The following is a 229,152-nucleotide window of genomic DNA, read 5'->3' on the forward strand; positions in this document are numbered from 1 at the left end:
TTTAAGGTATATGCCCTGAGAATTTCCCATTAAACACTAGATCCATCAAAATATGGGAAGTAGGGGCACCTGGGTGGCTCAGTGTGTTAAGCTGCTGCCTTCGGCTCAGGTCATGATCTCAGGGTCCCGGGATAGAGCCCTGCATCGGGCTCTCTGCTCAGCAGGGAGCTTGCTTCCTCCTCTCTCTCTCTCTCTGCTTGCCTCTCTGCCTACTTGTGATCTCTCTCTGTCAAATAAATAAATAAAATCTTAAAAAAAAAATATGGGAAGTAGTTTTCCTCATCCATTTTCACACTTTTATTCCTTCAGCAATTTACTGAAGAAGGCCCACACAAGCCACTGTTCTTGAATTAAATCCGACAGTGCACAAAGCAGACATAGTCCCTGCCTTCATAAAGCATAGGGTCCAGTAGTTCTTTGTTATCATTCTCCGGGTATCTGTTCCTTCCCAGTGACTGCCCTCTCCAGGCGGATATTCCTATGGAGATGGTGGGGTCATAGGAAGCAAGAGGGATAGGAAGCCATCACATAACCTTAACATCCCTATTTTTCTAAGTGTTTTCTAATAAGTAGAATATATTCATGTGCCCCAGGGAACCACAAAATCCAACCTGAAGGACAGTATCTTGCTAAAACCATTTCATTCAACAGTCTCTTCTGCTGTTATAGCTGTTGATGGGTTTTTATCACTACTTGTGGCGGCTGCTTACAAATTATGCTCTACAGGCAAGATTCCTTACAGTGAGCCCAGAGTATTGGGCCATATCCAGTGTGGCAGCTATCTTGGTAAACATTTCACCACAGGAGCCATGTTTTTCTAATCTTGTTTTAGAGTCTGCCCTCAAGCAACCTGACTTTGCCTGTCCAGCAAAGTCCAATGATGTTGCTTCAAGGTCATTTTGCCTCCCTAATCCCCATATCTAAGTAAGTGGGTACTGGAAGTACAGTATTCCTCTTTCACTTGACCAAGCAAACCCTCCCTCTAGTCTTTGTCTTGGGAGACAGTGCAGATCTGTTGACCATGGGACTGAGGGATGAATCACATGCCAGTCCATTTTAATTGAACTTTGATGTCTGTCTCAGACATTTCCCATAGTAGGACATCTGCCTGCTTCCCGCAAAATGGGGATCCATGCTCATAAGGTTCATTCCACTGATTTCTCCTTTCCTTATGCTCTAGGTTTATGTCTGTAAACAGGTCTGTAACTTTTATTTCTGGCCTCTCAGCCCCTTCCCACTGAAGATCAGGCATACATGGAAGGCTCTATAACCCTTCTTTACTTGTTACTGAGAACCAAAGTAAAATAAAAACTTTTATAAACTTGCTTTGTGTCATTGCCTAAATTGAATTGGTATAAAATGGAACTCAATGATGCATTGATATAAAAAAAAAAAAAACACCGTTTCGGGGCAGCGGGGTGGCTCAGTAGGGTAGTCTGCTTCTCCCTCCCCTCTTCCTCTGCCTGCAGTTCCCCCTGCTTGTGCTCGCTCTTTCTGTCAAATAAATAACATCTCATACACACACACACACACACACACACACATATCCATTGTTTTATCCTTATATTTCATTTATATTCTGAATAAAACGACAGTTATCTAACAGAGAAATGTTCGTTTTAGATAGTGAGAACAATTAAAGGCACAGATAGAAACCAGAATTTCTGATTCCTTTTACCGGCTTTATTAACTATCCGACTGAACTTCACTATAGCAGAGATATTGTATTACTCATTTTTGTATGTCCAGAGCATGGCATGAGGCCTGGTACATAACGACACTCAAATTGTTGAGCTGAAATAATACATCTTTGTTATACTCTTTCCAAATATAGCTTTTTGGGGGATTTTTTTATTGGGTCCTATTCTGTTTCTGCTTTCAGTTCTAGGGAGAAATTGACCATGAAATCCCATGGAGATCAACTGTGGAGATCCTCCTCCAGCTTAAGGGAATCAGCATGCCCAGGTCTCTTTCTCTGTCATTGAGACAAATGAAGCAGGGGTATGTATGTGGCACAACTCCAAATACAACTGAGTGAATACCTCAGTTTGGCAGGTTTGAGAAACTTATATACTTGTTGTTGGCAATAGTTGGGAGTGGTCTTTCAAAAGGAGATCACCACTACTCACTGTGAGGTAGATAAAAAAAGGGGATTTGTGTGACTTCTGAGGAAAATCCTGTGGAAAATTTTACTGCTGATGGAAAGGAGAAGGGTTGCTTGAGGGCAGACTCTAATACAAGATTAGAAAAACATGGCTCCTGTGGTGAAATGTTTACCAAGATGGCTGCCATTAAGTCTTCTCATTCCTGTACACTCCTATCAAGTGGTGAAGTCTATGATACCTCTCTTTGAATTCAGGCTGGCTCTCTGACTTGCTTTGACCAAAAGAATGCAGCATAGATGTTGCTTCTGGGCCTAGGTCTTAAAAACCTTGTAAGCTTTTGTTTTTATCCTCTCAGAAGCCAGGTGCCATGTAATGAAGCCTGGCCTTTCCTGCTAAGAGGTCACATGGAGAGAGAGCTGTAAAAGGACAGCTTCTGTAGAGGAGAAATTAGGCTCCTCAGTTGACAGGCAGCACCAACTGCCAGACATGTGAGTGAAGCCACACTGGATCCTTCATCCACAGTTAATCCTCCCAACTGACACTACACAGAGCAGAGATGAACCATCTCCTTGAGCCCTGCTTCAATGTCCAAAGAATCATAGCAATAAAATGATTGTCATTAATTTGGGGAGTCATGCAGCCACAGATATTTGAAATAGCTCCAAGGATTGGCCAGGTGATACAGTGACTCCTACTGACATCTACAAAGTGTCTTTACTGCTTATGGCAGTGGAACTGGGGATGCATGCCTTTCTGAGATTGCCTCCATCAGACAGACAGAACATGAGAGTGCATTGTCAGGTCTCGCTGCCTGTGGACCCTGTCAGGGAAGGGCAGGTTCTCAATTCAGAGCCATTCCAGTACTTCTACCTGGTTGGGCTTGGCACCCAGAGGCACAAAGATAAAAGAATGAATCACCACTATAGTGGGATCAAGATTCTTAGGAGCATGCTTGTGTGAATGAGTTGGTAAGGAAGGGCTTAAAGAGATCCTGGGTAAACTTCTAGTTATATTGCCAGACTGGCTTTGCTTGCAGATGGTGTCTAAGATTGAGACTGTGATGCTAAATTTGGATGTGGTGACTCTCAGGTCTGGTATCCGGATTCCTGTGCTGTTCTTTGTGTCAGTCGCTTCCCTGTTACTCTAGTCTGTGTAACGGGAAGATGCAGCCTTGCTTTGATCAATTTGTTTTCCTGGAGATTAATATTCTGGCTTGAACTACAGCCTCATGGTCCTGCCCTGTGTTGCTTGCCTGTATCTCCAAATATCACCTGTTTAGGACTTTGTCCTGCCTGTCTGTCCAAACTTCGTTTCTCTCCCTGTTAAGACCTCCCTTCTTGCCTGGAATACCACCTGTTGTTTGCTGACATCTGTATTGTACCATGTTCCATCTGTTTTCTTCCCTTCCTTATAGCTTCCGGAATTTGATTTTTCTACCTTTAGTTCCTTCCAGGTCATCACAGAATCTGCTTCATTCCACTGAAATGTTTTAAGGCTGTATCCAAAACACAAAGTCTAATTCTTCCACACAGTGGCCTTTAGATATTTGATAACAACCTTCCCATGACCTTTGATCATCTCTTTAGCCTAAATCTTTGCTGGCTCCCACGTTATCAAGACTATGCATCAATGGATATAATTTCATTTCTCAATATCCCTCTTAAAAGGTAGTTTACTGAAGTGATTCCCATGCTTCAGCAGAGGACATAGGAGGGGTATCATTTCCTATTCTAAGGGCATTATATTTTATCAATTATAACTATATTTATGTTATTATTTTGCACGATCAGTTTTAAAGGGTTCCATCAGGTCTAGACCAGGGGTTTATGGGCTCTAGAGCTTATATAACTTCAAGGACTCTCTTAAAAAAAAAATTACAATTATACAGTTATTTTCAGGCCTGTGAAAATGAGGGATTCTGAAGCTTCAGTTTTGCTAGTTTCATTGTAAATCTGCCTCAATGTTTCTAATGGGATCATCTCATAAAATTCCTGGCTTCTTTTCATCAGAGCTGCTTGCTATCTTCTCAGGTTTCCTCTCCCTCCATATTAGTGCCCATATTAGATTAAATCTAACGTGGGTACTTAGCACATGCAGGATTAAGTAGGTTCACCTACATCAGGAACTTAGAAAAACTTCTAGTGCATAAAGCATGCAATAGCTATTACCTCTTATTATTTTTATTGCTTACTTGAAAGCCCTTAGAGAATAGTTTCTCTTCCCGTCTTCATTTTCTCTTCGACGTTTCAGAGATGATACTTGCTCTGCCTTTTCCACAAAGTTATTGAAGAGGATCAAATGATAACAAATGTGAGGGGGCTCTGTCAACTGAAAAGCACCATGCACACGGAAGGTATTGTAACTGAGGTTCCATTCGATGTTGTTCACTTTAGAAAAGACGTTGTTCTTCTTTAGCCAAGGAAAGAAGGCTTTGGCTGAAGTAGAGTCACTAACGTCCGGGTTAAAGGAGGGAGGAAGCAAAGAACAAGAGGTGCATGGGTAACACACGCCCAAGACAAGGAACTGCACACCCCTCTTGAGATGCCAACGTTCAGAAAAGATGCAATAAGTAGAATCTGAGAAAAAGTGGTATAATTATATACAAGCAAAGCACCGGGAGGTATCAGGGGCGCGCGCGTGCGTGTGCGTGTATGTGTGGTGTGCGCACCCGCACGCACGTGTGCGCCTGTGCCTCAACCTAGGTCCGCAGCCTCTTCAGCCTTGTCCGGCTCTGCAATCCAAGCTCCCAGGCCGCGGCCTGGAAAAATCCTGCTCCGACTTCGGGTTCAGCTAACAAGTCCCTCCACTGTGGGGTTTCCCCAATCCCTCCAGCCCCTCCCACAGGAAGAATAAATGGTTCCTTTTCAGTGTCCTCGCTGTGAAAGCACTTCACTTCTTCCAGTCTCGACTGAGCAGGACCCACTTTTCCTATTTCCCTGTTTCCAGGGTCTAGCCTTGTATCCGCTACGGAATAGGTTTGTTCAGTCAAGAAGTAGTCAGTAAAGCACTTCGAAGAAATTACTTTTAAAAGTTGGCAAAAAGGACTTAAGGGTGGATGAGCGGGTAAAAAAAAAGCCTGGCGCCCTGACACAAGCGGTCATTAACCAGGGCTGCTCTGACCGCCAGACGCATCTTTCCAGCTCTGGGTACCCGGCGACCGCGGCGGCCAATCCCGCGGGAAGGCCCGCCCCGGGGGCGTGGCCTGGGAGGGGGGGCGTGGTGCGGCCCGCGGGGGTTTCCGCGCTGGGGGCGCGTCCGGCGGGGGCGCAGGAGGGGCTTCCGCCGCGAGGGGGCGGGGCTGGAGCGCCGAGTCCTCTGACGGCCCCAGCCAGGGAATTTCAATTTGAAACCCAGCGGAGGGAGGAGGCGGGTGCGGCGGCCCGGCGGCTGGGGCTGGAGCGGGACCAGTCCCCGCGGCGAGCGAGCCCCTGGAGGTGCAGTGCAGGGTAAGGAGGTTCGCGGGGCTGCGGAATGGCGGGCCCGGGCCGGGGGAGCCCGGACTGGTCGGCCAGTCCCTGCTGAGTTGCAGGAGCGGCTGGGATTTTTCCTCTGGCTGCAGCAGGGAAGCTGATCCCTGGCAGGAAGCGGTGGCGGGACGGTCCCACCGTGGGGGAGGGCGACCGGCTTCGGGATTTTCTGCGGCTTCCTCTCTCCTCTTCTCCCCATCTCTACCGGACCCCATTCCCGCCCCGAGGTCCGGGTCCTGTTCCTCCAGGCAGGATTCCTGCTTCCCCGCTCCACTGCGGTACCCCCCATCTCCCTTCCCGGGAGTCGGGGCCACGTCTGGTCCGAGCCAAGAGAGGTCGGGGCTTGGTGAGGACGGCGCCGGCCCCGCCGAGGTGCCGTGGACTCAGGGTCGCGCGTCCGGGGCCCCGCGGAGAGGCTGGAGGAGGAATCCGGCTCCATCCCGGGCGCGGGCCGCGGCGCGCGAGCCGATCCCAGCGTGGAGCCCAACGCCGGCGCTCCGGGGAGGCGGCGGCGGGGTTCTTCGGGGGATGGTTTGGGGAGAGGAAACGCGGGCGAGGACGCCGCTCCTCCCAGGGCCGGCCGCGCGCGTGGGCTCTGCAGAGAGCTGGGCGAGGGGGGCGCGCCGATCCCACGCGCCGCGCCAAGCCGTCCCGGCCGGCGTCCGTCCGCGCGCGCCCCCGTCGACGTCCCAGAGGCGGTCTCTGCACTGATGGCTCATTTACCTCCGCTGGGGCTGGGGGCAGAGGGTCGGGAACAGTTTTAGGTGAACAGTTTTAGGTGGGGGTGGGGGAGAGACAAGGAGGAGAACGGACCCAACTAGACGCTGCCACCCCCACCGCCCGCAGCAGTCGGGTTGTCTGCGGGGGCGACGTCGGTCCTCGCACTTCCCAAAATCGCTCACCTCTTCCGAGGTCAGGGTTTTTTGGTGAGATTAGAAGAGCTCTCGCCTACTGTCTGTTTTTTTTTTCGGGGAGGGTCTCTTGAGGGGCCCTTCCTACTAATTTAGGGTGCTTTAAATTGAATTCTCCATACGATAACCGCTGCAGCCGTTTTTAAGAGGGAGTTGTGGGGAGATTATATATATAAATTTGTTGTTTCGAATCACATCTTTTCCTCGGTTTCCTGAACTTCTTGCCTCTAAAATGTTGTCTTTGGGGTCTCGTGCCAGGAGTCTTGTTCTTCTTGCTGTTATGTAAGCTTTATTTATTTATTTTTTAAATGATTTTTACAGTTTTTTCTTTATTCGTCCATATTTTCCACTCCCTCCCCCCCTTTTTTTTTCTCACCGGAATGCATTATTTCTATATTCTCTATCTATAGTACGGTAGGAGAATTAGCAGTTTAGTTTAGTTTTCTATCACATTTCAGTTTGGGTTTAATACTTGAGGGAAACTGAATCGATTTCTTGGCCACAGGATCTGGGATGTAGGATTCTGAGGGTTTGGATAGGTTTTACTGGGACACCAATAGCACTTAATGCTGTTGAGTTTCCGTTTGCAGCCTCATTGCTGTGAGAAATCACTGGATTGCTGTTGCAGTCACCAATGGGGTTGCGTTGCAACGCAATCTTGGATTATGATAGGGGCCAACCGACTACCATCCATCAGGCTGACGCAATTTTTAAAGAGCTAGGCTGTGTCACCTGTTAGAACGGGAGTAATCAGTTTGGGAACCACCATCAAACCGCGGATATCTACTCTTTGGAGGTTATTGGAGAACTGTACAAGTGGTAATGACTTGGAACAATGGCGTGGATTTAGGGCTCATTTAATCCTATCCTGTCTTCCTCACTTCTTGGGCAGAATTCCCACTGAAGTCAGTAGTGGTCTTGTGTGCAGAAGGACTGCTGAGAACAAGAGACTGCTCATTTAGAGTATCGGGAGGGACAGTTTCTTTCCTTTTAAAACACCCTTCTTTAAGAAAGACCTAGTCATAACAGTTCTTTAATCTTTTACCTCCAGTCCAAGTAGTTAGAGTACTGTGTGCAAAGACCTTTCAGAGAAAATGGGTGGGTGACTTGAGCCCCCAGCTTCAGATTCTTGGTATCTGAATTGGATGGGCATTGCTTAAAAAGATTAAAAGTGATAATTTAACAAAGTTAAAATTTTAATGAAGTTATTACTAACTTCTGTAAAAAATTTAAGGTGTTATGGAATATTTTCAACTGGGTATGTATTATTAAATTGGGCATGTATGCAACTGGAGATCTGTTAAAATCAGAAACTTAATTCCAAATAGAAGCAAATTTGCAGATTTAGGGGATGAATCGGAAGGTAGGCCTACCAAAAAAATAACTGCAAATGTATAACAAGGACAATCAGAGAGCTCTTACTGTATTTGGAGAGGTAGCTTTTTGTACAGTTAACATACATACAGGCGTTAGTGACTCTCTGGACCCATCATTATTAGATTTGTGAGCGCTCGATGCTTTCCAGTTTCACTTGGCGCTTTCCAGTTTAGCTTTGTGCTGGTCTGAATTGGTGAGCTTGCTAGGTACTTTGCCTCTTAACGTAACGTTCCTGTGGTTTACCCTTTCCAAATTACCAGTTCTAAAGAATCAAGTTTAAAAGACCTATCCAGTCACCAGATTGTAAAAATAGATTTTTACAAATCATAACCATGTCCATGTGTACTACCCAACCATTTGCTTTCAACTAAAAATACTTGCAAAGATGACAAAGCAGTCCTCAACCAAAATATTTATTGGTAAAATTACTCTGTAATTAGTAATATTGTATAGTTATGTTTAACCTCAGGTTTTGCTCTGAATCACCACTCTCATATTACTGTGGCTAGAGAACTACAAGAGTTTTTATCTTTGCCATTTTATTTGGGAATGTGGGGTTTATATTTTTATATAGGAGAATGCTAAATATTTTTAAAGATTTCACTTTCTTTCTGTTTCCTCAGGAAAGTATGGGCCTTTGTCCTTGTTTTTTAACTGAAGTAGTCTTTTTGAAAACCATGTGTCGCCTTTTTGGAAGAGTATGCCTTGCTAATATTTTTAATAAGACACTATAGTAGTTTATAGAGATCGATACTGCTGAGAGTCAAATTTTGTATTTCTAAAATCTGTTTTACTCGGAGAAAACAAAGGAAATGTGCCTACCTCCCCCACCCCACCTTTATTTAGAAACATTTCCAGTGGCCTTGTTTGCTTTTTCAGATTCAGAATTACTGTACCTAACCACTGGGTACCCTTACAGATTTAAAAGCTGTAAGTAAATGTTTATGCTGGCTTCAGTAGTCTAGCAAATACTAGCCAAACCCTAATTTACTGCCCTTTTATAGCATCTTGGAATCTCAGGGCTGGACCTTTAGGAGTCAGCAAATCCAGTCTCAGCCCTTGTCCTCTTCCCCCCAACACACAGACATTTCCAGACTCTTTGGAAGGCTTGAGTTAATAGAAGATTTGTATATGAATCACCCACAGATTCCAGACAGAGCATCCTTTGGGAATGCCATGTTTTGGCACAAACCAGCAACTCAATATTCATAAGATATCTATCATTCATCTGGGCAGTGCCCCAAACTAAAATCTAAAATGGAGTTGTGACTGGTATCATTAGCTATAGGGGAATGGCCTCCAAGTATAAATACTATAGTTTTGTGTAAGTTACAGCTAAGCCAAAAAGGAAAGAGAGAATTCCTCTCTAATAGCTAGAAGTAACTGATAGTGATAACGAATGCTTTTTAAAGCTTTTCTGTAAAGTGTGTATAGGTGTGCATTTTGTATGAGAGAGGGAATATATTTATGTACATATATGTGTATTTGTTATGTGAAGTATCTGTAGCATTGTACTCAATATATTTGACAGATCTATTCATTAAACCTTTGTAGAATATTTTAGAAGTGCTTTTAATGAAGATTCTTTGAAAGTTGGAGTTGATGTAGAACCTGGTACTATTTCATGTAGAAATGTCATATAGGCAATATTTCATACAGGGGGTTTACTTTTCTGGCTAGTGGATATTGTTTCCCCTCGCTTTGTGGTTGAATTGAGATCTATGTGGGTTTCTTCGATGTGTGATTTTCATGTCTTGGATAGATTATATATAACTTCCCTCAATACCCAGTCTTTGAGATAGTATTTATTTTAAGGAGGGTTTCAGTGGTTTTCTCATTTTTAAAAAAAGATTTTATTTATTTATTTATTTGGCAAAGAGAGGGAGGGAGAGAGAGAGAGAGAGAATGAAAGGATGAGTGGGGTAGAAGGGCTGAGGGAGAGGAAGAAGCGCACAGGACTCGATCCCAGGACCCCGAGATTATGACCTGAGCCTAAGGCAGCCGTTTGACTGAGCCGCCCAGGTGCCTCTCAGTTTTCTCCTTTTTTTTTTTTTTTAAGATTTAAAAAATTTATTTTTTATTTATTTGACAGACAGAGATCACAAGTAGGCAGAGAGGCAGGCAGAGAGAGAGGAGGAAGCAGGCTCCCCGCGGATCCGAGAGCCCGATGTGGGGCTCGATCCCAGGACCCCAAGATCATGACCCGAGCCGAAGGCAGCGGCCCAACCCACTGAGTCACCCAGGTGCTCCTCAGTTTTCTCATTTTTAAAGCGACATCACTTACCTATTAATATAGGAACAATACTACATTTTATACTGGTTCTGGATTTTTTTCCTGTAGATAGAAATTGGGCTAATTTCATAATCTCAGTTACTTATAAAATGGAAATATGTTTTCATTTCACAAATATTGCTTTGCATATTAGTATTTTTTCACTTAAGCATATTAGAGCCGCAAAGGTCTAGAAGCACGTAGATTGCCTCCTAAATACTCTTTAGAGTAGTATGGAATATATGTGAGGAGTAAGAAATATCTTTTTATTGCTCCAAGTTGTATCTTCAGTAGGGTTTTGTTTTAGGTAGCCAAGTTAACATTTTACATATGTAACTAACTTGAGTATCGTGGAGATGGTTTTCCATCTTCCTAGTTCTTAACCAGAACTAAAGGGCATATGGAAAGGGCTCCAAAGTGATTTGTCTGTTCATCTGTAGACACCTTATTGTCTAGATCATGTAGTTTCCTATGTATTCTACCCATATAAATACACATCCCATATCTTAAAAAACATTGTATCTTAACTAAAGCTTTTAATTTCTAACTGAAAAGCCAGTTTCCCCTTGCTTTGCTCCTTTTATGGCCTCACTATCAATCTCTTCGAAAAAAAGTTTCAAATACACAAAGACATGTTACCTTCTGATTGCCTTATTTCAAGATAACTGTGATTTTTAAAAAAAGATTTTGTTTATTTATTTTGAGAGGAAGAGAGAGCATGAGCAGGGGGGAGGGGCAGAGGGAGGAGAGAATCTCCAGCAGACTCCACACTAAGCTTGGGAGTCTGACAGGGGAGCTCAGTTTCATGACTCTGTGATCATGACCTGAGCTGAAACCAAGAGTCGGACGCTTAACCAATTGAGCCACCCAGGTGCCCCCAGATTTTTGGAAACTATTCATATAGTTCTGATTATCTTCTCTCTAATCATCTTTTCTAAGCCCTGAATTCAGGTTTCTAGATCTGTTGAGGTGGAACCAACATCATGATAGCAACAGTGTGGAGTTTAATCATAATTTTGAATTTTCTTTGTGATTTTACCCATATAAATACACATCCCACTATCTTGAAGACATTAAATTAAAATGTAATTTACATTTTGCCATAATTCTTATGTTCTTTTTCTTTTTCTTTTCTTTTTTTTAAAGATTTTATTTATTTATTTGACAGACAGAGATCACAAGTAGGCAGAGAGGCAGGCAGAGAGAGAGGAGGAAGCAGGCTTCCCACAGAGCAGAGCCCGACGTGGGGCTCGATCCCAGGACCCTGGGATCATGACCTGAGCCGAAGGCAGAGGCTTTAACCCACTGAGCCACTCAGGCGCCCTTCTTATGTTCTTTTTCTTTTTGACCAGATAACTACAATTTAGATTCATTCACCCAGAGGACCGGAAAGGAGCATTGAGATTATTTAGTTTCATTGTGTTTGATGTGGAGTGTGTTAGTGGGGAGGGTATTGCCCAGTGTGGTTTATGAACTGTCTGAGACCTTACTAAAGTGTGTGTGTATACGTGTATGTGTGTGTATGTGTGTGTGTATGTGTGTCTGAGTATCAGAGAGATTTTTGGGAGCAGGTTTTGAAAGCATTTTGGGAAACAAGATAAAAAACTGCTGTTTTAGTTCAGTTCTTATTTTTGAGATTAGGAAACTTCCATCTCACTGGACTGATTTATTTCTAGAGCTACTGTGCAGCTGTATTCTGGGAATTCCTTTTGCCTTTCTTCCTGGGCTCCCACACTACTGGGTTCTAACTCTGTTTATTTGACTATATCCTCCATTAGGTTCCAAGAAAGAGCAAGTGGAAGGTGAATTTTTTGAAACCTTGCATTTCTTTAAGCAGCTTTTTTCCCACTCTTAAGATGCCTTCTTCTTCTTTTTTTTTTTTTTTTAAAGCAGGCTCCATGACCACTGTGGAGCTTGAACTCACAACCCTGAAATCAAGAGTCGCTTGCTCTACCAACTGAGACAGCCAGGTGCCCCTAAAATTCCTGTTTGTACTCTTAACCCACTGAGCCACCCAGGCACCCCTCCTGTTTATACTCTTATGGTGAATGCTTTTATAGTTTGGCTGGGTATAGAATTCTAGGTTAGTGATTACTTAACCTTTGAATTTTTCAGGCATTATTCCTGTGAATTCTGGCACACTAGTGCTGTTGAGAGGGAGTGATGCAATTCTAATTTCTGCTTCTGTGTGTGTGGCTGGTTTGTTCTCTTTAGACGTTTTTAGGATTTTCTCTTTGAACTTGGTGTTCTGAAATCTCATGATGGTGTGCTTTGGGTGTGGGAGGTTTTTTACTCATTGTGCTGGGCACTCAGTGGGCTCTTTCGGGTTGGAAACTCTTGTCTTTTAGAAATGTTCCTCTATGATAATTTCTCCCTCTGTTTGATCTTTCTAAAGCTTCTCTTATTTGGATGTTGGATTTTCTAGATTGACTTTCCAATTTTATTAGTGTGTTTTTTGTTTTTTGTTTCTATCTTATACCATCTCTTTGTCTTTTTGATTGGCTGTTGGCTTTCTTCAGTGTTTTCTTCTAAACTCCCTACTGAATTTTTTTTTTCCTATTTTCCAAGCTGCTCCTTGGTCACTAAATTTTTTTTCTGGTAATGTTCTTTTTTTTTTTTTTTTTTTTTCTTTTTTTTCCTGTGTGTAGTATCTTCAGTCTAACCCACGTGATGGTCCTTTGGGTCCTTTGTACTTGTTTTCCCTCTGGAATGCTCTTCCCTCAGATACCTGCATTACTTACTCCCTTAACTCCCTCAGATCTTTACATTCTGTGATCATTTATTTGAAACTACAACTCCATTCCCACACATACCCTAGTATGCCTTAAATCTCTTTTTCTTTCTTTTTTCTATAGCATGTATTATTATCATCTGAGAGTAAACTGCAAGAAGACGAATATTTTGTCTGTTTGCACTTTGTGAATATGTGTTGACTGAGTCATCGGGCCTCCTTGTTTTCTGTGTACCCCTCACATCTGCTCTCCTGGTCTAGAGTTTCTAAGTCTGGAGACTTCCTTCAGTTGCTCTAGAGAGTGTACTTCTTGTCTTTTGGCTGCAAAGGCTGGAAGAGAGAAGGAGAAAGGAGGAGGGGTTTCAGCATTCCACCTGCTGTTTTCAGCTCCATCTTTCACCTTAGCCCTCAGTGGCTGCTGGAAACTCTACTTCCTAGGTTCCCAGGGCCTTTCCCAGTACTCAGATTGCTTCTTGTAGGCGTCCACCAGAATAATGGATTCAGCTTTGGCTTCCTCTGCTTTGCTAAGTCAGTTACTTTGTACATCTGTTTTCCATCTTCTCAAATTCTGTTGATATATTTCATCTGCTGGCCTATCCCTTCCCTTTTTTTTGGTCCCTCCCCTTCTTTAAAAAAATTTCCTTGCTGTCATTTTAGTGTGGTTTTGGGAGGGACTAGATTACTCATGTTCAATCCACTGATTTAGGGTTTTAAATTGATAAAAATAAAATTCCCAAGATGACTGTGGTACTCACAGTTTGGTAAGGACTGCAGCCATTATAAAATTGTCCTTTTTTTCCATGCCCGATACTCAGTTGAACTTCAGATTTTATATATATATATATATATTCATACATATATGAAGAGAAAGAGAAAGTCAGATGATTGAGTCAACATCTAGGGTGGATGGGAGTGGATGACTGATATGTTTTTGAACAAGAAGGTGCTTCCTGGAAGACTTAAGCAAATGTATTTTTTTTTCCCTTGTGATAAATTCAAGGATTAGTTCAGTACAAATGCTTACAAGTCTTATAGTTTGTACTTGAATTAGATTTAAAAGTACACAGTAGGGGTGCCTGAGTGGCTCAGTCGGTTAATCATCTGCCTTCAGCTCTGGTCATGATCTCAGGGTCCTGGGATTGAACCCCACTTTGGGATACTTGCTCAGTGGGGAGGCTCCTTCTCCATCTCCCTCTGCTTCTCCCCACTGCTTATGCTCTTTCTCTCTCCCTCACTGTCTCAAATAAATAAAATAAAATCTTAAAAAAAAAACAAACAGTAAAAAGTGTGGTGGAGGGGCGCCTGGGTGGCTCAGTGGGTTAAAGCCTCTGCCTTCAGCTCGGGTCATAATCCCAGGGTCCTGGGATCAAGCCTCATGTCGTGTTCTCTGCTCGGCATGGAGCCTGCTTCCTCCTCTCTCTGCCTGCCTCTCTGCCTACTTGTGATCTCTGTCATATAAATAAATGAAATCTTAAAAAAAAAAAGTGTGGTGGATATGTTTCAGAAATGGCAACCTTGGGATACCTGGGTGACTCAGTCAGTTAAGCATCTGCCTTGGGCTCAGCAAGCCCCACATTCTCCCTCTCCCTCTGCAGCTCCCCCCTGCTTGTGCTCTCTCTCTCTCTCTCAAATAAATAAAATCTTTGAGGGGAAAAAAAAAGGAATGGCAACCTGATTTTAGAGTGTTCTGAATACCTTTATCTTTAGACTGATATGTGGTTTGCATACATGTATTTAAATATTCTTTGAATATGGATTCAGTGAGTAGAGGAAACTTGCACTCCTACGGATTCTGGTAAATACTTTCAGGGGAAAAACTTCACTACTAGGGCATGAGTAGGGGGTGGGAATTGCACTCATGTGAAGATACACATATGAGGGGTTTTTGTTGCATGGACTTTGGGGTAACAGAAACGGAGTTCTGAATAAGGTAGTGGCTGTACAGTGTGAGGAAGCCCAGAAGACTTGAACACTCATATGTGTGTGTGGTTTGGTGGGTTACACAGATTTATAAATTGTTGTTGTTGTTTGGTGGGTTACACAGATTTATAAATTCAGGTACTCTCTTCCTTAATGTAGAAGGTGCTACAGACAATAGATCAGGATAGTATTTCCCCAAATTGTATTCATATGTTAAAATGAGTTAAGTATACAGATGAATCTTTTTCTTTTAATGGCTAAATATATGTATCAGCATACATCAGAAAAACAGACAAGTGCTTCAAACCTATGATTTCATTGGTATTAACTTAGCATAAGGGTAAAATAAAGTAGGTATTTTTTAAGGAACTTGATTTAAAGATAAGTATCTTTGTCTTTAAGTGTTTGGATTTGGCAAAAACTATAAAGTTGGTATGTGAGTGAAGTTTGAGAAACATTGGTGTGTTCAAAATATCATTTTCTTCATCAAGGTCATCGATAGATTTTTTTCTTTCTCCTAATAAGTAACAGCATAAAACTGTATGTGGTGATTGAGGCATAGACTTCTAATGGTTTTCTTTTCTTTCTTTCTTTTTTAAATTGTTTTAATTTGTAAATTTTTTTTTCTTTTTTAAAGTAAATCATTGGAACATTTTCTCAATTGATTCTTTTTTTTTTTTAAGATTTTATTTATTTATTTGACAGAGAGAGAGAGAGATCACAAGTAGGCGGAGAGGCAGGCAGAGGGGGAGGGGGAGGCAGGCTCCCTGCTGAGCAGAGAGCCCAATGTGGAACTCTATCCCAGGACCTTGAGACCATGACCTGAGCCGAAGGCAGAGGCTTAACTCACTGAGCCACCCGGGCACCCCATTCTCACTTGATTCTTAAAACAATTTCATACCCTATGTCCCACAGAGTAGAAAAGTGACTCAGGAAGAGGTTAAACTTACCCAGAATCACTCAGTTTCTTAATGGAGTTTCACGCACACCCAAAGCCTCCTTGTGTCCTGAGTTGTTCCCTCTGCTCTGTGCTCCTCTGCTGCTAATGGAGTTGCCAACTGAATTTTTCTTGGAGAACTCAGGAAACCTGCCAAGTTTTGTAGCTAGAGGTCTGTCCTGTAGCTCTCATCTATTTGTATCTTGAACCCTGAAGGTAGACAGAGCTAGGTCTTCCAAAAATAGTTCAATAAATGTGTCAACATTTTGAGATACTGTTGAAAAAAACAAGGAAGTAGAAGTCCTAGGAGATTATTAGAAAATGGTGCCACATGCCTTCACTAGGATTTGAAAAGCAAATGTGGCAGGGTTGTATGCTAGACAGTGGTGCATATTCACCCTTCATTTGGGGAGCCCACTTAAACTATGATAATTTTTCACTTTTCCCCAGTATGCTCTCTTTAATTGCTTTTGGACTCTGGTAGAAAAGCTGCTAAATGAGCACCTTACTTGAAAAATTTTCTTTAATCCGCTTCTCCTAAGGAGAAAAAGAAAAACTCATTTTTCTTAATAAAATGAATACAAATTTTGTATGGAAAAGGTTAAAGTGTCAAGAAATGAGTTTGGTCTGTCTACTGACAAAGGAATCAAAGAGTTTATCCATGAGCTTGTAACCAGAACTGTTTTTGGATCTTAGCCATTAAAATCAACATAAGTAAGGCCTGCGTTTTAATTTCCTTAATGCCAAGATTGTCTGTTTTAAATTACACACATATGGGGATATGAATATATTTGTTCCTCCCCCTTCCCCCACCTGCAACAGAAAAATAAAGGTATGTGGAAGATATTCTTAACTTTTGCAGCTCTGCAATGAAGAGCCGTAGATGTGGGCAGCATGTGTGGTACAGATGTGGCTCAAGCTTGTCTCCTCATCGAGGCCAGTTCACTTTTGTCCCCACTGCTGCAAGCTTGAATGGAAAGACCTGGGGGTAGGTTTTCGAACATTTGATAGACCTGTGATATGTGTGTTACTTGCTCTGTGCACCACACATGATAGCAGTGAAAGATAATGTGGCACTATTTTCAGGACCTTTTTTGGGTTGGTGGATTTTTTTTAAAGTTCGTGTTTTTTACAGTATCTGGTTATTCATTGAAATGGCTTTTTGCAGAAGGAATGTCCCATTGTTTAGTTACAGAAGAGTGTCTTTATGTTTAAACTTTTTTATTATGGAGAGTTTTAGATATATTCAGTAGAGAGAACACTAGCACAGTGACCCCCAAGGACCCTCACCCAGCTTTGATAATTGCCAGGCCATAGCCAGTTGCGTCTCATCTATATTTTCCTTTCCACTCCTGATACTCCCCTTTTCCTGGGATTATTTCGAAGCAAATTCTAGACATCTTCTAATTTCGTTGGTAGAAAGGTTAGATATTTCCTCCTGCCCCATCTTCTTGGCACATGCTTTTTAGTCTCCCAAAATGAAGTTCAAGTTCATTACTGCTTTTGTAGAATTAGAGAAATTAGTTTCTTTGTTACATGGTCGGTTGTCATGTTTTTGGAATAAATAACTGACTCTTGTTTCGATCAGTGAAATCAGTTTCATCTAAATGTAGGATTGTAGACATAGGAAATGCTTTGGCTACTGCTAAAAATCCCTAATACTTTCTAACCCAAATCAGAGCTGATCTTCAAATTCTAGTATCTTCTCAAGGTAGTATAGCTGTTCTATATACATTTTTCTCCCAATGGTTCCTATATTTACACCAGACTTGAATGATTTTAGATTTTCCTTTTTTCTCCTTTCCTCCCTCCCACGCTCCCTCTCTCTCTCTTTCTCTCTCTCATTCTTCTTTGGCTTAGCATGGTTTAGTTGGCAATATGTTGGAAAAAGACCAAGTATAACATATTTTTTTCAGCAGACTGAATTTTATTGGGACTACACAGTTATTGTGAAATCAGATCAACCTGCCATGTATGGTCTGGCAGTGTAGAGGGTAAAGTGCATGTTTCAAATGTGGATCATATATTAGTTCATAAATCCTATCTGTAAATCAAAAGGTTGGCACTATAGCTGAAGCTGACAATCACTTAGTAGCTGAAATGTGGTTCCTAATTAATAAAGGCAGGATTTTTATGTGAGAGGTAGCTTATTGTATATTTTAATTTTGACATTTATTTATTCATTTATTTAAATTTATTTTTTAGACAGAGAGTGTGTGTGAGTGGGGAGGAGCAGAGGGAGAGAGAGAATCTTAAGTAGGCTTCATGCCCAGCTCGGAGCCCACTGTGTAGCTAGATTTCACTACCCTGAGGTCATGACCTGAGCTGAAATCAAGAGTCAGACACTTAACCGACTGAGCCAGGTAGGCGGCCCTAATTTTTTACTTTTAAGTAAAATACAGTTTAGTATGTTTCCTTTGTAAAGTCATTACGTGCTGAATTATTTTAAAATGTACTTGGTTGAAATATATTTTAATGTATTGTTTATTTTCTCTGTAAAGACATTACATGTTAAATGAGAAGATATTGATAACATTTCTTAAATACTTAATATGTGTCAGATATTGTTTTAGGAGTGCTTTGCTTAGTGTTTTTGTTGAATCCTTGCTGTAACCCAGTGGGGTAGGTCTTCTTGATCTAGGTTTACCTGTAAGAAAATGGAGGCACCATAAGGTTACATAACTTGCTCAGGGTCACTCAGCTAACTAATGGCAGAGCAAGGATTTGAACCTGGGAGGTCTGGTTCCAGAGCCTACAGTCGTTAACTGCTGTCCTATATTATCCCTGAAATACATGTAAATTCCTTCTTCATACCCTATTCCTACTTGCATTCTCCTCCCTGGCGGTAACTATTTTGAACCATGGCCAATACCACACTATTGCATTAGTGTGTAATTTTAATTTGATCACTTTGGGTAGTTTTCCTTCAGAAACTGGAAAGCAGTCAATGAGATTCTACTCTTTACTGGCTATAGTTATGAAGGAGAAAGGGGGACAGGTGGAAGCATACAGAGCCTAGCAAGATGGTAACTGCTGATGTTTGTCTTACTTTCCCCCCAACTGTTTTTTTAAATGGAATGTTGAATCCATCTGGAATGTTGACAGGTCACAGAGGAGTTACTGAAGTCAGTAGTTCAAAGTACTATTGAACGATCAAAATTTTTGCCTTTGCTTGACTACCTTGAAGTGTCAGGTGTATTGGAGCTTCAGGTGTCATTGATCTGTCCAGAAAGAAAAGACTTTGTGGGAGTTTGTCCTCGGTCTTTAGTAACTGGAATTTTAACAAACCAGGTACCTGATACTTCTTTTTCTTCCCCCTTTTCCTGGAAGGAGCAAAGGGTAAAAAGAAAATTGTTCTAGCCCCAAGTCCCAGTTCAATCAGTTCCTAAGTGTGACACTGGGGAGGTGATGTTGCTTCTTGTGTCTTTCTCTTAAGTGGTTCAGGTGCCCTGAATTATGTCCTAAAAATGTCTGTGGTTCATTCATTCATCTCTGTGGAGAAGGTCCACAGAGTGCTCTTCCTTAAAGGAAAAACATAGACATAGGATTTTGGCAAAATATTTGATAAAGCTTTGATGGTATCTTTTTAAAAAATATTTAATTGAGAGAAGAGAGAGGAGAACATGGATGGAGGAGGAGGGGCAGAGGGAGAGAGAGAAACAGATCACCTCATTGAGCAGGGAGCCCCATATGGGGCTCAATCCCAGGACCCTGAGATCATGACCTGAGCCGAAGGCAGGCACCTAACAGACTGATCCACCCAGAGGCCCCTCATGGTATCTTCACAGCAGTTTTGGGAAAATGCCGTTCAGTTGTGGGAAATCTGTGGCCGTGATTATTACTGAAATTTTAATCTTGGTTATCTCCTATCTAAATTTTTTTCTTTTTTTTGCCAGTGATTTTTATGATGACAGTCAAGGACTGCTGATCAGATTTACAGATGTCATGGATGTTTGTAGGGAAATCTAATAAGCTGTGTACAGATCGTCTCGTTAGCTACAGAACTGGTTGAACTAAATAAGATGAATTTTTTGGGAAATGAATGTTAAGTCGGCTTGATTATCAGCCCCTTGAAAGAGTTTTAAGATAGTGCTGTGTTGGCCTTCTTTTCAATGTGAAGATACATTAAAACATAGTAGATGCCTTTGTATTTCTCAGTACAAAACGTATTGACTTGTGGTCTCAGCAGTGTGCTGCTATTACTCTAACCCAGGTAATAGAAGGCCCTGTGGTCAAATCTGTTGAGTGCTTTCTTCCCCTGTATTATTTGTAACATTCTTGACATAGCATTGTCTTTGAAGTTCTCTTTTGACATTTGCAGTGCTTTGTTCTACTTCTGGTCTTTGAAGACTTCTTTTCCTCTCGCGGTCTCTTCAGCTTTTCCCTGATTCCTGGGATTCTGTCCTCAGCCTTTGACTCTTGACTCATTTTGTGTCACCCAAGACTTCACCTGCTATCATAATCTGTTAACAGTTTTTCTAGGCTAAGTCTTCTTCACTTTGAGGAGTCTCTACGGGTATCTTAAAGGAAGTTTTTAAACGAATATGTGAAATATTTAGGGTGGAATATGGGCTGTAACCGATGATTCTGTTTTGGCTTGGAATATTTTGTTGGTTTTTAGGTACTGCATTTTAAGAACTATGTCGTATGTACTACGTAGTGCATGATACTATGTTTGATAAAAACGAGTGAAAGATTAGACAAACTGAAGCATTGTCTCTGAAGGGTGCCTGGGATGTTGAGGTTAGGAGAAACCATAGCAACAGGAGGAACTAGCTGTTGAGATGACTGAAGGGACAAGCAACTTGTTGTGGTCTTTTGAGAGCTGTCTTTTGAGCACTGGCTTACTGGCTTGCTTGCTTGCTTGCTTTTTAAAATTAATTTATTGGAGAGAGAGAGAGAGAGGACAAGCAGGGGGAGGGGCAGAGGAAAAGGGAAAAGAGACAGAATCTCAAGCAGACTGCCTGCTGAGCACAGAGCCCTACTTGGGGCTTGCATCCCAGGACCCTGAGATCAAGCTGAAACCAAGAATCGGACACTCAATGGACTGAGCCACCCAGGTGCCTGTTGAGTATGGGTTTCTAACTTTTTTTTTTTGGACAAAACCCCAGCATAAGGCATATTTATATCTTGGCCCTTTATCAGTATGGAAGTCTGTGTGTGTGTCTGTGTATGGGAAGAACAGAAACAAGCTTCATAAAGTAAGTCTTAGCTTGACTATGTGCAGTTCACTCTGAAATTTTCTTTTCTATGTAATAGTAAATAATAATAATAATAATAATAATAATAATAATTGCAGTCAACTGTTTACTAACTTGATTTTACAACTCATGAATGGACTGTGATCTGTGGTTGAATAACCCTTTTTTTCATGGGTAAAACAGTTCTGGAGAAGGAAAGTTTCCTTTTTGGTATAAATAGAGGAGCTTTTTGACAATTGGAGCAGGCAGACTGGAGTGGGCTGTCTTGGGAGGAAGTGACTTTCCCAGGATTTGAGGGACCTCCGCCGGATACTGCTAATTGCCTGTTGGGAGGTGGGAGGACCATTCATTGGGTGGGAGGTGGGACTTTGAGCCTACCAAGTCTTAAGATTTTATGATTCTCATTTTGTGACTTGCTAAAATTTTAATAATGTGATTAATTTTTTTTATTGTGTTATGTTAGTCACCATACAGTACATCACTTTTTGATGTAGTGTTCCAAGATTCATTGATTACATATAACACCCAATGTTAATACATGCCCTGTGAAATACATGCCCTCCTTAATACCCACCACCAGGCTAACCCATCCCCCACGCCCCCCAAAACCCTCCATTTCTCAGAGTCCACAGTCTCTCATGGTTTGTCTCCCTCTCCGATTTCCTTCAACTCATTTCTCTTCTTCATGTCCCAATGTCTTCCGTGTAATTCCTTATGCTTCACAAGTAATTGAAACCATATGATAATTGACTCTCTCTGCTTAATTTATTGCACTCAGCATTATCTCTTCCAGTCCCGTCCATGTTGATACGAAAGTTGGGTATTCATCCTTTCTGATGGCTGAGTAATAGTCCGTTGTATATATGGACCACATCTTCTTTATTCATTCATCTTTTGAAGGGCATCTTGGCTCTTTCCACGGTTTGGCAACTATGGACATTGCTGCTATGAACACTGGGGTACAGATGGCCCTTCTTTTCACTACATATGTACCTTTGGGGTAAATACCCAGTAGTGCAATTGCCAGGTTATAGGGTAGCTCTATTTTTAATTTTTTGAGGAACCTCCACACTATTTTCCAAAGTGGCTGCACCAACTTACATTCCCACCTGTAGTATAGGAGGGTTCCCCTTTCTCCACATCCTCTTCAACGTTTGTTGTTTCTTGCCTTGTTAATTTTTGTAAGGCAGTCAGTGTTATTTCCGGATGAGAAATACTAATTCTAAATTTATTTGTTAATATTCTACTTTAGATAAAAAATCTCACTGTTCTTTTTTAGATATTAACATTTTTTAAAAAGTTAAAAATTGCATAGGCTACCTTTGTTATTTCCTTTTTTTAAATGAAACAGCTTTATTTGGAGACTTTTAAATATATACCAAGGAAATTGAATAGTATGATGGGTCTCCCCACCCAGTGCATCCTCATCACCCAGCTTTAACAGCAATCAACCAGCAGCTAACCTTGCTTTATCTATATCCCTATTGATTTCACCCACAACAGGATTATTTTGAAGCAAATCCTAGGCATCTTTTTGTTCCATCTACATATATTTCAAAATATCTTTCTTTAAAAAAAAAAATTTAGGGGCACCTGGGTGGCTCAGTGGGTTAAAGCCTCTGCCTTAGGCTCAGGTCATGGTCCCAGGGTCCTGGGATCAAGCCCTGCATCAGGCTCTCTGCTCAGCAGGGAGCCTGCTTCCCTTCCTCTCTCTCTGCCTGCCTCTCTGCCTACCTGTGATCTCTGTCTGTCAAATAAATAAATAAAAATCTTAAAAAAAAATTTTATTTTAAGTAATCTCTATACCCAATGTGGGGCTCGAACTCAACCCTGAGGTCAAGAGTCACATGCTGCTATAACTGAGCCAGCCAGGTGACCCTTGATATATGTTTTTTTTTTCTTTTTAAAAAAGATTTATTTGACAGAGAGAGACCACAAGTATGGGGAGTGGCAAGCAGAGGGAAAGGGTGAAGCAGGCTCCCCTCAGAGCAGAGCCTGATGCAGGGCTTGATCCCAGCACCCTGGGATCATGACCTGAGCCGAAGGCAGACACTTAACTGACTAAGCCATACAATATCATTATTACACCTAAACAAATTAATGGTTAATTTTTAATATCATCAAATATTCACTTTGTTCAGATTTCCAATTTGTTTTTGTTTTCTTTCAGTTTTTTGTTTGAAATAAGATCCAAATTAGGTGCATACATTGTGGAATAGTGATTCTCTTACAGGTTGGGTCTCTTTCTTTTTTTTATTTCCTTGTAGTTTTTTTTTTTTTTGAAGAATTTGGAATGTTTGTCCTATATCATTCCTATAAATTTTATTTTGCTGATTTTATCCTGTGGCATAGTTTTTTTTTTTTTTTAAAGATTTTATTTATTTATTTATTTGACAGACAGAGATCACAGTAGGCAGAGAGGCAGAGAGAGAGGAAGGAAGCAGGCTCCAGAGAGCCTGAAGTGGGGCTCGATCCCAGGACCCTGGAATCATGACCTGAGCCAAAGGCAGAGGCTTTAACCCACTGAGCCACCCAGGCACCCCACCTGTGGCATAGTTTTAACCTGTTCCTCTGTTTTGTAAATTGATAGTTACATAAATGGTTTTTATTAGCTTCAGCTCCACTTAAAAATTTTTGTTTTTCTTTTTTGTTTTTGTTTTGCTATGAATACATTTTTGGTTCTGTTATTTCTTAAAACCACTCAAAGAGTATACCAAGACTAATTGTAAAGGCGATTGGATTTCTTACTTAGTTCTTCATTTTCTCATATCATCTTGAGCCAAATTTCCCATAAAAACAGATGGAACCACTTAGAAATTTGGGAAGATAATAATCCTCTGCAAACACCACATCCAAATACAAATTACACAAGAGTTTTTAGTCCAGCTTCCTTTCCAAAAAAGAAAGGGAGAAAGCAGATGCCTTAGTAATTTCTACAGACCACAAATCAGGTTTTCAGTTAAAAGTGAGACATTTTACAGTAAAATCAGTCTTGATTTTTCTAGCACAATATGGAAACATTTCAGTTTTGCTAGTTAAATTTCCCACCCAGTAAGCAAGTATTGTTGGTGACTAGCCACCCCCCCCCACCACTTTGGGGTTGCAAGTAAAAGGATAAAAGTGAGAAGACACAAAGTCAGAAAGCACAACCAATATATGTGGCAAATCAAGTAAAATCAAGTAAATGTGTTCTGTGGTGATCACTTTTTATCATGAAAAACTTCAGATGTACAAATAGAGAAGATAGTGCAATGTACATCCATATACCTCCACCTAGTTCCACTACCCCCCACCCCCGCACCGTTTAGAACACTTTGTAAAAGTTGGGTATCGGTCCACACTGTATTCACCAAGCTCTTCCCTTTTTCATTTGTGGTGAGCCTTGTGGCATAGGTCTTTTTTTTTTTTTTTTTTTTAAAGATTTTATTTATTTATTTGACAGAGAGAGATCACAGTAGACAGAGAGGCAGGCAGAGAGAGAGAGAGGGAAGCAGGCTCCCTGCTGAGCAGAGAGCCTGATGCGGGACTCGATCCCAGGACCCTGAGATCATGACCTGAGCCGAAGGCAGCGGCTTAACCACTGAGCCACCCAGGCACCCTGTGGCATAGGTCTTAAAACCGTTTTCTTTCTCTTGTCTGTGTTGGTAAATTTTTGTTAGAATTTATTTTACTTTAGTTGGTATTTATTATGTTAGGTCATAGATGAAAAAGATTCCGTGATTAGGTAAAGGTGCTTTGACAGGGCTTCATTGCCAGCTTTCTTCTTCTTCTTTTTTTTTTTTTTTTTAACTTTTTGTAATGGAGCCTATAAAACACGGAATAATGAATCTTCATGAACCCATTTTCTAGCTAGTTATTAACATATGGTCAATTTTATGTCATCTACATGCTGCCAGACGCTTGTCTCCCTACCTTGTACCTTGCTGGGTGGTTTTATTTATTTACTTACTTTATTTTATTTTATTTTTTAAAGATTTTATTTATTTATTTGACAGAGTGAGAGGGATCTCAAGTAGGCAGAGAGGCAGGCAGAGAGAGAGAGGGGGAAGCAGGCACCCTGCTGAGCAGAGAGCCTGATGTGGGGCTGGATCCCAGGACCCAGAGACCATGACCCAAGCCGAAGGCAGAGGCTTAACCCACTGAGCCACCCAGACACCTTTATTTATTCTCTTTAAAAGACTTTTTAAAAAATTTATTTGAGAGTGGATGGGAGTGCACGAGCAACAGCGGGGTGGAGAGGGGAGTGCGGGGGCGGGGGGGAAGCGGGGGAGTGGGCAGAGAGGAAGAGCAGACTCCCTGCTCAGCAAGGAGACAGAGGCAGGGCTCAATCACAGAACCCTGAGATCGTGACCTGAGCTGAAGGCAAATGCTTGACTGACTGAGCCACCCAGGTGCCCCTTGCTGGATGGTTTTAAAGCAAGTCCTAGATATTATATCACTTCACTTGTAAGTACATTTTTATATGTTTGCAGTAGATGAGCAGTTATTAAAAAAACCAAAATCAGAAATCCATTGTCACATCTAAAAACTTAATATTTCCTTAATAGCAAATATTTATGGGTGTTCATATGTTCCCATTTGTTTCATAAATGTTTTTATGGTTGGTTTTTCATGTCAGAATGCAAATGAAGTCTGCATTTCATTTTGTTGTTTCTTTTAAATATCTTAATATGTAGTTTCTTTCTCCTCTTTTTCTTTCCGTTTCTTTGTTGAAGAAACTGTGTTGTTTCTTTAGAATTTCCCACATTTTAGATTTTGTTGATTGCATCTCTGTGGTGGTGGTTAATATGTTTCTCTTTTGTGAATATCCTCTTATATTGGTAGGTAGATTTGGGGCTTAATCAGATTCAAGGTTAATTCTGATGATGGTGGTGGTTTGGAGAATTCTTCACACAAATTTGTGTTTGTTTCTTACTGCATTTCTTCAAGAGAGTGTGTGGTTGGCTGTCTTCTTGGGATGAAGTTTGATCAGTGGATTCAGGTATTATCAGTCAGCTTGATCTATCCATTGTAAATTTCCCATCAAGTTTTTGCCTAGTGTGTTTTTAGCAGCCATTGATGATTGTTGTCTAGATACTTTTCTTTTTCATTGCATTGACTTTTTACCATATATTTTTTCTCTAAAGTAATTTAAATAACTTATGGAACATTTTACCCTAATTTCCTTATTATATATTTGTAAAAAGAATATGGACATTTTCCCATTTAACCAGAACACTATTCGTATATATAACAATTGGTTGACAATAGTTCTCTAATAGTATCTAATATCCAGTCTGTATTAGAATGTCTTCAGTCATCCCTGTGACATCCTATAGAGCTTATTTATCAAATAGGGATCCTATCAAGGAGCACATATTACATTTGGTTGTTGGTTTTGTCACTTAAGTCTCTTGTAATCTAAAATAGTCCTTTTCCCATCCCTTTTCACTGTCTTTTCATGACAGTGATCTGTTAGAGAGGTACAAGCAGAGGCCCAGTGTCTAGTAGACTATTTCTTATTGACTCTTTCTTCAGACTCTTTGTCTGATTATCTCCATGTGGTGGTATTCAAAGTAGTCTTCCATATTCTTATTGAACACGATTTAGAGCTATCAGCTCAGTTAATGGAGAATAACACTTTTGGTAAGAGTATTTCATAGCCAAGTTGTATGTTTCATATTACATCTTATTGGGGGCCGTATCATGTTTTTCATTATTATGTAGCTAAGATTGATTCAGATAAAGATAGAGCTCCTCATTATAAAATTATATTTCCCCTTTGATAGTAGCATATAAACTGGGAGAAATGAGACTTTGGCATCATACAAACATCAACTTCCTTACCATCTTTCATCTAAATATTATTATCCATTAGTCACTCTTACCTGAATCAGTTATCTCATTGCGGGTGGCAACGTGATCATAAAATGGGATTTAAAGAAGAGTGGTGATCAAATACACATAACATTAAAATTTAACATCTTAACCATTTTTAAGGGTACAGTGACATTGTTGTGCATCTAATCTCTAGAACTTTTCATTTTGTAAGACTGAAACTCTGTACCCTAAATTGGAATTTTTCAAGTTTTATCATTCCTTCAACTTTATAAGCTTGCAATTTTCTATGCAAAAGAGCTTTCCTTTTTCAATGCAGGCTATTTGATTACTGTGAAATACTATTTTTATTTGAAGTGCAGGATAAAATTTTTTCCTTTTACCACATTTCAGACTAAGCCTTTAGTGTAAGAGTTAGTTCCTGTTTTTTTTTGTCTTTCTCTTTTTTGAGTGTCATTATTGGCTTGTGGATTTTTATATATTTATTGTATTTCAATCAAGTACAGTCAATTCAGTCATTCTTTTAATGTTCAAATTGTCCCAGCTTTGGCCAATGGGAGCCCCTTCGAGTTGCCGCCTAAGTCCATTTGACTTGATCCTATCAGACTCTGAAAGGAAGGAATATGTTTCTTTAAAGGTGGTAAAATTTCCTTTGGGGAGCAGGTCAAATCTTTATTAGCCGTAATACACATTACAGAAAAGTGCCATAGAGCAGTGTAACACCTTGCTACCAAAGTCTTAATTCATCAACAGATAGGAAAGCAAGGTGAAGTTAGTGATCTTGAAGTCTTTTGTCATTTTATGTTCTATTTTTTTTTTCTTACCATCTATACAATTGTCTTACTATTTGGTTTTCACTGGAGCATATATTTCTTAAGTTTATTTAAGTTATCTCTACACCTAGGATGGGACTCAAAGTCATGACTGTGAGATCAAGAATCGCATTCTCTTCTGACTGAGCCAGCCAGGTGTCCCAGAACAAAATATTTTGAGTGAATGTTGTCAGATTTTGTCTTGTTGAAACATCTTCATTACTTTCTTCCTAATCTGATGGTCAGCTTCCTGGGCCATGGCTAAAAGATTGTGAGTTTGGAAAAGCAAGAGTTTCAACATAATTCACATTTCTAAAGTCCATCCTCAGGAAGCTGAGAAGGGGTTTGTATCCTAACCTTTGCCATTTATCCCAACGTAATGCCCCTCAACATTCCACATGGAGAAGGTCAGCCTCATAATGCTGGAACAGTGAGCTGCTTTCTGTTTCCTGCAGACACCTTTACTTCCTCTGATTTGGGTAAACAGATGAAGTTTCATCGGGAGTTTAAATGTGTAACTGAATTTGTGAAGATCTGTTTTGAACATCGTAAGACTTACGTCATGTTTCTAAGCCTCTGGGAAGTTACTGTCTGACATTTTAAAAAACATGTTGCTTATCTAAATTGGCTTTTTCCCTTACACAGTTTTATGTGGAGAATGGTTATCCCATAAGCAATCATTCTTTTCAGTTTAGTAGGTTTTTCTTTTCCAGAATAAATGTGGCTCAGTTTTATTGTTATGCTCTCAGTAGTCACTATCTTGCCTCTTTTGTTAAGTATTAAATGCGGATTGCCAGTTTTTAAATAACTTTGAACATTTACTGAATGTTGGGCAAAAGTACAAATAATACAGCTGCATACTATACTAATAAAAACAAAATACTGTGTCTTCAAAAACCATTTCTTCTCTGAGAATAGAAAGAAGTACTATGGAATTCTGTATGTATTCATCATTGAGCTAAGTTTTGGAGTAAATAAGAGATTATACTGTGTTTTAGTTAGAAGTATTCCTTTTCAGTGTTAGACATGGTTGGTTTGTAAGATAACCTCATAAGATCATTTTTATATCTACAAGAAGACCGTCAATTTTTGTTTTTGTTTTAACAAAAGCCAATACTTTAAACAATATGTGAACTTGCTTTAACTGCAGAAACTATGAATATCGCCATATGTAGTAAATAAAGTTCATTCTGTCAATTTTCCAGATGGTGACACCAACTGGAAGAATTTGATTTATTTCTTTCCCATTCATGATATTAATGAATTGTGAATTAGTGCAATTGAAATCTGTCCTGGATTGTCTATATAACACCACACAGGCTTGGTGCCTCTTGTGGGAGAAATACCAGACTGTGTATTTAGAGAGGTACTTATTTTCTCCATCACTGTAGCAAAGGATTTGAGGTGTCATATAGGGAATATATACAGTAAAATTGCTTATGTAAAGACAAATGGAGGTCAGGTAAATTTGAAATAAAAAGAAAATACCAAAATGAAAATCTACCCTCAATATACCTTTGATTCCTGAACATAGGTAACTATAGCCTGTCATATATTTTTATTGATATTTGTTTTTGTGTGTCTTTGTGTATATATTTGTGTATGTTTTATTTTTACACAAATATTTTTAAGGAAATAGAATTCTTGATAAAGTCATTGCTCTTCTCTGAAATGTCCATTGGAAATGATTAAAGAGTTGTCTGTGTGGCTCAGTCAGTTAAGCATCCAACTCTTGATTTCAGCTCAGGTCATGATCTCAGGGTTGTGAGATCAAGCCCCTTGTTGGCTCTATGTCTAGCGTGGAAGTCGGCTTGTCCCTCTCCCTCCACTTGCACGCGCTCTTTCTCTCAAATAAATAAATAAATAAATAAATCTTTTAAAATAATTATTGAAGATTTTTTTCTGTGATTAAGATCCTCAGATGTTTTGGCCTTTTCAAGATAAGTGACATTTTTGAAGAAAAGAAATTATGGTAATTAATAGTTGAGCCTGATATTTTAAAAAAATGATAAGCCTTTATATGCTTAAGAGCCACTTCTTTTAAACCTTGGTCCCTGTAAAAAGCACAGCTCACATGTCAGCTTTTCTGTGAAGTCGTCTCTGATTTCTATAAGTAGAGTTAATGTATCTCTTTCCTGTGTCTACCAAGAAGTGTTGTGGCACTTAACCAGGTTGGATTTTAAAATCCTGAAAAGACTGATTTTTCTTACTGTTTAAATTTATATATTCTTACTATGTATTGCTTGTCTTTTCCCAGTGACTGATGTAGATAAAGCAAGCCACATACAGATACTTGTGGGGTAAATGAAAACCAGTCAACGAAATGGAAGTTTTAATAGAGTCAGACCATTAAAATATTTTGCTTGTTTTGAAGTAAGTGAATAAATTGACTGACTTTGATCATCTTTTTTTGTTTGTTTGTTTGTTTTTTGCTTTTTTATCATCTTTTTATTGTATAAAAATCTCTAAAGTACCGAGAGTTCTGTGAATTGACTTAATAATTGGTATTTGAAACCGATTCTTGACATGGAGAAGAATGAGATGACCAGCTGACAACAACTGGTTTTCTACCGAACACTGACAGCCTTACCTCCTTCCTGGCCCTCAGTGGGAAAACTGACCTCCTTATAGTCTGAGGATAAGTCAAATCCTGCCAGTTGAACCCGAGAATCCTATTCCCATTGCTTTTGGCCTACCTAGACATGTTCTGTTAAGTAGTTGTTGACTGTTCCTGTCTTCTTTCTCTGCCTTGAGACAATGATTCTCAACCCTTGGTTGTACATTAAAATCATCCAGGGACCTTTGCGGGAGAAAAAGCTCGGACCCCAATCCAGATTAGTTGTATCAGAATCTAGCATCCTAGAATTTTAGAATTGGAAGAAATGAAAGTTTGATTCTGTAAGGAAACCTAGAGGATTTAAGGGGCTTTTCTAAAACCAAATTAATAAATCTAAAGACTTGGGGCAAGAATTTGGGGATTTGTAAATCTTCTCTATGGCTAGCTCCCATTTGTTTCCCTCTGTCACCCCAGAATTCCATCCATTCAGTCTCCTGTTTGTCACCCCCTTAATCTTCATATCTCAGTTTATTCTGCTCCCTGTGCTGTTTTATCACATTCTTTTCCTGTTGGTTAGATGCTCTTTTAGTAAGCCACTCTCCTGCTGGGGCACCTCTAGTAGCTCCCTTGTACTGGAAGGGGAGTCAAAATTAGCAGTCTCATCCCCTGGTACCCCCCATTTGGATCCTATGCTCTATCAAGAAGATTCTTCCCTGTCTTTCGTACAGTTATATATCTTTATGAATTCTCATAAGCCATGCCATAAATTGTATCTAGGATTCCTTCCTTCTACTCTGCCTACCAGGCTCTTACACCAAATCTTAGAATATTGGCTCTAGAAGATTTTAGCAGTCACTTAATTCAGCCTTTTCAAGTTATAGATGAAGAAACCGATACCCTAAAATGTTGGATATTTCCCCCAGTGCCCAGGCCACAAAACAAATTAGCTAGCTTTGGACTGAGGTTATAAAACTCAGATTTCTTTGTTCACTTCGCAAGACCTTTTCTCTCAAGATGCAACTTGGACTCCAGCAACTCTCCCGGACTTGCTCGATCCCCTCAGCAAGAGATTCTGTCCTGGGCTCCTCACTTTGGTGCCATTTATTGCACTGGGGCAGCGTTGGTGTCTCTGTTGTAATAATAACGAACAAGGGTATTGCTGACTTTTGAGAGCTTGCTTTGCAGTAGTCACTGTGTTAGTAAGCACGTTGCTTGTTTCATTTTTACCCCATAGTCACACTATGGGGAGGTATTGTCTTCATTATCCATGGTAACTGAGGTGTAGAGAGCTAAAGTCTTAAAAGGTCAAGGCTTAGGTTTTTAACTCAGTTTGGTCTGATGCCAAGCTCATCTACATTGTTGGAAGTTTTTGTTTTGTTTTGTTTTTAAATGTGGAAACATCTTTTATTTTCCACTGGATTATAAGGCTCTTGATAATAGTGAACAGGTTACTAATGTCTTTGTATCCCTGATAGCATCTATCACAGAAGAGCTCAGTAAATATTTGGTGACTGCGTTTGGGAGAACCATCATATGATGACCACATTTCGAAGATCAAGGCATTGATTGGTGTTGAGTGGGGAAGCAGAAGGTGATATGTGAAGTTTTTCTCAAATTTTTAGGCACTAGATCTTAGAAAGGGGAAAAAAGTATGTGATTGAACTTTCTGTGGAATGTTGTGGGCAGGAGAGTTCCATAACTTTCCTTGTTTAGTGGCCATAATGAGATCTTACGCATTTATTTACCTGTAAGAGTTTGCAATAGCATTTTAGTTGCTCGTTGTCTTTTCTGGCTTTGCTCATTGCTGTATTGTGGTTGCTGTCTTTAAATAGTCCTGAATCTCTCTCTAAACTAGAAGATTAGCAAGTAACTTCCCATATAAGATTGGTCTTTTTACCCAAGTGAGCTCTTGGATGCTTATCTCAGATAGAGTCTTGGATTTTGTCATCTTAACTGAGAGCTTCTGAGCTGGTGGGATGCTTAAGCTGTGTGGGTACATTTGATTACGGATGTGGGTGATGCCAGCGATTGTACCTTTGTAGTCAGGCACTGAGGTGTGAACACTCTTTTGTCCCTTCTACCTGTTAGCAAAGTGAAACCCTTAAGCTGTTTAGGTATATTGATTTTCCATTTTTCTAGGATTTGAGTTTAGTCTTTGTTCTTTTGAAATCCCCTCAATAGGCTATAGTGCCAACTTGTTCTTTAGTGACGAGGAGAATGAGAATGAGCCCTCCCCAACTCTCCCCCAAGGAGGTAGATTTAAGAATTATAGGGTGCCTTTGAAATCCAACTTTCAGGACATTTGAATCAGCTTTTTAAAAATGGATACTATCTATATCTTGAGAGGGAGGATGAGTAATGTCAAACTAATATAGAAAAGCTTTGGTTTAGGAGAAAGAGACCTGAATTGTTCATTATTTTTGACTGATGAAGTACAAATCTGAAAATACTCTGTAGAGTGGAAGGTGCTATTATTTTATCATTAACTGGTTTTAGGGTCATGGAAAGGTAACTTGGAGCTTCATTTTCTACATTTCTCACTTCTCATGAGTTCGATTCTATGATCTCTCTCTACCCCCCAGTTATGTTGGTCTTAGATATCAGATTCATAGTTTGTTTCTGGCTGATCTGAAACCGTAAGTAATATTCTCATTTGCTTGGGGAAAACAGGTCTCTGGTGTCAGTTGGCAACAGTATTAAACCTGATTTATGTTAGAAGCTGCCATGCTGACTTTATGGTTCCCTGTATTCATTAGGGGATGTTTTAATACTTAGTACTTTGTTTATGTCTTCAGTTTTTGGCAACTATAGGTTTAGCCCTTGAGTTTTATTTTTATTGTGGTAAAATATCCTTAGAATGAATTAAAAATATATAGGACTTAAGCTTTTCACCATTTTGTGGTGTACGGTTTAGTGAAATTAAGTGCATTCACAGTGTTGTGCAGCTGTCACTACTGAGTATTTCCAGTCTTTCTCATCATCCCAAACATTGGCTGCGTACCCCTTAAACAGTAACAACTCCTTTGTTCCTCCTCTCCAGCCCCAGGTAACCTTTATTTTGCTCTGTCTCTGAACTTGCCTATTCTAAGTACTTCATGTGAGAGGAATCATGTAATATTTCTTTTTATGTGTGGCTTATTTCATTCACTAAGCATAGTGTTTTCAAGGTTCATCCGTGTTATAACAAGTGACAATTTCATTCCTTTTTAAGACTGAGTAAAATTCCATGGTAAAACCACATTTTGTTTACCCGTTCACCTGTTGATGGACATTTGTGTATCTGCCTCTTGGTTATTGAGAGTAATATATACTGCTATGAATATTGATGTATAAGTGTTTGTTTTGTTCCTCCTTTGAGTTTTTTTTAGGTGTACACCTAGGAGAGGAATTTCTGGCTATACAGTAATTCTTAAAGTTTTGAGGAATTTCTGGGTCATATAGTAATTCTTAAATTTTTGAGGATCCCTCAAACTGTCTTCCATAGTGACTGTACCGTATTAAAACCCAACAGCATTTCGCAAGTGTTCTAATGGTGCCACATCTTTGCCTACACTTAATTTCCTTTAAAAAAAATTATAATAGCCACCCTAATGGGTGTGAAGATGGTTTTGATTTGCATTTCCCTAATGTTAAGCATCTTTTCATGTGCTTATTGGCTATTTGTATATCCCCCTTGGGAGAAATGTCTATTTAAGACCTTTGCTTTTTTTTTTTTAACACTTTGGCTGTTTTTTTGTTGTTGAGTTCTTAGCCCCTGATTTTTAAAGGTAAGAAGGAAGTACCATTATAAGGTAAGTAAACTTACCTCAACATTGGTGTGTATATATAAAGTTGTTTGTAACCTTACAGTTGTTATTTTGCAGGGCTGATGGATAAGAAAACATCTTTTTTCCTATTGTTTCTTATTAAATATAAGTTCTCTGTGATTTGGGACATTAAATGGTGTAGTAAATAGAACAGAGGTTTTAAAGTTCAAGACCTGAATCCTTGCCTTGGCCTGGTAAACCTGGCCACTGGGCTTAACCTGTAATATTCTGAGGTGAGGTCATTGGTTCTTGAGATTAAAGTACGAATCTGAAAATACTCTGTAGAGTGGAAAGTGCTATTTATTATTTTTTACTTTGGTCCATTGAGATACTGTGACCTGTGCAAACCAGTCTTGCAAGCCAGTCTTCGATTTGTGAAGAAAAGATAAGGTTTATATAAGCAACTTTGTTCAAAGGGACCAAAACTGTTACTTCATTTATTCCCCTTCCGTTCTCAGGAGCTGCAAAGTGATAGGAGATAAATGCCACTGTATTTTACAGATGAAAGAAAATGAAGGAAGGATGAAGCCATTGTTCTGTTCCACAGCTTTCTGAAGTACTTTGCTAAACTTTTTTTTTTTTAAGATTTTGTTTATTTTAGAGCATGCATGAATCGGGGGAGGGGCAGAGAAGTAGGGGCACAAGAGGAGGGAGACACTGAGCAGGGAGCTAGAGGGACACAAGTACATGGGTTTCCATCTCATGACCCTGAGATCATGACCTGAGCTGAAATCAATAGGTGGATGCTTAAGGGACTTCCCCATGCAGGCGCTCCTCTGCTAAATGCTTTTCAACCCTGACATCACTGTGCTGCCCTAAGACTATTATCTTTTCTGTGATTTTTGATATGATAATGTACAGGAAACTGTACATTAAATTGGTCAAGGGTTTTTCTGGTAAGCCTTTCTTTGAGCGGTTTTCCCTTCAAAGGTGTTTTTAGGGACATCTTTCGCAGAATTGAAGCCCTTTCAAGATTTGCAATGGAGTTGAAATAGGCCTGTTTCCTCTTCTCCCTTACACATCCCTTTGGAGTAAGTGTCCTTTGTGGTATGTGCTGATGCTCTCTTCCTCAAGAAATCACATCATGGCATTTAAATGTATCTTCTACCAATGTGAATATTTGAATAGAATTATCTCTGATTTTCATTCGTATACTTATATTAAATACCGCCTTCTGCTGGAGGAATGCTGAAATGGAAGACATCGTAGAGCGTCATAGTCAAAATCCTGGAGAAGACACTCATAACTTTCATGGTTCATTTTAGAGAATTTAGTCACTCAAAGGTTAGGTTATTTATTTACTGTTTTGGTTATAAATGTTTATAATTCTACTGTATTTTCAGTTAGCATGTTCATAAATTATTTTCCTTTTTGGTGTCAATTCATGTAATGGAAGAATTGAATGAGGAAATCAGGAAGTTTTGAAGTGTTAACACTGGCTAAGAATTGGATTTAATTTGTAATTAGTAAAATTTCCAGTTAGTTAAGTCAGCTGATACGAATACTTAGAATTTGGCATGTGTCCTTTCAATCTGATTATTGGCACAAACTTGTTCAACTTACTCTATGTATATCTGATTATTTCAGGAGCGATTTTGGGTACCTAGTCAGTCTTTTCTATGGCATTTTTGGTTCTTGTCCATTGCTGTTACTTACGTAGCTCGCTTTCTTGTGCCTGTTTGCTTAATATTGGTATGTTTTCTCATTCTTAACTGTTTCTTACTTTTCTACCCATTAGTCTAAATGGACATTTGGGTAAATCTTTTTTTTTTTTAATACTTCATTTTGAAGTAATCTCTATACCCAACATGGGGCTTGAACTCCCACCCTGAGATCAAGAGCCACATACTCCACTGACTGAGCCAACCAGGCACCCTCGGTAAATCTGTTCTTTAAGTTAAGTACTTCATTAGAGATGCCTACTAGGTATTTAGCCTTGTGCTACCTTTTAATACTCCCTTCCTTCCTTCGTCAGAGGGAGAGAGAGCACAAGCAAGGGGAGTGGCAAGCAGAAGGAGAAGCAGGCTTCTTGCTGAGCAAGGAGCTTGATGTGGAACTTGATCCCAGGACTCTGGGTTCATGACCTGAGTTGAAGGCAGATGCTTAACTGACTGAGCCACCCAGGTGTCCCTCTCTACCATTCTTTATAAACTTCTGAATTAGAGCCTTGGGCACCTCTAGGTGAAGGTTGTCATTTAATTTATTACCAGCTGTTGCTGTCTACATATAATTATATTTGACTGCAAGTGCATTTTTACAAGATGAGTCTGGTGGAGTCATTATATAAATGATTCAGATTAAGGAAATTATTTAATACTGAGGTAAGTGCTTGAGAAATTGCTGATTTAGAAATACAGTGCATTTTAAAAGAGGTACTATTTGAGGATCTAAAATATAAAGGGGAGGCTGCATATTTTACTTTGACCTTATTACCATAGAAAGGAAAAGCTTACATAAAAATGACTTGTCAGTAACTTTCTGCTTTCTGAAGATAGATGGTTATCCAAGTAAGTTCTGGCTACTAGGCAATGGAGAAATTCTTGCTGTATAAGTCTGCTGGTGTAGTTTTGGTGATTTTAGGGAGCACCTGCTGTGATAGTGGCTTATAAATGCTTTAAAACCAAGGGTTGGAAAGGTGACGGTGAGAACGGGGGTTCACAGGACAGGGTCAGCGGGCGCCGCCAGGCTGTGGGAGGCTGCACTGCCCAGTGGAAGGCCGCAGGTCCGCTCTCGCCCGGCGCCTGCAGTCCACCTTTGCCCCTTGTTGGCTTAGATCTTCAGGATATCCCTTCTCTCAGCCCTTGGACTGGAGTTGCTGGTCCTTACTCTTCTTAGTAGGCCCCTGAGTCTTTTGTTAAATAGTTGAAGAACTTCAGACAATGGTTCTGAATAGGGGTGAGTGTGTGTGTGTGAGAGAGAGAGAGACCGTGAGTGTACATGTGACTGTGGATGGCTGCAGTCCACCTGTTATCCTCATTTGCGTTGGGGTTGCTGCATGGAAAAACAAAACAGAACAAATCCGCCCCTGAGGATTTCATTGTCGGGTAAAGGGCTCAGAACAATCAAATCTTGGTTCAGATTTTGAGGTGGTGTGACACTGACAGCTGTGTCCTATTAAGGATCCACGTTTAGCAGTTTGGTAGCAGTTAAATGTCACTGCAATGTTTGTGCCGTTGGTTTGTAACTTGACAGGCGTCTCCAAGTTTCCAGAGTGAATGTATAAAACTTAAGTCATTCTTTGACATGTGAATCAGGATTCCATGGAGGGAAATGTACTTTTAATTTCTGGAATTAACTTGGCAATTTAAAAGTTGAGCTGTGATAGCTTTAGTATATGTGCTGCCGAAGCGAGCACAGCTGTGATAGCTTTAATCCTTTCTGTGTGTTTTGAAAGATTTATTCCCATAGGAAGAAATTGTAGAATGTCAGTTTAGCTTTTGGAAGCACAGTGATTAATGTACTGTCTGCCCAGGTCATTCTTCAGAATTTGACCAGTGGAATTTACTGTCTTTTCATCAATGCTCAAGTGGGAAGAGGGGTGGAGCAATGCATTCCGATTTTTGCAAAATAACACTAAACTGTCAGCTTTTCAGTCATTTCTGTAAGCAAATAGAGAACGCCATAGCATTCACTTGTTAGTTTTTCCTAAGTATAGCCCCCCAAAGGGGAAATAAGTCCTAGGGAGATAAAGTCTTGTATTTCCTTACACGAATTTTGGAAAGGAGAGAGAGACACCAGGGAGGAAAATACCCATGTCATATGGAATGTTTAAGATTTTCTTTTTCCCTCTGATATTCTCTCTCCAGTGTTATCACTAATGAGTTATAGTGATGGGAAGGAAGGTTGACTTGTTTGCCCTTTGATAAAAGCGACTGATCGGAACTTGAGAGAGTATCCTGTGGCCTTAAGAGCAGACACTTTTTTCTCGGTAGCACTCCAGCTGAGTTGAGCAGTCATTATGGGGGATACCCTCAGTAATTTGGCTTTTCACAAATGCAGCAAGACTTTCATAGGACATGTGGAGAATTGGAGACACAAGAAATAAAGATATGACAGGTTCAGATTATTTCAGAGTGAGAGATGTTGCTTTAAGTAATTATTATTGACAACATTTGTGTTCCCTGATTACTTAATGTTTGGAGAGTAATGAAGAGGAAAATATGTGTGTAAATATGTATTTACCTATAGCAGGTATTATACTCTGGAGAATGTTCTGTGAAGCTGGTATAACTTAGTATATGATCTAGATCATCTGGTGTATGATTTAGATAATACAGATCCCTTTCTTCTGATTATGGAGACATAAAACGTTCTGTTGTCTGAGGTCTCCATCAGTGAGAGACACATACTTACTGTAGTGTTTCAGTGTGAAGGTACTGGATCAAATTTAACAGTTTCATCATACATTTTTAGTTAACATTTTCCCTTTTAAAAATAATAAACCAATTAGAGTCAACTTTTTGTGTAGTCTAGTATGTCCCAAGCATCAGACAATGGAATATTTTTATTTCATTGCTTTATTCTCTGGAGAGCAAAGTCGTCACACAGAGGGATGACCCAGTCTGTTAGTGACAAATAGCACAGGACTAGGCAGTCTCAGAAGGGGAAATGCGTTCTGTACACAGAACAGAAAACAGCTTTGTCTGTGTCATGAAGGACTTGTTTAGCTTACACTCTTCGAAGGGATGTAGTAATTGCTTTTCCCTCTGTGGAAATAGTCTTTCAAAATAGGTAATAATTCTCAGAAGGTGTCCGTAATTCTGATGTTTAAGAGTTCTTGGTAATGTGAATTGGTGATTTGCTCTCATCACTTTGTTTAATAGTGATGGAGGACAAATCTACTTCATGAATTACAATTGCTAACTTTAAAACTCTAATATCTAAATTATTTATTTATTTATTTAAAAGATTTTATTGATTTATTTATTTGACAGACAGAGATCACAAGTAGGCAGAGAAGCAGGCAGAGGAAGAGAGGGGGAAGCAGGCTCTCTGCTGAGCAGAGAGCCCGATGCAGGGCTTGATCCCAGGACTCTGGGATCATGACCTGAACCGAAGGCAAGGGCTTTAACCCACTGAGCCACCCAGGTACCCCTCTAATATCTAGTTTATAAAATACTGGTTTTCTGTTACCTGTTACCATTTTTTGGTCAGGTATTTTGAAATTCATCTTTGCAGTCACCAAATAAATAGTGGGGATTTATGGGGAATGTTTTGAATTTTGCTTAGGCACTTATGATGGAAGTTATGGCGCAGGATTTGCACTTTGCATTCCTTGAAAATATTTCAAGTCTGGTAGTTTGAATAAACTAAATTGGGTATCAGAGGAAACTTGAATTGACCTTGGAATATTGCAAGACTCTTGGAAACATGCATAAATACTTTCTAGAGAATTCTTTTAAAAATTTTTTGGGAGGAAATCAAACTCATAGTCATTGTTAAATCTCTAATTCCTAGACTAGGAACTCAGTATGTTTTGTCGCATGAATGGTCATTTTAGAGTGGGGGGTGCCTAATAAGTTGAATTTCCCAATTAGGGAACTATCTTCAGGCAGTGTTGCCTCCCCCCCCCAAAATAAAGATTTATTTATTAAAGAGAGAGAAAATGAGTAGGAGGGGCAGAGGGAGAGAGAATCTCAAGCAGACTCCACGCTGGGTGTGGAGCTCAGCTTGGGGTTTGATGTCAGGACCCTGAGATCACTACCTGAGCTGAAACAGAGTCAGATGCTTAACCCATTGTGCCACTCAGGCGCTCCTAGGCAGTGTGGGTTTTAAATGGATATTTACCTGGGAAGTTACATGCACACACAACTTTATAAGCTATTATAGTGAAAAAATCATCACAGTTTCTTTACATGCTTTGCTAATGTGATGCAGAAAGTGTTGATCATTATAGGGCATGAAAACTGAAGAATGATTAAAGGTCCCTAGAGATTATCCATTATTTAAAAAATATGAATAAGCTGCTATCCTTTAGCAAAGTGTTGTCTTGTGATAAACATTGGGATAAGAGCTTAAACCGTGCAAGTATTTTCATATTTGCTGATGTAATGTCCTTGTAAGCTCTTAGGAGTGATGCCAGTCTGTTGCTGTGACGTTTGGCTTGTGGAGGCACTATTAAATAATCATTGGCTGATTCACCATTGGCCCTGTATCTTTTTGGCCAACATTAGCATCTCTGCAGGTTTGTGAGGTAATGGGTAATAACTGTTTGACTTGCTAGCTGCAGCGTGCCGAGAGCCCAATCTGCTGTGTCCCCGGGGGAGCTATAGCAGTTATGTTGGGGCCTGGCCCTGGGGAAAGGAGGCTTATTTGCTTTACTGTCAGTTTCTGCTGTATTAAAATACATACTTGGATCGGAGTCTCGATGATGGGTCTTCCTATTTTGTTTAAGTGCATTTCAGATTTAAAGGAATCCATTACACCTAATTGTGCCGGCTTTCAGGAAGAAGAGAAAAAAATTTCACACCCAATGCTGATATAGACAGGAAGTTTAGCTTTATAGTATTTGGTTTTTAATCAGCTACTTTCCTTTGTTAGGAAAACATGTATTTTTCCCATGAATTTTGTGTAGCCCCATACCCGGCATGTACTTGGAACGAGGGATATAAAAGTTGTAAGAATTCTGGTATTTGAGCTCATATAATGTCAGACAATGAGCTAAATAGGTATAACAATGACAAAGTAATTTGAAGACCGGTGATTTGTATTATAGAGGACTTGATAGTAAAGGGAGAACTTTGGGAAGAACTGATGGATTGGATCGGAAGGGCGGGGGCGCGTGGCAGAAAAATGGGGCTGGAACAGCCATCATTGCTAAGACTGGGGTGACTGCAGAGGGGCCAGCCTGGCCTGAGGGACAGGCAGAGGGCCCCTTCTACCAGCTAGAGGAACTGAAATCTGACCTGAAAGACAGACAGCAGGGGGCCCTTGTAGCTGCTTAGTGGTGGCAAGATGAAAATAACATTTAAAAGGATGAATAGGCTTTGACAGAGGTGTGCAGGGTGGTGTGTGGGAGAGGCCTGAACTGGTGTTGTACACCAGGAGAGACAAGGTCTCATGCACACTGGCTTCCCTCACCGTGCGACATTTAAGTTTGTTCGATTCACTTGAGCCCACAGTGTGAACCTCTCTGCCTTACAGACACAGATTTGATTTGTCAGTCAGTATCCTGCTAATTATGGGGCTTGGGGAGGCCGTATCGTGCCCTTCCTCCTCCCCCACCGAGCAAGAAGACCAAGAGTCAAAAACTCAGCTCTCCTAGGCAAATAAAGAATCTTTAAAAGACACGGCACATCTAAGGGATTAGGATGCAGTTTATTAACTCAGTGGGAAATGCAGTGAATGGGCAAGAGGAATACATGCATCACCCTGTCTGGTTCTGCTTCATGGCCACATGACCCACTGGCAGGAGGTGAGGGCTCTAAACTGGCAGGTCGGTTGTATGCTTAGGAGAAAGCTTGTGAGTGATTCATTGCTACTTTTTTGAATCTGTTGTCTGCCTCTTGTTGGGCTCAGTGCTTTGTCCTGTTGATAGAGCATCAACAAAATGGACACGGTCCCTGCCCTCCTGTATCCTCACAGTAAGGCTGTTTTCGTGACAGACAACCAATCAGTCTGATCACATGCTCTCTCCCTCTGAATCTCCCTCTCTTTCCTCACTGCTGGCCACTCTTAAAGTTGAAAAACTTTCATTAAGTCCTTTTATTAACTTCAGTCATTGTGCCTCAAGTCTTTGTGGCGTAGGGGCCATCGGGCACTTTTAGGTGATTGTGCACGGCTTTGCTTTGATCCACGTTGTGATGGTAATCTTATATTTAGGCTTCCTTTTGCCTCCATGAACCGTGTGCAGGTTGAAATAGAGCCAGACTGCTAGCAGGGAGGTAAACCAGGAGACCAGCCCATGGGTTCAGCTTCTACTTGCATGATATTCCGGCTCGGAACTCACCTTGCTTGCTTGTATAGTATTTCCATACCTTAAGGAGCTCGCATTAGAGAGTTTGCTGTGGAAATAAAGACAAAGGGATGTATCTACCCCCTTTTGCAAAGAACAGGTGACAGATTCTAGTTAAGACAAACGTGTGAAGGAGCAGATGGAATTCGAGGTAACTCAGATGTGAAAGCCCAAAGGGAAGGTGGTTTTGTAGGGAGATGATTGATTTTTTTTCAAAGATTTTATTTATCTGAGAGAGTGCGCTCATGCACGTGAGCAGCAGGGAGGGTCTGAGGGAGGGAGAGAAGGAAAATCTGGGGAGCCTGATGAGGGGCTTGACCTGAGCCGAAGGCAGAGACTAAACTGACTGAGCCAAACAGGTGCCCCAAGATGACTGATTTTTTTTTTTTTTAAGGATTATATTTATTTATTTTACAGAGATCATAAGTAGTCAAGAGAGGCAGGCAGAGAGAGAGAGGGGGAAGCAGGCTCGCTGCTGAGCAGAGAGCCCAATGTGGGGCTCGATCCCAGGACCCTGAGATAATGACCTGAGCTGAAGGCAGAGGCTTAACCACTGAGCCACCCAGGTGCCCCAGATGACTGATTTTTGATAGATTGTCTAAGCGGAGATGATTAGGGGTCAGTGATTTGATGCTGTGACTTTGGTGATTGATTAAGGCCAGAAATGTACATTGGGATAGTCTATATTAGGATTAATGACTGTCTGATCTTGAACAAATGTGTTTAAAAGGTAATAAGTCATTCCTTAAGTTATTGAGGATGTTGATATAGTGATTAATAATAAAATAGTTAACACTATGGTCTTAAGTACTTTTGTATGCATTATCTCATTCAATCTTCAAAACAAGTTAGGAATTAGATCCCCATATTCCTGGCATAGGGGAGGGGGTGAAGCAGGTTGTAAGAGGCACCTGAGATCACATACTTACCAAGGGTGCAGTTGGGACTTAGAGCATTTGAGTGTTGAGTTTGCACTGTTTACCACTGCATCACATTGCCTCTCCATTAGATAACTTACATGCAAGCATTAAGAAAACATATGGCTTAAAAAAACCAAAATGAACTTGAAATAAACAGGGTAGATGAGGCCTCCAGTGGGGAAGGAAATGGGATGGACTGAGTTTTGGGATGATACCATAGAGAATGGGGACTATAGGGGAAGCACATTAGGAAACAGAGGGAGGGAGACAGATGGCTTTGACTCCAAACAGAGGTGTGTTAAGTAAAAGATTCGTTATTGTTAATTATGAGCTGAGAATGTAAGTAGAAGATAGGAACTGAGAATCCTACAGGCCGGCTTTTCCCTCTTCCTCAGGTATCACCTTAAATATCACTTCCTCAGAGGAGCCCTGAAATTAGTTGGGATGGGACAGTATAGATCCGTGACTGTCCAGCACTAAGTATGATTTCTAGTGCATAGTAGGCCCTCGACGTATACTAAATAAAAGTATGGCAGGAGTCCTTCGGGATATAAGTAAGACGTGGTCCTCGCCCTCGGAGACCACTTGTTCTCGTTGGGACTTGATTGTTCAGACATCAATGAATTGTTCTGTGCTAATGAGTAGCTCTCATCATTGTCATGAGTGCTTGGCTCGTGGTCCTCCTTATTCACTGTCTGCCACGTGTCATGCTAGGACAGAAATGGGAACCTCTGGAGCAGGGGAGTTTTAGTAGTGCCTTGGCCTGGATGTGAGACCCTTTTGAGCACACACCCCTCCTTCCTGGCCATTCTGCCCTCATTTCCCACCAATCTCAACCATAAACCCTTCACTTCAGTGATCCCAAATTACCAATTATGCCTTTTCCTCATGAATATGCCCCATTGTTCTATGGCTGGGGCTTGTGTTATCTGTTAGTCCCTCTGCCTGTTTTTCCTTTTCCTCATCTGTCAAACTTCTACTGACCTTCCAAGTTGGATTGGAAAGATGGTCATCCTAGTGAGCTTTGCTGGCACTGCCCTCCTGCTGGAAGCAGTTCCTTCCTTTGTGATTCTGCTCATGCCCTAGAACTTTTGTATTACTTCACAGTTCTGTGTTTGCACCAAGTGGCAACAGTGACGGGGAGTGCTTCGAGAACGTGGGCCTGTTCTGTCATCGTCCTCCTTTCTCAGGTTAGCCCCGTGCCTGAGTCATAGGGAGGCTTCCACAAATAGATCCTGAAGAAGTTAAATAATAATGGCTGGCTGCCACTTATAAACTGGCAGGTCTCTCCAATATTTGTTTTTAAAAAGGTTTATTTATTTGATATGAAAAGGAAGTTAAATACTCATGTAGATATCGTGTTCTTTTCAGGAAAGGGAAATTTGTATTTGTAACCAGTGAAAACTTTGGCTTACTAAAGATTAGATGGAACTAATTTTAGAGGGAGAGCAGGAAAAGAAATACATAGTAAAGTTGTTTACATCCTTCAGATGATTTTTGGGTTATTGTGATTATGTAATAAGCTTTTAGGGTAGCAGGTAAAATAATGAACTCTTTCAAGTGTTTGATTTACTGCTTACTTAATTACATGTGCATATTAAAATGATAGTATATCGTGTATGAATAGGGAAGGATTGCTTTTGTCATTCTTTCATTTTATGAAACTTTCTGTATAAAACTTTTTAAAGATTTTATTTATTTGGCAGAGAGAGAGAGTGCGAGCAGGGAGAGCGGCAGAGGGAGAGGGAGAAGCAGACTCCCCGCATAGCAGAGAGCCCAATGCGGGGCTCCATCCCAGGATCCTGGGATCATGACCTGAGTGGGAGGCAGGTGTTTAACCTACTGAGCCACCCAGGCGCCCCTGTATGAAACTTTTTATCTAACATAGTTTTCTAGGACATAACCTTTTTCATTTCCCTTTAACTTGTTTGAGATTAAGCACTTTTTTACTCATTTATTCAACAAATATGTGTCAGTGCCAAACAACACAGTAAGTAATGGGAATAGAATGATTTACAAAACAGATAAAAAAAAATCCTCTTTTCATGCAAATCATGTTCTAGAGTTGAATAAGATATGATGATGTCACAAGAATTTTATCCGAATGCATATTTGATTACTTAATTATCTGTGATAGCCACAAGAACTTAGCCTTATAGAATCCAATTTTTAACAGATTTTTAAAAGGCTTTTATATGATATTTATTTATTTATTACTTTTAGAAAATATTTATTTATTTTAAAGATTTTATTTATTTATTTGACGGACAGAGATCACAAGTAGGCAGAGAGGCAGGCAGAGAGAGGGGGGGAAGCAGGCTTCCCGCTGTGCAGAGAGCCCGATGCGGGGCTCTATCCCAGGACCCTGGGATCATCACCTGAGCCGAAGATAAAGGCTTTAACCCACTGAGCCACCCAGGCACCCCTAGAAAATACTTATTTATTTATTTTAGAGAGAGAGGGCATAAGCAGGATGGACAGGGGGAGAGGGAGAGAGAATCTCAAGCAGACACCCCCACTGAGTATGGAGCCAGGCATAGGCCTTGATCTCATGACCCGAGAGTATGACTTGAGCCAAAACCAAGAGTCAGTCGCTTAATTGCCTGTGCCCCCTGGGCGCCCGTATATGATATTATTTATAACTGGAAGAAAATACCCCCTAGGAACAATAACTGATAATGGTGATTACACTATTCTTACAATGGCAGCTAACACAGATTGCTCACCACATACAGGTTTTGTAATACAATGAGAACATTTCAATTTATTTAAAGCACATATTCAATTTATGAGATCAGTGCTATCAGTGATTTTCATTTTGAAGCTGAGGAAACAGGAAGGGAGATTAAGTCACTTGCGTGGCAGCTGATTTGTTGAATCAGGCTTTGAACACAAGCATGTCAGTAATTTATGAAAACAACAACAACAACAACAACAAAGTAATTAAGAGACTAGTCCCTTTGATGAGAGACCACAAAGATTGGAATATAAAGCAGATGGAGAATTATCTATAGGAGATGGTAAAAAGCATGGAGTATTTAAGTGGTATATAGTGCAGTAATTGGGATTGTTGCTGGAACCACAGTGCCTGGGTTTAGCCCTTGTGTGCCTTGCTTTCATCATCCCTGAAATGGGAACCAGAGTAATGCCTATTTCATAGGGTTTTTTAAGGATTAAATTAATATATGCAAGAACTCTTAGCTGAACGCATAGGAAGTATTCAGCAAATGTTAGCTGATGCTCATGCTATTTTTGTTACTATTGCCATTTTTCTTTAAAGATTTTATTTAGAGAGAGAGAGCACAAGCAGGGAGAATGGCAGGCAGAGGGAGAGGGAGAAGCAGGTTTCCCACTGAGCGGAGAGCCAGATGTGAGGCTTAATCCCAGGACCCCAGGATCATGACCTAAGCCGAAGGCAGATGCTTAAGCAGTTGAGCAACCCAGGTGCCCCACCTTTTTTTTTTAAAGAGGATTCCCTCTTTCCTGAGGTTTTGTTTGTTTTTTCTTTTTTAGAAAAATTGTTGCTATATATTTGTGTGTATACGTTCCCTAGTTTCCTAATTGATTTTTCTGTTTGGTATCAGTTTGGTGTTTTTGGCCCGGGTTTTGCTCAGGAGGGTTTTGGAATGTGGTTCTCTGAGTCTCTACAGGGTTTTTTAGGTTTTTTTTTTTTTTTTTTTTTAAAGATTTTATTTATTTATTTGACAGACAGAGATCACGAGTAGGCAGAAAGGCAGGCCGAGAGAGAGGAGGAAGCAGGCTCCCCGCTGAGCAGATAGCCTGATGCGGGGCTCAATCCCAGGACCCTGGAATCATGACCTGAGCCGAAGGCAGAGGCTTTAACCCACTGAGCCACCCAGGCACCCCCTTTTTAGGTATTTTTAAGTAATTCTTATTTGCTGTGGTTTTTACCAGATAACCAGAACCACCAGCACATTACATAGGAAGTCCTCCAATCTTGGGATGTTGCTTGCTGAAATGATATTATTCTGGGTGAGTCATCGTGGCAGGATTCCAGCACTCACTAAACCCTGTGAAGAAGCAATGAGAAAGGGGGAGTAAGAGCTTAAGAATTGTTCCAAGCGCATGAGCAGCACAGTGAGTGAAGTGCTGGGCATCATGGGAAATCCCATCAGTAAACTGCACAACTTTGATTGTAATCAGCAGTGATGGACTTTCTGGTTTGGAGCCTAAGTTGTTGATTGGCATCTCTTACCCAATATACTGTCGATATTTAGCATGGAAAACCAATTCATTGATCTTGTTACTGTCATTTCATTCAGTTGTGGATAACTCCAGTGTTGGTAGCATCTTGGAATGTGTGTAATAGAAAGGGATAAGAAACCATTTTGGGTCAAGGAGAATATGCAAGCTAGAATTACAGATTATTTAGAACACAGTAACAAGGAGAACACTACATAGCAAAAGTTGAGAGAGGCTGTAGGAACGGTAACCGGACATTCCTACCTCTATTTTATTTATTTTACTTAAAGTAAACTCTGCCTTCACTGTGGGGCTCAAACTCACAACCCTGAGATCAAGAGTACCAGGCTCTACCCGTTGAGCCATGTAGGTGCCCTGACATTCATAGCTTTAGATGTCAAATGGAAGAAAAAAAGGAAATGAACATTATATTTAAGACAATAGAAAGAGAACCAAGAATGAGCCCCAGTAAATAAGGAAGAGGGAGTCAATGTAAAATGTAAATGGTATCTAAGAGCTAATTTTGTATTGGGGGGAGGAGGAGGGATGAGAAGTCACTCCATAAAGGATAAGCCTGCAGCTATTTTAGCCAGGGAAAAAAGGATGTGAAAAAAAATTGTATAGTTTTAGACCAGGAGACATTACAAGGATATAACTGTGGTAATAATTTAGAAATTAATCAGCAAAGTAGAAACATTCCCAGGAAAATGTCAGTGCTTTCCTTCAAAAGACATAGAAAATCTTAGAAGTTAATAATCATAGAAAAGATGAAAAAATATGAGTTACCGGGCCTCAATTATAGGAAAGTGTTTTTATACTCCCATGGAACAGAATAGTCCTTTACTGTTCCAGAATATAGAACTGTACTAAAGCATTTTTTAAAATTTGAAGGCCAACGTTACCCTGATAACAGTTAATGGTCAGAATAGTGGGGGGAAAAAAAAGAAAAGAAAATTATAGGCTAATGTCACTCATAAATATATATAAGGACCCAGTAAACCATACTCCCCAAGTCTATAATAACCAAATGGAATTCACTTTAAGAATGTAGGAATAAGGGGCACCTGGGTGTCTCAGTTAGTTAAGGGTCTGCCTTTGGCTCAGGTCATGATCCTGTGGTCCTGGGATCGAGTTCCAATTCTAGCTCACTGATAAGCAGGGAACCTGCTTCTCCCTCTGCTCCTACCCACAGCTTGTGTTCTTTCTCTTTCTTGCTCTGCTCTCTCTTTCAAATAAATAAAGAAAATTTTGAAAAAAGAGTGTAAGAATAATATACAATTTAAAAAATTTTAAAGAATGTAAGAATAATATACAATTTCAGGTTCCTTTATTAGATTTTATCATTCCTAGATGTGCCATTTAATGAAATTTCAATATTCATGAAAATGCTAACTAAATTAGGAATGCATATAATTATTTAATATGCTAAATAATGTTTTTTCAAAATAATATCTAATGTACTTAACAGCATGATAATATATTCTTTTTTTTTTTTTTTAAGATTTTATTTATTCATTTGACAGGCAGAGATTACAAGTAGGCAGAGAGGCAGGCAGAGAGAGAGAGGAGGAAACAGGCTCCCCACTGAGCAGAGAGCCCGATGTGGGGCTCGATCCCAGGACCCTGGGATCATGACCTGAGCCGAAGGCAGAGGCTTTAACCCACTGAGCCACCCAGGTGCCCCCTATTCTCAAGGTCAAAATAAAAAAATACTACTTTTCATCATTTTTATTTGGTTCTTGAAATTTGTCAATACAGTGTGACAAGAAATGAGCATTAAGTATTGGACAGAAGGAATGAAAATTATTTTTTCATAGTTATAGAATATTCTGAGTGCAAAACCCAAGGGTATCTTGGGATAGCCAATTCAAAGTGCTATATAAAGATCTTATTTCTAGTTCCTAATAGTGTAGAAATTCTGTTTCCTAGGAACAAATCTAATATGATGTCTAATCTTTGTGGATAAATTATGGAACATCCAAGGATGTAAAAGAAGGACCTTTTAAATGGGAGGCTCTTCATTGTTGGGAATGCTTGATATTGTAAAGATACCAGTTTCCCTCAGAAAAATCTATAATTTCAGTGAAAATCCACTCAAAATCCAAAGCAGTTTCATCCTAAAATTCATATGTAAATGAACATGTGTTCAGGAAGAGCCAAAATAATTTTGAAGAACAAATTGGAAAGACTTGCTCTACCACACATATTAAAGTTACTAAAACATTGTGGTAAGGATAGGTAATTAGACCAGTGAAACTGATATAAACCAATAAAGCCCAGAAACTTAATATAAGCCAAAATAAGGAAACTGGTTATAAAGTTGGTGATCTAAATCAGTAGGGAAAGGTGAACTATTAAAGAAGCGAGGTCAATACATCCATTGATTGTCCATATGGGTAAAAAAATGAAATTTCATTTCCCACTTCATACCATGTGCAAAAATTCATTATAGATGATGTATAACAGAGTTAAATGCAGAAAGCCAATCTTTAAAATTTTTAGATGAGAATATGAGCATCGTTGGAAAGTAGGAACACAGATAATACAAATGATGAAGAAAAAGATTGAGAAATTTGACCCTTAAACTTCCATACAAGAAAATGTACTACATTGGAAAGAAAAGGGTTAGACTGATGGAAGATGTAAGACATTGTTAGTTGCCTTCCTTTCTTTACAGACACAGCCCTATTTTGTACCCATTCAAAAATGACCACCTGCCTCCTTTGATGTCCTTAAGGGGTTGTGTGTAATGAGAGGTAAGCAAAGAATTCCTGGAAGAGTTTGCTTTCTGAATATGGGATCTGGTCTTTGTCTTTCCTATTTCCCCTCTTGCCTGGAATGGGTATCAAGTTTAGAGCTGCAGCAGCTTTGTTGCAATGGAGAAGTTGAAGCTACGTGTTCAAGATGGCGGGGCAGGGGCGCCTGGGTGGCTCAGTGGGTTAAGCCGCTGCCTTCGGCTCAGGTCATGATCTCAGAGTCCTGGGATCGAGTCCCGCATCGGGCTCTCTGCTGAGCAGAGAGCCTGCTTCCCTCTCTTTCTCTCTCTGGCTGCCTCTCCGTCTACTTGTGATTTCTCTCTGTCAAATTAATAAATTAAAAAAAAAAAATCTTAAAAAAAAAAAAAAAAAGATGGCGGGGCAGGAGGATAAAAGACTAGCTCCGTGATGATATTCTTGACTAGAGGCATCAGCTGTGAATCACCTACTCCCATACTTGTAGTCAAACGAGAACAATGACCTTGGTCTAGTCTATCCATTGTAGGTGGCTTTTCTTTCTTTCTTTCTTTCTTTCTTTCTTTCTTTTTTTTTTTCAAAGATTTTGTTTATTGGGCGCCTGGGTGGCTCAGTGGGTTAAGCCGCTGCCTTCGGCTCAGGTCATGATCTCGGGGTCCTGGGATCGAGTCCCGCATCGGGCTCTCTGCTCAGCAGGGAGCCTGCTTCCCTCTCTCTCTGCCTGCCTCTCCATCTACTTGTGATTTCTCTCTGTCAATAAAAAAAAAAAAAAAAAAAAAGATTTTGTTTATTTATTTGACAGATATCACAAGTAGGCAGAGAGGCAGGCAGAGAGAGAGAGGAGGAAGCAGGCTCCCCACTGAGCAGAGAGCCCCATGCGGGGCTTGATGCAGGGCTCGATCCCAGGACTCTGGGATCCTGACCTGAGCTGAAGGTAGAGGCTTTAACCCACTGAGCCACCCAGGCGCCCCTGTAGGTGGCTTTTCAAGGGAGTATTACTAACAACAGCCCATATCCTATAAGGATTCAAATCCAGGTTATATGAACAGCTCCTATAAATCAATGAGAAAGACAACCTAATAGAAAAATTGAGGATAATTGTAGGCAGTTCATAGAACTGGAAATCCAAATGGATCGTAAGCTTATGAATCTCATTAATACTTAGGAAATTCCAGTTAAAAGAGACTTTTCCATAACCCTCATAATATGAATCTAAAAATATCAAGTGTTGAAGAAAATATAGAGAAGTTATTTGTATTCACTTTTGGTGAGAATAGAAATTGGTACAAGCATTGTGGAGCATTGTGGAGAACATTTTGGCAGTATCGGGTAAAACCAGACGGTGCCTCACTAGTCAGCATTCCACTAGATAACATATTCTAGAGACTTTTGTCCCTCTACACGGAAATGTGGAAGCAATGGTAATTGAGGTATCTTTTTTTTTTTTTTTTTTAAGATTTTTCTTTCTTTATTCAACAGACGGGGATCACAAGTAGGCAGAGAGGCAGGCAGAGAGAGGGGGAAGCAGGCTCCCTACTGTGCAGAGAGCCCGATGTGGGGCTTGATCCCAGGATCCTGGGATCATGACCTGAGCCGAAGGCAGAGGCTTTAACCCACTGAGCCACCCAGACGCCCCATGTCATTGAGGTATCTTAATAGCAAAGTAGTGGAAACACACTCTGTCTTTCATTGGGGACAAAGAAAGTTTATTTTATATTTAGGAGTTAAAAAGAATACCCTACATGTATGAACTACATAGAGCTACATTTATGAGCATAGATAAATCTGAAAAAACTTCAAATGCAGAAGACTATGAATGTGGGGATACAAAATTTGAAAGCAACATTGAAACTCTGTAAAACAATGTCATTAGCTACAGCCACTGAGGGAGATAAGCACCTAAATAAGCAAATATTTCTACTCATCACTGAATTTTCTGGGAGCCTAAAAGTTAATTTTTAAAATCCGGCCAATGTTAGTTTATTGCCTGTTTTATTCCCAATAGTGTCTTATTTACTGGGGATGTTAAAACCAGAGTTGCTCTTCGAGCAAGTGGTATAATATTGAATTTTTTCTTTTAAAGATTTTATTTGTCAGAGACAGAGAGAGAACGAGCAGGCAGAGAGAAGCGGGCTTCATGCTGAATAAGGAGCCAGATACAGGACTCGATCCCAAGACCCTGAAAATATGACCTGAGCCAAGGGCAGATGCTTAATGGACTCAGCCACCCAGGCATCCCTATAATGTTAAATTTTTAAAACATTTAGTAAAAATAGTCATGTATAGCTTCATTTAATTATTCTAATTACTTTCTGAGATAATATACATGTAGGATTTTTATTCTTTTTCAAATTAAGTACCAGTAATTGGACTTAACATTCTGATTTCTAGTTCTTTTTATAGTAGTTTTATGACTTTTTCCAGCGAACAATTTAATGTGTAGGTATACTTCACTTACGCACGAATAAGAAAAGTGATATTTTAAATAAAATTGTAGCAGCTGTCTAATTTGAGTGATCCAACGGTGAGTCTTCTTTGTATTTCAAGTAGATGACTTACTGATTTACTGCCTTTTTGGTTTTCGGGGACGAGGGGTGGGAGATGGGGGTGTGTGGAATGAACACAGTTCTTCAACCTTGTTATGCACAAGAATCATCCAATGAATTTACAACAAACACACATTCTCTAATTATCCCCACCCCCTGTTATTCTGACCTTTCTCTTTCTCTTTGTTACTAGACTGGTTTATTAAGGGCTGTGAGCTTGTTCATTTTGGTGTTCTCCAGAGGGAACAATCTGATGGTGGTATGTGTTTATGAAGAACTTTCTGGAAGTGACTACCTGGGCACAGTTAGTACTGTATTGTGGCTAGAAAAGCCTAGGAAGAATTTAATTCATTTATTTATATTTTCGGAAAGATTTTAATACTGTGTCCTGAGATTGATTTTCTGTTAAACTCTCAAGCATCATTTTCAAACATTCTTTTCGCTAGCCAGATCATTTAAAGACACAATTCTAAAATTCCAGGGAAGGATTTCACTGAAAAGATGCAGCAGAAAATAAGAGTAAATAGAGAAGAATGCTATCATTTCGTACAAGTATGCAGAGACAGCTGGGAAGTGAACAGTTTTCCTTGTAGAGGAGTTCTTCTCTAGCACAAACTACTGCGAATCGTTCAGGCAGCAACACAGAAAACTGCCCTTCTCACTCTTTTTGGCACACGGATGGAGACGACTCGAGCTGGACCCTATCCTCCTGCAACTGCTGGCTTGATTGAAGCCACATGGGTGGAGGTTTTCATTTAGACCCACGAAGGGGCCTTTGGTGCCATTGCCATCTATAAATAAAGTAAACCACACGGAGAACAAAAACAAAAACACAAAAACAAGCAAACAAAACACCCTGAACACATTCATTGTTTGTAAACACAGATGCAAACATAACCCATTTGGTAACAACAACAACAAAAATACATCCGGGTCTTGTGTGCTCTCTGTTCCTTTACCGTCAGCCCTGTGCTTTTTTTTTTTTTTTTTTTTAAATATAGTAACTGCACATTAAATTCCAATTGAATGTGGGGTGGAAGTGGGATGAGAACTGACAGAAATCAATGCCCGTGTCTACATTTTCCATCCCTTCTGCTGTTTTGAGAGGTCCAGTCAGAGTTTAGGATGGGTTTTCTAATGTGTGAATAATTGAAACGTGGAACAATAGGGAAAAAGACTCCTTAGTTGCCTGTTTAGCTCAAATCTGATGTAGATTTTGCCAAGCTAATTTTTTTCTAACATGGGCCAGAAAACCCATGTGTTTGAACTTGGGTGCTTTGACTTTTCATGGCAGACCTCTGGATAACCTTGGTTGGGGCAGCTGTTTGCTGCTGCTGTTTCCTTACTCGAAAGTAAGTTGTGCGAAGATGGTGACAGTGAACTCGGGAAGGGCTTTTTCTCTTTTTTTGGTGACTGTCTTATGGGCTGTTTCACGCTAGCACACACACTACTCCCTACCTACACAGTAAACCTCCAGCAAGGAGGCCACGTCTTCCTGCTCCTTCCATAGACACTTTCTCATAAATGTTAACAATTATATGTCCTTTGAAGATGCTGATAAGCTGATAAACCACACTGTGAAATCTCTTTGATACTCTGTTTTGCTTGTGGAGATGAAAGATGGTTTGCTTTATTATCAGTTAAGGCAAGCAGTGAATGAAAACATTTTTGCAATTAGCACTTGCCTCATGTGCTGTCAATCTATTTAAATTGGGACGATTACCGAAAATAAAAAAGGTGTGCCTCTTGTACTTAGATACAGGCAAGGCTGGTCTCTAACTACTAGACAGGTAAGAATTTTCCTTTGAATTTTAAATTGGGATTCCTCGGTTTACCTTCTAGGTCCCCCCACCCCCGCCCTCCCAGTATAATCTGTGGGATCTATTTTACAACAGTAATTGAGTATATCTTCGAAAAGGAGTTCTGAACTTGAACATATTTTAAGGTGCTGTTAATGTTGGACTCTGAAAAATATTCTTTAGATTATCTTTTATTAAATCAAAGTAATGGGTGTGCATAATTGAGTCCAGGTTCCTTTGCTTCTCATTTTGGTCTCTGTGGTTTCTGGACAGTTTTGGATATTGTACCCTTCTGGAGAAGTTGCCTCTGTGTCATATTGGAACTTGTTGGAGGTTACAAGTCACTTTTGGAGACAGTAACCGTTCCCTGGAAAATACTGGGCTGATTTTTCTTTTTCAGTCCGTGAATTGTGAGCTTGCTTCCCCAGATTGCTTTTTGGCATCTGCTTTGCCCAGGGCGGGGTAGTGTCCAGCTTTATTTGGTGAGTAACTGCAGATGCTTCTTGCCGTTCAGGCTTCTTTATTTGTTACTGTTGTTGTTGTTTTAAAATAAATGCCCTGTCTGTGAAATTTTAGGCCAAATGGGATAAAAGGAATCCTGGTTTTCAAAGGTTCTTTAATTTTGCATTCAAAAGGCAATTTCAGGTTTACTGTTAGAAATTTAAGTGTCCCAGTTGTTGACGAATTTACCGCCTCCTACCCTCCCCTCTGCTCACGTATTTGAGGGAGAAACATACAGATTGATTTCTATGCCCGAATAAAAAGTTGAAAGAAACTTTCACTTCCTCTGTGTGGTATGCCCAAATACCTGAAGGTGGTGGAAAAACCTCAGATTCAAAAGGAACGTTGAAGGTAATTATTTTATTTTAAATCGAAACCGATGTACCTTTTTTAACCTACTTATCTGAAACATGGCGAGTTGAGTGAGAATAGTGGGAAGCCAAGGACAATTAAGCACAGGAAATGGCTTCACGTGTTGCCGATTGCATCCTGGACGAGCTGGATAAAACAGAAACAGCTGGAATGCCAAATGCCCTATAAATTTAGGGGCCGATGTGATGTGCGGAGTGCACTTCGTGAGCTGATTTCAGGCAGAGCTTCTCCCACAGGTCTTCGGTGACTTGCGTCCAGTTTTCTTCACAAAAATGCAAAATGTCTGGGGCCCTTTCGTATTGCTAAGTGAAAAATGGTCTGCATTTGGCTCCATAAAGCCAGTAGCCTGGAGAGACGGGCCTGCCTAGAAATTGACTACATTTTTGTGGGAGAACGGGTGAAAAGGGCAGTTTCCTGTGTTGCTGCCAAAAGGTCTGAACAATTTGTAGTAGCTTGTGGCTAGAAAACAACTTCTGTGAGGCAAAAACAGCAACTCCAGACTGGCTCCGGGTATGTGTGAGAAAATGCTCTTCTTTCCCACTTGATTGTTAGGCTTTGTAGAAAATTCAGAGCGTGAACTTTGAAACTTAGCTGCTTAAAGCAGTGTTATTTTGGTTGATTTGGATAAAAACCTGGAGAAATATACTTGGAGTTAGCACAAGTGGTACAGAATGTGGTACCTACAAACAAACAAACCCCAGCATTTATATTTTCTTGTAATCATGGGCTTGCATGGTAATTAACATTTCTCCCGCCCTAGAGAAGTATTGGTAAATTTTGGCGTGTATTTTTACAGGATTTTTTTTTTTCTCCTTCTTCTTCCCAGTTGACTTATTAGAAGTGTTTTCTTCATTCTGGCGTTGTGAGAAGTATGTATATGAAACTATTGGTAATCGCCCGAGAGGTAGTACTTAACAGCACACCAGGCACTATGCTAATATCCTCCTACTGGTTAAGTGGGTTTACTTCGCCCGATGAGAAATCACTTAGGCAGGGCTATCACGTAACCAGAAAGCGGTTGGAGCCTGTTGGATCTGGAGTCTGGTCTGTGTGTTCCTAATTATTTTAAAATAAGTATGGTTTCAGATATTCATTTTGTAGATTTAAAGTCTGTTAAAAGTTGTGGCGAGTCCCCCCCCCCCCCAATAGAAGGGGCTTGGGTATGTGGAATGAAGATAGACTTGATTCGTTTTTAAGGTTTTCACTAATTTTTCCCGATTTCGGCTTCCTTCGTTCCTGCACTAACCGTGGCTCAAATGTTCCAGACATCACTTGACTTTTTTCGCCCTAGTTTTGATCTTTCTTGTCCGTTGGGGATATCTTTTAGCTTTTTCCTTGAGAGGCAAACAATTAACTGGTTAGGACCTAATGTTTTTCATAACATTTTGGCCTGTTTGTTAATCTTAACTCTCTCCTTTATTGCATATTTTAATAAACAGCCTGATGCTCAAAATCTAGTGGTGTTGTTTTCAATGGGGGAGGGGATAGGTGGGTTGATTTTCTTTTTTTCTTTTTTTTTCTGTCCCCTCAGGGCCTTTTGGTTCTGTTTGGAGACCTTTGTGATTGCCATGACTTGAGGGTGTGCTTCAGGCATCTACCGTACAGAGACTAGGGTTGCTGCTCAACATTTTACAATACACAGCACCATGCCCCACAACAAAGAATTACCTGGCTAGGGAAGACTGAGTGGCTCAGTGGGTTAAGCATCTGCTTTTGGCTCAGGTCATGATTCAGAATCCTGGGATCAAGCCCCCATCAGGCTCCCTGCAGCAGGGAGCCTGCTTTTCCCTCTCCCACTCCCCCTGCTTTTGTTCCCCCTCTTGCTGTGTCACTCTGTCAAATAAAATCTTAAAAAAAAAAAAAATTACCTGGCCAAAATGTCCATCGTGCAGAAGTTGAAAATCTTCATGTAGCTACTACCATAGGGCGCAGACCAAATTTAATTTGTTAGAAATGGTTTCTGTCTTCATGAGATTTTTTTCATAGCAAATAACTCCATGGTAACTAGGTAAGTTTTTATTTTCAATTCAAGAGGTGGAGGAAGAGGCTGTCCATCTGTCTGCTCACCCAGCCCTAAGCCAAATAACACAAGTTGACCTTACATTGGAGTATCTTTCCGCTGCTTCCTACTCTACTGTCAGCCCCCATCCTGCCTTGGAAGAGATCACACCTTTGCAGTATCATCTGCCATTATCTTAGTCATGATAAATGGACTGCCTGTTACCAGTGGTACATGAACTACCTTGGGTTGGGGTGGGAGAGAAGCGAAAGAATAAAAGGGATGCACACCAAAGTTTTGACTGGGCTGAAGGTCCTAGAGTGCCTCTCCTAATGATAATCAAGTACCTGAATATGTAGTTGTGAGTGCCCCATGCAGGTCCACACAACTATAGGCTCGACTGTTGATTAGCTTCGTAAACTGAAAACTAAAATACAACGGATAAATGGAATTTTTAGATGAGCTTAAAAAGAAGCGATCTCTAGCTCCAGTATTTATCAAATAACCACCACATTAGGGAAATTGACTGGCTTTTGTTTTTTATTATCTTATGAGTTGTTGGGCCTCCACTTTGTGTATTTGATTAAATGTTAAAAGTTGTAAGGAGCGAATCCTAGCGGTAGCTTGGCGCTGCTGCAGGTGCGTGGGATTCTCTGCCTTTCTTGGCTCCTTGATCCTTCAGAGATGGCTCCACTACACCTCACTCCATGGCCTGTTCTTAGGCTCTTTTGTGGTGACTGTCCTTCCCAGCTTGCTTTATGTAGGTATTTCTTACTGTGAATTTGTAATCCGTTTTCTCCGTGTGTCACTTAACTAGGTTATGATGTCCTAGCACAGTGCTGGGTGCATAGAGGCCCTTTAGTCCCTAGGTGTTGAGGGACTGAATGGTGGAGGAGGAGGGGAAGCAAACAGTTCAGCAATCTTCAAACCAAAGGAGAAAAACGGTAGGTGTTTGAAAGTCAAAGTGTGCTGGGGAAGGAGTATAAGTAAGCGAAGGTAGGAGTTGTTGTGTTAGCTGGACTGTTGTGCACTTTTTTCCCCCATTCTGCATGACTGAGGCTGGTAGGCTAGCCCATGGCCTTGGCCATCTGTGGATGGCAGGTCCAAGTGGTGTCTGTGTCCTCTTCCTGAGTTTCCTTCAAGCTTATTTATCTTCTTGCTATGGAGGGCTTGTGTTCTCTACCTGCGCAGGAATATAATCTGCCTGTTTGCCAGCAGTGTGATTTCTCAGTCTAGATTTCTCAGCTGAGAGAGTTGTGTGTGTTCCCTCCCTCCAGGAAGAAACTGTGTTTTAATGTGGTGAAAATGATCCTCGGAGTCACGCGGTGATTTCCCTATAGCTGTGTACCTATATAGTATGTTAAATTCTGGGTTTGACATTTAGGGCCTCTTTAGGCACATTGTTTCCTTATCTTTCCTTCTCCTGGCCCTTGAATTCAAGAGATGCAGCCTCCTTTTATTCTGGGGTTTTTCTTATGTGCATTAGTGTCACCATTAGTGGCTTGGGTTAGAGTCGATAACAACTCTATAATGTGTGTGTCTTGTTTTTCTGTTGAATTATGTGAATGCATTTATTAGATATGTTGCTTCAAAATAGAGATAATTATGGGAAAAACTTTCTTTCAGCAGAAGGCCCACAAACAGGGCATCTGCGCTTATCACTGTGGCCATGCCATTGGACTTGTCCCTTGCAAATTGAACATGGTTGATCGCACAGGTGTTTGCATGGTTGAACAAATTATATTTGGACAATACAGTGTTATGCCTGTCAGTGATTCGAGAGACAGGCTGGAGTTGTATAAGGACTACATTGTTAAGAGAACTTAAGAGAATATTGGCAAACATTTTCCAAAAGAGAAAAACACTTCTGAGTGTAAGTACACTTTTTCTTTTATTCTTTAGTGGTGAAATGCTCTTAAACTTACTGGAAGTCAGCCTTGTACTAAAAAGTCTTTTTTTAAATCTAGTAATTTTTATTTATAACCTTGAGATTGTTAAGCAATATCTGGTTTTCCTTATTGGAGAACAGCTGTATTTGGATTGTGGCTAAACCGATAAGAAGAGCCAATTTCCAGTGTCCTATATTTTTAGTCTATAGTTGGTTTTTTTTGTTTGTTTGTTTGTTTGTTATTTTGTTATTTTGATTTAGCTTTTTTCCCAGATGTGAAATCTGTGTCCAGGAGAGTGGAAGTGTAGGGTGGGTTGATGAGGGAACTGTCCTAGAATTTCTAGAGATAACTGAGTCCAGTTGAAGCCTGTGGCTGTGATTTTGAGAAAAGTTATCATAGCTATTTTTGTTTTGCTGCATGGGTGCAAATAAGTAAGGCCTGGGTTAGGTGGAACATGCAAACACACTAGAGGAGAGAGGAGCTGGGGGTTAGGTCTATCATGGTGGCCTATGGGCTCCAAGGTGCCAAAGGAGGGTAATGAAGACCCAGCAGTGAGAAATGGGAGGGGCACAGGCTGCTCAGATCAAAGAATTGTTGGAGTTGGGGTTTGAGAAGGATTGAGCTAGAAAGATGGAAGATAATCAGAGGTCAAAAGTCAAAGGGTGAGATGCGGGAAATGAAGATAACGGTAAGATTATGTCAAGGGCAGGGTTTTTCAAGAAATTTTATTTATTTTTTATTTTTAAAATATAATATAAAATTATTTCTTATTTCTTATTTTATTATTTTTTAAAGGCTTTATTTGTTCATTTGACAGAGAGATCACAAGTAGACAGGGAGGCAGGCAGAGAGAGAGAGGGAGAAACAGGCTCCCTGTCGAGCAGAGAGCCCCATGCGGGGCTCAATCCCAGGACTCCGAGATCATGACCCGAGCCCAAGGCAGAGGCCTAACCCACTGAGCCACCCAGGTACCCCTCAAGAAATCATTTTAAAAAGCTTCTGCACAGAAAAGGAAACTGTCCACAATACCAAGAGGCAACCCACGGAATAGAAGATATTTGCAAATGACACTACAGATAAAGGGCTGGTATCCAAGATCTATAAAGAATTTCTCAAACTCAACACCCAAAAAACAAATAAGTCAAAAAATGGGTAGGAGACATGAACAGACACTCAAAACTTCTCAAAAGAAGACAAATGGCTGAGAGACACATGAACAAATGTTTATCATTAGCTATCAGGGAAATTCAAATCAAAACCACATTGAGATACCACCTTACACCAGTTAGAATGGCAAAAATTAACAAGGTAGGAAACAAGTGTTGGAGAGGCTGTGGAAAAGGGGGAACCCTCTTACACTGTTGGTGGGAATGTAGACTGGTGCAACTACTTTGGAAAATAGTATGGAGGTTCCTCAAAAAGTTAAAAATAGAGCTACCTTGTGACCCAGCAATTGCACTATTGGGTGTTTACCCTGAAGATACAGATGTAGTGAAAAGAAGGGGCACATACACCCCAATGTTCATAGCAACAATGTCGACAATAGCCAAACTATGGAAGGAGCTGAGATGCCCTTCAACAGGTGAATGGATGAAAGATGTGGTATGTATGTACAATGGAATATTACTCAGCCATCAGAAAGGATGAATACCTACCATTCACATTGACATGACTGGAACTGGAGGAGATTATGCTGAGTGAAATAAGTCAAGCAGAGAAAGACAATTATATGGTTTCATATGTGGAACATGAGGAAGAACATGGAGGACATTAGAAGAAAGAAGGAAAAAAAGGGAGAAATCAGTGGGAGTTGGGGGAGATGAACCATGAGAGACTGTGGACTCTGGGAAAGAGACTGAAGTTTTCAGAGAGTAGGGGCATGGCAGGTGGGTTGGTTTGGTGGTGGATATTAAGTATTGCAATGAGTACTGGGTGTTACACACAAACAATAAAACATGGAACACTAAATAAAAAACTAATGTACTGTATGGTGACTAACATAACACAAATAAATGCAAAGGGCAAAAAAAAGGGCTAGGACTGGCATTTAGAATATGAAAAAGAATTAACAACATAGGAGTTGGGGTTTTATCTAACTTATGTGAGTTTTAATATGAATTGGAAGAAGCTTCCTCTTTGGGAAAAGTTTTCAATTAGCAATAATCATGCTTCCGTGGGCCGTGATACTGCCCCTGAACAAAGCTTACCCTTTGGGAGAGCAGAGAAGAGGGGCAGTGGGAGGAAAGAAGTGCCCTTTTTTCTGGCTGAGGAAATTGGCTGGCAGAAGGCTCACTGAACCCACTCGTGGGGGCTGGGTTTAGCCCAATCTGCCCGAGTTTAGGCGTCAGTCTGGATCAGAGTGGATCACACACAGTCATTTGAAAACTTTGTTTCCATTAAAACTGGGTGTGTTTACATTGTATTTGCAAACTGGGTTGGAGGGAAGGAAATATTTTACTCTGGGTCACATGTGGAAAAGTTTGAAAGCCAGTGTTTGGGGTAAGACCGTGGGAATGGGAATGGGTGACTGAAAGGGTGAGGAGGGCGGGATCTTTGGGAGTTGCGCATGTTCACACACTGTGCCTTATAGAAAGGACTAGGAGGATGGCAATAAAAATGATTTCGATTTTGAATGCATTATACATGTGAAGGCTGGGGACTAAGCTCCCCTCTTTCCTAGTAACTTGAAATCCTGTAAGGTAAGGAAGAAAAATGTGGCTCAGGTATTGAGTGATCTCTGGCTCAGCACTAGGTCTCTGAAGCTTCACTGTCATATTAGGGAAGTACCAGAGTCTGGGTCATTGCTAAGATCTTTTAAAAGCTAGGTAGTGAGGAGAGGAGACTTTTGGTGTGCTGTGGGTCAGAGGGACAGAGGTTTCTGCGATTTTTCACAGTGGTGGATTAACTGTAGAACACGTAGTCAGCAATAGCTGAAAATTAATTTTTAGAGGATTAGGAGGGTATCAGCTCTGTAAAAAATAAAGTAGATGCAGTCTTGGGATTTGCAAGATACAAGCTCTAGCATCTTCTGCTGTGCTCATGATTTTTTAAAAATGAAGAAATACTAGCATTAGCATCCAAGTCAGATTTTGGCTTTGGCCTCAGAATGTAAGTGAAAACAGACACATTTAGACTTTCCTTGGCCACCTCCCCATTGTTAGGGGTAGTAAAATTGTAGTAGTAAGTTGCAAGGCCTGTGTTGCTTTCTAGACTGAACCTGGGAGGTGGGGAGTCTAGTTTCCCTTTATATTGGATCATCTTGGTCAGGAGTTGGCAGTGGGAAGGATGCAGGAGGCTACATTCTGTGACTCTTAAAAAGGGAGGGAAAGATGACCAAGCTGTGGTGGGTTGGGGAGTAAGGAGACTGGGCAAAGGTCCAGGTTCCTATAACACTTCACCCCCTGTTGTCCTGAGCTCTTACCCCAATTCGTGTCAGGTACCCCGTCTCTGGGTGGGCTCTTCACTGGAGGAGTGGCAGGGTAGGGCTTCTTGGTGTTTTCTATGAATGGAGAGTGGCAGAAAGGGTCACCTCCCACCCATTTTTCCGGGGGAGCAAATGTGTTGTAGTTAAAACTTGTGTATTTTCCTTGAAAGTGTTAAAACTTGCCATTTAATTTTCAAGTACTTTCTTGATTAATCAGATTACAAAAAAAAAGGTTTTATTTATTTATTTGGCAGAGAAAGACACAGCGAGAGAAGGAACACCAGCAGGGGGAGTAGGAGAGGGAGATTCAGGCTTCCCTCTGAGGGGAGCCAGATGATGGGGCTCCATCCCAGGACCCCGGAATCATAAGCTGAGCTGAAGGCAGACTTAAGACTTCAGTTAACTTAAGACTTAACAACTGAGCCACCCAGGCACCCCAGTTAATTAGATCTTAAGTAAACTTGAGTTAGTATTCCCTTCAATGACCGTTATTGTGGGGTAAGACAATAATAGGTAATGTTAGTGTTTATGTTAAAAACCATCATCATTCTACCGACAATATTTTATTTTTATCTGTACGAATAGCCATGCATTATATTTTCTTAGTCCCATTTTACAGAATGTGGATTGAGGCTCACCTCTCAATTTTACTTTTTTTTTTTTAAAGATTTTACTTTTAAGTCCTCTTTATACCCAAGGTGGGGCTTAAACTCCCAACCCTGAGATCAAGTCATGTGCTCCACTGACTGAGCCAGCGAGGTGCCCCGGGATTTCACTTCTGACACCTGGCCTCATTACCCAGTGTGCCCACCCCTTTCGCAGCCAAGTCATCCTTCATTGTATGTGTGGTTCTTTTTTTTCATTCGGGCCTGTCATGAGTCAGGAGTCCCTGTATCCTGCCTATGGATAGGAGTGCAGAGTTAGTCCTTTTCAGGCCTGCCAGATACTAAATGCAATTTAGAGCAGCTAAGTTTAGCTTTCCAAAGATGGGTCCTGACAGTATTTGATGCCGTGCTCCACAAAATCTTTAAAGCTGTGAAGTTGCAAGTATAACGCTTCCTAAACAGAGCAGTCAACGGTGGGTGAGGGTTTTCTCGGGCCGGCAAGGTCTGTGTTTTTGTTAAATAGTGTGAGGTGGGCTTGTTTGCTAGAGACCATTCAGAGCCATGGCTGGTGCTGACGTCACCCCACAGGTGCCACATCCTTCTTTTTTCCTTCGTAGACTGCCCTGCCCCGCGCCTCCCTGTTTACAAAGAAAACTTAAGGATACTGTGAGGTTTTGTTGGGAAAATAAGTATGAAATTCAATTCAGTGTGTCTAAAGGTAGCGAGATGAAAATACAGTGCTTTTTGAGAAGAAGAGAGTCTCAGAAATTCCAGTTTTAGGTTACTTGCGTTCAGTCACTCTCAAGAGATTTTTAAGGGGAAGGGTGGGGCAGAGGAGGGGATTCAGACTAGATGAGAAAAATAGCTGTGGAAGAACACAGTTGAGCGTTTACACCCGTCTGTTGCCCCCCTAGTTGGAGACTGGACATTGTGTTTCTAAGAGAACTCTGATTTCACTGGCGTATTTCATAGAGGCCAAAGAGCTCTGATGCCAAATGTTAAGCTTGGATTCAAGGGGTTGGATGTTTTTAATGATAAACTTACATGCTTGTTGAATAAAATGTAGAATACAAAACCATAAATAATGAAAGCTTGATTCTCACTTTCAGACATAATCACTATTAGTATTCTGTGTTTGTCCTTGTGCTCTACTCCTAGCTTGTAGAATAAAGACTTCAGAGCTCATACTGTATGCTTGGATTTGTCCATTTTCGACAACTTCATTTTGTGTGCAGTTTACCATGCCAAGTATTTTTTGAAAATGTAGAATTTTGGAATGTAAGGCACTTCAAGAGAGAATTCATCTTTCCTCTATTTTCTAGATGAGGAAATTCAGAAAAAGGAGGTTAAAGGACTTGTTCAAAGTTGTTTCTCTTGGAGCTGGAATGGGAACCGGTTACCCCTATTCCCATTTACTTCGCACTGGACCGTGCTGCCTATTTCACTTTATTTACTGGGAAGAATTTGTGAGGTGTTATCCTCTAGCATTCTGAGAGATTGTTGCCCTAGGGTATTAAATCCATCTAACTTTAACTTTGAATTGAAAAAAGTAAAACCTTGAAACTACCCCGACACACCTGTGTAGCTAATTTGTCCCAGCTACTTTGGAGAAGTTCAAAAACCATTATGATATGCCTGAATTGCTGCTATTTTAGGGTTATTTGAGGTGAACCTGAGAGGAGTGGAGGTAAAAATGCAGGCTTTACATTTAGAATAAACATCCATAGATTTAAACTTTTCTTTTCCTCCGTGTTTAAACCAATGAGTCTTTTAAAGCTTTTTAGTGGTTTTGCCAAAGTGCTCATTATTTCCTGTGCCAAATTTCTTTGACTCTGGAATAGATTTGTTTTCTTCTGCTGAATTCCCATAGGAATTCTTAGCGGCATCATTCTTTTGGCAATTGCTCACTCCATCTTACGGCTTTTCTTCTGTTGGCTTGACATTTTGAGTATTTAATGAATGGTAACTTTCCCTGGGGTTGTGTGTGTTAGTGTCCAGTCTCTCAGCTCCTCAGGAATGGGGAGGTGGTCCTGTAGTTTCCCTTCCTTCCTGCTTCTCTCTTTCCCCTCCTTTCGCTGTGTCTTCACAGCTCTAGTGGAGCACCTCCCAGGTTTGCACGGTTATTACTCTGACTTGTTAAAAAGGTGCTGAGCACTTTCAGGGCAACTTAGGGGACATGGCCTCCTCTTCCACCTCTGTGAGCTGTTAGTCATGCTGGCACTGTCGATCGCAGGACTGTCTCTGCAGAAGAAACAAGCCTGACATGATTTGCACACCTGTTTGGGTCACCAGGTGATCAGATGTCCTTTTTGAGGCAGTTACGGATTTGGACAGTGTACTGGTGTACATGGTCTCTGACTCACCCGCACCTCTGTTTGACCCTGGTCAGTTGAGAACAAACCAGAACAGCTGAAGCGGCTTCAGTGAGCTGGGAGGGATATCTTAAAAAATAGGTGATGGAGAATCCTCCGTTTTTGTTTTTCTTGGACAAACTCCCTCACAGGAAGTCTCCAGCGTATTAAATTCTGCATCTCGAAGACTTAATAATTTCGTATATCTTGGCTTTCTGCATCTTGAGGGAAGAAGAGTTGAAGATGGAATGAAGGGAATGAAGAAATTGAGTGTAGAAAATCTGAGGAATAGGGAGTGGGGAAGAAAGGAAGTAATTACCAGGATGTATTTGTAGGTGGCGGCACAAGGACAGGAGAAAGAATAGAAAGAAATCGAGAAATAAGGATAAATAGCCAAATATTTGGGTGGGGACAGAATCTGAATGTCATTTGGCAAAGTTTATTATACTTTTGGTGCTTTTCCAGAAGTTTTTCAAGTGATTGGGGTGGGTGGGGAACTTGACTAGAGATGACAGCTTAAGTGCTGGAGAAATAGGATGGACAGAGCCTGAGCCACTAAGGGAAGAGGACACAGAATTAAAAAAACAAAACAAAACAAAACAAAACTTTTTTTTCCTGACGGTGCTCTGCATTTCTTATACTGAGTTTATTTTCTAGTGTTGGACGAAAGAGTTTAATTTAGTATAACATAAAGAATCAGTGGCTTTCTTGTCTCCTGACTTGTTCACTGTAGAAAAGTGTCAGGACACAAAAGGTGTGATGCAAAAGGAGACCAACCTCAGGAGCTACACGGGAAAGCAGCCGTACCACTTTGCGGGCCAAGGAGCCCACGTATGACGCCTGTGCACATGCGCCCATGTCTGTTCTTTTTCCTTAAATGCGTAGCTGCAGTGTACTTGCGCGGTTTCACGTGTGCCTAGGATGTGAGCATATTTCTCTTGGAGTCCTTTTTTTTATTTGTTATATGTAAGTAATGTAAGTAATGATGGTTCTCCATACCCTCTAGGCCTTTTGGAATTATTTTCCACCTGTTTGGTTCTGCAAAAGGAGTAAAATAACTTCGGAATTTTATGATTGGGAAAGGAGTTCTACTTCCTAAAGATACTTATGCTCACTGTTGGGTTCTAGTATCCCTTGTGTTATTGCCTGCCCCGGGCAGGGCCCCCTCTGACATAAGCGTTAGGAACTGAATTGTGTCAGCACTGTGACTTAAGGCGTTTATCCTAATCCAGGTGTCCTTGGATTGTGTGGTGCCAGTGAGCAAGGTGCTAGCATTGATTGCAGACCTGGGCTGCAGGTGTAAGTTCTGAGAGCTCTGTGATTACCCAGTGAAAGCATTACCGGTAAACGTGAGTTGGTGTTTTTCTTTGGATGCTCTGTTTTGACCGCATGTGGGTAGTGGTATTTGTATTAGATACAGTGCTCTTCTCCTAGAATGGAATGAGTTAACAGTGAATTCTGTCTGTCAAGGGTGCTGTCATGCAGCAGAAGTAAGTAGAGAGTGATGACCAGGGAGGAGCCCGCACAGATCTGGTCCAGATTTGGGTGTGCGGTAGGTATTTGGGTTGGCCAGGTTTCCTGGAAGACAAGCTTCCGTTGTAGTTACATAGCTATATTCTCAAGGTTCTGTGTAACCGTTACCCAGTTGTGTGTGTATGTTCTAGATGCATTCAGAAGTGAATTTCCTGTCTGAGGTCTCAGTTCTGATAGACATCGCTGCTGCTTTTCTGGGCAGGTGCCCCTTCTCTTTTCCAGCCGATCCTCCTCCAGCTTTCTGCTGTGATTTCCATACCCACCAGAGCGGTGAAAGGAAGGCCCTCAGTGCTTTCATCAGATAAACACTATGCACGAAGGAGCGATTATAGTAATGCCCGAGGTTGTGTTGTTTTCACAGCTATTCAACAGTTTCCTACTGTTTTTACACCTGTAGGGAATTGGAAGCTCAGCAGGGTGGGGTGCATTGAGAGAAGATACAAGAGGAAAGAGTGTTTGGGAAAAGTAAGCGTTTTAGAAAGTGCTGAGGGGCAAATTCATTCAGAAATGTGAGCTCATCACCTGGTTGATTTAACAGATTAATGCAAATGAGAAATACCCAGCAGATATCCTTTGCTGAGAGGTTAGGTTTCTGTCCCTGCTCAGGACATTCTAGAAAGATCTCTTGGTCACTTCGCTTGCTTAAAGTTTCTTAGATTCTCTAGTATCTGTGATGTGAAGGGTTGGCTAAATTCTTTTAGGTCCCTCCTTTATCTGAAATTATGTGGTTCAGGAGGAGTGTGTGTCCCAAAACATATTGTCTAGGACTTACTTTGGAACTACTTTTCTTTTTTCTTGTTTTTCTTAGAATTTAATACCTTTTGAAGATAATGGCCCTTTAGGTTAGTCTTAATCCATGAGAACCAGTCATGCAGACTGCAGGGTAGTAAAACCCACACTCCTTACACGTTACTAATATGAATCTTAAAAGATGGTCTGAGATTTCTCATTATAAATGTGTCAAAATAATATTCCATTAGAGTGCTGATTAATATTAGGCCTTCTTTATTGAAACGTTAAGGTGATTATGTTGGATAATAGAAAAACAAGCTTACGATGCCTGGAATTGTTTGAAAAAATAGGTACTTAAGTTTCTTAAAGGTGTTTTCTTACAACTTCATTTCTTTCTACACAAACATACGAAGCATAACTTTGTGCATAGGGGTGTGTTTTTTTGCTCTGAAGGGTACAGAGAGGAGTAACAGACGTATTTAGTAGGTGAGATGTGGGCATAGGGCCTGGCTTGTGGAAAAGTGTTGAGAGAAGAGGGGGGAGGGGAGGGTGGCATTGAACTGGAGTGGTGGGAGGTCTTTGGGAAGGTCCTAGCGTGGGAGCTGCACCGGCCCCCTGGCAGGGGAGATAATGGACGTGCTTCCACGGCTGCCTTTTGAGAAAGGGCAGGTGGAGTGATTGGAGTAGATTTTCATAACATTAGAATTCTTCCTGGACAGATCTGAGCAGAGAAGTTGTAAAGGAGGGTCCAGCCAGAGCCTGGAGAACTCTGTATTTCACGTGGAAGAATTCACGTTTTCTTTCTGCAGGTACTAAGCTTGTCAAAACAGATGAATGGTGTGATCAGAACCGGAGTTGAGGAAGATTAGTTGGGAAGAGATTCAAAGTAGGGGCTAACAATTGATGGGAAAGAAATCATTATGAGAAAAATGTCCCTGTTGGTGACATATTTACTGGTTCTACTTAATTTAATCAGAGCCTTCTGTTTATCATTAAAACTGTTTTTTCCAAAATATGAAAGTCCTCAAATTGTTGTCTAGGATACTATCTACTGCAGATAAAGTACATACACTTCAAGTAAAAGAGAAACAATCAGTGTAAGGTCCTGATTATGATCTTTCTTGATCTAGTATGTTCAGATATTAACTTTTTGTAATTAATCCTGGTCCGTGGCATTCTGGTTTTTTTTTTTCCCCCTGAAGATATTTCTTTCTTTCTTTTTTTTTTTTTTTTTTAAGATTTTATTTATATATTTGACACAGAGAGATCACAAGTAGGCAGAGAGGCAGGCAGAGATAGAGGGGGAAGCAGGCTCCCCACTGAGCAGAGTGCCCGATGTAGGACTCAATCCCAGGACCTTGAGATCATGACCTGAGCTGAAGGCAGAGGCTTAACCCGCTGAGCCACCCAGGCGCCCCTCGAAGATGTTTCTTAAACCCTTCACTTAGTAATGTTTTGAAAATGTTACTTGGTTGATTAAAAGTGGGTATATCCCAATATCTCTCACCCCCAGTTTATTAAGCTTCTTGTTCTGTTGTAAATATGCTATTATAGTATCCATTGTAATATGTAATATTGTAACATGTAATATTATAGCAGGTAATGTTAGAATATGTAATATTGTAATATCTATTATAATATCCATTGTAATGTGCCAGGAAAGTTCTTGGACAGTAGTTTGTCTTTAATCCTTTTAATATTGTTTGATGTCAGTAGTCCCAAAGCAAAGTAAAAGTGTCTTGGGAAGAAAGTCAAAGTCCTAGCTAATGAGGGAGAGAGTTGGAATTGATTAGATCTGTGTGATACTGAGTCACTTTTCTTATCTGTAAAATGGAGACATAGATACTATATTTCTGGGTGGTCACGAGAAATGAAATGATCTGTGTAGAATGTTCAGCATAATTCTGCCATAGCTTGTTTATAAGGTCCCTTTTGCAGTATGAGTTCTAGAAGTACAGTGTTTATGAATCTAAAAATCTTAGTTGACTTGATTGGTCTGATAAGTAGTTTTATGTTCTCAGTTTTGGAGTTGTAATTTTTCTTTTCAAATTTAATATTTTTTAAAACAGGACTCTTAGTTTTGTGTGCTATGAGTGAAACTTGTATCCTCAATACTTTCTTTTAATTCTTCCCTACAGACTGTCATTCTACTGGTTCAGTTCTGTTTTGTGTTAATGTTTATTGCTTCCCTTCCCCCCCCCCCGCCCCCCAACCCCCCCCCCCCCCCCCCCCCCGCCCCCATGCAATAGTCCTGTAGTGTCCTAGTGGAAACATTGTTCTCTTTGTTGGCGCCAAAGAAGTGCCTTTGTCATTCCTTTGAGACATTCTGCAGATGCCATTTTGCAGTTCTGAAAAATATGTCCCTGTCCTCCTTGTGCTGTGTTAAATTGTGCGTGTGTATGGCTTGGTATTTTAATGAAGTTGTAGTGAAAACTTGACAGTGATACTTGTCATATGATAACAAAACAAAGCAAAGCTCTTTCTTGACCGAATGCAGGTATGTGTTCCCTGTCTCTCCATAGCGTTGTGTGGTCGAAAGTCGATCCCTCCTGCATTCAGGACCTCAGATATTTGATGCTTTTTGACTGACTTTATAGGAAACTGTTCAAACAACTAATTCTGAGCCGGAGCTCTAAGCCTTTTGTTGATGTGTATTTCTTTTCAAAGATCTATTAATTTCTATGTTCTTAATAGCATTTTAAGTGGCAAGAACAAGCTCTAATATGCTACGTGGCTTTAATCCTTGTATTAAGAAGTGGGGGCAAAAATCTGTTGGGAAATTGCTGTGATAAAATCCAGGAAATTCCTTTCATTCTTTTAAATCCAGTTAAAATCTAACTTTAAAAAAAGGCCTCTGATGTAATAGTGTCTGAAAGCGTGTGCTTCTTAGAGTCCAGTAATTTCTTGTACACAGTGCCAAGCTCAAAGAGGGATAGTATGAATGTACCTCTGTGTTTTAGGTAAATCTATACCACATGGCATGATACCAGTTTATTATAACATTACTGAGATTTACTTATCCTGTTTTGTGCTGCCTTTAAAACTGCTAAAGCAGGAATATAGAACTAAAGAGAGAAAACTTGTGTCTTTTGTTTTAATGGACCTTAATCTATTAAAAATTTTTTTAAGATTTTATTTATTTATTTGACAGAGAGAAGAAACACAAGCAGGGGGAGTGGGAGAGGGAGAAGCAGGCTTCCCGCTGAGCAAGGAGTCCAACGCAGGGCTCTATCCGAGGACCCTGGGATCATGACCTGAGCCAAAGGCAGACACTTAACGAATGAAAATTTTTTCTTAATCATAGTAACCTAATTAGTGAAGAAACTCAGTAATATAAAGAAATACAAATAAGGCAGAAAATTTCTCATTGTCCACATTTAGGAACAACCACTGTTGTCATTTGGACTGAGAATTTCTTGTCTTTAATCTGCGAATATATACACATGGGTTAAAACAACGGCATTATCCTTTTAAACCCACTTATTTTCCCTTGAGAAAATATGGCAAATGTGTCTCTGTAAATTGTCTCTGTAAATTCTTAATCTGGTAGTACTTAATTTTGGAAAGGTGAATCCATAGGACACCCAGTTCATTTATATGGACTTACTTGAAAATTCTCCATTAGTAGGAAGCATGTACGTTTATTGTCTGAAGATACATGTGTCAAAAGGGATAGGCTGATCACTTTGGATGTTTTCCAGGGTCATAAAAGCATAACAAGTCTCTATTAGAACTGTTAAGAAGCCTTTGAAACAAGTAAAGATCCGATCACATAAGCCGTGGCTCCTCCTAGACAGCTGGCTCACTGATTTTCAACAAGAGCTGATTCTGCTGTGCCCAGCTCCTGGCATCTCGGCCAGAGGTACACAGGGATTACAGTGTTTGTATATGTCTAGCCATCAGCTGGACTTGTTTTATGAAATGATACCAAGCCCATGTCATGCCATTCCATCTGTCTTTTTTTTTTAAAGATAAATATACAACTGGTACAGGACAGATCCTTTTACAATAAACCCAGTGGCAGAAACAAACTCCTTCTTAATATGGATATTCCTGTAGAGTTTAGGGGTGGAAGTAGAAGGAAACTCTCTCCTCAGGGGATTGGTGGATACTCGGACCCATTCTTCACCAGAAGAGAAAAACTCTCCTCCTCCCCCATCCTCATTACTCTAGGGTTCAACAAGGAAGAATATTTACTTTTGATTTATACAGAATACAGCAAAAACAAATTTTCCTGTTATAACTGTGCTGTTTTGTTGGTTCATTGAGCATTTATTGAATTCTGATATTCTAGTGTGGCAACATGGAAGTACTGAGAGGAGACAAAGCAATGGCAGATTATGGCTGAACCAGCTTGGGTTCTGGAATAGGATAAAACTAGTTAAAATCCTTAGACTGGGGTTGACTCTGGTGGGAAAGAAAGGTCAGGGAGATGGTGACAAAGGGGAAGTTGAGTGTGGATGCCGAGTGGTTATGAGTACTACGTCTCTCCCTCTTGTCTGATCTGTATGTATGTACACACACCTTTCTATACCTCTAAATCCAATAGATAAACTTCTACTGTAGCTTTTATAGGTACAATAACAAAGGTCCTTCCCTCCCCAAGGCCAGACTCTATAAAGTCCTGTTGGCCTACTGCACCTATAGGCAATGTCTGTCTCAGAACACAGTCTACTGGTGATGTTCCTGCCTCTGGTTCCATTTCCATTCAGCCTCTGTGTCAGTGGTCAGGCTCATTGTTCAGGTTTCCCTCAGGGCCATGCTTTGCCCTGTCCTTTCCCACTGAATAGCTGTAAATCCCATTCCATAGGTCATCAGTTGTGTGGATCATGAGGTAGATGATTAGATAAGTTATAGCAGTGACTGCTCTAGGCATGATTTGTCTTTGAAGTGTGATTCCTGATCAGATCTTACTGCCCCTGGTTCTGTCCATTGGGAGGACTGCCTTGGTGAGCTACCATGTATATGTCAGGGCTGTCTCAGAGGAGGGACCGCATTATTCTTAGCCCATTTTAGTCTGACTTCACTGGTCTTGGTATCCTGGTTACTCTGTTGGTAGGTATTGTCGGAGTGGTAGAGGCTCCCCACGGGGTTGGTTTACCATCTACTGGATTTCTCTTCCATGGCCTTGTGGTTGATGAGCATGTATGTGTGTGCACTCCATAAACTGCCAAATAACTTGATTGGGCTCCTCCTGACCCCACGTTTTATTCTGCGTATCCTGTGGCTTAAAAATCAGTAGAAGAGCTATTGTTAGGTTTGATCACATACTGCTTATTTTTAACCTCATACCTGGAAACTTGGGTTGGATTTTTTTTTTTCTTCTTCTTCCAAGGAGAGACACGGGAAGTGGACAGTCTAGACAGAGGAGAGTCAGCATTAATGAGGACACGGAAGCATGAAAATTTATTTCGTGTTGAGGAGGCTGGTATGGCTGGAGGTCAGGGTAGGGGAAGCAGAAGACAAGCTGAAGATCTGGATTGGAGCCAGCAAGTGCTAAACCTAGTAGCTCATACTGAGGAGTCTAGTCTTCGTTCTCCCTGCAAAACCACTGGAAGCCTTTAAAAATTATTATTATTATTATTAAAGAAAGAGGCTTAATTACAGATATCTGTGTTTTAGAAGTAATGCATGCCAGGTTTTAAGGAGAATACCTGTTTACCATGGGTATCTGTTCTGGTGACTTTTACTGTTCGTTGAAGGAGCCTGTCCAAGGAATCCTCATTTTGTTTTTCTGTATAGTAAAACCTAGTGCTATGAATTTTCCCTTTAGTATACTATTTACTATACAGGGAACTAGGATAAAATATTTAACTTAATTGTGATACGTTGTGTTTACTACCGAATAACAATCTGAAGCTTGGGAATATGATTTTAGCAGGTATCTTTGGAATTTGTTGCACTACATTAGGAGACAAGTTAGAGCCCACTCTTAACTGTGTTCCCGGCTAGGGATTCAAAGATGAATAAGCCTGAGCTGCTGATAAGTTCATAGTAAGACCAACTGATACTAAAAATCCGAAAATATTGTTTCAGCTTTACGTACAGAGAGAGGACCACTGAGTGCGCTTGAATGAAGAGCTAGGAAAGGATCTAGGGGGATACCTGTACTGAGTCTATTTCAGTGTATTACTGGGATTTTGTTTGTAGCTGCATATGAAATGAATACAATCCAATTACTCATTCATCATCAAATGTTTCTTTGGCTACCTACTAGATGCCAAGTACTGTGGTAAGCTGTGGGGATATGAGTGTAAGATTGCAGTCTTTGCTACTAAGAATCTGATTGTTTCCATGGAGAGGCAGCCAGTCAGTAGCAAAGAGAAGGGAGACATTTTGGTGACTACAAATGGCCTTGCACAACTGGGAGTAAATAAATTTTTCTTAGTGAACCATTTTGCTCAATATTCAGTGGAATCTTATTGTGTATCAAGTGTGTGAGAGGAATCACCTTCTTAATAGTTGTTCTAGAACTATGTGTTGAATGAGTGAATGTATTTTTAGTGCAGGAATAGGTTTTTATAGATTGGTATTCATTTAAAAGCGTATTTGCTTTATTTGCTGCTTGTTATCTCTTCATGGAGAGGATATTTCTTTCTTTCATTCTTTTTTTTTTTTTTTTAATTTCAATTGAAATTCCAGGAAGTATCAGTGTCTCAGGTTTCTGTCCAAGCACTTTTCTGAAGCCAATGGGTGGGTGTATGTTTAGATCCAAGAGAAACAAATTACAACCATGGATATGAACTTTTAAGTCTTCTCAAAATAAAAGCTCAAAAAATATTTTTTATGCTTTTCTTTTGCAAAGACCATCTTTTTCTAAAGAGGGATAAGATGAAGATAACATGCTGAACATACTGGATCTTCATCATATTGTTCTCACCTTTCCTAATAATTAAGCACAACTCAGAGTGTTCCTTGAGAATTTTATTTCAAAGTTTAAGAAATGGTAGAATTGCATGTGTGCTAAAGTTCAGACAACATTGTGCATCGATATTTTAAAGAATGTAGGCATTTTGGGAGTCAACAAAAATACAGCATTAGATTTATGAAGGGAGGCAAAATGGATATTCAAGAGCTTTCTATTTTGAGATATAAATTAGACATTTGAAAATATCTTAGCTTAAGTTTATTAAATACAGTGGGGGAAAGGTGAAGAGGATTTGTTAATTGTTAAGGCCTTGTAAATGCATACTTGATGGAGCACACAGAATTCCTAAGACACTGCCTTCCACCATGTGACTGTGATTGTGTTTTGTGTGGGTGTGGAAAAGGACACAGCCATGGAGGTGTGCATTACTAATCTGGTAGAAGAGGAAAGAGGAAATAAGGGTAGGAAAGGAGTATTACAACCATAAGGTTGGCATACTTTAGACAGTTTAGTAATTAAAGTTTGTGTGATTAGGTTGTAAGAACCTTTAGGACATTTACTTATATACCCTAAACGTTGTATATGGACTCCATTTATTTGTAATATTAAGACTTTTTTTCCTAGACTTTTCCCCCTTCACTCTTCCAGTAAACAGAAATCCTCATTTCTGTGGTGTAAGGCCATCTCTTTGCTTTGCTGTTATAATTCTGTACCTCAGAATTTGCTTCTTCATACCATTTCCCTTGTTTCTAGTTATAAGACTAAAACTGGATTTCTTATACACAGAATAGAATTGTATCTTAATTTTTTCAGTCTGATAATCTGTCTTTAATTGATGTGTTTAGATCATTTATATTTAATGTAATTATTGATGTTTGGGTGATCATATTGCTATTTGTTTTCTATTTGTCCTGTCCTTTCCTTTAATGTCTTCCTCTGAATAATTTTTTTCTGATCCCATTTTATCTAATGGTTTATTCTGTTCTATATACCTCTTTTTTTCTATTACTCAATTTAAATTGAATTTATTAACTTGTCTTCAAACCTTTTACTCCTCCTATAACTGTTTCAGGGAATGGCTTTGCTGTCTAATTAACTGCTCTTTATCTTTGTTTTCTTTCTTTCTCCCTTAATTCTTATGTGTCACCAGAGTCTTACCATTGTCCTAATTGACTATTTCTTGAATTTGTCCACCCCATTCCACTGACACCTTCTGCATTCAGACATGGCAGCTTCCATAAAGCTCAGCTCTCTCATGGTCCATTTTTAACCTTGGTAGCCAAAGAAACGCAAATCTCAACTTAACAAAAAGTTGACAAACCACTTACTTTTACTGTGCTCTCTTGAAAAACAAGTGATTTCATAAGAACAGCAAACAAAATCTCTATCAGTTTATAGATTTTTCTGATACCTTCTTATCAGAGTATAGAGCAGCCTTCACACTCTTCCTTAAACAAGCCTCTTCCCAAACAGTAGACACTTACCCTATCAGGTTTACCTTGAGTCTCTCCTGTGGTTTTTATGGATCTATTCTTCAATAACTCAGCCCATTCCATAATAAATCAGTCAAATTGCTTTCAAAATTGAAATTACAGTGGAAGAATACACTTTGGAAGAGGGGGGAGGTGGAGACTGTGACTATACATTTGTTAATATTTTATTTAAAAACAATACAATTACCACATCTTATCTGGATAAATATGTAATGATCTGTCTGGTTTTCTTGCTTTTTTTCTAGTTTTTATTTAATCTGTTGTTTAAAACTCCTACCTGACTACAGTATAGAGTTTTAAAATTTTGTGCATAAAATCCTTTTATTTTTATTATTTATTTATTTATTTAGAAAGATTTTATTTATTTGAGAGACAGAGATCACAAGTAGGCAGAGAGGCAGGCAGAGAGAGAGGAAGCAGGCTCCCTGCTGAGCAGAGAACCCCATGCGGGGCTCCATCCCAGGACTCTGGGATCATGACCTGAGCGGAAGGCAGAGGCTTTAACCCACTGAGCCACCCAGGCGACCCCATAAAATCCCTTTATAATACCACTTTGCTTTTCAGGAGAAGCCCAAGTTTTATTTGTTGGTTTGTTTTTAATTTGAGGAAGCACACATGGAGGGAGAGGGAGAGAGAATCTGAATCAGGCTCCACACTGAGCTCAGTGCCCGACATGGAGCTTGATCCCATGACTGTGAGATCATGACCCTAACCCAAACCAAGAGTCAGACGTTTAACCCACTGGCCACCCAGGCTCCCCGCCCAAACTTTTTAACATAGCTCTTACCTTATAAATTTCTTGCTATTCTAGACTTCAGCATACTAATCAGGTTTCCTTGCTCATCTGTCCAATTTCTCTCCTCTCAAGACTTAACGTACATGTTGCCAGTCCTCTTCTACTTTTGGGTCTCAATATAGATATAATTTCTGATGGGTAGCTGTTCTTTTATGTATCTTTCTTCTAATGGGCCTCCTCCCTGTTTAATGTACCTCCTGAATAACCTCCCTTATCCCCAGTTGACTCTTTATTTGCTTTTCTCCACCAGCAGGTTATAAGCTCCACAAAGGCAGTTACCACATCTGTGTTCACAATTGTCTGGCATCTAATAGGCTCTCAATAAGTATCTGCTGAGTGAAGAAATGATTCCTGAATGATCTGATACTGGGCTTCCTGTCCTTCATCCTTAGCACTTACCTTGTCCCACAGAGCTAGTTTGTAGCCAGTGTTCCTGTGGTGCATTTGCCTGGCACTGAGGCTTCCTTCTGAATTATTTTCTCACTAAAAACACATAGGTGACTCTGTACCTGCCTGAGTGGGTAGGTTCCATTTACCATATTTAGTTTTTACAGTGCCTGAACTCTGTTCTTTTCCTACAGACTTTAACTAGTTCTAGCCCCTTTTTGATGCCCTGCTAGTAAAAAAAAATTTTTTTTTTTTGAGGAACTTCTAGGTTCTAAGGTGTTTGGTTTTTTTCTCTGTTATGCTACCTAAACTTTCAAGAATAATCCCTTCTTGGAAATAAGGTAAAAAGTTAATAGTAACAGGGGCGCCTGGGTGGCTCAGTGGGTTAAGCCGCTGCCTTCGGCTCGGGTCATGATCTCAGGGTCCTGGGATCGAGCCCCGCATCGGGCTCTCTGCTCAGCAGGGAGCCTGCTTCCTCCTCTCTCTCTCTCTCTGCCTGCCTCTCTGCCTGCTTGTGATCTCTGTCTGTCAAATAAATAAATAAAATCTTAAAAAAAAAAAAAGTTAATAGTAACAAATGCTAGAATTAGGGTAATTTTCTCTCCATTCTGGGGTGATTCCCTAATCATTTCTGATCAAGATCCAAAATCTTGCAGCCTTTCCTAGTTTTCTGGGCCTGAAAGTTTGATATTATCTTTTGAGTATGCCTTTTCTTTATCTACTATCTATTTAGATCTCAACGTCTATGGATTTTTTCCTTTGAAATTTAATATCAGTCCTTTATTTGTCTTTACTAGTACTGCTTGCATACCAGCCTATTCTGCTCCCCCAGCTTTATTGAGGTGTAATTGACAAAATTGTAATATATTTAAAATGTACGAGCATGATGATTTGATACAAAGATACATTGTGAGATGATTCTCACACTGCAGATTAAACATCCATCACCTCACAGTGACTTTTTTGTGGGGAGGGTCAAGAGAATGCTTAACATCTACTCTCAACCAATTTCAAGTATAAAATACAGTCTTAATAACTTTAGTCATCAGGCTATACATCAGATCCTCAGAACTTACTGCTGACAAAGTTAGTACCATTTGACCAACATCTCCCCCATTTCTCCCACCCATGGGAGGGTTTTTTTTTTTTCTTTTCTTAAAAGATTTTACTTATTAATTTGAGAGAGAGCGCGAGAGAGCACACTGAGTGGTGGGAGGAGTGGAGGGAGAGAGACACTCAGACTCGGTGCTGAGTGCAGAGCCCATTGCGGGGCTGGATGCCAGTACCCCGACACCATGACCTGCCTGAGTGGAAATCAAGTCAGATGCTTAATCAACTGAGCCACCCAGGTGCCCGCCACAGGAGCTTTTTAAATGTAGCCCTCCATTTAGACCATCCCTGCTTTTACTATCTCTCCTTTCCAATCCAGGGTCCTCAGATTTATCCTTCTTGAGCAACATTTAGTTGTCATCATCATACTTTGCCACAGTCTGATGTTCAGGGGTGTGGGATCTGTGTACGCTGCTGGTGGGGATGTCAAATACTGCAGCCACTTTGGAAAATGGTTTGGCAGTTTCTGAAAACCTTAATATAGAAATTGATTTGTCTAGTTATCCTACTCTTAAGTACGTGCCCAAGAGAAATGGAAACCTATGTCCATACAAAAAGTTGTACACAGATGTTCACAGCCAGAAAGTAGCAACAACACAAAGGCCCATCAGTTTGATGAATGGATAAGCAAAATGTGGTCCAGTCATAAGACTGATGTGACTTGGGCGTGTGGAGGAATGAACTACTGATACAGGCTACAACATGAACGAACCTTGAAAATATGCCAGATAAAAAACCAGATATTAAAGGCCATCTATGGCAAGATTCCTTTTATGTAAAATGTCCAGAAGTGAAATTTTATAGAGACAGAAAATAGATTAGTGCTTGTCTAAGGCTGAGAGTTTTAAGGAATGATAGCTAAAGGGTTTGAGGTGTTTTTTTTTTTTTTTTAATATAATAAAATTCACTTAACCTGAAAGTCACCATTTTAAAAAATACAGTTCAGTGGTTTTATTATATTCAGATGTTCTGCAATGTCGTCATCATCTCGGAATGATTTCATCTCCCCAAAAGAAACCGTGTAAACCTTAAGCAGTTACTCCCCATTCCCCTTCCTCACATCACCTTCTGACCTGCTGTTCCATTTTACGTTCCTGAGAGCAGCAATGTATGAGGGTTCTGATTTCTCCAATCACCAATGATGATTGGCCATTTTTACATCTTCTTTGGAGAAATACATATCCAAGTCTTTTTAAGTTGGTTTGTTTGTCATTTTGTTGAATTGTAGGAATGCTTTGCATATTCTGTGTACCCTTATTGGGTTTGTGGGGTATAAGCACTTTCTTCCTTTCTGTGGATTGTTTTTTTCTCTTTTCTTTTCTTGATAGTGTCCTTTGACTCCAAACATTCTTAATCTTGGTGAAGCCTAGTCCATTTGTTCTTTTGTTGCTTGCGTTTTAGGTCTTTTGTTTAAGAATGTGTTGCCAAATCCTAAGTCATGAAGATTTATACTCCCTTTCTTTAAAGAATTTTGTAGTTAAAAGTATTTTAAGTCTTTGGTCCATTTTGAGTTGTTTTATATAGTGTGGTTGAGGAGTTCAGAGTCATTGTCTTGTATGTGGACAGTCAGTTGTCCCAGTACCTTTTGTTGAAAAGGCCGTTCCTTCCCGTGGGCGTGGCACCTTTGTTGAAATCAATTGGTTATAGATGTATGGGCTTGTTTCTGGACTCTAAAGTCTGTTCTGATCTGTATGTCTGTTCTTATGGCAGTACCACTATGTTTTGATTATTCTAGTTTTGTAATAAATTTTGAAGTCAGGAAGGGTGAATCCTTCCACTTTGTTCTTCTGTGTCATGATTAGTTCAGGTATCTGTGGTCCCTTGCAATTCCATATGAATTTTAGGATTAGCCTATTTCTGCACACATACACACACAAAGGCAGTTAGAATTTTAGTAGAGATTACATTGAATATGGCAATCAATTTGGGGATTATTGCCATCTTGACAATATTAAGTGTTTGAATGCATGGACATGGTTGTTTATATATGTTGTCTTTGATTTTTTTAGGAGCAATGTTTTATATTTTTCAGTTTATAAGTCTTATGTACTTGGTTAAATTTACTTCTTTTTTTTTTTTTTTTGATGCCGGTAGGATTACTTTTGTATTGTTTACGTATAGAAATACAAGTGAATATGTATATTAATTTTCTATCTTGCAATTTTGCTGAGCTCTTTTACTAGCTTTTTTTAAATTAAGATTTTTAATCTAACAATCATACCATCTGCAAATAGAGATCATTTACTTCTTCCTTATCCTATTTAGATGCTTTTTATTTAACTTTCTTACCTAATTGCACTGGCTTTAAGCACAATGTTGAATTAGAGGTGGTGAGAAGGGACATCTGTCTTGTTCCTGATCTCAGGGGGGAAAGCTTTCACCCTTAAGTGTGAGGTACATTTTTGTAAATGCCTTTTATCACATTGAGGAAGTTCCCTTTTATTCCTAGGTTGTTGAATATTTTATCATGAAGGGATGTTGGATTTTTGTCAAATGCTTTTTCTGTTGAGAGAGTCTTGCTTTTTTCTTTCATAAACATGATTATTGATTGAATTTTGTGGGTTGAATCACCCTCGTGTTCCTGGAATAATTTCTACTTGGTCTTGGTGTAAGTTCCTTTTAATATCTTGCTGAATTTAGTTTACCTGTATTTTGTGGAGGACTTTTGCTAACTAACATATTCATTAGGAATACTGGCCTGTAGTTTCCTCTTTCTGTGATGGCTTTGGTATCAGGCCTCACAGAATGAGTTAGGAAGTTTGGGGTTTCTTTTTGGGTTGATGACAATGTTCTCAGATTGTGGTGACGGTTGCACAGCTGACTATACTGAGAATCCCTGAATTGTACACTTAAAGTGGGTGACTTGTATGGTAGATCCATAAGGCTCTTTCTAAAACAAAACAAAACGAAACAAAACCCCCAACAGACTTTAGGAGGGCTAGCCTATCTTCTTTAGCTTCGAGTCCTTATCCTGGACTTCAAAGCCCTACGGTCTTTCCAAATACCCTATTGCAGCACAGCCTCTGGCTTACCTTTGTATTTGACTGATTGAGTGATCATGGTGAGCCCACTGCCCTACTTACCATTCTTCTCCCAGAATGTCTTGTGCATCTTACTGCTTCACCCTGAGGACTTTTTCCACCTATCTTGCTGTCCCTTTTTCCTATCAATGAGAATCTACCATTTCTTGTAAAGTTTTAAGTTGCTTCTATTAACCGCTGTAGCCTGCAGTTACTCATTAGTCCCAAACCCACTATTGAGTGGGATAGAATATTTGAAATCAGAGCTGTTCTGGGAAATCTGGGGTATGTGTTTGTAGTACCCGAGGACATACACTTTTTTTTTTTTTTTTTTTTAATGCATTTACAGTTAACTCACAAGTTTATAGGGATGGCTTTTTTCTTTGCACTGCTCTGGTCTTCTCAAATGCCTCTCCATGCTTTAAAGAAGGTATGATGTGGTGTATCTAGCTGTTATTAACCTTATATGCCAGGTAAGTGTATGTTGATGTATATGTACGTGTCTGGAAAATAGGAAGATCCAGCACTTTCAGTTGTGTTTTAGCAATTTTCCTTATGTATCTCTAAAAGAATCTTTGAGAAAAATGTATGGGGTAGAGTAGAAACAGTTAAGTATAGTCCTTATGTATGAAGTTTACCTGGAAGTGTGAGGCATGGGTAGGTGGGACTTTATGGGAAAGGCTGAGTTTGGCGTTTGGCTATGTATAATGGAGAGGTTGCATACATATCATGGTGTAATGTCAAGGATGTGTTTGAAATAAAATAGAATGGGATTCAAATCTCGGGTATCTATCTCCCACATAGTGAGGGGGTTAAGTCAGGATTCAGATTCAGGTTGTCTAACTGTAGGACTGCAATTACTCGCTGTACTCTTTTGCATTCCAGGCTTAGTAAGGGAAGTTATTTCCTTTCTCTGAGCCTCATTTTATTCACATATAAAAATGAAGTTGGTAACACTTGCTGTCGCAGAGATGTATTGAGGCATAAATATGGACATTTGTAAACATTCTGTGGAGTGCTTGCTAACAAAATAGGCAGACTTATTGCTATTAGTAAAATATTTTGTTTACTTCAAAACAATAGCACTAACAAGAGGTTTTGAAACTTAACGCAGAGAAATTTGCTTATCTTCTGACATTGGAATATTGAATTCTTTGCTTTACATTTTGGCAGAAAGTTTTCAGTGTTCTGTTTCTCTAGAATTTAGATAATTTTCCAAGTCATTTGTTAGTAATTACTTTCTTTTGCTCTCTTGTCTCTTTTGTTGTTCAAAATGAGTTATTGCCAAAGTAGTAACAGAATTATACTTTTTTGTCATTAACTTGTGTGGTATCTGCAATTGGTATATTTAAGCCTTAGGTTTTCAAGTTTCTAGAATGTAACTTAGGGAGGCTGTTTTTCATTTTTGTTTTGTGTTTTTTTGCTTTTTTGTTTGTTTTTTTGTTTTTTTGTTTGTTTTTTTAAGATTTTTTAATCTATTCATTTGACAGAGAGATCACAAGTAGACAGAGAGGCAGGCAGAGGGGGCGGGGGGAGCAGGCTCCCTGCTGAGCAGAGAGCCCGATGCGGGACTCTATCCCAAGACCCTGAGATCATGACCTGAGCCGAAGGCAGCGGCTCAACCCACTGAGCCACCCAGGCGCCCTGTTTTTTTTTTTTTTTTTTAAGTGAGCTCCATACCCAATGTGGAGCCCTACATGGGGCTTGAACTCAAGACCCTGAGATCAAGACCTGAACTGAGATCAAGGGTTGGACCCTTAACGGACTGAGCCACCCCCAGGCGCCCCAGAAGGCTGATTTTGTTGTTGTTGTTGGAAACCATAATAGAAATGAATTAGAGAAGTGGTTATTGGTTTGTATCTTGGCTGCAGAAGTATTTGTATAAGAGAATTTGTTGGGTGTTGCTATAGAAACAGTCAAAACTACAGCAGGGAAAGCATGGCAAATAAATCATGGATTTGCTTACCTGAATTGTTGTTGGCTCTTCCTAATTGATTTCAAAATGTCTTTGACTTTTTCATTCTTAGCTGTCATAAATATCCATATCATAAGTTCACAATACATCAGCATTGAGAATACTGTTGCTAATCATCTTAATTTTTTTGGTTACTAACTTCTTAGAGGGTTGGGGGAAAAACAATCCTGCTAATCCATCCAAATTTCCTGTTTGTGATGGTGAAGGACTGTAATTTAAAAAATATGTATCTCCATGTATTCTTAGGATAGTTTTAGTTCACTTGGGGATTTTTCTTAATGAAAACCAGAGAGTAGTTACTATTTTCACGTTTTATTTATATTTTCTTTCACAAATCTATTGTGAAGTTATACTGTCCGTGCTGTCCATTTTAGGTTTTTAATAAAGCTATGGTTTGGATCAGGAGAAAGTAGTTCCACGAAGCAGTTGGTAAGGGAAAATAGCTCTGCGTTGGGCTTTTATAGACTCTCTTGCCTAAAGGAAGGGCTGCTATTGAGTCCGTTACTACTTCAGTGGAAGATGTCTTGCAGCTGTGCCTTTTTGGTTTTGTTCCAGAGATAGTATTTGTGTGCACTGTCAGAATGTCTTAAAGGCCCACCCTGGAAAGGATTCAACTCTATAAAAGGAGTTTTGTTTTATAACCTTTCACATATTCTTACAGGGTTCTGGTGGTGACGGTGGTCTTTATTGTCTTGTCTTTTAAACTGGCATTTTATTGAGACACAGGCTTCACAGTGTGAGAATAGGAATTACAGTTATAGTTTTTGTGTCTTATAAGATACATTTAGCCAAACCCTTGGCACACGCTCCAATTAAAACAGCCCTCTCCAAACCTTGTGATTTCAGTGAGCTATTTAACTTCTTTTCTGCAGCTAAACTGAGAAGAAGATGGCACTTGTTTGATTATGTTTCCTTTGGGTACTTTACTGGATTTTGATTTACAAATCAAGTTAATATATTAGAGGATTATTCAGGGAATCCCGAAGTTTTTAAAACACCAATAACTTCATATTGAAAATAGTTCAGTTTAACCAGTTTCGAATCCTGTGTTGATGTGACTGCTAAGAGAGCTCTCAATGAGTGTATTGTAGGGGATTGACCATATTTTCTCCATGATTTTCCCTTCTCAGTTTTTCCTTTCTTCCTTTAAATTCTCCAAAGATATTTGGGCACCTGGAAATGGTTCAGATGGTTAAGCATCTGACTCTTGATCTCAGCTCCGGTCTTGATCACAGGGTTGTGAGTTTCAAGCCCCACATAAGGCTCCACATTGGACATGGAGCCCACTTAAAAAATAAACAAATAAACAAAAATAACGAAAAAAAACCTCCAAAGAAGGTATCAAAGCTATCTGGGATGGAGAACAGGGCTTTATTTATTTATTTTTTTTTTATTTTTGGTGCAAAATAGTGGTTTATTAAAGCACGGTGACAGAAACCATGGGCAGAAAGAGCTGCTCGAGAACAGGACTTTAGATGTATCCCTATCTCTCTAACTTCCTCTGGCCACTTCCTCTCTTGGCCCATATGTATTTCCAGTTACCTTGCCTGTGGTTTCTGGAGTGGGGGTGTCCCTCCTGCTGTCCAAGATGAATCTCTTCTGTGGGGGGGAGGTGTGCCGGCACATATGCACTTTTCTTTTCTTTTCTTTTTTTTTTAAAGATTTTATTTCTTTATTTGACAGAGAGAGAGAGAGAGAGCACGCGCGAGCATAAATAGGCAGAGCTGTAGGCAGAGGAGAGGGAGAAGCAGGCTTCCTGCCAAGCAGGAAGCCCTGTGTGGGGCTCCATCCCAGGACTCTGGGATCATGACCTGAGCCAAAGGCAGATGCTTAACTGACTGAGCCACCCTGGCATCCTGTTGCGTGTACTTTTTAAAGTAACCTCTCCCCCTAGCCTGGGGCTCCCAACTCCTGACTCAGAGCTGAGAGTCACGTGCTATGCCTGAGCCTGCCCGGCACCGCTTCTTTCGTGGTTTTGATCCTTTTTCTTCTGCCTTCTGAGCTACCTGCCGTCCATTTTCCTCTTTTCTCCTTCCTGTCTCGAACCTTTCCCTACGTGGTCTCTCCCACCGAAAGCCTGCAGCGAACAGAGCCCCTAGAATGTCTCCTGTGCATTAACATCTTCCCACAGCCTTGTACATCCCGTAGCTCCTCCTTCCCTATCCTCTGGCCTTCTCTCCACTGCTAAGCTGGGGGGGACTCGACACTTGGCTCTTACTTACCCTTTCCTGTCCAGTATTCCTTGGCCAGTTGGCTGTTTCTCCTCTTGTCCACTGAACTCATTCTTCGAGGTTACCAGCCGTCTTTTCACAATGGTTTAAAAACCTTCTTGGTGCCTGAAGCAATGTGCCCTTGGCCCCCTTGTCCACTCCTCCCAGCCTGACTCTTCCCTCCTGGCAGTATCATGGTTTGCTGTCTTTCTCTTAGGCTGATCCTTCTGGACCCCTCTTACAGCTTCCTTTCTGTCTGCCTGGGGCTTCATCCTGAGCGTTTCTCTTCTGTTTTGCCTGGGGTTTCATCTACTTCTGTGGCTTCAGATAACACTGATGGACCAACTAGTTCCACATCTGAGCATGGAAACCAGACTGTGTGGTTCAGACACACATCTCCAGCCCTCACCTAGCTGTACACTGTCCCTTCAGTCCAAATGCGGCTTGGGCTTTCTGTCATCCCTGTTTCCTGCATGTTCTGGAAATCCCAGTCTAGGTTAGTGGCACCACACTGTCTGACCTTGACTGCCAGGAACCTGGGAAGTTTGTTCTGTGTTACTCCCACAGTGTGATTCATTATCAGCTCCTGTCCATTTTACCTCCCAAGGATTTATCAACTCCTGTCTCTTCATTTGCATCTTTGTTGCCTTTAGTTTAGATGTTGTTTCCTGGATCACTGGAGCATTGTCTTAACCAGTTTCCTTTCATTGTGTCACTTGTTCTCACGTGACTGCCAAAATAATCCTCCAGAAATGCAAAATTAATATTTTCCATCACCTGCAGGATAGAGTTAAAGCACTGAACTTAGCATACCGATCACTCATGACTCGGCTGCTGCCTCCCTTGTCCGTCTCCTACACTCTCGCCCTGTGTTCCAGGCAGATGGGGTACTTACCGTTCATTCTCCTCAGTGCTTTTATCTTTCCTGATTCTGTGCCCTTCACTTACTGTTCCCACGGGGAGGGCTGTGCTTCTGCCCCTTCCAGTCAGCCCACTAAGCTCCTCCTTATCCTTCAAGGTCAGCTCAGATGTCACTGTGGGGAGCGTTCTTGCCTCATCAAGTCTGTTACTATTGAATCGTTTTGCCTGTATTTGAGCTCTTCTTCTCTGCCCTGTAGATCTTTATTTAAATACCCTTCTCTTGCACTGCTGGAGCCAAGTTTTACCCAGGTTTATAACCCCAATAGCTATCCATAAACAGAGAGCAGTCCTTAGCGAATGAAAGGATCTTAGCAAAACCCAAGAGTACAGAACTGAGATCCAGATCTTCTAGGCAAAGGTAATGGTGAGTACGCTGGCTTGATGCTGGTTCAGCTTTATTGTTTGGGTTGGGCAGGACCTGTGGACTGTGGGCACAAGGCACATTAGCACCTGTGTTTGGGGGTTTTCTTTGATCATTCAGCCCCAGAGAGTTAAGTTGTAAAGGCGAAGCTATAAAATGGAGCTATATTTTCAAATGACGGAGCTCACCAAATGATGCCCAGACAAGCGCTTAAGGCCTGTGTCAGGCAGAGGGAGGACTGAAGCGGGTGATGTGAAGAGAGACTCGCTCTGGTGTCGTATGTGCCCAGGGTATGATCTGTAGCTGTGTGCTGCATATCCCATACACTGTACCGTGTCCCAGGCTTGCTCTGGTAGGAGCAAGGAATGGGAGGGAGTATAGGGTTTTTCTTTGGTGCAGAGAGTGGGGGCAGAGCTGAGGATCATGGAGGTCCACCAGATGCCTTGTCTCTGGGCTCTTAATGCCTTCTGGCCATTGGAGAGCTATAAAGGGTCTCTGTGCCCTGCTTTCTCCATACTAGTGTCTCTGCTCTTTCCTTCTCATCCAGCCAGGGTAACGTCCTCCAGGGAAAGACTGTGGGATTTTTTATTAGTCAGAATGTGACCCCCAGTCTGGGCTCTGCTGCAGGCTTACTGCTTAGCACGGACGAGTTGTCTAACTTCTGGGCTTTAGCTTCCCCACCTATGAAAAGCAGGAGCTAGAAGTACATGGATGCTGAGACCCCTTTTGGTTCTAAATTCTTTATTTTATGAAAACCCCATTTTGTTTGGCCATTTGTACGGTGTTTCCCAGATGCTAGCAAGGTCTTTGTTTCTGCTTTTTATGTGAATGTTTTTATGTTTTTAACATTTAAGGCAAAGTGGGTGTCATTGCCACATTATTAGCAGTGTTATTTGTTCATTTAAAACAATACAAAGGAGGCTAAACACCGTAAGTCTGTAAGGCCTTCTTTGGCCTCCTCAAGGGAGTTGTCCACTTTGCTGTGCCCTTCCTGTCCCTCTGCTGTAGCCCTTATCCCACGTGCTGTAATTATTTATGTATTTGCCTTTCTTTCCAGACTGGTGGATTCTCAGAGGGCTGGAATGGGGAAGAACCTTTGAGCCCTAAGGCTTTAGTGTCTGGTGCAAAGGAGGAACTCAGCAAATGATCCTTTGGCATAACTGAATGAAAATAATACATTTTAAAGTAAATGCTAGGTTACTGTAGTTTCCTGAAAGTATAATTCTAACAGTGATGCTTTTGACTTTTGAGTTAAAGCTCTTAATAAATCCTTTTATCTTAACACCTTTTAGATGGTGTCAGAACATTAACTTTTGGATATGGATTCTTAACCACCACCTCTTTATGCTTTGTCTTCCCCCATACCTGTTCCTATTCTTTATCTACAAGCCCTTTGTTTAAAAAAAAAAAAAATCTAGGGCCAGATAGCTTATTTTCCCCCTCCGAAGTTTCATAAATCTATAGTACTTCCGCATATTACATTTTTAAAAATGTGGTAGGGATGAGACTTGGCAAATAGTGGAAGTTTTTCTGGATTTAGAACCTGAGAGAAGCTAAACTGTGGTGGTATGTGGTCAAAGGAGAACTTATGCAAAGAAGCCATGGAACTAGTGAGTGGGCTTTTTTTTTCTTTCTTTTTTTTTTTTTCTTTTTGCTGACATCAAATATCAGATAACAGTGATGAAATGTGGGCTGTTACAACATTTTACAGACCAGTGGAAGCTCATCCAGGTTAAAAGAGTAATAAAACATTTCTCCATGTTTGTTCAGGAAGTATGGTCTTGCATGCGGATTGGTAGGTAGGAAGAATGGATTCTCTGTAAAATCAGTAGAATGAAAAATAGTGAGTTTTAGGGAATATTTTTTAGGTTATTTTAGAGTTATGCCAGAAAAATATTTGCTTTTTCCCCCCTGGTGTGACAGATGATAATTGCTTTTCAGGCAGAAGCTAAAGGGATAAAGGTGGGAGGAGCCAAAGGAATGGTCGTCATTGTCTTTCTGCAACACTGGTAGCTTTATTTTCTGCACAGAGTTTCTGTCTCTTATGGTTTGGGAGTTATGAGTCACCGGTTAGGTTATCGGGTCCTCTACATCCTAGTCAGTTAAATTTTTTTTGTTGTTGTTGTTTGTTTGTTTTCATAAAGTAGAAGATAAGAAGATAAGTTTTAAAGGTCAGGAAATTATGATACTGGATTTAGCATAAAATTCTATATACATACAAACCCACATATACAAATATAGGAAAAATGTCTCATACTCTAACCCTGACCAACTTTCCTGAATACTTAAAAAATAGCATTCTAAAAGAACAAAAAGTATTCTGAGGATAATCTAATTCCCCACCCACCATGCCTTTTTAAAGTTTTGTTTAAGTAATCTCTACTCCCAAGAGCTATATGTTCCCCTCACCAAGCCAGCCAGGTACCCCTAATTACCTCTTCTAATGGAAAAAAGGGACCGTGTCAGAACATGATTTAGGGTGTTCCCAAGACAGATGTAATAGATACAAATCTGTATTAACAGTGTTTTTATGGGAAGACATTTGTGAATGTTCACCTTATATATTTTGTGTACTTTAACATATTTAAAATCTTACTGGGAATGAATGTTTTAAATGACCCTGGTCTTGGTTTCTGTACTTCTCCGCCAGTAACCCACTTAGTAACCTTTGAGAAGTCATTTCGCTTCTTTGAGTTCCGTTTACCCATTTGGAGAACAAAGGTGTTAAAATAGCAGTAATGCAGCATTGCTGGAAAAGTACATTGGCTTGGGAAAGCAGCTGAGCTCACCATGATACCGCCAAGTAGCATTGGCTTTGAAGACAGATGGAATTGGTGTAAATGCTGAGTCTACCACCTTACTGGGTGTATGAATTGGGAAACTCACTTGTATTTTCTGTGTTCTCTTTTTATCTACCATAGGACTGGTTTGTTCTCTTTCCAAATTATGGTGCCATAAAACTCACTTTCCTGTCTTTTCTTAATCTTTGTTTAAACAGTGAAATTCAGATGTCTTAAGAGCAGGACCTTTCATATTGAAGACAACAGAGACGCTTGAGCAGTAGCATTGCGCTCCATATTCAGAAAGTAGGTGCCTTAATCAGCTCCGGCTGCTCTGAGACAGTACCACTGAGTGACTTACACTTATCTCGCATTTTAGGAGGCTGGAAGTCCAAGATCAAGGTGTTGGCAAGGCGTGTGTCTGGTGAGGGCTCTCTTCTGATGGCTTGTAGCTGGCTGCTACATAGTGAAGCAAGAGAGAACAGGAGCGAATGAGCTAGCTCTCTGCTGTGTCTCTTACAAGGGCACTGATTCCATCATGGTGGCCCCACCCTTGTGACCTCATCTAAATCGGGTTATATCCAAAACATCCCATCACCAAATATCATCACATTGAGAGTTAGTGCTTCAATGTATGAATTTTGGGGGGATGCAATTTGTCTAGAGCCGTAGGAGAGTTAAGAATATAGGGAGTCCAGGGGTGATAGGAGATGTCTGCGATGAACTGTGGAGATCTACCATCATCAGCTTCACGGGGTGCAGCACTATGTGGCAGGAGTTTGGAGACTTAGGGACTCCACAGAGTAATACGTTTCAGAAAAAGGTTTGGAGCCAATATTTTTTCAAGTATATTGAAGAAAATCTGCCATTGCATAACACTGCTTAATAAACACGTTTAATATTAAAGGAATAACATAATCTAAATAAAGGTGATGCTTTGAACTGATGAAGATTGGCTCTACTTGAAAGTTCTACCAGAAAAACCCCACAAAAAAAATTCCCAAAACTCACCACATCTCCCTTTTGGTTACTAAAGTTTACTTCCATTATATATTTAGCCTTTTTACCTTTTTTTTTTTTCTTTTCAAGTTTTGTATTTATTTTGACAGAGATCAATCTCTTAAGAGAGGCTAATGGAGCATATTTTCACTAGGTTACCATAAAGCACAGCTTACCTTTCTCTCCCTGTGGCTACAGATGGCATCTTGTTTATTTAAATATCTTTTGTGGGGTTTTTTTTTTGTTGTTGTTGTAATTTAAGGCTTTTCTTCAAGACTCTATAGGTGAAGTGAGCATGTAATACTCCTTGGCCTAAGAACTGCTTGTTGGAGAGCAATATGGTAGCGGGATGAGGTGGTAAAAATGTGTACTAGGATCCAGAGTCTATCTTGGTTCTTCTTTACTAGTGTAGACACCTACATTGGAGCACACATTTACACCCGAATTTAGGTAGAAATGTAAGGGGCGGAGGGTTGGTATTGGACAGTTAAGGAAAATTTAGTCATTCCTCAGATCTCTCTGACCTGAATCTTAAAATTAGTGCATTTTCCTTTAGTGCCTTTAAATGTATTTTGCTTTCCATTATTTGTCTATATTCACATGACTTATGGATATAGGATTACCTTTTGTATCCATCGTTTCTCATTTAGGATTGACAATAACAGAAGGCATTATCAGCTTTGTCACTGTATGATTGTACCTACAAATCTAAATTAAAAGGAGCCTTTATTTTTATTTTTATTTATTTTATTATTATTATTTTTAAATTTTTATTTATTTATTTGACAGACAGAGATTACAAGTAGGCAGAGAGGGAGTCAGAGAGAGGAGGAAGCAGGCTCCCTGCTGAGCATAGAGCCCGATGCGGGGCTCGATCCCAGGACCCTGGGATCATGACCTGAGCCGAAGGCAGAGGCTTTAACCCACTGAGCCACCCAGGCGCCCCAGAGCCTTTATTTTTAAATACAGGTGAATAAGCAAATTCTTTTATAAATGAATCAAAATAGTCCCGTTTTCAAGACCTAAAAATGAAATATCTATGTGTCTATCCAGTTTTTCTGTATCTGAAAATGATGCAGTTTACCTTGGAAACTTAGATTATATGTTATAGACATATGCTTTTGGTGTCTATTTGTAGGGTAGATTAAAATGACAGAAATAAAAACGAAGTTGAGGGGTGGAAGGAAAAGTTGAGGGGTGCGAACCCAAGGCAAAGCCAAAATGATACAAAAATGGAGTTTTTCAGCAATAGTATAATTATAACAACTATAAGCATAAAATCAGTCGTTATTAAAACCATTCTTTTTGTGAAGTGCTCATTTAGTGGGTAGAACAGGCAGCGGGGAGATGACTTTTTCTTTGACCCGTGTGGATTTTCTAGCTGAGGAATGAAGTAACTTGGAACCATGCTGGGCTTTTCTACTGAGCATGCCTTCCGCTAGCGGGGTCCAGCCTGGGTGGGGCCAGGCTTGCTCATTAAGCTTTTGGAAGCTGGCTTTCGATCAGCTTTCCACAGTCTCCTAATGACAGGGAACAGCAGACAACGGGCACGATGTACTTTTTAAAAAGCTGCGTATGTATTTTCAAAGGGAGATTTTGAGGAAATCTCAATGTTGTAGCAGTGGGTTTTGTGGTATATCCTTGCTTGTTTTTGCTTTTGAAGAAAGTTTGCTTTTGAGTCTGTCAATATCCAGGAGGCTGAAAATTTGGAAACTACTAATGTACAGAGTACATGGAAGCTGGGTAAGTATAGTGTTTGGCGAGGGAATACGTTCCATTATGTTTGGTCCAAGACCTATGAAAAGGGTATTTTTTGTGGCCAGAGTTTAGTTTTGGCCTACTTGTTTGCATTTTTCTAGACAGATGTTGAATTTTGTCAGGTTATCATTAACATAAGTGCTTGTTCAGGCGGGACATCTGAGAATAATGAAGCTTGCTGGTTTATTGGACGTACTTGTCCCGTTGTTCAGTTGATTTGTCCAGTGTATACTGTATTCCATACAGAATACTGTATGGAAGTTAATGACTCCTGAAGCATGGTGGGGGCTATGTAAGGTTAATAGTGTACAGTTACTTTTAAAACCTGTCAAAGGGTGACAGATTTTAGTTTATAAAATGCTTCATTTTCATGCTAACTCATTTGGTGAAAAGAAGTTGTGGCTGGCACAGAGTTGAATTCATCTTTTTTTTTTTTTTTTTTAAAGCATCTGCTGACTAGTGGCCATTAACAGTGGTGGAGAAATGTGTGTTGTTTCGATGCTGTCACACCCTAAGTAAATATAGATTGAATAAAGGATAGGTATTAACCTCTTTTTAAGTGAATATTCAATCTGGGGTCACATTGGAGAAACGGGACAACTCCCCACAGTTGCCCAGGTTCTGACATGCAGACTTAGAAAAAACTATCTTCCTGCTTTTTCCTGCTAGAATTTACCAGTCTCACAACCTTCTTTCAGAAAGAACCTTGTTTCTGTGTTCCTTTCTAACAAAACAAGCAGTCCCACCGTGATTGCCAGCTGATTGCCGTGCCTTCCTTTACTGCCGACTCTGTGGGGAACGAGTGCTGTCCTTCCACTGACGTCATGAGCTGGTATATTTGGGGGAGGGAGGCATGTATGTACTTGGGAAGTAGAAGTTTTCTGTTTGGGGGCCCAACAACGAATGGTCTCTTAAAATTATTGGCAGCGTGGGTGTGGGACTAAATGATTGTGCAGGTGATCCTGGTGATCTGTACAACCTGCCTGTCAGATCCCCTGCCCTGTCCCCGTGTCACTTGCCTGGACACGTGCTAGGATACCTTGAGGACCCTCAGTTCACCATTCCAACTGGATCACAGAGTTGGAAAGGGGAATTTTAAACTCTGACATTGAGGTTAGCTTGTATTTTTCTGTGACTCCAAAGGTTGAATGCCTGGCCTGTTCTCTAGCAGGATCCTGTACGGAGTCAGGTTCACAAATGTTGAATCCTGAAATGATTACTGCCAAAGAGAGAAATATATTTAGCCAAAGTGAAACCTTGTCCTAGCCAGCCCCACCTAAGTAGTAGTTGTTTGAGGCTCTTACTAATAAGTGAAGTCGTCTTTGAGCTAAATTAACGCTCAGAGTAGCAATACTTGGGGGAAAAAAAGGTTTTAGGCATTCCAAGTGACCTGGCTCTAATTCCATTGTAATAACAGCTTTTCCCGCCTGGGCTCGGAGGGTCCATATGCTAAGAGACTATATACTCCTTCTGCTGACCCACCCGACTAGGGTCAACATTTGGATCTGCTTACCGAAGCTAGAAAAGTCATGCAGTTTAGTCTCCCGTTTTACGGCTAGATGCTGTGCGTTGGTATAACTCTTTGGTGTGGGTGTAATATATGAAATAGCAGAAGTACTAATGATCCAAATTTTAAAAGTGAATGATATTTTTTGGCTACGGTTAGATATTTATGCCTGTTGACTGCAGTGTTTCAAAGCTTATGGAGAAGAGGATTTGAAAGTGTGAGATCAGTGTAGGCTCCAGCTCGGTGGCCTTGTCATAGGGTGGCGAGTTGATTGATTTTGACAAGACTTTGTCTTATGACCTATTAAAATGCAGCGTCTGCAGCCTCTGCATTTATCCCGTGCAGTTAACCTTGGTGGATTTGTCGTTAGCTTCTTTGGGAAAAGCCTGCCAAACTAAAGAACTTATTTTTTTTAGCTAAAGAATTTGGAGTTTGATTCACACAGAAATAATATTAGGCTGGTTGTAGATTACCAGTTGATACCAAGGGAGTTTTCTGATGGGGCTGGGTAAGGATCCTATTCAGAAGGTAGTTGTGGTATGAGCTCAGAAAAAGCCTACTGCCTGGTGTCTGCCATGATGAGGACAGACTGTGGGTGTTGACTTTGCACTGTTTTGAGCCTGGTTATGGATGGCACTGGAAGAAACCGCACATTCGTGTATTTTTCTTTTCTGTAGAACGTCATGTGATGGTGGTACAAATGTTGCTCTAATACTAAGAACATCACAAAACACATTAATCAAGAAGCCACCAGATGCATAATGCTGCACTAGGAACACGTAGTACTCATCTATACCAAAGTTTTACCCTCTTCCTGTGAGCTTAGGAGCAGAAGTGGGCAGGGAAGGGGTATAGAGAGGAAACATGACCTTGTGCTTGTGAGACCAGTTTTGTTTGTGCTTTTCCCTATAAATGTGGAAGGAGCTGCTGGCAGAGATCCGGGATGTTTATGTATGACCAGCTTAGAAGATTAATAAGAATCTTCCCATTCTGTTTTATTCCCCTTTAAAAAATTTTTCGACTTTTAGAGAAATTTGTTCCCAGATTCCCTGTTTTTACTCCTCCAGGAGAGGATAGGAATAATTCTTTTGGCCTGCCCGCAAATGCACCAGTGTTACTGTTAGCACAAGACACCTTTTTGTTTTAACTGTACACCAAAGGGGAGAAGGATAAAAAATGAGCAAGGTTTTCTTAGGAGCTGTGTGTGTGTGTGTGTGTGTGTTTTAATGAAAGAAGAATTGATTTACTTAAAAGACGCTGGTCTACTCTAAAAGCTTAGATTTTGAGCTTTCCCTGCTTAGGACAACAGCCTACACAGGACAAGGGGCAGGTTTGTGATATAGACTGAATTGGAGGCTATGGGCAATCCATTTTTTTAGAGGATATAGAAACAATCTTAAACCTCAAATGCCAGAAAATCAATTTTATTTTAGGCTATCTTAATGGTATTTTTGAGCTGTAATAGGCTGGAAGGCTTTTGCACCCATATACCTCATCTGTGAGGACAGAACTAGGTAACAGGGCAAGTTGGCTCTGTCGCTTATGGCAGTTGTGGCCTTTGGATTGTCTCCAAGGAAGCAACCAAACTGGGTTCACTTCCTGCTTTGGATATTTTAATGCAAAATACTGTTCTCTTACTAAAGCTGTTAAGTACTTCAGTTTGTGCACACTTCTCAATGAAAAATTTGTCTCCCATATTTGTACCTCTGTACCTCATCTACCTAGTATCCTCTCACCATTCCCCATAATTATTCTCAATCCTTCCCTGTTTTTTTGTTTGTTTGTTTGTTTGTTTTGTGCACACAAATGCAAGTATGTGTATGTGTATTCACATATTTGTAAATGCCACACAGCTGGCTTTCAACCTGTAAGCTGCTGTATATTGCATACAATCTGAATTTTGCTTTTTTTTTTTTTTTTTTTAAAGATTTTATTTATTTATTTGACAGACAGAGTCCCAAGTATGCAGAAAGGCAGGCAGAGAGACAGGGGGAAGGAGGCTCCCCTCTGAGCAGAGAGCCCGATGTGGGGCTCGATCCTAGGACCCTGGGGTCCTGACCTGAGCTGAATGCAGAGGCTTTAACCCACTGAGCCACCCAGGCACCCCTGAATTTTGCTTTTTGTACTTCACAGTGTAACTCAAAGATATTTCTGTAACTGGGATGGATACCTTCTTTTAATCTCCTTATATCTGCACAGTATTTTGTATAATGTCACCTGTTGATGGGCATTGATCTTTTGCTTCAGCAGTGTTCTAATGAATCATCCGTACATAATTGTTTTACATTACGTATATGCAGATGTATCTATTGGATATGTTCCCGCAAGCAGGATAACTGGTTTAGAGTGTGTACACATTTGGAATTTTGATAGCTGTTGGTAAATTTCATTGGTTAGTACCCATTTTCTCTTCTGGCACTTAAATAAGAATGTCTGTTTCCATAGTCTGTTCAGCGATTACATGATGAAGCTTTTGGAGTGTTTCATTCTGAATTTTTAGTTTTCATGTCTTTTACCATGAGTGTGAGGAGCATCTTTTCATATTTGTGTCCTTTGTATTCCTCTTAACTCTGTACTTCTTCTCCAGCCATTTCTCCCCAACCCCAGTTGGGGATTGGTCAGCCTTAGCCAGTTCAAAAATCCAAAACAAAGTGGTTTTTTATGTTGAAGACATTTATAACCAGGACTATTTTTTTTTTTTTTTTGGCTTCTTTATTCAGGTTACTTAAATTTTGCTAGAGAGCAAATACATCTCCAGCAAACACAACTGAGAATGAGAATTAGGTGCTCTTTAAGAATCATGATGCCTTTTTGCATTTCAAGAGTTTAACTGAGAGTTCCCATGTAGGACCATTGTGTGACTTCCTGAAGATAGGACAGTGGTTACTTTGAAGAAAAGTGTCAACTTTTCAAACTAGTAGTAATTTCTGAATCTAAATGACCAAAATTTCTGAACCAGTAATGAGTGTTTTGAGTGTATATTAATGCTCATCTTGCTACTTCTGTCCCCACTAGACTGAGAGGATCCTTTTCATCTACGTTGCTGGTATCTGGTACCTATGTGTGAAAGGACTCAAGAAACATTCTTTTCAAGAGAAAGGCCTAAAATATACAATCCACATCCTGAAAATAGGTGAAATTTGTCTAGGGGCTTGGTTAGAACATATTGCCTAGGACTGTAAACACCAAATGGGTAGTAATAGTTTGATTTTGGCTTTTCAACAGATAATGAATTGTCAGGGTTATCCTGGGTTCTAGCATATTGAAGTCATTTGGGATTGGTGGTTGTACTGAGTAAGGTTTCTGGAGCCGGACAGCCTGGCTCTGAATCCTAGCTCTCCCATGTATCGGTTATGTAGCTTTGTGAAAATCCTTTATCTTGTCTTTGTTCCTGCATCTGTCACGTGGGAATAATCTTAGTTCCTGCTTCAAAGAGTCACGAAGATTAGAGGAATTGCCACATGCAGAGTCTCTAGAACAATGCTCAACAAATAGCTGATATTGTCACTGTTATTTTGGTTCTTACTGTTACTATTACTTTCGTTTTTAGTGAACAAAGGGACATAGTGCCTTTTTTCCCAGAACCCCTATTGGATGACAGTGACTCACCATTTATTAGGAATTTACTACATGCCAGGCACTTTATGTAGAGCATCTAATTTAACCCTGAGAGCACTGCAGTAAGTATGTATTCTATCCCTGTTTTGCTTATGAGGAAAATGAAATTCAGCAAGGCTAAGTAACATCTACGGTTGCATGGCTGGTGGGAGACACAGCTGGAATTCTGATCCTGTTCTTTTAGTTCCCAGACTTGATCTTCAAACCACTATGTTATTTTATCCAAAGATTAGAGAGCTTTGCACAGAAAGAATGCAGCTCCAGCTCTGGCTGTTAAAAAAAAAAAAAAAACGTTGGGGCCCCGTCTGGGAGAAGGAATTCGATGCAGTTCATCAATAATTTTGACCACACAATGCTTCATTGCTTAATGAAGAGCCAGCAGGGTTCTGGATGTCTCCATCACTTTGATTAGCGTGTGCTGTTGGAAGGCCCAATGTGACAAGGTTTATGTGAATTTTGATGATGAGAATGATATCGGTGTTGGGATCCTGATGACTTCTTCACAGCGTCTGGTTATTGAGCCCCACTCCGGGAAAGGGTATCTATTTTGGGGCTAACCCTAGTTGCTTGTGGAGAAGACTTTGCCTGGCACAGATCTTTCTTGATGTCGTGTCTTAAAAAATTAGAACGGTAGTGTAGTTAATATGCAGTATTTTATTAGTTTCAGGTGTACAATATAGTAATTCAGTAATTCTGTACATCATCCAGGGCCCATCTTGATATAATTCTTAATGAGAGCAGCAAGGTCTTGGCTTTTTAAAAAAGACTTTTACCACTTATCTTAGGTGTTACTGGAATTGAATATTATTGAAAATTAGGTCTTGCTTTTCACAGGGGGGAGGTCCCCCTAATATATGAAAAAAGAGAATCTTTGAGGAACTCTAAGATTTGTTTCATTCTTATTTACAGTTAGAATAAAGATTTAATCATTTATCTTACTTAGATATTGACTCAGATACTAGGTTTTAAGAATTTGAGCATCAGGAAAAAATGAACATTTCAACAATCATGACTCTTAAGTATGAGGGCCATAAAACCCAGTGGGGAGTAATAATTACCTGAGATAGTTCTGGATGTGTTTCCAGTTTCTTAGGGCTGATTTTTTATCACCTTGTTTTTAATTTTTTTTTTTTTTAAGTGAGTTTCACACCCAGTATGGAACCCAATACAGGGCTCGAACTCATGACCCTGAGATCAAGACCTGAGCTGAAATCAAGAGTCGGATGCTTATCCCACTGAGCCACCCAGGTGCCCCAGAGCTTATTTGCTCAGCTGCGCCCCATTGTTCTCGTAGTAGGGACTGTGTTCTCTCCCAGAACTGGAAGCTTACACGTTGAACCTGACCATGTGTGGCATGACAGCTCTGCTGTGTGTCACTTTGTCCCAGATGTTCTCCCTTCTTGGATCCCCAAGATGCCAACAGCATTCCTAGGAGTCAGGTGTGTGGTGCTCAGAGACAGAAGAAGTGCCTTCTCTACCTTGTGGCTCTTTTTTTTAGAGGGAGGAATCTTCCCAGAAGACTGTTTCTGCAGGTAGTCTTGGCAGGGGGCAGGAGACAGCCAGTCAGGCCTTAGACCAGTAGATCATTGCCTTGTGGCCTGGCCTGGAGGCCTGCATGTGGAGGAGAGAGTGAAGCCCAGCAAAAGTTAAGTTTTGTTAGAACAAGAGAGGGTGGAGGAAATACGTGCTGTGAATGTAATCTGATCTTGGCCGAGGCTTGAGCTAGCCGAGGGCTACAGTTCATATCTTTTGCGTATGTGGGTTTAATTTAAACCAGATGCGAGCTTATATCTTTACAGTAATAGTTCTCTCTCTTTTATAGATTCTTTATCCCTTTTAAGAAAAAGCAAACAAGCCATAGAGTGTGTTATTAAGGTAACTAGGGTGGACAACATTGGATTGTTTAAAAAATAATACGCTTATCCTCACCATGGAGATCATTTGAACGACAGATCGTCCCTTTGGAATGTAGCTGTACATATTTGAATATGGAATGCAGTATTCTATAGACCTTCTGACACTCAAGAAAAATAAACCCATGAGGGAGAGAGGAATTACATGCAGTCTGCTCTAATTACGTGCAGTTGGCCTGTTTTTATTATTCCTTTTCCTCTCCAGATATTTTTTCCTTTTTCTTCCCTTTGACCTCCTCTTTTCCCTCCTCCTTTCGTCTTTCTTGTTGTATGTATTGGAGAAGCATGGCTTTTATTCTTTCCTAAGTAGTTAGGTGGCTGCTGAATCATTTCTCTATTGGGGTTCCCATTTTGTTTTTTCTCCCATTCGATGCTTTCAGGGAATGAGGTTGGGTATTAAAAAAGACTTTCTCCTGGGCTGTAGGCTGTTGGGGGACATGCACATAAGCCAGTGATTGTGGGGATCAGAAAGTTTATCCTCTGGCCAGTCATGCTAGATGAAAACCAGTTTCGTCAGACTTAGAAAGTGACCACATTGAAACCGCGCACACGTTGCCCATATTCTAGAAGTTTGATATTTGTGACATAGCTTGATTTCTTTCTCCTTACCTTCACAGGTAAGCCACTCTTGATTCCCTTACCACCATTTTGGAATTTAGACATGCATACTTTTCCCTTTTGTAAATCTGGAGTCCCCTAGCTAACGGATTGAACTTTGTTGGTAGAATTCCAAGAGCTCCTCTTGCTCTGATCTCCGCCTAGGAGAGCCACTCTGCTGGCTGCTGCACCTGCCTTGTTCCCTGGACACAGCGAGGGCTCTTAGAATAGCGCTGGTTCTCTCAAGGTTTTAAGGAATCATCTGGACCCAATAATTAGCGTAAAGCCCATGCTTGAAGTTCTTTGTAGGAGTGTCTGGAGTTGGGTATCTGCTTTGCTCGGCTTGTTGTGGGCCAGTGTGTTCACTAGCATGATGTTATGTGGTAGTTTATTTAGGCTAGTGAGAGAGGCACTTTGGAATTTACCTCCCCTTTTAAAGATAAGAAAAAAAAGAGTGCTGATCCTCTGTTGATGGTTTTCTGCTTGGTTGCGTGTGAAGTGATGCATGCTGTTTCTCATGGAGCCGTCACAATAATGAACACTTGTATGGACCCACATGGGGTATGCCAACATAGTAATTGTGTCAGAAGCACATGCTTGTCTAATGGGCTTGGCTGTTCATAGTGATATTCCTTCTGGTTGCTGATAAGTAGACAGGGCTTTACTCAGTATGCTATATAACTATACTAGTGATGGGTGTTAGATATTTGTAATTGTATTTATAATAGGTAATTAGTGGAGTGAGCATAGCTGGAATTTGGAAAACCACTGTTCTGTGTTTGGCTTCCTGAGTCTAGCTTTGTGATCTTGGGCAAATCTCTTGTCTTTCTGAGCCTCAGTTTCCTTGTTGATAAGATAAAATGAGATATTAGAAGAGACGATTTCATAGCACTCTGACTGGTACCTCTCCGTGCCAGTCTAGACGCTGGGAACATAGCCGTGAAGAAAAGATAGATCCCAGGTCTTGTGGGGGTTTCGTTTTATTGGAAGGGCTTGGGTTCCACTGCTGGAGTTTCCATTTTTTAGTGGGTGTTGGAGTTTAAAGGCTTTTCCACATTTGAAACTCTTGAGAGTCACAAGCATGATAATTATGGTGAATGGCTATGCTATAATCATGTTTTCTTGATGGTGGTAATTTGTTCAAGAAACCGTTATGTCAACAAAGAAGGTAGTGTTTAGGTTTGAGCTTTGTTGATCTCTTAGAAACTATTTTAAGAATGTACTTATTTACAGATAATTATATCCACCCTTATTTTTGAGTATTTACAAAATATAATTTTATACAATTAGCCAGTTCTATTGTTTATCTTGTTTTTGTTTTTAATTTTTGTTTGGCGTCCAGCTACCATATAATGCGATATTGATTTCAGGAGTGGAATTCAGTGATTCATCACTTAAATACAACACCCAGTGCTCGTCACAGCAAGTGCCCTCCTTAATATCCATCACCCATGTAGTCCACTACCCACCTGCCTCCCTCCTGCTTTTTTATCTTGTAACTTGCATTTAGATGGATGCTATTGATCTGCTCTGAGGTTCTTAACAACTTGTAAGTGTGAATACAGTAGTGACTGAGGAAGACTAACTTTGTGAAGAATAAAGGTCTGGTTTATCTGTGCTCTTTGTCTCTGTGTTAACACCTTGTCTTAAATTTCTGCCCATCAGCTCAGTTGTGAATGGCCAAGTCATAACATTCAAATATGATTTGCTTTGTGATGGGAACTCATCTATAAATTTCTTATTGGGGGAGGGCCAGCCCTAATTAAAATGAATGGCAATAGATTCATATTATGTAGTCATTTTCACAAACTGGTATGGATTTTCTTTGAGGACTATGCCAAGAGCCCTGGTTGATTCAGTCATTCCAACATTATGAAATACAGGTGAAAACACATGCACACAGCTGTGTGGTCCTCCATTCAGTGGCCTTGGACAAGTCACTTAACTTTTTATTACATACAGCATGGGGATAATACCTCTTCTGTAGGATGTTTTGAAGAGCAGAAATTATGTGTATGATGTCTGACCAGTAAGTGATAGCTCTTATGATTAAAATATAAATATTAAAGCTTCTAATATATAGTGAAAACTTTAATTTTATATTTCATTTCCTTAAATATATATTTAAAATATTTTGATCAAAAATCAACTTTACTTGATTGGTCTCCAGATTATTTCTCATAGCCAAGGTAGTTAGAGAGCTACCAATTATCTTGATTAGCTTGGACAAGGGTGGGACATTTTTATTTTAATTTCTATCAGGGCATTGGTTCAACACTTAAAATATAATTAGAGAGTATATACTAAAAATCAGTTTTGGTCATTTTGTGATTAATGTAAATAATCTCCACTTAAGTGGTACATGGAAAATGGTACTTTAAAGGAGGAAAAAGACCTTCTGTGCAATATGGGGCCAGTTCAAGAACTCATGTAAAGGTCTTACTGGAAGGCATGGTTTTGCATTTTAAATACCTAATAGTGATACACCCACTAGAGAAAACAGTGTGGACATCCCTCAGAAAATTAAAAAAAAGGAAAAATTAACTACCATGTGATTCAGCAATTCCTTTTCTGGGTTATTAGAAGAAAATGAAAGCACACTAACTCAAAAAGGTACATGAACCCATGTTCACTGTAGCATTATTTACAATAGCCAACATGTGGAAACAACCTAAGATTCCATTGATGGGAGAATGGATAAAGAAATTGTGACACACACATGCATGATACACACACGACTATTTATTCATAAACAAGAATGGAATCTTGCCATTTACAGTGACATGGACGGACCCAAAGAACATTATAGTGAGTGAAATGTCGGAGAAAGACTGCTTAAGATCTCTCCTTTATGTGGAATTTAAACAACAACAAAATCAAGCTAACAAAGAGAACAACTGATTCTCTTATTAAAATTAACTAATTTTAAATAAATTGAGGGTAAAAAACAACTTGGGCTTATGAATAGTAACTTCATTCTATTTACCTGAGCTTTCATTTCAAATCTTTGGAGAAGAAAGCTCAGTAATGATGACATTACAATGTCAGTGACTTAACAAATCATGCCTCTTGTCTTCCTAAATGAAGGTGATGCCTTAATACTCACATTTTAGTTTATATTGTACTAGTATTTTCCACAAAAGCTATGTAAAACATATAGCTTAATTTTGCTCAATATCACCAGTTTTTGATCTTCAGGAATATTCTTCAAGAATATTGATGGATTTTTTCCACAATATAACAGGCCAGCACCCATGTAGCCCACCTGGCTTTATTTGTGGGGTTTACTTCCCAGTTTGACAAAATACAGTGTTTACATTTGGTGATCTGAGGTCAACACAATAGAAGTTAGGCATGTTACTAACAGACCTACACTTAATACTTTTATACTTTATAGAGATAGTGAACTGATACATGCAAATATTCAAACACAGATAGAATTAAAAATAAATGCCTAAAAATGAGAAGTAAGATTGGACTGTAAATGTTCTCGTTACCTAACTATTCCTCCTTGGTAGCGTTGCCCTCAAAGACATTAGTTCCTCTCAGCTCCTGGTCTCACTATGTATTTCTCCTCTCCCTCATGCCTTTTCTTCTACCTGACCCTGAAATGTTGGGTGGGGATAAAGTTCTGCTCAGGCCCCTCTAAACTCAAATACACGTCTTCTCTAGGTGGCGTCGGTATCACTGGTGCTTTTAGCTGTCCCCCACATGATGACATCTCCCAAATCTGCATCTCTCACACATATCCAGTCTGTGTTTAAGACCTGTGTGCCACGTGGTCAACTCGAGAGACTGGTCAATCACAGTGAATTCAAAATCAGATTTGTCTCAGTCAGACCCTCTTTCCTTGTTCCTCATACCAGTGGGTGGTTCCACCATCACCCCAGTCTCCCATGACCCGAGACTTTCCCTCGACCCTTTTCCTCTCTTCACTTGCTACATTCATTGTGGACACTGTGTCATGCCATCAGCCTCTTTACCATTGGAAGCATTTCTTCTCCTTTGTCTCGCTGCTGCTGCCCAAATGCAGACCCTCAACTTCTCATGTGTGGATTATTGTTCTCTTTCAGTCTCTTCTCTCATCCTGTATTTTCCAGCCAGGCTGAGCTATCCAAAATGTGGGTCTGATTACATTACTCCTGTCTCTGTAAAATGCTTATGTGACTTTTTACTCTTTTTAAATCAACCTCAAGCACTTTCTTAGCATGATACACACAACCTTTTATGTCCTGGATTCTACTCTTCTACTTTGTCATTGCCAGTTCACCTCTCCCCTTCTTCCCTATCCCTGGAGCAAGCTCCCACTTCACGCGTGTAGTGTATTATTGTGCAGTACTTGTGGTTTCCTGTAAGAGGAATTTTCTTATGTTTCTACATGCCTCCCAACTGACTCCCTTGCCCGAGTGAAGGCTCATCATTTTAAAGCAACACAGATGTCCGCTTTTGCAGAAAGGCTTACCTAATGACCCTCTTCTCTGAATCTGGGTGAAGTGTCTGTCTTGTGCCTTTTTTAAAGCAATGTGCTCTTGACTCACCTGTACACCACCTTCTCCCCTACCTTCACCTTCTCAAAGGTAGTGCTTTATTCGTGGGCCCTGTACCTGGCACACTGTAGGGGTCCATTAAATATAGGCAAGCTGACTGAATGTTTTTATCTTCACATATTAGAAGTGAATAACATCTTTTAAAAAGATTTTATTTGAGAGAGAGTGTAGGCATGAGTAGGGGAAGGAGAGCAGGGAGAAGGACAGGCAGACTCCCTGCTGAGTGCAGAGCCTGATGGGGTCCCATCTCAGGATCCTGAAATCACGACCTGAGCCTAAATCAAGAGTCAGATGCTTAACCCACTGAGACACCCAGGCAGCCTATGAATAACATTTTAAAAATTATTTTTAGTTATTGAATTCTCACTCTTTTAAAATTTACAATTCAGCAGTTTTCAGTATATTCACAGGGTTGTACAACCATTACCACTGTGTAATTCCAGAACATTTTCATCACCCCCCAGGAAACCCTGTATCTGTTCGTGGCTGCTCACTATTCTCTCCTTCTTCCAGCTCTTTGCAACCACTAATCTACTTTGTCTTTATGGATTTGCTTATTCAGCATGTGAACTTTTATATATTTTTTAAAGGTTTTATTTATTTTTCAGAGAGAGAGAGAGAGAGAGAGAGAGCACAAGAAGGGGAAGTGGCAGGCAGAAGCAGCTGAGCAAGGAGCCTGATGCAGGATTCAGTCCCAGAACCCTGGGATCATGACCTGAGCCGAAGGCAGACAACTTAACCGACTGAGCCACCCATGCATGCATCCCAGACCTTTTGAATTTTTTCACTTAGAATAATGTTTTCAAGTGTTGTTTGTGGCAACATATATTGTACGTCAGTCCTTTTTATGATGTAATAATATTGTATGGACACACCCATTTTATTGATCCCTCTATCAGTTGGTAAGAATTTGGGATGTTCCTATTTTTTGAGTAGTATGAATAAGGCTGTTAGGAACATTTGTTGACAAGTTTTCCTGGGAACGTATGTTTTCATTTCTCTTGGGTATATACCTAGGAGTGGAATTGCTAAGTCCTATGCTAACTATTTGAGAAACTTTTCCAAAGGAGCTGCATCATTTCACATTCCTGCCATCAAGGTTGAGAGCTCTACATTTTCCCCATCCTCACCAGTACTTGTTACTGTCTGTTTGATGATAGCCATCCTTTAGTGTATATGAAGTGGCATCTCATGGTGGTTTGGGTTTGTATCTTCCTAATGACTGATGATGATGAGTGTTGTTTCAAGTGCTTATTGGCCATTTGTATATTTTTATTGGAGAAGTGTCTACTCAAACTTCTTTGCCCATAAATTTTTCTTTTTTTTTGTACTTTAATGAGTTATCGGAGTTCTTGATATATTCTAGATACTGGCCTTTTTTAAAAAAATATTTTATTTATTTATTCATGGAGACAGAGATTGGCAGAGGGAGAAGCAAGCTCCCCACTTGAGCAGGGAGCCTGATGTGGGGCTCGATCCCAGGACTCCAGGATCCTGACCTGAGCCGAAGGCAGACACTTAACCATCTGAACCATCCAGGTGCCCTAGATAATAGACTTTTATCAGATACGTGATTTGCAAAAGATGGTGAAGAATATTTTAATGAGTTTAATACTGATACATGCTACAACGTGGATGAACCCTGAAAGCGTTATGCTCAGTGAAAATGCCATCTATTTGAAATGTCTAGAATAGTCAGATCCACAGGGATTGAAAATAATTGCCAGGAGCTGGGCGAGGGGGAGAGTGACTATTACTGGGTTACAAAGTTTTTTTGGGAATGATGAAAATGTTCTAGAATTAGATAGTGGTGATCATTGTTGATCTTGTGACTAGTCTCAAAACCATTAACCCACTTTCTAAGTTGGTGAATTTTATGGTATGTGAATTATATCTCAATAAAGCTTTAAAAAAGAACAAGTGTATTTTTATGTTTTGAGCTATTCAAGGTTTGTACCACTTTTGAAGATAGCTGGAAAATTTGCTGTGGCTAGGGTGCCTGACCTTTTATCATTGTCAAGAGAGGAGAGAGTGTACTCTCTGCTGTTCCTATTTTTTTTTTTTTTAAATGTCAGTGGAGGAGCTATACTTTAAAAAGGACCTCTTTGCTTATGTGAAATTGAGACAACTATTTACTTTCAGATTTATTTATTTTTTATAGATTTATTTTAGAGTGTGACTGGGGTGGGGGACAGAGGGAAGAGAGAGAGAGAGTCTCAAGCAGACTCCCTGCTGAGCACAGAATCCACTGTGGGGCTCAATCCCAGGATATGAGATTATGACCTGAGAGTCGGCTGCTTAACCAACTGAGCCACTCAGGTGCCCTACTTTCAGATTTAATTTTTTTTTTCATTAGTTGTGATAGGACCAATTATTAGATGCCCTTATCCCCACTGCTATAATGTCTTCATTTGGTTCCTATTAGGGGCCCTGAGATACTTATCTTAAAATCTCATCTACAAGGAAAACCGTGTTTGAGGTTGAGTGGGATGGAGGGTTAGATTTTTTATCGTAGTCTGAGTATTCTCAGAAGACTGCTGCACTGAAATAATGTTGGTATATTATAGGATTTAAATTGGGGGAAAAAAAATACCTTCTTTCCCCCAGATCTGATTTTCTCACTATTAAGCACTCCACATTTATACTTCATCTTTATAATACCTGATTTTTTTTATACCTCACATTTTTGTATATGTGCTGCTGAAGTGAGCACGGTACCTCACATTTTTGTAGATTTTGATTTCACTATGTGAAATTACAGTGAAATTTGTTTCCATACTTTCTAACATTACCAATAAATTTTTGTATTATAGAATAAGGGATACTAAGTAGAAAGAAAAGTAACTTTCCTTTAAAAATATGGTGGTTTTGTGAGGAAAATTATTTATGGCTAGATGAAACTTAATAAAAGTAAACACTCTAAGCTGTTAACGGTTTTAAGCCCTACCAGTACAGAGTCAGTTAGTTCTATTGTGATGTAACTTCTGGTTCTTGATTCTGATGGAGAATTCTAAGAGTAGCAATCTCCATTTTGTTTTGTGCTTATGAGCTTTCCTCCTCTACACATCATCTCTCCCCATCATCTCTCTGCGATTTCCTTTCCTACCCTTCCTCCCCACCATTCCTTACCTCTAAACTAAAACTGTGAGTTTGTACGATAACATTTTGTGATTTTTTTTTGTTTGTTTTGTTTCGTTTACAGCATATGCTGTAACCATGACCACTGAAGTAGGCTCCGCATCTGAGGTGAAGAAGGAATCTGAGCCATTAGGAGCAGATGCCACCAAGGAGAAACCTAAAGAAGTAGCAGAAAATCAGCAGAATCAGTCCTCCGATCCGGAGGAGGAAAAACGTTCCCAGTCTTCTCCTACAGCTGAAAGCCAAAGTAGTTCACGCCGCCAGAAGAAAGAGAGGGATCCATCTGAGAGCCGGGGCATTTCTCGATTCATACCCCCATGGCTTAAGAAACAGAAGTCCTATACCTTAGTAGCGGCTAAAGACGGAGGAGATAAAAAAGAGCCTGCCCAAGCTGCCGTGGAGGAGGTTTTAGACCAAGAGGAATCTCTTCCTGAAGGAGAAAGGCAGGCCAAGGGCGATGTTGAAGAAACCTCTCAGAGAAAGCAGCAGGAGGTGAAAGTTGATGTCAAGGAAGAGAAGCCCTCTGTGAGCCGTGCTGAGGCACAGGTATGTTTGAGAATGAATTGTCTAAAAGTGAAAGCTTGGTGGTTTGTTTGTTTGTTTGTTTTTTAAGATTTTATTCATTTATTTCACAGACAGAGCTCACAAGTAGGCCGAGAGGCAGGCAGAGAGAGAGAGAGGAGGAAGCAGGCTCCCCGCTGAGCAGAGAGCCTGATGCAGGGCTTCATCCCAGGACCCTGGGATCATGACCCGAGTTGAAGGCAGAGGCTTTAACCCACTGAGCCACCCAGGCACCCCGAAAGCTTGGTGCTTAACCACATACCAAAAACGAGTTTTTTCTTTGGAATCCTATCCAGATTTCTTATATTCAGACACTACTGTGGCTTACAGTGTCTGCCACGGCCTTCTCGTTACTTCTTTAAACCTGGCCAAGATAATAAGACCAAAAAATCGACTCTTTATGCAAACAATAAAAAACAATTCATGACTCTTCCTTTTAAGGTTAAATGGATACTCTCCGAATTCTACCACCTCTCCTTTTTAAATAGTATAGATTTTAATACCTTTGATTTGATGTATGTAAGTGTTCAGTGAGTAGGAAGAAATAGATTTGTACATGTGAGCATTTTGATTGCTTAATGAAGCCTAGGTTTTGCCATGATGCGGAATTATATTTTATATTTATATTTTATATTTGAAATGATATTTAAATTTTAGTGGCCAGGACGTAGTTTCTTTTACTTATTTAATGCTGAAATTACCAAATCGGCAAAATGAGAAAATGGGTGGTGGATTGTGGGAAGGGAGATACAGGGAAATACCCTTTCCGGCAAAATCTTGAGGTCTTTAAAAATCTGAGGCTGGGGCGCCTGGGTGGCTCAGTGGGTTAAGCCTCTGCCTTCGGCTCAGGTCATGATCTCAGGGTCCTGGGATCGAGTCCCGCATCAGGCTCTCTGCTCAGCAAGGAGCCTGCTTCCTCCTCTCTCTCTGCCTGCCTCTCTGCCTACATGTAATCTGTCTGTCAAATAAATAAACAAAATCTTTAAAAAAAAAAAAATTTAAAAATCTGAGGCTGACGGTGTTTGACAATCACGATTCTTACCGAATATTTTCCTTTGAATACTTGGGTCTTCTGCAGATTAGCTAACTTTAGTATGAACTTCCTTTTTTCCCTTCACAGCCCGCTGGAGAGGTAAGGAAGGAGAGAGAAGAGAAGGTGAAGGAAATGCAGGAAGACAAGTCAGAAGAAGCAGCAAAGAGGGAGACCAAGGAAGTGCAGACCAATGAGCTAAAAGCAGAGAAGTCCTCCCAGAAAGCCAGCAAGAAGACCAAAGCAGTCCAGTGCAAAGTGATCCTCCTGGATGGCACCGAGTACAGCTGTGACCTGGAGGTGAGACAGGGCCCAACCGGAGAGCGGAGGGACGGGCTGCCCTCACTGGTGTGGCGGCATAGTGTGTACCTTGCTGTGTTCCTATAAACTGGCCTGTCAGTTTTGCTTCAAAAAACAAGAAAACCTAGAAGAGGGTCATTTCTATTACAGACAATATTTCCTGACCCTTGTGGCGGGGCGGGAATCAGGACCAGGGTTTGGCTAGTTTGCTTGGGTCACGTGGGTTGGCAAGTGTTTGTTCTGAATGGGCATTATATGGTTGGACTATTACCCTTGCCCGTAAGGGATTCGCTCGAGGAAAACCAGTAGTGCTATGTTGATTATTTCAAGAGCCACGCTAATTAATTTCACTTTAACACTACCTGTTATTTTTTTTTCTTTTTAATTCTGAGTCATATACAGACTTAAAATATTATTTAGTGTCATTTAATTAAAAAACACTCTTGAGTTACAAGGCATGTAACTCATTAGCTCATTAGCTTGGATGTGACCAAAACCAATATAATTTTTTAAATCGTCTTATACCTTATAATTTTGTCAGTCAGAAGAGCTTGTTGCTTTTCATAGCTAAGTTGCTTTATTTACAAGAATGTATGCTAATAGTTGATGTTTACTGAAGAACTGTGTCAGCTGCTTCCGTTGGATGAGTTCACATCGCACTTGTGAGACTGTGAGGTAGGTGTTGGTAGGTATTGTGGGTATTTTCATTGTTACAGTGGGCAAATGTAAGGCTTAGAGAGTTAACATAACTTGTCTGGAGTTTCCCAGCTAGTTTGTGGGTGAGCCCGAATTCCAGAGCTGGCAGTGTGACTCCAGACGTCATGGACCTGACCACCAAACTAGCCTGTCCATTTGCTACGCGTGGGACCTCTTTTGTTCATTGAAAATATGGTCTCTAAATAATCTTTTTTGAGGGTCTTCTCATCTATTTACATATTAAAGTTATTTTTTCCTCATTCCTTACATTCTTCCTTATTAAAAATAGAAGTTGTACTTTACAATGAAAGCATTCAGCTTGGTAAGATAGACCTATCTAGTTGAACAGTAGTTTATTATATATTTAAACGTGTATTAGAGTACAAGGTTGGAGGGTGCTAAGATGAATGTCTCCTAAGTCCTTGCCTTTATTTTACTCATTTTAGTTATAATTATTCTGATATTTCAGTTATTTCAAGAACAGGAGTAGCAAAAGAGGATTAAAAATCCTTAAAGCTCTGAGAGAGACAGGGAGGGGCGTGGGGAAGACTGCCTGACACTGTGTATCTGGGGGTGAGGGGACAGTAAGGAACACAATGGGTAGCTGGTCTGAACTTGACTCAGTTACATTTGACCACATGTCCCTTGTTTCTCCACCTATCCTAGAAATTAGGGTGTCTAGAATATGAGAACCAGTTTGATATGATAACTTGACCTTAAATCATTTATTCAAACCAAACTGAGGCCCAGAAACTGACTTCGTCTATAGAATATAAGATTCCTTAGGTAATTCAGAAGGTCCCTGCTATCTCTGAATCTCTTTGTATCACCATACCTTAAGATTTACCAATGTATTTTATGGTTTAAATCTATTTTTGTGGTCTGTCTTTTAAAGTCACGATGTATGTAAAAACTACAAAAATCTAGGAAATAATTGACAATTCACCATAAAAATTTTAATCAGATGTTCCCATGTTGCCATGTGTTTCAGATTTCTTTTTTAAGAACTAAAACCTTAAAGACTGCTAAAGTCTACATCCCATCTCCCCTCTCTTGCTCTGTACATCTCTTTTTACAGCATGTAAATCTACTTTGTTTAACTGCTGTCTAGTTTACTGTGAATGACTAAATGAGTTTCTCCCTTCCTCCACGGAGGCTCCATTTCTTTTTGTAGTATACCAGTCAGTGCTTCAGTGAACATAATCGCATACCTTGCCTTGTTTACTGTGCAAGAGTTTCTTCAGGGTGGACACTTTGTAGTGGAGTTGGGACGTTGTGGAATTGGAATGTTGATAGAATGAAGTTGTCCTTCCTTAGATTTCCCCAGTACTGCCAAGTGATCCCCAAAGTGGTTGTGCCAATTTCAATTCCAGCCAGTATCCACCAAGGTGAATTTTTCCACATTGTCTCTACTTATTTGTGTTGACTTGGTATTCATTCTGTATTTTTTAATGTAGGGTTTTTGCATATATTACTTTTAACTTTCTTTTATCTACTGTATGAGATTTTGTGACCTAGGTTATAAGCCTCATAAAGTTGCTTCCTTTTTAATATTCTCTGGAAAACTTTGGATAAATGATGGTTTATTTATTCTTTGGAGATGTGGTAGAACTTGCCTTTAAAACTGTCTCGGCCTAGTGTAAAGAGGAGAGTTATAGAGTGGGTTTTTTTGTTTTTGTTATTTTAAATCATTGATTTAAATACTGATAGTTTCTGTTTTTTCTAGAGTCAGTTTTAGTAATTTATATTTTTAGGGATAGCTGTCCATTTCCTCTAATTTGATACATTGGCTGGCCTGAGGTTTTTCATAGCATTGTCATCTTGTATATTCAGTTTTTTTTTTTTTTTTTAAAGATTTTATTTATTTATTTGACAGAGACAGATCACAAGTAAGCAGAGAGGCAGGCAGAGAGAGGAGGAAGCAGGCTCCTGGCTGAGCAGAGAGCCCGATGCGGGGCTCGATCCCAGGACCCTGGGATCATGACCTGAGCCGAAGGCAGAGGCATTAACCCACTGAGCCACCCAGGCGCCCCTTGTATATTCAGTTTTTATTCCATTTTTATGTCTAGTGTTATTTGCCTTCCCCCCAATCATTCTTCCTATAGAGTTACTCTTTTAATTTTTTTTTTCAAAGAAATAACATGACTTTGTTGTTTCCTTTTTTTTCTTTTCTACTTTGTAGCATTTTTCCCTCTTTGCTCTTTATTTTTTCCTTGGGATTACCCTGTTATTTTTCTAGTTTCTTGAGTTGAATAGTCAATATACAGAATCTTGGCTCTAGCTTTCCCTTAGTATCTCTTGTTGAGAGCACAAACTTTGAACATAGGGTTTTTCATTGCCATTCAGTTCTTAATATTTTTGCATCCTGTTATGGGTCTTTATCCCCCCCTTTTATCTACATGTACAAAATTTTTCCCCTTTTGCCATCATATAGTACTTTAAAATTTATTTTGACATTTATATTAATTGCACTGGATTTATTTTGGTTAGGGTTTGCCTGGACTATCTTTTTCCATTTCTTTAGTTTCAGATATTGTGCTCTTGTATCTTTGAGGAGATATGTTTTTTAATCCGAATTTAGTCTTTTTTTTTTTTTTTTAAGATTTTATTTATTTGATAGCACAAGAGAGGCAGCAGAGGGAGAGAGAGAGAGAAACAGGTTCCCCACCTAGCAGGGAACCCTGTGTGGTGCTCAGTCCGAGGACCCTGGGATCATGGTCTGAGCCAGACAGACTTATAACCGACTGAGCCACCCAGGTGCCCTGAAAATTTGGTCTTTTAACTGGTGAGTTTAGGCTGGGTATTTTATATAACTGATACGTGGCTGTATTCTGCCATCTAATTTTGGGTTGTCTGTTTTTTTTTCTTTGTTCATTGTTACCCTTTTAGGAATATTTAAGTGTTTTATAGTTACAGTTGACTTAATAAAGTCTGATATTAATCACTGTGCCACTCCCCTTTATTCCCTTCTGTTTAGCACTCATTTATTAGATGTCAGATCTCATTTTGGAATGGTACAAAATAACATTCTTATCTGTATGACTATTCCCTCTTCTATGACTTTGCTACTCATGGGGAATGTAGTTGTTGGGTTGCTTGAAGCAGAGTTGAGAAAGATTGAAAAGTTAAACGCACCTAAGTTTGCAATTAACCAAAGTTAAATTCACTGAGGCTTAACTTGGTTGCAAAAGCATAGGAACCTTAATTTTTTATGACTATATTAATATACAGATTGTCTTTTCAACTAATAAATGATTACTTAATATATCATTAAAAATGAACTTTTTTGAGAACGGTAGATAAATTTGAAATTAGTGCGTAGCATGTACATGTTGAGTACATTTTTTTCTCCTTTCAAGTAGAAGGAAAATGAAATGTGAGTAGGCTTCAGTGATGGGATCCCCCAGCAGATTTCATGTACCAGCATTTCACTAGAATTCTCAGCAGTGACTTTCTGACAATAGGCCATAAATCATCAATGTCATAGTAGCTCTTCTAACAATGCACATGTTTTAAGTTGTATTTCCTATTTTCGTTGATTCCCTTTTATCAAGTGCTTCTTCCCATTTTGGTTCTCTGGTTGCTTGCTTAGTATCATTAGCACGGGTCTGCCATGCGTCCAGCCTGCTGTTACTTCCTCTTCAGCAGCAGGGCACAGAGGGCGGCCATCATGTGGTTTGAGTGCGCTTCTGTTTTCCTTTCCAGCATTGGCCTTAGACAGCTCAAGTGATGTGCTGATGCTGCTTCTCTGTAGTTCCACAGCTCTACACAGGAAATCAGTGTCTAAAGACTCCTTGGGGAAGTATGTTGCGGGAAAGCGTAGCTATTGATGAACTTGGGAGCACTCAACAGTGTTGGAAATACATACTTTCACTTTATTTGGTTTGGGAAAGGAGACTTGTTTCCATCTGTTTACTGTCAAAGATTCTAACTATCATGACTTTTTAGATGTGGTTACTCTTTTCCTTTTGTATGTACATGTGTCTTATTTTCAGCTAGTCCTTTAGATTGTAGCATCCCCATTGGAGAGGGCCTGATCATCTTCCCTTTTAGGGCACCTACAACAGTGGAGAGAAGATGGTCTGTACAGGAGTCTCAAGGAGTTAGAATGACCTAACTTAGACCTTATAGAGTCAGGTGAGGTTCTAGAAAGCATTCCAATGCCAGGATGAGAGGATTCAGACTAATCTATAGAGCAACATTTACTGGGGAGACACGGAAGAGGTTGGAAAGTCATTGGAAAGGAGGAGACAGCAAGGTCACTAGTGCTGTTTAGATTTTAGAACACAGTAGGCAGCTGTGTGGCCATAGCAACTGCAGGAGGACTTCTTTTTATTCACTGTGTCTGTTAAGATGTAGTCTTTATAGATAGGATTTCATCCATGTGATTCGAGTATTGGGAAAGTTAGGCAGTTTCCTGTTTGTGGTACCCATCAGTACCTTTTGTCAACAGAGGCACCCCTCTTAAGCCCATTTCATGCAAATGTTTCTGTATTAACTGCATTATTTTTCTTAAAGATACTTCTTGGAGATAGTATAGTTTGTGTCCTAACATCACCTGTTTTTCCAATTACTTCCTTAAGATAGGTGGCTAGATCTCCAGATGTCCATCTATATCCCTATATTCCTTATTCTGTTCATTTTAGGCTTCTCGTTTCCCCATTGTTTTCTCCTGTGGGCCATCTGAGCCTATTCTTTCTTGAACCTCGGGAATTAAATGAATAAGCTTGCTCAGGGAACCAACGCAGCTCTGTTTTCAAAAACTAATTATCTTTCGAGTCTGCATTCTTTTGAGATAACAGTATGTGTTGTTAAAAGTGGATTAAAATGCCCCACAAATACAATATGTGTGAACATAAATATTGGATAGGAGGACATTTTTAGAGCATGATTCCAGGTAAGTGAAAAAACAATATGGAAGGGGCTTGACTGTAATTAATGTTGTTTTTGGCTTATGTAACAATAAGCTTATTGCTAAGCCATGCATTCATTTCGACTCAAGGCCTAGTCTGTGTTCATTTGTTCCACATCTTTGTGTGAAGTATTTTTTCATTGGATTTAGTGAAAATTACAATTTATATTTTATACAAATTTGTCATCTATTGATAATAAAAGATCTCAAATTTTAGGGGGAAACTTTGAGGGTTATATTTTCTCATGAAGCTGCTATAATTTCTAGTCTTTGATAACATCTGTTTTTATCTTACTGGAATATTTAATGGTATGGGACAAGCTCCTCTAATACCAGACTTTGAATGGAAAGAGTTGTAGGGAGTCTCCTGGGTCCAGCCTGCATGTTCCAGAGACTCGGTTATAGGACTCCTGCGACACTCAGTGTGTTAAAACAGCAGGGTTCTTTCCTCTCAGGTCAAAACACAGTCAGACTTAGTTGAAGCCGTGGGTATAAAGTCAGGAGACCTACGTTTCCTTTTCTTTTGACTCTTCGGATGTCTACCGGCAGTCACTTCCTCTTTTCTATCCTCAGATTGCAAAGTAAGAATGAAAATACTTGCTTCCTCTGTTTCTGTCATAGAGCTGGTTTTACTACAGCTTAGAAAAAGCTGATGCTTTTTTTTAAGCCAGAGAATAAATGTGAAAGTTCCTGCACGGCTTTGGGAGCAAGAGTGAATGTGCGTTCTGAGTTAGAGCTGCTTGCATTTCCCTCTGGCATCAGAAAGTTGTTCCCACGTGTTGATTTTAGTCTGAGAATTGAGGGCATTGTTTCTGCCCACACAGGAATGCCAGTACCATTTTTTTCTTTAGTGCTATGAATAAGGCGATAAGAATGTAGGCTCTTTTCGGTGGTGTGATGATGATAAAAGTATTTATCAGAAAGTAGAATGTGTCAAGGTTGACTTTTCTCATGTAGAGGACTGGTCTCCGAAGTCCAATTTGAGATCATTGCTTTCGAGTGGGTGTTATTTATTTACTTGATTGCTTATTCTGCTTTCTCTCTCCTGGTGGTTTTTCAGAGCTCTGGCACTGACCTTACTAAGTTTCTTAGTTAAATAGTTTTCACTATGTCCTTACTCTGGAAGGATCTAGAAGTTGTCACACACTATACGCTCCCATAAAATGGTGTTAGATTCAAACAAATGTGGATTAGGAACTCAGGACAATTTGATTGGCATATATTATATGCAATATAAAATCCCAACAGCCAGTGGAATGTTACTGGCTGGCTGTCCGACTATCCCTTTGGCTTAAAAAAATTTAAGATGAGAATTCTTTTCAGTGACTTGTATTGAGTAAGTGGCAAGAGGCTACTGTGCCACGTGAATGGTTGAATCCTTGGTCTAGCTTGAGGAACGCTAGGGAGTCCCAGGAACAGGGCAGATCATGGTCTATTTATCAAACCCGGCTTTAGCTTGGTATTCAGGACTCTTTCAGGAATGATCTCAGACTGTCTTTTGATCTCTATCACTAGTGGATTCTCCCAGGTTTTCTCCTACCAACCTAATTGGTCTTCTAATCAGGCATCTTCTCAATTATCAGAGTTTCTGATCAGAACATCTGTGCATTGTGATTACCTCTCTAGCCACATGACTTCTCCCCATGGTATCATGTCCCAACTCTGTCTTCCCCTGAACTTGTTTGCGCCATTAACTTGTCAATCAATCATGCACCAGCTTCTGAAAGAATCACTTGTGTTGGGTTTGAAAACTGGTAAACTCTTGATTTTTCTCCTGTTACTTCTTCATCCGCATTGTTTATTCATTGGGAAAAGGACCTTTCTTCTCTCTCCTCATGGGGCATTAACACAGGACTTTGTACACTACTCATAGAAAGTAATCATTGCTTTATTTTTTTCTACTTTCTTGTATGTGTAGAACATTTTCATCCTTCTTCTCTAAGCTAAATGATCACACTTCCTTATTTATGTTACCAATTTTTCTCTCCACCCTCCAATTAGAAAAGATTTGGGTGTGCGTATAAATATGTGGGTCTCCTCCCTGCCCACCCCCTACACCCCTTATTGCTACTTCTGTCCACCACTGGCCTGATTTTCAAATACTTAGAAACAGCAGGTTACCTTCTAATAGAAACACTTCATGGGCTTAAATGAATGAAAACAATTAAATTCCTATAAAAGGCTGTGAAATTGCTAGGAGAGAGCTAGGCAGAAGTGGGTAAGGGGTGGTTCTGGGCCTGTACAAGCTCACAGCCTGTCGGGGATGTTAGATTGCCTGAACACAGGACTTTAGGAGTGCTTTCACTTACATGGGAACTGCCGCAAGAGGTTGCTTGCTGACTGAGTATACGCTGGGCTTGGAGAACAGATAATTAATACCTTATTCCCTGCCTCTCTTCACTAGTGCTACTCTTGAGCACACTAAAGAATGATACGGTTTTCATTTCCAGGCTGTCAAGAAAGCTACCACATGTTTTATCCTTCCTGTCTCCCTAACTTTTGGTTTCAAAAGCTGGAGGTTGCGGGGGTATAGCTCAGTGGTAGAGCATTTGACTGCAAAAGCTGGAGGTTGCCCTTGGCATCAGTGGTATTTTTTTTTTTTTTTTTTTTTTAAAGATTTATTTATTTATTTATTTGACAGAGAGAGAGATCACAAGCAGGCAGAGAGGCAGGCAGAGAGATAGAGAGGAGGAAGCAGGCTCCCTGCTGAGCAGAGAGCCCGATGCGGGCCTCGATCCCAGGACCCTGAGATCATGACCTGAGCCGAAGGCAGCGGCTTAACCCACTGAGCCACCCAGGCGCCCGGCATCAGTGGTATTTTGAAAGCATTAAATAGGGGCACTTCTCACCCTGAGTAACTATGCTGACATCATTTTGAAGGCAACCTCCAGCTCTTCCTGGCCCTTTCTCACATGTGCTGCTGGGCAAAACGAACTCTTTGGTCATTTACCATTTAGTATCAGGTAATATATTTTCACTGTAACCTGGGGGAGGTAGTAGAACAGGCATGAGGTCTTTGAATTATGTTTCTGTTTTGGAAGGAGAATTATTTGAAGGTTGAGTAAGATTAGAAATGGTGGGGAAGGTCATTTTCTGGATAAGGTTTGTACTTTAAAATCTGTTCTGAAACATTTTTCTCATTTACTAAAATATATGGGGATTAAAAAATTTTAGCTCCTTGGGCATATTGAGATGGCTCACTCAGTTGAGCGTCTGACTCTTGATTTTGGCTCAGGTCATAAACACAGTGTCTTGAGATCAAACCCTGTGTTGGGCTCTGAGCTCAGCAGGAAGTCTCCTTGAGATTAGCCTGGTAACATGCATGCACTCTGTGTGTGTGTGTGTGTGTGTGTGTGTGTGTGTGTGTGTGTCTCAAAAAAAAAAATTTTTTTTTTTTTTTTTTAAGCTCCTTGACAAGATTCATCCAATGAAGAAATGCAATGTTATTTCTCTCAGGCAATAAAAAACATAAAATATCTTTCATTTAACACACTATTCAGAATCCCTCTGTTTTTGTTTCTTTTATTTTTAGTCACCTTTCTCTATTCTGAGGAAATTAAAGACAATGTAACTGCCTTGTGTTTCTCAACTGTAGAAATTTTGCTAACTCTTTTCCTTGGTGATCTCTCTGTTGCCCTCATCTCCCTGTTGCCCCTCCCCCTCAAGCTTCCTCTGTGGGTATGTGTAGAGCTTGAAGGGGGTCAAGGACTTGGGAATCCTGCCTATACCTCTGCTTATTTCACAAATGCCAGAGCCATTCATTTAATCCTGTTCCTTCCACAGCAGAATTCATACTTTGGTCCAGTAAAAACATGGACAGAAATGCATCATTAGTATTAATAGTACCATATAATATAGTATACTAATATTTGGATCTTCAAGGGATTGGATTCAATATAATGTCCTAAAAGCTGGTATATAAAAAGCACTGGATTAACTCTGAAAAAATTTCTTTATACAAGGTGGCTAAATGAGTCAAGCATTGATAAAGGATCTGTCAGATTGCTGTTTTTATGATTTGTTTCATTATGTTCTGCAACAGAGTTACACAGGGACTCAGAGAAAAGTTATGAGGAATATTACTTTTAACTTTTTTTTCTTTTTAAACTCTTATAGTCTGCAGAGTCACCTCCAGACAAAAGCTCCATTCTGCCTAGTCACGGCTACTCCTCACTGCGTTTCTTTTGTGGAATATGCCATTTTAACTTGTTTTGAGGTTGAGTCTAATTTTGTGCATTCCCTAGTTGTTTACGTAGAGAGGAAAATTCATCCAAGTGTTCTGAGCTGTTCGTCATATTGATCATTTTTATATTTCTGTCAGCAGCAGTTTAAAGTGAGCCCAGTAAGAATGCTCTACTAAGCTGTTCTTCTGTCGCACAGAAAGCCTATATGAATCAAATGTCAATTCATTCTAAGCAAATAGTTTGCAGAGAATGTGCTAGCCTACAGAAGTTGCTGCTTCTGGTTTTTGAAATAAGTACTGGTGGACGTGGATGTGGTACTTAGCAACATTTAAAAGAAGATACTTAAAAATTTTTTGGTTTGCTCATCTGGCTAGAAGTTTAATACTGGCCTCTCTTTAACAGTTTTTGTTACTTTTAAAGAGATGATACTTTTTCATAGATTCATGCCAAGTCCTGCTGTTATAGTGGGTAATAGAAAAAGACAGAAAGACGGTGCAATTTCATTTCTTAGGAATTATTTTAATTCCTGGCTTGCTGATGTCCTTTAAGGATGGTATGTCATTTTTAAGAAAAAGGAAGAAAGTCATATTTGCACAGTATTTTACAAATTTGGTTTTAAAAATCATATTCATTTAAATATATCTTGTGTGTTCAGAAATAATTTTTGTCCCTAAATATTGATTTGCTTCCTACTTTTGCTGAAAAGATAAAAAGAAAAATGTAAGATATTTTGCCTCTCAAGCTGCTTATGAGTATTACTTTTGAGGATAAACTATACGTTCGAAGCTGAGAGTGGGACATGAATGTAATTGATAAAGTACTGTTCAGGGTTAGAAAAATAACAGGAGTATCATGTTGTCACGGGTTGAAATGGGCAACTCCTTGCTGCAGAGAAAGGGATTCCTAGATTTTGAAGAATGAAATATTTAGGGGCGCCTGGGTGACTCAGTTGGTTAGGCGACTGCCTTCAGCTCAGGTCATGATCCTGGAGTCCTGAGATCAAGTTCCACATTGGGCTCCCTGCTCAGCAGGGATTCTGCTTCTCCCTCTGACCTCTCTCCTCTCATATTCTTTCTCTCTCAAATAAATCAATAAATCTTTGAAGAATGAAATATTTAGGAAAAGTCAGCAACACCTAGCCCATTACATTTTTTATTTAAAAATGACTCAACAGTAATATCCAAGCAGAAATATAGGGTTCTAAGTCTAGATTTAAATGCCTCCTTCCTCGTAGGTCAGGGATAGCTTGATAGTAAACCTTGGTTAGGAGCGAGCCACTGTTGATAGCTTTGACCTGGGCTTTTCTTGGCTTGGCTCGAACTAGAAATCCTCCCATTTTACAAGTCAGCAGATCACCGGGGTCACTTCTGCTAAACATCACGGAGGAGGTGAGCTCCCATCCACACGAGAGGTTGTGAAGAAAATGTAAAACAGAAATGCATGGACTCGATCGCCCCAGCCTTTTTCAGTCTGCTTTCCAAAATGTCATTGGCACGGATTCTGTTCCTTTTTTTTCCCCTGTGTCAGGATGGGGGAAAAAGTGAGTATTTGCATGTGTGCTATTGGATCATTTTCTGTTCTAACTAGCTTCCAGAGGGAGCAGAAGTAAATGGGTTATGTTTAATCTACCGTCTTTAATTGGCGGTCCACTTTCTACTTAGGAAAATTTGAGCAAGGAACATATTTTCTCTCTAGGATGAAGGGGGAGGTAGGCCATCGTCCTCAATAATAGCACATACCCTCGTTGTCAGGAGACACTTGAGTTCTCTTGCCATAAAAAGACTTACTTTGTGGCAGTAGCTTTAGTAGCATTCATTTTGGTATTTTGTTCACTATTTTCTCTCAGATGCCTTTTGTTCATTTATTTTCTTGTCTGATTATTTCCTGCAGGGGTCTTGCTAATCCATTTTATTCTGCACGTGTGTTTGATTTGACAGAATGGAGGTGGGTCATAGAAATGGAAGGACTGGAAGGGTATTCTGAAAATGTTTTACTGTTTTTTATTTTTTAAAAGATTTTATTTATTTATCAGAGAGAGAGAGAGGGGGAGAGAGCGAGCACAGGCAGACAGAATGGCAGGCAGAGTCAGAGGGAGAAGCAGGCTCCCTGCCGAGCAAGGAGCCCGATGTGGGACTCGATCCCAGGACGCTGGGATCATGACCTGAACCGAAGGCAGCTGCTTAACCAACTGAGCCACCCAGGCGTCCCTACTGTTTTTTAAAATAGGTGTGATTCACTTCTTATTCATGTGATTTCGGTCATTATGTGTTATATAAAATGTGTGGTTTTGTTCACCAAACATTTGCAGACCAAGCATTGGGGATCCTGTTGGGGACTAGTCGGTCCCCTTATCCCTGGTCGGATCCTGGGTAGCAGAGGGCAAAGGCTGCCTTCCTGGGTTCAGGCTGGATTTCAGACTTCTTTCTAATAGTCAGAATCTGTTCTGGGTTTGGTGACTTGGGGAAGTATCCAATGTTAACATTTCTATAAAGCTCCCCCCTCCCCCGCCAAGACTGATTGATTGATTTTAGAGAGGGGGTGAGAGGAGCCCAAGGAGAAGGAGAGAATCTCCAGCAGAATCCCTCTGAGGGAGGAGCTCAGAGCGGAGCTTGATCTCAGGACCCTGAGATCAGGACCTGAGCCAAAATCAGGAGTCAGACACTTAACCAACTAAGCCACCGAAGTGCCCCTCTATAAAGCTTTTCAATTTGTGGAATATTATCTCATTTTCCCCAGGGAAGTTGATGGAGGGAGGGTGAGCTGTTACAAAGCTCTACGTTGGTAGAGTAGTTCTCAGATTTAAAGTTAAAATTTGCTTCATTTCATTGTTTTGGAATCTGGGTATATCTTGCAATGTATGTCAAAAGAAACTTAGGTTACTGTCTTCCCCCTGCCTTGCCGAAATCTTTCATAGTTCTGTAGAGATGATGATAATATTTGAAGTTTGCAGAGTAAGCTCACAGTGTTGATGACCAGTAGGATGGGCTTCAACGAGATAGGATATGGGAGGTCATTCATTGTGTTAGGGTGTGATTGGGGGCATACATGCATACATTAATTCTTTATTCACCGTACCCAAAGCAGTCCGGGAGAAGACAGTTGGCCTTTACTGATCCGTTCTATGAATGGAATCATTAGAATGCCAGGAAGTGATTTACAGTGAAAGGTAACTGCCAGGAAGAATGAAATGTGTACAGTGATTGGTTGACTCATTCTTTTCTTCATAGTAAAGTCCTTGAATGATGCCAGGTGATAATCCCAAGATATCTTTGTGAGCATGAAATTCAGAGCAAGGGGTATTATTCATCACATAGTAACTGGTGTCTTCAACTCACTTGCAGCTTGGTCCAAAGACACTGTTGGTGGGTGAGTACATTTGCCAAGGTCAAGAATAATTATGCTTTTAGGCCAGCTATCCTTCTTCTGAGTGATAGTGATAAAATCTCACTTTTTCTTATTCCTACTCCTCCCCCTCCAAGAAGCCCATTGAGGTCTGTATACAGGGATTACTCACGATTGTGCACGCACACACACACACGCACGCGTGCACACACACTCTTTCCTTTCTCCCCCATCCCTCCCTCCCTAACATTTTTAGGCATGCATTCTTGGGTCTCCTCCAGTCAGAACATTCACCCCTCATAGGTGCTGGTTTTACTTAGCTTTACTTTTACTGAGATACCCATCTCTAAGTTCTACTGGACACTGCACCATGAACTTCAGTATTTCTAGTTGGGTGTGTTAGTCACCTGATAAATTTAGGATGGGAGTTCATGTTGAGAAGAATGATTGGCCTGAAACTTAGTTGCCAGATAAAAATATTGTTTCTGTTGGAGAAAATTTTGATTTTCAAATAGATGTCACATGTCACTTTGCATTTTAGGGAAGAAATAATACAGGACAACTTGGGGTTGACCATCTGGGTATTCGAATTCATAGTGCAGAGAGGCACTATAAAAGAAGTTTCCAGTTTATGAATAGTTACCTGTACATGCCGTACCTCAGCAAATGATTTATTTGTAAAATATGCTTTCCTATAGAGACAATGCACAAATGATTCCTTTTCCAGGTCGATTTGTGAAAGTCCATACCTTATGTTTTTTACCTGAATTCTGGGTGCTAAATCTTGGAGCAGGCTGCTAAAGACAGAATTTCGACCTCCCTTTCTTAACTCAGGCCAAAATTTTAAACCTCTTCCCCACCCCCCACCCCCACCCCCAGATTATTATTTCTTGGTGTTCTTCTCCATTAGACTTTCTTGTTCCTACTTCCATGATGATATTACTCTTTTGCAGTGTAATTTTAAAAAAGTGATGTTTCCTGCGTACTTTTTCTTCTAGAATCTCAATTCCTAATTCCTCAAAGGTAGCAGATTTCTCAGCTCTTTAAGGAGAGGATCAGTGATTTGAGTGAATGACTTCAATGTGTGAATGATTGATTACCTGTACTGCCTTCTAAGAGATATTTGCATTTTAAAAGAAAGCTCTTCTCTCTAAAGAATCCTAAGTGGTAACATTTCACTACTGAAGCCAAGGCCTGAGGAAAAATTAAGGAGTTTGTATGGGCACCGAAAGGCTGAATTTGCAGTGTCTTTGGGTCGGGTTGACTAAGGTAGCCTTTTGGGGAAGCATCCCTTAGAGCTGCTGGTCACCCAAACACTTCCCGGCTTTCTTGCTTCTGAATCCCTATGTTTCTCTCTGATAATATCACAGTTTTTCTCCTTATGTAGTTGAGTTGATTTATATGTATGTGTATTTTAAGTCAGGCCAAGTCTTGAAGATTCACCCAGCTTCCCTCCTCCCCACTTGGTGAACAAAGACCTTGTTGTCACTTTTTCTTTGGTTTTACTTTAGTTTGTTAGTCACCCATCAGGAATGAAAAACTTTTTTAATGCAAAAAAATGTCAAGCTGAATGGAGACACTGTTGCCTCAGATCAATGTTTAAAAACTGTGCTATCTCAAAATGAAACGCATTTTCTTTCTCACATTGCCCAGAAGTTGCTTGTCATTGAATTCAAGAATCAGAAATTCAGGTGGTGTGAGGTATAAGGAAATTTTTGTTGCCAAGAGACTCAAGACTCTCTTTCTGCATCAAATCCCGTTTCTCTGTTTCACAACTGTCATGAAGTCAGTATTTAAGTGATTAAGATTATTCTGCATTACAACTTGACTTCCACTTTGGTCTGTTGTTTAAAAAAAGAAAAAATACCTTAAGCACTCCCAGCCAGAGAGGTAAGAATAATTTCCTTGCGCCAGATCTGTGATAACATTGGATCACATACGGTCTAGGGTCAGATGGCTATCTTGTGTTTTTCCAGCTGGTGATCTTTTTATTTCAAATGTAGTTTCAGATATAGTTGTCATTAAAGATGGTAAGGTAAATTGTTTATTAACAGGCTCTGTGAACCAGTCCTTTTTTAAAGGGTTTGAAGTGAAAACTTGGACAATCAATGCAGTATGCTGTGGGTCCTGGCTTTTGTGTCTGAGCCTTTGAAAGGGAGGAAAGCGGATTATGGTGCTGTGGATGTTGGGATAGATTGAAAGCTAGTGGACTTGGGATATGAGGCAGACGGTCTCACTCCGGGAGAGGGAATCTGTTTGCTGACCTTTGTATTATATTGTCTCTTGGTCAGAATCCTTGGTCGAGCTTTTTACAAAGAGGAATACAGAGAATTTTTAGGGCAGTGAAATTACTCTGGACGGTACTGAAATGGCAGATACACGTCACTATACATTTGTCCATTGAATGCACAGCACCATGAGTGAGCCCTACTGTTAACCACAGACTTGGGCAATAATGACTGTGTGTCATTGGAGGTTCATCAGTCGTAACATAGGTATCTGGAAGGGGGGTATGTCGACAATGGGAGAGGGAACACAGGTGTGGGGCTAGGCAATATATGGGAACTCTCTGTAAGTTCTCACTTTCTGTGAACCTAAAACTGTTGTAAGAAATAAAATCCAAGACAAAAATTAAGAAGACTACACATGCCCAGATGTCCCCTTTGAAGATGCTGATTCGGTGGTTTGGATGCCAGGCTTGAATCTGTGCAGCCAGAGTTCAGAACTGCTTGGAAAGGCTGGAACATCCTGTCGGCCAGGCAGTCTGTGCAGAGCACCTGCTCCTCAGGGAGAGGGGCAAGTCATAGATCAGCTCCTTGTTGAAATATTATTATGGCTGGCCAGGTAGTTTCTTCATCTAGTGGTAGGACAGGGAGTAGAGTAGAGACCCACCACTGACACCGCAGGAGGTCTTGAGTGTCTGTTTGGGTCCACTTGACAGCCTTACCTCACTGATTCGTGGCTGAATTTGTCCAGTTAGAATTTGCTTTGAACTATGCTCTGTATCCAGTAAGGGCTTGAAAAGCATTAGCTGCAGTTGTTATGTTTTAAAACCCTGATTGGTTTTTTTAGAATCCTACTATTTTTCTTGAATTCTTGATGCAAATACTAAAATCCCGTGCCATGGATAAATTCCTGGCAATATTTTTATATTTTATCGGTAATTTAGTGATTTAGAAGGCCCATAAGTTGCACAGATACCACTTATATAGTCACAATGACTTTGTTGTTTAGAGAACTTCCTTAGACTCCAAGCTTCAGTTAGTACCTTTACAAGTAAGAAAAAAACCCACAAAATTTGAAGACAATAATATACTTTGTCTTGAAATTTTGAATAAACCAATCCCTAGTGTCCCAGGCCGTCTTATTGGAAAGTCAGAAGAGAGACATTGTCTATAAACAGTTAGATTAAAAAAAAGAGCTCAAAGATAAATTCCTTTACTGTACCACCAAAATAAACCAGAACTGTGGGAATAGAAATATAGTTGGATTTTGCATAGGAGATATTGCAGGCTATCTGACTGCTAGTCACTTAGAACAAATGGAGGTTGGGGTGATTCTTCCTCATACACTACAATACTGTTTCATTAAACTTTTATTACAAAAGGAAGGCATTTAAGGGACCATGTTTTATGAACAGCTGAGTGACTGACAGATGTTATAACTGACAGGGGTGTCTATTATTTTCATCTAGTTAAAGCCAAAAAATAAGTAAAATCCCTTGTGTGGAATCTGTGTGCATATTAACATTTCATCAACAAATAGAGTTTGTGTAACAAGCTTCAAGATCCAGGGCTCTGGGGCTCTGGTGAGGTTTTCTGCATCCCCATTTTGGGCCATGGCTCTGGGATCCACCTTTGGGCCCTGCCCCCCACCCCCCAGCCAGCATGCTGGTCAGAGGAGCGGGCCTGCTCTGCATTGTAGAGATGGAGGTCCTCCCAGGGGGTGCTCCCTGGTCAGTGAGCAATTCTTGCGTCCTGAAAGGTGATGACAGCCTCTGGTTGCCAGAGATATAAACTGCAATCACCTTAGAGATACAGAAGGTGATTGTGAATGAGGGATTAAAGGTTCAGTGCTTTATCTTTTAAGGCTGAAAATTAAGCATTTATTTGCTTTGGGAGGAAAAAAGGCCATGTCCATAGAGTCGAGTTTGTGGTTGATGGTATGTTTTGTTGGTTGGTTTGTTTGTTTATAATATTGGTAGCAGGATTTTGTTATTTTGCTGTTTACCATACATTGTATAGATGAAACCTATTTTTCTATCTCATTTGTAATCTAAACTTACCTGGTCGCTTATGAGATGAATCGTGTGCTCAGTTAAGAATTCTGAAACATGGGGGCGCCTGGGTGGCTCAGGAGGTTAAGCCTCTGCCTTTGGCTCAGGTCATGATCTCAGGGTCCTGGGATCAAGCCCGGCATCGGGTTCTCTGCTCACCGGGGAGCCTGCTTCCCCCCTTTCTCTGCCAGCCTCTCTGCCTACTTGTGATCTGTCAAATAAATAAATAAAATATTAAAAAAAAAAAGAAAGAAAAAAAAGAATTCTGAAACATGGACACCTGGGTGGCTCAGTTGGTTGAGAGCCTGCTTTTAGCTCAGGTCATGATCCTGGAGTCCCAGGATCCAGTCCCGCACTGGGCTCCCTGCTCAGCAGGGAGTCTGCTTCTCCCTCTGACCCTCTCCCCTCTCATTCTCTCTCTCTCTAGTAAATAAATAAAATCTTAAAAAAAGAAAAAAGATTTCTGAAACATGCTCATGTGCTCACTCTCTCTCTAGAAAAAAAATTTAAAAAGGCTGCTACTAAAACAAAAACAAATACTAGACCAGAAAAGACGTCATGATACCCTCAAGTAACTACATCCTGCAATAATTTTAAAGGAAACCCTGCATAGCTAGAACATGGAGGCTCACCTTTTTATTTCTAGCATCTGAAACTACATTATTTTATATTGTTCATGTCCACATCGTGCAGAATTTGCTCCGTGTTTATCCTAATCCCCTGAATCCTGTGTAATGGAAAAGAAATAGAGATTTTGTAAAGACCTCTAAGAGGTTTTTTTTCCCCTTTCTCTTTGTAGCCTTCTCTTGAAGGAATACTATATAAGAAAAGTTTCTTATACTTTATGGCGATTTATTAAAAAAAACCCTATGTGCTACATAATCTTGTTAATGCACGTTTATCTGTCTGTGGGTGTGTGTTTGTATGTCTGTGTGTGTGTGTGTGTGTGTGTGTGTGTGTGTGTGTGTTTAGTTTCCCTGTTCACTAATGAAAAGGTTTGGAAACTTTTTCATTCTTACCAAAATAAGAAAGATACATATGTGTGTGTATATACATGTATGTGTGTATATTTGCACACATTTTATATATACATACATAATGTATTATATATAATATACACACATCTTTTTGAGTAGTTGGAGAAACTTTTTCAAACTTAATTCTTATGAATAATCAGGGAAACTTAAAAATCTTTCTTTACTGTAAATGGCTCATTTATTTCTGGAATTACATTTTCAACACACACACACACACACACACAAAATAATTGCATATGGTGTCTTCCTTTTTGTTGGGGTTTGAATGGACTTTGGGACAGAGGTGTATCAACAGCTCACTCAGACTGGTAGGAAAAGAATGGTCTGGAAAATGATGGCCTTACACTATTGGAGACCCCCTCTTTCCTCTTCTGTATGGTTTTCTTTGAGTTCCTCCACTGACATGACAATGTATCAGTTGTTGTGTTTGCTCTTTGCATACCTTTCTTTCCTTGGCCTTTCATATTTGCATAGTGTAGTTAGAGCGAGCGCAGAATACATAGCTCAAGGGCTGTCATGTATGGATCGCATTGTGCGCTTCCCAGCACCGGGGCCTCAGCGCACAATAACGACAGTGTGGAGGGGCCTACACGGAGACTGCGATGGCGCTTTACACAGCGCCAGTGGTGTGTGGCGCCCGCTGCAATCTGCCGCCTAAGCAGTTGCACAAATTCCTCCAAGTCGAGAGGTCTCCAGAAATGTCATGTTTTGGCCTCAGTAGCGAATGCCACAAATAACAGCACAGGCTCGGGGGACCTTGCTCAGCTTCTCGGATTCCAGCCTGCCTTTCTTTAGCTGGGTCTGCCATGGATTGCTTTGTTTTATTTTGTTTTCAAGTCCCCAGAAGTTAGGTTTCCCACCCTTGAATAACATATTTCAAACCCATCTAAATTGTCTTGTTCTTTTTTCTCTTTGGGAGAGCTCTCATATATTCTGTAGTTTTTTAGAGATGAAGAAAAATCTGATAACCTGGCAAGTAGATGAAAGGGCTTTCTTTTGTTGTTTAATTTTTTAGCCCATTGATTTTTATATTGCTGGTCCATGCTATAGGAGGTTAGGGAGAGGCAGATAGGGGAAAAGAGATTGTAAAGCTTGTTGGTGTTTAATATAGAAAGATTTCTCTTGAAAGTGTTCTTGGCAAGTTTTATTAACCGTTTTATGATGTGGGGGCCCCTGAGTAGCTCAATTGGTTAGGCGCTCACTGGGTCCTGGGATCCAGCCCCTGTCCAGGTCAAGCTCCCTGTTCAGCGGGGAGCCTGTTTCTCCCTCTCCCTCTCCAGTTCCTCCTGCTGGTGCTCTCTCTCTCTTTGTCAAATAAAAAATAAAGTCTTAAAAAAAAACAAAAAACAGTCATATGGTATTGTTTAACTTGGTGCTACATTATTAGATTTGCAGTTGACACAGATTATAGTCTGTAAAGATTCTAGTGTAAGATACAAAGCAGAGGTGTGCTTGCAGATAGCAAGAGGAAATAACAGTGAAGTTGATGTCTTAGTGAAGGAATGTAGTATCTATAAAACCTCACTGTTCCCTGCTCTATGAAGGTGGGGCATGTCCGGCTCTTAAGAGGAAGAGGCAGATTCCCTTTTCTGCTTTTGTCTTTCCTCTAGTTCTCAAGAAGTATTTGGAAATGTTCTAATTACTAAAAAAGAGTTTAAGTGCGACGTAAAATTATGAAGATAAAATGTAGGTCTGTGGCTGTTCTTCTCCCAGAATGTAGTTGGCAGTGTGTGTTTGGTTTAGTTCCTTGAGTGTCTATGGGTGGTAGTCCATGAGCTAGATCCAGGAGATTGCGTAAGCCTGCTATCCAGAGGCTTGAATTCTAGACTCAGCTCTCCCAGGTTTTTGACTGGCATTGTGGCACCGAGCCATTCCATCCAGCGGATATATTTTGGCCTCCTAGTGAGCTGGTTACTCAATGAAATGCTGCCCTAAGAGATGTTAAAGTAAGACATACTTTGCTTAAAGAATTCGGTCTCCAAATGTAGTATGAAAAGGAGTAGAATGTAAGAATAAGTACCATAGATGTGCAATAAAGTGCTTGAAAGAGAAGGATGAATATCGGGAGACTGGAATAGATTTCATAGGGAAGGAGAATTTGGAGATTTGTCTGAAGGTAGAGTTTCAATAGTTTGAAATATATCAAGGAAAAAAAAGAAACTTAGAGTATATCTTGTTCAGTCCACAATCTTCTTTATCCGGCGTAATACCCCCAAAGTGCTGTGACAGCTAGTAGTACTGTATCTTAGGTGCAGATAGTAAAACAAAATCTCTATGTTTTGTTTGGTTAGCAAATGCATATCTGTAGTCCTTCCCTGCAATAGAATCCAAATTATTGTTTATTAAAGGAAAAAGTCAAAACAATGGTAATAGGAGAAAATTGCCAGGGTGCCTGGGTGGCTCAGTGGGTTGAGTGTCTGCTTTCAGCTCAGGTCATGATTTCGGGGTCCTGGGGTTGAGCCCTGCATCATGTAATTGCCCTGTGCCCCTGTGTCAGTCTCCTCACTCAGCAGGGAGTCTGCTTCTCCCACTGTCTCCCCCTTCCCTGTCCCCATTTCTTTTTCTCTCTCTCTCAGATAAATAAATAAAATCTTAAAAAAATAAAAAAAAGAGAGAAAATTGCCTTCCTGGATTGAAATATAGAGTACTAATGTTTATGGATATCACAAATAAAAATTCAGGTATTCAAAAGAAATTCAGGAAATCAGTCTGAGAAGTAGGTTAAACTCTCTGTAACCTCAGTTTTCTCATTTGTGAAACGAGATTGGATGAAATAAGTGTGAAAGTTCTTTAATCATATTTAAAATCAGTTATTTTTAGAGCAACTCAGAAGGGTCCTGTGATTTCATCTGCCTTTTAATGAATCCATATAAAGTGTCAAATATTTTATTAAGCACTTTAAATACACCTCATTTAATTATCACTATTATACAAAGAGTATTTGTACTTTAGAGAGAAGAAACTGGGCATGGTAAAGCTAAGTAACTTGCCTCTGCTTACATACCCTGTTAAAAAGTAGGGCTCTCAATTCAGATCCAGGTCACAGCATTTTGCTGCAATATCTTTCCTAGTATAGTTGAGAATCCGTGATTGTTCTGAAAGGTGTGGTACTCACAAGAATCTGGAGGGGATGGGGGGCTCCTGGGTGGCTCATTTGGTTAAGTGACTGCCTTCATCTCAGGTCATGATCCCGCATCAGGCTCCCTGCTCAGCGAAGAACCTGCTTCTCCCTCTCCCTCTGCCTACTGCTCTGCCCACTGGTGCTCTCTAGCTCTCTGTCAAATAAATAAATAAATAAAATCTTAAAAAAAAAAAAAAAAAGAATCTGGAGGGGAGAAGGAACAATTTCTACTGGCATACCCCCCACATCTTTCTATATTACAATTATGAGTTGTGTGTTGGTTCCCCTCCCCTGAATGATGAGAATTAGCCTTTGCAGAGTGTGTTGTGAACAGAGTGAAGGCAAAGAGAAGTTGGGAGCCATGGGGTTCATATTGCTGACAGAGCACATGCAGGCAAATTTGATTATCAAATGAGTTCTTATTGTTTCATGTTATTACATTTTGTATATAGTATTTAATATGGGATAATCGGGTATATTTTCTTTATAAGAGAAGAAGAGAAAAAAATTTATAATTTTTGAGTTAGTGTCCAAAAGCAGATCGGTTTCAGGTGGCTTAAGAGTAACTTCTCTGGGTATTTTGTTATAATTTACTTTGGTCAATCCTTGTTGCTTAGCTTATGTTTCTTTCCCTCTTGGCTTGATGGCTTTGCTGTATTATTTTTAAAAATGTCAAAACCTTTTGAATGTTAGTGAGTCAGAATAATAAATAGTGGAAGAAAGTGATTGTAGAATACTAGATTTCATTTTATGTGGCTAGAGACCCATGTAGTTTCCTTAATTTGAGAGTTTTAAGCATTAATTAGCCTTTATGTCTTTTAAAAAATTTTTTTTAAAAAGATTTTATTATTTTTAGAGAGAGTGCTTCTGTGCACATCGGCGGGGCAGTACAGAAAGAGAGGAAGGAGAGAGACAGAATTTAAAGCAGACTCCTTGCTGAGTGTGGAGCCGGATGTGGGGCTCGATCTTGTGACCTTGTGATTAAGACCTGAGCAGAAATCCACTCACATGCTTAACTGACTGAGCCACCCAGGCGTTCCCATTACATCTTTTAATATTGCCTCTCACGTGTTTTCTGTACTGTTTTCAATTAGAGGTTTTTAAAAAAAAATTTTTTTTAAGATTTTATTTTTAATTAACCTCTCCATCCAACTCGGGGCTTAAAGTTACAACCCTGAGATCACGCGTCCCATGCTCCATTGACTGAGCCGGACAGGTATCCCTTCAGTTAGAATGAGGAGGTCTACATAGGTTTCCTTAGAATTCTGTCCTCCAAGTCTGAAATTCTTTCATATTTTTCATCTTTCTTTGCTGCATTCTGGGTAGCTTTTCTTTTTTTTAAAGATTTTATTTATTTATTTGACAGACAGAGATCACAAGTAGGCAGAGAGGCAGGCAGAGAGAGAGAGAGAGGAGGAAGCAGGCTCCCTGCTGAGCAGAGAGCCTGATGTGGGACTCGAGCCCAGGACCCTGAGATCATGACCTGAGCCGAAGGCAGAGGCTTAACGCTCTGAGCCACCCAGGCGCCCTCTGGGTAGCTTTTTAAGATCCATCATCCGGGTCACTGGTTTTCTGTCTGTGTCAAACTCTGTCCATTTGGATTACAACTGATTGTTAACATGTTTTACTTATAGATATTCTTTTTTTTTTTAATTTTTATTTTTTATAAACATATATTTTTATCCCCAGGGGTACAGGTCTGTGAATCACCAGGTTTACACACTTCACAGCACTCACCAAAGCACATACCCTCCCCAATGTCCATAATCCCACCCCCTTCTCCCAAACCCCCTCCCCCCAGCAACCCTCAGTTTGTTTTGTGAGATTAAGAGTCACTTATGGTTTGTCTCCCTCCCAATCCCATCTTGTTTCATTTATTCTTCTCTTACCCACTTAAGCCCCCATGTTGCATCACCGCTTCCTCATATCAGGGAGATCATATGATAGTTGTCTTTCTCTGCTTGACTTATTTCGCTAAGCATGATACGCTCTAGTTCCATCCATGTTGTCGCAAATGGCAAGATTTCATTTCTTTTGATGGCTGCATAGTATTCCATTGTGTATATATACCACATCTTCTTGATCCATTCATCTGTTGATGGACATCTAGGTTCTTTCCATAGTTTGGCTATTGTGGACATTGCTGCTATAAACATTCGGGTGCACGTGCCCCTTTGGATCACTACGTTTGTATCCTTAGGGTAAATACCCAATAGTGCAATTGCTGGGTCATAGGGCAGTTCTATTTTCAACATTTTGAGGAACCTCCATGCTGTTTTCCAGAGTGGCTGCACCAGTTTGCATTCCCACCAACAGTGTAGGAGGGTTCCCCTTTCTCCGCATCCTCGCCAGCATCTGTCATTTCCTGACTTGATGATTTTAGCCATTCTGACTGGTGTGAGGTGATATCTCATTGTGGTTTTGATTTGTATTTCCCTGATGCCGAGTGATATGGAGCACTTTTTCATGTGTCTGTTGGCCATCTGGATGTCTTCTTTGCAGAAATGTCTGTTCATGTCCTCTGCCCATTTCTTGATTGGATTATTTGTTCTTTGGGTGTTGAGTTTGCTAAGTTCTTTATAGATTCTGGACACTAGTCCTTTATCTGATATGTCGTTTGCAAATATCTTCTCCCAGTCTGTCAGTTGTCTTTTGATTTTGTTAACTGTTTCCTTTGCTGTGCAAAAGCTTTTGATGTTGATGAAATCCCAATAGTTCATTTTTGCCCTTGCTTCCCTTGCCTTTTGCGTTGTTCCTAGGAAGATATTGTTGCGGCAGAGGTCAAAGAGGTTGCTGCCTGTGTTCTCCTCAAGGATTTTGATGGATTCCTTTCGCACATTGAGGTCCTTCATCCATTTTGAGTTTATTTTTGTGTGTGGTGTAAGGAAATGGTCCAATTTCATTTTTCTGCATGTGGCTGTCCAATTTTCCCAGCACCATTTATTGAAGAGGCTGTCTTTTTTCCATTGGACATTCTTTCCTGCTTTGTCGAAGATTAGTTGACCATAGAGTTGAGGGTCTATTTCTGGGCTCTCTATTCTGTTCCATTGATCTATGTGTCTGTTTTTGTGCCAGTACCATGCTGTCTTGATGATGACAGCTTTGTAATAGAGCTTGAAGTCCGGAATTGTGATGCCACCAACGTTGGCTTTCTTTTTCAATATCCCTTTGGCTATTCGAGGTCTTTTCTGGTTCCATATAAATTTTAGCATTATTTGTTCCATTTCTTTGAAAAAGATGGATGGTACTTTGATAGGAATTGCATTAAATGTGTAGATTGCTTTAGGTAGCATAGACTTATAGATATTCTATTTGGTTCTTTTCAGAATCTGATTTTTCATAGTTATTTATTGATATTATATAATATTCATTTCTTTAAACAGGTGAAAGTGTTCTGTACTTGAGAATTCCATTATCTATAGTCTCTGAAGATCTAATTCTTATCTTGTAATACTCAGTAGTAGTGATGGGTTTCCTTGTGCATGCTTTGATTATTTTGGTTATATTTCTTGGGATTTTATATTTGGGAATCATTTGCTTCAGCCCAGACAGCTGGATACATCCAATTCCGAATCAGTTTAAACCAAATTCTTTTTTTTTGAGATTTTTGAATCAAAAAGATAATGAGTAAACTCTGTGTGTGTGTGCATGCACACGTGTTTAATAAATCATATTAATAGTAATAAGAAATGTTAATGCCAGTCTCCAAAACTGCTTGGTGGGCCAGATAATGGTAATTTTTTTTCTCCTTCATTTCTTGAGAAATGGTTTGTAGAACAGTAATTCTGATGTAGAGTAAGTTAGTAAGCAGTGTGTTAAAATAAGATAGTGCTTTATTTAGCCAAATAATTTTGGGAAACGTCAGGTAAACAAGTTTTTTTCATCATAGAGCTTCTCAGGATATCTTGCATGCAAAACAGGAAGTTCGATGCATAATAGTTAAGCAGAATTTTTCTATGTCCCACTCTTACTTTCCTTTTGGGGGATGGGATATATACATGGAACATCTCATGGGACTAGTGGGACCAGTGGAACATGCTTGCTGCTGGAAGTCTGCCTCCTGATACCCTTTGCTTCTGCTTATTGCTTTCTCACTATCTTCACCTCTGTGTTTATACCACTCATCTTGTATTTAAACTTGCTGAGGGAAGATGTGATTGTATGTGATAATCTTTATCCTAGAGTAAGATATTGTCTTTGAGTAGAGCTATTGTATGAAGCTGTATCATAGGTCCTTGGTTAGTATTCTTTGGACCAGTTGGACCAGGTCTCTAGTTATTTCTAGAGAGGTAGATTCATAGGACTTTGTTTTCCCTCGGGGAACTTCCTTTTTATTTTCTGTCATTTGACTGTAAATTTTCCAGGACCATCTATGTCTTATTTATCATTGTTTCATGATGTCTTAACAAGGGAACTAAAACACATTAGTTGCTGGATCAGTCTGTGTGGAGCCTTTCAGCTTGGCAAGCTCTGGCAGTCTTCTGAGAGTGGAACAGTATACCTGGCAGGCATTATGTATGACTTGTCCATTATGGATGGGTCATTTTTCTCCCTCTTACTTTATTCTCCAGTATCTTTTGTAGAGAAATTGGCTCCATCAGACTCTATAAACAGTCAGAGTGAAAAAGAAGTTCTTTCGAATATGTTCTTTCTCTGCCTTGTGATGGAAGTAATTTCCTTTCAGATTATTTCAGATGCCACAGTCTTGGTGAAGCTGTGGTTTTTCTCCGACCCTGTTACTCATCACTTGGTATTTGTATCTTTCAGTACCTGCCCCACGGTATTTCTGCATTTTTATCTTCCAGCCGGACTTTGAGTTCATGGAGGGTGGAGAGGTTGAATGGAAGCTTCAGTAATATCTGTGTGCAGTTAAGATCTAATCAAGCATTTCAAATTCCAGTTTCCTGGAGAAGGGGAGGAGAGAATAGCAGAGAAGCAGTCTGAGCCTCTAGAAGATACTTTGGCATTTGTTGGATGTGGACTAATGAAAGAACAGTTGCCAACAGGATTCAGCTGGCCCAGTAGAGCACTTGATTTGGCACGGTGAATGTACTGTCTCCCTGGGCAAATTTGGCCCTCACAGTGAGCTGTGAGATACTTGTGATTTCCTTTTACAGTTACAGAGACTCAGTGGCTTGCCTATCATCACGCTTGTGTAGTAACAGTAAAGTGCCTACAGGCTGTTGAATGACCAGGGGACTGGGTCTGACTCCACCCCCTGTGCGGCTGCCTCTGGGCTGCCCAGCACACCACCGCCCAGTTGTGGTGCTGAGCTTTGTGCATGTTTCCCCCTTAGTCCTTCAGGGGAATTCTCTCCGTGAGAGCATGTTTCTATTTTTGAAACTGAAACCAGTGAGAAAGGATGATTTACTAATGAAGTTTCACTCTGATCCTGTGTTGGAATATGTTTTCTCTTTGGACTGAGGTAGATGTATTTTCATAGACATTTATTATCTGAAATATCCTTTTTACCCTAATTTCAAGTTGTGTTACCATAAAATAGTATGACTTTCCTTTTGATTCCGTGACATTTCTTCATGATATCTACAGCTAACTGGTTTCAGTAGTTTGCTCATTTGAAAGTAGTTGTCACATAGAGCAAGACATTTTTAGAAATGATAAGTTTGAGAACTTTATCTGATTGAAGTTCAACTTCTTATATTAGCTTCTGCTGAGTTTTTAGTGTCTTTCTAAATAAGACGTTAATCTCTGTTTTATAGTAGATAAAATGTTCCCTGCGAGTCCTTTGTATCTCGTAAATGCATGGGGGATGATGTCCAAGTAGATAGATGTGGTCTAAGCTGTAGCTGATTGCTGTCTTTGCCATCTCAGATAAGGAAGGTTCCTAACTACAAAGTGGATGCTGAAATTGTAGCTAAGGTCAGTCACTAGAAGCCTGAAGAGGTGAAATATCATCTAATTAAAAATAAGTATTTTTACATATAGTATACTACACAGTTGAATCAGTAAGCATTTTTTGACCACCTGTTATGATGGGCTGCTTTCTGGTCACTGGGCATTCAGAAGTGAACAATGTTGTTGAAATTCATGTCTGAGAATTCACTAATTCTATCTTAAATTATTGATTATCTCTAAAATAGTCTTTAGGTGCCTGGGTAGTCAGTTTAATGTCCTGCTCTTGATGTCCACTCAGGTCATGATCTCAGGGTCACAAGATTGAGCCCTGTGTCGGGCTCCATGCTGAACGTGGAGCCTGCTTAAGATTCTCTCTCTGCACCCCTTCTCCGCCCATGTATGTGCACATTCTCGCTTTAAAAAAAAGAAATTCTTTTATTTGCAACCATATCTCTTCATATCTATTCCAGGTTCCTACAAAAAGAACATAGTTTTTACTGTATGTTTAGGAAAGCCAGCCATCATGCTTTGAGTTCCCTTCTCCTCATAAAATTAATTTAAGATACCTCTAAGCTCAGAATTTTAATTATATAGGTTAATAATTGTATGCAGATCAAATAATGAAATTGAGAGCCTTTCACTGTAAAAGCTTAAGCCAAAAATCTCATGTAAGTGAAATCAGTCACTTTTCATGTTATAGAGCTCACCAGCTTCTAATAATAAGAGCCAATATTGATTAAGCCCGGTATGCCACCCACACTGTTCTAAGCTCCTTGGATGTCTGATAGCTTACTTAGCACTCACTGCTCCCATGGTGCCTTCTGTTGCTCCATTTCACAGATGTGCAAATTAAGGCAAGTAGAAGTAAAGTGGCTTTTCCTTGGCCACATAATTTGTAAGTGGTCAAGGTACAGTGCTTACTATGCTGAAATAATTTGTAGCACTCACTGCTCCCATGGTGCCTTCTGTTGCTCCATTTCACAGATGTGCAAATTAAGGCAAGTAGAAGTAAGTGGCTTTTCCTTGGCCACATAATTTGTAAGTGGTCAAGGTACAGTGCTTATTATGCTGAAATAATTTGTCTTTTTATTCTTCTTCCCTCTACTGTTTGGTATAATTCTATTCTTTTTTTTTCCCTAAGAAACATTGTTATAAAAGGTACTGTAATGAAAGTTCCAGATTATCCTTTGCATGTCTTTCAGACATGAGTTTTCCACCTCTACTTCACGAAGCCTAGGAAGAAAAAGCTAGAGAGAAACCAGCCCTTGAATTGAGTTTCTCTGAAACTGCCTTTTGCAGTCCCTTATCAGAGTTGTACTTATTTGACATTAAATGTCCTTCATATCTTATTGCCTTGTTTAAGATACATCTGTGAGAGACATTTATTTCCACACAGTGGATGAATGAATGAGTATCCATTTTGAGAGTGTAAGGGCATTCATCTTGAGGATGAAAATGTCTGAGGGCGGGTTCGGTTTTCACTTGAGGTCCAATAGCTGCTTATATCATTGCGGGGTAAGGGGAGGCCTGTGTCTGAGACCTCACAGTTGGGCCTGCCCAGGGGTATGCATCTTAATTGGGAATGTCACTGCTTTATGTTTTGTCACCGATTAGAAAATGAACTTTTCTTCTGTGGCTGTTAAAGTCTTTTATATCTCTGTGGATAGCAGTTTCTTAAAGCATTTTTTTAAATGCTTTTCTCTATTTATTTGAGAGAGAGAGAGTGCAAGAGAGAGATGGTGGGAGGGGGAGAAGCAGGCTCAGAGAGCCTGAGGTGGGGCTTGATCCCAGGACCCCAGGACCTGAGTTAAAGACACACGCTTAACTGACTGAGCCATCCAGGGAGCCCTAACAAAACAAAACAAAATACAGCAAACTATTTAAGGCATAAGTATGTTACATCCTTGGAGGCAACTGATTTTATTCTCCCAGTTCTGTTAGTATCTTAAAGTTTTGTCTTGAAGACTGAATGTCTTATCATTATCAAGAGAAAGCCTAACTTGAATTGAAAACAATTTTATTTCTGTTCTACCAATATCATGGAACAGAAATCAAACCTAAGTACTGATGGGATAAATGATGTTAAGATATAGTGAAGAGTAGGGTCAGATAATTTTCCTGGGGGAATGCCTTGTAGAGAGGACATAAGCCACCTTAAGGAATTGAGAGGGGCAGTTTGGACATATTTCTGTACTATTTTAAAATTAAATGAATTCCTAGCACCTTACTTTTTGAGTCCTTTTTATATTTTTGTGGAGTAGAAAGTAAAGCATAGAGCACGTTTTCATTCTAGAATTTATGCTTTGTATATATGGTGGGGAGAGCAAGGATTCTAAAGTGAAAAAGTTGTTTGTCGCTCTTTTGTATTATAAAAGATTGGGAAACATTTTATATTACACTAAATATTATCTGATGTGAATTCCTTCATTTATAGTATTCATGGAATCTTTAGTGCTTGAAAAATAAAGATACCTTTTCTTTTCCCTCAGAAACGTGCTAAGGGACAAGTGTTATTTGACAAAGTGTGTGAACATCTCAATCTTCTGGAGAAGGACTACTTTGGACTTCTATTTCAGGAAAGCCCTGAGCAAAAAGTAAGTGAAATGATTTCACGTTTATTTGTATCTTCTTAGAAAAATGTTGTATTTTTTTCTTATGCAGTATAAAATTTTGCCTTAAAATTTATGACATTTTATATCCGTTTTAGAAATTTGGTAAATATAAAAAACCCATGCAAAGAGAATCACCTATAACTTACTGCCCTTGTGTGTATGTTTTTCCACTAATACTGTAAGCAGAGAGAATGGAATGTCTTATTCGGTGTTAATTATTAGAGACTGAAAGAACTGATTTAAAAATTTTTATGTTGGATTTTTAGCTCTTGAATTTCACCTGTATGGTAGAAATTAAGCATGGCTGAAAAGCAGGGAAGGAAGCAAATGGGAAGGAAAGTCAAGAGTACTGGACGCTTGGGAGAGAGCGTTTGCCTTGCTGTACAGACTGTGGTGGCTGTGTGGGGTAAACGCATTCTCTGCGCTGTTGGGTTACTGAGAAGCAAAAAAGGAGGTGAGGTAGATTCAGGTAGTAGATTCGAGCGGTTGGGACCCCTTGTAACTCTGCCTGACATCAAGAGTGTTGAGATTGTTCTGCTCCAGGAATTTCCCAACAGGATCAGACTGCTGTAATGCTTGATGCTGACCATTAGCATTCCAGGGAGTGTCAGGGCCTCTCAGTTTTGTATGTAATTTTAAAGAGAGAACGATTACGGTCAACTGTTTTACCAGAACTATTAAAGAGAGAGCTATTAATCCAGTCTGGCAGTTAACTAACCTGCAGCCTTCTGTCTTAGTCGACTAGTCTGGGCATTTCTAATGTAGTACCATAGACTGAGTGTTTTATCAACAATGCTGGAAGGCTGGGAAGTCCAAGATCAAGATATGCACAGGTTCATTGTCTGGTGATGACCCACTTTCTGGTTCATAAGGTCATGCCTTCTGTGTCCTCACAAGTGGAAGGGATGGGGACCTCTCTGAGCCTCTTTTATAAGGGGACCACTTACTCTTCCTGTTCACGAGGCCTCCACCTTCGTGACCTCATCACCTCCCAAGGGCCCCACCTCCAAATATTGTCACACTGGAGATTAGGTTTCAACTACAAAGGGTATGGGCGGCCTCACACATCCATTCAGTCTCTAGCACTTTCTTTCTTCCTTGTTAAGAAAGGACTGTTTCCTCTTTTACTTGACTTTAAGTAATGGGGTATAACTGGGGGAGAAGATACTGAGTGTAGGACTACACTCAGTGTAGGACTGAGTGTAGATACTGAGTGTAGGATAAAGTTTTTGTCCTGTTGCACCCTAGAGTGAAGCCCTTTTAGCTCTATTAGACTGAGGTTGTGGAGAAACTCGCTGAGATCCGGCTGAGATCGTTACTTTCTTGTATCTAACATTTTTGTCACAGTCAATAGAACAAAATAGCGAGTTGAGGAACATAGGCGGTGAAGTTTATTTGCCCACATGCTGTCATTGTTTATGTGTCCTGGTAATGAAATACAGGGAATTAGGGTGATAATTACATATAAATCAAGTTTTCTCAATTTGTTTAGTCTTAAAGCTTTACTACTTAATTGGTGGTTTAATTCCACATTTAAACAAAAGACAATTAAATTGCATGCCTGCCTGCAGAATAGTATGCAAGTATTCTTATTAGAATTCTGTTTAGAATACTTTTCTCAGAAGTAGTAACATATTAGATATTTGACTAAATAAACTAGGTGCTCCTTTTAGACATGAAATGAAAAGGTGGTTCTTGATAATATTTCTAATCTTCTGCCCTTCTGCTGGTCCTCAAAACTATCAAAGAGGAAGTGATGGGAATTTGCCCATCATTATCCACTTTTTCCTGAGATTACATATGGGGAGAGTCATAAGAGCATTTAAACTTTGTGAAAGAGAGAAACCATCTAGCATATTGTAAAATATGAGAAAAACACATTTTGTTAGTAGAAACAGGATATGCTACATAAAGACATCTGGTATTTCTGCAACCCTAGATTTACATGTGAAAGAGTGGTATTTAGATAGTAGGATTCACTAGTTTTTATTTTTATAACTTCCAACATATGTGTCTAGTCCATGTCTTTGACCTGAATCTCAGACTCTTTTTAACTTCCTATTGGACACTGCACTCAGTTGTCTCAGAGCAAACTGGCTTCTTCCCCTTAAACTTCATCTGTCCCCTGAAGAGTGGATATTGGTCACTTCTACTCTTTCCACTGCTTATCAGTCAGAGAGGTCTGTATTTTCTACCCAATAACATACCTTGCCTAGTTTTCTTGGTCCACAGTTTTGGCTTTGGTTTAGACCCCTGTCCTCTCTTGCTGTGACGATTTTGTTACCTTCTATGGGGGTGAATGGTCTGGTCCCTGGCCCCTAGGATCACACTTCACACTGTTGCTACACAGAGTTCTCAGGAGTGCATATGGGATCTTGGCACTCCCTGGTTTAGCACCATTGAATGGATCCAATCTGACCCAATCAGTATGACTGACAAAGCCCTACTTTGTTTGTTTCATTTCTCATTAACCTCCCACATACATACACTGCACACCAAAGTTCTCTCCTAACAAGAGCCCTGTTGGTCTGTACCATATCTGCTTGAACATACTGTTCTTTACATTTGGAACATCCTTTATTTGAATGCCTACTTTAGATTTAAGAACACTACTCCAGGGGATTCCCCTTGACCGCTTTCCATTACCATTTCTCCTGTTCCCCCTTGAGGAGAATTGACCACTTCTTCCATCTGCTGTTTAGACATTTAGCACAAATCTCATTTGTGTCACCCTTTCTTCCCAGTACTCTCAGAACTTCTTCCCATTACTCTAGGAGCTCCACACTCTTTTATTTTTATAGCCTCAGTCTTTCTAGACATTAACAAATATTTATTAAATACTGCCTTTGTGCCATCTTATACCCTTTAGGATAACCACTAGCAAAAATATAAAATAAGAAATGTTAGCAAGGATATGAAGAAACTGGGACCCTCGTGCATTGGTAGTGGGAATGTTAAATCATGTAGTTATTGCAGAAAACAGTATAGAGGTCACTCAAAAAATTATAAATAGAACTATATGATCCAGGAATCCTGTTTCTGGGTATATGCCCAAACGAACTGAAAGCAGGATCTTGAAGAGAGATTTGCACACTCATGTTCATTGCAGCATTACTCACAATAGCTGAGAGGTGGAAGCAAGCCAGTGTCCACCAATGAATGAATTGGATAAACAACATGTGGTAGATACAAAATGTGGTGAATGGAATATTATCAAGCCTTAAAGAAGGAGATCCTGTCACATGCCATAACATGGATGAATCTATAGGACATTATGTGAAACAAGCCAGTCACAAAAAGATGACAAGCACTGTGATTCCGTTTATATGAGATATCCATAGTCAAGCTCGTGGAAGCTGAAAGTAGAACGGTGTTTGCCAGGGACTAGGGCAGGGGGGAAATGGGGAGCTGTTGTTCCATGGGTATAGAGTTTCAACTGTGCAAGGTGAAGTTTCAGAATCTGTTGCACATCAATGTGAGTATAGTTAGTATTGCTGAACTATATACTAAAAATTAGTGAAGATGGTAAACTCTAGGTAAAAATATTCCCTGCATGCAGGGTGCCTGGGTGGCTAAGTGGGTTAAAGCCTCTGCCTTCGGCTCAGGTCGTGATCCCAGGATTCTGGGATCAAGCCCAGCATTGGGCTCTCTGCTCAGCAGGGAGCCTGCTTCCTCCTGTCTCTCTGCTTGCCTCTCTGCCTACTCTCTCTCTGGCAAATAAATGAAATCTTTAAAAAATAAATAAATAAATAAATAAATAAATAAATAAATAAATCCCCTGCATGCAAACCAGCGTATTACTGTGAATCCAGCAGTAAATAGTTAAGACAAAGACTATCTTCGCAGATGCCCCCACTATGTTCCAGCTGAGGAGACGGTGAAGAAAAAGCTATATGGTTATCAAAATTTGGTTACTGCTCTATAGGAAACGGTATTAATGGTGAGGACAGCTAAGAGCGAATGCTGCTTGAGGAAGGAGAGACCTAAAGTGGGTGGGCTTGAGCTATTGGGGGGTGGGATGAGAGGGGGTTAAACAGCACTGCTCACCAAAAGGAGGACATGGCCTCAGTTGAAGTTGTGGTAGCAAAAGACAAGTAACGAATTTTTTTTTAAGATTTATTTATTTATTTGAGAGAGAGAGAGAGAGACAGAGTGAGCAGAGGGAGACAAGCAGACTCCCTGCAGAGTGGGGAGCCTAACATGGGGCTTGATCCTAGGACCCTGAGATCATGGCCTGAGCCCAAACCGAGAGTCAGATGCTTCAACTGCCACCCAGATCGCCCTAGTCAGATAACGAATTTAAGAGAGATTGAGGAAGGAGGTAAAAGCAATCTGGTGACATAACACCAGTAAGGCCTAGATTTTTGGATGAATGGAGATCTCATTTAGTGAGTTGGGGAGGGCCTAGTTAGGGGGATGGTAGGGTATATCATGAATGTCATTTCAAGACATGTTTACTTTAGGTCAGATAACTTTTAGAAGAACAAGTAAATTTTATATATATTTTAAAGAATGAGTGCTAATATTGCCTGGGTGGCTCAGTCAAGTAAGCATCGACTCTTAATTTTGACTCAGGTCATGGTCTCAGGGTTGTGACATTGAGCCCTACATCAGACTCTGTGCTGGGTGTGGAGCCTACTTAAGATTCTCTCTCTTCCTCTCCCTCTCTCTCTGTGTCTCCTCCCCCCCCCCTCCTTTTTTTTTTTAAGTGGCTTCTGGCATGGAAGAAATTCTCATGGTGGAACTCCAGAGTTCAGTGTGGTGGTTTTATTTCTGGGCGGGAATATCCTATTTATATTGAGGCTCCAAGTTAGGCATACTTATTTATAACTTCATTTTAGCATTAGAAAGTGACATAAAAAATATTCCGAATGGGTGTCAGGGTGGCTCATTTAGTTAAACATCTGACTCCTGTCTCAGCTCAGGTCTTGATCTCAGGGTTGTGAATTTGTGAGCTTCATGTCTAAACAAAAGAAACATGACTATTAATAGCCGATCGTTTTGGGATTCTCACAATGCTGCAAGCAGGGTTCTATGACTTCACACATGTTGTCTCCTACAGCCCTAAAAAGTTGATATTGTTAAGCACACTTTGAGCTGAGGCATAGAACAGTTAAATAATTCACCCAAGGCCACCGAGGCAGTAAAAATTGAAGGTAAGATTCAAAACCAGGTAAACTAAGAAGGAAAAAAAAAAAAAAAACCGTTCTTAATTTTGTCAGTTAAGGCATAAAAATGGGTACACTATTTTATAGCTATCCTGACTGGAAAAATGGAAGAATGTCGTCTTGCCTTAGAGGGATTTTTCATCTTATGAAATCCTAAAAACATCTTGCAAAACTTCATATATGGGTTGATGGAAAGTATTACATGTTGTGTTCCTGATATGAGTTTTTCCAGTTGATGTTTCTGTAATAGTATCAATAAATCTAAGGAACATCTTGACTTACCAGTACTGATTGTGAGATTCCATGCCAGTGCTTCTCTAAAGCAACATCCCCTTTCCCCCCTTTTTAGACTTATTTATTTTTTGCAGAAAGGGAGAGCGAGAGAGAGCGCCCAAGAGCTTGTGCAGGAGGGACAGAGGGAGAGGGAATCCCAAGCAGACTCCGAGCTCATTGCGGAGCCCAATATGGGGCTCCATCTCATGACCCTGAAATCATGACCTGAGCTAAAACCAAGAGTCAGATGCTTAATGGACTGTACCACTGAGGCGCCCCAAAGACGTTTTCCTACTTGTCAGAATTAGCTGTGGGACAAATTTCCAACTAAGAATCCTATTTTTCTGCTATCCAGTCTTTCTTATTCTTAACTCCACACAGGCACCCATACATGTACCCACCCACCCCACCACTTAGGCTAACTGGCTATGCCATGATTCCATTCTTCCCAGTTTAAAAATAGTCGTGTCGCTATTTATATATGGGATACTGAAGGACGTTATGTTATGGGCTGTGTTAAGTAGGTGGGATATAACCTTATCCCTCACACATTTGGAGACAGAAAATAGATAAACTTTTTGGTCAGTTTCTTTGTCCATTTGGGTTGCTATAACAAAATACCAGACTGGGTGGCTTATCAAAACAAATCTTTCACATTTCTGAAGGCTAGAAGTTCAAGATCAGGGTGCCAGCATATTTGGTATCTGGTGAGGATCTACTTCCGGATTTATAGACCGTGTCTTCTTGCTGTGTCCTCACATGGTGGAAAGGATAAAGGAGTTCTATGGAGTGACTTTTATAAGGGGTGCTAATCCCGATCATGAGGGCTCCACTCTCATGATCCAATTACCCCCAAAGGCCCCACCTCTTAACACCATCACATTGGACATTAAGATTTCAGCATAGAAATTTTAGAGGGACACAAACCTGACCTTGACAGTCAGGCTAATATTATCTGAGTACATAGGTTTCTAGTAATCTCAGTTCAATGACACAATTTAATATTCCCTGTCCTCAATATCAGCTGGACATTTGTTAATGACTAGCTAGGGGACACTTGCAAGTTTTATTAGCTTGACAAGGGTCTGAAAATTTTATATTATTGTATATTGGCAAATCTACGAATTTTAGAAGTGATATTAGCAGGTTAGAAATAACATTCTGTCCTAGAAATTGAGAATTTTGACCAATATACTGGACGGGGGCAGAAAAGGGACATTCTGCCCGGAAGAAAAGGAGTAGCTCCAGTGTGAACAAGGACAGTGTGCATGAGAAATTTCTGGCTGTTTGACGGGGCTGCAGGGTGCGGTAGCCCCCGAGTCTCTGTACAGGAGGGACCTGGAGCAACTGGCAAGTTGGAAGGAGGAGCTGGGTACTTGTCTTGAAGCTGTGTTTCCTCAGCAAGCACAGTGTTTATTTTTAAAAAAAAAATTTTTAAAGATTTTATTTATTTATTTGACAGAAAGTAGGAGAGCACAAGCAGGGGGACTGTCAGAATGAGAGGGAGAAGCAGGCTCCCTGAGCCTGATGTAGGACTTGATCCCAAGACCCTGGGATCATGACCTGAGCCAAAGGCAGTTGCTTAACCAGCTGAGCCACCCAGGCGCTCCAAGCACAGAATTTAACTTACATCATGGGTAAATTTCGGGTGCCTTATGAGGAATCCTGATGATCTTGGGAAAGCTAGGCAAAGAACATTTTTTTGGAAGGTCTTGTATCTTATGCTCAGGACTTCTATCCTGATAGGAAGGGTTTTTAGAAAGTGACATTTTTGTTTGCATTTCAGAAAAAGTAACCTGTTGATGATTTGGAGGGAGATTATAGGGGACTGAGACCAGAGGCAGGAAGGTCAGTTGTCTAGACCAGAGGTGATGGAAACTAGGGCATGACATAAGGAGGAAAGATGAAGAGATAGAAATACTGAGTAGGGAATGTCTGTAGATGACTTTGTGGCCCACCATCTCTGTGGCATGAGGGCGATGGAGGGGTTGGCAGAATAAGTCCCACATTTGGCGCTTGGTAGCTGGGAAGCTTGTTGGAGACTTTTTTTTTTTTACAAAGGGACTTTGGAGGAGGAGCAGCAGTTTGGGGTCGGGGGTGGAGATAAAATCTCATTTTCATTTTGCTAAGTTGGAAATACTTGTAGGGTGTTGGCTACATGATGTTTGGGGATCAGGAAGTGGGTAGGTGAGGGCTGAGGAATGTTAACAGTATACTGACTATGAGAGTGGGGTGGGACACCTGCCTGGCCCAGTTGGTTAAGTGCCTGCCTCAGTCATGATCCGGGGATCCTGGGATCGAGCCCCATATCAGGCTCCCTGCTCAGCAGGGAGTCTGCTTCTCCCTCTCTCTCTGGTACCTCCTCACTCCTCCCCAGCCCATGTTCATGCTCACTGTCTCGCTCTCAAATAAGTAAGTAAACTCTTAGAAAAAAAAAAAAAGAATCTGAGATATTTAAGAAAATTTGGTTATGAGGAGAGGTCAGGTGGGAGAATGAGACAAGAGAATAGAGGCCGGCACCGTCCAGTAGAACTTGTTGATGCTGAGATCTTCTAGACCTGCTCTATCCAGTATGGCAGCCACGAACCACAGATGGCTATTGATACCTTGAAATATGGCTGGTGTGATTGAGGAAGTGAAGTGAAATTTTATTCAATAGTTCAAGTTTAAATGTAAGTAGTCTCTTGTGACTGCTGCCTATTATATAGGACAGTACAGCACATTTACTAAGGATTTGGGGGGTTGACAGATTTGCTTGGTTGGAAAGAACTTCGGCTTTGGCTGTGGGGATGCCTGAGGAAAGGGATGATGATGTAGGACTCTGAAGTCAAGAAGAGGGTAAGTCTTGAGTAAAACGAGCAGCTTCATCCCCTGAGTCTGCAAGCAGTAAGCCCAGGAGTGGTGCAGCCGGAAGTAAGTCTGTGTCAAGTGAAGTGTGGGCTCAGAGCTCTGAACCCTCTGCTAAGAGTGACGAGGGGGTAGCACTGGGGACCCAGAGAGGCAGGCGACTAAGAACAAGTATGTGGATTGCTGTTGACAGTGCAGCCGAGATCGGAGCTCATACAGTAGTGATGGCAGCAGAATATATTGGTGTGTGCCCTCTGCACCCTGGGAGTAGTAATGGAGAAGTGGAGTATCGTGGGGGTTCCCCGTTGGCAGTGGTTATGGTAAGATCAATGGATGAGCTAGAAAATAGGAGCTGCCGCTGGAATGGTAATCTAGCTGATTATTCACGGGGACCCGGGAGGGAACATGCTGAAGCTGAAATGGGATAACGATTTGGGAGAAAAGAAGCTAAGAGCAGCTGCAGTGAAAATAAATGGGTAGAGAATTAGGAGAGGAAGGGGTTGTACCTGAGAGTAGGATGATGAAGTCTAACGAGGTGAACTCTGTGCGATGACAGGACCTCACGTTCTGCATGAGAGGGGGTGGCTGGAGTTCAGGAGAAGCTCGGGTCCTTGAGGCAGAGAGTATTAGGATAAAGTTAAATTTGGAGAGGGGTTCTATAGAGGATCCTCACTGATGAAAAGTGCAAATGTTTGAAAAGGAACTCCTATTTCCTTATTTTACCTTATAGTTTCTCTTGTGACATGGGAGATGAAAATGCCCATACAGTTAGGCACAGGCTTTGTTATCTAGGCTTTAATCATACAACATGGAGGGAATAAACGGGGCGGGGGGGGGGGGTCCTTTCTGAGAGGCAGACTTGTCAGAACATGAATGCTCACATGTAATTGACAGTATATTTTTCATGTATAATCTGATGTGCTTTCATAACTTTTGCATAATTTTTTATTCCTTGTCACTCATGTAAACAAAATTCAGTCCTCAAGATGTCTAGGCAAAAAACCTCTTATTTTTCTAAAATAGATTTGAATGGTGTCTTAATTTTTCCACAGAATATCATTTCCATTGTATCAACTTAGCTTAAGCAGTCCTGTTGAGTTTGAAACCCATGCAGTTTCAATAATAGGATACTGTACGGTACAGGAACTTAAGCTGCTTGCTTCATGCTGGATGTTATCCGTATTTATAGAAGTTTCAGTCACTTATTTCAACATAAATTGAAGGTGAGGTAAACCCATAGTTATTTGTATGAAAATTTTCCATGGAGAGAAAATCTAAACTTCTCTTCACTTTTAGTGTAGTACTGTGTCTCCTGGTTGAGATCTTGGGTTGGAAGCCTTTCAGTTTACTCTTAAGTATGAAAATCTATCATTATTACGGTTAGAACTTTTTAATGTCTCTTGAGAAGTTTTATGTAAACTTTACTAGGGAAAATGCCATTAAAAATAGGTGGAATCAAGCAACATGTTGCTCATTTATATATGGAAATTCGAGTCCATATAGTTCTTGTATTCATGTCTAACTGGAACCGTCATTAAGGGTTTTGGACTCTCTTTAAAGGGAAAAATATTGTCTTGAATTTTTGATGTTAATAGAGTTTGGCACCTGGCCCAGGGATTATGTTATTTTGCTTCAAGCCATATCGAAAGAGGAGTTTGTTACAAGTGTAGTTGTTTTCCACAGCTAACTTTATGAAAGTTGATTGAAGTGTTTGTCTGATAGCGTGACCATTTCCCTCCAGAAACTCAAGCTAAAAACACAAATATTAAACTTTGTCATATATAAACTATTCTTTAATAAAATTCTATATTCAGTCCAGTGGCAACTTCTAATCCAAAAGCAGAAGTTTGAATCACGTTCTCCCAGATGCATAGTGAACATTTTTTTTTTAAAAAGATTTTATTTATTTGACACAGAGAGATCACAAGTAGGGAGAGAGGCAAGCAGAAACAGAGAGAGGGAGGAGGAGGCAGGCTCCCTGCCTAGCAGAGAGTCCGATGCGGGACTCGATCCCAGGACCCTGAGATCATGACCTGAGCCAAAAGCAGAGGCTTAACCTACTGAGCCACCCAGGCAGCCGCATGGTGAACATTTTGCTGTAACACAGAAAGCTATAACTTTTCAGCTAACACCAGCATTAGGGCAGTGTTCTGTTAGACCTCATTTAGGCAAAGGTATAATAAAGGGGATCTGCTTCAGCGTTATAAATTCTTAAGGGAAATTGCAGATTTTAGGCAGACTTACACTTTTAACATTCAATAATATAGGGCTGGGTGAATTCAATGTCTCAGACCTGGCCAGACTGAGAAGCGCCACAAGTGAGTGAGAAAGGCACAGTTAAGCATTTTGAAAAAACTTCTAACTCTGGGGTCTTAGCATCCAGCCTGAAAGGGAATCAGGTGAGATGGACATTTCTGGCAGTGGTTTGGGAGAGGGGGAGGAATTTGGAGGTAGGTGTTGTGACGGTGTCCTGGTTCCATATCTAGGTCTGCTTTGTTCAATGGCCTGCGGCCCAGGCAGCAGCCCATCCGGACCATGAATGGGCTGCCGCTGTCGATGGGCTTGGCCTCTCCTCTCCGGTGGAAGTGGTTAGCACCTTGGCAGAAGAAAGACTATGGAGCTTGACATTATTGGATACAGCTGTTTAGTGTGATGTGGTGGAGTTCAACGACACACTTGTATGTGGGAACGTGGAAGGCCATGATCTGCTAGGGCTTTCTGCGGGAGGTTGTCAACAATAGAATATTTAGCCAGTGAAGGCTGGGTGTCTCGCTGTCAAGCCAGTTAAAGGACTCGAAAATGTCTCTCTACCTTCAACTTTTGGGAAAATACATTAAAAGCCATCTGTGGCCATACTGCTCAAGGGATGGTCCAGGAGACCCCAGCATAGGCACTACCTAGAATTTGTTAGAAAGGAAAATTCCAGGTCCTTACGGTGAACATAGGAGTCATAATCTATGTTTTGACCAGGTCTTCAGGGGACTCAGGTAAACCCTTAAGGCTTCAGAAGCACCGTGTAGGGGGACCAAATATTCTTTTGAGGTGACACAATTGTAGAAGTTTGGAGTGTTACAAAAGCCAAGGGAGTAAGGGGCCCTGATAAGCCCAAGTGACTCATGGTTCCAGATATGTGCCAATAGCCATGGACACTTAGGTAAGAGTGAGGCCATACCCGTTATGTGTGGACGTTTAGACCAAATTGTCTCTCAGGTTTTTCCTAACACCAGCGTCTTATGAATCTATATGTAACAATTCATAATCAAGGGTTTATCTTTTTGTAGATGTGTCTGGTAAGAATCCCACTCAGGATCTTGGTACTCACCGGAGCTAATTATTCAAATAATAGGCACTCTAATAAAAGTACTCTAACTTTGGTCTTTTAAGAGGACCAGAGCATGGCAGTGGGCAGATATCAGTCAACAGCTATTAATTTAGTACTTAATGGTTGCCTAAAGCTGCTGAGTGCTGTGGAGGATACAGGTAATGGGGTCTCTGATCACCCCTGCAGAGTTGTGGGAGGGTTGGGGAGACCTCCTGACTCCGCGGGGAGTGTTGGGGAAGTGAGCGTGCTCAGCAAAGGGAAAACCAGTCGGCAGGTGGCCGGAGTCCCTTCTGCTGCCACTGTTGGGTCACATCAGTAAACTCAGCCCACTTCGTGTGTGGGTCGGGGTCTGAAGAAAGGGAGAGAAGCCACTTCAGTCTTCCAGTATTCTGGCTGTGGAAAGGGGCCTGGAGAATGACACAGCATCTGAATTTGGCTGGCTGGTGCGAGGAAACTTCTCACTCATCTCCCGGGTCTGTAGAGCTCTTTCACACTCTCCATGCTGTGCAGAAACCCTGCAGGGACTTTGTACAAGGGATTGGGGCTGCAGGTGAGAATGAAAGGTGCCAAGTGACGGGGACACAGGGCTATACCTTGGGGTCCCAGAAGATGACGCTGCTCCCGCCATTGTCCTCCACCTTCTGCAGCAGGCATCTGTAGCACCTGTCACAGAGTGAGACCTGGAAGGGTCTGTGTGAGTTGTTGGAGACCAGGGAAGTGGTTTCCCTTCATGTTCTCTCTGTGTTCATGTTTTGAGGGTCCCTCCTCCCTTTCAGTTGATGAGCCGTTGTCGCTGATTCAGTTTCCTTACTGTGGTGGTTGCTTCCTTGGATGAAAGGCCGTAACACATCGGACCCTCCTTCGCCTCTTCCCCAGCTTCTCCCCGTCTGGGCTAGAGACTGAATGGTGTGTTTTTCTCTTTCCTGTGTACCCTCCTCACACCCGGCCATTTGTGGGCCAGCTGGTGTGGGGAGACAGCAGCTGCAGGGCAAGGAAACTGAATGCCAGGCTCTTTCCTAAGGGGAGAATTCGAGCTGCTCCCCAGCTTAGCTCTGGAGGTACCATGGAAGCGTCCCACTGACCCTCCGCGTTGATGGACCGTGCAGCTGGGACACCAGTAATATGAAACTCAGCCAAGCTATGGTAGTTCTTTATTGAGACGTTTGGGTATCACCAGTTTTAAAACAGAGCATGCATACCTTGGGTCCTTGCTGTCCTGCACGCAAGCCGTGAGCAGTGTAGTAAAACCCACTTTGCTTTCAAAGCCGCCTCTTGCCACTTTTTAATAATGGGAGTTAATGTTCTGTTGTTCCAGTTCAATAGGATTGTTAAGACAGTAGGCTGTTATTTTCTGCCTAACGACAAACATCTTAATTATTTGCTTTATATAGCTGAAGAAAATTCTGTTTAAGCACAGATGTTATGTTATTTGGGATGCTTTTAGAATAAATGAAACTTATTTATTGTAAAGCCAATTATAGTTGACCCTTGAATACCATGGGGTCATTAATAAAGAGACAACTGTGAAGTGAGTATTTGAGTGGTGTGGGTCCATTTATGCACAGATTCTTTCAATAAATACAGGACAGTTTTGTAATTACTCATGATTTTCTTTTCTCTTTATTAAAAGAATACAGTGTATAACATATAAAATATGCATTAATTGACTTGTGTTTTTGGTAAGCCTTCTGATTAATGGGAGGCTATAGTAGTTAAGCTTTGGAGGAGTCAAAAAAGTTATATGTAGAGTTTTGACTGTGTGGGGGAGTCAGCACCCCTAACCTCCACATTGTCTGGACCTTAACTATTTTAGTCGGTATATTGTATCTTAAAAAATATATTTGTTCTGCATTAATGAAGATAAAGTAAGGTGAACTTTGAGAGGTTTGACTTGAGGAGGGCAGGGGAAGTAAATAGTATATAGACAAAAAATGAAATATAAATAATTTTTTTTTGGTTGGTCTTTTGCTGTTAACTTGGAGAGATAAATGTTTAATGTCCTTAGGTGGTTTGAAACCACGTAGTCCAAAAAATTTTTTTTAAGATGTAGTGGTTTCCTAGAACCTTTCTCAAAGGGTAGAAAGGGGGAAGTGAAAGGGAGTGCCTTATGATTTGACTTCCCACTTGGCGTGAAGTTTAAAGGATGTTACACGAAGAACAGGAAGGACACGACCAGCTCCAGCCTGACAGTATTTCTCCAGAGCATTGTATAGTTGCAGGGAAGAAGAAAGTGTAGGCTTCAGTAGTTGAGATAATTGTATCGGATTGGGGTGTATATACTTTGAAGAGCCAATTATTGTCCTTGCCTCAGCTCTCATTTCAGTGCCCACCGGGGCTGACTGCTGGCAGTCCTGTGACAGAATAAGGACTACATGTAGGTATATTGTGTCTCATCATTTGGATAGATGTTTGCTTTCAGATCCAAGAAAATGAGGCCCAAGAGACCCACCTTAAAAGTGTTTTAGTGTTTTATCTATAACACACACACACACACACACACATTCAAAAACAAATCAATACTTAGCTCAGTGGAATGCTAATTGGTGAAAGCTGCTTAGAATAAGAATTTATGTTTACACTTAAGTATGTGAACTGTAAACTGTTCCATTTTTGGACTCTGAAATATGTTTTATGGCTTAATTAACCTTTTTCCCTCCCTCCTCCTGTAGAACTGGCTAGATCCTGCAAAAGAAATAAAGAGACAACTGCGAAGTGAGTATTTAAATAATCTTACTTCTTCATCTTTACATCTATTTCTATCTTTAATGAAATTCAAAGGAATGTTGATTGGAATACTAGTGATTTGTGCATTTATATCATAAAGGAAGCTAAGGATACTAACAGTATTTTTGTAGAATCATGACTTTATTGGATACATGGCTTAACGACTATTCTGGTCAGGAGGTTCTAGACTCCTAGTCCTAAATATTCCCTTACAATGTCTACCACTCTGAAGTAATATCTGACCTTTCTTCTGGGAAAAGAATGAGGAGCTGCTTTGTGTAACTTTCACTGTTGATGTAAATTCTACTCTAGACAACGAATTATGATGGCTTTGTCTACTTTGTTTTGGAAGTGTGTAATTGGTTTAATTAATAGGCTTGTCTCTGGCCCCAGAGGCGTAGACACATGGCTCCTCGATGTACTGGAGTGCAGACTCCAGGGCAGGAAAGCCTGGGCACACCGTCTCTTCAGTCCTCTGTGACGATCGCCTTCTCTACCCTTTGTTCCACTGTCCAGGACTGCTCTGCATGCTCTTTGCATCTGGGTTTCTAGTCCGTCCTGTTGCATTTCCCCTTTGCTCTCATGGTAGACTTCCAAAGTGGCTTGAGCTGTGTCCCCTCACCAGCCACAGCTCCTTCAGCGGTTCTGCCTCTGCACGTGGCCTTGCCCATGGCCGGTCTTAGATATCTGCCAGGAAACGTCATTGCTCCAGAAAACTCTCTGCTAGGGATCCGGATACTCAATTTACTTCAGAGTTGGTGAATGACCAAATAGAAAAGGTAGGGAGCCATGAAGAGCTGAAATTTATAGACAGGAGAACTCCATTTTCAACAGCCCTTCCAGACTGTGGGCCCCAGAGCTGTCTAGGGAGGAACCATTTCTCTGAGTGCCGGCCTGCACGACACCCTTTGCGCTGTTGGTTTCATGCTCTGCTGATTGATTATTCCCAACATCAACATACTCTAACAAATCTGTACGCTTCCCTTCTGTCCCTTCCCTTATGTCCCTCACCTTCTGTCTCATGTTAGGGCCTCCATGGCTGTTTTCTTCATTTCTTTTTCTTTCTCCCTGAATTCCTTTATCTTTCTGGTAGTTTTCCTATCGTTTCTTCTCTGCTTCCTTTTAAAATTCTGAGCATAAACCTTATTTTCCCATTTCTTCTCCTTGTAGACTCCTCTTTCTCTTCCTTTTTAAATAAGATATCATTGAATGGAATGACTTTCCTGATTCATCCAGGATGGGGGTTTCTCGGGATGTAGGACTTTTAGTACTGAAACACCAACAATCCCGAACAGACTGGGATGGTCGGTCACCCTGACTGTTACTAGTCCTGGCTTTCCAGCAGCCCTTCCCAACCCTCTCTCTTCCTCCTGCATTTATTGTCTTGGTGTTTTGTCCATTTATGCTTGGTTCATCATGGAAAAGGGGGGAAGAAAAGAAAAGGAGTAGCTAGACACATAAGCATTATGCTGACATTGTGGAAGAAAGGAGAACCTTGGAATGTTTCCTTTTTCTTATGTATAGTTGTTCTAGGTCTGCAGAGTACATGAATTCAAAAAGGTATGGATGCTTGGTTCTTTGGCTTAATCTGAAACCAGACCTGCCGAGTAAGTGACCCACCCCATAGCAAGAACAGGATAACCTCTGAAATGTGATTGATGTTCCATTGACTTGTTTCCTATGGTCTGGTTTTGGCATTATGTTTCTGTGTTGCTCATTTGAGAGTCCTGGAAAGTCCTCATTTTGGGAGGTAAGACTCTTGCTGATTATGAATCATGGTCCTGTGTTTTGATTATTTGTGAAGTTTTTTTAGAGTTATTTCAGGACCTTTGCCCCTGTGGTTTGGCAAGAGGATTAACAGTAACAAATATCATTTGGCTTTTTCGGATGGTTGGAGCTAGTTCTCTAAATGGAAACCTGGGCTGTTCTGATGGGGAAAGGAGGCTGAGGAGATTGTTTTAGCTGTTGCCTTTACCTCTTCCTTTCTGCTCATGTCAAAATGGACCAAAGAACTGCTTAGTTTTAGGCTCCCCCAGCTGCTCTTAGACTTTGTTACTTTTCACGGAATAGCACATAGCAAAGGTAAAGGTTCATCTTTTTTCATTGACCTTTGAAAACTGACAGCCTTAGTTCCAGTTCAAAATTTTCTTTAAAACCTTCCTCTGATGTACATGAATAGGACCTGCATGGGATTCCTATATAAATGGTCCATAGCTAGATGGACCATTCACATATTGCCAGGAAATTTTGTGGTCACATTTAATGCAAAGTTTAGCATTATTAGTGCTAAAATGTAAGTGTTCTATTAGAAACGTCTCCCTGCAGTCCTACCCAGGCAAGCGTGTGCCCATGGTACAATCTGGAAAACAAAGAATAAGGCTCCATTAAGAACTGATGATCCTGTGCTGACTTTGCTTCGTTATCGGTCGGCAGTCACTGTGAAGAACGCATATTCCCACCCTAGCAACCATTAATTGAATGTTAATGTACAGACAGCAGTGTTTTAAACTTAGACTAAGTCATTTCTGACATGGTTGTTTGCTCTGTTCATTCGTTGTGGCACAGTACAGCCAAGCATATGTTACATATGATGAATATACTTACACCTGCTCCATGAAACCTGGGAATAATTCTATTATAAAATATTGTGATATTTTACTGGTCTTTCCCTTCTTTGGGATTTCTTTGAACACTTTCTTCAGCTCACTCATTAATCATTTCTTAAATAGCTAGAGTGATCAGTGATTATCTCCTTTCTCCCAACAATCTACAAATCTTAAAATACTTAAAAAAAAAAAAACAGTAGGGAATATTTGGCATGTAGATATATGGTGGTTAAAACAAACCTTAAAATGATTACGTGGAGGTCATAGTAAAATTTTTGCATAATATGTCACCATACAAAACATTCGAAGTATTAGTAAATTTTTATTAAAAAAAATGAATCTGGGGTCCCTGGGTGGGGCAGTCTGTTAAGCATCCTATTCTTGACTTCAGCTCAGGTAATGATCTCAGGGTTTTGACCCTGAGCCCTGTTTTGGGCCTTGAGCTCAGTGGGCAGGCCGCTGGAGTTTCTCTCTCTCTCTCTCTCTGCCCCTCCCTGCACTCTCTCTCAAATAAATAAATCTTTTGAAAACAAAAGTGAATCTATTCTCTAATAGTGGGTTATGTATGTGATTTTTATTTTTCATTGTTTTTATAAATAGTTTTCTTAATACTAAAAAATGAAATTCTCCAAACTGATTCAGAGTAGGACTGGCGTGTACTGTTTGAACATTAACATTTAATTTTTATCAAAATAAGTGGTCATTCTGTTGGTTGAATAAATAACCATATTTAATAATTACAGATCTTCCTTGGCTGTTCACCTTTAATGTGAAGTTTTATCCTCCTGATCCTTCTCAGTTGACTGAAGATCTCACCAGGTACTTTATCCTTATATTTTAAAACAAATCTCTACTTACAGCTCTCATTTATTTTTGTGCATGGGAGAGTAATGGTAATTTCAGGATCAAAACCAAGATATGTTTTCATAAGTGGAATTCCAGATGTTTCCTTGGAAATGAGTGTACTCCAAAATAGTTGGAAGTGTTGGCAGTTTCAAAAATTTTAATCACTTTTTAAAAATTTCTCCATTCGCGGTTGACTAATGGAATATTAAAAAATTATAACTCTGACAACTTTTTTTCTTATGTTACACTTTTAAAAATCATTGCTATTTAATATTTCAGGTTAATACTAAGATTGTTTTTATTATATAATCCTTGTGTACTTGTGTACTTGTCTCCTATCACTCACAAAGGTGATAGAAGTGTAGAAAAAGGAAATTACTTTGAAAAGCCCATTTTGGTGGGAGGGTGATCTCCTACCTCAAAGGGAGGGGAAGAAAAACCTAATAAAGTAGGCTTTCCTAATAGCTATTTCATTTCCACCTCCTTTGAGACTGGGCTATACAAACAGATGCTTAAATTGCAAATAAAAGATTCAGTTGAGGAGCCGGAACATTTACTGATTCTGAGAGTGACTGAGTATCTGAATAGTAACCAAGGAACATTTGAATCCCCAAGAGCCTTGACCTCTTAACCCTATTCAGGGTGGTTACCAGCAATAGGACTTACTAGCTTTGGTAAGAATAGGTGCATAGATTACATGGTCAAGGAAAACTGTTCAGAATACACTTTTTGAAGGGCACAGGGTCTTACTGGAAAACTCTGCTTTGGATTCCTGTGGTTCCTGTGTCCTTGATGCTTTCTGTTAGTCCGGTCTTGTGGTCAGACATCAGGCCCTTTCAGTGCTTAAGGGTGCATGATACCCACGTGAAAGAGGAATGGAGGAGATTCCTTTCTAAATCTGGATAAATGACAAGTCTCCCCGCCGCCCACTGCTGCTTGTTGCTGGATAGGGGTTTTCTCAAACTAAGTGAGCTGTGATCGAATTAGCTTCAGCTAGTAAATAATAGACCGTAGCCTTTATAACTGCACAGTGAGCTGCTTGGGAGCATCAGGCTTGACGGGTTGATGTGCTCTGGAGACAGAGCCTCACCACAGGAATGCCTTTGACCGCTGCAGTGGGGGTTTTGTGACCCAGTTCCCTGTCTTTACATACACTTCTTGCCATAATTGTTTGGGGGATGGCAGTCCTCTGCTGATTGCAGTTTACGGCATCCGTAAGTGCTTGGGTTTTTCTTTGAAATGGGGCTTGAACAGTCTCGCTGTGTGTGGTGTGTGGAATGAGATAGTTTGTTGAACAAATAACCGAAGGCCTCGGCAGGCAGCCTGAGACCAGCTACCTGCCTGGAGCCCAGATGTCAGGACCGAATCTTCCCCATGGCTTGAGTGCACATTTAGAAGCTGAGGTGGCTTTTGAGGCATTGAGGAACACTGTTCAGAATAACATTTGAAGGTTGCTGGGTCCTGCTCTGTGAAGAAGGTAGAGCTGGCAAGTTCAGGAAGCTGCCGGAGTTGTCGGAAGTTTCTGGGCCTTCGACTTCGTCTTTGAAAACAGGAAAGAACCAGTGTGAAAAGTCAAGACTATGATCTAAAAAGAAAACGAGATCTTAGAAATAGATGGAGTTTTTATGGTGAGGTCTTCAAAGTGCCATAGAATGTGGAGAACGAGCCCTGTTCTTGATCAGACTTCGAGAATTGCAGAATACCCTGGAATCCTAGTTTAAAATTGAGTTTTCTAAAAATAAAATAAAAATTAAAAAAAAATTTGAGTTTTCTAGATTTAATGCAGTTGTGCATGTGGTGTTTCAGGATCAAGGGAATATAATCCTCCTTAGAAAGAGAGCTTCTGCCATGCATAAAAATCTTCAGACTGTAGTGACAGTGAGGGGACTTCCATTCTCTCACTCGCTGCGGGGCAGTTACATGGCTAACTGTGGCAGTAGGCCGATGACAAACCAGGTCTCTGCCCCGCCTGACAGCGGACTCAGTGGTCATCTAGGTATGACTGAACTGGGTGATGGCTGACCGCACGGTCCAGATTGTGCTGTCCAACCCAACGGCCATGGAGCTGGACCGCATGCAACAGAGTGCAGGAGGAGACTGGGCCGACATACCAGCAAAGAAAGAAAGAAGGTAGCTGGCTACTAATAGGAATGATATGCTCTAAACCTTCAAGGACAGGGGCATTCAGTTTGGAGGGGTCGATGGTAATCTTTATTAGCAAGTAGTTAAATTCAAGAGTAGAAATAGAGTTTTAAAATGTCAGCAAAGGGGTGCCTGGGTGGCTCAGTGGGTTAGGGCCTCTGCCTTCAGCTCAGGTCATGATCCCAGAGTCCTGGGATCGAGTCCCGCATCAGGCTCCCTGCCCTGGAGCCTGTTTCCTTCTCTCTCTCTCTACCTTCTTGTTGATGTCTCTTTCTGTCAAATAAAAAATAAAATCTTAAAAAAAAAAAGCAAAGGAGTGGGTAGTACCCTGCCCCCAGTTCCTCATAGAATATAAATAACATGGTTCTGCATGTCATTTAGTGGAAAATGGAATGTTTTATAACTAACTGTTGATTCCTAGATAACATGTATGTTTTGTTTATATTATCTAATTTTTATTCTCACCTTCAAAGGGGGGTAGAATTCTCATTTTACAGGTGGGGAATTATCCTCGGGCAAGTAAATGAGCTTGCTCAAGGTTGCACAGGGTCAGCTGAGACTGTTTCTGAAGCTCATGTTTTTTCCATTCTAAAGTGAACTAGCTGCCACTTTAGATGGAGTAAACGGGTAGTAAGGACTTTAAAGTAAAGATTGTCTTCTAATCGTCCAGCTTTCTTTTCCAGGAAAAGAAATTAGTATGAAAATGCTAGGAAAGATAAAGGGTGGGTGACCTTAGCTCTTACAAATGCTCAAGAACAGCTGTTTTTAAAACTTCATTAGTCTTTACAACTTTTGAGGGACATGCAAATTTTGATTACAGTTTTAAATCAAAGGAGAGCAGTCTATGTGATTAGAATTTTTACCTTCAGTCACAAAGCTCTTTACCGGGATCCTAATATGCTGGGTCTGCAATAGCAGCTCAGAATTCCCCTTCTGTTGCTTAGCCAGTTAGACTCACCTGCTGTGAATAAGCCACAAGTTCAGAGCCAAGGAGCTGGGTGGACTTCCTGTTCAAGAAGACGGTTTTGGCTCTGGGCATCGAGAGTTGCCTGTATTGTCTGTTTGGTTTCAAAGGCATAGGAGAACTCAAGGATTCTTAGTGCTGCAGTCCTAACTGATGTCCTTCCCCACTCTTTCTCCCCCTTGCTCCTCACAGATACTTCTTGTGCCTTCAGCTTCGGCAGGACATTGCCTCCGGCCGCCTGCCTTGCTCGTTCGTGACGCACGCCCTCCTGGGATCTTACACATTGCAGGCTGAACTTGGGGACTATGATCCGGAAGAACATGGCAGTAGTGATCTCAGTGACTTCCAGTTTGCTCCCACACAGACGAAGGAGCTGGAAGAGAAGGTGGCAGAACTGCATAAAACCCACAGGTCTGGCGACTTGCTTCCCGGAGAGAGAACAGCTGTGGGAGATTTAACCCGCTTCCCTCCTCACACTTGCGGGACATCTGAGCGTAGTTGACAAGATTAGCCAGCTTTTCTGTCTGGAGCCTCCCTTAGTGCTAATCCAGACAACTTGTGGCCCTTGTGATAGCCTTTCACTGTGTTCAGGACTCTCCTGTGAAGAGCAGTGCTCATGGCCCTCAGTGCTTTCATTTGTTGGAAAAAGTTACCCCTCCCTCGGACAGCTCCTTCCGTCTCCTCCCAAACCTGCCCCCCAACACACGCACGCACACCAGACATACCCGCATATGTGTTCGGCATTTACTATGTATTCTGCCTCCTTTTGCTTTTCTTCTCCGATTTGCTAAGGCTGGAGAGATAGTGAGGATTTGGGGTTTGAATCAGAAATGTGGCTGGTCATGGACCTAGGAGCAGTAACTGAAGTACACGGGTGTTTCCTCCATCCACAAAAGATGGCCTTTGCTTTAGCAGTTAGGCTTAACTTACTTACTTAATACCATAGTAAATATACCATATTACATTTCAAGAACTTTTATATCTTTGTGAAAATGTGTTTTTTAGCACATGTTTAAAAAATTCTCACTACAAAATTATAGTTTGCCCCATATTTCAACAGGGTTGAAATTTTGTAAAAAATTGACAAAAATGCCTGGAAAGGAACTTACAGAAATTAGAAATTTTTAAACAGACCACATTCATTGATTTTTCTGTAAAAAAAAAAACAAAAAAACAGTATTTCTTATATTATTAACTTTATTCTAATTCTACTCAATAGGTATTTACTGAATAATTCAGATTTGAAATACCAGGTCCTGAAATGCCATGGTCAATATGGAGTCTTTGCTCTGTGGGAGCTGAAAATTTGTGGAGTCGTAAATAGAGATGGGGATGGAAATAATTTTAGTATGGGCAGGATGTGATATGTGTTAACTACTGTAGGTGCAAGATCAAATACAAGTACTTGTGGTCTGTATTATGAGCAATCCTGGTGAAATAAAATGAAGGAGTAGGAAACAAGAATTTACCTTTTTCAGAAAGATGAGATCACTTTTTTATTCTCAGGTAACTTATGTTGCACCCATTTCTCCATTGGAGAAAAAACTGAAAACAATTTTCTGAGATAATCTAAAATCTCTACCTTTATGCTTTTTATCTTAAGAGGAAAAATGCCTGAGGTTCAGAGGTGAGCCTTCTTACCCCTTCCTGCTTACCTGCTGATTTTGTGGGGTTGCTCTCTCCCTGGGGATTCTCCGAGCTCATCCTCTCCCATTTTGGCCACATTTGCTTTGCATCTGCCAATAAGATAATACTGTTTCTTTTGATTCTCAGGGGCTTATCTCCAGCGCAAGCTGATTCTCAGTTCTTAGAAAATGCAAAGAGGCTCTCCATGTATGGTGTTGACCTACATCATGCCAAGGTACTGTCTGTATGCTGGGAAGTAGCATCTGTCCCGTCTGTTGACAGAAGTTCTGAGAGGACTCCAGTTTCAGAGGGGCCGCGCTCACTCTTAGGAAAAGGCTATTCACCCTCACCCAAGGGTGTCTAATATTTCTCCAGTGGCTAACGGTGGGGTTTATGCTTGTGGGAAGGACCACTGATTCTTGCCCTACTTCTTTTCTCAGTGAATTCCCTCTTACATGTACTTATTCTAAGACTCCCCTGTCAGCCATCTTTACCCCTTGTCATGGCTTATTCTGCATCCCAGCTTTTGTGTCCAATGGTGCCTCTCTCCCAGCCCCCCTCCCACTTCTGTCGTGGGAGAGAAGAGCAGTTTCTGGCAACCACAAAAAGGCAAAAGCAGTATGGATGGAACTTGGGCTTATGAAGGAGCCTGAGGGTCGGGCTCTTCTCTGCAGGTTTGTAAGATGGAGGAGACTGGCCTAGGGTCCTGGGGAGGCAGCACCTGCAGCCTAACTTGAGAGGTGGGAAGAGGATGGAATGGTGGCCTAACTGATAGGAGAAGGGGACTGGGTTGCGAAGATGCCACTAATAAGCATCACATACTTCATGACCCCAGTCTGGATGATCACAGGGTGGGGACCGCCCAGGAAAAGAGCTGGAGGTCAGGCGGAAGGTGGATTTGGTTTTGAAAAATGTGTCCAAAGTCAGCTTGTGGAAGGAACCCATGGTTGTCTGGTTTTAAAAGACCCTGCCAATCCCTCCCTGTAGCCAAGGAATCTCCGAGTGTGTGATTGGAGAAGTCTCTTGGAAAGCCTCCCACCCAAAGACCTCCGCCCTCCCGAGGCCTCGGATTAATCATTCCCACTCTTGTGTTGTTATACTTCATATTTGCAAAGTGCTTTTTCCCTCAGTGTCTTCCTTTATTCTTTAACTGTTTTTCTTGGTTACAAAAGTTACACGTGTAAATTACAGAAAATAGAAGCAAACAAGGGGGAAAAAACATTGAAGTCTCTTTATGCAGAAATAAACACTATTATTATTTTGATACATTTTCTTGTGTTCTTTAAAAAAAAACTCGGAGCACTTGACCTCTGAGGCATTTTTTTTGATAGGATCGCACTACAGGTATCATTTTATGAGGGGTTTACTTTTATTGGTTGTTTTTTGCTTGCTCTGTTAACAGATTTTTCCATGTCAGTAAGTAGTCTCTGGGATCATCATATTTAACTGCTAGGTGCTAGTGCCTTTAATTCCTTTTTTTTTTTTTAATTTTTATTTATTTATTTGACAGAGATCACAAGTAGGCAGAGAGGCAGACAGAGAGAGAGGAGGAAACAGGCTCCCCGCTGAGCAGAGAGCCCGATGATGTGGGGCTCGATCCCAGGACCCTGGGATCATGACCTGAGCTGAAGGCAAAGGCTTTAACCCACTGGGCCACCCAGGCACCCCATTTTCTTAAAAGTACTTCCATGTATACCACCACATTTAAGATTTGAGTGTTTTGTTTTGTTTTTTAATTTTTCAACTGCATAAGACAGAGTGCAGAGAACGACTTGCTTAAGCTGTGTATTGTTAAGCATGCCCATATTTGCCTGATACCTTCTGATAAATTCTAGGGAGTGAAATGGGGCTTCCTATCACTTGTGTGTCTTCTAGCTCCTTTTTCTCTGTGATGGAGATAGGCAGGGTCAGCCAAGAGACCCAGACAGGGGAGGCAGGAGAGAACAGGTTTGGGACCAAGAAGCCTTTGGATCTCTCTTCTTCTTAAATGCTATTACTTTGGCCATGTATAAATTTTTAAATTTGTTGATCACTAGTTAGAAACCAGTTCTTAGATGACAAAACTTGGCAAAGCCCAACAATTCTTGTTTGTTGTTGTTGTTTTTAAAGCTTTTATTTATTTATTTGATAGAGACACAACAAGAGAGGGAGCACAAGCCGGGGGAGTGGGAGAGGTAGAAGCAGGCTTTCTGCCGAGCAAGGAGCCTCATGCGGGGCTCGATCCCAGGACACTGGGATCACGATCTGGGCCCAAGGCAGACACTTAATGGCTAGCCACCCAGGTGCCCATGATTCTTATTTTTTTAAGGTGTATCTTACAAAAGTAAAAAAAAAGTTGTAGTGGGCTGTCTTTCAGTATAATTTCCATTCTTGCTGTGGGGATTAGGACAGATTGCTTTTTAAATAAATTCAGAGTAACATTTACTCATTCTGTTTGTCATCTGATAGACTCATAATATTTGATGAGGATACTTTTGTAGCATGTTGAAAAGAAGGTCTGTAGCAATATAAAATAATTTTTGGTGGAGTTTGAAGTTTGTGCCTTCATCTTTCATTGTCTCAATTATATTTAAATAAAAAAACTTTTTTTATTAAGAATTCTTAATGGCATACTCCTATTGGGACAGACCAAAGAGCATTGAATGGAAGGACTCTTGACACCCAGGTACAGGGAGACCACGAGACAGGAATACCTCTGAGCGCAAACCTGCAGCCTTCCCAATTCCTTCGAAGGGGTGAGGGCAGAGAGTGTTGCCAAAGTCGAGAAGGAGAGATCTGTGTGTGGAGATGACGGTCTTCAGAGGAGCTGTAGTTGTCACAGGGACGTGGTCCTGACCTCCACGTCTCATCTGCAAGAACTTTCAGAAGTCAGAGGGCCTGGGATCCTGCTGATATGCATAGGTCGCAGCTTCCTGAGAAGGAGTGAGCAAGGCAAACATGGTGCTCCTTTTTTGTTTATTTTTCTGACTTTGTTGCTGATGATTGGCAGAAGTCACATGTGGAGGACTAGGCATGCTTTTTCCCTTTCACTTGTTACTCTTTATCTCTAATTCCTATTCACACAAATATTGATAATTCTGAAGCAGTATGCAGAACAATGGAAAATGAACCAACTTACTTGGTTTTAGATTGTGTTTATTCTTAAGGAAGATAAAATAGCTTCAGTGTCCTGTCTGAAGATTGCTCAGACTTAAGATGACTTTGTTCAATGTTTCCAGTCACTGTTGCCTTCTTACTTGTGGTGAGAACATGCTGTCTTGAGTAGTCTTCCGGCCTGCTCCCTGTGGCCATGGCCGGTGATGTTTTTGGCAAACACATCATTTGTGGCTAGTGCCAAGTTGCTTGGGCACCTGTGCCTGATTCATCCCAGCTTTTTTCTCTGTTCCTAGAGAGAACTGGGGCTGCCAGATTTGGATGAATAAAGCACCTTATAAATTAGATTTTTTTAGACTTGCTTGGATTGTCCAATGTAATTTTATGTGTATATATGAACTATTCAGGTATGGTAGCAGAAAAAGCAATTGGCATTGGTTACTTAGTACTATCCTTCTATTTTTAAAAAAGTAACCTGATTTGTTTTAGATGATTAAGTAACAGGGCTGTTGAAATGTTACACTTTGATTGAATATCAGACTTAGAATATGCCAGCCAAAGAAATGCTGTAATGTGGACTGGAGGTCAGCCCTCTGAGTTATGGAAGAGCGGCTCCGAAGAATTCATAGATTTCCACAGTCAGTGTCCAAGGGAAATTTTCTGTGACGGATTGGTGTTTTTCTGAATAGAGGCATAAATTGAACAGCTATCAGCTAGCATAGTCCATCTGAAATAAATTTGCCTGAAGTAAAATTGCCAGCTGCACCTGAGGGTGGGCCAACAGACCATCCCCCAGGGCTGGAATAGCCTCCAGGAAAAGCCCGTCTCTTCAGAATGTCTGCATTGAGTTCTGTTTCCCTTTTTCCCCATTAGCTCTTGCAGGCTGACTGGGAAACATAGAAGTTGCGCCTTTTGGAAATTATCATATCCTGTGGTCAGGTGGCTGTACCTCTTTGACCAATCAGAGTTGGTCCTGGAAGATAATAGATTTAAGATATTCTCTTAACTCGTGGACTGTCACTGAGATTTTAATACCAACCTGTAAAATTGGCATTCCTGGTCATGGTTTAAGGGTTGGGGGTAGGGGCGCGGATAATGGGATTCCTGTCCTTTGTAACTCTGACAACTCTAACCACCGTCAATGACGGCTTATGCTTGGCAGGACTCGGAAGGCGTGGACATCAAGCTGGGTGTGTGCGCTAACGGGCTCCTCATTTACAAAGACAGACTGAGAATCAATCGTTTTGCTTGGCCGAAAATCTTGAAAATTTCCTATAAGCGCAGTAACTTCTACATTAAAGTTAGGCCGGCAGAGGTAAGCAATGTCTTGTGTGCTTGGGCATAACTGAACAGCTCTGGTCCCTTTTCTTCTTCATGGCCATGGGATAACTGAATTTTTCCCCACTGAATTTTAACAAAATGAACTATTCTTTATATTTTTGTGGCAAAAAAAGGCCAGAGAACTTAATGATAAGAACTTAATGATAAGCCACATGAAGTTTCATGTTGCTAAAAACAAAATGAAACAAAAAAACAAGAGCCACCTATACCTTTTAGTAAAAAGAAAAGTAGTAAGTGCCTGCCACATAGTGGGGGGAGGACACTATTTTGTTGTTGTTGAAACATCTAAGTGACAGAGATGAGTCGGAAGGTGGTAGAACGGGTTGTAGTGGACAAGGGTTCGAGTCCATGGTTGTACTTGGCTTTTCACAGAAACTAGTATTGCAGTCAATGAAAAATTCATTTTATGCAATTATACTACGTATACAAATGTCTCCTTTTTTCGAGAACTAACTTCTCGCAGAAACTTCTGAGTCCATGTTTTTCAGTAGCTTCTCATCAAGTTCTAAGAACTATACTGATTTAGTGTATTGATTTATTCTAGCTCGAACAATTTGAGAGCACCATTGGATTCAAACTGCCAAACCATCGGGCAGCAAAAAGACTATGGAAAGTGTGCGTGGAACATCATACTTTCTACAGGTAATTTGAATGCAACAGCTTAAAATTCATTAGAACAGCTGTTGGTACCCTATGCGTATTAAGAGGTGGTTATGAAGAGAAGGACAGAGGCAGCCATGCCCTATCTTACCTCAGTGCTGCATCTCCTTGGCCGTGCCTTGCCCTCACTTAGAGCTGATCCATGTCTACGGTGGTCCCAAACTCGGCGGACTATAGCTACCTTTCTTACTGTCACCACACTCTCCAGGCCTGGCTGCCATCCCTCTTGCCACCATCAGTCATCACAGGCTTCATTTCACTGTTCTTACCAGCTCCCTCCCATTTAACTTCTTTCCCCAATCAGCCCAAATGCTGGGGCTCTGTCCCTTTGCTGCTCTGCCAGGATGTTCTAACCACGTGCCCATTGTGCACATCAGCCTGCCCCATGACTGGTCCTGGGTCAGTCTCGACCTTACCGCTTCTGTATCTGTGCTCACAGACGCTGCCTTCAGCAGCAACTATCCTGGAACACATGCTCGTTCCTTGTGAGAAAGAATCGCATAACTCCGCATAGTGCTGTAGGTTATTTCCCATGTCAGCTGGATCCTCAGAGCTGCCAGGGAGCCAGACCTTTTCCTTCCTTTCCCATCACAATATTCGTGGTCTTCCTGAGTCCCTAGGAGTCTGGCTTCTCTGCTCAGATGCCGTCTTTGCGTGGGTCACATTATAAAAGCTGTGGTCGTGAGCATTCTCAGTTCATGTACCCTGTTTTCCCTCTTTTCCCATAATTATTAGCATTCCCCGCTTTTTCTGTTCATTGTTTCTCTCTCTACTGTCTCAAGGAAAAAAAAATAATCATTCCCCATGGAGTCTCTATCCTTCATTTTATGCCTCACCTAAGATCATGCTTTGTGCATTATATATTCTCCGTTGAGTGCCTTTGACTTCTTCTTTGGCCAGTAAACATGCCCATGTCTTACTCCATTAAAAACCAAAATAGAGGGACGCCTGGGTGGCTCAGTTGGTTAAGCAGCTGCCTTCGGCTCAGGTCATGATCCCAGCGTCCTGGGATCGAGTCCCACGTCGGGCTCCTTGCTCAGCAGGGAGCCTGCTTCTCCCTCTGCCTCTGCCTGCCTCTCTGTCTACCTATGCTCACTCTCTCAAACAAATAAATAAATAAAATCTTAAAAAAAACCCAAAAAAACAAAATAGACAAATAAAACCAGAAGATCTCCTTAGTCCCTCTAGCTATCTTTAGCTTGGGTCCCATCTCCTTTTGTGCTTGTCTTCAAGGGCATATTTCTCCATTACTCTTCTTAGCTGTCATTTTCCCTATTTCCTCAGTTCATATTACTGTGGTCTGTATAGCTATGAACCTCCGTCATGAAGCTTTTTGCCTCAGACTCTTGCTTTGCTACTCCTGTCCTACCACACTCCGGGTGTGTGACTGTGGTAAGTTACTTTACCTTCCTGGGTCTCACTCTCGTCATCCGTGCGATGGTAATAATAGTACCTACCTTATAGGGTGACTTCAAAGAGTAAGTGAGAAAACACACGAAACAAATGTAGAACTATTTCTGGTATATGATAATGTTTCTCATCACCATCAGCAGCATCATTATTTTTAGTTTGGTACTACAGTGTGCTATTTTTAAGGTGAATTATTAGCTGGTACAAGTGACTCAAGTTAAATTGACACATGATCTGTTTTCAAGACTGCTCTAATATATTCATTTTAGAGAAATGTAACTCATAAAAAATACTTGAGTCCATCTGACATAGTTACACTGAACCTATTAATCTTTGAAAAGCTTGTAATTTCTCTTGGTATCCATGACAAATTTCTCCTCAGAACAACATGAGCCTGCCTCAGATAAAGCTAGTAGATAACGTTTATGAGTTCAATGACACACAGGTCAAGGCAGGACAGATAGCAGGCTTTCCTGTCAGGTAACGATAATGGAAACAATAATTATTTTAGAAATGACAGGTGCTACATTCATTGAGCGGATATTGTCGTCAGACACACGACCACTTGCTTTACCTTGTGCCGTTTCATGTATCATTCACCCCCACTGAGCAAGGGGCTCAGAGCTGGGTGCTCATAAAAGGCGCGGGGGCCAGGTGCCCACGCAGAGCTGAGGACCTGGCTTTGTGATCCCAACACCCGTACTGGTCACCTCTGTGCGGTCCTTCCTCTGGTAATTCTGTAGCAAGTGTTTCCGAAATGTCTGTTAGCCCTTTAAAGCTCTAGGCTTCTCCATGTTTGCTGACACACTATGACTCCAATTTAAAAGTAGACCAGTTTGCTTCTGCAGACTTTTGAGATAATGGTTAACAAAAGGATTTTTAGATCTTTAAACCTTGCACAACTTTTCTTAGAAAGGATAGGAGACGATGTTTCTAAAGCAGGGCATTCATAATTCGTCTGCAGAGTGCTTTGAATCAGATCTGGATTTTGTTCTGTTTTTATCATGAAAGATGCAAATGATTTCTTCCGACAATTAAAATGGCCTTCAGATTGAAGTCATTAAAGACACAGATCTTTCTGTTGATCAGTAGCCACTCAGCCAAACTAATATTAGTGGAACAAGAACATAATAATACAGCGGTTATTCTTCTTTGAGTGTTTGATAGGGCCTGTCACCCTTCTAAGTGCTGTGCATGGACCGGTTCTTTTAATCTTTACAACACCGTTGTCATCTTCACTTTACATTTGGAAAGTCTGCGACACAGAGAAGTCAGGAAATGTGCCCATGGTCCCGTAGACAGTCACGGGTGGAGATGGAATTTAGAGCCAGGCCCCGGGGCTCACAGTGCCCACTGCATACCCACTCTGCTGTGCTTCCTTCTCTCCTCCCCGCCCCCCGGCTTTTGGTGGTGGTAGCAGTGTATAAGCAAGATTAACACAGGCCACTATAGCCTGGCATTAAAACTGTCCCTTAAACTTGGCACTGTAGATCCAGAGTAAGTCAGTCTATGTCATCTGCCACTTCATAGAGAACTTTATTGTTTAAATGTCTGATTGGCTTTAGTAACTGAAATGTGCATTTTTCTTGAAACGTTCCTTTAGTTTCCATAGGTAATTAATAATAAACATTATAATAATATAATGTTGAGATAATAGTATCTGAAACAATAATACTTGATTTATAATGGGAGGATTTTTGTAAAATTAAAATGTTACTGTGCTTCTTAAGCAGTAAAATATGTAAAAGTTGATTTCTTTTGTGATGTCACCTTAGATTGCCTTGCTCAGGACCATTAGAACTCTAGAATGATTAGGTCATTATTATTTCCCGAAAGTGAAATGGTAGAGGTCTTATAGTGATTTTGATGTTGTTTTTATGAAGATATGTTCTCCTTTGGTAAAGAAAAGTAATGTCAAAAGGAAACAATTGTTCAGTGATCTTGAAACACTTTGTTGCTTGGCCTATATTTTGGTAGGAAATTTATTGGCAATACCATTGACTTAAGCTGCCAAAAATATTCTTTTAGAAAAAGCTAAATAAATGTCTGTCAGTCCGTTTTTGTTTTGATATTTGCTTCTATTTAATTGCAACTTAATTAAGGATTTCTTTGTTGTCAGAAAATTAATCTGTAAGTTAATATTTTTTGTATGTGGTCACCAGTGCCATTTGGGTAAAGAAGTATTTTATCTCAAGTTGAAATAAAATAAAAATCCTCTAGTTAATGACTTTCCTAATCTTACATTGTGATAGATATATGCCTTTAAAATACTTGCCTTGTATTTCTTGGATTTATATTTTTGAAATATCTTTTACAAAATGCATAAGTGGATGATATGATACACATTTAAATGGCAACCAACCGTCTGTTACCTTATAAACAAATTAGACTAGGGGCACCTGGGTGGCTCAGTCGTTAAGCGTCTGCCTTCCGCTCAGGTCATGATCCCAGAGTTCTGGAATCAAGCCCAACATCGGGCTCCCTGCTCAGAGGGAAGCCTGCTTCTCCCTCTCCCATCCCCCACTGCTTGTTTTCCCTCTTTTGCTGTGTCTCTCTGTCAAGTAAGTAAATAAAATCTTTAAAAATAAAAAAAAATTAGACTAAAGAAATATGATTGTGTAGAACTCTCCTCACCTGGACTTAGATATTTAACTGGTTACATATCCCAGTCTATATAAATGAGAGCCCGCTTTCATAACTGGAGGAAAATATAAAACCAACAACCTCATTTTATAAGGGCTTTTTGTAGCATTGGGATTGTTTTATTAAATTAAGACTGAAATATTCAGCAGTAGTTCTCACTGTGTTAGAAGTTCTAGAACTTGTAGCCCAACTTCCCTTCTCTAAAATCCTGGCGTAAGACAACTCAAAAGCTGTTCTTCAATTCTATTCTGAGAATGGGAATTCTGGAAAACGGATAGGTAGACATGTCTTTGGATTTTCTAGCTACTTAAATTCAGGTGCCCTCCAGCCTGTATTTATTGAGCACCTGCCGTATATGGGACCTAGCACAGATCTGTGTGAAGTTATGTAAGATAAACTAATAACCAGAAAATCAGAAAACACTAATGGAGGTTTTCTTAATTTTGTTTGAAATTGTTTTGTGAAGACTGCAGTTTCTCAGGTTTCTCTCTTTGTGAGTTCAATTAATTTTGTAAAAGAAGAGGAGAAAGTTAAATCTTTAAAAAGATCTATGCCTTTACCTAGATATTCTTTAAGATTTCTCATAATTCCCACAAGTCAGTATCCTGTTTTCTAGTTTAAAATTTTTTTTAAAAATTTGAGTTGGGTTTCATGAATCGGATGTGATAACACCTGTAGGCCTAAAAGGGGTGTTGTCACTGCTGGGGGTGGGGAGCTGTTACTGGAACTAGAAATGAGAGCTACCAGTACATCCTCCTGTGAAGCTGATCTTCTAGGAAGACCTGGCCTTTGGTTGAGAGAGGCAGTCAACTGAGGTGACCCTATAGATGGCTGCCAGATACCCCCAACCTCACTTTTCTCTTTACTTCCTGTCTTTTGTTTTGTTTTTGAATAGTTACACTTTATTGGTTCAGATAACATGAGACCTGTCCTTTTATATGTCACGCGTATGATACATTGTTGGCTGTAGCTGCATATACATCATGCATTTGGTACGTTGTGGACTGGCCACATGTTGTGCAGCTGTTCTCTAGAAGGCCCTAGCTTCATCCTCACTGAAGCTTTATGCCTGGTGACTAACAACTCCCCATTTCCCTCTCCTGCCAGTCCCTGGTAACCACCATTCCAGTCTGGAATCTATGAGTTTGTTCTGGCTTCCTCATACAAGTGAAATCATGTAGTCCCTGCCTTTCTGTGTCTGGCTCGTTTCATGCAGCACCATGTCCTCCAGATCCATCCATGTTGTGGGTTGCAGAATTCTTTTTCTCGTAAGGCCAAGTATCACTCCGCTCTGTGCATAGACTTTATCCGTTCATTTCTTGGTGAATGTTTATGTTGTTTCCCCATCTTCGCTATTGCCAATAGTGCTGTAATGAACATAGGAGTGCTTCTGATTTCTTTTCAGGATCCCAATTTCAGATTTTTTTTTCTTTGATAAATATCTAGAAGTGGGATTGTTGGATCATATGGTAATTCTGTGTTGAATGTTTTGAGGAAGCTCCATACTGTTTTCCATAACTTTTACATCATTGTGCATTGCCACTGATGGTGCACAGGAGTCCCAATTTCTCCACCTGCTTGCCAGGTTGTCTTTAGTGTAATAATTTTGGGGGATGGGGTAGTTTTTTTTAGGGTCATCAATGCCTGTTTTCCCCTTGAGGTATTCTTTAGAAATTCTTTTTTCCTCTGGTTGACCTTCCATTTACTATAGAGTGTACTTCATGAATAGATGATAAAGATACATATGATTTAGCTAACTTGTTTTTCATGAATGAATATTTCTTCCCATTTTTTTTGAGGGGCAGGGTGAGAGAGAGAGAGAGACGGGAAGGGCAGAGGGAGAGGGAGAGAGAGAGAATCTTTAACCCACTGAGCCACCCACGCACCCCGGGAGAGAGAGAGAATCTTAAGCAGACTCCATGCTCAGCACCAGAGCCTAGTGTTGGCCTTGACCTCACAACCTTGAGATCACAACCTGAGCTGAAGTCAAGAAGTTGGGCTCTTGACTGAGCCACCCAGGTGCCCCGAGAATGAATACTTCTTTATCATTGCAGTGATGAGCCTGCCAGTGACCCTTTCTTTTCTATAGATGATTACTTTCTTATAGAGCATTCTTAGATCCTCCTTAACTGGATTGTCATAGTCAATGAGAAGAGAGAGAGAGAGAAAGAATGATAATGACCATATTTCTCACCCTGCCTCTCTTATTTATGATCAGGATGCTGAGAAATTTAGTCTTTTTGTGCCTTTACCTTGACTGGAATCTGTAGCTGTTGCCTTTAAGCAGAAGATTTCTTAAAAAAACAAACAAACAAAAAACAAGCCGAAGGTTGAAAAATACTTGAAATTATAACAAACTCTTCAAGAAATCCCTTCCTGGAGGGATGGCTGAGTGGCTCCGTCGGTTAAGCATCTGCCTTCGGCTCAGGTCGTGGGCCCAGGGTCCTGGGATTGAGCCCCGCATCGGGCTCCTTGCTCAGCAGGGAGCCTGCTTCTTCCTCTACCCCAGTCTGCAGCTCTCCTGCTTGTGTTCTCTCTTTCTCTCTCTCTGACAAATAAGTGAATAAATAAAATCTTAAAAAAAAAAAAAAAGGAAAAAAGAAATCACTCCTTGGGGAATGAAAGAAAAAATTTTGATGGAGCTTATGTTCTGGAATTGTCAACTGAAGCCATCTTGTTTAATAAATGCTGTAAGAGCTCCAAGATTATCTTTGTTTGTTAAGATGTTTTGCCAACTCGTGATTAGACAATGGAAGCGAGACAATTCCAATTGTATGCCAGACAAGATTGGATTTATTTACTAAAAACATACTTTTGCATAAGCCTGAAAGTATTTGACATCAAGAAGGTTTGCCTTCATTTATTATGAGCCTAGGGTGTAAGCAGCGGAATTGTGTTGGCAAGTAACAATGTTAGTCATCTCTACAGATCTGCTGTGTGCTGTGTTCTTCATGGGAAAGCATTGCTTGATGGAATGGATTCCTGAGTTGGATTGGATGTTCTTTCCCAGGAGAAATAGACATAAATATTGAGAATTACTAATGGTAATGGATTGCCACTTGGCACTTATAGCTAGAAGCAAGAATTCAGACATATGTGTTTATATAAATGATTTAAGCTAATACAAATAAATAGCCTTTGATATACACTGAGAACAGCTGCTCTTTTGCTCAGGTTGTGGGAAACATACTATTCATGAATACATGACTGTGGCTTTAGTCATCTTATCGCTATCCTAAAGCTCTGTATGTAGGAGGATTTATAAATAATGTTCTTTTTTCATTAGAAACTTTAGGCAGCTTTTTGCTCTTTAAATTGAGTAATCTTAGTAAAATGGGATATTAAAATATAAAGTTTCAACTTTTCTTAAAAAAGAAAATTCATAAAGGCTCCTATTTCAGTTCTTTGTTTCTTCCTACAGGCTTGTGTCTCCAGAGCAGCCACCAAAGGCCAAGTTCCTGACCTTGGGGTCCAAATTCCGCTACAGCGGCCGTACCCAAGCCCAGACCCGTCAGGCAAGCACCCTCATTGATAGGCCAGCGCCACACTTTGAGCGTACCTCTAGCAAACGTGTCTCCAGGAGTCTAGATGGAGGTAAACACATTTATGATAGTTTGGATTCCTTTAATCTTTCTCTAATCCAGTGGGGTCAGAAAGTGGTGATGTAGTGAATGAGGTCCTCAGAAACATCCTAGAGGGATAGCTGTTTATGCTAAATAAATAAAATGGTATTTTTTATACTCACAAGAAAAGTTTATAGTGTTCTCAGCTGTCATTCTGAACATAAATTTATGCAGTGTATGCAAATATTGAGAATTCTTGTGGATAAGATGTTGGACAAACATATATCTGACTTAATTGTGATGTATTTTATGTGTTTTAATTTCTTAAGCTTGTTAATTAATGGCAAAAGTGGAATTCCTCAGATTTTGGTATGATAACATAAGAACTTTTATTCAAAGGAACTTAAAATGTTCTAATTTTATGAGTTCAAAAACCCTTACTGAAGCTTTCCAAACTTTCTAGCATATCAGAAACCATCTGCTTCTTTCAGAGACAATGGTTGAAACGTCGTGCTTTAACAAAAGGAAGGGAAATACAGTGTAATGACTAGTTCTTCAGCCAAGGCTAGGGTGGGGGGAAGGGAGATTTGTATAAATTTCTATATTGTTTTATTAGAATTCTAATTAGCTACATATTTGTAGTTTTGTATATTTTACATATGGAAATAAATTGATATTCTTTTCCTTCATATATGTATCTTACTATCCTAATTTTGGCTTAATAGCAGGTCTTCTGTAAAGGAACTAAAGTTAATTTTATGTTAGAATGCTTTATAAGAGACTTCATTTTACTTTGTGCCTGGAAGAAATGAATTGATGAATGACTTTCTCTTAGAAGTAGTTTTCCAACATTTTTTAGTTGATTAATCTCAAAATATACATAAAAATAGTAATATTAAATTTAAAAATTTGTTTCACTGCTATCTATCACCTAAGACCTTTCTTGGTTGCTTCTTTTACTGACATTTTTCTGAAATAGGAACTAGAACAACTTCTGTTTTAAGTGACTAAAACAGATATGCTAGTAGATAAAACTGCGCTCATTTGTGTGTGTATGTGTGCGTCTGTATGTGTGTGTTTATCATTTGAGTTTTTGAGTAAAGTTGATGTAACAATGTTACATCAGCTTCAGGTGTGTAACATAGTGATTCAACTTCTGTGTAATGCTATGTTTGCCACAAGTGAAGCCACCATCCATCACCATACAGTACTATTACACTATCATTGACTGTGTTTTCTCTTCTGTATTTCTCATTGCCATGACTTCTTCTTTCTGTAACTGGAAGCCTGTATCTCCCATTACACTTCACCCATTTTGCCCCTCCCCTCCCCCATTTCTCTCTGGCAACCATCAGTTCTCTGATTATAGGCCTGATTTTAAAATGTGCTTTCATTGATGAAGGATGGACACTCCTCAGCCTTGATCTATTTTTCTTGGAATAAACTTGGAAAAGAGATACAGGTAGACACACAGAGATCTGTCCAGGGATTTGTTGATGGGCATTTTTGTATATATAGTGATTAAATCTTGACTCTGGAGAATCTTCCATATAATTTTGAGATGACAGGTAGTGCAAGGGATTCATAAATTGTGGTTCAAGTAAATGTCCACATTTCCAAATGTGGTAATTTAAATTTAGTGAATTTTTAATGTGCAATAGCTATCACTGTATCTTTTAGCTCATCAACAACACAGCACTTTTTTCAAGTAAATGTGAAAAATGTGCCTGCTCATGGAAATATTTCACAAGCCTTGCCCCTTACCACAGAGAATTTATATAAGTGCTGCCTAACTGCTGTCAGTGTTGGTTAATGCTCTGAGAGAAGTCATTCCTGCTGCTGGAATATTGCCTGTTTCAGTTTTTGTTTTAAACTCTGAGGCATTACAACTCTTATATTGCAAATTCTAGAGTTTAGAAAGAGCAATTAGCCACTGTGTTTTGACATAGATAAACACGGCTCGAGGAAACCCACCATCTTGTACAAGTGGTGAGTGCAGAGGATTATAGTAGGTCTGTATCTGAAAACAATGATTTTTACAAGTAAAAGCAACAAACATGGCACAGTGATCCATTATTTTTCCTTTTGTGTTTTGGACACTGTAATTCATCAGATGGGCCAGTCATCAAAAGGATTATTGTGTTCTTGTGAAAAATAGAAGGCTTTTCGTGCCAATACATGACCAGACAGCCAGTGAACTATTTGGTGAGGGATTCCAGGCTTTATTTTCACCACCACGGCCCAGCAATATACCTTCCTGTTGTTGTTGTTGTTGTTGACATGGGTTATATTTTCTTGTCCCTGTTTAGTTTTTAAGTTACACCGGACTAATTTAGATTCATAAATATTCCTTACTTTAAGGTTTGGCAAGTGAAAACACATCTCCCCGTTCTTGCATGCAATCTAAAAATGAATGTGATATCTAAGATGAAGCATTAAAATAAGAATCAGTCTAGAACAGCTTTTTTTGAACAGTGGGATTCTGAGATTGGGAAATCAAACCCCAAAGGAGGCAAATGAGTTATTTAAGAGAACAACCGAGATGCATCTGAGATTGGAGGAGACAGTGATGTCCTGAAAATGGAGACTGTAATAAGCAGGGACCTGAGACTGAGCCATGGGAGAAGGAAGGCCCATCTGGGAAAGAACCATTTTGGTTGAGACTTGAGGGATGAGGGGGGAACTAGCACTGAGTAGAGCTGGAGATAAAGCATTCTCGGTGGCAGAAACAGCAGGTCTAAAAGTTTTAAGATGAGGGAGAGCTTGATGCAGGCCAGAAACAGAAAGAAGACTAGTTAGAGCTTTGTAAATGATGGGGAGAGGTAGGCTAGGGACAGGTCATGCAGGACCTTGTAGGCCACGAGGAAGAATACAATTTTTATTCTAGTGCTATTGAAGTGTGTGTGTGTGTGTGTGTGTTACACACATGTGTGCACACTTACACCAGCCCGTAAGTGCACTATATTACCTTTTTAAAAAAATCGGTTGGTGCAATGTTGAGAGTGATTGACAGGACAAGAGAGGAAGCAGGCAGACTGGTTTGGAGTATTCCAGGTGACAGGAATGAGGATCTTGCTTGGGCAAGAGTAACCAGTTGGCCATTTGGCACTATAACCTGAGCACCTGCGGCCTCCAGGCTTCTCAGGGTTCAACAAGTACTTAAGACCTAGAAAAGGTTTTTTGTCTCAAAATGCAAAAAAATCCCAAAACAAATAGCCTGCCCTCCTGCACACTGAAATTAATGTGTCTAAAAGCATGCAAAATAAGTATTTTGTCAACCTCGTTATATAACTTTAAATTTGATATTCATTAACATTTTGCTTACCTTACAGCTTAAACCATTTGTAGGTCAGAGTTTCCCATTTTGCAATAATTTGCGTATGGGCAAGAGGTGCTTAAAAATCATAATCATAAATTGAAAGAGTTACTCATAGTCCTAGATTTTCCAAGGAAGAGTTATTAAAATCTTTTCAAAAGTTAAAAATGCTGGGAAATAATTATGCTTCATGTAAGATGTGACTTTATTTTGTGATTTTGGTGTGGGCTTTCAGAAGTGGGAGTACTTAAGGACCGCCAGAGTCTTAAAGTGGCCCAGAGTGGTAAAAATGCAGAGGAAGAACTGGCCCCATTTAGATTCAGTTGGATTTGATGGTGTTGAGGGATGAAGGCCGAAGGCATTAAGGTTTCTGGCTTGGTTAACTGGTGAACATATGAGTGTGGTATCTGGCGAAAAAGACAAGGCTGGGGAAGAAGGAAGGTTTGGACAGGGTACATGAAGGGTGTGGGCTGAGAGCTTTCTTGTAATACAGAGATTAGAGGTGCTTGATGCCTCCCTAGTTCAATATGGCGGATCACACAATCCCTGCCCTCTAGGAGCTTGTGGCCTAGAGGCCTTTGTGTCTACTGCAGTTCTCTGGGGACATAGAACCACTGTCAGTCACCCGGTCAGTCAAGCACTTTTTATACAGGTGAAATAACCTTAGTCATTGGGGGCTTGAGGGAGAAGCTACATATGGACAGAGGCTTTGTCGTTGCTCCTCACTTGCATTTGCTGAAATGTGATGCTCTCTTAGGTTGATCTGCTGTATGACAGAAATTTCAACCCAATGTATGTTCCTGTTCATCTGCAGGAGAGATGAAGGAAATACATGAGGGCCAGGTTTTCTGGGTCAGGAAGTATCTGTGTATTAGATTTACTGTAGATCAAGTTGAGGCATTCAGCGGGGAGGTAAGAAAAATGAAAACTATTAAACATAGAAGTTATTTCTGTAATACCGACCTTTCTAGCCTTGTCATAATTTTGAAAGGTACTCAAATTAAAGGTTCCTTTATGGAAAAATCTTAAAAACTTACTTAAGCAAGTCATTTTAATCCCTAGGTAATTATTTGTTGCGGTAAATAGATTCAGAAATAAGTTCAGGCAAGATCAGAGAGACCCTAGAGAATTCAAATATTGCTCACTTTAGGATTTTGACATTATGTGCCATGTCTGTTTCAGCTGGTCGTAGAGCTCCTCCTACTGGCCAACGATCAGACTCTGCATCCTTCAAAAATTGGATTTGAGAGCCTGGTGTAGTTGAATTGGTTAAAATTTGGACTATAATTAGAATTTGGAAAAGTTTAAAAATGGGTTTGATATGTTGGTATCTTCAGAGGTCAAGCAGTGTTCCTGCTAAATGTCTGCATGCTGCCTGTTTCTCAGTGTAAGCTTGACCATTGAAATGTCCTGAAGTAATCCCAAGTGACCCTTCTTTCCTAGCTCCAGTTGGTGTTGTGGATCAAAGTCTTATGAAGGATTTTCCTGGACCTGCTGGGGAGGTTTCAGCATACGGCCCCAGAGTTGTCAGCACTGCTGTGGTTCAAGATGGGGATGGCAGGAGGGACCTCAGAAGCCCGACTAAAGTCCCACATGTGCAATTCATTGAAGGAAAGGTATGGTAAATTAGCAGAAAAATGTGATCTTAAGTGTACTTTGACTGGAGGCTGTTACATTTGTTGTTTCAGAACTCAGGTATTATTTAGAATTAGCGTATGTTCTCTGTGATAGAAGTTCTCAGTATGTAGGCTTCTACTGGTTTGAACAGGGTCTCAAACATTTTTCTAATTGTTGTTCAAAGCAAAATATTGTAATGTAAGTTATATTAATGCAAGCAAGTAATTTAGTAGCCTAAAATTTTTAACTGTCTACAAAATCATCCTTTTTAGCTAAATCCCTCTATATAGGAGCTGTGGTGACTTGAAATTTATATTTGTTTGTTACAAGTAATTTTAAGTATAGTCTCAAGTATTTTAATTATGTTAACTTGAGGTTTTTTTTTGAAATGAACAAAGATGGTTTTTATGAAAAGTGTTATTTTTCATTAATTTCTAAGTGAAGAAGAAATTCTTAAGCCAAAGGTGATTATTTTGTGAACAGTGAATGAGAAGATGGTGTGTTGCTTATTTCCTTATTTGGCGCATACACTGTAGTGAATGGAGAAGTAACTCATGCTGTGTTTTTAAATTTGTCACTATTATTTTATGATACCTTTTTACCTTGGGCAAGTACTTGGAGGTAGATTTGAAGAGGCTTGGAGTTCATCGGATCACTCTTCTATATCTGCACAAAGCAACTTTTTTTGTAGATAACATTGGAAGTGAATGCAAGAAGGAAATGAAATCCTGCAATAGATTTATAATGTTTTCTAAATTTTAACTTTTGAAAAATGTAAACACCTGCAACATGAATTTATAAAGAAACCACTAGATGAAGGAGCAGCCAGTGGCTCAAGAATTCCTGTCCTGACAACCTGTCGGCATGGAGGAGGGCTCAGGGACCACAGGGGGGCCTTACAGGAACCCCAGGGACTCAGCCATCAGGTCCTCCAAATGCCTTTGTTAAAGAATTTGTGATTATCATGCTAAAATTAATTATTTGGTTGAAAATAATTCAGTTAAAAATAACCAACAAGATCTCTTTAACTAGTGAAAAGTTAGAGAGTCTTTTATAATTATGCTATTAAGGCCCCCAGTGGTTGTTACATCTGAAACAGGAGCTCAGCCTTTCAGAGTCTCCCTACCATTTTGCCTAGTTACTTTGATACATGCAGTTATTTTTAAAAGTTACTTTAAATTCCAAAGGAAATTCTGCTTATCTTCAGCAAATGACTGGGTGTAATGCTTTGAATACTTGTCAGCAGCCAGGTTTATGAGTAAGAATGTCGTTTGAGTTTCATTGGGTCTATTTGCAATCCGTCAGAAAATATTAAATCCAGTTTTTCTCTTTAAAAAAGATCATGTAATTCATGTTCTAACTGCACTGTGTTAATAACAATCCCTACTTGCAAGTACACGTTTTCACTAACTGCCCATTTCTTCTCTTTCTCTCTTGCCTTTGTTTCTCCTTTGAATGTTATCTGTTGTGCGATTTCTCATTCAATCATGGGTTTGCTCCCGAGGGTAGCCTGTTCCCATGTGCCCACCTTCACCTCTCATTCGCTGTGTTTCATCTCTTTCCCCAAACCTTTTACCGGTCCCTGAGATGGACTTGCTTTCAGACATTTCGGAGGAGGACCCCTTTGGGGAGGCTGACCAGATCACACTAGACAGCTTAGAGCTCCCTTCCAGCGGTGAGCTGTCCGAGCTCGGGGACTGCGAAGTCCCTGCCCTTGATTCTGTCTCGGGTCCCGTTGCAGCCCCTCCTCAGCCTGACTGTCCTCCCACCCATGAGAAGCCTCTAAAAGAGGCTGACCGCAAGGATTCTGAATTTGGGTACTTTTCCTTCCATTTCTGCAAATGCTTCCCACCTAGCTTCCCCTCCCTTCTCGATGATGATGGGTATCTTGCTTTCCCCAGCCTCCCCAAGGTCTGGGTCTCCTTCCTCCCCGACGATGTCCAGCACTACCTTCCTATTACCTCCCCTTCCTTTCTTCCTTCCCTCATCCTCATCTTCGGACTCCTTCTCTCTGCTTCTCAGTCAGTGCCTTTTTCTCTCACCTTTTCCCTTCCTCTGGCTCTATCCCTCTGCTATCTGGAGGCTAAAGCCACTTCCTTCAATGTTTCTCATGACTGTGACTTGAATGACAAAACAGAGGAGGAGGAAGCAATTGCTGGGACTCCCACCTAAGCTTTAATTTGTGGGGTCAACAAAACTCCAGCTTCCTAATATAGAGTGTAAACATGTGCATAAATTTCACCACTGATTACCCTCAAAATAGTATGGTCTGCACATTTTCACATACATGGTGTTTTAGTGCATGAGAAATACATGTAAATAAGTACTTCCCCTTCATTGATTTCCATGGACCAGGTCCACACATTCGAAGATGAGAACCAAGTTAGGGATTATTTTGTAAATATCTAGACTGTACTAGGTCTTCAGAACAAAACAAAACAATGACAGGAAACCTCTGTTGCCCTTAACAATCCATATTGACTCTGTCTATTTTCCAGACAAATAGCAAGTCTGTCAATGCTGTTCCTGTAGGACGGACACTTGTTTCAATATAGAACTTACATTCTGTGGACATAACCGTGATTGATGTGTATTAGTAGAACTCCTTAGTGCCGTTATTTCTCGTTAGGAAGCCAAGCTCGTTCTTGCATTTATGAGGATGCATCTGTAACCTTTACTCCTGACATTTATGGGTCTAATCTCAGAAATTCCTTGTCTCCTGTTACTGTTAGCATTGGGGAACCAGATGAATTTCAGGTAGTTTTTTTTTATTTTTTATTTTTTTGCTTTTTTGTTTTTTGTTTTTAACTCTAAATCATGTAGTTTTATGAAAGAGTCACTGTCAGGTATTTGTAAGGAAGATATTACTCTTTAAGAAATACATATGAAAAATGAAACACAGCTTTTTGAAAATTTAGACTATTTGCCCTACGGTTGGGCCGCATAGTGTCCCTTTATTTAAGATTAGGTGTCCGGTTTGAGGATTTTTGCCCCTAGATAGGGCTACCTCTACACTACAGGTTGGTGCTAATGTGTGCAGGATGTTTTTGTTTTGCTAGTGTGGTCTGGTGACTTCGTGTCTCATAGCCTGTGGGTACTAGTCATACATAGAGAAAAATCACTATTTAGAACAAACCTAAAGAAAAATGTAAAGACAATGCCATGATTAAGCATACTGGGTGAAACCACTATTCCCAAATGTTACCTGAAGAATGCCAAAGATTGGCATTTTAGAGAATTAAGTATTGACCAATGAATTGGAACATGATCTTAATAGGTTGTTGGATAACTCTTACTTTTCCTTCTGATAAGAAGATACTCTGAGCTCCTGATCACCTCAGAAATACTTGATTTAAAGGGAGAGAAAAAAAAAGAAAGCATTTTGAACTCTCACATTTAACACTCTCATTCCAGTAAAGAAGAAAAGGAATGTGCATGATCCTGCTATAAATTAACGCGTGAAGTTTGCCCTATTGTCTTTTGGTCTCAGAATCATTATTTTTCCTTTTTGTTATTCCTCTTCTTGAGTCATAGTTATCAGGATTTATGCTTTTTTAAAAATAAATATATTGAAGTATAATTGCCATACAGTGTTACATTAGTTTCAGGTATAACATAACGATTCGGCAATTCTATAGTCTGTCACCATATGATGTTATTAGAATATTATTGACTATATTCCCTATGCTGTGCTTTTCATGTCCATGACTTAGTTTTAAATTTGCAGTTTTTTTTTTTTTTTCTTTTGGGTCATTAGATACTAAGAATTATCCAACCATGAAAAATTATACTTATTTAAAGAATTTTGTGAAGAAAAAGTTGCTATAAAATATGAGTACTTTTAAATATGATTTTAGCATGCAAGTAGCAAAATAAACCAATTTTCATCCCAAAGAAAGAAATCTATGTTAAAAAACTGAATTAGAGGGTGAATATGTGTCCCTGAGGTAAAATTTGGTTTTCACTTTCCATCATTCTACTTTGCCCTCATCCCTAGTTGATTTAGACTTTTCACATTAGGACAGATGGAATTATGCCATTTTTACACTCTCCTATTTTCATTTATGAGTAAAAACATTAAAAAAACACCACATAATCTAGGGACTGAGAAAGAGTGAAGCTTCCATTCTCCATTTCACCTTTGCAAAGGATTCCTTCCACCATTTGTTCGACACTGTAGGTGAAGAAAGACCAAAGTGGCTTTATGTTCTGCATCTTCTGAGGGCCAAACAGTAATTACAGGTTGGTAATACTAGTTCACCATTTCAGTTAAAATACAACATCTCTGCATCCCTGGGTAGAGTTTCTACTGCTACTTTTCTTCTTTCTGGTCATTTGCTCTACGACTTTCAGGTGAAGAGGAAAGAAGAGGAGACACAGCTGGAGGAGGTGGAGATTTACCCCCCCTAAAATTAGATACCTGGTGGCTGCTGCCTGCCATACTTGTGTTTGCACATGCGCGCGTCCGGTGCGGGGGTGGGGTAGGGTGGGGGGTGCACTTCCGGGGTTGATATGTGAGTTTTGCTTGTGGTGGCTTTTAGGTTCTTAAGAGTTTTATTCCTCTTATATTTTAATGTCTTGGACTATCTGACTTGGGGTTGTTTCTGGTGCTTGCTGATTGATACACTTATGTTTATTTGCCTTTTCCCCCCTGTGTGTGATTTAATTTCACAGAAAAATTCCCTGAGAGTAGAAGGGGATAATATTTATGTCAGACATAGCAATTTAATGTTGGAGGTTTGTATAATTTAAGAAAACAACTCTGTCCTGATGGCTGCCAGGCTGCTGTGGACGGGCGGTCACGCACAGGCTGGCTGGCACCTTCCTTCAAGCACACTGCATGACTGCATGGGGGACAGTTCAACTTGGAGTGCATGTTAGCTGTCCCACTTTGTTCTTTTAAAGTGGCTTAGGTAGGACTATATCTACCAGAAGTTCTCTAAATGACAACTGGGGGGAAAAAAACAAAAAACAAAAAACGTTCTGTTCAATCAAATGAGTAAAATTTTAATCTCATACTCTCGAAGTCCTGCAGGTAGATCTCTTCTCTCCTAATGGGTCATCTCCGTGGTGCAGAATCTAAAGTAACATCCCATCCTTAATATATATTCACCAGAACAGGTATTTGTTGGTTTGGCATTAAATAGCTCTAGATCCATGTTCACAATTTTGGGGGAAGAGTTGGTGAAGTCCATGCAATTAGGAGTGTGGTCCACTTAAAGTAATTACCTTTGAGAAAATGTTGATTCGTGGGATTGTTTGGATTAAAAAGAAAGTGAGAAAGGAAAGCCAAACCCAGCCAACCAATCAGGTGTGTAAAAATATTATTTCCTGTGTTACAACAAGAACGTTTTTTTCTGGTTTGTTTTTGTTTTCCCCCTTCTTCTTTGAGGTAGTAAAATGGTGAGATATTCAGTGGAGAACCGCAATTCTCAGTAATCTGACTAATCTGGTTGCTTTTGGCAGCTTTGGTAACCATGGGAAATGTATTTTGCGTAACTTACTAAAATGCTCTACAGTGTAATATGTAACCTTGCTTTGAACAGATGCAAGAAATGTGCCTGATCTCAAGCCACAGTCATTTTTCCATGCCATGCAAAGAGTTTTAGATTATCATGAATTTTTGCAAATGGCTCTAGAAGCTCCTAGAGGAGCTACTATGCTTGTGCATGAATGTGGAAGATCTAATTTTATTGGATGCATGACCTGTTCCTCTGGGAGTGGGATGAAAGCTATAAACCAACCACAGGTGGCCCCGTGATTTTGAAATGTAAGAAAAGATTTAAAATTCATTTAAAACTGTTTCCTGAACATTAATTACCTTTTCGACCCACAAATACTATTCATCAGGGCCATTCTAAAAATTTCCACCAATACCATTTGTCAGGGCCTATTCCAGTGAAAATTGACCTGGTAGTTTTACTTGTATCTTTGTCTTGTATAAGGACCATTTAGTATGTGGGGTGACTGGGCCTCACAGCTGGGCTTGGCAAGTACATGAAACCAGTATACAAGGTTCCCTCTTTCATAGAGAGGCCGAACAGAAGGAGCCTCTGGAAGCCAGTATTTTTATTCCTTAAGGATGAGAAAATTCCTGGAGAAAGTCAACCCTTGGTTTTCTCCCTCTCTCTCTCTTTCTCTTTCTCTCTCATGATCTTGGCCTGGCTTTTCTATCAGGCCAAATGTGCTTCTGAGTACCTTTCTCTAGTTATACTTCATTTACTGTGTTCACAGAATGCAGCTGTAGTAATAGCCTTAATGAGAAAGGTAAATTTGCAGGAACGAAGTTATAGGCTGCCTTTCAAATCCATTTACTAGAAAGAAAGTGATTAGCCATTTCTAGTACTAGTGATTCCACGGCTTCCTTCTAATAATATAAGTAATTATCTTTTTAAAAAAATTCTAAACAGAAGAAACCAGAACCTTTTAAAATGGGAATCATTAAAAAAATATGCATTGGCTCTATTTTCAAATTTTGATGAACTACTTAGGTGATAATATGGCTTTTGAGACTTGGCATTTTTCTTGCTTTACTATGTTTTTTTTTTTTTTTTTAATCATAAGTTTGCTTTGTCTTATTTTTTGGTTTTTTATTTTTGTCCTGCTGGGATTTTTTTTTTTTTTTTCTTTTTTGGATTTCTGCCCTTTATTACGTTACATATTGCTAGGACCTCGATAAGGCCCAGGAGGACATACTGAGACATCAGGCTAGCATTAGTGAACTCAAGCGCAATTTTATGGAATCCACACCTGAGCCGCGCCCTAATGAATGGGAAAAACGACGTATCACACCTCTGTCCCTACAGACACAAGGGGTATGTCAATAGCTGTTTGTTGGCTGTATGTCTCACTCCAGCTCTTTGGTAAAACTCAGGTCGCAAATATGTGATGTTCATTCTCAGAGTGTTAGACAATGTTCCCTACTTTTTAATGTAATTGCTAACAATTTTTTAAATACTAAATATTAACAATGTAATACTTAACAACATAGTTCTTAGTAAATTGTGTGGGTTTCCAAATATCAAACATTGCAGAAAAATTTCACTCTTTTACTCAAGTAAATGAGCAGTGATGAAATGCTCTATAGGGTGGCTTAGAAACTGGTGTCATGTGTATTTTATAAGGTTTGAAGTTATGGACTACTGAAATAATAGAGTTTACTTGATAATTAAATAATTAATAATTCAAGGGATATAGGAATATAGATATTTAGAATGGTTTAAGGTAATTGCTGTGAGGATAAAGAGTTAAACTTAGCTCTGAAAACTAATGAGCCCAGTTGAAAATTTGCAGAATGTTATGCAGTTTAATACTGAAACTTTGTAGTAATGAAATGTAGGCTACTACTGTTTTAAAACAATTTGCAACCATAACATCTCTCCAAACTCATTCTTCTTCTTTCCATGGCTTATTTCTTCCCACCACCAATGTAAGTGTTTCCTTTTGAAGATATTCTCAATCTATTTCTCCATTTATTCTCATCTGCATGTCTTTTCTGATGCTCCGAAATCTGTTAGCAAGAACTTTCACGGGCTCATTTATCATACTTGAGGAGACAACAATCATATCCTATTAAATAAGCTGTTTTAAAAAGTGTATGAAGGTGTCACCCGACCATTTCCTCTTTCCCCTTTTCCTTCCAGCCCTCTCATCCCCCAAAGCACATCATCTCTCTCGCCTGGCTTGAATGTTACCAAATGTATGCGCACTTGAGTTAATCTCATGCTATTATGCACTTTTTCTGAAAAAGGCATAGTTGTTGGTTGCTTTAAATTTGTAAGATTGTGACAGTGAAAGGGAAATAGCTCTTCAAGGACAGAAGCAAAAATAATCTCTGAACCGAGAAAACATCGGATGGCAACATTAAGATCAAAAACACCATGGTCTTATGAAGTTGTATACAGCTTACGTTCTTATTTTCAGATTTTCTGAAGATACTAATGCACCCGTGTCCACGGTCAGCTCTAGGGGGCTGTGTTTTCTAGAGAAACCATGTTTCATGATGTGTTAAGATCTTGTTCTCCCTTTATGTCCTGCTTTATCTGGTTCGTTTTGCTGACCCACACAGTTGTTTTATGTTTGTGTTGCTATAGATGTAATGTACTTGTCTTATTTGTTGATTATGTCTGTTGTTTGAAACAATAGAGAAAAGGAGACCATCTTTTCAAGGATATTTTATCCGTGAAGGAGAAACATCAGATGGCAGCCACACGGACAGTTGAAGAAAAAGTCCAGGAGGCAGACAAGGTGTTCACCTTGCATCCTTGGATCTCCTCTGCTTTTCTCTCTTTACCTTTTATTTCTGTCCACAGCCATAAGATACTCCTTTTTTTCTTCTGTAGTCACCCAAAATTTTGTTGAAATAATTTTTCGAGCATTTAAAAAATTAAATTTCCTTCTGTAGAAATGTAGGATCATTAGTGAGAAACACCATATTGCAGGAGGACTGGGTTTGAAAATCCACAATTTGAAATGCAGACCTATCAACTGATGTAGGTGATAAGTGACCCTGAGTTTTGACGTATGTGGCTGACAGTCGAGAAACCATGATCTCACGTGAAAATGCACCATTAGTACAACGCTCGTGTGCAGACTGTGGTGGTATGAAAAATCCCAAATGCTGTCTGGTGTGGGTAACTATTTTTCTAATTACATTTGGAAACCTTACAGATTTTCATTTTAAAGATTTTTAGTGGGAGAAAGGATTTTGGGGTGTGTCACAGCAGCCCCTCAGATCTCTGTACTCCCTGCATATATGAAATAATCTGATATTACCAGGGAAGTTAGCTTTCCATTGCTCTTCCATCCCTATTCTTCTGCTTCTGCTGATTTTGCTCAGCCAGCTGACTGGCCTGTCATTGGCTGGGTGGAGAGTGCTTAGAGCGCAGTGCGGGAGATAGCAGACTTGGTCATTAGTAAATAGAAAATGTGGGGTACTAAGGAATAAGCGTCAGGAAGATGAAATACAGTGTCCTGTTAGAGGGGGATGGGGAAGGTGGCTTTCCCATTGTGCTCAGGAAACAGATGGCATTGACATTGAGACCTTAATATGAAGAGGAAGAGAGAGACATGTGAAGATTCTTCCATGTATAAAGAAGAGGAAATGCAACAGCCCCAAGACAAGAATTAGTTCAAGGAACTGAAAGTCCAAGTGACAAGGGTGTTGGAAAAGTCAGAGAGGTCAGAGGTCCACTCTGGATCTTCCAAACCAGACTAACAGCTTGGAATTCTCTCGTGGCAGTGAAGGGAAGCCATTGGAGAGTTTTAAGCTGGGTAATGACCTAGTCCCACCTCGGACAGCGATCCCTCTGGTGCTGGACGAGGAAGGGGTCCTACAGGGATGTGAATGAGAGCAGAAATCAGTGATAAGGAAAAGGTGTATCCCTGCCAGGAAGTCTGGTGGTGTTAATCAGTAGACAGTCGCATTCATCAGAATATACAGTGTGGGGGGGGGGGGGAGGCAGGATAACTGGAAGACGAAGCCTTGCCCTGAAGGAATTGGAGGTGTAGCTGAGATGGGGTATTTCCAGAGCACTGCAAACGAGAAAGATAATGTCATAAAGCTAAACCAAGTGGCATATTTATATACTTTAAAGGTTAGCCTGAAATCCAAAGTCTGTCAGACTGTGTGTAAAATGACTTCAATATCATAAGTTTTGAAATATTACATAGTTTCGAAAATTTATCCTCCAGAAGTATGTCATATGGCAGCATTTGGTCAATGTCTTTGTACTTTTTGAAAAAGAGACCTTGGAATTTTGGGGAAGATGTTGAAATTCTCATTTTCAGGCTGTCATGGTTTAGAATCATCCAATAGAAACCATATACAATAGAAATCATTCATTCACTCATTGTCAGAGAAGTTACATCAAGATCCTGTTATGTGAAATTTAAATCTGCGATTGACCTCGTGTTACGCTCCTAAATGGTCTATCTATACTTGAAATGGCTGCTTTTTTCTCATTTTTTTCCTCTCCAGTATCTGCAGGAAAATATATTCTAAACTTGGCATGTACGTGGATTGCTGTAACTGCAGTCACACGTCCTTTCACCCATTCACCCAACATTTACGGGACACTTACGTCGTAACCCCTGCCTCCCTCCCATCTTACGTCGTAACCCCTGCCTCCCTCCCAATAACATTTCACTACTATTAGTTGAAAGTGTGTGAGCACTGAAGTCTACTGGAGTGTTTGGCTTTTAACAGAATATCTTTAAAATTTATCTTTGCCACATCTTCATTTTGCTACTGATTTTGTAGGGTTTCTTGATTATCTTTAAATTGTAATCCTTAATTAACATAAATGCATGAGAGTTTCATTTGACAAAAGTTTCCAAATTTCTAGAATATGGGTTTTATAGATTAAAACTAAAACATTCTTTCTTTTCTTTCTTCCCCTTATTCCTTTTCTTTCTTTCTTCCTTCCTTCCCTTTTTTTTTTTTTTAAAGTAATCTCTGCACCAAATGCAGGGCTCAAACTCACAACCCCGAAATCAAGAGTTCCCGTGGTTCTCCAACTTAATGAACCAGGCTCCCAGGACAATAGTAGCTTTTGTTTAAATACACTGAACTTTGAAAATGGCTTCAGTGTGAATATGATTTTGAGAGAAATTTGGAAACCAAATCACTTAATGTAATACATTTATATTTAGTAAATAATTATTTTATAGCTTCTTCTGTAAGAATTATGACACACTTGTATTCTCATGAGTCTAGTAGAGATCATAGAACTGTGGTTGTAAGGTACTTTTGAAGATGTTTTATTGAATAATTAAGTATGTGGCACTTGAACTCCCCCGTCCTCTCTTACCGGGAAGGACACTCTTTCCACCCACCCAACCCAAAGGGATGGTGTAATTATGGAGATCATAATTAAGCTGAATTAACCCAGATTTCTTTTTTCTCTTCTGAATATTGCAAGTGCTTCTGCACCTCCCCCATCTCATCTCATTGTCCCTACTCCTCACCACCCTCAGTGCCCATTTCAACGGGCATCTCAGAAAATGCCATTCATTTATTCATTCATCCTTGAGCCCTCCGAACACTAGAGTTTTTTAGGAAGTATTCTTACACAATTTCGACATTTGCTTTATGGCAATGCTTTCCTGTTGGCATTACAGGTACCTGGGACAGTCGTCCCTGGCTTTCCTGTCATGCCCTCAGGCAGGTTAGAGACTGTCATTTCAGGGCCAGAAATGGCAACATGAACTTTGCCGTCACGGTTTTTCAGGGACAAATGATTTTTACATTGTTCACTTGAGTTCTTCATCTCTGAGTTTTGTCTTCCTACTGAGAATTTTTTCTTTAACTGTTTCTTACTGAACAAAGAAAAGTGCTGTTTCTTCATTCCATGGCGCATTTAGCCAGTCTGAGGCCATGTCTGTGGATTGCTGTCAGAGCACTCGTTGTACAGACCGTTCAAGTGGTGTGGAGAAGGGAGGAGGCTGGAGGAACTGGAGTAGATAGGGAGGTCTGTATACAAAATATGGACTATTAAGTGGACTTCAGAAAGGTGACAGCATTGGCAGGGCCCAGGGAGCCTCGGCAAGGGCATTGAAGGCAAGAGGGTGGGGGTCCCTTGAGCTCTGACACAGGAATGGGCATGAGTAGGGGCCCCTGACGAGACCAATCTGTGCAGAAAGAGGCTGAAGCTGAGTAGCTCCTTCAGGAATATATGAAATAGTGTTCGATGTGTGGGAGAATCGGTTGTGCTCAGTTTGTAAATAAAACTTCAGTGATAAACTAAGGCATTTTCTTTAGCTGGCTCCCGGAGGAGGTTAGAGCGAGCTATCAGATTCTCAGGCAGAGTGGAAAACTGGGGTTTAGGCGAAACACCGCAGACGCCTGATAGAATCTTTCAAACTCCTTGCCTTTCTCTCAGTTTACACTGTTCTGATTCTTTCTTGTGTAACCTTTCCTTTCTTTCAATAGGTCACTGCTGTCTGTTCTGACTCATTGTTAATTCTTTGCTCTTCCTTTTCTGACTTCTCTAGAGCCTAGAAGAGGAGATAACGTCCATTTTGTTTAGTGGAAAGGGCTTTTCTGATAGCTTGAGAGCCACCTTCACCTCAGCCACCACTTGGACAGCAGAGGGCACTGTTGTGAACTGTAATGCACCCGAAAAGCTTTCTTCCTCGCCCTTCTCACAGTTGCCTGAGGTGCATTTTACTTTGTTTCCCATTTTCAAAAGCCACATATGATTTTTTTTTTTAATATTTAGGAACCCCTCTTTCCAGTGCTTTCATTAGTTAAAATTAACTCATCCTGGGAGAAACATTCAAGAAACAATGACTGAATTTGGACATGAGGGACAACTAGAGATTGGATGTTTCTCCTGCTGCTTTTGGTCCCTTTCCCACCCACAAAATCTGCCTAAATTCAGAGAATCATCTAAAGCAGTAAGGCCCAGAGTCTTGAGTTGTTGTGGGAAAGGAAGGCCTCTCTCCAAGGGAAACAAACTATGTTTGGCAGAAAAGTTTTTAAAACCTAAACTACTTTGGGGCATCTCTTGATGGCTGCTTATTTTTAAAATTCTGCTTATGTGTAAAAATACGAAGTGCCTGCCATGCCCAATGAAATAATTATTTTCATTCCTTGGAATGACTCCTAGGGATTCCCTGAACTTGGGCAGAGCCCATCTGGCCATTTGGGGTAACGTGATAATAATTTACTGACCTGGAATAATAATGATGAGATATCTGCTTTAGAAATGTTCTGACCACTAGATATCTTTATTTATAAAGAAGTTTATAGTTAAAAGTTACTCACCAAAATAGTCTCAAGAGTTTTTCAGTGTAAAATCGGAAAGCTCTGGGTTTCCAGTAAAACTGGAAGGCTCTCTCTCGTACCCATGTACGTGGCACTAATTTGAGCCATGAGAACATGGCAACGACAGCACAGATCAGAAAGAGTGAGTACATGTTGACGGGTGCTGTCAGAATTGTGCCCTTTGAGGGCCTTTTGCTCACAGTTGCCCACGGCACTGGGTCCAATAAACCCAGCTCTAGTCTGGGCAGCCTCGGCAGCTCTGTCTCAGGCTTCGTTTCTGCCCACAGGGTTCAGAAGAACATTGCCCCACTCCATTCGGCATGGAGATACCTTCCTGAAGAAGTAGGGCTACTTGCACTAGGAGTTATTTTCTGGGGAGATCACAGGCTCTAATGTCACACGAATGTTAAAAAGTTGGTCAGGCTTATAGTCGATGGTGTATAGTCCCTCCCCTCCTTTCAAAATAAGTTTAAAGAAAATGATAAACTTTAAAAACTCCTTTGCAAGAGAGTTTCTACACTGGTTATCAGTAGCAAAGCATAATTTATATTACTAATGTATTTGGTCAACAGGAATTTATCAAACATTTAGGTATGGTACTACTTAGAGTAAATTTACTCCCAAGAAGTAGATGTCTATGGGGAGGAGGGAGGCAGAAATAAACATCTCGGATAATAAACTTGATTTCAGTTTCCAAAGATGCTGGTTGGAGGAGCTAAACTGTAGAAGAAGGCACTTGGAGCCATTATTTACATCCACCCTAATGTTAAAATATCCCTTTTGCCAATCTATAATATAGCCTGGGATGTTAATAACCATTTCTGAAACAACATTTTTGTGTTAATAGCTATCCGAAACCAAGTATAATTTTGCCATTTACAGCTGTTTTTTAAATGAGCCGACAGAAAATAAAGGTGCCGTCTCATTAATGCTATATTCACTTAGAAATCAGGGCTTTGGGCCAGATTTTATAGTCTGATTAAAATCAAAACCGTTCATTGAATAGGTTCTAAAATTTTGCAATTTCAACTTTAATCAGTAAACTTTGGTATAATTCAGTTTTTTCCTACCCTTTCAACTAAGTAAGGAGAGCAGCTAGGTATAATCACAGTAAAAGCATTCTATTTCTTTGGGAGGACGTTGGCTATTCTGTGTTTTTGTTTCCTTTCGTAAGCTCTCTGCATTTTTGTCTGGATTGTCCTCCATGTGACCTTGAACAAAGATTTTTGTAGATGTCGATTCTTGTTGTTCTGTCTTTGCAGTGTCAGATGTTTGTTCTGGTGGGTGTTGAGGTGTAAAACTTTATTGATTTGTGTCCTCGGTTGCTTTTTGTTCCGCAGAAACGTGCTCCCGAGTCAGAAGGGCCTTGCAGTGGAGCCTGTGATGCTGTTGAGGTTCTCCCCTTTTCCATGTTCACACCATCACCTGATGTTTCTGATCCCTCACATTCTCCCTGCTTCCCTTTCAGTCAGCCATCACAGTCATCTTTGTTTTTCTTCATGACATGAACCACCTTCATTGGTTAACTTTGGTTTCCGTTGTTTTTTATTTTTGTTCTTGTTTTTTTTTTTTTTTTAATTTATTCATCTATTTTTGTTCTCCCTCATCCATTTTTTTTTGTGCAGAGTTCACATGAGACTCTGAATGTAGTGGAGGAGAAGAAGCAGGCAGAGGTTGGGAAAGACGAAAGAGTAATCACGGAAGAAATGAACGGTAAAGAGCTATCACCTGGGAGTGGTCCTGGGGAGATGCGTAAGGTGGAGCCCCTGACCCAGAAAGACTCCACCTCCCTGTCTTCTGAGAGCAGCAGCAGCAGTGAGAGCGAGGACGAAGATGTGGGCGAGTACCGGCCCCACCACCGTGTGACCGAGGGCACCATAAGGGAAGAACAGGAGGAGGAGGAGGAGGAAGAAGAGGTGGAGGAAGAAGCCGGCCGAGCAGCCAAGGTAGTAGAGAGGGAGGAAGCGGTACCAGAAGCCAGCCCAGTCAGACAAGCAGGTGCCAGTGTAAGCACAGTAGAAACAGTGACCCAGGAAAATGTAGTTGCCCCAAAGATATCTGCAGAGAAGAGTGTAAATGAAGGCGCCCTTAAGCAAGACATGCGCGAAGAAACAGAGGACGAGCAACATAAAGTTAACGGAGAGGTGTCTCATGTTGACATTGATGTTTTGCCACAAATTATTTGTTGTTCAGAGGTAAATGGGAGACTCGAGCGGGAGCTAAACTCTAGAGCTATTTCTCAGGTGGAGAACACCTGCCTTCCTTCTCCTGTCCTCCCGATCCTCCTCCAGCTTTTTCTACGAGATTCTGGTCTCTCTCTCTCCTCGGAGGAAGGGGGAAAAGCACTGCTCTGTAGATTTTCTGCCAGCCCCGTTCACGGTTTCTGGCTTCTTTCCTGCACCTGGATCCGCCTGACAGAGTAAACTGGCCTTCAGCAGCCACACCATTTTTTCCCTTCTCGTTTCACACTTCAATTTTTCTTTGCATGTTTTGGATGTTTTCAACTGTTGTTTTTAGTTGCACTGCTTCCTTGTGCTAAATGCCTTTTTCGTTGGTTTAATGAGAAAATTGTATCTGTATTGTTGGCAAATGGTCAGTGTGAGTGTGCGCGTGTGGCTTCTCTTTTCATGATTGGGTTTGACTTTTTGGCCGATTTTCCCTCCAGCTTTAGATGTTCAGAGATGGCAGCTGGTTCTAGTTACCGTGGTGCTCGGAGTCCAGCGTCCGGCCGTGATGAGAACCTATTTCTCGAATACCACTGTGATTGCTGTTTTTAGATTACAGAGAGCGTATGGATTGGTTAAGGGCATTTTCTTTGCTTGTGAGCAGCCAGAGGCTAGCCTGTTTGATAGGAGGATACTTTTCTCATTCCATCCTCCAACAGTTCTAGATGATTTGCAAGTTGATCATCTGTTTCCTGGATTATCTATATTGGATGGGAGTCTTTAACTTTTTCTCCCTAAGAAAGAGAACTCTCCACACTCCTGGTAAATTAAGTCTTGGCCATGAGGTGTGGGTATCTCTGAACTGGGAGTCAGAGTTATGCTGTGAGAAGGTTTATCTCAATGAGACTTTCCTGATTCTAAAAGTAAATGCCCACAATATAAGCATTATCCTAATAGTTACTCTCTTTGATGGGCTGGAAAATCTTGAAGTGACTTTCGCTTGAAATAATTAAATGAATTTTTACTATATTTTAAACTTCCCGTTTCACTTCAGAGAAGATATTTCAAGAGTCTTTGAATGCTCTGAACTATTATTTTCTGCTTTTAACATACAGTTTTTCCTCTTTAAATAATTACATTTGGGAATTTTCTCTCAAAATTCTGTAGTATTTTGGTAGTAGTATGGTCTGGTGTTATATTAAACCTACACACTCAACAGACTACAGTGCCAACAGGCTGTGACCCTGCTCTCTAATGTTTGCATTGTTCAAAGCCTTAACGCAGTGTTGGTGGAATAACTCTGGATGTAATATTTTAACTTATGGAACACAGAAGAAGCCCTGCAAGTTTTAGACAAGTATAACTGAAAAAAATCATACTTGAAGATATTCTTAAAGTACAATCTCTTTGTCGGTAGGGTAGAAGAGTCTTTTTGGGGGAAAGCTTGGTCTTCCTAGCTGATGTACCAATTGAAGACAATGAGCCTTCACACAAACCGCGTGGCAAACCAAACTGCGGCAAAAATTGAGACCGGTCACTTTACATAGTTCATTCCATTTTGTTTTCTTTTCCATTTTGTTATAACTTGCCCCAAAGCTAAAGCTTTTATGTCACTGTGCACCCCACATTGACATATAATTGGGAACATGGTAATTTGAAGTATACCGTAATTTAGGGGACCATTATGTTAGCTTTGTCTTCATACACACACACACACACATGCACGCACGCGCACACACACACACACACACACATGATATTTGAAGGAGAGTGTTTTTCTTTTGTGTCTTTTATTTATCTTTATTCTTGTGCATGAGTGTGTGTTTGGATATATTTTTTATAATTATTTTTGAAGGCTCCATTAAGCACTTTTACTTCATGATCTCTAGAATTTATTTTTCCCTTCCTTTCCACCTCAGCCACCAGTGGTAAAAACAGAGATGGTAACAATTTCTGATGCCTCACAAAGAACAGAAATCTCCACCAAGGAAGTCCCTATTGTCCAAACTGAGACCAAAACCATCACATATGAGTCTCCACAGGTACAAAAACTCTAGATTTGGACTACTTGAGTTCTTTTTTTACTTTGTGTCTGTTTTTATTTGTCTTCGAGTTTACGTGTTTCTGACCTTGATGCAGCTTTCCATATCTTGGTGTCCTCATTGCACTTGAACCTGCTTTATTGCTTCTTAGAGTACAACAGAGAGCTGCAGTCAAGTTGGTGGCCCAGCAATTCTACAGGGTTATTTATACAGGATCCCTACACAGGATCATTTAGGACAGACAGTAGCAATCTCGTCCATGTTATAAGTCGTTCAGGTATGTTGATACACACTTGGGAATCAGATCATCTTACGAAGTTTATTGGATCTGATGTAATTTGCAGATTAATAAGATTTAGGCTCCCCCACCCTCAAATCCGTGCAGATAGATCCAGTCAGCTCACTCCTACTTGCCAAGTGTATACACATACACACACACACACACACACACACACACACCTGTGCTTCTCCTTCATGTGGGATTATTTTCTGAAGACATGTTGTCGATCTTATGTAAATATAATACTGTGTGTCATAATAATTATCAGATTTGTGTATTTGATTTTAGACACTGATTTAGACATTATTCAGACATTGATTCTGTAAAGATTTGAAATAAGTATTAAGATATCTAATCTTAAGGGTAATAAAAAGGGGAAAGCGTTCATTATTTCAAAATAAAACTGTTTAGAAATTTATACAACTATTTTCTCGACTGAGAAGTTTAGTATTCTATAGTAGAATTGTACCGTGGTGGAGGGTGGCAGATTATTGACCTCTCTCAAAATCTTTTTTAAGAGGTTTAATGTGGGTATGTTTAAATACTTCTCAAAATTATTTTAGACACGTTATCCACGTATGTGCCGAGATCCACCTAAACAGCTTTCTGATGAATGGGTGTGTTGGGAGAGCATGTGCTCATATGTCTATAGTACAGTAAGTGCCCCAGTAAAATACAGGTGCAGGACTCAAATTTAGAAAAATTTCCCCATAACTTAGTCTACAAGCCTCCGGGCTTTCTGGTTATTTCCTTGTGTTAATGGCAGGAAATGGGAGACAAGTATGTTTGGTGATCTTCACATATACTCTTAGGCTATTAATCTGTGTCGTATTTCCCCTGGTCAACTCTAGAACTTTCTACCTTTTTTAGTATCAAAGCAAATAAGTCAAACCTATTTAGATATATGCATGGGGTTTATAGATGATACATGTAGAGACAGGTCACATGCGTGCATGCGTATTAAAATCCATGTACCCATATATGCTCATGACAAACTACTACAGGAACAATGTTATTTAAAAAAAAAAATCTACTAGAGATAAGCAAATTACCAAAGCACACAGGTTTAGTCTATCCTAGTCAGATTCTGTGGCTTCGTAAATGCGAAAACGTTTATCTGTTTTTACCACCTGTGCTTAAAAAACAATGAACTCGGCCTTTCTGTTCGCTGTGGAAACTTCTCTGTCTGGTTCTCTAGTTTCTTTTTCTAGCTTCTACAAAAGGCCTTTGGTCAAATTGTCTCGTGACCCTGTAGCTCTCAGTCCCGTCTTCTACTTGATTCTTCCTTTTTTTTTTCCTCCCTCCTAGGGGGTTTGCTTTCCCACATGCATTGAGTTTTTGCCTTTACTCTGTTTAAAGGCCAGCCAGCCTCCTGCTCAGTAAATCACCGCTACAAACGTGCGAAGGATAGGCAGATAACTTCTTCTACTGACCTCGAAGATTTCACAAGATGCATATTCGATGGGGAGGGGTCGTCTCTGACAACATAATGGAAATTAAGCATTACTTTGTATTTTTCCTCCAACTATCCAAAGATTGATGGCGGGGCCGGTGGTGACTCGGGGACATTACTGACGGCACAAACCATCACATCTGAGTCCGTGTCGACAACGACAACAACACATATCACCAAGGTAAAGCAATCCAGGGTGGGACTTTGCAGACAGGATCCTTTCTGAATCGTTTCTTTGTTCCTACACAAGCTTCAAAGTAATAGACTGTGCCAGTGGAATAGAAGTGGCCAGACTTAAAGTATCCAAGAAATTGGACTCCATTGACAAATGTATTTTTATAAAGTACAAGGGTATAAAAATATGTCATGAATAACTGTATGTCAGCCAGCTACGGGAGAGAGAGAGAGAGAGTATCATAGAAGTAGAAGCATAAGTTTGGTAAGTACAAATGAACCCTCCCAACTGAAACAAGTGAATGAAGACCATCATTCAAAATTTTCAAGCAGTTGTTCAAATAATATAATTTTCCCTTCGTTGATTTAAGATGCTCATATATTGGATAGGGGGCTTTTTTCAGATCATTCTCTCATTCTCCAAAGTTTTAACACCAGATGACCAGTGATTCTTAAAGTGTGGTCTCCAGACTAGCAATATCGGTCTTCCTGGGACTTGTTAGAAGTGAGTCTGTGGCCCCACCCCAGATCTCCTGATACCCTGGGAGTGGTTGTGGTGATTCTGACACCTGCTGCCGTCCTCAGATTTACTTCTATCTCTCCCATTCCGTGGGTGCCTGATGGTTTTAAATGTATCCTTTATACCCTTCTCACCCTGTATTTCAGCCAGAAACTTTGTGAGTTAAAAAAAAATGCCACATAAATGCAAAATGGTATCGTGCTCATTTTAAAGGCTATCCAGTTAGGCTTGCAGTAAACCTGGTTTCTTGCAGTAAAGTGCTATCAACTGGGACTTTGTGTGATTTATCAGAGCTGTGCTTTCTCAGGACTGTGTGGTATTTGCTTGTAGTTCAGCGTCACAGCCATATGATCCCTTCGGCCTCTGTCATGTCCCAGGGCTGCTCACACGGTCTTTGTTGGCAGCAGAGTAACATACAAAAGCTATCACTGAACAAAAATCTTTATCACCCTCATGTATCTTCTATATCTTAAACCAGATCCAAGTCTTCTTTTATCTTACTGCACTAAACCAAATGAACAAAATTACCAGGGGATTTTTATGAGAATCAAGCACTCAAAACTGTGACATCAAGCAATTCCCACACTTAAACCAGGGACCTAAATTGTTAGAATTCCTTGTAACTCTACATAAACCAAAGAATTATTTCTTCTTTCCTCTTTTAACAAATTAGCCAATTGGGAGTAAAGAAACTCCGGGAAATTGTAATGGAATGTCTCAAAGGAACCATTTGGATTAAGTGGCATCTGTCTCGCCTTAATTTCCCTTGAATCTCGATGAATTAGTTGCTTTCAGTTGAGGAAGACTTATGGATGCTACAACTTTAACAATAGGAACCTCTGCTGAGCTTAAACAGTTTCGGAATGTCCATCTTCTCCACTCAGTGCTCATTGCCTTACTCAGAAGGTCTAGATGTGCTCCCTTTTCTTTGCTCTCATTAGGAATATACATACTTCAGTGATTGCTATCTCTGTCCTTTCGTTTTCTTTATAACCTTCAGACTGTGAAAGGTGGAATATCTGAAACAAGAATTGAGAAACGCATCGTGATCACGGGAGATGCGGACATCGATCATGACCAGGTAAAGACCTGAATTTCTGCTTCTGAAAGTGACCATGTCTCTAAGTGGAGTGTGTGTCGTCATGTCATATCCCAGGGTCAGATCCCTTCTCCCAGAGCCTCCTGAAAGAATCCACCTCCTAAGCGTGGTATAAAGACACTTCCTGACCTAGACAGCCTTTCAGCCTTCCTAACACCAAACCAGCATAAAATGTGGATTGCTGTTCATTTCCCACTGACTCCAGGTGCACTTTTGAATCCAAATAATTGAGAGGATTCCATTAGTTATTCACGTGGGCCTCACTTAAAGGCAAGTCGTGGATTAAAAAAAAAAAAAAATGAATAGCGGTTTAATGACGTTGACTTCCAGTTTGACTTATTCCTACTTTTAGGAACTTATATATATTTTTTTGTAACATTAGAAAAATTGGGCTCTTTACCCTTCAGTGTTTTCCCCTAATTATTACTATTATTGAGGAGTGAGAGAAGGAAATCTGAGGTTTCTTACAAAGTAGAGAATTTCCATGGATTCAGAAATACATTTAAAAGAATTGTGCTTCCATTTTAATGTTAATGAGCAGAACACGGGACTTTAACAACCGGGTGACGAGTGGGACTGGTGGTGACTTTGAGGGTAGCTTTCATTTAATTTCTTTTTTTTTTTAAGATTTATTTATTTGAGAGGGAGGGAGCGTGTGCTCACAAGTTGCGGGGGAGGCAGAGGGAGAGGGAGAAGCAGGCTAACCACTGAGCAAGGGGCTCAGATGCAGGGCTCCCTCCCAGGACCTTGGGTCAGGACCTGAGCCCCAGGCAGACTCTCAATCGCCTGAGCCACCCAGGCGCCCTGAGGGTAGCTTTCCTTTTAGGCTGCAGTCCCAAGTGATGTGAATTTTTTGTTTTGTCATTTTTTGAGTGATTTGAACTCTACTTTAAAGGAAACCAAGCTATTTTCTTTTATAACAACTTGAAGGAAAGGAAATGTTCAATTGACCATCTCAGCTGGGAAGTCAGAACAGATGAGAGTTACCCAGCTTTAAACACAACACTGAACTCAGGAAAGAGAATTTTAGAGAGCAGAACTACTCATTAAAAAAAAAAAAAAAAAAAAAAAAACAGAAAAAACAAAAAAACTCAAGTCTTTGTGACCAGAGAGAAATAGATTTTATTCTCTGCCTGTAAGGAAAACTCCATTCTGTAAAACCCTGTAAACATGATTTTCCTTCCATCCTTCCTGATGTATTCTTTTTATTTCTTGAGAGCTATTGGAGGTTAAAGTGTTGCCCTGACTCTGAATTTGGACTTTATAATAGAGATTCCTAGTAGTTGACTAGGACCTGTGTCTGTTTGCCATGGGAAAATGAATGACCTTGTGGAAACCAAGTCTCCTGTTCCCCAGACAGAGGATTTCTTCTCTGCTGGGACAGTTTTGAGCTCCTCTGATCTAAGTTGGGCAAACTGTTCTTTTTCCCTTTGGGACTCTAGGTCGGCCAGTGTTTATTGAATTCGTATGGTGTGAGCGGTGGGAGCCCATGTTCTTTGGCATGATGGAAAGTGAAAATCAAGGTCTTCTCCCAGCCTTTGTTTCTTTCACCTTGTCTTTCCATTGAACCTGTGCACTCTCTGGCTTTCTGATGCCATGTTTTCCTTTCAAGGATTACTCTTGGGTGTTATGTGTATTCTTGTCTTTTGGCCTTACTGCCTCTGAATAGCAAATAAAGAAAACACAGTTCGAAATGTAGGTACCAAAATAACACATACTCCTGACTGACTCTTAGATTAAGGAAAAACCCGCAGCTCTACCTGTGACTGCAGGGACACGACCTTGTTTGTGTGATGTGGTGCTTTAGCACATTTTCAGACCGAGGGCAGATACCCACATGACAGAAGAGGTATTTGACTTTTCATAACTTTTTCATGTTTAATTATAAGATGCATCAACTGTTTTGAGTCCGTTTACTTGTGGCTTCTGGTATTCTTGTCCCGGGAGCTCGTGAACTCCCTGTCTCCTTACAGCCTGTAATGAGACCATGGAAGTATTTAAAATTAGAGGGAAATCACTTCCCTGCCAAAAACAGAAGCCGATCACGTAGTGACTTGAATACCATTGACCCCCTTTTCAGTTCCTTGCTGTATATTAGAAGAATTTTAATAGTGGAAAGAAACCCTTCCTCTGAGCAAGATAGGAAAAAGGGAATCGTGCTATTTGAGACGCTGGCTTTGCAGGAGTTCACCCTGTGTGTATCCTGACGCTCTGCTCCGCACCAGGGATATAGGACACTGCGCTAACTCCCCAGAGTGTCTGACTCTTTCCAGTAAAATAACTTCTCAATTTGGCAGGAGTATGTGAGAATTTTCTCAGTCTTTACTGTTGCCATCATAAATTAACATTTCACAGTATTTAATTTCATATACTGATATTACAGAATGATCAGAATTAATGTACACGGATTTCAAATGTGTTTGAGGACAATTAAACTGTTTTTGGTTTTCCCTACTTTTCTGCTAATTAGAGCCTGTTTCACATATGTTCCCTTCCCTTGGGTATCATTTGTATTTCCCCTTTGACATTTGTACTGGTTTAATGTAGGCAGATCCTTGTAATGAACGTGAGTTAAAAAGTATGTGACAAGCTGTCTGTAGCTACATTCGGCTCCTATCAGAGCTGTCGCTTTCCCAAACTGGATTCCAGAAACTGATGTGGAGTAGTCCATTTTGATGGTTCCAATCGCTCACGTCCCTCTGAACACACACATCCAGAGTGACTCGGCTGTACTCTGTCTCCCCTCCCCACCACAGATACCTGCTGACACCTCCCAACTTCCTCCCCTGCCCCCAGCCCACTACCACCCTTCCGCCTGCCTGCTCCCGCCACCCAACAGACAGTTGTGCTGCTCTCCTGAGAGAGTCCCCTGTTTGAGCTCATTCTTGTCCTGACACCAGTGGGTCACCAGAGTTCATTCCCTAGTGGAAATTTAAGTACCCTCAAGTGTCTTCCAAGCTTCTGTGTAAAAATTTTTTGGTTATAAAACCAACTTCTTTTTCTATAGCTGTACCTTTGTGTGTGTGTGGACTCAGGCTCCAGGTTTTGTTCCATAACCTTTCAGCTGGCAGGAAGCATACCGCAAGTAAGAAATGTGGTCGTCCCCTTAGGCAGATGATTCAAGAGAAATAGGAAAAATTACACTGCTGCTCTCAAAGGTGTAGTTTCTATATGAGATCTGGTGCTGTCTTTCCTCGAAGACTTTGTTTTAGACGTCGTTCCTAGATTTTGAGAGATGTTCTGTGGTGTTTCGCTTTCTCCCCAAGACATCTTGAAATATCTTTTGCCTCAGAAAAAATAGGATTTTTCCACTTTGTCACATCACTCATACATAGTTTACTTTCTGATAAAATACAAAGAAACTTTCCTTCCTGACTGTCTGGTCCAGGAAGAGCCCATGAGGCGTGTGGTGGGGGGGAGAGTGGGGGGCGTCCTGCTCCCTCCCCACAGCTTAGCAGCAAGATGGCCTTGAGCATGACTTGTTGACCTCTGCACCTTTGGTGGTTTTTGACTGTAAAACAGAGCCCTACACTTGCTAAAGAGCGGTCTCTCTTGCTTCACTTTGCTGACTGTGTGTCCCCATTGCTGCTGCTCTTTTTATTGTTCTGGACCCTAGAATTTCCTCCAAGTCTCATGCAAGTACAAGGCTGGGCTTCAGAGTCTGCACGTTTCCCTTACATGCATCCTTATTTGAAAAGCCTGGAAAATGGAAACTGGGGGAAATGAGAAGCTTCTCTAAAATGAATATGAGCCCATTTCATGTCCCTGCTTCCTCAAAGCGATAAAACCATGTTTGCCGGAGATGGAGTCCCGGTTGATTGGCATCCGTGTGTTCCACCATCCCGCGAAGCAGCCTCCCCCCACCCCCCAAACGACCCCCCCCCCCCGCCATCTCCCTGCTCACGGCGCTCTCTTCTGACCCTGGCAGGCGCTGGCCCAGGCCATCCGGGAAGCCCGAGAGCAGCACCCGGACATGTCAGTCACGAGAGTGGTGGTGCACAAGGAAACGGAGCTGGAGGAAGGGGAAGAGTAAGGAAGGTAAGAGAGGCTGTATCGCCCGGGGCCTCTGTCCTGGCCGTTCGTGCACCTCGCCCTGCCCAGTGACAAGAAACGTACTTCTCCATCACGCTGTCTGTCTCCTGTGGTCCATATGAGTCTTCAGACTTCATTAGCCCAAGTTCCTCTGCTTACGTTCCCTGCATAAAATTATAAACTCTGTTGACCGATGGGAATGTGATGTTATTAACCACCATGTTTTGAAAACGGCTAGTAATTGACATTTCTGTGTTGTTTTACTACCTACCAAGTCCATCAGTGTAAGTTTTCTTCATTAACGTTCACAGTGACCCTTTGAGGAGGGTGCTACTGCCTTCATTTAAATGAGGCATTTTTGCTATGGGGGCACAAAAGGGAGTAGAGTTAATTCCCTTAAATATACACAAAGAATTGTATATCAGAGAATGAACCATAAAGGAAAAGATGGCTTTGGCTATAAAAATTTAAAACTTAAAGGATAAAATGACAAAGTTCAAGATACCTGGCAGAGAAGGAGTCAATATCACGACTCTATCACTAACTCTACTGTCTCATCAAAAAATTCAAGCACTCAAGTAGAAAAACGGGCAAAGGATTAATCCAGTAACCCAGAGAGAAGCTAAGTGAACAATAAGTAAAAAATGTTCAGCCTCATTATGGTTTAAATCAATACAAATTAAAAATTCAGTGTGTAAGTTTTCACTTATAAGCCTGGCAAAGTTTATGTTTTTAGCTTCTGTTGGGGAGGTTGTAAGAGAGAAAATGATACTCTTCTGCTTTATAAACTAGTAATACTTCCTGGAGGACAGTTTAGCAAAGCCCACATTAAGCATGCCTACCATTTAAACCCGTGTTATCAGAAATGTGTAGAAAGGCTTACAAGAGTATTTCTTACAAGAGTATTTCTCACATCTTTGTTAGTATGCATAAAAATCTAAATGGTCCACAGTAAGGATTGCTTATGCCTTAATGCTGCTTCTGTGTGATGACTAAAACATAGCCATTAAAAGTTATGCTAAAGAGTTACTAGTGAAATGAGAAATGTTCAGAATTATGTATGTATTTAAAAAGTAAGTTTTATTGCATAGCATGTATACCAAGAGTATCTTTTTGTTTTTAAAATGATCTGTACACTGACTGGTTGATAGCCCACAGGGCAGGCCACAGATGACTGCACATCTTCCAGCTTGGGGTTAGGCCAAGTGCTTTTCCGTCACAGGAGGTCATGGCTCCCACCATTGCAACAGCTGAACTGATTGATAAGAAATGACACCTGACTTTCTTGTTCTTACTGATCTTCATAGATTGTGCATACTAGTCCTTTGTTAATTTTTATGTGTTGTGAATATCTCCAGGCTTGTGGTTTGTCCTTTATTTTCAGTATAGGTCAGTATAGTTGTTCGTATATCGAGGTATCGAGTGTAGTTATTAATGGAAGCTTATATAGTTCAATTATCATGCTTTCCTTTATGGCTTAGGCTCTTTCCATACCCCGGGGTGTTAGGGATACTGTTGATCCAGGTATTTGAATGTTGCCTTTCACAGATCAATTCTTAATCTATAAGAAATTCGTTTTTCTCTGTGGTGAAAAACAGCACTGTTTTTTACTTTTGTTTCCTTGAAAAGTAGCCAGTGTGTGGGGGGGTTTCTGAGCACTTTAATTTCCATTAGTCCGTGTGTCTGTCCCTGCTTTAATGCCAGACTGTCTAAATTACTATACCTTTAAAATGAGTCTTGGTATCTTGGTATCCCCAGCTGTGTTTTTTTTCTTCAGGAGTGTCTTGTCAATTCTGGGCTAAAGCTTCCCGTTGCATTTAAACTTCAGAATCAGGTTGTTGGGTTCTAAGATGACCCTGTGGTATCTTCATTAGAGCTGCATGTGGTTTGTAGCTCACTATGGTGAGAATTACATCTTTATGATGTAAAGTATTTTTCCCCACAAGCATAAAAGATCCCTCTTCATTTATATATGGCATTTTTAAATGTCTCCCAATAAAGTTGTATAATTTTTTAACCCAAAAGAGGTCTTACAAATCTTTTCTAGCTGTTGCTAGTATAGGAAGATACCAGTGACTTTTTAATATTCGTCTTGTATCTAGCAACCTTACTCTTTATATGTTAGATGCTGTTTTCAACACAGGGTGTACAAAAGGCCTACAAGCAGAAATCTTTAAAATTTGAGCACAAGCAAAATATCCATTTAACTGAATAAATGTGCTCTGTTATGTGCAAGGCTGAGCACTCTTAGCTAGCCGTCAGAAGATCAAGTGCTCTAATCTTGCTGGATCTCAAACTATGTGACATTGGGCAAGTCAGCAGGGCTGGTCCAATCCACCTTTACTAATTCACAGGACTTATTATAAGAATATAATAAGAGTATATATAAGAATATTATAAGAATATAAAATAATATTTTAAGAATATAAGTAACGAATGAGAAAATTTAGTGTTATGCAATTATAAGTATTTTTCCTGAATTATGTTAATCAGGAACATAGGACAAAAATTAGTGGCCAATGTGAGCATTACCAATACCCACTTTCATTGTGGCATTTTAATAAGTTTTAAAGTAAGTTAGTTATATCTGTTATTCCTAGCACCCTTTCCTCATTTTTGCAGTGGGCATGCGTGTACACACATACAGCCTGTGAAGTTTGCCTATCTCAGAGGACACCTTTTTAGGCAGCCCTGCTAAACAGATTTAGGCAGTTAAAATGTAAATTCGCATGTAAGGCCAGCAAACTAGATAAATGTGGAAAAATTCATTCATCCATTCCAAAAAACATGAGAACCAAAGTGTCAAGGTAGAGCTGGGCACTGAAGATGCAAATGGTCAAACTGGGAAACAAACAAACAGGATCCCCTTCCTCGGGAAAGGATCCGGTCTGGGAGGGGAGGTGTAAATATTAAGAAACAAAATGTAATTTGCAAATGTGATAAAGGCTCTGAAGAAAGTAATGCGGTAGGAGAAAACCAAATAGATTTACGCTGCTGTAAATTTAAGCTTTCCCTTGAGAAAGCGAGTTTGCGTTGAGATCTGAAGGACGAATAGAAGTTACCCCGGTGTCTGAGTCCTCGCAGCACCCCGCCTCCTGCTGGCTGCCACTTGTGCTGGAAGACTTTCCTTCGCTGGTGCCTGTCAGGGAGGACGAGTGCATGTGCCGCATCGGTTACTCGCTGGCTGCCCCATCAGGGTCCCACAGAGGCAGCAGGTGGGCCAAGGCCAAGTGCAGGCCTGTCACTGAACGCCAGAAAAGAAGAATAAGTACTTACTGGTGGTGTAGCCGCCCCATCTCCCCTTCTCCGACATGAAAAGTTCTCCTCCTGATCTGACCTGACCTCTTCCTTTGGAGGAGCTCTGAGCTTTGGATGAAGCTCTGAGAGTGGAAGGCGAGGGCAGTGCACAGAAAGGTGGTGGAGGAAGACCCACTGAGGGCCGAGCCTCCCAGGGCTTCCGCTCTCAGCTGGGTGCCGACCACGGGGAGGCCCAGAGGAGCTGCCACAGACTCCATGAGAAAGGAAACATGCTTCAGAGGAGTACTTGACTAAGTCTTTGTAGCTGTTTTTTTCTGTGTTCTGAGAAGGACTCCTCCCTTCCCAGTTCATCCTAAATGCATGTTTATGAGCCCGCAGCTAGACACAACACGTCCGTGGCCTTGTCGCCACTGGAATGGTGCTCCTCAAGAGTTCCCATGAGGAAGAAGAGTCCTGCTTGCTGGTTTGGGCTGCAAGGCCTCAGAAAGGACGAGCCCAGGATGGGGAGCTGGCGACTTTGCTTCAGTTCGCTCCATCCCCTTTCTGCACCCAGACTTCAAATAAGTCCCAGTGACTCCTGGAGTCATCACTGATGTGCAGGATAAAGAGCAAACAAGGCCTCCTTTACAGCTGAAAGTGTGAGCTGCCAAAGGAGGAAATGATGGGGGAGCAGTGTCTCATCTGCTCATGTATTTTACTCTTGTTGTTGTTGTTGTTGATTATACCAGTATATACGGAATGCCCATTGGGTGTCATCTATTTACCGTGAAGGTTCACACCAAACAAGGTCTGCACTCAGCAGTAAATCATGGTAGCAGGGTATAGTCTCTGCCTTGAGGATGTGTTCTGAGCTGCGTTGGGTGGGAACAGAAAGGCAAGATCTCTACATTAGGATGGGGTGTCAGATGGCTTCTCACTGGAGCTTTTAGGGGAGTAGGAATAGCTCAGGGAAGAAAGGCACGGAAGGGGGCACTCCAGGCCAGAGCTGGTTCTCTGAACCTCATATCCCGAGAATGGGGCAGAATCAGGCATGTCTGGGCTGCAGGGCACGTGTTGGAGGAGTGCGATGGGAGTGGCCGAAGCCCGACTCTGAAGAGTCTTACAAGCCAAAAGCTGGAGTTCAGCTCTACTTGGAGAAGCGAAGGGACACAACACCTCGTGTACTGGGGAGATGTTAAGGGGATAGAGGTCTGTGACTTGGTGACTGTTGGCATGGGGATATGTAAGTTTGTGATTTGAGAAGATGAGTGGGTGGTGGGAGCTGTAATTTCAATCCTGGGATACAGGTGTTGGTTTTCACAGGACCTGTGCAACATGGCCAGTCTTCTCAGCTCAGCTGTCTTAAAGCACAGGTTTTGTTCTATTTTTTGTTCTTGGTAGTGTAGGAGAACACACCTGCCATGGCATTATGGAGGACGTTTGGAAGTGAATCTGTAAGGGCCTGTCTTCTGCACACGGCATGGTTATTTGGAAAATTACCAGATAGTCGGAGTGTTAAGAGGAAATGCAGCATCACAGATCTGCTGGGTTCAAATCTATTTCGTAGTATGTGACCTGCCAAGTTCTTCACGTTTCTATTCCTCAGCTCTGCCATCTGTGAACTGAGGATAATAGAATTTATAGAAGAGTTTGTTTCCAAGGCACGCTGTAGCATATCGAGTCAGCTATAGGAACCATTTTTGCTCCTAGGAATAAATTAAACATTGGAATATCCTTCCCCAGGGGTGTTGAGTTTGAGGTGCACGTGAAATGGCTACATGGGGAGGTCCAGGAGGTCGCCAAGAGCTTTGAGAGAAATCAAAACAGGTTTGGAGCTGAAGGTAGAGGTTTGAAAGTCATCTGAATGTGTCACCTAGTGAGGAAGCCTTTGGTTTGAGGGATGTTACCCTGGACAAGGTCAGAGGAGATGCAGGAGGGGGAATGGAAAAATAGGAAGAAAATGCGGAGGAAACACTGTCACGAAAGTTGCAGAAGACGAGAACTCCAAGAAGGAGAGAGTAATTAAGTCTTGAATATTAAATCAAGTGAACACGTCCTCTGGAATTGTTGGTATAGAATCAGCCTGGGACTTGGTCAGAGCCGCGTCAGGCAGGTAGTGGGGATGGAACCCTGTCCCATGTTGAGGAAATTGGACTTTTACACGGAAAGTACTTTCAGGAAGCTCTCTGTGCTATCGGGCATTTGTGAATACCAATTTCTACATAAGATAATGTTGTCTTCAAGCTAACATTTCCGAGTCAGGGTGATATTCAGAGTTTCAAGATGAACTTGAGAGCCAGACAGGAAATTAGCATTTGCTGTCTAACTGACTCGCAGGAGAACAGAGCCACATTGGCTAGACTGAGTTCTTGCTCATCACGAGCTACTTATTCCCGTGTGGGCCCTGATGAGCCTGACTTTGTATCTGAAGAAGAAGCCCCAGCCTGTGGACTTCCAGTTCAGGAGCCAGGAGTTTTTCAGGCATATCACATGCCTTGCATTTTTATTTTATTCTCCTTGGCTAGTTGTACTAGTCTTATACCTAAAATTAGCATTAGTTTTCAATGTAGATTAATCAAGCCTAAAACGCAGATTTACATATAGCCCCGAAAAGCCATTTCAGATTTAGTGGCTGTCAGGCACAGGTACTTTTCACTTCGGCATGCTGTGGAATGTTCTGCTTCATGTTTATAAATCTGACAGGTGCTTTCCATGAGTCAGTTCCAACATATTTGAACCACCCTTCAGAAGAGGCACTGGACGCCACCACTGTTGTGCACTTGTTCGCACAAGAGTCACGAATTCTCCAGGGTTTGCTCTTGGGCAAGATTATTATCGACTCTTGTTTTTGCAAATAGAATTATTGTTATTGGGGCTCTCTTTCCTGGTAATAACAAAAGCGATTATTATTTTTAAAAAGAGCTAGGAGAAAATGTAAACGATCCCTGATTCCTCTGCTCCTAGAGTTAGATAATCCCTTTTGACAGTGTATGTATGTGTGAACACATCCACGCCCACGCCCGCCTCTGTGGGCCGAGCTGGGACTGTCGATTCTGTGCTCTAGCCTGTTTGCTCCTCCCCCGGCAGTGCATGGGAGAGAACCTTCCCCGGAAGCCTCTCCTCGTTTTTCATCAGCCATTGAACAGACACGTGAGGATTTACGTGACCCCTGTTAACGGGCGTTTAGGTTATTCCTCCGTTGTCGCAATTCAGCACGCAGCTGCAAAGGTCATACTCGTGTGTATATTTTGGGGCACGGATTTCATCGTTTTCGTGGCAGATGTTTCCTCCTGAAAGGTTTGAAGAAGTTGCAGTGTATGAACATCCCTATTGCCCCACAGTTTGTCTGAAGCTAAGGATTATAAAACATTTAAGAAATCCTTGCCCATCTGGTGAGGAAAGAGCATTTGTTCCCCTCATCTCCTTTTTTAATTGTGAGGAAAGAGCGCTTTGTTTTCGTTGCTAGTGAGGCTCAAACACACACTCACACACACACACAATTTTATTTCTTTTGATTTGTCAGTTCTTTCCCATTTTTCTGTTCAGGTGTTAATTATCTTATCTCGGAGGGATTTATTAAGGTTACTAACCCCTTCATCCCAAGTGTTGCGTATTTTCTCTAGTTTTTCATTATTATTGAGAATTAAAAATAGCACCAAGCTGGGGGAGGGAGGGCGAAGGGCAGACAAAATCAACAGATTGGAGGCATGAAGGTCGCAGCCAGAGTTTGGTTTCTTTGGCCCAAACAGTATTTTTTAGAATTTGAATTAATGAACAGTGCCTAAAATAGGAAGGCACCAATTGATTTCAGAACCATCAGGAGCTCCAGTAGCATTGGGCCTGCCCTCTGGCATGGCGGCAGCACCACCCTCGGACAACAGAAGAGCCCTCCCGAGCCACCTGTGTCTCCTCAGGAGGCCCTGGGTACCCCATCTCCCTGCTCATGTGTTCACCCACCTGGCCTCTGAGGGGTGGGCGTGGCGATCGTGACTTTATTATGCCTTAGGCTGGATGAGGGCATATGGAGAAGTATGAAAATCAGAAGAATATTTTATTATAAACAGTTTAAATTACAGCCTCTTCTCTCCCCACCCGCCCCCCCAGCAACTCTTTTTCAATGAGGAAGTAGAATCCTGGAGAATAAAGTAATCGGCATCAGTCCCTTATACTCAGGACTCCTAAATGCCATCCATGTGCGGAGCTAAAGAGAGTTTCATCTGTCTGAAGAACCACAAATGTCGGTCATCCCAGATACTATTTTCTAAATGTGTAAATTTGTGGTGGCATTAGGAGGGAATTTTGCAGTGGTAACCAAGTAGCGTGTGTTAAAGATATTCCTGACCCCATGACGATTACATTGGAGGACCTGTTAGCCCTACATTTATTTAATTCTCATGATCAAAATAATTCCATTAGCCTTAGAGCTAGTAGAGTGTCTAGATTTGTCGGGTATGATAGCCAGTCCTCACCTGTGCTATTTGAAACATGGCTCTTCCAAACTGAGATGTGCTATAAGTAGAATATAACATACTGGATTTGAAGATGTTAGAAAAAAAGTGTAGACTAATAATCTAGAGATTTGGGCCTAGAGATGAACTCTTTTGAGTTCCACTAAACTTCTATTGAAGGAAAACACAAAACAAATATTTGGTGAGTTCTGTTCATATATGGTTTCAAAGGTTTTTTCCCCCCTCAAAGATAACGGTTTTGATACTGTTTTTTAAGTGCAACTTTTATTTGATGCTTTATCAGATAAAATGTTTTCTCATCTCTTTATCTTATGAACCTAAGATTGATACAGGCTTAGCTAGAATACGGTATACTGAGTGTAACCTTGTTCTTGTCCATTTGTTACTTAAAAGAACCTTTAAGAGTTTGTAAAATGCTCTCATATTACATTCCCGTGAGATTTATACCTAGCAGAATGAACCAGAAGATCTTACACTAGCTTTAGGGCCAGATATTAACTACAAGTAGAAACCTTTGTCAGGGCTCTCAGTGATTTGGGAAAGCCATTTTAAAAAAGAAGGCAGAGTCCTCCCAGGATATGATAGATGTAGTTATTTAACAAAAGAACAGAAAAAGGAAACCGCAAACTTTCCACTTCAATCAGCAGGTGTAAGTAATGGGGAAGACAGGCGACAGTGCTTCCTGCCCTGAAATACAATTGTTTGTTTGTTCCCCTGCCCAAGCCCCTGCTCTCGGTTCTTGCCTTTGCAGCTCAGTCCCTAGCACCTTCATCTGTAGATTCGTCAGTGCTGACTCCTGTCACGACACCATGCTTGGGGCACTCTGGTAGCTCTGGTGAGCAAGAGATGAACCCATGAGAACCTGAATGCAAAGAAAATAGAGAGTCAAATGTAGTGTTTGGGAAGCCTTGATGAAGGACTGTGAAAGTTGATTGAAATTTCTGATTGGTAAATCCGAGACCTCCCCAGAAAGGTATCAGGGAAGCCTCTCTCCGCAGAGTGCCGGGAGGGGATTCGAACGTTCTGAGTTGCGCAGAGCGGAAGAAGCTTGCCGAGAAGCAGTGGCAGGGGTGGCAGGGAGAACACCTCCCGCGTGTGGCTGTGTGTTGAGTTCCCAGCAGGGCTGGAAAGAGCACAATATAGTTGGCACTCAGAGGAGGCCGAGACAGTGGCGGAGGAATCCTGGTCCAAAACCTACATGTGAGTCGGACCCACATGAGAGCCCACGCGAGAGCCTCTTGAGACCACAGAGGCGCCCTAACAGCATTAATATGTTCAGGCCAAACAAGCGAAGCAAAATTATTTCCCTGAACTATTTGTTGAATGGGTGCTGTTTTTCATTTGGCCAAAAAGAAGAAAACACTCGACTTAATGTTTCGCTCTGAATTCAGCAGGCACACAAATCTGTGAGAAAAGGAAAGGAGGGTGATACACGAGGGATAGCAGATTCTCCACAGGCAGATCCCAAACTTTGTTGTCTCAGGACACTTTACACTCTTAAATATTGCCGAAGGGCCCAAAGAGCTTTCGTTGCTGTGAATTATACATACCAAAAGTTACCATAGTATAAATAAAATAATTGAAGTTTACCAGATTATAAATGAAACAGAACAAATTAAAAATATTTATGAAAGAGTTCAAAATAATCAGTAAAAGAAGCCTGTCAGAAAAGGCCACATGTACTGTGTGGTTACAATGATATGAAATCCTACAAAAGGCAAAGTGATTGAGACAGATCACTGGTTGTCACAGAGCTCCTTGGAAGAGTCTTTAAATACGGGGAAGCTATTGGGCCACCTGGGTGGCTCAGTTGAGCAACTCTTGATTTTGGCTCAGGTCATGATCATGGGGTCATGGGATTAAGCCTTACATTGGGCTCTGTGCTCAGTGTGGAGTCTGAGGATTCTCTCTCTCCTCTCCCTCTGCCCCTCCCCTGGCTTGCTTTTGCATGCACAACTACACGTGCGCTTTTTCTCAAATAAGATCTTTGAAAAAAAAAAAACGATATCGGGAAGCTATTAAGCTCATGGTGGCCAAAATACAATCTCCCAAGATTCTAGTTTTCACCTGCATGCTTGAATTTTATCACTGGCCACAAGTCCATGGTCAGTTGTTTTCCTTGAGATGACAGGCTCGCCTCATTGTCAAGAAAATGCCTGCCTACTAGAGTAACAGTTTGTCCATCAGTAATTCTCAAATAAAAAAGGTGTTTATGAAATAAAGGCGGCTTCTTCAATTCCCAGTTCGAGCGTTCCTTTCTTCTCTAGCCATCCGTTGTACTTCCATATGCAGCAGGAGTGTGCTGTGCCCATTTTCCATTTCATTACCCAGAATGTTAGAAAGACACGAACTCAGTGGATGAGATGTAAGACAGTAATTTTCTGTGTTTCATCCAGGACATCCTTAAGTGAGGCTGGCTTGCCTTCTTTGTTCCTTGTTTCACTGAGAGTGTATGGTGGCAACAAGTTCAGTGACTTCTGGTGCAATTTGGTGCCACCGTCTTGACCTGTGGCAAGATGCTAACAGGTGTGTTCCCCCTTGTTGTTGCGCTATCGGTGAAAATGTCCACACCCCAAAAAGAGCAATTAGTGTCTTAGTGTGGTTGTGAAATCTTTTTTTTTTTTTTTTTTTTTTTAAATATAATAGCTTTGACTTCACAACCCCCTGAAAAAAGAGTCTCTGTGACGCTCAGCGTCGGCCCTCTGAGAACCAGTGGTGCTACCAACACTGTAAGAATCGACTTTCCTGGGTTAACCAAATAGAAAATTTTTAAAAGATTTTATATATTTGAGAGAGAATCCGTGCATTCATGCATGAGCAGTGGGAGGGGCAGAGAGAGAGAAGCAGGCTCCCCGCTGAGCTTGGAAGCCAGACAGGGCTCTGATCCCAGGACCCTGGGATCATGACCTGATCAGAAGGCAGATGCTTAAACCACTGAGCCACCCAGGCGCCCCCCACCCCTCACCCAATAGAAATTTATTCTACTTGCATTTTTGGATCTAAGACTCCTGTCTTCCCATGGAAATTATGTAAAAAGTGAAAATCAAATGTGCATATTGGAGACCCAAGGAAGAAAGCTTCCCATTAGGAATAACTGACGTCCATAACCATGAACTCTTGTATTTAAAACTGAACACTTGAGTGCATGGATCTCATTTTTATTTAGGAAAGAGTTGGATTGTCTCTCGCATAAATTTTCATATTTTCAAGAACTCTGGCTATACTGCTGCCCTACGGGAATTGAATCTTACTTAATCCAAAGACAAATGTTACGGTTTCTTGCTTTAGTTTAATTATTTTTGGATGAAAGCCGTATTTTTGCATTTTTATTGAGACTCCCCTCTGGATAAGTGCTTTACCACTTACAGGCAGAATTTCTGGTGGCTTGGGTCAAGTGCTTTTTCATGAGTGTACATTTGCAGTTTACTGAGTCAGTTTCTGGAGAAGAGCATGCTCAAACTTAAGCCCCATGCTGGGAGCCCCCATCTCTGGAAACTCGGAAGCTCTGCTTTTCAAATGAAGTCACAGAACCTCTGTGCTTGAGTGTGATTTCCCACTGCTCCTCAGGCACACTAAAATAAATCAGAGTGTTCCAGAACCACCTGTGAGGACTTAGGGCAAAGTGGGCAATAGGCACATGTCCTTGAGGAATTTAGATCTAGAGTGAGAGCTGGGATTGGATGAGACAGCCACGCTGAGCTATTCCCATATTGACCAAAAGAGGGGGACAGAGGCTAGGGAACGGGGTTGTGGGAGTTAGAAATGTTCATTGACATTGTATGTAGTGTGGGGGGGGTTACCGATGGAAACAGTGGTTTGGGCTTCTGTTTTTACTTGACCAAAATTCTAATACCTAACATATAATCCACATACTTCAAAGCTGTGGTCTTATCCAAACTCTAGGTGAACATTATGATGTCATCCAAAGGAAAAGCCTAATAATACCTGTCCAATTGTACTGACCAAAAAAAAAACTGTTCAGCTGTTGTGAATATGAGGAGGAATTCAGGCTTAAAAAAAAAAAAAAACCACAAATTTTTTTGCACTACTGGTGTGTAGTCTTCAGTTTGATTGGAATGGGTGATAAATCATTATCTGTTTAAAAAAAAAAACAAACACAAATATGAAGGCTTTGGGATTTTTATTTTTCTCACAGATACATGCCAGAACAGAAAACATGTAAATGCCTGATGCTTGTGTACCAATGGCATTGGTGGTTCTTTTCTTTTCTCCTTGCCAGCTCAAAAGCCTAGATGTTTACTACTTGCAGGAATATATTTCTATATGTGTTTAAGTACAGAAAGCAGTCAGAAGAGAGGTGGATGGGTCAATTATAAACTTCCTACGATGAATTATTCCCTATTTATCCAGGACATGAGGAATTGGGATGTTCTGAGATGCTGAATATCTAATTAGCTCAGAGTTACACTTGATTTACTGCTTCTTAAAGAACGAGGAAAAAAATGCACTTCAGAGAGGAAAAAAATGTGCTTAACATTAAAATTACAATAAATGTAATTTTCTTTCAGTCTGAAAACTATTTGGAATTCTAAGAGTGTGTTAAGGTTGTCATTTGTAATACTTATTACCAGAGGAGGAAATTGGTTTCTTTCTTTCTAGTGGTTTGATTGCGAATAAATGAAAGTAAATGACATTTGAGTTTACATGGGTAACTATGTCTTTTTCTCCACGTATATTTCAATAAATGTTGAAGCTCTTTGAAATCAAGATCTCTCATTCAGTTCCTACACACTCCTAATTCCTGTTTACTTGTCTGCTAATGACTTGGAAACAAGTTTAATTTTAGCTTTCTTTTCTAAATTGAAATTTTTTTATTTTTGGTGAAAACAGATTCAGTGAAATAATGTGACATGGAATCTAGAGGAAATGGAGAATAGGATCCTAAGCTTGTTCTTTCTGTGGGTTTCCAGGCACTGGTAACCTGAGGGGTTCCTTTTCTATAATAGAAACTGGGCATAAGTGGTATCTCTGTTCAAGAACCCAGCAACCAGCCCGCAAAGATCAAGAATAGATCTTGACTGATCTATTCTGTGACTGAGGCCGTAGCTAACTCCCAAATCCAATTTGATATGGTAGTTTTATCCATCCCTGATCACCATTCCCAAGTTTCTGTTCATAACTACTAACCTAAAAAGAGACGACTTTATCTTTTTTCCATTGATCCCTACCCTGCCCTGTGCCCGCCCCTATAGCCTGCCTAGATCAAGCAGAAGTCCTAATGAGTAACCAAATAGCCTAAAGCAGGCAACAGGTGAGAGACAATGAATTTGATTAATCAGTCTGTCTTATATAATGAAGAGGCTAAAATAATATCTGTGATAATCTCAGTGGTGGGGAGTTTTTCTGTGAAAACAAGACTTTTTATCTAACCAAAAGAATGTGCATTCTAATTGACTCGGGGGCCAGTGTCCCTTGGAAAGGACCTTAATTACCACCCTCCACTGTCTTCTGCCATCACCTACCATACGCCAGAACTTCAACTAAGAAATGAAAAATTACCTTCTCAAAACCCTTTTCTCTCTCTGGGGTGATGCACCATCTGTATTTTTTTGTCTGCCTCCCTGTCCACTCCCATTTTAGTCCTGTCTCCTCCCTCCCTCCATCCCTCCCTCTGATTGTGCCCCCCCCACCCGGGTTCATGCCCCTCCTTTTTCCTTACACCTGTAAAGACTAGTTCACCTATGAGTTTCACTCACCCTCTGCACCAGCCTGCAAATCCACATCCCTGGTCCTAAGACCTCACCTGGGCTTTATGCCTGTCCTGAGGTCCCAGACTCCAAACCTGATCGCGCTCCCTGGTTCTTTCTTGCCTGTCCCCACCCTCCAGTTGTTCTCCTACAGGGTGCCTCCCCATCCACCCTTCGCCCTGGTTGTATTAAAGTCTGAGTCCTCATCACCTAGCCATCCTACATGGCCCTCTTGTCTCTCTCCTGCCCAGCCTTAGCCTCTTCATCAGACTGAAGCTGCAGCCCTGTTTTCAGAACATAAACCAGGCCATGTCAGGCCTTCCTCAAAACCCGCCTCCTCTTCTCCTGAGCTTGTCACGTGCCACGTGGACTCGCTAACCCCTGGCTCTCTGACCTGCCTTCGGCCTCTTGCTCTCTACCTCAGGATCACTGCAGCAAACCGACAGCTGGTCTTTCGTCTGAATGCCCTTTCTGACTTCAGTTCTTTTTTTGTCTGTTCGATCACGTTTGTACTCCTCAGTCTGGGATTAAAGAGTAGACCTGATATTTTTTACCCAACCTTCCATTCCTCACTCTATTATTACTTCTCTCCAATAATGCCCATTTCCTCACTATCCTGTCCTCACTCATTCTTGCTCCCCGCCCCCCGTACTCTGCATACCCCCACTTAGACATTGCGCTGTCTCACTTCCTGGCCTCTTGCCCCATTCTCTTCTCCTCACCTGAAGCCCCTTTTCTGTTCATTTCAAAGAAGTCAGAATGGACGTTGTTTTTCCTCCTTTACTTGAATCTAACGTTAAAGCCTACATGGGTTTCTCTGTTTGGGACTGTTGATATATGAGTTACCTCTTTTATAATTAACTCTGTGTGCGTGTTCCTATTTGCCAGTTTGTTTCGGGTGCTTGTCAGATCTCCACATAGTGTAAGGCCCGCTGGGGTGGCATAGACTTTCCTGCTTGTCTTCTGGTCAACGTGCTATTGACTAGAAGAGTAAATAGAAGAGTAAAACGAGGCAAATGGTAACTGTGGGTCATTTGACTTGGAATTGGATGGCACATTACTTACATTGTTTTTCAAGCCTCTGTCTTGGGAATATTTAAGTCTTTCTCTTTTTTTTCCTCCTAGAAATTCCATTTTTTAAACAACACTCAACTTTGTGAACCTGAAGAATTTTGATCATTCCAAGTCCTAATGCCACACCACTACTCCAGCGAATTTATACTACAACTGGTAACAATGACCAGAAGCCTGAAGAATTAAAATGCCAACAACCAAACCTTACCTTAACAGCTCTGGTCTATACTGTTCCCTCGCATTTTAATACATTATTTTGTTTTATAACCACTTCTAAATATTCTTGATCCTTTCTTCTTCTTCTCTTCTTTCTTTCTTTCTTTCTTTTTTTTTTTAATTAGGAAGTTTTGTTTTTGTTTCCCGTTTACTTTGTGTACAACTACCTGCATTTTATCACTCATTTTGATCAAATGATAGTGAACAAAGCCAGCCCCATGCTGGTAAGGTGCTGTTCACTTGAACAGGTGCTGTTGTGCGGAAAGGAAACTCTGTGACTAATTTCCATAGTGGCTTTCCTGCCTTCCAGATCTTTCCCACTGAATCCTTACCATAAATATTTACGGAGTTTTCAGATTGCAGTAAATATACTGTATGAGAAAATATTAATACAGATTAAAAGCATTTCTTACATCCTGAAAATTTTCTAATGTTTGAGAATTTCATCGGGGCTCTTTTTTATATTGAATCCTTTTTGACTTTCCAGTCCTCTGACTTTCCCCTGAAAGTCAGAGATGCTCTCGACTGGACAATTACAAAGAAGCTCACTGACCACGCACTGTGTTTTGAGACCCTGTCGTGCCACAGTGCCAACGCTTCTCAGACACATGCTCTTCGGCAGCATTCCAGAACCTGGAGGGAGGAAAAAGAGAAACTACCGTTTCTTCCCTTCTACTAAAAATTCAGGCAGCTTAAAACCTTAGTGCTTTCTTTCTTAACATGTCCAAATTTCAAGACTTTCCATTATTTGACCCCTTTGTGTAGCACACTTGCTTTGTATTAAACCTCCTTGTGTACTTGTAAAACTGACCTTCTGTTATCGAGCAGGTGTATCTCTTTCAGATATAGTTGGATGATTCACGCAGGTTTGAGGACACTGGGGGAGGAGCAGGGGCTGCGGTGGTGTTTTTGGTGGTTGTAAGAAAGTGAAACCACTTACAGCCAACACCGGAGACCTGATAGGGGCCTATTAACGGTATTGAACATGTTTTCCTTTGCTTTTGACTCTATGTATAGTTCTGATGCCAGATTAGATTTATAGCAGCTTCAAGTTGTATTAAATGATATTTTGCTTTCTGTAATACTGTTATAAAATAAAGTTTGTTTATTCTCTAAACTTGCCACTTCTCTTTTTTGCAAAGGTTTAAAAAATAAACTATATGGTGAAATGCAGCATTTTTTAGAACCAGTTGCTTCAATCTTTTATAATTTGCGGCTGCCGCCCGCATCACCAATGCAAAATGGCTAAGGCAGCGCTAAAGGTTCGGACGTCCGTTGTTCGGAGTGCTGGATTCCTCCTGCCTGGGTACACGGTGCCCACCACCGCCTTGCAGATTCTCCAAGGGAAAATCCCGCTTGTTTTCTTTGTGTATGTTTTGTTTTTGTTTTCAGAAAATATTTTCGTTCCACCACCTGAACCCGCCTCTGCTTCAGGTTTTGCTCTACTGTCCCGTGGGCCTCAGTGTATGAAACAGAATGGGTTCTGCCAAGGGGCCGCGTCCATGTCTAGTCGGGGTGTTTCATTATGAAACTTCTGCCCAGACACCTCGGATTAAGTGCTCCATTTTCTTCTACACATTGAAAGCATTACACAGCAAATGACCAACAGGGTCTATTCCATTTTAAAATGTTACATAGGATTCCTCATGTCATTTAAAGTGAGCGTGTTAAATCCAATGTACATGACTGCCTGCTTTGGGATCTGTCCCCACTGAATTATCTCTCACCTTATGAAAGGTCTTTCTCACTTCCTGCAGAAGTATTACAAAAAACCACTCCTCTCTGGAGAAGCGGATCTCAGCAAGCCGAGCCTTAGTGACATTAGGGAGCCAAATGTGGCTCTGCGAATCTATTTCTCATCAGAAAGCTTATATGGATAGTGTTCATATTTAAAGCAGAAGTTGAACTTACTAAGAGTTCTTCACAAACCAGATCTGCCCATCCTTCCGGTGATAATGGCCCTGATAAGAAGTGTCCATGGCAACTCCCAGTGAATAGGAAATGCTGTGTTGGATTTGGGCTCAGTTTCATTCAGCTGAGATAGCAAGGTCGGGGCTTGGGGTCCTGGAGACACCTGAAGCACCTGAAGGATTGGGGCTTAGGACCCAAAGAGCAGCTGGGCACCATGTAGATAAGTGATGTCGTGTGTAGCTGCAGCTGCAGGACTGCCATTCTGAATATTTTGTAGTTCTTAGAAAGTATTTCCCAGGATATTACCTGGTCTATAAAGTAAGCTTTCAGAACCTCAAATGATAGAATAAGGAAGTAGGTCAACAGTGTTCACTGAGATGAGGGACGTCTGGGTGTAATTATTTATCTTAAAAGCCGTATAATTGCAGGGTGATAAGTAAAAATTCCTTTTGCCTGCATGGGGGTTTTTATAGGCAACATTTTATGTAAACTTTATAAGCAGTCCTGTGTGGGATGCAGGAAACATCGGTGCGTTTTCCGCAGGCGAGAGCTGGATAAAAAATAAGGTTATTTTTAAAATATGTAGAGTTGGTAGATGGTTGGTATTTGACCATCATGAGTGGCTTCTGTTTTATGATACATTGTACATTGCATTATTCATTGCATAGACCCACAGTTCGTGGAATGCCTATCACCAAGACTCCAACAATGACGCGGACTGTAGCCACAATGACTGCCCAACATGGACAAGTATCCCCCTTATTCAAGCACAATGTTGTTTGATATCTGAACACATAATTGAGAATTCAATTATAGGTAGGGAGGAGTGAGTTGTGGTTCAGATGAAACAAGATTGGCCATTAGTGGATAATTGCTAAAGCCAGGTGATGGTAAATAAGGGTTTATTATATCATCCTGTTAAAATAGTCCCTAATAAATGTTAAAAAAAAATACCCTAAAGCCCCATAATTTTTTTTAAAGTCCTTCCTCCATGTATTGTTAGGGAAGAATACATCATTCTTCATTGCATGGTGCTCTGGTCAGTTTCCACCTGTTTTCCGTGCTTGCACAAGAGACTGGGACACTGGACTGTCACTGCTGAGACAGTGACCAAAGGGAAGGTACCTTGATGAGTTTTACAGAAGCCAGCCTGGACTCAGATGGATCCTTGCATGCACCCATTCATGTGTCTGCTGGGATAAGTCCATAGTGTAGCACCTGCTCCAGAAGATAACATGGCCAGCTGGCAAATCCGAGATGCTACTCTCCTGACCCTTGACCCCAGGGCCAAAAACGCTGACCCTGTGTACAGCTGCGGTGCTAGATTAGATTTATAGCAGCCTCGGGTTGTATAAAGTGATACTTTGCTTCGAATACAAAGGCCTCAGAGACCTGCAGATGGACCTTGGAATCCCCGACTCAGAGTAAACTGAACCATGTGACTTTAATGAAGGCACTTAAATTCCTCTAAAGTGAGGGTACTTCTACGTCCCAGTGCAGGGATATTCTGATAAACGTGTGCAATGCCTAGCAGAGCTCCAAGCCCAATAATACCCTCCCAACATGGCAAGCATTGTGGGGGGTAAGCCCACTGTGCACGAGGTGATCTGGCAAATTTGTGGAAGATCATTGTCATTCTGAGCTGTGTTGAGGGCTTTCCCTAGTAGAATTCTGTGCTATTCTAAGGTTACTTGGGAAGCCTGTTGAGAAGATTTTGGCTTTGAGTATATGTGGACCTTACTTCCCCGAGAGCCCCACAGTGTCAGGGACATCTTAGGGTCTACTCATGGTCTACCCCGTGGAGGTAGCACAGACTGCAGGCTTCCTAACCACAGACTCTTGGATGGATTTCAAGGGTCTGAATTTGCCCCCCAAAATATGCAAAATTGTGGGTGTGTGCATTTTTTTTTTTTTAAGATTTTATTTATTTACTTGACAGACAGAGATCACAAGTAGGCAGAGAAGCAGGCAGAGAGAGAGAGGAGGAAGCAGGCTCCCTGCTGAGCAGAGTGCCTGATGCCAGGCGATCCCAAGACCCTGAGATCATGACTTGAGCTGAAGGCAGAGGCTTTAACCCACTGAGCCACCCAGGCACTCCCTGTGTGCATGTTTCTTAAGAATAAATACCTGGTTTTCATCTAGTTCTCAAAAGGTTTCTTTATTATCTAAATAAAAGTTAGGAACTGCTCTTAATAATCTGGGTTTGGAAATGTTGGTTTTGGGTTTTGGAGGGGAGGGGGCTGGGGGATTGGGTGAGCCTGGTGGTGGGCATTAAGGAGGGCACGTATTGCATGGAGCACTGGGTGTGGTGCATAAACAATGAATTTTGGAACACTGAAAAAAATAAAATTAAAAAAAAAAGCAGTGGAAGGAATTTTTAAATTTCCAATCTGTTTGGTGGTAAGTATAAATAAAATATTTTGAATACATGTTTTCTGTTCTGTTGTTTGTCTCTCATTTGCCAGGGTAATTATCATTGTGTAAATTCTGATAAACTCAGAGGTCTCTTTGGATTAGCACACTAATTATAAAGTCAGGAAGCAAGAATCTCCAAAGAGTATTTGTTCTAAAAATTGTGTTTCTAAACAAGTTAGAAAATTAATTTCCAGAATGTGCTTTAACAGTTATGAATTCTGATTTCTGAAACAAAACATTGCCAAGAAGCTTAAGATTTCAAGGAAAAGTTGTTTTTGGTGTATGGGAGTATTTATTTGTTCTTGATTTTCTAATTGCTATTAAATTCTAGAAAATGCTAGAGGCTGTTACCTGGTCGAATTAATTACAAGTTTCCTTTTTAAGGGTTCCGAATAATATTGCTGGGTGGGACATACTGTGTGTCCTTCCTAGTCTCATTTTCTGTTTGGTCCACTTGTATAGGTCTGTGATGTAGAGGAACCATCAGGCTTGGCAGTTTCCCACTTGATGAGAGAGGTGCAAAGTTAGTATTAACCACTGTATTTAAAAAAATACAGTGTTTAAAAAAATACTCTGTTTAAAATATATATATATATATATATGGCCCCTGGGTCGTTCAGAGGTTAAGCGTTTGCCTTTGGCTCAGGTCATGATCCCAGAGTCCTGGGATGGAGCCCGCATCGGGCTCCCTGCTCAACCGGGAGCCTGCTTCTCCCTTTCCCACTCCCCCTGCTTGTGTTCCCTCTCTCCCTGTGTCTGTCTCTGTCAAATAAATAAATAAATACTTAAAAAAAATATATATATATATGTATATATACATATATATATATTTCCCCCCCTTTGGTGAATTTTCACTGAATATTTGGCAACATAACAAGAGCATTATTTTATTGACGGTCTCAATATTATATTGACGGTGGGGAAGAGCTGGAGATTCTTTCAGTATTAGAATATTAGAAGTAAGATGAGCCATTATGAGATGGTGTGGGGTTGTGCATGCTTTGGGGGCGCTGGGCTTTGGAGCACGGGATGGAGCAGAATAGAGGCTAGCGTAAGGAGACTGCGGCCGGTCTAGGTGGCAGGAGTGGTGCAGAGGAGCTGAAGCAATCCAGGCTGGAAGAAGATCTTCCCCTCGTCTGTGAGTGTCTGAAGAGCAAGTGTAGCTGACAGAGCTTTGGGAAGGATGTGACAGATTGAGTAGCTGTACCTTCAAGCAGATAGCATGGCCTTTCCACGGGAAAACATGTTTCTGTTTCTCTCTACATACAAAAACTATGAATCCGCTCAGGATTTCATTGGAAATTAGTCTCAACAGCAACAAAAGAAAGGGATCTTGCTTTGAACTCCTTGGTTATGCTTATTGCTGCACATGTATGTGGAGCTCATCTGTTATCACCATAGCTGGGACGCATTTTCCCTGGGCAGGAAGAGACGGTGGACTGGCCTCCACCAGAATCAAAAGCCAGGCTCCCGTCTTTCCAGAAGAAGGTGGAGCCAACCCTGGTGGCCAGCTGGGAAGACGATGCATCCTTTCACGCCTTCTGTTAAAGAAAGCATTTTTACACAAGCTGATTTCCATCAGGGGCTAAAAAGAGATCCCTCCCAGAACTGATAGAGTATTATTATTCCTTCCATATGGCACGAACGCTGTTATTTTAAATTACCTCTGTCTGAAAGCCCCAGCAGACAGTTCCACTGTAATCAAATGCAATAAAACACAGAATGAGTGTCTTCAAACACTGAGTTCTACATGAGGCAAGAAGGACAAATGGAGACTAATGACTCTGGATGCATGTGAAGAGTTTGGAGTGGGGAGAGAGGTAGCTAAGAAAATACCCAGCACCAGTGGTGCCTTCTTGCTTTTGGTCATTCGCACAATCTTTCTCAAGATTATGGATCACTACAGAAGTTGGTACGTTTCTTACAGGTGACCAAACTCAGTACATTTTATAAAGTTAATCACGCTAATAGCCTGTTAGATTCACACGCAAAGACTGGAATATCATCAGACTCCTGCTTAGGACACGGGAAGCATCCTTTGTTGGTCTTGACTAAAAAACTGTGGCGAGCACAAGAGTACTCAATCTATTTTAATGACCACTTTGAATTAAGTGTTTCTTTTTGGTTATCTATGTTGGCTCCTTGGGGCTCCCCTTGAAAAAAGAATTCTGCTAGTGAAATGTTGACTTCTTTTCTTATTTAGAAATAGCTCCCTGATGTTTTGGTTTTAGAGGCAAATGCTTGAGCTCCTCTCCGTATGAGTTACATGACCGTCCTGTTCTTCCCTTTGCCCACCAGCAAATTGCCAGTATTTCCAAGACATTTCTTGATGAAAGCTGCCTTCGTTGGTGTGGAGAGACTCCACTTGTTTTGTGGGTCATCACAAGGGTGATGTGATTTGTGGAGGCAGCTGGAAAAGGGAGAGTAGCAAACCCAGGGCTGGAAGTGATGCCTGGAAGGATGTCATTTAAGAGTCGTGCTGCGGCAGGTGGAGGGAGTGGGAGTACTCTCGAAGAGGGAATCCGCAGAGGCCTCAAGGTACTCGTCTTTTGCCAATGTTTGTTCTCTACCAGAGCTGCTTCACCAACAAAATCAGAATAACGTACGCGTCCATAGGATTATGTAATAAGGATACTTGAGTTTTATTTTAAAAATAGTGTCCTTCAGAATAGACAGAGTCTTATAAAAGTTAAAAAGATGCTAAGTGTCCAGTCCATACTGCACATCCAAGAAAATCTTGTATTCTTGGTACTCTCCGACGAACTGCTCTTTAACAGAGTCTTATAGACATCCCCCCAGGGTAACAGCTGCCACTTTGCAAAGTGGTTCGGAACCAGCTTTTTAGTACTCTATTTGTGTTGTTGTTCGAGTTTATGAACTTATGTTAGGAGCTAAGCCATTGACCGTTGCTCTCTGCTCAGTAGAAATTTGATACGGGTCAGTCCCCAAGTCACGTTCTTTTCCTCCTCTGGTACAGGTCAGAGCCAGCCTTGTGTTTGTGCTGGTGTTGGGGGGTCTGCGACAGTTCTTCATTAACTGAAAGGAAAATTATCAATTAATACTTTGGAGGCAGCGGAGTGCCTGCCCTGGATCATGGACAACTCATGTGTGGGTGTTGGCCAGCGTTTCTAGAAGTTACTCAAGGCCGGGTCCCCAGAGCAAGGCCTGTTGCAGGGTCTCCCCTCCCTCCCCAGCAACTTCCAACAGAAATATAAATGCTTATTGTGAAAGAGTGGCCCCGACTGTAGTGGGCAAAGTACCACTGTAATCCTTGTTATGTGCTAAGGGTATTTAATATTTAGCAGATTAAGTGCTGATTAAATGTATTTGGACTCCCTCATTCAATAAGCATCCATAAAGCAAGTCTGTAGAACGGGGGCTGGGGATGTGAAAATGAGTAAGACAGAGTTTCTGTCTCTGACCCTGTCCCAAAATGTGTTGGGCACATTTAGTCTTTAGATATGCCAAATTAGTCTTCTCCCTTTTACCTTTTGACATCCTTTACTGAAAACTCTGTTTTAACTTTTTACCTCCTGCACATTCCTTAACCCCTTAAAACATGGCTACAGTTAAAGCTACTCTACTGAACTATTCAAACTCATCAGCGATATCGTAATTACAAAATCTGGTGGCATTTTTCAGCCCCCAACTTCCTTCCCTGTAGCACTTGACACAAGCCCACCACACACCAGTTATTTTCCTCCTTTTGGCTTTTATTATGCACTATCATTCTGTGTCTTATCTGCTCCCATAGCTTCCATTGTTCTCTCATTGGCAATAACATATATGATCTTGAGGCCCGAGATTTCTCTTGAGATCCCCACAAGTATTGCTTGGGATCTGGGATCTTCCTGATACAGGAAAAAAAAATCTGTATCTATATCTATATCTATATCTATATCTATATCTATATCTATATCTCCCTTCCTGACCACCACCAACACACACCACTGAACCTGCTTTTACTCTTACCAGTTTTCTTTTCAGAATTATAATTATTCGGGTTATCCAAAGCCAAAGACCAGGAGTTTGCAATCTTATGGGAGGTAACACATGTTTATAGACTTGAGCCTGAAAATCTTCCCTTTGGCTCCTGTATCAAATCCAAGCAACTTACCCCTTGCCAGACATTTTATATGCCATGTGCCCCAGGACAAATGCACTCTCCTTGACCTGAGTTCTAGGCTTGCCATTATAGTCTGGAGGTGTTACGTATGCATTGGATGGTGACAGGCCATAGGCTGCATGAGCCTCAAGATAGAATAGCTAATATTTATTGAGTACTTATTATGTGCCAGACACGTGTGAATCCTTTTGCGTGTCTTATCACATTTAATTCTCGCAATGGCATTATGCTGTAGTCATCCTTGTTAGTCTTACTTTACAGATGAGCAAATTGAGGCAGGGAGAAATCAAGCGGAAGCAATTTGCCTATGATCCCCAAAATAGATGGATCCAGAATTCCATCCCATGCAGTCTGATTCCAGAGCCCACACTCTCAACCAGTCGGTTACACTGCCTGTCCATTAGATTATTGCTTTCCCAAGGTGTTGCTTGAGATGGCCCAGGGCTTAGACACTAAACTCATTGAAATGTGAGTATTTCTTCCCTTTAGTTTTTAATTACTGAAGACTAACTACATGACGACAAGTGCTGTGAATGAGGAACCAGAATACAAACTATAGAACTGAAAATTGGTGACCCGAGTAACGGGATCAAAGGAAGAGCACTCTAGGAGTGGAGAACCCGAGTAAAGAGACCAAGAGGAAGCTCATCAATCCACAAGGAGTTAGCTCTCCAGTCCACGGTATCCGGTGTAAGGTGTAATGCAGAGAATAAGAGCAAGAATTCACCTGTCTCCTGAAACAGCTTGTGGCCTGGCCATTGTTTTACCTCATCAATCTATTAAAGAGCATGTTGAGAGGTACTAGACTGGTGAGACTGGCGGTGGCCCTGAAAACACCTGAGTTCATTATGGTGGACATTCTGCAGGCATCAAAGTTCTCCTGTTGGGCCACAAGTGAAGAAATGCAGCCTCTTTGACTTAGGGTGACCTCTTTATGCTGAGGAATCACCATCAGAAATAATTACTCCTGTTACATAGAGATTAAATCCTCTCAAAACTTTTCTAAAATCTTTCCCTTATTTAAAATTCTCCCACAGTTGCCTTCCATGTTTGTGGTAAGTTTGTTTGTCTTGGCTGAAAAGATTCATCCATTCAACAGGTATCTGTTGAACATGTCATCTGTGTTCAATACTATTCAATACTGTGTTCAATACTCCAGGAGTTGTGTGTTGGCTAATTTTAGAGCTGGTCGGCCAGGGTTCATTTCCTGTCTCTACCACTTTCTAGGTGAGTGATTTGGACAATTTGCTTAATTATTACAGGATAATTTTAATAATAGCTGTTATTATAATGATAAAACATGGCTTCTTGGGATTTATAAGCCACCAGGGATAATAATAACTACTAGTTTTTGGAATAGGCATTGTTAACCTTGTATGTATCACCTCATATAAACCCCACACCAACCTTACAGCTATTTTCTGCTATTATTCTATTTTAGAGATGAAGAAACTGAACTTTAAGAGGTTGGGTGGCCATTGTGACATCAAGAATTCAAACCGCGTTTGGTTTGATTTTGTGGTCTGAAAGCTCTTAACAATTTCACTCTACTAACCCTTACATTAATCTGATTTTTTTCCAAATACGTGTCTTTTTCCCTTTTGACTGCTGACTACCAAAACATATATATGAAGTTTAGTGAAAGACGTCTAGTCATGTGCACATTTTCCAGACTTGAGATGTTTGTTTTAGAATGTAAGTTGCTGGATCTAACCCCACACAAAAACTTTCAGGCATTCAAAAGACATAAAAAACAAACAAACCAAAAAAGATTATTTGGGCAGTGTTGGTTATTTAGGGAGCAATTTGTCCTTTATCAGCATGATGGTATTTTGGGGGCAAAGAATAATACCGGAAGTAGAGGTTTAGGAATTTCAGGAGTTGGGGAGGTGAAATAATCAAA

The 229,152-nt window shown here is 40.6% G+C and overlaps 1 protein-coding gene across 14 annotated transcripts; it reads left to right on the top strand.

The window, feature by feature from the left end:
• Positions 1 to 5,393: 5,393 nt before the first annotated feature.
• Positions 5,394 to 219,914, top strand: EPB41L2 (erythrocyte membrane protein band 4.1 like 2). Of its 14 annotated transcripts, none has more exons than XM_032339522.1 (23): positions 5,399 to 5,551; positions 107,536 to 108,017; positions 109,153 to 109,362; positions 139,276 to 139,380; positions 153,678 to 153,720; positions 157,082 to 157,157; positions 160,483 to 160,701; positions 162,064 to 162,151; positions 166,172 to 166,324; positions 166,895 to 166,992; positions 174,485 to 174,657; positions 179,386 to 179,558; positions 184,234 to 184,296; positions 186,228 to 186,374; positions 187,705 to 187,806; positions 191,554 to 191,718; positions 193,669 to 193,722; positions 193,954 to 194,274; positions 196,413 to 196,535; positions 198,351 to 198,449; positions 199,963 to 200,043; positions 203,990 to 204,099; positions 218,633 to 219,914. In XM_032339522.1, the coding sequence occupies exons 2-22, from the start codon at positions 107,550 to 107,552 to the stop codon at positions 204,092 to 204,094; spliced, it is 3,066 nt and encodes a 1,021-aa protein (XP_032195413.1). In that variant the 5' UTR covers positions 5,399 to 5,551; positions 107,536 to 107,549; the 3' UTR covers positions 204,095 to 204,099; positions 218,633 to 219,914. The 14 variants fall into 14 exon arrangements, 13 of the variants coding, with proteins under 13 accessions (XP_032195419.1, XP_032195413.1, XP_032195408.1 ...); XM_032339517.1 differs by having other exon boundaries at positions 5,400 to 5,551; positions 193,954 to 194,523; XM_032339519.1 differs by lacking the exon at positions 5,399 to 5,551 and adding an exon at positions 86,417 to 86,611 and having other exon boundaries at positions 193,954 to 194,523.
• The last annotated feature ends 9,238 nt before the right edge of the window (positions 219,915 to 229,152 follow it).

This window comes from Mustela erminea, chromosome 4, assembly GCF_009829155.1.
Source record: "Mustela erminea isolate mMusErm1 chromosome 4, mMusErm1.Pri, whole genome shotgun sequence".
In the NCBI taxonomy this organism is placed as follows: Eukaryota; Metazoa; Chordata; class Mammalia; order Carnivora; family Mustelidae; genus Mustela; species Mustela erminea.

Coding starts and splice junctions, on each gene's coding strand:
- EPB41L2 (XM_032339517.1), top strand. CDS start 107,550: ATGACCACTGAAGTAGGCTCCGCATCTGAGGTGAAGAAGGAATCTGAG. Junction 166,993..174,484: donor GAACATCATACTTTCTACAG/GTAATTTGAATG, acceptor TTCTTCCTACAG/GCTTGTGTCTCCAGAGCAGC. Junction 191,719..193,668: donor CCTTCTCACAGTTGCCTGAG/GTGCATTTTACT, acceptor TTTGTTCCGCAG/AAACGTGCTCCCGAGTCAGA.